The sequence below is a fragment of the Lonchura striata genome, chromosome Z, assembly GCF_046129695.1.
Source record: "Lonchura striata isolate bLonStr1 chromosome Z, bLonStr1.mat, whole genome shotgun sequence".
Lineage (NCBI taxonomy): Eukaryota > Metazoa > Chordata > Aves > Passeriformes > Estrildidae > Lonchura > Lonchura striata.
This window is the reverse complement of record NC_134642.1, coordinates 86,100,301-86,320,690: the sequence shown is the minus strand read 5'-3', so window position 1 is coordinate 86,320,690 and position 220,390 is coordinate 86,100,301. Positions and strand designations below refer to the sequence as shown.

Genomic DNA, 220,390 nt, shown 5'->3' with positions numbered 1-220,390 from the left:
CTGTGCCCAGGGACCCAAATCCCCCTCGTGCTGCGCCACCCCGGGCACCTTCCGCATGTCCCACCCACTGAGGGAGCTTGGCTTGCACCAGCAGGGAAAAGCACACACTTAATTAAATAAATTTCTTTTCATTTTCAAGGAGCTTTCTAAATTTATGCTAATAGCTGAGTGCTTCTGAGTCGTAGGCTGACAACACACCAGGTCGTATTTTGCATTAAAATACATGAATCCAAAATGAAAAGATTGGCAGATTTGGCATCCAGCAATGCAATGGGGAAATGCCCACCCAGGCACCTCTATTGCATCTAGAGCAGGTCAGAGTGTGGGCCTGGCTCTCACACAGCACATGGCCACATGGAAAAGGTCCCTTTTAATGCTTAAAAGAAAAGCAGTTTAATCATTGTGAGGAACTATACCTTCAGGGTATCATTTCAAAAATACAGGCAGAGATTAGCAGGGATTTGTGAGATTGTGTTTATTCCCAATTTAAGTGCTTTCCATAAATTAATTATAAAAGCAAGCCCAAACCAGTCAGAAGTACACTGGGAAATTCTCAGAGTGCTCGTCATTTTCATGCACTAATATTCATGCCATCTGCCTGCCTTTTTCCTGCAGTTTGTCTGAACACTCAGTGGTTATCCCGTCCTGCTTTCCTTGGCCGTGCCCTGTCCCCCTCCCTGCTGCCCCAAGTGCTGCCCCAAGTATCTCCCTGAGAGCCTTACAAGGAGGAAGTTGGGTTTGGCAAGTGGAAAGTTGTCACCCTGCAGGCACAGGCTGTGGGTTCATTCCCATTTACAGGATTCATTCCCATTTACAGGATTCACCAGAGCTCCTGGACAAGCTGTCACCCCACAGGCTGCATGGGGCACTAAGGTTGATATGGCCACTGTGAATTCACTCCAGGCAGAGCTTTGACCTTCTTTTAAAGGCCTCTTTTAAGAGAGAATTAAAATATCTCTCCTAGAACAGCCCCATTTCAGTTGCTCCCAGGTACAAAATCCCAGCTATGCCTTAAGGAGGATTAAAGAAACCAATGTGATTGAATCCCCAGTGGGAACAGTGGTTCTTCCTGTCTACAGGAAACCTCTGAAAATGCTTTAAATAAACATTGTAGAGCAGGCTGACAGCCCAAGAGCCTCCTGGGCCAGAGTGTGGGGGGATTTCACCTGGCTGACGTGATCCTGAGCACTGCAGGGACACGGGGTCCAGCAGGGACACGGCACAGTGGGGATGGGGGCTCAGCAAGAGGAGAGGGGCACAGGGATGTGGGCACAGCGAGGGGCAGCAGAACACAGGGATGTGGCACAGCGAGGGGAGAGGGGCACAGGGGCACAGGGATGTGGCACAGCAAGGCCAGCAGGAAGCCCCAGCTGGGACAGGGTGGGGAGAGGAGGCTCCTGGGCTCTGGGGCCCGGCTGCTCTGCGTCCCGCTGCCCAGTTTGCGATGGGTGCTGGGACCGGTGGGGTGGCAGCACCGCCCCCGCCCTGCCGGGGCAGTCCCTGTGGCACGCAGTGGGACCGGGGGCTCTGCCAGCCTCCTGGCACGGAGGGGAAGCCTGCCAGGGAGCGGGGCCGAGCCGGGACAGCTGAGGGTGAGGCACGGCCAGGGCTGGAGGGGAGGCCACGCTGGGATGCGCTGGGCGCTGCCCGTCTGGCTGGGCTCGGAGCAGCCCCGCAGCTGCTGCTTTGTCAGGAGCAAAGGGCAGGGGCACGCTGCCCTGCCCGGCTGCGCTCCTGCCGCCTCTCGCCAGGAGCCCGGCTGCAGCAGGGACACACTCCTGCATTGGGGTGCGAGGGTGCTGCAGGAGCAGCGGCACACCCAGCCCCGCCCCGGGGTGGGCACGGCTGGAGGCTGGTGGGGGACACCCACCCTGCCGGGGTGACGGCACACGGAGCCTCGGCACGGCCCGGGCGGGGTGCTGCTGCGGCCAGCAGCGCACGGGACACGGGGACACACAGCGACCTGGGGACACGGGGACACGGGGACACACAGGGACACACGGGGACACGGGGACACGGGGACACACAGCGACCTGGGGACACGGGGACATGGGGACACACAGGGACACACGGGGACACGGGGACACGGGGACACACAGGGACATGGGGACACGGGGATACAGGGACACACAGGGACACACGGGGACACGGGGACACACAGGGACATGGGGACACAGGGATACAGGGACACACAGGGACACACAGGGACACACGGGGACACGGGGACACGGGGACACACAGGGACATGGGGACACGGGGACATGGGGACACACAGGGACACACGGGGACACGGGGACACGGGGACACACAGGGACATGGGGACACGGGGACACGGGGACACACAGGGACATGGGGACACGGGGACATGGGGACACACAGGGACACACGGGGACACGGGGACACGGAGCCACGGCACGGCCCGGGCGGGATGCTGCTGCGGCCAGCAGCACACGGGACACGGAGACACACAGCGACCTGGGGACACGGGGACACGGGGACACACAGGGACACACGGGGACACGGGGACACGGGGACACACAGGGACATGGGGACACGGGGACACGGGGACACACAGGGACACACGGGGACACGGGGACACGGGGACACACAGGGACATGGGGACACAGGGATACAGGGACACACAGGGACACACAGGGACACACGGGGACACGGGGACACATGGGGACATGGGGACATAAAGGGACACGGGCACACGGAGCCACGGCACGGCCCGGGCGGGATGATCCTGCTGCCAGCAGCACACGGGAACACGGGTAACAAAGGGACACCCATAGACACACGGGACACGGGGACACAAAGGGACACACGGGGACAAGGGGACACAAAGGGACACAGGGACACGAGGACACACAGGGACACACGGGGACAGACAGGGACACGGGGACACACGGGCACATGGGGACAGACGGGGACACACGGGGACACACAGGGACACCTGTCCTCGCACACCCCATGGCAGGACAGGCTCCCCGTTGTGAAAAATGCGCATTTTATGATTGGCTTTTTGCAAGTGTTACAATGAATATTACATGTGTGATGTTAGAAAGTTATGCTGTATTAATTCTCTTAAGTAGTGTGTTAAATACAGATTTAGGTTATAACACAATGTTAAAATAGAAACTCTACAATGTAATATATTTTTTACTAGCTCAAGCAAGAGATGAGATAATCAAGAAACTCTTCACGCAGAGGTGTCAGTGACTTGGGGCCCATGAAGAGTTACAGCCTCCTTATGAGGAAAAACAAATATTCTTCCACCTTTTTTCCATCTTTGTGGAACCATCAAGATTAAGGGGAAGTTGACAAAAACCAGAAAAGTTCTTAATTTGCAAGGAATTTATGCATCATGTATGAGATATATGAATATGCAACAGGCTGCTGTTTTTAAGACTATTCCTTTGTTCACAAGGCATGCTTTTCATGACTCAGTGTCTGAGAGCATCGACGTCCATAATTCTTTGCTTTTTATTGTCTTCCAATTGTCCTAACTCTAAATTTTATTACTCTAATTGTATTACTAATTTTATAACCATTTTATTATTATTAAACTTTTAAAATTTTAAAAACCAAGTGATTGGTGTTTTTCACACCCCTTAATCAGGTGGGTCCTGGCAAACGGGCTCTGGACAACAAACTGGGCACCCAACCTCTGTCACTGCCCTCCCGAGAGCCACAGCTCCTCCTCAGAGCCCAGAGAGGTGGGACGGGACGGGACGGGACGGGACGGGATGGGATGCAGATGGGGATGGGGATGGGGGTGGGGATGGGGGTGGGGATGGGTCTCTCTGGCAGAGACCCAGTCATTCTCTGGCTTTTTGCAAGGGCCTGCCACAGCTGCAGGCTCCTGTGGCCTCTGGAGAGCTGCCCTCTGTGCCTCGGGGGCCGGTGTTTCCCTGCAGAGAGGGAGGCTGGTGGTTTCTTCTGCCCCGCCCTGACACCAAACTGCAGCGGCACCAGAGGGTGGCATCCCCAGCTTTGCCGCTGTCCTTCCCACCAGGCAGCAGGAGGGGTGTACGGGTGCGTGGAGGTGTGGCAGCCCTCACCTGGGTGTCAGGGAGGTGTGGGAGTGTCGTGGGTGTCCCACCACCTGCCCCTCTGCCTCTCTTCCAGCCCTCTTGGAAAGGTTTTCAGTTTTCCACAGGTGGACAGTCAGGTCTGCCTGCAACAAACCACAGGGTGCAAACAGAATTGGGCATTTACCTTTGTGTGGGTTTTATCCAGAAACCCCAAAATGGGCAACAAGGGATGTTATCTAGAGCCAGGGTGACCCCTGAGAGATGCAGAGCAGGAGCACAGCACCACGGCCTCCCCTGCAAGGGCGCCCAGGGAGGGCTGGGGGCTCCACACCTGAAGACCATTTACAGGTGCTTTTAATGGGTAAAACCACGTTGTGGCCAGAAATGAGCACTTTGCTTTGTAAATAGACCCTCTCTGGGGGTCCCTGGGTCTCTGGTGCTGCTGGGAGCACTGGCCCAGAGCTTGGAGGTTGCTGAAGTGTCTGGGGGTGACTCCACCACATCCACCAGGACCAGGAATCGGGAGTGGAAAACGCCAGCAGGATGAGCCTGGAGGAGTCACACTGGAGAGCAGGTACTCCCGACACTAATCCACTGATCAGGGAGACAGACAAGGTGTCAGCTCGCATGATATCCAGCTCGGCAGCATAAAACAAACTTTCAAGCAATTATTTAAAAATAAAACCAATTCTGCTGGCATAATCTGACAGCATGCTGATGGTACATCATGAGAGAGGGAAATCCCACCTGGAGCAGCAGAACGAATTCCACATGGAGCAACATCCTGGTGTATGTACCTCAAACTCCATGTCCCTCTGCCCACACATGTGCTGTCTTTACGTGTCTGCCTCTGTGCTCATTCCAAGAGACAGCACAGCTCTGTTAGCTACCGAGATCACCGTTCCCTCGGGCTGCCCTGCCCTGTACCTGCAGCCTCCGAACATGCTTGAATCAGGCCTGCAGGCAATTTAAATCTGAGCTAATTGATGAGCAGTCTCACGGCAGAGTGAGAGGAGGCAGTTGCCCATCCGCAGTCTCAGGGATGCCCCAAAGCTGCCACCAGAGCAGTGGGGGGGAATTCACACCAGAGGAGCTCCCGACTTTGTATGTGTGAGAATGTCCACACCTGTACGTGCAGCTGGGTACTGGTGTGTGCACACAGAGTTGTCTGTGTGTGTGGCAGGCATGTGCACAGATGCATGCCAGTGGCTGTCACAGCACCAGCGGGTCCATCGGGCTGCACAAGACCTCCGACACCACGGACCCCGCCTTGTCCCCAGCCCAGAGCTCCGAGTGCACCTCCGGAATTGCTGGGACACCTGCAGGGATGGGCACTCCAACCCTCCCTGGGCACCTCCAGGCTGAGCTCCCTTTCCATGGGGAAATTCCTGCTGGTTCCACCCTGAGCTGCCCTGGGGCCGTTCCCTCTGCTCCTGTCCCTGTTCCTGGAGCAGAGCCCGACCCCCGGCTGTCCCCTCCTGTCAGGAGCTGTGCAGAGCTCCAGGTTGCCCTGGGCTCCTTTTCCAGGGCAGGGCTGTCCCCACGCCCGTGGATGGCCACACCGCCCGCCCAGCTGCGGGGGCCGAACGCAGGCGGGCCCGGGGCGGAGCGGCCCCGGCGCGGCGGGCGGGGGCTCCGGTGCGCCCGGACAGCTCGGGGCGGTCCCGGTGCGCCCGGAAGGTTCGGGGCGGTCCCGGTTGTTCGGGGCGGTCCCGGCTGTTCGGGGCGGTCCCGGTTGTTCGGGGCGGTCCCGGTGCGCCCGGACAGCTCGGGGCGGTCCCGGCTGTTCGGGGCGGTCCCGGCTGCTCTGCCCGCGCCGTTGCGGCCGCCCGGGGCTGTCCGGCCATGGCGGTGTTCGTGACGCGGCGGATCCCGGCCGAGGGGCTGCGGCTGCTGTCCCAGGCCAGCGGGTGAGCGGGGACAGCGCCGGTGGCGGTCGGTGACGGCGCCGCCGCGGGGCCCGGAGCCGCTCCCGGTGCGGGGCCCGGTGCTGGTATCACTGCCAGGCTCGGAGCCCGTGCAGGTGTCGGTCCCGGACGACGGCGGCCCCGGTGCGGGTGCCGGTCCCGGTCCCGGTGCCGGTCGGTGCGGGCGCCGGTCCCGGTCCCGGTGTCGGCCGGTGACAGTCGGCGCCGGCGCTGGTCCCGTTACCGGTTCTGGTCCCGGTCCCAGCGCCGTGACTGACGGAACCGGTGCCGGTCGGTGCCGGTCCCGGTCCCGTTGGTTACGGAGCCGGTCCCGGTCCCGGTGCCGTGGGTGACGGAGCCGGTCCCGGTGCCTGTGCCGGTCCCGGTCCCGGTGCCGTGCCGGTGGTGACGGAGCCGGTCCTGGTGCCGGTCCCGGTGCCTTGGGTGACGGAGCCGGTGCCGGTCCCGGTCCCAGTCCCGGTGCCTTGGGTGACGGTGCCGGTGCCGGTCCCGGTCCCAGTCCCGGTGCCTTGGGTGACGGAGCCGGTGCCTGTGCCGGTCCCGGTCCCAGTGCCGTGCCAGTGGTGACGGAGCCGGTGCCGGTCGGTGTCGGTCCCGGCGCCGGTGCCGTGGGTGACGGAGCCGGATCCGGTTCCTGTGCCGGTGCCTGTGCCGGTTCCGGTCCCAGTCCCGGTGCCTTGGGTGACGGAGCCGGTGCCGGTCCCGGTCCCAGTCCCGGTGCCTTGGGTGACGGTGCCGGTGCCGGTGCCGGTGCCTGTGCTGGTCCCGGTCCCAGTCCCGGTGCCTTGGGTGACGGAGCCGGTGCCTGTGCCGGTGCCGGTGCCGGTGCCGGTGCCGGTCCCGGTGCCGGGCCCGTGGTGACGGAGCCGGTGCCAGTCGGTGTCGGTCCCGGTGCCGGTCCCGGTCCCGGTCCCGGTCCCAGTCCCGGTGCCTTGGGTGACGGTGCCGGTGCCGGTGCCGGTCCCGGTGCCGGGCCCGTGGTGACGGAGCCGTGCCGCAGGTGCCGCGTGCAGCAGTGGGACTCGGACGAGCCGGTGCCGCGGGCCGAGCTGCTGGCCGGCGTGGCGGGGACGCGCGGGCTGCTCTGCCTGCTCTCGGACCGCATCGACCGCGAGGTGTTGGACGCGGCCGGTGCGTGCGGGGCCCCGCTCCCCCAGTGCTGCCCCGGGCCCGGGACAGCCACGGCAGCGCCCGGCGTGTCTTACAGGGCCCGGCCTGAAGGTCATCAGCACGCTGTCCGTGGGCTTTGACCACCTCGCGCTGGACGAGATCAAGAAGCGGTAGCGCTGCCCCGCTCCTGCCCTGCTCCGACACCTCCTGCCCCGACCCTCACCTGCTCCGACACCTCCTGCCCCCCTCCTGCCCTGCTCCGACACCTCCTGCCCAGCTCTGACACCTCTTGCCCCCTCCTGCCTTGCTCCAACACCTCCTGCCTCCTCCTGCCCTGCTCTGACCCCCGTGCTCCGTTCCCTCCCCCTGCTCTGACCCCCTGCACTGTGCCCCTGGTTCTGGATCCCTTCCCCTGCCCCACATCCCACTGGTCCTCCAGGTGGGCTTTCCCAGAGCCCGGGGCCGGTGGGGTCAGCTGCCCACACCCCTCCACTGCTGGATCGTGGCTGGGGTCACCCCAACCACACCAGGGCTGGAGGAGCCTGTGGCGCTGGGCAAAGTCTGCCCAGGGAAAGGGAGTGCCAGGAGGGCTGGGGGCTGCAGGATGACCCCGGAGTTCCAGGAGGGCTGGGGGCTGCAGGATGACCTGGCTGCCTGGGGACAGTGCTGGCAGCCAGCCCGGGCAGGGCAGCACCCAGAGCCCGCTGTGCTGCAGGGGGATCCGGGTGGGGTACACCCCTGACGTGCTGACCGACGCCACGGCCGAGCTGTCGGTGGCCCTGCTGCTGTCCGCCTGCCGCCGCCTGCCCGAGGCCGCCGAGCAGGTCAAGAGGTGAGTGCCCGCTCGGGGTCCTGCCAGGGTGACGAGGGGCCAGGCCAGCGTTCTGTGGGGCTCACACCGAGCACCTGGCGTGCGGCTGGGCTCTGAACGGCTTTCCATGACCCCATCCCTGTCCTGCTCTCTCTGCCAGTGGTGGCTGGACAACCTGGAAGCCCCTGTGGATGTGTGGGTATGGCCTGTCTGACAGCACCGTGGGCATCATCGGGCTGGGCAGGATCGGTGAGTGCAGCTCAGAGGCACTGCCTGCAGCAGTGCCAGGGTGAGCTCGGAGCCCCACCTTCAGCCTGGGCTGCTGGAGGGTGCCCCTGCTGGGGTGGGAGGGTTGGAGTAAGATGGCCTTTGCAGTCCTTCCCAGCCCAGACTGCTCTGGGACTCTGGCTCAGCCCGGGTGGTGGCCTGTGCTCACCGGGGGCACAGCAAGGGGAGCCTGCAGAGCCTCTCCCAGCAGCTGCAGTGGCTTGCCATCCTCAGCCTTAAAGCCTCGGGTGTTCATGTGCTTCCACCGACCCCCGTCAGGCCCTGCAGCAGTCTCTGTCTCCTCCCACTCCTTGGTTGCACAAATGGGTGCCAAAGTCCACGGATGCTCGGCACGGTCCAGCTGTGGACTTTGCCAGCAGGCAGCCGGTCCTGCCCTCGCTGCCAGGGCAGCCCCGGGGCAGTGTCCGCAGCAGAGCGGCTCCACCAGCCAGGCAGGGCTGCTCCCACTGCAGCAGCCCTTCAGCAGCTTCAGGCGCTGCTGCCCGCTCTGCCGTGCAGCCACAGCAGCGACACCCTCCTGGCTCTCTCCTAGGACAGGCAGTGGCCCGGCGCCTGAAGCCCTTTGGGGTCAGCAAGTTCCTCTACACTGGCAACAGCCCCAAGCCAGAGAGCGCGGCCGAGTTCGGGGCTGAGTTTGGTAAGGACGGCCCCAGGGCAGTGGTGTCTCATCAGCCAGGAGCACCGCTGGGAGAGCTCCAGGGGCTGTCTGTCACCTGTGGGGCAGGAGTGGAGGAGGGCAGGAGTGGGGGTCTGGGGGGCTCCGGGCAGAGCCCGTGCGAGGGGCAGCAAGGAGGGACTGCCGTGTCCCAGACATGCCTACCGTGGGGGTTCTGGGGGGACCGTGCCTCCTCCGAGCCAGCTGAGGGCTGGGCACGCAGGGGTCTGTCAGAGCACTGTGAGAACTGTGAGACCTCCAGGCTGCAGCTCCTGCTGCTGTTCCCCTTCCCTGTGTCCCTGCGTTGGTGATCTTCTGTCAGCAGCAAACAGGAGCAAAATGTGACAGCTGCCCTGGGAGGAGGGAGGGTTCTGTGGGCTGTCCCCAGGGGCTGGGGACACCAGGGTGTCCTGCTGGGGGACAGCAGGGGCTGCAGCCGGCCTGGAGCCCTGGTGAGGGCGGCTGGCTGCAGTGCCGTGTCTCCCTGTCCTCCCTCAGTCCCGCTCACCAGGCTGGCTGAGGAGTCGGACTTCGTGGTGGTCACCTGTGCCCTGACGCCAGCTACCCAGGGCCTGTGCAACAAGGACTTCTTCGGCAGGATGAAGAAAACCTCTGTGTTCGTCAACACGAGCAGGTAGTGGCAGGACAGAGCTGTGCCTGGAGAGGGGCTGTGGCCCTTCCACAGCTGTGGGGGGATCTGCTGGGCTGAGAGTCCAGGCAGCACAGGCAGCCTTCAAGGCTGCAGCCACTGGAGCGTTTGGCAAGGCCCCTGGGAGGGAGCCAAAGGTGAGATAAATCACTTGGGAGCACTCAGCTGCTCCCCTGTTCGGGGCAGCTGGAGCAGGGCAGCTCAGTGCTGGGGGGGTCAGGCGGCTGCAGAGGCTCTGCCCTGTGCTGGCAGTCCTGGGGATGTCACGCTGGCGTTGGCAGGGGGGCCGTGGTGAACCAGGAGGACCTGTACGAGGCGCTGGCCCAGGGGCGGATCGCCGCCGCCGGCCTGGACGTCACCACGCCGGAGCCGCTGCCCACGGACCACCCGCTGCTGTCCCTCAGGAACTGCGGTGAGTGCCGGGCCGGCACCCCTCCTGCCTGCCGCCCGGGGACACGGGGACACGGGGACACGGGTGACACGGACCCACTGCTCCGCCGTGGCAGCACCGGCAGGCAGGACAGCAGGCAGCTGTATTTAGCTGAGCTACTGCACAGTGCAGGGCGCCGCTGTGGGGTAAAAACTCGTCACTGTGATGCCAAACAGGTGTGGGAGCTGTTTGAATTTTCCAGAAAGCCACTGAGATAATCTTTGTGATGGCTCCTCACTCAATGTGTGAAATTCGTGGATGATCTGGTATCAGCAGGTGCACGAAAGAGAAGCCCTTTCACAGCTCAGGCCCTGTCCAGCTCGGGTGTTTGAGGGCTCCTGGGCACGTACTGGGATGGAAAAGCTCCCCAGGGACTGAAGTGGGCTGCTGAGCTGGCCTGGAGGAGTCCTGGTCCTGTGGGCGTGGGCAGCCTGTTAGCTGGGCAGTGCCAGGCTCTGGGCAGGTGGGAACGGGGCAGGCACAGGCCCAGCACTGAGACCTCTCTTCTCTGGAGGAGGATGATGCAGGTGAAGAAGGATGGCTAGGAAGGAGCTTGCTTGGCCCTCACAGGATGTCCTCCCTCCATGGGGAGAGGGTTTCTGGGGTAGGAAACATTCCAAAAAGAAACCATAGGGACCTCCATGAAAATTTGGAACTGCCCATGACTGGCTCTGAGACACAAACCTGTAGCTGCTGTTCTGTTTTGCTAAAACTCTTTTTTTGTTTGTTTGCATTGTTTCTCACAGTAGACAGTGTAAGGAGTAGCTAGAGCAGAGACTTCCTAGAAATATTTGTAGGACTTGGAGATTTAAGAGCTCTGAAACAAGACCAGGCAGGACATAATTCCTACAGGTGTATTCTTTGAACACATATATATTTATATATATATATAAATATATATATATATATATAAATAAATATATATATATATATAAATATATATATATATATATATATATATAAATAAATATATATATATATATATAAATATATATATATATATATATTTATATATATATATATTTTTATATATATATATATATATTTATAACAGCAATATGAGATACTCATTAGTACACAAATAACACCTACCTGGATGCCATGCCCCCGACAGCCCCAGCAGGGCTGCTGGGCAGGGTGAGGCTGAGCAGTGTCCCTCCTGTCCCTGCAGTGATCCTGCCACACATCGGGAGCGCCACGTACGCCACGAGGAGCACCATGGCCGTGCTGGCAGCCAAGAACCTGCTGGCCGGGCTGCGAGGGGAGCCCATGCCCCACGAGCTGCAGCTCTGAGGGCCAGGCTGGGACGGCCAGGCCCTGCTCCAGGATGTCCTGCTCCAGGATGTCCTGCTCCAGGATGTTCTACTCATCGATGCCCTGCTCCAGCAGCGCCGTGGGACGCCAGCCTGTATCCCCTGCCCTGGGGTGGCCTGGAGCACCACAGGGTGCCATTAAAGAGTAGCAGCAAGGTGTGGTGCTGATGTTATTTGAGACCAGGGCATGTGGTGGGGCTCGCTGCAGGTGCCAGCAGGCCCTGGGGAGGGGCTGCCCCGGGCTGGAGAATGCTTGCCATGCTGGAAGTGCCGTAAGGGAGCTGCTGCAGCAGCATCTGGCCTCCACACCTGGCTGCTGGTCACCGTGAGAGGCCAGGAGTGCCTTCCCTGGGCTTGTAGCCAGGAAGGGAGGAGAGGTAATGGCTTTGTCCATGCAGGCTGCTGCTGCCACAGGAGCTGCTGCCAGCCCACACATCGAGTGGTCCCATGGAATCAGTGGCACTGCGTAATCCTCTGCTTGAGGGGTCTAAAGAAAAGCACAAAACAGGCTTGTGCAGCTCCCCAGGAACCTCCAGCTCTGCCTTTGTATCCCTGACCAATCCCAGGCACGGCTCCAGAGTGGATGGCAAATTGGGAGGATGGCAAAATCCACTGGGATGAACAGAGTGGATGGCAGAATTCAGTGGGAGGATGTGGATGGCAAAATCCACTGGGAGGTTCTGCTACCCCTTTGTAGGCTCTGGCTGCAGCTGCGCTCATGTTTCTCAGATGTGCAGTGACATTTGTTGGTGCAGAGGAGAGCCTGAGCAGGGCCTGAGCCTCCAGCTGCCAGGAGAGCCTGAGGCGCACATCTCGAGGGCTTTGGGGATTCATGTGCCCTGCAGCCACTGTCTCACTTCCAAAAATGGGGGCTGGAACCTGAGCCCACCTCTCCGTGCCACTGATCAGTCATGGAATGGCTTGGGTTGGAAGGGACCTTATGGATCATCTCATTCCACCCCACCTGCCACGGGCAGGGACACCTTCCACTATCCCAGACTGGTGCAGCCCTGTCCAGCCTGGCCTTGGACGCTTCTGGGGTGTGGCTGGCCGCAGCTCCAACGAGCCTGGGGTCCAGCTGGCCCGTCCTGCAGGACGGGGGTGGGTCTGCCCTGGGGCAGGCACTGGCCCCTTGGCCACTTGCCATGGCCCCTTCCATCACGGATGACTGTGTGGCAGACAGGACAGCCCTGTTCCAGCCAGCCACAGCCGTGGGCTGCCCACCCAGCCACCCCACAGGTGTCCCCAGGGTGTGACCTGGAGGTCCCTCACCCATCTCAAACCAGCTCCGAGCACTCCCAGTCCTCATGCCAGGGAACACGCTGCAGAGCACACCTGGACTCGGGCTCCTATTGAGCTGTGGCTCTCCCTCAGACATCCCCCTCCTCCTTCTCCTCCTCTTTCTCCCAGTCCTACCACAGCACTCTGTGCTGTCCAGGCCCACAGAGGACAGAGCAGCTCCTGAGCCATGTCCAGGTTGGACAGTGGTGCCACTGGATGGGTTTGTAGAGGTTTTCCCCCCAGGACAAGCTCCACTGCCCCGCAGCCACCGTGCCCTGCCCCTGGCAGGGGACAGCCAGGAGCACACAGTGGGCAGAGGGAATTGTCCTGGGCTGAGCATCTGGCAGCACCAAAACCCTGGCGTGGGGAGGGAGGCAGAGCCCAGCACACAGCTGTAACACAGCTGGAGCTCACCCAGCACACTCCTGTCCCCTGCTGTCCCTTGTGCCAGATTCTGCTGGGGTCTCCTGGCTGCTCAAAAGCACTCTCTGGTAGCAGCAACAGCTGTGGAAGCTGCCCTGCATCACAGGAGGAACTCTGACACATTTGTCAATAGCTTTTGATTCACAGGCATGGTTGGTTGCCTTGTGCTGGCCTGTCAGACACAGTTCTGGAGGTTTGTAATCTGAACTGAGAAGGGAAGACTTGGTGCTGGGGAGAAGGGAGTGTGCTCTGGGCAGCCCAGCTGGCTGGGGAGTTTCCAAACAAGCCAGTGGAAATGAGGATTGCCTTGGCCGTGAAACCAGGACGAGTCCAGCGGGGGAGCTCACTGCTCTCCAAGATTCCTCAGTGCTGACACTGACGATGGTGGTGCTGCTGGAGCTCTGTGACACTGGAGGATGGTGACCAAGTGTCCGAGAGGTTCCTGGTGATGTCAGGGACTGCCCTGGTGCCTGAGCAGGTGTGTCAGAGTCCCAGCTGCATTAGGAAATGGACACCAGCTGGTGAATCAGCTGCCAAAAGGACTGGAGCACTGGGCTCCACTGTCCACCCCAGAAATCCTTCGAGGCAAGCACCTCCTGCACCTGTGGCATTTTCCCATGAGGAATTCAGAGAGCAGCAGTGACCACGGATCATGACTTTCACAGGTGCTGTGTAAATATTATTTCATTAACAAAAGCAATACAAAGAACTCTACCAGGGACAAAATTATTTTTGACAAAGGTCAGGTTTTTACGACCCCTCGTGCAGTCATGATTTCTCCTGTACAGGCTGGTGTGCAGAGCAGTGAAGCAGTGAAGCCAGGCAGACACAGGACACAGAAACGCAGGGTTTATTTGCAGGTGTTTAGGAACAGACCCCGAGAGCCCCGAGCGAGATCCCCGTGCGAGGTTTGCCTCTGGGCGCGGCGCAGGGCGCCAGCTCTGCAGAGCTCTGCAGGCTGCAGGGCGGCCGCGGCAGCTCAGGCCCCGGGTGCTCACTCCTGCTGTTCCCAGAATTTATTGCTTCGTTCAGGAAGACTCAGAAAGCTGCGAGGCAGCTGCGGGCCCCAGGCCTCACATAACCGACAATGGAATTTAGAGCTGCCGCTTCCAAGAACGCTCCCAGCTTTTTCACAAAGAAAGAACACAGGAGTCCTCCTGCACTGATACTCCACAATCAAATTTTTATAAAACACTGCAAAAGTTCAGTTCAGTGTTTATCTGCTCGTAATTGTTCCTAGTTAGTCTCATTGCGCAGAGATGCTTTATTCCAAAACATTGTAACAATTCAAAAATGTGGATGTGCTACAGGAAACACAAAATGAAAAAAACCAAGCCTTGTTGTTAAAAAGCAAAACACCAGAAATGCGATGAAGATGAAGCAGTGTTACTTAACAAAGCAACAAAAGAAAATATTAAAGTATAAAATACTGCATTTTATTGATGTTTGGGAGACTGTTTATGCAGCTCAATGCTGTTAGTCCCCAATACTGAAATTATTTATAACAAAACACAGCATATCCCACTGCTTTAAAAAAAGTGTTATTTTAATGCTTTAAAAAAAAATCAAGAGCCAGAAATATGACCATTAAGTAAATCCTATAACCAAATATTAATATTTTAAAGTAATTAATCCAACCATCTCCTGTGTTTCTGCATTCCTCAGATGGTCAAGGTGCAAACAACACACTGATAGGGCAGGTGCAGGGAATCCTGTCTCACCTGAGCAGAAGGACACACTGCAGCCTGGACCCAGCCCCTGCTCGGCTGAGCAGCATTTACCATCAGCAGAAATGCCCTGAAAGTTTATTTTAAAACTTCAGAATGCTGAGCACGGTTCGTGTGCACCTTTGGCAAGGAAGAAAGGAGACTGCAGGCAGTGTTAAGTGATGATGGCACCAAAGAAGGGGAAATTAAAAAGAGATTTACATGATTCACATGGAAAACAACAAATTTCTGCTGCGTGCGTATGATGCTTTTTTTTTAAATTAAATTTACACTAGCTTTTTTAAATGTAAGGAGAAAAGTACTTCAGTGGATTTGACAAGGACATTTTACAGAATGTGAGCCAGCTGTGCCCTGGCACACCCTGGGGGTGTCAGCAGCCGGGTGAGGGAGGGATTGTCCTGCTCAGCTCTGCTCTGCTCTGCTCTGGGGCAGCCTCAGACATTAGGCTGTTACTGTCCAAAGGAGGCCATGGGGCTGCTGAGGGTCTGGAGAGGAAACTTTTCAAGGAGCAGCTGAGGGCACTTGGTTTGTTCAGCCTGGAGGAGAGACACCGAGGTCAGACCTCGCCAGGGTCTCCAGCATCCTCCTGAGAGGCAGCAGAAGAGCAGGAACAGATCTCCCCACTCTTGTGAGCAGTGACAGGATGTGAGAAAACAGCTGCAGCTGAATCAGGGGAGGTTTAGGTTGGCTACCAGGAGAGGGTTTCCACACAGAGGATGGTCTGGCACTGAAGAAGCTCCCCGGGGACAGGGTCACAGGCCCAAGGCTGCCTGAGGTGAAGAAGTGTCAGGCACAAGATGGGATTGTTGGGATATCCCCTGCAAGGCCAGGAGCTGGACACAGTGATCCTGAGGGGTCCCTGCCAAGTGAGCATACTCTGTGATTCTGTGCAACACGGCAAAGGGGGATTGCTCCTGACCCAAGGACAGATCCACAGCTGCAGAGGGAAGTCCCTCGGTGCGCAGGGCAGGAGATTGCAGCCTGGAGATAAGAGAAGAGACAACGTGCTCACACCGTAATGGGGAGCAGATGGACTCTGGGCATCTGGGAACAGCGAGAGGCTGCCTTCCGTGGCAAAAAAAGCCATCAAAAAGTCCCTCTCCTTCAAAACAACAGACAAAGACAAGCTCTGTTCAAACTTCTGCGTATATAGAATTGTGACATAGGAGATACAAACTGGTTAAAATACTGCTAGGAATAGCACAAACAAGAGACAGTACTTCACTTACCACTCAATACTCATTTCTACGGAAAAAAAAAAAAACAGCCAAATATCCAGATCTTGCTGTATTAAAGTTATATGTACACCTGGCAGTCCGAAAGTTATTTGTGTGGGATTTAATTTAAGCACCTTGATTACACAGTGTCCTTTACTACAAAACAGCCAAACATACATTCATAATCCTAGAACTATCGTCGTAAGTAGCGTATTTTAAAGCATTATGTCAGACAGGTGCAGCCTAAGCTGTTTTCCTCTTTGAAAGGTAAGGGGTCTGCAGCTCCATCCTCAGGTAATGCAGCAACTCATGTTACAGTAATCATTTAAATGCTTCCACTGTTACAAAACGCTTTAGAGAGAAGACAAAAAGAAAGGAAAGCGCACGTCAGTTTCTTGTTCTCAAACCGTGCTATTTCAGGAGACCCCCGTGCTGTCGCCCCTCTGCCCTGCAAAGGGGCTCTTGGCCGTGGGGGTCGCATCCCCATCCCGCCGCGCGGCTCCCGGCGGCGACACCCGCGAGGTAGGTACCGGATATCCCCAATGGCAGAGCCAAGACTATGTTTGGCACCGTGGCACGCCGGTGTGCGCCCGCCCGCCTGCCTGCCGGGCTCACAGCAAACTGCTGGGCAGGTTGCTGCTCTGCCACCTAAGGCAGGTGGTCTTGGAGTGTTTGTAGAGGTGGCTGGACTGGCTGAAGCGCTTGCCGCACTTGAGGCAGGCGTAGGGCTTCTCCCCCGTGTGCACGCGGATGTGCTTCTTGCAGTCCGTCAGCGTCAGGAAGGTCTTGCAGCAGATCTTGCAGGCGTACTTGCGCGCACCCTCCACCACCAGCACGTTGTGCTCCGACAGGGCCTTCTTGCACTTGGACAGCACGTCAGCGGAGGCGCGCGTCAGCTGCGGCGGGCCTGGCTGCGACAGGTGCCCGCCCTCGAAGGAACTGCCGCCGTTCATCATCAGCTGCGACCCCGAGGAGCTCTCCTGCAGCTGCGAGCTCCGCACCGAGGTCACCACGGGCATCTTGGGGGCGATGCGGCGGTAGCCGGGGAAGCCACCGGCTCCGCCTCTCACAGAACCCATCATGGCCCGAGACAGCGAGTGCAGGCCCAGGCCGGAGCGTGGGAAATCCATGCCGAACTGCTCCGCCGCTCGGTAGCCGGAGCTCTGCACGCATGGCAGACCCATCACATCCTGCATGGGCCGCACGAAGTGGGAGTCTGTGGGCTCACTGAACGGGTTCTCCACGTGCGACACGGCGGCGGACGAGTGGCTGCCGGCGGGCCCCGACTCCGGGCTCATCAGGTAAGGGGCGTCACTGTCCATCCTGCAGTCGCTGGTGGTGTTGGGAATGTTGTCGTCGTTGCTTTGGCTGGCGCCAAAGCCACTTCCCCTGCTTTTATTCAGAAAGTTGGAAATGCTGAAAGAAGACTTGTGTTCCAGGTTGTTGGACACCTCCATGATGTGGATGTCCCCCACCCTGTCGGTGCTGGACTGCGGGTCCGAGAAGCTGCGGTCGCTGCTCTCGGGACTCAGCTCGATCTTCTCTGCGCTCACCACTCCTCCTTCCACCTCCACCGACTCGCTGCCCTCCGCCTGCGAGGTGACATCGCTCACCTCGTCCTGGGGCTCCGGGGAGCTCAGGGGCTCAGACTTCACCACCACCCTCATGTGCTCCTTCTCGTTCAGACTGACCTCGGGGTTTTCGCACGGGAAGTTGCTCTTCTCAGCAGCAGCCTCCTGGTCGTAGCTGGTCTCCACCTGCGTGGCCTGGGACGCCATAGACATCTGGGAGATGTTCCCCTCACCATTGTCCGACTGGCTGGGCACCTGGGCGTCCTCCTGAGCGCCGAAGGACTGGTCGAACATGATCGTGTTGTCCTCCTGGTTATCGGCAACCGCGTCGGCCTTGGAGTTGTCCACGATCTTGAGCGAGTCCGGAGAGAAGAAATCCTCCCGGGAGTGCACGCTGGGCTGCCCGCTCTCAGCGGCCACGTCGGCCACGGGCTCGTCCATGGCGGGGCGGACGCGCTGGCGGGCGCGCTCCTCGGAGGACTGCTTGCGCTTGTGCAGGCGGCGCATGGGGAAGGCGGCGCGCTGCTCCAGCCCGCCGCGCAGCGCCGCGCCCAGCGCGCCGGGCGGCTCCTCGGCGCCCTGCGAGGAGCCCAGCGCCGAGCTGACGATGCTGAGCCCCAGCTGCTGCAGCATGAAGGAGCGCTGCAGCCGCGCGCTCTGCTCCTGCGCGGGCTCGCTGGGCGGCGACAGCGGCAGCGTCCGCGTCGTCAGGTAGTGCTTGCAGGCCTTGACCACCGAGTTGAGGTGCAGGTGCGAGGCGGCCAGCAGCACGTCCATCACGTTGCTCTCGCCCAGCATCAGCGTGGACGTGTACATCATGTCGATGAGCGCGGCGAAGGCCTCGGCCGTCACCACCTCGCTGTCCAGCTGGATCATGTTCATGCTCTGGTCGCCCTCGGCCACGGTGAAGAGCGCGCGGAAGTGCGTGCTGCAGGCGGCCAGCACCGAGCGGTGCGCCTTGAAGTGCCGGTTGCCCACCACGATCACGCAGTCGCACAGCTGCCCGTGCAGCCGCTGGTAGTTCAGCTGCTGGAAGACCTGCTCAAAGTGCCCAGGGAAATCCATGGTCCTGCAAAAACACAAGAGAACCGCTGTGTGGGCCGCCGGGCTGGCCGGGGGAGCAGCTCTGCTGCAAGCAGAGCATGGCTGAACTGGGATTGTGCAGCCTGCAGGGCGGCCTCACCACGGCCTTCCAGGCCTGAAGGGGCTACAAGACTATTCATGGGAGTCTGCAGTGAAGGAGAACAGGGACTGGGTTCAAACTGAAAAACAGCAGCACAAGATGGAACTGTTCCCTGGCAGGGTGGGCAGGCCCTGGCACAGTTGTGGCTGCCCCTGGATCCCTGGCAGTGCCCAGGCCAGGCTGGACACTGGGACTGGAGCAGCTGGGACAGTGGGAGGTGTCCCTGCCCTGGCTGGGGTGGAAGAAGACAAGGTGCCCTCCCAAGCCAAGCTGCTGTGTGATCCTACGGCTGAACTCCTGGCCGGGCTGCAGCCAACCTGGCAGCTAGGACAAGAGCTGACAGCTGACAGACAGACAGACAAACAGCCCTGAGTGTCCCACCAGCACATGGGCACAGCACCAAAGGCAGGTCGGGAGGACAAGAAGGAGCAGTGACAACACCACGAGCCTGAGCTCAGCACCAGCCACACACAGGCAGCTGTGCTGGAGCCCAGACTGCGTGGGTCTCCTCACACCCACACCTACTGTGAAACAGTCGCTTCTGGTTGGTGAAACTGATCGAAACGACCTGCTGTCCCTCTGACACACTGCTAGCACACCTGGGCAACCTTCCCCAGAAAAACACGGCACTGCCCAGCCAGCCAAGCAGCCAGCAGCCGGGGCTGGCTTCTCCCCAGTCCTCACCACCTAACATCAGACCTGTCCTGCAGATCAACCTCAGGACCACGGAGGTGACCCTCAGAGTATCTCCATTTCTCCCCGTGCCGTGTAAGGCTCGGTGAGCACTCCCCAGGCACACACACAGCAGTTCCTGAGCTCACATTATTCTGCAGCAGCACTGACGGGCACGGGACCCCAGCACAGCCAGAAGGAAAGGGCACAATGCAGCCAGAGCCCAGCACAGCCAGAAGGGCCCAACACAGCCAGACCCCAGAGCAGCCTGAAGGAAAGAGCACAACACAGCCAGACCCCAGTGCAGCCTGAAAGAAAGGGCACACGGCCGGGATCACACTTTGAGGAGGGTGCACAGCAAGGTCCGTCCTCAAACACGGAGCTGTTTGCTGCTCTCTGCTCCCTGCCACCGCTGCCGGTGCTGGCCGGGGGCTCTCCCCGGAATCCCAGCGTGTCCTCGGAGGGAGTCACAACGGCAGATCGTTCACCTGGCATCACCTGCACTGTTCAGCACGGGAAAATGAAGTGATTTAGAGCCTCTGAGAGTCCGGAACGTCACCCGACCTGCGATGACTGGGTTCTCCTGCCGGGAGCTGCTCTTCCCGAGACACTGCCCCATTCCCCCGTTTTCTCCCCGTTATTTCCCCGTTTTTCCCTTACGCACCACCGGGACCAGCCAGCATGCGTGCCCCTCCCAGAGGAGCACCTGCCCCGCCGCGCTGCACCAGCAGCGGGGACCGCGCAGCGGGCACTGCGCTCCGTGCCGCGCACGGCCGCACCGGGGACACCGGAGAGCCACGGTGTCGCCCGGCGCTGGGCTCCGCGGTGTCCGCCCCCCGCCGCCGCGCTCACCTGCGGTGTCCGTGCGGGAAGGGCGGTGCGGGACGGGCGGTGCGAGGCTCGGGATCGGGACCGGGATCGGGATCGGGCCTGGGCTCGGCCCCGGCCCCGCTCCCGCCCCGCCGCGCCGACACCCTACGTCACTTCCGGCCGCGGGCGGCGCGCGCCGCGCCGGCAGCCAACCGGCGGCCCCGTTACTTCCAGGCGGCGGTGGAGCCTCACCTCACCCAATGGGGACTGGGCTTATTGCCGCGACCGGAAGCACCAGCGGAAGAGGCGGAGGAGCGGCATCGGCACCGGCACCGAGCGGCGTCCCCGGCCCAGCCCGGCCCAGCCAGGCCCAGCCCTCACCATGGCCACCGCCACCGCCATCTGGCGCTACCGCGGGGACCCCGAGCCGGAGCTGCCGGCGGCGCTCGGTGAGCGGCCCCGCGAGTAGCGGCGGGTCCCGGGAGTGGCAGCGGCCCCGGGGGTGGCGGCGGCCCCACGCCTCACGGGCTTTCCTCTCCCTTAGTGCGGTTCGCCAACGGCCGGCTGGAGCGGCCCGACTCGCTGCGCTTCGCCGCGTACCGGCACCGGGAGGCGACGCACCCGCGGAAGAAGCACCACAGGATCCTGGTAAGCGCCCGGCACCCGCGGTACCGGAGTACCGGGGTGCGGGATGGAGCGGGAGTGGCACACGGCGGGGCAGGGGCGGATAACGGGCTCAGAGCGGGGGGTGTGAACCATCCTGGTGTCTCTGGGTTCCCCAGGAGCTCTCCTGGTGTCCCTCAGCCCTCTCCAGGGGTCTCTCCCACTTTCCCAGGTCTCGGAGACGGAGCGGCTCTGCTACGTGGGGCACAACTTCGGCACCGACGGGACGAAGTGCAGCTCCCTGTGCAGGTGAGGAGCACGGGGCTAGCAGAGCACTGCTGGGGGCTAGCAGAGCACCGCTGGGGGCTAGCAGAGCAGCACATGGTGCTAGCAGAGCACCGCTGGGGGCTAGCAGAGCACTGGGTGGGGCTAGCAGAGCACTGCTCGGGGATAGCAGAGCACTGGGGGGGGGCTAGCAGAGCACTGGGTGGGGCTAGCAGAGCAGTGCTCGGGGATAGCAGAGCACTGGGGGGGGGCTAGCAGAGCACTGGGTGGGGCTAGCAGAGCACTGCTCAGGGATAGCAGAGCACTGGGTGGGGCTAGCAGAGCAGTGCTCGGGGATAGCAGAGCACTGGGTGGGGCTAGCAGAGCACTGGGGGGGGATAGCAGAGCACTGCTCAGGGATAGCAGAGCACTGCTCGGGGTTAGCAGAGCACTGCTCGGGGATAGCAGAGCACTGGGGGGGGCTAGCAGAGCACTGCTCAGGGATAGCAGAGCACTGCTCGGGGATAGCAGAGCACTGCTCAGGGATAGCAGAGCACTGCTCGGGGATAGCAGAGCACTGCTCAGGGATAGCAGAGCACTGCTCGGGGCTAGCAGAGCACTGCTAGCACTGCTCGGGGCTAGCAGAGCACTGCTCGGGGCTAGCAGAGCACTGCTGGGGCTAGCAAAGCAGCACACGGGCCTCACACTGGTGAGCCAGTGGTCTGGGGGCTGCTGGGCTGCTTGCCTGCAGCTCTGAGGATCATGAGCTCTGGGAGGAAATTTGGAAATTCAGCTGTTGTTCAAGCTATGGCCATCGAGTCCTGCCTAGCAAAAAGAAAGGGAAAAGGAAACAGCAGAATGTTGGCACCTACACTTTAAGAGAAAAAAGCAGAATTCTGGCACCTACACTGTACCGAATTCAGTTGTTTTTAGGACTTCTGCACTTACTTAGAGTATCAGTTCTTCTGTTGTTGTGTGCACACATGCCATGGAGGAGCCTTGGCTTATTGTAGTGCTGTGTGTGCAAGGCAGGAGAGCTGCTGGGCTGTGAGACAACCATGACATTGAAATGATTTCTGCTCTCTGCCTCTCGCTGATCAGTGCCCTGTTCTCCCCAGGTACTTTGTTGGCGTGCTGGACAGGAGCTCTGGGCAGATGGAGGTCTACAATGCTGAAATATTCAACATGCAGCCCCTGCTCTCAGGTGGGAGGTGCTGGCAGCCCGGGGCTGTGTCCTGGTGCCCATGGCAGGGACAGGGACAGCTCCTGCACAGCCTGGGAGGGGGAGCACGGCTGGGGGCTCAGCAGGGACTCTACAGGCGGGGAGGCACTCACAGAGCCTCACTGCTCAGGTGCTGCCTTCTCTGGGAGCCTTCTGCTGAGGGAGCCTGACCCTCAGCAGGAATTGCACCCCTGAATAACAAAATAAAACCAAAAACCCACAGGTTTTATCCAGCAGGGCTGCTTTTTGTCATTGCCCAAAGGGTCACATCTATTGTGGCTGATTTTTACCCTGAGCAGCAGGACGTGGGCTGGGCCATAGTCCATATATTGCATGTAAGGCTTTGAAGAAGAAGCCTTTTTTCCTAGGTTCTCATATTTGTCATGTCCTTTACTGAGCCAGGGGACATGGAGCAGGTCCTGTGCCCAGTCTGTCGGTCACAGAGCCAAAGGAATTCCTGTCCTGCTTCTTCTGTGCAAGCAAACTGACTCTTGCTGTTTTGTAGATAACATGATACCTGACGACACAAAGGAGTATCAGAAGAAATCCTACAGGGAGAAGGTAAGGTTGGAGCTGTGTCCTGCTCTGCTGTGACTGTCCAGCTGTGAGGGGCTTGTCTGCAGCCTGGGAGGTTTGCTGTCCTGTAGGGTGAACCTGTGCAGGGCCAGCATTTTCCCAGTGTCCAGGAGGCAGCATGAGCATTGCCTGGCTCAGGAGCATTTTCCTCATTTTCTTGGTTTACCTGGTTATTGCAGGCTGGTCACCAGCCCAGTGACCTCCTGCCCCTCGCAGAGCAGCGCACCCTGCACCTGCGGGTCCTGCCACAGGAGGAGTTTAAAGTGTGGGAGGAGCAGCAGGGTTTGTGTTCAGTGTGTGTTCCTGCCTTGTGCAGGTGGGTTTGGGGTTTGTGTTCCCTGGGTGCATAGGTTTCAGTGTGTGTTTCTGTTTGTGCAGATGGATTTGGGGTTTGGGGTTTGTGTTCCCTGGGTGCACAGGGAGTTTCAGTTTGTGTTTCTGCCTTGTGCAGGTGGGTTTGGGGTTTGTGTTCCCTGGTGCACAGGGTGTTGGATTTGGGGTTTGTGTTCCCTGGGTGCACAGGGTGTTGGATTTCCCTGGGTGCACAGGGTGTTGGATTTGGGGTTTGTGTTCCCTGGTGCTCAGGGTGTTGGATTTGGGGTCTGTGTTCCCTGGGTGCACAGGGTGTTTCACTGTGTGTTTCTGCCTTGTGCAGGTGGATTTTGGGTTTTGGGTTTGTGTTCCCTGGTGCACAGGGTGTTGGATTTCCCGGGGTGCACAGGGTGTTGGATTTGGGGTTTGTGTTCCCTGGGTGCACAGGGTGTTGGATTTGGGGTTTGTGTTCCCTGGTGCTCAGGGTGTTGGATTTGGGGTTTGTGTTCCCTGGGTGCACAGGTGTTGGATTTGGGGTTTGTGTTCCCTGGTGCACAGGGTGTTGGGTGTTGGGTTTGTGTTCCCTGGGTGCACAGGGAGTTTCAGTTTGTGTTTCTGCCTTGTGCAGGTGGGTTTGGGGTTTGTGTTCCCTGGGTGCACAGGGCATTTCAGTGTGTGTTTCTGTTTGTGCAAATGGATTTGGGCTCGTATTCCCTGGGTGCACAGGGTGTTTCACTGTGTGTTTCTGCCTTGTGCAGGTGGATTTTGGGTTTGGGGTTTGTGTTCCCTGGGTGCACAGGGTTTTGGATTTGGGGTTTGTGTTCCGTGGGTGCACAGGACGTTTCAGTCTGTGTTCCTGCCTTATGCAGGTGAATTTGGGGTTTTGGGTTTGTGTTCCCTGGGTGCGTGGGGAATTTCAGTGTGTGTTTCTGCCTTGTGCAGATGGGTTTGGGGTTTGTGTTCCCTGGGTGCACAGGGTGTTGGATTTGGGTTTGTGTTCCCTGGGTGCACAGGGTGTTGGATTTCCCTGGGTGCACAGGGTGTTGGATTTGGGGTTTGTGTTCCCTGGTGCTCAGGGTGTTGGATTTGGGGTTTGTGTTCTCTGGGTGCACAGGGTGTTGGATTTCCCTGGGTGCACAGGGTGTTGGATTTGGGGTTTGTGTTCCCTGGGTGCACAGGGTGTTGGATTTGGGTTTGTGTTCCCTGGGTGCACAGGGTGTTTCAGTGTGTGTTTCTGCCTTGTGCAGGTGGGTTTCCCTGGGTGCACAGAGTGTTTCAGCATGTGTTTTACCTTGTGCAGATGGATTTGTGCATCGAGGCCTTTGGGACCAGCAAGCAGAAGCGAGCTCTGAGCTCCCGCCGCATGAACGCTGTGGGCAGTGACATCGTGAGCACAGCTGTGACAAAAGCAGCTGCAAATGTGATAGATGCCAAGGGAGTGACAGGTGAGGGGGTTCTGTCTCAGGGGTAATCAGGACAGCCTGAAATGCCTTTTTCTGTCTGGAAAAGTGCCTTTTCCATGCCAAGTGTGGTGCAAGTAAGAGGGGTTTTCTTTAAGTAGTTGCTTCAACAGCTGAGATGGGTACATAGAGGAACTGCTTCCTTCTGCTTGTGCTGGACTTGGTGTTGGAGTTACCTGATGAGGGAAGGTCCCTGTGACCTCAGTGTCCATCCTGCCTGCTTTGGGAGCTCCTGTGGGATGTGGGTTCACTGGCAAACAGGCAGTGCCTTTATCTGGTCTGAACTCTGTGGCATGGCTGTTGAAAATCTTCTTACCTCAGAGAGTGGTGCAGCCTTGGGACACATCACAGCACAGTGTGGTGGCACCATCCCTGGGGCTTCCAAGCTGTGGCAGGAGAGAGCTGGGGCTGCCCTGGCTGTGGACATTGGGCAGGGGCGCAGACAAGACCCCTCCAGAGCACTTCTGGGATCCTGAGTGTCACTGCCATGAACAGAAGAGATGTCTGCTGACCCACCACCTTTCACCTCTTTCGTTCCAGGGTGGATGTTGACTGTGCTCTCACAGCTGCTTTGGGTGTCCACCAGAACACAGGTGCCAAAACTGTGCTCTGCCCACATCTTGGTGCCCTTCTTTCCTAGATGTTTCTCTAGTCTGGACTGGCATTTCTAGATTTTTATGACCATAAGGTTCTTGATAGAAATGTCTAAAACTCCAGTTGTGACTAAAACAATGTTAACCCATTTGAGTGAACTTGCTTCTGAAGGAAGGATTTGGGTTGTGTTGCTGTTCTCTGCATTTTGGCTGTCATGGTCCAAATGCTTCCGTCCCTCCCAAGCTCTGATGCAGGACGTGGCCCAGGACGACGTGCAGAGCATCTCTGCCTTCCTGCCGCCGTGCCACGAGGACGCCGACAGGCCGGAGCACGTGTACAGGTTTGAGGACAGTATCCTTCTGTGCCACTGCCGTGTGACTCCCCACGGAGCCATCTGCTGTGCTGGGTGAGCTGGGCCTCTACCCCTCACAGCCCACGAGCTGGCAGCAGGGTGATGCTGCCGTGGGGTTGGGGGCTGCAGTGCCGTGTCCTGCCTCCCTCCCGTAGGCAGCATCCCACAGGAATGCCGCTGAGCCGTGCGTGTGCCACGCTCTGTTGGAGGCTCAGTTCCTGGACACGCTCCATCCCTTGTCCAGTGAGTGTGGGCAGAGCTGCCCTTCCCAGGGCACAGGAGGGAAGAGGAAAGGAGAGGCCAGGCTTGTTCTTTTCCTTAACATCCTGCTAGTCCTGTCTCCTGCCGAGTACGAGGCGTTGCGGGTGCCAGCAGCCACCCTGGCCAGCATCAGCGAGGAGGAGATGGACAAGAGGGCAGAAGAGAGAAGGTGAGGCCACTGCCAGTGGCCACATGCTGGCTGAGGGGCACTGGGGCAGCCCCTGCCTCGGGGAGCGTGGGGGACACTGGGTGCTCAGCAGCGAGGGGCCCTCTGGGCAGTGAACTCCCCCTCTTTCCTGCAGCCTCTGCTCCTTTGTCCTGGAGGAGCTGAAGTTCCTGCCCACTGATGAGAAGAGCAGGGACCACAAAGCCCGATGCCTCTGGTTCCTGGACACCCTCATCAAGTTCAGCCAGCAGAAAGTGATCAAGAAGAAGAGTAAGAGAGTTTTCAGCTCATAAACGAATACTTTTGGGAATGTCTTCATCCCTTTGCTTGTCAGCTGTGTGGATTATACCTCTGCCACACTCATGGTCCTGCTTTTGAAACAGCCGCACACAAAACATTTTGGTTGAGATTTTCCAGACTTGCCATCTTCCTTAGAACTTGTGTGTCTTTGTCAGTCCTTGGCAGGGCTGAGGGAGGAGGAAGTGGCAAGCCTGGCTCTAAATGTCTTCCTGCATTGCTGGAGACACAGTAGTCACCCATAGGACTTGTCTAAGGAGAATGAGGGGACGACTAGACTTGCTGATAGTAGGGACTTGTTAGTGTGGTCTCAGCTTCAACAGTATTTTGTGGCAAAATAAACACATGCATAGGAGTGTGTGCATTTTAGATGGTACAATATGGAACTGGGAGACTGCTCTTACTAAGAAATTAAAAGCTGCTGGGATTCTCTCAGGCCTGAGAAGTTAATAAGAGACCTAGAAATCAAGCACCAAGGTTAGTTTTCGGTTTGTTGTGTTCCTGGGAAGAGGAATAAATGGTGAGACTCCCAGGGCTGGACTCGGTGATCCTGGTGGGTCCCTTTCCCTGTGGGTGTTCTGATATTCCCTGCTAAGTGTCAGGATGATACTTGTGCTGCTGTGATGGGTGGGCAGGGCAAGGTAGGGTGTGTGTTCCTCATTCCTCTGCAAAGCCCCTTTCTGCCCTAGATCCAATGGGTCCTGAATGCCCACACATCATCAGCAAGAAGCTCATGAAGAATTTCACCTCACTGACCTACAACAATGGCAGGTAAGGGATGGTGTCCGATGCTCTCGCGTGCAGATGCACAGGCGTGGCAGAGCTCAGCCTGAGGGGCCACAGACACCACCAGAAAGCCCCTTTCACTCACGAGTTCTCCCTCTTGCCACACAGCATCCAGAATTTCATCTCCGCGTCCATGAAGGCTAAAATCACCGCCTATGTCATTGCCTTGGCTTTGCACATTAACAACTTCCAGACTGATCTCACCATCCTGCAGAACGACATGAAGCTCTCAGAGAGCAGGTGAGTCATCCTCTTCCTTCACCCCTGCCAGGATCCTCCTGCAGGAGGACCCTGGCAGAGCTCTGGAGTGTCTCTGGACCTAGGGAGGCTTTCACTGTCCAGGGAGGGATGGGCACTTGTCTGTGGGTGCAGGACCTGCATTTTCAGGAATCACCTGGCAGCTGCAGCTCTGCTCCAGCTGTGCTCCTGTCCTTGGCCCTGCAGAGTTCATGGGATCATTTGGCTTTCTGCCAAACTTCAGCTCTTACTGGGTCTTACCAAAGCCCTTGCTCACTGCTTGGTTTTCAAGCTTGCTCATTGGTTTTGATGCCACCACTTATTTTCCCCACCATTACCCTCTGTTCTTTGATGAGAAGTGGTGAGTTTAGTGGGTTTAAGAGCACTCTGCTGTTGGTTTCCGTCCATTTTCCTTTTCCTTTCTGGGAGTAAGCTTTTCCAGGAGTCCTTGTTGGCTTTGGCAGTTGTTGCCCAGGTTTGGGTTGTGCTGCCCTGCAGCTGGAACACGGGGCCTCAGGTGCTGTGGGGAGATGTCACCCTGATTTTTTAACATTTTCTAAAGCCTTCTGAGTTTACATTCTTGTAGCAAACTTTCTCACCCACTTTCTGTAAATAACTTAAACTGTTTTTGCATTCCTTCATAGAGGCAGAGAAATTTAAGAGACTAGTATTTTGTCCAGTATTGTTGGAGAGGCAGCACTTTCACCCTCCAATCCACTGTCACCTTTGGAAAACTATAAATGCTGGAGTCAGAAAATAAACTTTCTCTTTTTTACCTTTGCTATAGCAGCAGCTCACATCGTGCTTTCCCATGTCCTGTAGTGACAGGGAAGAGCATGGAGGAGGCTGGGACCTGCTGGAAGAGCCAGCAGCACCCTGTCTCTGCCTTGCAGCCCTGGTGCCTCCATGGCACCCCTGTGCCCTGAGACACCTCGGGCCCCTCCCGAGGGCTGTGGGCCCTGCAGGGTCGTGCATGGGGGGCTGAGCCCCCCTGATGGCATTTCTCCTGTTTTCCAGAATCCTGGACATCGCCAAGGCCCTGCGGCTCAAGGTGTCCAAGGTCAAGGGGCTGGTGGGGCTGGAGAAGGACCAGCACCACAAGCTGGGCACTCTGTCCCTGCCCTTGCCCACGCAGAAGGCTCCAGAGGGACAGCGGAAGCGCAAGAAAATGAGATGAGAAGCCCAGGGGGTCTGGGGGAGACACAGCCCAGCTCAGAATGTCATGGGGATGCCTTCATCTGCTGGGTGTGGGTCCAGCATCAGCCCTCACCCAGCTGGAGCCCTGGCTGAGGGTGTCACCTCTTTAAAATGCTAGTTTTTTTCTATTTATATAGAAAAAGCTATAATAAAACCTTTTTTTTTCTAGATTGTCTGGGTGGGTGTGAAGTTGAGGTTGAGCACAAGGGAACAGTTTGAGGTGGCAGGTTCTGGTTCATGGCCCCTCCTGGGTTCAAGGTCAGAAGCAGGGAGACAAAGAGTGTGACTTTCATACACCTCTCCGTTTCTCTGGAGTGTCAGTGTAATCCTGTGTTCAACAACTGAAAAAATGTTCACAGTTTTTATCACTTGTCCTATCCAGGCTGTTTTCCTGGGGGAGGGAGAGTTCTGTGATTTGGAGCTGGTATCACCTTCATGGAGAGCAGTGAGTATGGGCCAACAGCTGTGGCTTCCCAGCCCTTTGGAGAGACTTTAGTCTGGTTCCTCTGAATTGTCACTCCTGGGTGATCAGCCTCATGGGGGCTGTTTATTTAGTAGGGCTGTGGGAGTCAGGACCATCAAATGTGTGTGAAACAGGAGCATGGAATGTCAGAGGACATCATCTCTCTGGGATGTTACTGCTTCAGACAGTGATTTGGGTTTGGTGCGTCCTCCTGGGTTTATGTGTCTCCTGACACACCTCAAAGAACCACTTCTCACAGCTGTCATTAGCAGTGGCACGATCATCCTGTGTGCTGGGGATCATTGCTGCTGTGGGAATTGCAGGCTTCAAGTAACCAGCGGGGCTGGTTGAGGTTGGAAGGGACTTGAGAGGTCTTTCTGTCCAGTCCCTCCCCCTGCTCCAGGCAGGGCCACCAGAGCAGGTGCCCAGCTCTGTGTGCAGGTGACCTTGGAGTGTCTGGTTGCAGGAACTCCACAAATCCACAGTGAAACAGTGTTCCCTGATGTTTCCTCTGGTCTGTGAGCTCGTGGCCTCGGGCCTGTCCCTGGGCATTCCCTGCAGGTCTTTACAGCCATGGACGAGGTGTCCCTGAGCCTTCCCTGCTCCAGGCTGAGCTGCCCTGTTCCCTCTGCTGTTCCTCGCAGCAGTGAGGCCCCAGCGCCTTGAGCACCTTCCCGGGCTCCCAGCGTGTCTGGAATGAGGAGCCCAGAGCAGGACTCTGAGAGGATGAGCTCAGTTCTGACTGCCGGGGCGCTGCTGCCCGCTGCCATGGGGGTTTCTGCTGGACAGACACGCACACCCTGTCCGTCCCTGGCCCTCCCAACAGGGACAGCCACTGACACAGCAGCTCCAAAGTGAGCAATTCCCAGGTGCACGGTGCTGCCGTGGCTTGTCCAGGCTGGGGCAGGCCGGCGTGCTGGATCCTGCCAGGAGCACAATCCCTGCACTGCTTTTCCCTATGTTTTTTCCTGTACTGCTTTTCCCTTTTTCCCTGTACTTTTCCCTAACCTGAAAGTGAAACTGGAGACAATTTTAGTAAAGAGGTACTATAAAAGGGGATCTTTATTTGGAGGCTTCCAGGGGCAGTTATGGAAAGATGTCCACAAAAGCCCATCCACATAGGATGAATACAGTTTGTCTAAGTTTAGCAAATCAGCATAATTGACAAAAAAACACCAATTAAGAAGACAAGTGGTGATGGATTTCCCCCCCAGTCAAGCCCCTTCTCTGGAGCCCTCCCTTGGCACTGGATGCACTTTGTCCATAAAATTCATCTCCAGGAGTTGCTGCTCTCACCCTTGGTAGCCAGGAAGAACCAAGACAGCACAGGGGCTTTGTACTTCTGGGGCTTGGAGCTCTGGAATTTGTTTTGTCTTTCTGCCTAGGGAAAGGGCATGCAAAATTACTGGGAAAGCCAGTCACTAATACAATGGGCAACACAGCTACAAATGTGTGTGTGAAGAATACAGAGAACACCAAAAAGAAAAAAAACCACAAAATCCAAAATAGCACCACTATGGACCTGCTTGCTTGTACATTACCCCAGCAGCTGCCTCAGTGGGAAAGAGCAACTGTTTCCCAGCAATTTTATGCCAGTGAAGTGCTGCTGAAGTTGGCCTCGCTCACATGGGCTCTCAGTGTGAGCGGGGCCGTGCTGGGGCTGCTCAGAACCCACGGTGGGCAGGAGGGGAAGGGGGGATGCCCCACATCGGGCTGGGGCCAGAGCAGCCACAGGAAGGCTGCTCACCCTCCAGGGGAAACGGGGCAGAGCAGGGCAGGCACATAACACCATGCCAGGGTGTTCCAAAACCCAGGTGCAGCAGAAACGATTGGGAAATTGAGACTGAATGTCCTCTTTGAAAACGGGCATTTCTGCTTTCTCTGATTTCACAGCACCAGCTCTAAAGGACTGCAAGTTCTGGGCAGCAGAGCACGAGTGTGCAAAAGGAGAGTCAATAGTGGGACTGCCCAAAAGCTGCTCGAAGGTGTGGGAACCCCGGGCTTGGTCTAGGGTCCCATATGGTGGTGAAATTTCTCCTCCAACCCGTGCTTCCAAAGAAAAACTGCGCAGGCTCTTGCTGTTCGGTCTCAAGGCAGTTTATCGTTAGTTATCTAAAAGATTTTCTTCTCAGGCTGTGGCTGCTTGGTCAGCAGTCCGGGCAGAGGCACACACACACCCTGACATCCTCTCTGTCTGCTGTCTTCTCTCCCCCTGCCCAGGGCTGCCTGCTATCTTTTATATGATATATTACGTATAACATGTTTATAGTTTTTACCCAATACCTACTACCTATATTACAAAGTGCTTTTTTACTCTAAACCAATCTGTGAGTGCCAACATCACCAAGAACATGGAGGCAAGGAAGAAGGAGGAAGAACAGGATCAGCCCACTTTCCTCCATCTTAGAACTTCTGACCCCCATGTACAAAGTAAAAACCCCCCTGTACAATACTAAAAAAATTTCCCCTCTGTTTTGTAACTACTTTTACTATGCTATCTAAACTTTTGTGACTGCTTGTTCCACCTCCAAAGTTGGTAACTCATTCCATGGCTCAAACTCAAAATCAAAGCTGTTTCCAGCTGCCTGTCAGGGTCTAAAATGCTTCTGACCAAGGCCTGGAACCTCTAAAAATGTCTGAGAGACATTCTGAGTTCCAACAGAAGGGAGCCAGGTCTGGAGTCCTGATTGAGCAGCTGTGGGACTGAGGTGCTCAGAGTGCTCTCTGCTTCACCCACCTGACTTTCCTGCTCTGGGCGTCTGCAAGACCAGAGCATCATTACTAATCTGGGGGCCCTCATGTCCTGACCTCCTTTTGCTCTCTGAATCTCACTGTGTCCTCCCTCACACCCTGCACCAAGGCTTTCTGCATCACTCCACTCTCGGGAGAGAAGAGTCGAGGTCAAGTTTCTAACCAAAAGAAAAATCCACTGAACACCCAGCCCCTGCTCCAGAGTACGGCCCTGGAGGAGGACCCTGGTGTGTCGGAGCCCAGCACATCCCTCTGGCTGCCCTGCTGGCTGCAGACCCTGGCAGGGGCTCAGAGACCCTGGCATGAAATAAAAAACACCTGTGCCTTTGATTTTAGCCCGTGGAGAAAACTGCCAACTCTGTATGAGGAATTACAAGCCACAAGGGTTTGAGTAGTGTGATATTTGAATTAACACAGGGTGGAAAAGTAGAATTTTGGGATTTTTAGAATGGGGTTCAAGGGGGTACAAGATGGAGGAATTTGGGCATGCCCTGGCCTTCTTCTTCTTTGTCTTCTCCTCCATGTCTTGGTGTGATGGTGGCACTTTTCTATTGGTTCAAGGCAGAGATTCACAGTCTAACATGGGTAATGGGAATTGGTAATAAATTGTAAACTTACACACATAGTTTCGAGTATATAAGGTGGGAGCTGCCCAGGGCTCAGGGCAGACTGCCATGGCCTCCTTGCTAGCCAGAGCTGGGCAGGTCAGAGAAAGAATGTTTAGATAAGGAGAAATAAACAACCTTGAAAGCACAGTCAGAAGCATTCCAGGCTCCTTCATTTGTCTGTGTTCGGATTAGGGAAGCAAAGACTCTTTGTGATCTCTTGGGATCACCCTGACCTAGGAGCCCTGACAGAGAAATCGACATGAGGTGAGGCTGCCCGAGGACAGGCACAAGAACTGGAGGATGTCCTTGCCCAGCACGAGGGCCTGGGGCTGCAGGCTGTGACCAAATGGAACAGCTCTCCCTTCTGCAGCCCTGTGCACCTGCAGCCTCTGGGCTGCCCAGCTGGACTCACCAGCACTGCTCAGCTTCCTCAAAGACAGCAGTTAAATATTTACACAGCAGAGGTGTTCAATATTTTCCAGACAAACAAAATCACGTCTTAAATCCACATCTTAAAGTGTTAGGAAATAATTACAAATTGCCTTTGCCTAGCCCACTCTGACAAATAGCAGAGATCAGAAGGTAATTAAATTACACCTCTTTTTATTTGCCCATTCCCCATGTGTGCTTCATTTGGCTCGGCCCTGCTCCCACTCAGGCTGCAGTGAGCCCACCACTCACCACCACTGATTGCTGCTGATGTGCACTCCTACCTCCTACTCAGCTGGCAATTCCAGCCCAGTGAGCTCCCACTGACAGCTGGGCAGGGAACGCTGCCTCCCTCCCCAGCTCCAGAAATTCTGTCTGCAGTCTTTGGGTCATGGAACGGAAAAGGAGTCCAAAGCCTGGGCTCCCCAGCCCTGGGACAGTCCTGCTCTGGGCAGGTCTGTCTGGCAACGGCAGATTTGAGAGCTTGGGCAGCTGCAGGCTGAGCTGATGCTGAGGGAAAGCCTCAGGGCAGTGTCCAGGCGTTCCCCAGCCAGACCTCTGCTCTCTGAGCCCTGACTGAACAGGCACCAGCCAGGTGAGGGGCATGGCCAGGGTGGACAGTGCAGCCCAGCCTCTGCAGCTGGGCTTTCAGAGGCTCCAGTGGACCCAGCTGAGTGGCTCCAGGTCCACCAGAGACTGGGCAGCCACCAGCTGCTGCCATCCGGGGGACTGTACAAACCACAAACTGCACGGGACTGCTGAGGAACGCGTCCCCAGCTGTTCATTTTCCAGCATCACTCTCATTCCAAGGTTATGACAATGGGAAGGTGCCAGCAGCTCACATCCCAGCAGCAGAACAAGAACTTAATGTTACAGCTTACTTTAAAAGCTTTATGACCAGTCACACAAAGCAAAAGCACACTGGCACTAGTTCTATCCAACCTGTATAAGCACACATACCTTTGGTTAAAGCAATGCTCGCTTATTTCCAATACAATACCTGCTTGTAAGCCTTAAGATACAATGCACAGAGCTCCATTATTAAGCTTAGACCTTCCTAATATCTCACCAGAGATACTTTTCTGCACCTTAGGGAGTTATTCTACCCCAGTGTTAACACACAGACCATTGCTCTATTTGTCCTTTCTTTCTACTTCTTGTATATTTTTATGCTGACAAATCTTATGGCTACTGCTGAGCTCTCATCACCATCCTGCTGTCTTGGAGGCCTTTTGCAGCGTGCCCAAACCCCTCTGATTTTAAGGAATCCCACAGCCAGCAACCTGCCCTTCATCTGGGCTGCTCAGCCACGGGAGAGGGGCTGGGGAGCAGCGGGCAGGGGCTGGAGGGCTCACAGCCCTTTGTGCTCCGTGTCTGCGCTGCCGGCGGTGCCCAGCGTGGGTCAGCCCCTGCAGGCGCTGCCTCCCAGCCCCACGGCCCTCGGGAGGAAGGGAAGGGATGCACTGCCAGGGGATGCAGCGCTGGGGCAGCTGCCCAAAGCCTGGCCGCCTGTCCTGCTGCAGCTCTGGCCCCAGGTGCGTGCCGGGGCGTGCAGCTGGCTGCTCTGTCACCCGCTGTCCCCGTGGGCTTCCCCGGGGCACAGGGCAGCAGTGGGGCGGCAGGGCCACCTCTGGGGCAGTGCTGGTCGCTGCTGGCCAGCGCTGGCCCCAGCCTGCCCTGCCCCACCAGCAGCAGCTCACCATGCCCCCTGCGCCCCAGGCAGCCGCTCCAGCTCAGGCTGCCACGCTCAGCAGCACCAGCCCCTGCAGCCCCAAGCAGGGACGGGCACTGTCCTGCAGGGCTCCAGGTCCGGCGTGCTGCTGGTTTGGGAGGCCAGGCAGGGCTGCCAGGACCCTCTGTCCAGTCTCTCCAGCCCCATTGCCCCGTGCCAGGCTGGCTGTGCTCCCGGCAGCCCTGCACGGCAGCAGCCCAGGCTGGCTGGGAGCCGCCGCAGCTGCAGCAGCAATGCAGCGACCTCCTGGAGCACCTCTGCAGGTGAGGACAAGGTCACACAGTCACAGAGCCACTGACAGGGTAAAAGAGCCCTGAGGTCACGGAGCCCAGGCTTTGAGCAGTGGTCACCAGCCAGCCAGAACAGAGCACAGCGTGCCACCGTGGGAACCCCGGGCAGGGGAATATCTCCTGTCTGCCCTGGCTGCTCTGACTCCCAGGGCAGCTCTGACTCTGACCCTCATTCATGGAGAAGGCCTCCTAAGCCTCAAAGTCAACTAGAAACCACAAAAGTGTGAAATAGACTGTAGAGAGTAGTGGAGTATGTCACATGGGTGAGAAATTTAGGTTTTAGGATTTTTAGCATACTGTTGATAGATACAAGATGGAGGATATATGCTGTTGTCTCAAATTTCTTCTCTCTTCCTCTTCCTCTTTCTTCTTGGGTTTGGGTGGTATCTTGTAATTGGGTAGAAAAATCTGCATTGTGGGTCTTTAGGGGTCAGTTATTGGGTTAGAAAGGAAAATAAAAATCCGCATTGTGGGTTTTTAGGGGTCCGTTATTGGGTTAGAAAGGGAAATAATCTAGGTGTCACTTGTTAACTGGGTAGTTTAGTTTTTGATTAGACTTAAAAAACCTTGCAGCCGTTGGCCATTTTTGTGCTGTTTTCACGCATGCAAGGTCTGGGCACAGACTGTGCTGAAGTTGTGATAAGATAACAATAAAACAAGAACCTGAAGACAGTAAAAGTCCTGTGCATCTGCTTTTCCTGACACAGACCTGCTCCAGGAGGGTTTCCCCTGCCAGGGCAGCCCCCAGGGAGCTGCCCAGCTCGGGGTCTGCAAGCTCACATGCCACGTTCCGCTGTCCCCAGACAGCTCCGGGACAGTAACTGCAGCACCCCTCTGGCAGCGCATTCCCAAGCCTGATCCCTGGAGACAAAACTGATTCCCTCCCCAGCACGGCCTGAGGCTGTGTCCCCTCCTCGGAGCCTGCCCGGCCGGCAGCACGGGCGAAGGGGTCACAGGACGTGAGAGCCCACCTGGATTCGCGCCTGCCCACGCACAGCTGAGCCACCGCCACTGTGCCCACGCAGAGCTGAGCACTGTGTCCACTCTGCCCACGCAGAGCTCAGCTCTCTGCCCACGCAGAGCTCAGCACCGTGCCCACTGTGCCCACGCACAGCTGAGCACCGTGCCCACTCTGCCCACGCACAGCTGAGCTCTGTGCCCACGCACAGCTGAGCACCGCCCATGCAAAGCTGAGCTCTCTGCCCACTGTGCCCACGCACAGCTCAGCTCTCTGCCCACGCAGACCCCGGCCCGTTGCCCCACTGCCGCGGGCGGCAGGGCCGCCGGAGCCGTTCTGGCGCTGCTGTCCCACCGGAGCTGCGGGGCCGTGCCGGGCAGACCGCCGCGCTCCCACGGGCTCAGGGCTCCGGGGCCGGCCGAGACCCGCTCCGGCCCGCCGGGACCCCCGGCACGGGCACGGCCGGGCGGAACGCGCCCAGGGCTGGCCCGGCGCCCGCCGCTGCCCCGGCTGGGACGGGGCTCCGTGGTGCGGACCACGCTCCGCACCGCCGCAAGCCCGGCACGGCACGGCTCGGCACGGCAGGGCAGGGCACCGGAGGGAGAACCGGCGGGACACAGAGCCCCGGGCCATGCGGTGCCGGGCTGACTGCGCAGCCCTGGGCACGGTGAGCACGGAACAAACGCGGCCGTGAGCAGTACCCGGTGCCAGCACCGCACCGGCCCCGCACCGGCACGGACCCCGCCGGCGCCTCCCGGCTGCGGGAGCGGGGACCGGCACGGCACGACTCGGGCGGAGCCCAGCTGGCCCGGCCCGGAGCTGTCCCGTGTCTGTCCCGGCTCTGTCCCGGGTCTCTCCCGGCTCTGTCCCGGGTCCCTCCTGGCTCTGTCCCGGGTCCCTCCTGGCTCTGTCCCGGGTCTCTCCCTGGTCTCTCCCGGCTCTCTCCCGGGTTTCTCCCGGGTCCCTCCCGGCTCTGTCCCGGGTCCCTCCCGGCTCTGTCCCGGTTCTGTCCCGGGTTTCTCCCTGGTCTCTCCCGGGTCCGCCCCGCTCCCTCCCGCGCTCCCGCCGTCACTCACTCGCCTCCGCCCCGCCCCGGAGGCGTGGCCTGACCAACCTCGCCGTCTGATTGGCGGGCGTGAGCGGGGGCGTGGCCCGCGCCGCGCGGACGGCTAACGCCGCCGGGTCTCCCGCCCCGCGCGGCGCGCGGTGACGTCACACGTCGGCGCGGTGACGTCAGAGCGCGGCGCGGGGCCGCGCCGGGCCGGGCGCTCGTGGGGCGGCGGTCCCGCGGCCGGAGCGGTCCCGGTGAGCTCCCGGTACATCCCGGTACCATCCCGGTACCATCCCGGTACGCTCCTGTGCGACCCCGGTCCCATCCCGGTGAGCTCCTGTGCGACCCCGGTACCATCCCGGTGCGCTCCCGGTGCTATCCCGCTACCATCCCGGTACCGGTGCGCTCCCGGTGCCCTCCCTGTGCGCTCCGCTCCGGTGCCGCCCCGCAGCGCCCCCGCCGCGGGCTCCGCGCACGCGCCGGGCAGCGGCAGCCGCGGCTCCCGGGCCCGGTGCGCCGCCGCCGCCGCCGGGCTGACCTTGGGCCCGCGGCGGAGCCGGGACCCGCCGGGCCGCGCCGGGGCGGCGCTGCGGGGCCGGTGCAGGGCTCCGGTGCCGCGGCCCCGAGCGGGCAGGCCCCAAAGCCGGGAGCATCTCGGGCCCCGGCTGCGGCCCCCGGGGCACGGAGACACCGCTCAGAGGCCGCGGGACCCCGAGAGCCAACGGGAGAGCAAACGGCTCTGTCCCTTCCCTGCCTTTCTCCCCCCAGCCCTTTCCTCCCCTCCCTTTTCTCCTCCGTTTCTCCCTGCTCCTTTCTCTCTCGCCCATCCTCCCCCTTTCCTTCCCCCTTTCTCGCTGCCCTCCTCGTCCAGGCAGGGCTGTTGTCCCAGACACCGCTGCAGGTGCCGGGCGGGATCCGAGGCTCAGGAGCTCCCACAGTCTCGCCCACACACTGGTCAGCTGTCACCAACCTTCCTCCGGCTGGGTGGGGATCGAGGGTGGGATTTGGGCACCTGCAGGAGCATCTTCTCATGGGATTACAGAAATCATCCCATTTTTCTGTCCAACAGGGTTTGCCAGGTAACAATCCCTGCAGTCCTGCTCACACCAGCTGGTCAAGCTGCCTCAGTTCCACATCCTTCAGGACGCTGGGCCTGGCTGAATTCGCCTTGTGAAGCTTCTCAGCAGGAGTGGACGCCGGGCGTGGGGGCTGCTGCAGAGGAGGCTGCGTGGCAGTGAGCTGGGACTTGTGCAGGGTTCCTGCACCGTGTCACTGAAGCCACCCCAGTGTGCCATCTGTGCATCCCTTGTGGCTGCAGGTGCTCAGCTGCGGGCCGAGTGCAGCCGCACAAAGTGTGGTTTGTGCCGCAGGGAGAGGCAGAGTGCAAGGATCAGGCTTTGTGATGCTGCTGCACGCGTTTGATTCAGCTTTGGCTTTTTACAGGTTTTGTGGCAGCCTCTCTTTAGTTTGCTCACACAGCGTTTTATCAGCGTGAGGGCCCGCCTCTGGCTGTTGGAACCTGTGATTTATTTCCATTTCAATCCCAGCAGAGCGGGAGGGAGGGCGTGCTGAGTGTTGGGGCGGCCTGGCGTGAGCAGGGATGGCAGGGGCGCCGCGGGGCCCGGCGGGCGCTGCCGCCGCCCCTGCGCCGGCGGGGTGACGCGGTAGGGCCGAGCTGCAGCGGCTCCACCATGGCCCCGGCCGCCCCCGAGGAGGCGGCGGGCTCCTCGGGCAAGCACTACGTGTGCGGGCTGTGCGCCGCCTTCACCAACATCGCGGTGACCTTCCCCATCCAGAAGGTGCTGTTCCGGCAGCAGCTGCACGGGCTGCGCGCGCGCGATGCCGTGCGCCAGCTGCGCCGCGACGGGCTGCGCACGCTCTACCGCGGCATCCTGCCCCCGCTGCTGCAGAAGACCACCACTCTGGCCCTCATGTTCGGCCTCTACGAGGATTTCTCGGCGCTGCTGCTCAGCGAGGCCCGCGGCCCCGAGCTGCTGACGCGCAGCGTGGCGGCCGCGCTGGCCGGCACCACCGAGGCCATGCTCACGCCCTTCGAGCGCGTGCAGACGCTGCTGCAGGACCACAGGCACCACGACAAGTTCACAAATACCTACCAGGCGTTCAAGGTGCTGAAGGCCTACGGGGTGCGGGAGTATTACCGGGGACTGGTGCCCATTCTGCTCCGCAACGGGCCCAGCAACGTGCTCTTCTTCGGCCTGCGGGGGCCCATCAAGCAGTGCCTGCCCGAGGCCACCTCGCACAGCTCGCACCTGGTCAACGACTTCATCTGTGGCGGGCTGCTGGGCGCCGTGCTGGGCTTCTTATTCTTCCCTATCAACGTCGTAAAGACTCGCATGCAGGCGCAGATCGGCGGCGAGTTTCAGTCCTTCCCCAAAGTGCTGGCGAAGATCTGGCTGGAACGCGACAGGAAGGTGATCCACCTGTTCCGAGGAGCCCACCTCAACTACCACCGCTCGGTGCTGTCCTGGGGGATCATCAACGCCACCTATGAGTTCCTGCTGAAGCTGCTGTGACCCCGTCCTGCTCGTGGGCTGCCAGCACTCTCAGTGTCCCGGGGAGCAGTGCCTGTGCCTGTGGCAGGTAACTCTTCCCAGCCTTCCGTATTTATGGGGTGAATGGTGATACATTTAAACCTTGGTGCAATTATGATGAACTTCTTAGAGTATTCCTTTGCTGGCAGGTGAGTTTACCCATAACAGAGCTACCAGGCAAGTACAAGGTGTAAAAGAGGAAAGGAAAGTAGGCTGTATCACTCCCAAAATTGCATTGTGCTCTGTGATGGGGCACTCCGCTGCCCATGTTTTGAACATGAGAATCAAGGAGGAGCTGAAGAAAAACAATTCCATTGCCTGATCATCTTCCCAGCCTCGATTATGGAACTGCATTTTCAGGTGTTGTGGGGTTCTCATCGTGCAAAGTTCAAAGGACAGGTACAGAAGGGGATGATGAGGTGCAGAGCTCCTGGCTGCGCCTCAGCCTGCTGCAGCCGCCGCTGTGCGGCTGCGGTGACCGTGTCCTCCAGCCGCGGCACCCACCTCGGCCCAGGCTGGATCTCGTGTGTGTACGTGTGCGTGTTTGTACGTGTGCCTTCCTGGGAAAAGGGAAACGGGGAAGGAATGGGACAGCAAACTCACTGAAGCTTTAAAGTGTCCTTCCTCGTTAAAAAACATGGAGTTTGTTCTGCTTTTTCTGAGGACTTTTTATTTTTTAATTGCTGCTTTTTCTGTTGCCTCCAGCTACAGGATCAGGGAGGTTGTCCCTGTCTTTAAGGCTCACGGGACACTCCAGCTCCTGCAGCTGCTCAAGCACTTCACACACGGCTTTTTGCACTGCCACGTCTTCTCTTTTCTCTGCTCCCTCTGTGGAATTATCAATCACGAGACATTTGTACCCAAAACTCGGGGTTCTGCCTGCTTGGTGTGTTTGTTCATGGTTCTGCAACACGGAGTGGCACGGGCAAGGTGAGAGTCCTGGGTTACCTGCTCCAGTGGAGGTCTGTAGGTACAGTGGAGATGAAAAGCCAAAGATGACCTCGGAGGCAGGGAGGCAGGAAAGGTGGGGTGCTTGGAGATGTGTTTCAGGACTTGTGTGGGCAGGCATTGGAAAGGACTGAGGGAAACCTGTGTCTCACAGAGAGCAGAGAGAGAGACTCGAGGCTTTAGCTGCAGGGGCAGAAGAGCGAGCACAACCCTGAGCTGGATGAGGGTCCCGACAAAAAGTGTTTGATTCTCCCTGAGGGCTTCCTCTTTAATTAAACTATACATTCACATATAAACCAAAACTCTTCGGATGATGGGGAGCAGAAAAGCTTTCAGAAACTGCTTTGAATTTAGTCTTAAGTTTTGGAGGGGCTATTGCTTTTCTGAATTTGGGTTTTCCATTTGCTAAAACTGTCTTCCGAAATTGATCCTAATCAGTGTGTTGTAATCATACAGTCCTGAGCTTCACAGACAGCAGTGGGTGGGCACAAGCACGAGTTCCTGTATCCCAGTGGTGATTATCTCCATCTAAATAAAATGTTTACTGGATGTTTGTTACTGGCAGAATCTGATTTTTACTGGTGTACCTTTTTTTTTTTGTAATCTCTCCTTGATGGAATAAAAAAAAATCTGCATCGTGTTTCTCTGTGGAAGATGTTATGTGCTCCTGTAACATCAGGGAAACCAAAGTGTCAAGGGTTTGGCACAAGCTCAGAGCTGGTCAGTGCCCAGCAAAAATGAAATAGTGGAGCCCTGGGTGTGAAGTTCAGAGTCAATTTTGACTCTTCATATGTCACTTTCAGAAAAACTTAACGTAAAAGCACTGCTGTGACACACACACTTGCGAATGCCAGCATCTAAACACTTGGAAGTGTTTTTCCTCTTAATTTTTGGGGGCAGGCAAGAGCCAGCATGGCTCATTTTAACATAAATAAAGTACACTTCAATTCAGTGAATTATTAAATGTTTATTATGCAAGCAAGAGAAACTGTCCACAAATAGTAAGTTACTGTACGGCTGTAAGTACAATACTTTCAAAGCAGTTCCGATACTTCATATACGGTATTAAAAGGCTACAGTTTTTACTATGAAATCTCAGGTATTTCAAAATACTCTACATGCACAATTTGTTTCTGTATTAAAAACCTTATACTTAACTGAGGATATTTAGTGCTTTAGAAAATGCACCTTTAACTATGATCAGCCAATGAGAAGTTTCTGTTTCCTGCAGGCTAAAAACATGATGGGTCGTTGAGTTCTTCCTTTCTCTCCAAATTCTTACAATCTTGTAAACTGCATTTTTCGAAAGCTTTCATTTGGCAAGTGTATTTATTTTTTTTCTAGGAGTTTATATGTCCTAGAGCAACAGACCCATGTATTACGATGTCAGAACCTTCTCCACATCAGTGCTACCCAAATAAAAATCACAACACAAACAGAAACAAACCCCACTAACTTAACCAAGACCCGTTCCCCCCTCCCCGCAAAAACTGATGTTTACATTCTAATTCTGGTAGTAGGCATCGAGCTGTCCTTACCCCAAGACTCCACGAGTGCAAACAATCCTGTGTGTGTGTGGGCACCGCTGTGCTTTTCCTCTATCCCCATGGTGCAACAGTGCCGGCCCTGTGTGACCTGGGAGCAGCAGCCCCGCATGGTGCCAGCCCGGGCACGGCACAGCACAGCCGGGCTGGGACAGGAGAACCAGCCCTGATACTGCCCTGGGACCCGGGGACAGAGCAGAACCAGCCCCGACACTGCCCTGGGACCCAGGGACAGAGCAGAACCAGCCCTGACACTGCCCTGGGACAGCAGAACCAGCCCCGACACTGCCCTGGGACCCGGGGACAGAGCAGAACCAGCCCCAACACTGCCCTGGGACCCGGGGACAGAGCAGAACCAGCCCCGACACTGCCCTGGGACCCGGGGACAGAGCAGAACCAGCCCCGACACTGCCCTGGGACCCAGGGACAGAACAGAACCAGCCCTGACACCGCCCTGGGACAGCAGAACCAGCCTCGACACCGCCCCGGCTCCCGCAGCCGCCGCCACGTCCCCACGGGGCTCCGTGGTTGTGCCACAAGCGAGAAATGCTGTGGAATTTATCCAGTGCTGCCACACCAGGTCAGACACCCCTGGTGTGAGCCACCCCTCTGTCAGCGCAATCCATCTCCCTTGGAAATGTTCCCTTACAGTTGTTTCACAGTTTTATACACTTCTCGAGGTCGAGCATTCAACTTTTGAAACACAACTAGAAGATAAACTTTTTTTTTGTTTGACTACCTAGAAATAACCTGAAGCTCACCAACACATAAATTCATTGTTTCAGTAATGCTACTGAGAACTGAAAACACTTGCACCACCACATGACCGTGAGGCATGTCAGCTGTAAGCCACTGAGAAGTGAACTTCACAGGTAAAATACCGTAAAGCCTTCATGGAAAACTTCCAAGTTTGTTGAAAAGGAGTAATCAGTCGAATGACCAAAATCTAAGACTACCTACTTACTCTAACTCAAACTTATTACAAATGTCATCAGAAAAACTAAGTAATGTTTCTACAGCATACAGGTACTGATTCTGTCATTTTATGCATCTGCTGGACACACTACAAAAGCATCAAGGTGACCAAACCCCTCCACCAGGTGAGCTGCCAGGGAGCCAGGCAGGGCCTGCCAGCCAGCCACAGGTGCTATGGAGGAGCGGTGACACACCTGTCACACACCTCTCACTTTGGGGTAATGGTCCTCTACACAAAGTGAGTGTCCAAAGCTCAGCACAATACTGGTGTAAAACACAGCGTATCATGAGGTAGAATTAAAAAGGTAACACTCAGTGCATATTCACAGGCATAGCGTTACAGTCACTAGGGATCCACCAGTCTGAGGAGGTTCTGACAGCAAAAACAAGAACAGCCTTGGAAACAGACAGATCCACCCAAGAACCACCTCGGTCCTGTGGGTGCTCCTTCACCTCCAAAACAAACACTGTGCAAGCCCGTGAGAACGCCAAGGTTCTCTCAAGTGTCCCTGCAGTCCCTTCCATGATGTGTAATAAAACATTAAATAAGGTGAGAAAACAGCAGCCTGGCAGTGGGACAGCAAATGCTTGGGGGAAAGCTGCTGTAGTCCTGGGCAGGACCTGGGCTTTTTTTCCCCAAACAGCCTGGCCCACACAAACTCCTGGTAGCTCTTCCTTTGCATAAAAATCCTGTATCCCATTCTTGTCCCCAAGTTTCCTGCACGCTTCACTCCCAGGGCGTTGAGCCACAGCCAAGGGAAGCACTGAGTGCTTTCACAGCCCGGCAGACCCACCTGCCCAATGTGCAGGCTCAGGCCAGCAGAAGGGGTGTTAGTCCCCACAGTACCTAACACACGAAATTGAAGGCTTCATTTAACAAAGAAATTCTCCAAAAGAGGAAACTTGGGATTTTCTTCTCTCATAATGCAGAGGAGGTTTAAGTTTCAATGACATCTGCACCCACACCAGGGTATACTACCCACATAAACACAAAGCTACAGGAGGGTCCTCAGGCTTACCTTTCCAGCTCTCTCAGGTCCATAAATGTTGTCTTTATCCCCAAACACATTTTGCAAAAGGCTTTGTAAGAGTCAGCTTTGAACAAGTGTGCTCCGCTGAGCCAGAGAGAGTGTACCTGAACATCAGCAGGTGACAGTCCTTTCAGGTAAAGTTCCCTGCTGAACTGAGAGTGTGACTAGTCTGCAAAACTGCAGTGAAATATTAAAAAACCCTCATCTTGGAACATGTAAGTGATGAGAACATTATCAACTGATATGGATGCACAATACCTGTGCATTTACAAGGTTAGCTCTATTAACTCTAGGGCTGAAGTCTGGCATTCATACTCTGGGTGTGACCACACAATCACAGAATCCCCTGAGCTGGAGGGACCCACAGGATCAGCCAGTCCCACCCCTGGCCTGCACAGACCCCCAGATCCCCCCGGGCATCCCTGGAGCTCTCCTGCAGCTCTGGCAGCCTCGGGGCCGTGCCCATGCCCTGGGGAGCCTGGGCAGTGCCAGCACCTCTGGGAAGAGCCTTTCCTGCCCTCCAGCCTGAGCTGCCCTGGCCCAGCCCAGCCCTGCCCTGGCTGCAGTCACGGCAGTGAAGAGACCAGAGTTGCCCCTCCACTGCCCCACAGGAGGATGTTCAAGAGCACCATGAGATCTCATCTCAGACTCCTCCCAGCTCCAAAGATCTCTGCTGCTCCTCACACAGCTTCCCCTCCAGCCCCTCTCAGAGTGAGCACTACAGTGTTCCACACCTGATGATAAGCCTGGTTAGAGCCAGGTAGATCCCACTGTTGACAGGTTTGCTTTTAATGTCCTCCCAAGCTGACAGCACATGTGAAGAAAGGCTCACCTGGCAATACTAGGGACACATCCAAATTAATTTCTCCACAGCCAGAGTGCAGGCCAAGTGTGTGTGGAAAAACAGGCAGGTGGGAAATACCCAAACATCAGCGAAAAGCCAGCATGATTCAGATGTGGGATGATGTGACCAGCCCCCTGCAACAGACGCCTGGCAGAGGAGGGGACAGAGCTGTCCTGCTGCACGAACCCAGAGATGCCCTGGGCCAGGGTCCTCCCTAGTGCTGAGGGGTGGGCTCGAGGGGAGCCTGCCCGTGCAGGGGTGGCCTGGGGGCCTCCAGTGGCCCCTGCCAGCCTAAGCCACACCAGGACTTATTCTTCTAGCCAATGACAACCACATTAACATAGAAATGAAAGCAAAATTCCTTTTTCTTTTCTTTTTTTTTTGGTTAGAGTAACTAACCGTGTTGCTTATGTAGACAAGCAGGCCGTTATCTACTGATCACCACAGAGTTGCTTCAGTGACAGAAGAGGAAGCAGAGGTGAGGCAGTCCAGCTCCTCTGGGACAGGAGGTCCCTGGGCACCCTGCCCCTCCGTGCTGCTCCGAGCAGCCCATGGGAGCCGCGCTGAAGGAAACAATCAAGTATCAGGGTACAAACACAGCAGGACAGCAGCCCGATGGCACAGGATCAGCAGGAGCAGCAGCGGTCTGCTGGCGGGCTGGGCCACGGGCTCACGGAGGCAGGACCAAGATCCGTATGCTGCTGGCCTAATAAATCCTTGCACGGCACGTCCCGGGACCGCGGCAGCCGCCACCTCCTCGGACTGGAGGTTTGGAGAGAGCACACTTCCACGGGGCTCACGTGAAACCCAGCAACGTCCATCCGCAGGGGCCGCTGCCGTGCCTAGAACTTTGGCTGGTAGAGGGAGACGCGTCCGCTAAGGCACCCCGAGGCGATCTGACAGTGCGTGGGGGAGAACTTGGTGGTGAGCACCACGTCGTTGTGGGAGTAGAGCGAGCGGATCTCGCGCAGCGGGCTGGCCTCCCGCGGCAGGCAGTCCACCAGCTCGCTGCACTGCGCGTCGAAGCCCAGCAGGCGGATGCCGAAGCCGTGCGGGGACGAGATCATGCGGCCGTCGGGGCTGAAGCACAGCTCCTTGATGTAGCCCCGGCCCACGTTGGCCTCCTCGATGCAGTGCGTCAGGCGCAGGGAGCAGCGCGGGGACACGGGGCGCACCGGGGCTCCTTCCTGGAATTCATAGACACAAGTCCACTAAAGGGAGAGGCAGAGAAAGGGACACTGAAAGAGAAGTAAAGCACTGCGAACACACATTCCCTCCCGCTGCAGCTCCGCAGGTGACAGCAGCTCCTGTGAGCAGGTGCAGCACAGGAGGGCGATGCTGCTGCTGACTGCTCCCCAAGGAGCACACGGAGCACCTGCCCCAGCACCTCCCTCCCTGTGAGCCACCCGAGCAAAGCGCCTGCCCAGCCTTACAGCCACTCCTTAAATGTGCTAGACATAATCCTCCCAATCTAGGTTTCATCCGCAGAGAGCAAAGCCTAATCCTCTGGTCAGGCACCAGCTCTAATTTAGTAAATACTGAAATTAAATCTATAAACTCAGATTCAGCTGACTGTAACTCACTGGCATTTTATGCCTTTGACTTCAAAAGGAATGGAATCTTGAAGCAAGCAGGTAACACATTTTTGAAGGAAGGTTATGAACACCTCTACAGCCAGTTTGTTATTTCTGACACACATTAAGGATCCCTGTCATTTCATTATTTAATATCAGAACAAATGTAAAAGAAAAAAAAAAACAATGACAAAGTTTAAAGCTTGTTGATTCTACTTCAGCTCCAAGACAAGTATTCCTAGCTCTGTTTTATGCATGCTTCTGAAATAACCACAAAAAAAAAAGTACCACTGAATATTAATAAAACAGAGTAAAGCAGACTCTAGGACTAAGAGAAATTATAACTGAGTCAATCATCAGTACCAACTGACCCAATGTAACATTTTGCATGTCACAAAAATTCTGTGCTGTACAGCAGTTTGACTGTTGCAGAACCAGCATTAAAATTTATGACCAGTCTGCTATACTTCCACTCAGTCCTCTACACGTGTGTAAAGGGTTACCATTACAAAGGTTGCTTTCTTCAACAACAACAAAAAAAATCCCAAATAAATTACACAGAGACAAAAAAATAAATCCCACCAAAACCAAATGAACCTCAATTTACATCAGCAATCAAAGTAACTAAAACTTTATTATTGGTGCAGTACTATTCTATACTGTTGGTGAGGTTAGAGGAGCAGAATCTGCAGCTTGCAGCTGAACTGTCTTAGCTGGTCTTACAACTTCCTGCATCAAGGAAAAGGCTTGAAGCAGGTTCTACCAGGAAGATTATTAAAAAAAGAAAAAAAACCAACCCAAAAGCACGTATTTCAAAGAAGAAGAGAAGGTAATGTGTTACCTCCTGGTCATCTGTGTTGCTGGAGCACCGCAGCAGCGTGGCCCAGCCCTTGGGGTGCAGCTGCAGCGACGTGATGCAGTTTCCACGGTCTCTTTCTCCAGGAACCTCTGGTGTTAACACCTCAAGGCTATTTCTAGGTGATCCCCCTGCAAGGGAATTGACTGTGAGTCTGTGAACTGCACGCAATGACTTCACCCCTCTCACCAGCCCTGCTGCTGAAATGGGGCCACGCCTGTGGCAGCTGCACAGGACAGAGCTCACCATCAGGACAGGGAAACTCAAGAGGGTCACAGGAACCCTGAGCCAACACCCACGGGCTCAGCTCCCTTTTATGAAATCTGCGTGCCAAGACCTGCACTCAACCCACCACACTGACAACTACATCAACCTTCCACGCTTATGCTCTTCCTTAGTATTACAGCAAAATCTAAAGGCTGAGGTTTTTGTAAGAATTTATGATTCCCAAGCTTGTATGATGTGCTGTCCAAATTCCTCCCAACACTTTCCCTCACTCCCAGGTCAATCACTCCCTGGCACCCAGGTAAGCCTCCTCTCAGCAGTGTGCTTCAGCATCTCATAACCATGAGTAGCTAAAAATTAAAACTATAGTTCTTTGAAATTGCAAGGGATGCACAAAGTGTTCACCCATTTGCCAAATTCACGCCCATTCTCTGGATTTTTCCCTAAAAGATCATTCACACAAACTATGTTCATAGGAAAACACAAGGAAAAGGGAGCACCTCCATGCAACAGCAATGCATTGACATAAAATACAGATATTTAAATTTACTAGATTTCTGAGACACAAAAGCTGATTAGATCCCCAGGCTCTGGTGTGCAATGAGATTTTAATGGTTTAACAGAAGTCTCAGCAACACCATTCTTTAAAAACCACAGGACAAAAAATGAGTTCTTCACTCTTGTACCCTGGTCTCTTTTGGGTTCAGTAAATCAAAGTCCAGGATTTATTTTCATTTATCTTTTTGTTTAGTGATCTTTTCCTACCTTCTCGCTGGGAGGGCCGTGACAAGGTTTTCTCCGAGGGCGGCCCTGAGTTGTTCTGGTGACAGGGTGAGCCCACGGCTCGAGGGCCAGAGGAGCCTGAAGACGTGATGTCTGCAAACACAGCAGGCAGGTGAGCCCACAGGCAGCCCAGCACACGTGGCTGCAGGCCAGGAGTGCCCCAAGGGACGCCCACAGCACAGGACCTGCCACGCCTCACCAGCATTCACCTGAGCTCGACGTGGTCCTCCTGGCTCGCAAGATCGGGTAGCTGCCAACCTCTAAGGACTTGTTCAGGTCAAGGTCGTGCAAAATCAGAAGGTAACCAGAGGAGGTGGAGATCAGCATTTTGGAACAGTCTGGTGTCAGCCTCATTCGCATCAGAAAACGGGTGTGAAAGAACTTCTTGTGGGGACAGCCATCCTCTGTGCACCTGGACAGCAAGACAAGCACAGGAGGGGCAGCGGTCAGCTCCACCTCCAGCTGTGATTGTGTCCACAGGGGTTCAGCACCGTTCATTGCGTTCACCCCAAAACATTCTTTTCAAGTGCTTTTTAATGGAATGGGTGAAGTCACATCTTGGCACAACTACAGCAGGGAGGACAGAACTTTTTTGGAAGGGAGAGCTGTGTTCTGGCACAGCAGGAAGAGAAGCTCCCTCCCAGCCATCTCTGCTGCCAGAGAGGCAATGCAAGCCCTTGGCAAGGGCTACAAACTGGTCCCAGTGCCAGAACACACGGCAGCCCCACTCTGGGAGGCAGGCTCTGCCTCCTGCACAGAACACCTGGTGTGCCTGTCCTGGTGTAGCTGTGCCAGTGTGCCTGTCCCAGTGTGCCTGTCCCAGTCTGCCTGTCCTGGTGCGCCTGTCTGCCTGTCCTGGTGTGCCTGTCCTGGTGTGCCTGTCCCAGTGTGCCTGTGCCAGTGTGCCTGTCCTGCCGTGCCTATCCCGGTTTCCCTGTCCTGGTGTGCCTGTCCCGGTGTGCCTGTCCTGGTGTACATATCCTGTTGTACTTGTCCCACCATGCCTGTCCCAGTGTGCCTGTCCCAGTCTGCCTGTGCTGGTATGCCTGTCTGCCTGTCCTGGTGTGCCTGTCCTAGTGTAGCTGCGCCAGTGTACCTGTGCTGGTGTACATGTGCTGGTGTGCCTGTCCTGGTGTAGCTGTCCCGGTGTGCCTGTCCTGGTGTAGCTGTGCCAGTGTAGCTGTCCTGGTGTGCCTGTCCTGGTGTAGCTGTGTCAGTATGCCTGTGCCAGTGTGCCTGTCCTGGTGTGCCTGTCCCAGTGTGCCTGTGCCAGTGTACTTGTCCCACTGTACCTGTCCCGGTGTAGCTGTCCTGGTGTGCCTGTCCTGGTGTAGCTGTGTCAGTATGCCTGTCCTGGTGTGCCTGTCCTGGTGTGCCTGTTCCAGTGTGCCTGTCCTGCCGTGCCTATCCCGGTTTCCCTGTCCAGGTGTGCCTGTCCCGCCGTGCCGCAGCAGGGCCACGGGGCAGTGCAGTACCTGTTGGTGTCCCAGATGATGACGTTGCCGTCAAAGCCCGAGGTGACCAGCAGCCTGGTGTTGGTGTCATACTCGATGTTCTTAACCCAGCTGGTGTGGCCGTGCAGCGTGCACACTTTGGTGTTGAGCTTCCTCAGGTCCCAGAGTGCGATGGTGGTGTCGTCGGAGCACGTGGCGAACAGCCGGTTATCCAGGAACCTGTGGGGTTGGAACGTACTCAGGGCGCCCTGCACGGGCTGGGCAGGACAGCCAGGCACCATGGAGCCGAGGGAGCAGCCACAGACAGCCACGCACGAGCGCTGAGCTCACGCGGAGCCCGCGCCGCCACAGCTCAGCTGCAAGCAGACCTGCGGGGCTACGAACCAGCAGCAGCACACCAGCAAGCTCACAGGCACAGCACCAGTTCGGCTCGGTCTGGGGCTTTCTGGGGGTTTGTGTGCTGAGGAATTGCGTGCCAGCCACACGAGAGCCAAACCACCAGAGGAGCACATGCTCAGAAGGACCCCCGCGGTAACTCGGTCTGCTCCCCCTCTGCACAGCACTCGCTGGGGCTGGAGCAGCACAGCTAGGAAATTAACTGAACAAACAGAGTCTGGAGCTTACTGAAGCAAATGTCAGCCTTTCCAAAAACACCGAGTGAGGATGGGGCCCTGTTTGAGCACACACCAACACACGTTACTTGGTTCAGTGAGAAAATGAATGGGTGAAATCACAGGGTTTGCAGTGTGCAGATCAAAGGGGAGCATCACTGGAATTCAGGCAAGCCTTCTGTTTCACAAGGACAGGGCACACTGGCTCATGTTTGGAATTCATTCCATGGGGGCACTCAATTAAGAAAAGCCCCACCTGAGGTAAAAGGAACAAGACTCCCATCCAAAAAACACACAGTAAAAATCCTGCAGGCCCAGAGCCACACCACACAAAACAGGCAACAACAACCAGCTACCAAACTCCCAAACTCTGGTAAGCAGTAAGCACTTTTGGTGCTGAGCACAAGGAACGTCCGCAGTGCTGCAGTGACTGCAATCCTGCTCATTAACCTGAACAAGGCTCCAGGCAATGCTGCATACACTGTGTGCAGAACAGAGTTGTGTCAGACAGACACACATTTTAATACAGCTTTAATGACAAATATCCAGCTGATGTGAAACATCACTCTTTGTTAAAAGAACAACCCGTTTGTGAAAAACATCAGCTTATCTGATGGACACGGCACCCCACATTATATTTGGCTCTTCTGAGTGAAAACACTTGGAATTTTCTACAGTTTTCCTGGGGTTTTTTGTTTGGGTTTAGCTCTTGTTTGAAGTTTTTTGTTGCTTTGTAGTTGGTTGTTGTTTTGGGGTTTTGGAGCGGGCTTTTATTGCTTTGAGAATCTGAGTGAAGAGCAGCTGCAATATAGCTAGAAGACAGGTTAAATTCACACCTCAGAATCTATTCCCATAACCAGAAGAACTTAAAACCTCTGAATTTAAAAGGAAGACTACTACATGATAAGAACAGTGATGGATTTAGAGTCATGCTCTTGCTATTTCCAGCTCTATCCCAAGAAAGTGGCAGAGTAAGATTTAAGCTACAATGCCTAGGTATAGAGTGAGTTGTGTCAGAATGTCCCTCTTGACCCACCTGATGTTATTTACACAGTCTTCGTGAGCTTCAGAGAGAGTCTTGATGTGCTTTGAAGATATTGGGTCAAAGAGCAGGACCTCAGTCTGTTCACAGGCCATGGTCAGCACGGAGCTGCAGGGAGCAGAATAGAAAACTCCGCTTTGGTGTGGGGTTTTGCCCTCCAGCACAGACTCTCTGTGCCACCCGGGCCCTCTGCCCACACCCTCCAGGGCTTCTGAGACAGGAAAGGTAACACTGAGTCAAAGGTCTGAAACATAAACTTTAGGAACATAAGACAATTGTGGGCCTCCTCTGTTCTGAAACCAATTGAAGACAAGGAATGGGAGTTCTACCAAGAGTTCATTTGTCATATTGGCACTGAAAAGGTAGAACGAGGAAGACTTCATTGACTTCCTCATTTTGGGACCCCTCCCCATGGAAGGGACACCGACCCATTTCAAGGGACAAACCATGCATGCTGAATGGCTTTTGGAATTATTAGCACAGCAGGGAATGGGATGTACCAAAATGATGAATATGTGTTTGCATTTTGGGTGTTCAGTACTTGTATGGATAACAGGGCTCTGTAATCACCTGGAAGGCGTAGTGTGGATTTGGGAACAATCCCACACACAGTAAACACACACTTTCTAACTTTAAACTGTTAGAGAGTTTCTGTCCATCACAGCTGAATATTGGTATTAAATCAATATCCACATTTCTGTAATAATTCACAGCAGCTTTGCAAACACACACTTTCGATCTTTAAACTATTACGAGAGATTTTGTCCGTCACGGCTGGCTATTGGTATTAAATCAATATCCATATTTCTGTAATAATTCAGAGCAGGAGCTTTGTAAATACACACTTTCTAACTTTAAACTGTTACGAGAGTTTCTGTCCGTCACGGCTGGCTATTGGTATTAAATCAATATCCATATTTCTGTAGTAATTCAGAGCAGGAGCTTTGTAAACAGACACTTCCTAACTTTAAACTGTTAGAGTTTTTCTCCGCCACAGCTGGATATCGGTACTAGACCAATACCCACATTTTTTAAAATCAATCAGGTTTATCTGCAGTGTCTATTCTGCAACCCAGCGGGTTTCCCCGAAGCCTTGCAGAGCACGGGTTTCCAGGCGCGGCAGCAGCCGGGCCGGACCGCGGTGCCGGGCTGCGGGCAGGGCGGAGGGCGGAGGGCGGAGCCGGCCGCGCACCTGGCGGCAGGTGAGGGCAGAGCCCCCGCGCACCTACCCGTCGGGCGAGTACTCGAGGTTGAAGACGGCGCCGTGCGTGCGGGTGCTGAGGCACACGGAGTCGGCGGGCTGGATGGCGCCGTACAGCCCGGTCATGGCGCCGAACGCCTCCCGCGCCGGGTCCACGGCGGCGCCGCGGCCCAGGCAGCGCCCGCGCAGCCAGGCGAACAGCCCGCCGGGCGCGCCGGGCCCCGCGGCCGCGGGGTCGCCGTGGCGGAGCGGCAGCGGCGGCGGGCCGGGCTCCGGGCCCGGCCCCGGCCCCGGCCCCGGCTCCGGCCCCGGGCCCTTGCTCATGGCGGCGGCGGCGCCGGCCCGCGTCCGCCCCCTGCCGGCCGCGCGGGGCACTGCGCCTGCGCGGCCCCGCCCCTGCCCGCCCCCTGCAGCCCCCCAAGGCACTGCGCCTGCGCGGCACCGCCCCTGCCCGCCCCCTGCCGCCCGCCCCGAGTCACTGCGCCTGCGCGGCCCCGCCTCTGTCCACCCCCTGCCTGCCGCGCGGGACACTGTGCCTGCGCGGCACCGCCCCTGCCCACCCCGAGGCACTGCGCCTGCGCGGCACCGCCCCTGCCCGCCCCCTGCCAGCCGCCCCGAGGCACTGCGCCTGCGCGGTACCGCCTCTGTCCGCCCCTGACGGCCGCGCCGGGCACTGCGCCTGCGCGGCCCCGCCTCTGTCCACCCCTGCCGGCCGCGCGGGACACTGCGCCTGCGCGGCACCTCCTCTGTCCGCCCCCTGCAGCCCGCCCCGAGGCACTGCGCCTGCGCGGCCCCGCCTAATCCCCGCCCACACGGTGACGTGTTCGCCGCCCCGAGTGACCGCGGTGCCTCAGTGGCCAGCCCCGGGCGGAACGAAACGGCACCGGTACCGGCATGGGCATTGATACCGGCACCGGCATCAGAACCGGCACCAGTACCGGCGTCAGCATCGGCATCGGCATTGACAGTGGAACCGGCATCGGCGTCGGAACCGGCCCTGCCGCCGTGCGCTGGTCCGGACCAGAACCGGTACCGCTATTGGCATTGATACTGCCATCGGTACTGGTACCGCTATTGGCACTGGCACTGGTACCGGCATTAGCATTGGAACCGGCACCGCTATCAGCACCGGTACCAGTACCAGAATTGGCATCAGAATCGGCACCGGCATCAGAACCGGCACTGGTACTGGTACTAGCATCGGATTCAAAACTATTACCGACACTGGTATCAAAACCAGTACCGGCATCAGAATTGGTATTGCCATTGATACAGGCATCGGTAGCACTATTGGCACCGGCACTGGCATCGGAACCAGCACTGCTATTGGCATTGGCATAGGCATTTGCATCGGCATTGGCATTGTAACCAGCATCGGCATCAGCACTGGTATTGCCATTTACACAGGCCTGGTATCAGCACCGGTATTGCCATTTACACCGGCACCGGTATTGCCATTGGTATTGACACTGGAACCAGCACCGGCATTGGCATTGACACTGACACCGGAACCGGCACCAGCATCGGTATTGACAATGGCACCAGGATTGGCATTGACACTGAGACCGGAACCGGTGCCAGCAGCGGCACTGACAATGGCACCAGAACCGGCACCAGCATCAGCACTGACAACGGCACCGGCATTGGCGCCGGCATTGACACCAGCACTGGCATGGACACCGCCGGCCGGCTCGGCCTGGCTGTCCCCGGCTGTCTCCGCGGCTGCCCGGCACAGCCGCTGCTGTTTGCAGGAGGAGGGAGCACCATTTGTGGTTTGTGCCAAGCCGTGGTGCTGAGCCAGGCCAGGCTGGGCCCTGAGAAGCCGGACAGAGCAGCTGTGCCTGGGCTGCTCGGCCGAGATACAGCTGCTGACAGGGCTTCAGCAGCAGCTGGCAGAAAGTGGTGTGAAATACAGCCGGCCAGTGCCGCTGTTCCGTGATGTACAGCCAGTGCCGGTGTTCTGTGCCGTACAGCCAGTGCCAGTGTTCTGTGAGATACAGCCAGTGCCGGTGTTGTGTGACGTACAGCCAAGTGCCAGTGTTCTGTGATGTACAGCCAGTCAGTGCCGCTGTTCTGTGCCGTACAGCCGGTGCCAGTGTTCTGTACAGGTGCGATGGTTCGGCAAGCACTCAGACAAAAGGCCAGGCTAAGCCCTAAATGCCCTGCCGGGTGTGGGGTGTGTAGTGTGAAAGCCCATGATGGGGACAGCCCCTCCAGCCCCACGCCTGACAGAATCTATGATACTGAAATGATCCCGAGATTGTAGAAAGTCTCTCTCTTTCTGCCCCACTGCCAAAGCAGAAGCCAGAATTGGTCTGTGCTGGTTCCAAGGTTGTTTATTCTGTTTATCTCTCACATGTTCTGCTGCCCTGCCCAGCTCTGTCCTGCAGGGCAGCGTGTGGGGCTCTGCCCTCAGTGGGATGTGACAAACATTAAATACCAGAAACTCCCTGGGCTGCATTTACAAGAACGTGCCAATATCTGTCACCTACGTTGGACAGTGTGTCCCCAGCTTGAACCAACAGAAAAATGCCAACACCACAGTGAGACATGGAGGGCATGAAGAAGGAGAAAAAGGACAAGACACACCCAATTTCCTCCATCTTGCCCCCTTTGAACCCCTAATCTAGAATCCTAAAATTTTACTTTTGCACCCATGCCACACTTAATTATTACTTATATCAGACACTCAGAGCTGGTAATTCATCCTGTAAGATTGAAAACTCTTTTCCATGGGCAGAGATCACAGACAGTGTCTCTGGGGGCTCTGTCCAGGGGGTTCCTGACCCCTGCCAGGGTCCCAGACCTGCCAGGGCAGCCAGAGGGAAGCTCTGGATTCCCACACAGGCCCAGCACCCTTTGCTCTCCTAAAGACAGCAGCAGGGTTTTTCCAAAACTACCCAGGGAAGGTCAGGGCCCCTCCTCCCCCATAAAAGCCGCCGCTTTAGTGGACTGTGACTATTTCTCCTTAAGTTTTTAGAAACGTGCTGACATTATATTTTTATTAACGTCAATATGTTTTTTTAAGCAGTGTGTCCTGAGAGTGTGGAAGCTGCTACTACAACCTGATGGGCAAAGAGGAGTCTGGGGAGGCCTCCTGGTCTGCTGCCCTGCTGGAACAGGTGCCAGTGAGGATGGGGTCTGCGACAGTCCCAGACTTCGAGCACTGTGGCAGGACCAGCCCCTCCTCTGCTGTTGGACAATACCTTTTTCTGACCCAGGGATAGGGCAGCTGAGAGGTGTTTTAAAACCTTTCATTCCATTTTCAGTCTCATGAGAAGGGTGAGACAATACAGATGTTTTAATTCATGCCACCACAATCAGAAATTACCATTTCCTAATTACAAACACTATAAGTGTTCTTGGCCCATCAGCTTTTTGCACACCATGCTGTAGATGCCTTAAAGCCAATCATCTAAAACTACCCCTCATGGGTCCCACTGCAGTGCATCTTTCATGGCTCTGTTTCTCCAAAGTACCCAGTGTTATTTGTAAGTCCACCTTCTGAAAGTTGTTTCTAGCTCCATTTCTCTCTCAGCAGTACCTGTCCTACTCCATGGCATTTCTAAGTCAGCATTTCTGGTCTCAAGGTTTGCATAGGGATGTGAGCCTTCTGTCAGGCTTTGAGAATTTTCTACAAATCCATTTCCCACACTCTGGGGTCTGCTTCCTGCTGCGAGTGCCACTGTACCCTCTGTCTTATCCCCAAAACGTTCCTTCTGTCCCCTACAGATGAACTGAGATTCCTGATTCCTCCAAAATAATCTTTGTCCCAAAGAGTATTTTTCAAAGAAGAGTACTCATATTTTGAAATTGCCCAAAATTTTGTCTACTGACCACTTTTGCCTCAGAGTTGCCAGCTCTATCTTGTATCTGCCGCATTGCCAGGGACCTGCTGAGACATCTGGGGTCCTCACAGAGACCCTGCTCACCACAGAGACCTGTCCCAGAGCAGGGAGTGGAGAGATGGCCAGAGGGGCCGCGGCAGGATGTGGGACCCACTCGGGGTGGTGGGACACGCTTGGAGCCCCGGGTTGTTCGTGACAAACACGTCCAGCGCTGCAGCAGCACCGAGCACAGACGGTGGCACTGATGCTCTGGGCTTGGAGCGTCTCAGCAGAGCAGGTCTGGGCAGTGTGAAATGTTCTCCTGAGGGCAAATACAGGTGCTCTCCTCACAGGCAAAAGATGAGCTGGTCTTACAGCTAACCCCATGGGTGAGACACAGCCCCAGGCCTCATGGAGCCCCCGTCCTGCAGGCCCACCACAGGATTGGTGTGACTTCCTATCCTGGTGTTATAAATTAAAATTTGTCCAGCCAAATTAAAATGAAAAGTAAAATATTTATTTTGCAATCAAATTCTATCTAGCCAGCCACAAGGAAAGAACAGTGCCGAGCCCGGGTTCAGCACTGGATGTGCAAAAGGGAAGTCAGCCTCAGTAGAGGTTCCCTCTATGCCCACACACCGTCCTCCTGGTATGAGCAGTTTTTATAGGGAAAATTCTGCCTGAGGCCATGATTTTGGCAATCAGTCCTTTCTTTCCATTCAGAGGCGCACATATTGATGAGATTTCTTTTCTTGGCATTGAGGTAGAACAATTCAGTGTCTGGTGTTGATGAATTCTATGGTGAAGTTACCCATCTCCGGACAAGCCACATACATTTGCTTGCAGATGAGGTTTCAACATAAACTGAGTTTTACTTATGTGGGGGCAGCTTCTAATATAGACATGTGTTTTCCAAAAAATACTAAATATTACATATACCATATTATAATTGGCATGAATTACATTCCCTATGCATAATGCTGGGAAGGGGTTTCCAGCAGGTGCTGCCTGCCTCAGAGCCAGCCAGGTGTGTCTGCACCTGCCTGGATGCCCCAGTTTGCGCCGGCGCTGGCTCACTCCTCCTGACGGGCGCAGGGCGAGCGTGATGCTGCTCAGAGGTGGAGGATGAAGCTGCTGCCGGCCACTGCCAACCCTGCCAAGAGCGTTCATCTCCTGCCCTGACAGCTGTGGGATTCCTTAAAATCAGAGGGGTTTGGGCACACTGCAAAAGGCCTCCGAGACAGCAGGATGGTGATGAGAGCTCAGCAGTAGCTATGAGATTTGTCAGCAGAAAAATTATACAAGAAGTAGAAAGAAAGGACAAATAGAGCAATGGTCTGTGTGTTAACACTGGGGTAGAATAACTCCCTAAGGTGCAGAAAAGTATCTCTGGTGAGATATTAGGAAGGTCTAAGCTTAATAATGGAGCTCTGTGCATTGTATCTTAAGGCTTACAAGCAGGTATTGTATTGGAAATAAGCGAGCATTGCTTTAACCAAAGGTATGTGTGCTTATAGAGGTTGGATAGAACTAGTGCCAGTGTGCTTTTGCTTTGTGTGACTGGTCATAAAGCTTTTAAAGTAAGCTGTAACATTAAGTTCTTGTTCTTCTGCTGGGATGTGAGCTGCTGGCACCTTCCCATTGTCATAACCATGGAATGAGAGTGATGCTGGAAAATGAACAGCTGGGGACACGTTCCTCAGCAGTCCCGTGCAGTTTGTGGTTTGTACAGTCCCCCGCCGGCGACAACAGCAAGCAGGCCGGGGGCTGCAGCCAGGACAGCTGTCCCCGTTGGGTCAGCTTTGATTTAAATCCCCTCCCTTTAGGTTCCCCTGTTTCACACACTGAGCATGGCGCCACTGAGGAATGCAGATTTCCAGATTTCCATCAGAGCTGCTGCTCATCACCTGGCCAGGCAGCAGTCAGCTGGCGTCCTGCAATTCCAGTCAGAACGTTGTGCTGTTCGTGCAATTCTTCCAATTTTTCCAAATCAGAAGTAGTTTTTTGGGGTTCATTTGCTATCCAAATTCCAATGGTTATCCAAATTCCATCTGCTTATGCCTGTATGCATAGACACAGTATAACGGGACAGAAAAGGAAGAATAAGAATAAAATAATTAGAATATGCGAAACAAGCGGTGCACGATGGAGGAGCATCCCAGGGAATTTGTCCCTAGGCTGTGGCATCTGCTGTGAGAACTCCGCAGGCGACAAGCGGGGAACCGGAGAGAGGCACCGGAGAGCGTGCTCGGCGGGAGAGCGGCTCCGGGGCGGCGGCTGGGAGGGAGAGCGGCTCCGGGGGCGGCGGCTCGGCGGGAGAGCGGCACGGGGGCGGCGGCTCGGCGGGAGAGCGGCTCCGGGGCGGCGGCTGGGAGGGAGAGCGGCTCCGGGGCGGCGGCTCGGAGGGAGAGCGGCTCCGGGGCGGCGGCTGGGAGGGAGAGCGGCTCCGGGGGCGGCGGCTCGGCGGGAGAGCGGCACGGGGGCGGCGGCTCGGCGGGAGAGCGGCTCCGGGGCGGCGGCTGGGAGGGAGAGCGGCTCCGGGGCGATGGCTGGGAGGGAGAGCGGCTCCGGGGGCGGCGGCTCGGAGGCAGAGCGGCTCCGGGGCGGCGGCTCGGAGGGAGAGCGGCTCCGGGGCGGCGGCTGGGAGGGAGAGCGGCTCCGGGGGCGGCGGCTCGGCGGGAGAGCGGCACGGGGGCGGCGGCTCGGCGGGAGAGCGGCTCCGGGGCGGCGGCTGGGAGGGAGAGCGGCTCCGGGGCGATGGCTGGGAGGGAGAGCGGCTCCGGGGCGGCGGCTCGGAGGCAGAGCGGCTCCGGGGCGGCGGCTCGGAGGGAGAGCGGCTCCGGGGCGGCGGCTGGGAGGGAGAGCGGCTCCGGGGCGATGGCTGGGAGGGAGAGCGGCTCCGGGGCGGCGGCTGGGAGGGAGAGCGGCTCCGGGGCGGCGGCTGGGAGGGAGAGCGGCTCCGGGGCGGAGCCGCAGCGCGGGGACGGGCGGAGCTGCCCGCGGCCGCCCCTTCCGCGCCGCGGGCGCGATGGAGGCCGGGGCGGCGGCGGGGCCGGAGCCGGCGGGCGAGGCGGAGGCGGCCGTGGCGGCCGAGGCGCTGCGGCTGCTGCGGATCGAGCCCTCGGCCGCGGGCGATGCCGGCGCGGGGCGGGCGGGCGGCGAGCCGGCACCGGGCTCGGTACGGGCGGCGGGGCCGGGGCGGCGGGGACGGGCTCGGTCTCGGGGCGCGCGGCGGGGCCGGGGCCGTGCTCGGGCTCGGTGCGCCCGGCAGCCCCCCGCCCCGCTGAGCCCGTGCCCGGTCCCCCCGCAGAGGAACGCGCTGCGGAAGCGGCGGCGCTGGCTGCGCGTTCTCGCCGCCCGGCGCGGGAAGCGGCCGCAGGAGCGGCAGCGCCGCCGGGCACGGCGGGCAGCGGCGGCCGCCGGGGCCGGCCCGGCAGCGGCGCTCCGCCGCGGGAGGGTCCCGGCCGCGCTGGCCACGGAGCGGCTGCTGCAGGCGCGGGCGGCGGGGCCGCGGCTCTGCGTGGACCTCGGCGTGGGCGGCAGCATGACCGAGAAGGTGCGGGGGTCCCGGGGCTGCTCGGGGGTCCCGGGGCTGCTCGGGGGTCCCGGGGCTGCTCGGAGGGTCCTGGGGTCTGCTTGGGGGTCCTGGGAGCTGTTCAGGGGTCCTGGGGACTGCTCGGGGGTCCTGGACAGGCTGCGCTTCGCGTGTGCCCGTCCCTACTCCGTGTGTGCCCGTCCCCGCTGTACCTGTGCCCGTCCCTGTTCTACCTGTGCCCATCCCTGCTGTACCTGTGCCCGTCCCTGCTGTACCTGTGCCCGTCCCTGTTCTACCTGTGCCCATCCCTGCTGTACCTGTGCCCGTCCCTGCTGTACCCATGCCCATCCCCGCTGTACCTGTGTCCGTCCCTGTTCTACCTGTGCCCATCTCTGTTCTACCTGTGCCCGTCCCTGCTGTACCTGTGCCCATCCCCGCTGTACCTGTGCCCATCCCTGTTCTACCTGTGCCCATCTCTGTTCTACCTGTGCCCATCCCCGCTGTACCTGTGCCCATCTCTGTTCTACCTGTGCCCATCCCCGCTGTACCTGTGCCCGTCCCTGTTCTACCTATGCCCATCCCTGCTGTACCTGTGCCCGTCCCCGCTGCGGGCAGGCAGTGGGAGCTCGGCAGGAGCCGCCCTGAGCCTCCAGCTGGCCGTGCCCCAGCCCGGCGGGGCCGGCAGCCGCAGGCTGGCTCACCGTGGTGCTCTGTCCCAAGGAGAGTGGCCGCCTGGCCTCCCAGATCCGCCGGCTGTACGGGGCGAACCGCCGCGCTGCCCGGCCCTTCTGGCTGTGCCTGACGGAGTTTGCGGCCGGGACACCGATCTACGAGCAGTGCTTCCGCATGAACGATGGCTTCGCTGCCTACCTGGTGAGGGGCTGGCCGCGGGGATCCCAGCCCTGTGCTCTGCGGCCTGCCCAGAACCTGTCAGCCATCGCTGCTCTCCCTCTCGCAGAGCCCCCGAGAGCTTGTGGTGAGGGGAGAGTTTAGTGGAGTTTTTAGGTGTGTTATCAGTGCCGAGAACAGAAACATTGCCCAAGTGAAAAGAAAAGCCCCAGGTCACTGGAGATCTGCAGGGTCTACAAGGCCTTGAGCAGTCTGTGTGCCCGAAGCAGCAGTGTCAGTCCCGGGATTTCTCTGTGTCTGGGAGGGGGCTTTGCTCTGGCAGATGTACCTAAGGCTAACAGGCTGCTTCACTCTGCCTTGTGTTTTTGAGATGGATACAACTCCAGAGAGTTACCTGGACCTGTTTCCTTTGGAGGCCATTGTTTATCTCACTCCTGACTCTGAGAACGGTAAGTGTTTCACGTGCTTCAGGAAAGGGAGAGCCAGGGCAAAGGGCTGACTTTCAGAAACATCTCTCTGAGGACATTCCATGCTTCATGCAAGTTGTTCCTCACATGGGCTGTCTCACACTGCGTGAGACAGGCTGTGTGCTCAGAGCTGGTGCTAAATCTGTGCTGCTGGGACCTGTGTGTCCCAGGCTGCAGCCCCAGGGGTGAGGAGGCTTGGCCCAGTGCTGTCCTTGGGAGGGGGAGCGGGTCAGCTGGTGAGACCCCAGCAGTGTGAAAGTCCTTGTTCCCCTAGCCCGACAGCTGAAGGAGAGGTCTGAATGCATGAAGTCGAGTTTTCAAGGTTGTTTCTTCTTATCTAAACATTCTTTCTCTGACCTGCCGAGCTTTGCCTAGCAAGAAGGCCATGGCAGTCTGCCCTGAGCCCTGGGCGGCTGTCACCTTAACTACGTGTCTATGTTTACAATTTCTTCACCAATTCCCATCATCTGTGTTAGACTGTGAATATCTACCTTAAACCAATAGAAAAGTGCACCATCACACCAAGACATGGAGGAGAAGAAGGCCAGGGCATGCCCAAATTCCTCCATCTTGTACCCCCTTAAACCCCATTCTAAAAATCCCAAAATTCCACTTTGCCACCCCGTGCTAGTTCAAATATCACACTGCTCAAACCCTTGTGGCTTGTAATTCCTCATACAGAGTTGGCAGTTTTCTCCACGGGCTAAAATCAAAGCCCCAGGTGTTTTTGATTTCATGCCAGGGTCTCTGAGCCCCTGCCAAGGTCTGGAGCCAGCCAGGGCAGCCAGAGGGGTGTGCTGGGCTCCAGGAGAGCGCTGTCCTGCGGGGTTGGCTGCTGCGTGGTGTGACCCAGTGCATGTCCTCTTTCTAGTCCTGGAAGATATCGATCCGAGCAAGGTGTACGTGCTGGGAGGGCTGGTGGATGAGAGCATTCACAAGGTGCGTGGTGCTGCCCCGCAAGCAGACAGTCCCACTGCTGAGGCTGCCTCTGCCATCCCTTTCTCCTCGAACTCTGCCTGGGCCCCGTGGTGAGCCGGAGGGGCTGCACTGTGTGGGTGCCAGGAGCCCCGGGGCAGGTTTTGTCTCCTGTCCCTGCAGCAGCTGACCCTGCGGAGGGCACGGGAGCAGGGCCTCCAGACAGCCCGGCTCCCCATCCGTGAGTTCATGGTGAGAGCCCCCAACTGCAGGAACTACCACTCCGAGACGCTGGCCATCAACCAGGGTGAGGTCCCGTGGGGCTCTGGTGTGGTCCAAGGCCAGCTGGGGTCCCCTGCTCCCCGGGGAGCTGTGCACGAGGCAGGGGACATGGCTGGAGGAGTGCTGGGGGCTGCTGTGGGGACAGCCCACAGCGGGGTGGGACTCCATCTCATCCAAGATGACAATGGCATCTTGGCCATCAATGGCCACCCCAGCCAGGTCTGAGAATGGCAGCGAGGGTGTTGGTGTCCCGTACCCCACGGGCTGGCACTCCTGGTCACAGCAGAGGAGGTGCTGGTGCCCCTTCACCTGCCAGGTGAACGCCTTTGTTTGTGACTGCAGAGGGGCTTATAACCAGGCCAGCTCCTCCAAGTTTTAACCCGTGGCGTTAGGATTGTGTTGCCCCTCCATGGGCACAAGGCAGAGGGAGTGGCTGGGGACTCTGTGTGCCCGGGGGCTGGGGTCTGCCTGCCTGGGAGTGACAGTGGGGCCACAGCAGGTGTGGCTTACTACAGGGGGGACACTGGTGGGTGGCACACGTCAGCCAATGCAGTGACGGGGGCACCTCGCTTTAGTTGACAACCACTGCTTTGCCCAGGGCTCCCTAAAGGCCTCCAAAATACCTGTCTGCCCCAGGTGAGCTGCCTCAAGCAGCAGCTCACCAGGTGTTAGGTGGGGACGTTCTCTGGGTCAGGTGTCACCACCTCCCTCGTGTTTGTGGGCATGGGCAGCTGCTGGCAGCGTTGTCACGACACGTGTGTGACTCCATACCCCTGTGCTCTGACAGTCTTTGATGTCCTGGTCACCTACTATGAGACGCGGAGCTGGCCAGCAGCGCTGAGGGCTGGAGTTTCTTCTGGAAAAGGCTACGTGCTCCCGGACCCAGCGGAACAGGCAGAGACAGCCCAGCGCACCACTGCTGCCCAAGGAAATGCTTTATTGTGTGCTGAGGAGCTGCAGGAAGCACCAGCGTGACTGTGCATGGGAGACAGCCGTTCCCAGCAGCGCGAGGAGCTCGTTGGAGCAACGCCTTCTACCTCAGGAATGCGGTGCTGGACATTGCTGTGCCCCTGAGCGGGACAGAAAAGCCTGGTGGAGCCTGGGATCCAGTGAAAACTGACAGGAATTCAGTTTTGCCTCTGCAGCTGTTTGTTTGTGACTCCAACTACACTTGTTCTGAGGTGGGGAGGAAAGCTTTAAGGTGTTTTCTTCGTTTTATGGAAACAGAGAGTAGGGTGAAGTTGGGATTGCAAAGCTTATGGGCAAGGGAAACACCCTGCCACGGGCCAGGACAGTGCTGCTCCTGCAAGAGAGCACGGGACGGGAGCAGCTCCCCAGGGCATGTCCCAGCAGCACAAACCCACTGAATACTGGGTGAGTTGCCGAAGCCTTTGGCTAGTTGTATGCATCTAATATAAAATAAAAGGTTTAGATCCCCATTGTGTCCCTGCAGTTACTGAGGAGAGGTACCTGGTCACACCTGACACGCACAGGTGCCTGACCCCCACGTCCCTGCTGGGAGGTACCTGGGCTGGGCTGTGCCCGCACAGAGCGGTGCCACAGCCACAGCAGGACGGGTGTTGGGTGCAGCTGAGCCCATCCCTTACCTCAGCCACTGCTGCCAAAAGAGCCCTGAAACCTCATAGCCAGTGGCAGCAGGACCTGAAGGTCATCTGAGGTAAGTCTGGTTATGTGTTTTCATTCCTCTCTCACAGAACCCTTTCACAGCCCTGGGGCTGTCCGGGTGGTGTGACAGGGGTGTGCAGGAGCAGGTGGGGGTTTAACCCAGCTGTTCTGGTTTAACCCAAACCAGGGGTTAACCTGAGGTTAAGCCACGACAGGAGTTGGCCAGTGCCTGCTACTGTGCCCCGGGGCTCTTGGCAAGCTGGATGCACAGATTATCCCCTTCAGTGAGTGTCCCAGAGCCAGGGCACAGCCCTGTCCCCACGGTGCCTGGGGAGAGGTGCTGCCATCACTGGAGCCCACCCATGCCCTGGAGCCCACCCATGCTCTGGCTGTCCCAGCAGACCCCCACAGCTCCCCAAGTCCCCGGGCTGGAGCTCAGCAGCACAGGACGGGCTCTGCCCTCGCTGCACAGGTGCTGCACTGCTGCCCCGTGGGGAGGCACGGCCAGACTGCTGCAGATCACACCTGGCCAAGGTGAGCAGCACCTGCCGGGAGGGGCACGGGGCTGCTCTGGCCGGGGAGCCCCTGCACAGCTCTGGCCGCAGCGTCACGGTGTCGGCTCGCCCTTCCTCAGCAGGCACGGCCAGGTGGGCAGGAGCTGGCAGGTGCCTCGCAGGAGGTGGCAGGTATGTCTCGCTCTCACCCGGGGCAGCAGCAGCAGTGCATACCAGCACGGCTGGCACGACCTGCTCCGGCTAAGGAAAACCAGCTGAATGTGGAATCACTGTGTTCCCTCGGCCAGAGGGTGGAGAAAGCCACCTGGGGTCCTTCACATTCTGCCAGGGGGGGTTGAATGCCTTTAGTCCAGAGCCTGCCTGGAGAGCAGGGCGGGTGACAGGCAGGCTGAAGGCTCACGCTCTTCCCCGTGGATGGCAAAGGCAGCCGAGGGAACACCGTGGGACTGTCACCTGCACGGCCCGTGGGAGGCAGGGCACGAGCCCTGAAGGACACACACCAGGGTGCTGCAGCAGCACCTGGGGCATGGCTGCCAGCACTGCACGTCCTGCCTGGCCATCCTGGCTAAACATGCCCGGGGAGAGCCTGAGGGGACAGAGGGCACACATCTGTGTCCCCTCAGTGCCCTGGCGTGCCCCCACGCCGCCCGTCACAGCCACGGGGACGCCCTGAGCGCTGCAGCAGACAGGATGGCAGCTGCCAGGGCTGCAGCTGGCGGGCCAGGAGCTCGGTGCCCAGCTCAGGGCAGAGCTGCCCGTGGAGCTGCTGGCGCAGAGCCTGCACCAGCTGCTGGCAGGTGCCCACCACGTCCCCCAGCGCAGCCCCCGGCTCCTGCTGCCGCTGCCCGCAGCGCCGGCAGTGTGTCAGCTGGAAGCAGCTCACCGCCAGCTGCACCGGGCGGTCGAACGCGGCTCTCAGAGCTCCCTGCAGCTCGGCCAGAGGCTGCTCCGCGCTCAGGAGTGCCTGGCAGCTGGACAGCAGGTCCTGGGAAGCCCAGCCCGGGGCACCCTCGCTCTGCACACCCTGCTCTGCGCGCTGAGGAGCACAGAGCTTCCCCACAACCGCCTGGAGCTCCACGGTGCGGGCCAGGAAGCGGGAGGAGCCGGCAGGGCTCAGCCAGGCCCGGCGCGGCAGCTGCCCGAGCGCCCGGAGCGGAGCGTCCTGCGGGGCCCCGGGGCGGGCCGGGGCGGCCGGCCGGAGGGGCCGTGAGCGGCCCCGGGAGCCCGGGCGGGCTGGCCTCGCGCTCCCCGGGGCTGCGGGGCCGCGGGAAGCAGCTGATGTAGGGCAGGCGGCAGCCGCAGCTCCGCAGCCCCGCTGGGGCTGGCGAGGCCCCGGCGGGGACGGGGGGCGCAGGGCTCGGCTCGCCCTCCCCGGGCTGGGAGCAGAGCAGCGAGTGCCCCGCAGCCCCGCGGCCCCCGGCTCCTTCCCGCAGCCCCGCAGCCCCGCGGCCCCCGGCTCCTTCCCGCAGCCCCGCAGCCCCGCAGCCTCCCGCTCCTTCCCGCAGGGGCACAGGCACCGCGGGGATGGAGAGCCCGGCAGACGGGGCCGGGCAGCGCTCCTTCCCCCGCCCTGCCGCCTGCTCTCCGGGAAGAGAAGCCAGGGCAGGCTGCAGCTGCTGCTCAGCCGCGTTCCCTGCGCCTCCCGGCTGCCCCGCGCCCTGCCCTGAGCTGCCCGCCAGCTCCTTGCCAGAGCCCGCTCCAGCAGGGCAGGTTGGCATCGTCCTGCCGCCAGCACCAGCCCCCCTGCACCCGCTGGCCATCAGACAGGCCAAGGGCTCCGGTGGGACATCCACCCTGTCCTGCAGGCAGTGTGACACTGGGCTGGGTGACACACAGCTGGGTGACACTGGGCTGGGTGAAACAGGGCTGGGTGACACAGGGCTGGGTGACACACAGCTGGGTGACACTGGGCCAGGTGACACAGGGCTGGGTGACACAGGGCTGGGTGACACAGGGCTGGGTGACACAGGTCTGGGTGACACAGGGCTGGGTGACACTGGGCCAGGTGACACTGGGCCGGGTGACACAGGGCTGGGTGACACTGGGCTGTGTGACACTGGGCTGGGTGAAACAGGGCTGGGTGACACTGGGCGGGGTGACACTGGGCCAGGTGACACTGGGCCGGGTGACACTGGACTGCGTGACACAGAGCTGGGTGACACACAGCTGTGTGACACAGGGCTGGGTGACACAGGGCCATGTGACTCTGGGCCGTGTGACACTGGGCTGGGTGAAACAGGGCTGGGTGACACAGGGCTGGGTGACACAGGGGCTGCCCTCACCCCTAATGAGAGCCAGGAGAGGCGGGTGAGGACCCCCGAGGCACTGCTGCAGTCTGCCAGGAGCTGGGCTGTGTCTGGGAACCCCGCGTGCCCTTGGTGCACCTTCCGCAGGGCCTCCCCACTCACCCCCTGTCGGCTCCTGGCCCGGGACACGGCTCCCTTGCAGCTGCTGCTGGCACGGCACTGACCATTGGGAGGGCACTGACCATCGGGAGGGCACTGACCATCAGCAGGGCACTGACCAACAGCAGGGCACTGACCATCAGCAGGGCACTGACCATTGGGAGGGCACTGACCATCGGGAGGGCACTGACCAACAGCAGGGCACTGACCAACAGCAGGGCACTGACCATTGGGAGGGCACTGACCATTGGGAGGGCACTGACCATCAGCACAGCCCTGACCATCAGCATGGCACTGACCATTGGGAGGGCACTGACCATCGGGAGGGCACTGACCATCAGGAGGGCACTGACCATCGGGAGGGCACTGACCATCGGCAGGGCACTGACCATCGGCAGGGCACTGAACAACAGCAGGGCACTGACCATCAGCAGGGGACTGACCAGGGGCACAGCCCTGACCATCAGCAGGGCACTGACCAACAGCAGGGCACTGACCACTGGGAGGGCACTGACCATCGGGAGGGCACTGACCATCAGCAGGGCACTGACCATTGGGAGGGCACTGACAATCGGGAGGGCACTGACCATCAGGAGGGCACTGACCATTGGGAGGGCACTGACCATCGGGAGGGAACTGACCATCGGGAGGGCACTGACCATCGGGAGGGCACTGACCAACAGCAGGGCACTGACCATCAGCAGGGTACTGACCAGGGGCACAGCCCTGACCATCAGCAGGGCACTGACCAACAGCAGGGCACTGACCACTGGGAGGGCACTGACCATCGGGAGGGCACTGACCAACAGCAGGGCACTGACCATCAGCAGGGCACTGACCATCGGCAGTGTACTGACCATCAGCAGGGCACTGACCAGGGGCACAGCCCTGACCATTGGGAGGGCACTGACCATCAGCGTGCCCCTGAGCATCAGCTTTGCTGTCCTGACAGGGAGCCAGGGAAGGCTCCACGTTGTCACGGAGCAGCCCCCGGTCCTGGGCCAGCTCCCGGGGAGGGGCTGTGCTGGGGCCAGGGGCCGGTGGCAGCAGAAGGAGCTCCTCAGAGGGGCAGGCAACAGCAGAGGACACAACACCGGCCACCACCTCAGCCCCGTCCTCCTGTGGCCCCTGGGTGTGCCAGCCTGCAGCGGGCACTCGGCTCTCCTCGCTCAGACACCCCGGAACTGTGTGCCCTGGGGAGCCTTCCTGGGCAGCTCTGCTCGGAGCTCGGGGAAGGGGCTCTAGGGACAGCAAAGGGGGCTGCTGCGGCTGGGGGCTGCTGTCCTCCTCCCCACACTGCTCAGCAGGATGGTGAAGGTTCCAAACGGAGGAAGCCAGCCATTCCATCACCGACTTTGCCTCCGTGGTGTCAGGCTGCGTGTCCAGCAGGTCAGGGCTGAGCTCCGTGCCTGCAGGAATCCCCATCTCCGTGTCCTTCCCTGTGTCCTCTGTCGAGGGCTGAGTGGGCGGCCAGGAGCAGCAGCGCTGTGTGGAGCCTGGGAGAGCTGCAGGGAAACTGACCTGTGAGGTGTAAACAGTTTTCAGGAAAGACCTTCTCTTCCTCAGGCTCCTGGTGTAGGTCAGCTCCTTCTCCTGCCCCTGCCTCTCCCTCGTCGGTGGCTTCTCCCCCAGGCTGTAGCACCTCAGCCTCTTTGGGATGCAGGAGTTCTCTGTGCCCTCCCAGCATGCTGTATCATAGCCTGATGGCAAGAAAACATGGAAATCAGGAAGTAATCCTGGGCAGCAGAATACCCTCATGCCTACACAGTGGGCCAAAAAGCTCCTGGCACAGGACTTGGAATCACAGGCATGAAAGTGCAGCAGCAATGCCTCATTCTCAGGGCAAGAGGAAATGGTCTCTCATGATCAAGAATCTATGTGGAGCTGGATGTGAAGAGAAAGGCAGAGCCTGGCTACAGGGACTGAAGGCCAGGGCTGGTGATGAGCAGGCAGCGTCACCTGAAGGCAGGTGTGGCTGTAATTCCCCAGTTAAATCTGGGGACAGCAGCAGCACTACAAGAGCACTGCCCACAGCTGTAGGCATATCACCACACAGAAACGGCCAGAGGTTCCCAGCTGGAAATTTAGATGGTAACAATTTCCACAGTAACAGTTTTTTGCCTGAACACAGTACAGTGACTGCGCATTACTATGGAAGCCAAAAGTTTTCTAGTGGCATGAATTAAATTCTTAGGAGGCCCTGTTAATACTGAAGGAGCTGATTACTCCAGGAACAAGAATACTCCAATTTCCGAGAAAATACAATAGTCAGGGAGCTGCCCAGCCCTGGGAATCCTTGATGCAGCTCTGAAACCAGCCTCTGACCTGAGCATGACCTTTGTCCTTGGGGGCTCATGTAACAGTGTTTTACAGGTTTGGGCTCTCTTTCCTTAGCTGAGAGCATGAGAGCAGAGATCCCAGAATGCCACCCCGCTGAAAACTGAGTTTTCTCAGCACTTGCACGTGGTAACAAATCCGTGCACTGTCACTGCTAGGGTGCTGAGGAGCGGCCTGCGGCGAACGGCGAGTCAAAGGTCCTCAAAAGCCCTGGGGAAGCTCCTAAGCGCTGTGCGGGGAGCGCGCAGGAGCCCCGGCGGCAGCAGCGCAGCACCCCAGCCCGGCACCCGCGGCTGTACCTGCCAGCGCCTCCGGAGGGCTGAGCCGGTCCGCGGCATCGTAGAACTCCTCCTCGGAGCTGGAGTCGCCGAAGCCCGGCGGCGGCCGCAGGACGAGCTCGCTGTCCCCGGAGCCGCGGCCCGCGGGCGACGAGCCGTGGCTCGGGCTGGGGCAGCCCGGCTCGGGGAGCCCCGCGGGGCCGGCCCCGTTGGAGCCGCTCCCGGCGGGGCCGCACCCGTCGGGGCCGCTCCCGTCGGAGCCGCTCCCGTCGGAGCCGCTCCCGGCGGGGCCGCTCCCGTCGGAGCCGCTCCCGTCGGAGCCGCTCCCGTCGGGGCCGCTCGTCCCCGGCACGGCCGCGCGGGGCTGGAGCCGCTCCGGCCCTTCCAGCCGCGCTCCCTCCAGCGCAGCCACCGAGTCGCTGGAGCCGCTGCTCTGGAAGCCGCGGCTGCCGCTGGTGGCCGAGTCGGACGCCTCGGACGCGCTGTCGGTGGCGGGGTCGCCGCCGCCAGCCCGCGGCTCGCCCGGCCCCGCCGCGCCGCCGCTCGCCGCGGGGCTCCCCGAGCCGGAGTCCGGGCCCCAGGAGTCCTCGGAGTCGCTGCAGGCTCGGGATTCGTACCCTGCGTTGGAACGAAGCTGTCAGCCCGTGCTGCGGGTGGCGCGGGGCTCAGCCCGACCCTGCCCCGCTGGCCCCGGGGCTCAGCCCTCGCCAGCCCGCAGCCAGCACGGGAAGGGGCAGATGGAGCCGCAGCAGCACCCGGAGCTGCCGGGCAGCTGCCAGCTGGCCCCGAGCCTCGGCCCCACAGGCCCGCAGAAGCCACAGAATCGTGCCGCCACGAGTGTTTGTTGGAAAAACCCTCAAAGACCAAGTCCAGCCTTAACAAGACGCAGCTGCCGCCACACAGCCCTGGGCTGCTGCTCCCCTGAGCTGGGTCATCCACCCACTTCCTTCCCATCCTCTGTCAAAAAAGGCTGTTTTTTAAACCTTCTTCAGCTGAGACACGGTGCAGTTGCTGGTTTTTCTCTCCCCAGGTAAATATGGAGGCGTTTGCGTCCACAAAGAGTCTGTAGTAGCCAGCAATGAGGCAGACGAGGTCCTTTGCACTGTTTGACTCCAGCAGCAGAGTAAGCACCTATTTTTTTTTGGTTTGTTTTATTTTTCAGAGGTGTGGGGGAGAAAAGAGTAAAAAAGATTAGAATAAACAAATCTTGTTTGTACTGTAGTCAGCAGGAACAGGCTGCATGAGGACAGGCACCCCTTCTCTCTCATACTTCCCTCAGTCTGATTTGCAGGAGGCACAAAGAAGAGTAATTTCTTTTTCTCACCCCTTGTGCCTTTGTTGCATCTCACTGATAGAGGAAGAATCCCTTTTCCCCAGCAGGAAGAATCACTTCTCTCTAGCAATTTGTTTGCTCCTTCCCATGAGCTTTCCCTCCCGTCTGTTCTAAGCCTTCTACCCTGGTGACACCGCCAGCCTCTGAGAAGAGCTGACGGTGCAGGTGACTGCCCTGTCCCACACAGGTGCTCACCTTCAGGTCCTGCAGGTAGATCTTGACTGTGCTCACTCGCTCGGACTCCTCGCTGAGCTCCACCCTGCTGATGCTGGGGAACTCGGCCAGGCTGGTGACGATGTTCAGCTTGCTGTTGATGATCTGGCTGACGCCGTGCCTGGCGCCCACCAGCAGCGCCACGTACGACTCCCTGTCCTGCAGCTGTAGGGGCACAGGCTGAACCTCTGATGCAGCCTGGGCAGGGCCCCTCGGCCCCCCGAGCTCCTGGGGCACCCCAGCACTGCCTCTCCTGCTGCTGGGCTGCCACAGCAGCCCGCTCCCTGCTCTCTCCCCCCACACAGGGACCAGCAGCCTCCCACGGGCCCGGGTGGCCCCAGGGATGCTGCAGCACCTGGCAGACCCAGGGGTGTGGCTGGCAGCAGGTGGTCACTGTCAGCAGTGTCACCTGGCAGCCCAGGCTGTCCCCACATGGACCCAGTGGGACCTGCTGCAGGGTAGGAACTTCACAGAGATGTTTCTGGGCTTGGAAAATACATCAGCGCTTTTTGTTAGGGTGAGACACTTAAGGAAAAGTGAATGAACGGACATATAATCTGGCAGATATTGTTCAATTGGTATGTAGGTGTAAACTTCAGCATTACTGTGACCATGGGTGAGGTCTTGCTCTGGTACAGGCCCAGCAGCATTGCTGTGCTCCCTGTGGGACACAGCTCAGCACAGACCCAGCTGGGGACAGGCAGAAAAATCACCAACCCAAGAAACCTCTTGTAAAAAGGGCGGAGGTCTTTTCTACAGTGAGGTTTAAGGGTTTCCAGTATCTTTTTCAAGAGTTTGAAGCCTGCCCAGATTTCTCAAGTGCTTTATACCACACAAATGATAGGCAGGGTTTATCTGAAAAGCAAGAGCCCAGCTAGAAAACACACATATAGCTGTTCTGTGGGCTGGTCTGTGCTGTGGAGATTTCAGTGGAATTATGCTGGGTTTCTCCAGCACAGCCCCTTACCAACATCTACCAGGACATCCCAGGACAGGGAGAAGCAGTGTGGCCAACAGGAGTGTGTGCCCAAAGCCATTCCATAACAAACAGCTCATACCATCATGGTGGCATTGAAGATCTTCCCACTGTACATCTTCAGCTCCCCCAGGATCTGCAGGTAGCTCAGGCGCACCTGGACTGCTGTGAGCGCGTGCTTCGTTGGCGAGAGAGGAAACACGGTTTGGAAAAGGGCTGCAGGCAGCTGCAGCACGGAGACAGCCTGTGCTGCAGGGCTGCAGCGTGGCCAGCACATCCAGCTCAGCGTGGCCAGGCAGCCCAAGTGGCCCTGGGCCAGCCACGGCCGCTGAGCGTGCAGCATTGGCAGCAGCATGCAGGAGATGAGGGAGCGTGGGCACAGCGTGGGCAGAGAGAGCCCCAGGGACACGCAGGGACAAGGACACCCTGACTGGGGCTACCTTCTGCCGAGGGTCCAGCAGCACCTGGTTCCGCTTCAGGTGGTAGCTGATGGCTTTCTTGATGTCCTTCCCTCTCATGTTCCGAAGCAAGGTGGGCGAGATGAAGTTTTCGATTCCCCAGTCCCTCCTGGCAGAGAGAGGGAAGGGAGCACAGGGGGCCCCAGCCCTGCTGACCCCAGCAGCGCAGCATAGGCAGGGCAGAGGAGGGCAGAGCCCTGCAGGGCTGTGACCCACCCATGGCCTCACTGGCTCAAACCCACTGCTACCTGCACCTGCCACCGGGTCGGGAGCGGGGCTGGGCAGTGTGCACTTTGGTGCAGAATGGCCATTTTCACGTGGCTTCACAGGAGGGAATTCACAGCCTTCATCAGCAGGACAGTCCCCAGCTCCCCTCACCATCCACAGGATGGAGATCCTGTCCTTGCATGCACCTTGCTTTGGTGACAACATTATGACACTTCAGCATGATCAGTTTCCTGGACTCAAAGCGTGGGCCAGGTGTGCTGCTGGAGGGCTTACTCAGCCCAAGCATTACACACCTGTGAGGTAAGAGCACTGCAGCTGCCTCACCCTCACTCCCTGCACACAGCTGGGCACATCTGGCTGCACAGGAGGCAGTCAGTGCCCGGTAATTAACCTGGTCACCACCCCAGTGCCTGGTAATTAACCACGAGCTCATCACCACTGCCTAGAGCAGGGGCTTCTCTGGGCAGGTGCAGTCCCAGAGCAGCAGCGTGCAGCAGGGCACACCTGCTCCTCCTGAAAGCATTTTCTGGTCATTTCCCCACAGATCCCGGTACTTCACAGGATCTACCACTGCCCAAAGCAGGTATTCTGGCATGTCTCTGGTGGGTGCAGAGTTGATGATTACACCCTCTCTCCAACCAACCAACACTGCCGGGAGCAGCTTGGGTAAGCACCACTGTGTGGAAAGAGCTGCAGTTTCACATCCCTGGCTCTGTGAGAGATCCTCCTGTGCCTCGGGACACAGCCAGGAGCTCACTCTGTGTCTCAGGCAGGTCAGTGGGCTGAGCACAGGGCAGCCCACGAGGCCACCCTGCCCTAAAGGAGCAGCAAGCCGAGGGGCTGCAGTCCCCTCTGACCTCCTGTGCAGGGCACACACGGGGCAGGCAGCGAGCTGATGCCTCTTTTGGGGCTCTCCTGCTTTCCACAGTGGAGCACAGAAATCTGTGCCTTACTCGATGTATTTCAGGGACACCTTCTGCGGCTGGGCACATGCGTAGATCCTCTCCTGGATGTGCAGGGCAGCCAGGCGTAACGCCACGCTGCACTTCATCTCCACAGCAAACCTTTCCTGGAGCACGTCGCTGCAGCTCTGGGGCAAACACAGCACAGTTAGGCCAGCAGGAGCACAGCACAGAACTGCCAACACGACACCACGCAGCCAGTTAGGGATATCAGCAGCCAAGCATAGGAGTTGATGTAAGAATTTAAGGCAAATCAAATGAAAATGCCCTGAGTTTAAGTGCTCTGCATTTCCACACAGCTGAGCCAGTCTGAGGCACGCTCTGGTTTAAAGCAAAAATGAGAATGGGGTGAGAAGGGACTCCCAAGGAATGCCCCAGTGTCACCTGCAGGTACAGATATTCAAAGGCCACTGGGTCCTCCTGCAGGAGGTCCAGGGGGTCCCTGGGGACAAAGCAGACTCTGAAGAGGCAGCGGTAGTCATGAGAGTCTCTCTTCTGGACCACCTGCAACAGAGAGAGGGCATCACACCACAAGCCCTCCCTCCAGGAGTGCGTGCTGAGCCTTTGCTCTGCAAACCACAGGAATTGTTTACTGCCCCTGGCACGGGGATGGTGCAGATTGACCTCAACAAACACAAGGATTCTTTGCCAGTGCTTGCAATTTTATCTCTGAGTCTTCATCTGCTTTTTTCTTCTCCCTGCAGTAGCCCAGAAGCCCTTTGATAGCAACACTTTATGTAGATACCCACTGATCCCAAACACTTGCAGTGTGACCAGGGCAGAGGTCTGGGCTGTGTGATAACAGCAGGGGAAGGGGCAGGCTGCTCTGCTTTGGAGTGCAGTCACAAGACACAGCAGCCCTAAACAGACCCCCGAATCATCACTGTAATGTCAATACAATGTCAAGACTGAGTTATCCATCAGCATATTTTATTCTGGGCAAATCCTGCCCAGCGGAAATCCTCTGACCCACGTGCTCAGTGCTGTGACAGCTCCAGCACTGAGGGACTTGAAGTGATGATCCTTGTGTGTGCCCTCCCATTTGGGGTATTCTGTGACTCCGTGGACCCCTCTGCAGTGGGCTGCCAGCCAACAAACCCACCAGCACAGAGCTCCTGCCGACAGACCTGCCTGGCTGCAGGGGCAGCAGGATCCCACGGCTGGCCTGGTGCACCGGGACACAAGGCACTGACTCAGAATTCAGCCCAAGCAGCCCCTGCCCTTGGGGCATTCACCCTGAGTGCTCTGGCTGAGGGTGGCACAGACGATGTCACCCATTGCACACTGGCCCACGGGTACCGCTGTGTGTGGGACTCGGGATGCTCCCAAAGTGCCCTTCCCCAGGGAAGGGGGGTGTGAAGTGGATGGCACCACTGGGGCCGAGCCCAGCTCAGCCCTGTGCTGAGCCCTGCAGCTCTGGGCTCCCCTGCCCTCCCTGGCCTCTCTCCTGGGCCGTGGGGCTCTGCTCACCTGCGCAATCAGCTCCTCCTCGTGCAGCAGGTGGACCTTGGCCAGGTTGTACTGCTCCTCCAGCACCAGCGCGAAGTGGGCGATGCTGCGGATGGACAGCTTCTCCTGCAGCGTCAGCACGATGTCCTGGCAGGGCACAGGGGTCACACAGAGCTCAGCTGTGACACCAGCACTGCTGCAGGGGTGGCACCGCACGGCCCCAGCCTGCAGAACTGCAGGGGCACGGACAGACAGAGCAGAACGACCCCAGCAGGAGGAGGACAAGGTGGGTGAGCTGAAAACCCCAAGGTGTCACAGGTATCAAAGCCATCTCCTGGAGCTGCCTCACACTCAGAGTTGTACAGTTTTCAGCTGGGAGGCGCTGAGCACTTTCTGTCACCCCCGACCCAAGTGTTTGTTCTGTTTGTTATTCCAGCTCTCTAGAACTCTACAACATTTTGGATCCCTGGAAGTGTCCGAGGCCAGGCTGGACAGGACTTGAAGCAAGTGAGAGGTTGGAGGTTGGAACTGGATGGTCTCTAAGGTCCTTTCCAACCCAAATCAGTCTGTGAGTCTATGATTTGTGGAAAACCTAAAAAGAACTTGTCAAGAACACTTCTCTCCAATAAACAAGAATTTGAGACCATAATTGTAAAAATCTTACATCTGACTGAAATTGGTGTTTCACTTTGTAATAGAGAATTCTGTCAATATTCTAACTGTCATTGAAGTAAAAAGGTTTACTTTTGGCAAAAAGTAAATATCACTTCAGGCTTGGCTGAGCACAAATTGAAACAGAAGCCCTTGGGCTCACTCAAGCCTTTTGAGGCAAGCATAAATGTTTGACTCACCTCAGTTTTAAGCCAGGATGTCTCAAGACACAGAGGAATTTCTGAAAACACCTAACTTGGGAAGCATTTTACTCATTTAGATGTTTCTGGAGGGCAATTGTGAGGGCTGCTCTCAGAAACTGGGAAAAGTTGTTCCCTTTCAGAGCTGAGCAAATCAAACAAAAGACAAAGAGCTAATCCATCCTTTAGAAATTAAACCCTTGGGGACAGACATTCAAATATCTCTTTACAAGTCTCCTTTCCTTTCCACCTCCTTGCTTTCTTTTACTATTTTATTTTTCTAGATTCTGCAAGTCAAAAGACTTGCAGACACTTACTTGCCTGAGAGACCACAATGGTTTTGTGAAGCTTGAATGAGCTAGACAGAGTCCTCCTTTTTTGAGGGAAGTTTTCACTGCATGATAAATTCAGTCTCTTTGTGTTTCCCTTTAATATTCTTTCAGCCTGGTAGCCCCAGAATGTCTGTCCATTGTGAATTTCTCCCACAGCACCTGCACCGCTGCAGGACACCAGCTGTCCTTAAAGTGATTTGTGACCTCCAGCCACTGGCCATGGCCAAATCTTAGCGTCCAACATAAACACTGAGCAGCTACAGCGATCAGGCCAGACAAACTGGAGGTGTGTAAGGCCGTGTGCAAGCACAGCAGGCATGGGGAGGGCTGATCCATGGCTCTGCAGAGCAGCACCGTGTTTTCAGGGGGGTCTGAGGGAGGATCACCCTTTGTTCAGGAGGATCATTCCCTCGTGTGCTGCCCTTTCACCCGAGGGGTGGAATCAGTGCTCATGTCTCCAGAGGGGAACACCCTTACCCCTGCAGAAATGAGGCTGGAGCTCAGAAATCCCAGCAGAGCCAGCAGAGCTGGTCAGTGCAGCCAGGGGGCTGCAAGGGCCCTGCCTGCCCCTTTGCTGATGGTTGGGCTGGGGTGGTGGGAACAGCCTGCCCAGCTTCCTTACCTTCACGGTGGTGCTCCTCTCAAACCTGAAAGCTTTGGTCTGTCCGTTCTCCAGGTACACCTTGAGGACATTGGGCATGAACAGGAGGGAGCTCCCCTGCAGAACAGAAGCAGCAGCTGGACCCTGGGGCACCCAGCCTGCGGGCACCAGCTGCTCTGCCTGGCACTGCACGGCCTGGCATCCCAGAAAATCCTCCTCTCCACCTCAGCAACCCTCTTCCACGGCAGCAAGGTTTACTCCTGATTGTGCTTCTGGCACAGAGCAGCACAAGGAGAGCACAACAAGTGCCTTACCGTAACACTCGGGGCAGTGCAGCAGCTGCAGCCTGGCAGCCCCCAGCACAGCAGCATCTGGAAGCTTTGAAAGCAGAAATCATCCTCCCTGCTCATCCCCAACACCCAGCAGTGCCTCCAGAAAAGGCCCTTCCCTCACTGAGCAGCACGCATCCCCACGCTGACACCAGCCCCCTGGTGCTGCCAGTGCCACAGAGCCTGGCAAACACACCCTGCTGCTTCCTGAGAGCCTTGCCCTTGGATCTGCAACCCTGGCACCTCCCAGGCAGGAGGAGATGCCACCACGGTGTCCTGAGATAGGTCCCAAACTCGTGGCACAAGACAGGGACACCCTCAGCGAGAACATCTCTGTTGGGGGTTTGCAGAAGTGTCTGGGCACTTGGCCTCTGCCCTCCTGGGCAGCCTGAGCCCCTTTCAGCCCTCCTCCTCACCCCTCCAGAGGGAATGCCTGCACCTTCCTTCCCAGTTTCACCATCACTCCCCCGGTTGCTCAGGGCTAGGCAGGGTCACTCTGCACTTTCAAGCTCCTCTCAGCATGTCCTTGTCATATTCTTGGACCAGCACGCTGCTCCCACCACTGAAAGGGTTCATCCACTTGTCAAGAGAGTCCCAGGGCTAAGAATGGGGTTTCTGAGATGGTCTCTCCTGTGCTTCATTCACTGTGCCTCACATTACAAACCTCACAGCCCTCTAGACAGAGCCCACACCCCCTGGAAGTGCTGCCAGAGCAAACACAAACCACCTCTGACTCCTGCCTTGCTCCTCTCAGACCCGTTCCTGGGGCTCAAGCTGCTGCAGCCGCCACTGAGGAAAACAAGGGAACGCTGCTGCTCTTTTTCCTAGCCCAACTTTGGGGCTCTTTAACTAACCAAACACATCACGCCTCTGGTGAGACGAGTCTCCACCAGCTCCAGGACAGTGACGCCGTTTCCATCTCCCCTCAGTGACCTTGTGGGGAAGGCCTGCGCAGCCAGCACACAGCGGGATTTAACACCTGCACAGATTATCACCACTCTCCGGGTCAGACCCAGTCACCAGGGCGGAGCAGGGACTCCTCTCCTGCCGTGAAACCTGTCAGAAGCTGCCACGAGCTAACGCTGGAAGCTTCAGCAGCCGCTTTCAGACTAAACCTCCCCGAACGAGCCTTCCTCCATATCTCAACGCCTTCTTCAAAGCAATACTATTCCTCTGTTCTGGCTCCATCATCCACAGCCTCAACAGCGAACAAGACATCCGAAAAATAGGATTACAAAAAATACTACCAAAACCACCTCCTGCCTCACTATTGGAAACCTCGCCCTAATAGGAACTCCTTTCCTAGCAGGATTATATTCAAAAGACCAAATCACTGAAAGCTTAAACACATCCTACCTAAACACCTGAGCGCTCGTCCTAACCCTGCTAGCCACATCCTCACCCTTCCCGTGCTGCCGGGGCAGGGCTAAAAACACTGCCCGCGTCCCCGGGGGCCTGTCCCCGGCGGATCGCTCAGGATGTAGGAATACATCATCGCTCTGCAGCAAGCGGAGGCAGGACAGCAGCGGGGCTCATTAACAATTCATGCTCGCAGCCGGCAGGGTCGGGTTTCACTGCAGAACGCAGCGCTGGGATCCTTCCCGTCGCCACAAGGATCACTTAGCCGTGCTCCATTAGGATGACAAGAGCAGTATATTTACTGAAACTGGAGGCTCTACAGTTTTCAGGGCCATAATACCCATTTTGGCTGCCTTCGTGCGTCAGCCGACGGAAAGGAGAGCAGCCCTAAAGCACTCAGGGCTGCCGTGCTGCATAGTGCTTTTCCAGAAAGAAATCATAAACATGCAACACATTTATTTACTCTTCCTTTGTGCTAATTCTTCACTGTTCAAAACAGGTTGCATATCCAGGTGGCGAAAAGGGAATCTAGCACCAGTGGGACCCCAGCACCCGAATTAATTTCTCCTGCCTTCGTGCCGTCATTTAATGAATGGCAATCTAAACACCGTGTCCCTGCTCTGCGCTTGCAGAGGTTTGATCAGCTCAGCACAGCGCTGGCAGAGGCTTGGGGAGGCTCAGGGTGCTGCATTCCCTGCGCAGCTGCCTCCTTAGATTCACACCAGGTCCCTTCCAGAGTCCCTGGGACCCACCCCGGGTCCGGGGCTGGCCCGGGGCCGGGGGCTCCGGGCTGGGCGGCGTGCCCGGCCTCCAGCTCCCGGGACCTGCGGCAGACACGGCCCCGCTGGAGGAAAAGCAGGCTCTGCGGGTGATTTCGGGTCTGCCTGTCCCGCGGCCAGCCCTGCCCGAAGCTCTGCCTGGGCCGCCGCCCGTCCGGCAGCCCCTGCCCGGCCAGCGGGGCGTTTGTCACATCTACTGGAGCAGGAGCGCCCTGCTGTCCCCCGACAGCCGAGCACACCTGCCCCAGCACACCTGGCAAAGGCGAGGCAGGAAGGGAAGGATCCCAGGCTCCGTCTGGAGGCACAGCCGACCCTGCCCTGCCCTGCAGGGAGGAGGAGGAGCAGGGTCCCCACGCGCAATCACACGGGCAGGTGACACCCACGGCACCTCCGGCTGCACCTCTGCCCGTGTGCAGGGGAAAGGGAGCAAACCCTGCCCCGGGAGGGCTCTGAGCAGCACCAGGGAGTCCCACCAGCGACAGGGAGCAGCAGACAGACAGAAAGGGAAAAGGAAAAGGGCCCAGGGGGTGATTTGTCATTGCTACAGAGCAGAAAGGCTCGGTCAGACCCGGATAACGAGCAGCACTAATGAGCAGGGAGGCAGAAAGGGGCACTTTGACCACAGGGGTTTTTCATTCTGAAAGACACAAGGAAAGGTCGACAGAGCAAATGACTCCCAGCTGACCCCAGTGGGCTTAGAAAGTTACACAGGAGCAGGAGATGCTCAGGAGCTGTTCACGCTCCGGGGAGGACACACGTGTTCCCAGCTGTGCCACAGGGAGCCCAGCACGGGCAGACCCGTGGGCTCCCAGCTCAGCTGGCAGAAGCTGCAGAGCCCCGTGCTGGGTTTGCAGCAGCCTCCAGCGAGCCGTGAGCCAGCGCACCGCAGAGCCAGGCACAGCTGTGCAGGGACGGGAGAGCAGCTGGAGAGCAGCCGCAGCTAAGAGCAAAGCAGCGTGCCCAGTGACAGCCCTGAGCAGAGACCGTGCCCAGGAGGGACAGCAGCTCCTCCCGCAGCGCCTTAACCTGGCGCACACATCAGCGCTCTCCTCTCCTCTCCTCTCCGGGGCAGGATTTGTCCGCCCGCACCTCAGCACGGGTGGATTCGCACCTCGGAGAGGACAGCCGCCTCCCGCATGCCAGGGAATGGTTTCAGGTCTGACGGGAGCGGAGCAGGAGCGGTGCGGGCGGTGTTTTCCATCAGTCCGAGTAAACTCATCAAAGGCAAACCCCTGCAGGTGCCAGCGCTCCGTCCCTGCCCCTAGCAGCTCCGGCAGCAGCCGGGAGCGGCTGCCGGGCCGCGGCCAGGGCAGACGGGCACGGCGAGCCCCGGTCCCACACCGCCCGCGGGAGAGCCTCGCGTCCCCGTCCCTGCCGGCCGCCGCCCTGACCTGCGAGTGCCCGTTCAGCAGCACCTCCTCCGCAAAACGCACTTTGACGGGGTTGGTCTTCAGCCTCGCCCTCTTCTCCTCGGTCAGGAACGACGACTTGGGGCCACCCTGCAAGGACAGCGGAGCTCGGTCGGGGCAGCGCCCCGGGGCGGGCGGGGGTGCGGCTCACCGCCGCGCCGGGGCCGCTCCTCCTGGCTGCTCGCACCCTCGAGGAGCGGAGCTCTGCGGAGCCCCTCCGTTCCCAGCCCTGCACGGCCCCAGGACTGCCCGGGCAGCGGCTGAAGCCGGCCCTGGCCGCCCGGCGAGCGGACACGCGTGTGCCGTGTGCCACGCCGCCAGTGTCACCGCACGGGAGCCAGCTGCTGTGCCCGGCTGTGTCCCCGCACCCGGGGCTGCCCTGGGGCTGCCCCTCACCGGGGCAGGCAGAGAGCCTGGCCAGAGAGCCCTGGACACAGCCCTGCCCGCGGGCAGCATCCCGCCCTGCTGGGCTGCCCAGAGCTGCCCCGGTCACCAGGGCGCTGCTGCCACCCGGCCTTGCTGCCACCCAGCACGCCATCAGGGCACCGCCTGCGTGCACAGCTCCGCACAAGCACTCTGTAAAGCGCGGTGGTCCCCGAGAGCAGCAGCAGAACCCCTCAGTGCTCTCCCAGAAGCTTCCAGGCAGAGCCAGGCCTTCGCTGCCACAAGTGCCGTGCCCCCACCCTGCCATGGGGACACAGACTGGGATCTGGGAGGACCCCCGGGCACCTCTGGACTTCCCGAGCCCTCCAGGGTGCACGGAGCAGAGTCTGTCCCCGCAGCCCATCCCACCGCCCCGGCCCCGCACCCGGGGCTGCGAGGAGCCGCTGCCCACCCAAGGGTGCGGGTGACAGCAGAGGATGCTCAGGGCACCCCGGCGCTCGGACCAGCCCCTCAGAGCCTCCAGCCAGCCCAGCCACCCCTGCCCCGTGCCCGCGGTGCCGAGGAAGGGCCACTTACTGCCGTGCAGCGCAGGACGGTCAGGAGCAGCTCGTCACCGGCGTCCCTGCGAAGGGACACGCGGTCAGCCCGGCTGCCACCCGCAGCCCTGCGCCCGGGACACGCGTGGGGACGCACCTGATGAGGCTGGCTGCCCGCTCCACCGACAGCCCGTCCACCGCGCTGGAGTTGATCATGAGCAGCTGGTCACCCGGCTGCAGCTTGCCGTCCGCCGTGCTGCCTGCGGAGCGGCGCGGCGTGAGCGCCCGGCCGCTCTCGGCGCGGGGCACGGCGCCGCCCGCGCCGGGAAAACCGGCCGGGAGAGCCCGCCGACACCGGGAGGGCCGCCCGGGAACCCGGCACTGCCGGGCCCGCGCTGGCCGGTGTCCCCAGGTGCCACACCTGCACCAGGCACGTCCAGAGACACTCGGCTGAGCTGCCCTTCCCCTGCAACCGCACCCGGCCGGCAAAACAAAAGGGGTGGAAGGACACTGGGTGCTGACACCATGGTGCTCCCTGCCTGTGTCCTTGCCCCCCACCCCAGACTCCCTCTGCCCCATGGAAAGCCCTCCAGGGTCTGCCTGTGCCCTTGTCACAGCCCACCACAATGGGAACCAGCATGGGCCATGTAGCCTGGGCTCCCACCAGCAAAGGACAGGTTTTTTGTGCCTCAGCTTCAGTAAGATGTTGATTCTTTCTGATCAGGAGAAGGGAGAAGCACAGCAGAAAGAATCCCACTTCTTACTCCCCACGGCTCTCAGGTAATTTCACCGTGTTTCACATGGGAAGGGGCATAAAGAGGAGTGGGGCTGACAGAGGGAACCTGCCCTGGCCAGAGCCCCAGCCAGCCCCCAGACACAGGGCTGTCCACTCACACCAACAGCTGAAAGCCACGCAGTTTTGTGCACCCATCAAAAGCTTAAAATATGAATAAGAAACAGAATCACCGTTTTTGAGTTACACCCATCCCTTCCATAGCTAGAGGAGCTGATCCGCTGGACCTCAGCACTGCCTGCACCCAGCTCCTGTGTCGCCGGGCTGAAAGCCCAGGCTCTGTTCAGATCACCGTGACCACAGCAGAATAAGATTAAATTCTTCCTCTGTGTTTCAGATTAAACAGCAGGAAGAGCTTTGCCTTGAGCTGCTCTCTGCATCATGAGGGTGAGCAGTGAGTGAGCCCAGGTGGAGGGCCCGTGGGGATCTGACGCTGGTCCCGCTGGGCTGTGGGAGCTGGGGCTGTCCTGCACAGGCACCCAGGCTGTGCTCGGGGCTCAGGCACCCCAAAACCCCTGGTGAAGGCAGACAGCCCCTCCAGCAGCCCGTGCCCAGCCGCACCTCGGAGCCCGGGAGCCGCACACACCTGCGGTGACCGAGGCGATGGTCAGCGGGAGGCCCGGGCAGATCTCGAAGCCGTAGTGCTGCAGCACGAGGTCCTTGTACACCGTGAGGGTCACCCTGGCGCGGCTGGGGGGCTGCGCCGCACCCTCGCCGGCGCTGTCCATCGCTGCCATGCCGCCCCTGCGGACAGAGCGGCCGTCGGACAGGGCACAGCCATGCACAGCGTGCCCAGAGGACCCACACCGTTCCCTGCTCCCAGAGGACCCACACCGTTCCCTGCTCCCAGAGGACCCACACCGTTCCCTGCTCCCAGAGGACCCACACCGTTCCCTGCTCCCAGGGCTCCCCAAGGCCAGCACCGCCCCAGCTCTGCAGCCGCAGCGATGCCCTGGGCTCTGCAGGGAGCTGCGGACATCAGGCTGGCGTGGCCACAGCTCCCCAGTCAGCCCAGCCCGCTGGCCACACACAAGGAGAGGCCCAGGGTGCCCCGGCGCCAGCCAGGACCTCCACCCAAGGGAGCAGCAGCCCCTTCACCCAGTGAGGCTCTCAGCTCCTGCTGGGATCCGCACCAGCCCTTGAATGTCCACCCTGTGTCCACTCTACGTCCACTCTCAGACCTCAGGGAAGGAAAGCAGCCACAGGATCCCTGGTAACTCAACCTAGCCTTGCCCAAAAATGTGGGCCCACAAAGAGGAGCCTGGTCCCACCTTCAGGAAGAGCAAGTGTCACATGGAGCAGTCCTGCATTTCTTCTTCACAAAAGAAATGTGCTTCCCCACAGCACAGCAAGGCAGGAGCATCTGTGCCTGGGAGCCAAGGGGGTGCTTACAAACGCTGCTGCTGTTCTTTTTCTGTGTGGTATTTCCCAAGAAGGGCAGGAGCACCGGGCAGGCGCTGCAGGCTGCCAGCCCCACTCTCTGGGGACAGCCCGCCGCTGTCTCTGACCAGAGTGATCTAGGTGTTCCCTCCACAGAAACCCCACTCACCTGGCCGCGCTGTCCCGAGAGCGATGAAGCCATTTTGCTACCATTTGCTCTATTCTACATGTTTTTCGTGTATGGATTAAGCTAGTCTCCAAATCTCCCATTTACCTGGAAGCGACAGAAATCACAGGAAAACAGAATGACGGTGCCTGAGGAATTCTTCTGGACAGCTCTGGGAGTTACCAGCACTAACTCACAACCCATTAGTAACACGAAGAGATCAGCTGGCACCTGGTGAAGGGCAGAGCTGTGACAGAGGGTGACACCAGCTGTGACACTCACAGAACCCCCCTGCCCACCCAGCCTCCCCTGCTTGGTGATTTTGGTCAACCATGTCTCGGTGACGCTGCGTTACCCTTCCGTGGCAGACAGTGAGGGCTGCACTCCTTTTCCATGGGTTTCATGGCTCCATGGGCTTCTCTCGGAGGTGCAGAGGCTGGCTGAGCTTCCCACCCCCAAACTGAGCCTCACAGAGCACGGTCCTCAGTCAAACAGGGAATTGGTTTGACCCTGCAGCTGCAGACACCAGTGGCAGCTGCACACCCCAGCAGGTGCCTTGCAGGGCACCACTGCAGCCATGCACCACTGCAGCCATGCACCACTGCCAACCCTCTGAGCTCTAACCCTGGGAAGGACTGTGGGAGACAGAACCTGACACAAAACTAAACAAGTTATGCCTGTATCTGCCAGAAGTCACGAAGAGCGTCAGGTCTTTGTGTTTCAGACCCAAAACTGTTGTATCCACCTTTCACTGGGTGCCTTCTGACCAGCCCAGGAGTCCCGCGCGTCCTGACCTCCTCCCTCGTGTCTTCTGCTGGGCCTGGGGGTTCTGTGCCTCAGGGACACGCTCTGTCATGCTGGGGCAGCAGGCTGCTGGTCCGTGGCAGAAGTGGCTGCAGCAGAAACAGCAGCAGGTCAGCCTGTGAGCAGCAGAGGTGGCTGGAAACTCAGATGAGCCACGAAACGTTTTGTCTCAGCAAAAATCAGCCCTGTTCCACTCAGCTCCTTCCCAGGCCTCGGTACTCCCCCAGCTCACACTTGCCAACCAAGAAGGGAGGGCAGGACCCACTTTGCTGGTGAGCTCCTCACAGGGAGCCGCTCCAGCCTGATGTGCTGCCTGCCTGCTCAGCCGTGGGCAGGAAATGGAGGAAATTCAGCCCTTCGGCAGTTCTGGGCCCTCTCTGGGTGCTTTCCTCCTGATTCAACACCATTCAGCCTGCTCCTGCAGCCACACAGCTCCCACATCGCTCCTGAGAGGCACCTCTGAACCACAAATTCCAGGAGTCAGAGCTGAGGAACAGGAAATCTGACCCCTTCTAGAGAAATGGGCACCTTGTGACCCAGCTGTGCCTCCAGAAGCCACAGGTGAGGGTGGCAAGTCTGACCCCAGCCCAGAGGACGAGCAGGAGGTGGCCACGGGAGGAGCAGAGCACACACAGGATCCCTCAGAGCAGCCTGAGCTGGTGCAGCTCCTGCTGGCCCCTCTCAGCCCCGTGTGCCACTGCCTGTGGCACTCGTGTGGCAGCGGCCACAGCCGTGCTCTGCCTTTGGCTTCACCTCTCTGCTCAGCAGCACAACACTGTCCCTCCCTGTCCCCACGAGCGCCCAGGGCTCCCTCTGAGCACGGGGAACGTGCTGCCCACGCGGGCTCCTGCCCCAGGCTCCGTGCTGGGGTGCCTGGAGCTGCTGCTGCGCCGTGACCCTCCCCAGGTGCTTCCCCACCACCTCCCTCTGCAGCTCCAGCCCTCAGCCCTTCCCCTCCACCCTGCAGAACGGACAGGCTTTATATCTGGCCTTCCAAGAGGGAATGCCCAGAGAAAGCCTCTACAGGACAAGCAGAAAAAGTCTGAAGAACGAACACAAACAGTTAAAACCCCCAGGTGGAATATGGGGATGGAATACAGAAAATAAGGAAAGAGAAGATGTTGTCCTTTCAGGAAACCTGAGCATTTGGGACAAACAGCAGGTGTCCTGGAGGAGGCAGCTTGGCAGGTACTTCCCTAAAAAGTGCACAGCAGCAGGAGCAGCCTCTGTCCCCACGGCATCCTCAGGGCACATGCTGAGAGGGGCAGGGTCACCCCAGGGCCACCCAGGGTCACCCAACTGGTCACCCAGGGTCACCCCGGGCCACCCAGAGCCACCCAGGGCCACCCAGGATCACCCAGGGCCACCCAAGATCACCCAGGGCCACCCAGCTGGCCACCCAAGGTCACCCCGGGTCACCCAGCTGGTCACCCAGGGTCACCCAGGGTTACCCGGCTGGTCACCCAGAGCCACCCCAGGCCACCCAGGGTCACCCAGGGTCACTCAGGATCACCCTGGGCCACCCAGCTGGCCACCCATGGCCACCCATCTGGCAGCTCTCCCCAGCCTGGGCTGTCCAGGGCTCCCCCTGCCCCTGTGCAGCTGTTTCTGAGCACAGCACCAAGCAGCTTGAGCTGGGATCCGCACACACAGAGCTCCTTCAGCTGGGTCACAGGGAGCTCTGACCCCACAGGGATTTCCGTGGCCACCCGACCCTTGTGGAGAGCCACGGCTCAGTGCCTGGAAGGAGCCCGGGTGGGTGGCTCTGGGTGCCCAGGAGCAGAGCAGAGCTGAAGGGTCCACGCCAGAGCCAGCTGTGTCAGGACACGCACAGCACAGATCTGAGCAGCAAGCGAAAAACCAAACCCGCTTCCAAGGAGAGTACTCCAGCATTTCATGGAAAGTAGGAATTCATTGAACTGAAATCTGCTGATGGGCAAAAGGCTTTGTGGTCTTTTTGACAGGACACATTTTTTTAAGGTATTGTCCCCCAGCAGACGTGGCAGCAGGAGCAGCATGCAGAGAAAAGCCTGATCAGACATTGCCACAAGCTGCTGTAAAACTCTGGATGCTGTGCACCTGTAGCCTCACCCACAGGAGCTCTGGGAAGCATTCCTGGTAATGGATGGCACCAGCAGGGAGCTCTGGCTGAGGAGGAGCAGCTCCAGAGCAGCCCTGGGAGAAGCTGGGCTGTGGGAACCAGGGCAGGGGAATATCTCCTGTCTGCCCTGGCTGCTCTGACTCCCAGGGGAGCTCTGACTCTGACCCTCATTCATGGAGAAAACCTCCTAAGCCTCAAGGTAAACTACAGATCATAAAAGTGTGAAACAGATTGTAGAGAGCAGTGTAGTATGTCACATGGGTGAGAAATTTAGATTTCAGGATTTTTAGTATGTTATAGATGGGTTCAAGATAGAAGATATAACGTGTTGCCTCAAATTCCTTTATTTTCTCTTCTTCTTCCTCTTTCTTCTTAATAATATCTTGTAAGGAAGGAAAAAAAATCTGCATTGCAGGTCTTTAGAAGTCAGTTGTTAGGTTAAAAAAGAAAATAATCTAGGTGTCACCTCCTAAATAAGTAGTTTACTTTTGATTAGACTTAAAAAGACCTTGCAGCGTGAGGTTCTTGGCCATTTTTGTCCATTTTTCCTTCACACAGAGTCTGGTGCAACCAGTGCGCTGAAGTTTTCATAAGAATAAACAGAAGCTGAAGAGCGAAAAAGTCCAATGTGTGTCTGCTTTTCCTGACTCAGAACTGCTCCAGGAGGGTCTCCCCTGCCAGAGGAGCCCCAGGGCGCTGTCCAGCTCGGGCCTCACAAGCTCACAGTGCCCGGGCCATGTGTGCTGGCACCCAGAAAACCCCCTGTGCTGGCCTGACCCCAGCTGGGCAGCAGGGGAGGGCGATTCTACTCCTTTGTCCTGCTCCTGTGAGAGCCCACCTGCAGAGCTGCCCCAGCCCTGACCAGCACAGCAAGGATGAGGAGCTGCTGGAGCCAGGCCAGAGGAGGCATCCTAGTTGATCAGAAGGCTAGAACGCCTCTCCCATGAGGAAAGGCTGAGAGAGTTGGAATTTTTCAGGCTGGAAAAAAGAAGGCTTTGGGGAGACCTCAGAGCCCCTTCCAGCGCCCAAAGGGAGCTTACAAGAAAGATGGGGTGTGGCAAGCACATTTCTCTCCCTCTCAGGGTTTTTCATAGAGGTGCACAGAGAGAAATGAAAGAGAAAACAATTTCTATTTCTGCTCCTTGTTTTCCCATGTGGAATGTGTGTGGAGAATTGTTTACCTGGGGTGATGCTTGGTTGGATTCTGGTGAGGATTGTTTGAGCCTGGTGGCCAATCCAACCCACCTGGGGCTGGACTCTCAGAGAGGGTCAGGAGTTGTGTTAGAGTCAGAGAAAGTAGTATGTAGTTTTAGTATCTTCCTTTTTATATGGTATATTACTGTATTTTAGCATAGTTATAATAGAGAAATCATTCAGCCTTCTGAATTGAGTCAGACATTGTCATTTCTTCCCACTGGGTTCGCCTGCAGTTACAACAATGGGGACAGACTTTTATGCAATAACAGGACAAGGGATGGTGGGTTTAAAGCCAAAGAGGCAGATTGGGACTATATAAGCAAAAGAACAATGCACAGTGGGGTGGGCAGCCCTGGCACAGGTGCCCAGAGCAGCTGTGGCTGCCCCAGCCCTGGCAGTGCCCAAGGCCAGGCTGGATGGGTTTGGAGCAGCTGGGACAGTGGAAGGTGTCCTTCCATGGCAGGGGCTGGTTAGATGGCCTTTAAAGGTCCCTGCCACCCCAGGGACCACTGTGCTCCCGTGGTGTCCCCTGCTGTGCTCTGGTGACACATCTCACACTGTGCAGCTCCAAGGTGGGCCACCCCAGCGCACCAGGCAGGCTCTGCTCCTGCTCCCTGTCCTGCCAGGCAGGGGAAGAAAACCGAGCTCCTTCTTGACAGAGGTGGCTCTGAGCTGCACCAGAGACTCTTCTGGCACGGCCGAGCGTCTCTGCAGCAGAGCTTTTGAAGGTCAGCCAGTTCTGGTGAGACACGAGGACAGAGCAGCAACTCACCTACTTCCCACAGAGCTCCTAAAGATGTTCTTGGAGATACAGCCAGGGAAACAGCCGAGCCAGAGGACCTGGCTGGAGCTCCCGTGGCACTCTGCGCTCCCACCACACCACCTGTGCATGCGCAACATGCGAAAAGAAGATTTAAAGAAGAAAACAGAATAAAACCCCAAGAGTACGGCCATCCTGTCTGACAAGCCTGTGATATCTGCCTGTTTTTGGGGACATGAGCTGCACTCATGGGGGGCTTGCCCTCTGATCACTGCCAGGGCTACAGGCAGAGCTACTCCTGCAGCACAGGCTGGCCAAGCTGCCCTCCAGCCTCCCTGGCTCACAAAGAGAACTGTGCTGTGCCAGAAACCTCTGATGTTCAGCACTTCTATGTAATAGCAGGCAAAAAAAGAAAAAAAAAAAATATAGAAACAGCACTGTTGCTTTTTAATACTACCTGAGACCCAGATTTTTGCCTATAAACTGATGCTACTGGGAAAAAAAAACAAACAAAAAAGCCCAAAACAAGCAAACAAAACCTACAATCAAAACAAACAAACAAAAACACCACCCCCACAAAAAAACCTCTACAACCAGCCCTATGCTCCATCCAGCTGCTGTAAATCAAGAACAGCCAGCAAGAGAATTTGGCCCTTGTCAGTCCAGGGAAGGCAGGAGAGATTCTGCTTCCCCCCACTCTCTCAGCTGACAGTGGTGAGGTTTCACATTGACACATTCTGGCTCCCAAGGAGCAGAATTAGTTTTAAAATATGAATTTCTGGGCATGAAGAGACTTCAGGCACAAAAAAAGAAGTGGTTTGAGCAAAGGCCGCACATCCTGGACTGGTTGGGGCACGAGGGGAGAAGCAGGAATAGCTTTGTGCATGGTGCACACAAACTGAAGGAAACCATAAACAGAATGTTCAAGGTGGAAAGGAGGAAAATCAATACTTCCCTCTTGAATAGCTTTCACTCCTAAAAATAGACTGTGGGGGAAGTGTGTGAAGACTTTCCTCCCTCTGGACAAGGGGAGGGAGCGCTCTGCCAGCACAGAGGGGATGTCTCCCTCTGTTCCCCAGGTCCCAGCTCCTCCTCAGGGCGAGGAGCAGAGCTGCTCCCCAGCAGGTGGATGGATCTTCCTCCTCAGCCCTGCACTCACAACGCCAGAGCCAAGCAGCTCAGCCTCGGAGAAGCCCTGTCACACCACTGCCACCTTGCACAGCAGGGAGAAATACCAACAAAAGAGCCACACCATCCCCCCAAAAAAGGTTCTGAACTCCAGCTACTGTCACTGATCTGTGTGTCCTGCTGCAGGTCTGCACCCAGCCAGAGTGCCTGCGGAGTTCAGCACCCTGGAGTATTCCCATGGCCTTCCTGGGGCTCTCCAGAGAGGAAAGAACTCGAGTTCAGAGCGTTCCTCCACATCTGTCAGCTGAGGTGACCTCAACATTGTGCTGGGAAGCAGCTCTGGCATGGCTTTTTGGCAAATGTCAAGAAAGGAAGAACAGGACAAGAGGGAAAATGCCTGCATTCAAGAAATATTGATTCAGGAATGTTGTGTCACATGCAGAGGCTTATCAGAGGGGCCCAGAGCTGCTCCCCAGCTTTCCACAGACTTTCCACAAAGAGAGAGAGCCCAGAGCACTGTGCAGCATTAAGCACCTGTTCGACGGCAGATTGCTCAGCAAGAATTTAGCGGGTAATTTACTAAATCTTATGGGAGCAAAACCCAGGATAAATTACCCAGCAGCACGCATGGAAGCCTGTGCCATCCTCCTGCTCCTGGTGCTGAACCGGGCAGGCAGGGCAGGGCAGGGCAGGGCAGGGGGTTTGCCATGGCCCTGCTATCACTCCCTCCTTGCCTTGACCTTCCCACCCAGTCTGGCCCCAGGGGTTCCTCGCTGGCCTGGCCAGGTCAATTCACAGATGGAGGAACTGAGGCAAGTGCCTCTCTAGCTAGTGTCAGCTGGAATCAAAGCAGGGAGAATTACACGCTGCCTGCAGACGTTCAGAATTAGTGTCTTTTCCAGCTTGGATTTTTCTCAGGTTGTACAAGAGCTCTCCCAACATCTGTCTCTCTGCCTTGCTGCAGAGAGCCCCACATGGGAGCCAGGACAGAATCACAGAAAGAGATAAAGTGAAGGAAATGGTTCACTGAGGGCTTTCTACCCTCCATGATTGTCATTTCCATCTCTAAATCTGCTGAATCTCCTGGGCCAGCAAGTCTGCTCCTCTGGAACGAGAGCTCCATGCCTAAGGGAGAGCTAATGTTTCCCATTTTACAGCCCCTTCAGAGCACTCAGACTGATCTCACACATCCCACTAGCACCTTAAGCCTCACCCAGACCTGCCTGGAAGCAGGAACTTCAGGAAGCTGCCCGGGACTGGAGCAAACACACCTGCAACAAGGAGCCACGAGGAGCTGTGAGCCCGTCGGTAAGACACGCGATGCCTGGAAGATGCAGAGCACCAGACGCACCCAGGGCAGGTGGGGCAGAGCCGGCAGGGGAGCCATGTGCGCGCACACAAACGGAGCGAGCCGGAACGCCTCGGGCAGCGTACGAACCCCAGCAGAGAGCGGCACAGCCTGTCTGCTCTGCCCCGGAGCTCCGAGCGGCCCGCGGGCTCCGCGCTCCGCCGCTGACATCCACGCGGAGAGCTCGCTCTGCCGCCTGCGCCCCCGGCTCGGGCCAAACTTCTCACGCAGTATTTCCCCCAATCTGCTTAAGAAGCCAAAGTCACCGGCTGTGAATTCAGCAGCTGAGGACTGCGGGGAGGATTTTTTGTTCGCGTATTTTGTTGTTAGGGAGAGCGGGGCGCACGTGTGTGGTTTCCTCGCACCTACAAGCAAACTTGCCTTTGGGGCAAGATCGGACAGAAACCGCTAAATCATCGCCCCAACGTGCGGAGAAAGAGCCCGCGGCGCCGAACGGGAGACCCCGGTGGGAGCGGGACAGCGGCAGCACCAGCAGCTCCCGCAGCCGGGACCGACGGCGCGGACCGGACCGGACCCGCCCCTCGCCCATCCCGAGCGGTCCCCGTTACCTGCGGCCGGGAGCGCAGCGCTGCCGCGGCGGCGGGGCACGGGCGGCATCTCAATGACAGCGGCCGGGCCCGCCCCCGGGAGCCGCCCCGGGGCCGCCCCGGAGCCGCCCCCGGGGCTCGGTCCCGGAGCCGCCCCCGGGGCTCGGTCCCGGAGCCGCCCCCGGGGCTCGGTCCCGGAGCCGCCCCCGGGGCTCGGTCCCGGAGCCGCCCCCGGGGCCGCCCCCGGGGCTCGGTCCCGGGGCTCGGTCCCGCATCCCGCCCCCGGGGCTCGGTCCCGGGGCTCGGTCCCGCATCCCGCCCCCGGGGCTCGGTCCCGGGGCTCGGTCCCGCATCCCGCCCCCGGGGCTCGGTCCCGGGGCTCGGTCCCGCAGCCGCCCCCGGGGCTCGGTCCCGCATCCCGCCCCCGGGGCTCGGTCCCGCATCCCGCCCCCGGGGCTCGGTCCCGCATCCCGCCCCCGGGGCTCGGTCCCGGGGCTCGGTCCCGCATCCCGCCCCCGGGGCTCGGTCCCGTAGCCGCCCCCGGGGCTCGGTCCCGGGGCTCGGTCCCGCAGCCGCCCCCGGGGCTCGGTCCCGCCCGGCTGGGCCGCCCGGGAGGGCTGACGGCGCTCAGGCAGCGCTGACCCCGCGGGGCACGGCCGCTGAGCTGCCCTGTGCCCACCGCCCTGCCACTGCCCGGCCCCCAGCCTCCCCTCCTGCTCCCCACAAACCCATCCATGCCCCAGTTCTGCATTCCGTTCCTCCCTGGGCTCCCTGTGCAGCCCTGGGCGTTCCTCCCCGTGTCCCATGGCTTGTCCTGTGCCCGTGCTGACTGTCCAGGCGTGTGCAGGACTCGGTGGAGTCAATGTCTACTGACAGATGTCACCCTGGAATGGGGGCTGAGCCCCTCCGGGACAGCAGTGGACGGTCCGTCCCTTGCTCCGAGTCCCTGATTTGTGCTCCCCGAGCCCCTGGGCTCCCCGGGCAGGGCTGTGGGAGAGGGCAAGCCGGGGTTATTTGGGTTCCCCACCCTGCTCCCGGCCGCGCAGAGCCGCGCTCTGCCCCGGCTGCCGCTGCCGGGCACGGCGGTCCCAGGGCACGGACAGCGGACCGCGCCCGGCCCCGCCGCGCTCGGGAGCCGCGTCCCGGCCCTTCCTTCCTGCCCCGGCAGCTGCCCGGCCCCGAGGTGCCCGCCGGGGGAGCCGGCCCGCCGCAGCCAGCGCAGCGCCCGGCTCCGCTTGTGCCTCCGGCTGCGCCGCAGCGTTTCTGCACCGAGCCCTCCGCCGCCCGGCCTGCCCTCTCTGCCCCTGTGCCAGCAGCTGTTCCGCTCCCAGAACAGCTCACCCGCAGAAATTAGGGCTATTTTTCTCTTCTGCTGACGCGAGAACTAAGTTTGGCACCTTTCACAAACAGTACCTACCCTGTGGTCGCTGAAATTGACAAAATGAGGTTGAGGCCCGACATCTGAAATTAATGTAACAGTAAACAGTGCTGAGAAAAAGGCTTTGCATCAGTTGCTGATTCATGCAGCTTCCCTGGGAAACGTGCATCACATCTCCTGTCCCACGTGGCTCCGGGTGAAGTTTTCAAAGCAATCCACACAGGAAGCAGATGATTCATTTAAAAAGAAATAAAGCCCTGGTTGTTTGTCCAGGGGGTGAACACTGGTACCCACTAGCAGGGCACATCTGAAGTCTGTGCTGACCTACGAAACATGAAATTTGGGCCTGTGGGGTGGAGCTGAGCTGAGTTACAGTTCCAGGAGCGTGGGGAACAATAACTGAAAAAGCTACGGAACACTTTGTCTCCAAGCAGCATTCATCACCACGCACAGTCTGGACCCTGTCACAGCTGACCTGTGAAAGCCTTCGGCCCTGGGAAACATTTCAGGGCTACTTGAAAAGGTACAGCCTGTGGCTGCTGGCATGCCAAGCTCTGTGCACAAAGGATGAAACGCTGGGAGCTCTCCCATTCATGAGCTGAGCCTGTGGATCCACTCAGATCCACGTCCTGCAATCCAGATTATGCCTCTGGAATGACTGGGATTAAGGACCTGGAAAACATTAAGGACCTGGAAAACTCTGCAGAAGTACAGCTAAGCTGTTGTGAAGGAGGAAATCCCTTCACATTTCACATTTCACAGGATCAGGCAGGCCCTCTGCAGCTCCTCATGCCTCGTGCCAGGGTTCCCTGGCCGTGTTTGGGTGCCTCTGTGCTCAGGGTTTGGGGCAGGGGCCCTTCAGGACCAGCTCCAGCCCCAGGCACTGCCTGCAGTTCCATGGCGTGAGGCTGCAGACAGAGAACGCCTCCACCCTCCTCTGCTCTGCTACATGATTCTGGCTCTCCTCATCATCCAGGTCAGCACATGGAACTGCTGGGGACACCAGAAGTCAGGTTCAACCTCTGTGCTGGTGCAGAAGCTGCTGTGGTTATAGGTTGCAGTTCCTGTGGGCTCACATTTCCTCTTGTCTCTGTCCCTCTCTGGATCACAGGAAAATGGGTGAAAAGCCTGAAACATTTCCCTCGAGGCTTTGACATTGCTTTACAGCATCCACTTTGACTTCCTGCTGAAGCTCTGGGCTGGTTTCACCACCTGAGGGGTCAGAGCAGGGCAGGGGCCCGCAGCACCGGGGGCAGCTCTGCAGGGCCACGTTCACCTCTCTTCACCTTTGGGTGCCAGTTAAGAAGGAGTTGAGTTAAGAAGGAAGAGCTAAGGACTCCAGGTGCTGGGGCTGAGATCTGCAGCAGCCTTGCAGCTCCTCGGGAGGACACAGACCCTCCTGCCTTTGCCCAGGGGAGGCTGTGACAGGGAAGATCTGTTTTGCCCACGGCAGTATTTGCTGAGCAACCCCTGCCTGACCTTATCGCAGCCCACAGCCTGGTGTTGTATCTCCTCTCTCCTGCCCACCTGAGGAGGGGAGAGACAGAGAGGCTTTGGGGACTGACTCTGTTGAGGCAGGACTGTACAAAAGAACTCCAGTTCAGAAGGCAAGAAAGTAAAACTCTGATTTATTTCAAATACATCGCTCTTCTAGAGAGCATCATCCAGACAATTCCCTTGATCCTGAAGCAAAAACATCTGACACCATTGGTGTGCAGTGAATGATACACAATGGCAGAACTTATCTATGAATGATGTGAACAACAAGAGAGATAAAGAATTATTTACATTCATCCTCAACAGTTTCCGAGGCTTCTGCCTGGTTAGAAACCTTCATTTTCTCTCTGACTGAGTTGAGAATATCCACAGGACACATACGGGGTGCCCAGCCAGTGTCACAGCGGCTGGGACAGGCAGCAGGGGATGCCCGCTGGGACCCTGAGCTCTGAGGGTGCAGAGCCCCCTCCCCGTGACCAGCCCGTGCTCTCCCGGGTCACACACGGCTGGTGCCGAGCCCCCGTGGCTGGGCAGGTGGGCACAGCCCTGTCCTGCTGCTCCTTCTCCTCCGCCAGCACCAGGGACCGAGCTGTGCTGTCCTGGGGTGACGTTATGGTGCTTGTGTCCCAAGTCGTGTGTTCTGTTTATGTCTGGTATTCTGTTCTGTGCTTTCAGAACTGACTTTGAAAGTGAAGGTTTGTTTTGTCTTGTTATCAGCCGGCTCACCTCCCCCATGGTCTGTTGTCTAGAAGAGGCTGGTGCTGGCTTGGCTTGGCTTGGCTTTGCTTGCTTGCTTCTGCTTTTGCCTTTGCTTTTGCTCGATAGTTAGTTTAGCTGAACAGTCCAATTTTTTACCTTTCCCTTTCCTGAATATCACTCCAACCTGCTCTGGACTGGACCTGGGAACCCCGAGGAGCACCGGGAGCCTGCGCTCTGTGATCTGCAGCAGCCATCCCCAGTGCCCAGAGCAATCCCCAGCGCCCAGACCCGGCCGACCACCCCCAGGAGAGACTTTCTGGATTTGTCATCTCTTCAGAGTGGTGAAAGAGTTTTGTTGTCATCTGGTGTTGTTACTTTCTTTGGAGCTGGGGAGGGTTTTGTTTGTTAAACAAACAGGTTATTTTCTGCTTCTTTCAGAGAAAATTCTCCCCAAATAGGGTGGGGGGGAAAGGGCCAAGGGGGTTTGTTTTCTGGGGGCTCCTTCCAGAGGTTTTTCTCCCAGATTTGCCCTAAACAGGACATGTGCCCAGCAGAGACTGTCCTGTGCCCGACACTGTCCCAGGAGGTGCCTCTGGGCTGGCAGGAGCCCCTGTGCCCCGGTGAGACGGGTCTGGAGCTCAGCCCTGGGGCCGTGGGGCCCCCGGAGCTGCCGGGGACGAGCGGAGCCCCGGCAGGCACACAGAGCCAGCTCTGGGTGGGCACAGAGCCGTGCTGCTGTCAGGCTCGGCCAGGATGGAGTCCTCGGGAGCTCCAGCATCACCTGCCTCGCCTCCCCGTGCTCCGCTGCCAGGCTGCCCAGGCCCTCTGCAAAGCCTCTGCTCTGCATCCCTGACACACCTCGGGTCCAGTCTGGTGAGTGCAGGTCCCTGGTGCTCCTCTGTTTTATCTATTCCAGCCTGGCCCTATAGTCTGTCATAGACAAACACCCTACCCTTGACAGCTCAGCCACCTCAGGTGGCTCCTATGACAATGCTGGAAACCGAAAGTTTTAATAAAAGGCAAAATAAAAAAGCTCTTTACAGAGAACAACCAAGCCAGGGCAAGAGGTTCTTGCTCCTGCTAAAACACTGCACAAAAGCAATTAACTTATTTTGTTCTCTTCTTTCCTAGGGAATTGCTTAGGCAGGACTTTTTGTGTCCTGTCCAATTGGCTATCCTTAAGTTTGAGGTGAAGTCCCCAAGGTCCTTTGAGGTGTCTTTTAACCACATTGAGGAGAGAAACTTCTGGGCTTTTGTCCTTTTTAAGGGGACAAAGGGTAACTTGTTTAGGCCTCAACAGGGGCACAGTCCCTCCACATCTGGCCAGTGGATGCAGTTAACAGTGCCAGGGCCAGGCTAACAGTGCCTGTTCCAGGAGCAGGGCAGGCTGTCCTTCCACATGAGCCATCCTGAGCCATCCCCACTGTGCAGGAGAGGAGAAACACCACCAGACAGTGCCTGACGGCCACTCCACAGGAGGTTTTTATCCATCAGGCCACCATGGGGAGCTCCTTGCTCCTAGAAACCCGACTGAGGTCTCAAAAGGAATTATCAGGGCAGTTTTAATTTCTGTGGGCTGTTTCTCTCCAGCCCTCTGCACCAGCAGCGTGTTACCATAGCTCCAGAACGTCATGGGAGCAATGGGGAGAGAAGCCTGAATTTCAGCTGAGTGTCTGGGCTTGGCCAGTGTGAAAAATGCCAATCACTTGGTTTATAAAATTTTAAAAGTTTAATAATAATAAAATGCTTATAAAAATAGTAATACAATTGCATGAATAAAATTTAGAGTTAGGACAATCACAAGACAATAAAAAGCAAAGAATTATGGACATCTGGATGCTCTTGGACACTAAGTTATGATAAGTATACTTTGTGAACAAAGGAATAACTTTAAAACCAAAAGCCTGTTGCATATTCATATATTCTTCATGGTTGTGTATATATTTTATTTAAAACAAGAACTCTGTCTGTTGTATGTTAACTATTTCTTTTATTCCCCATGGCATCAGTGAGTCTGAGAAAGGCCTGAGGAAATTAGCTTCTTCCTTTCACATAGCAGAGTTTCTATTTTAACATTGTGCTGGAACCTGAAACTGTATTTAACACTCTACTTAAGAGAATTAATACAGCATAACTTTCTAACATTACACACATAATACTCATTGTAACATTTGCGAAAAGCCAGTCATAAAACATGCATTTTTCTCAGCCAGCTTCCCAGGCAGCTCTGCCCAGCCATGCCCTCTCTTCTGCATCCCACCCAGCATCAGCCCGGCCACTGCACCTGCAGCCTGCATCCCTGGGCTCGTGGGGCTGGTTTCCACCCAGATCCCACAGATTTCCAGGAAGATTACCCACAGCAATGGTGTGAGAAATGCATATTTTATGATTGGCTTTTCACAAATATTAAATGGAATATTATATGTATTGTGTTATATTGATTTGAAGTGCTGTATTAACATTTTAATAGTATGGTAAATGTAGTTTTGTAGTTAAAATAGAAACTATGTATGTGGGGTTTTTTTTAAACAAATGAGATACTCACTTTGAGATAACAGTCACAGAACCCCTAAATCTTCCAGAGAAGAGAAATTGATGGTTTTCTTATCAGAAGAAGCTCATTTCTCCAGACCTTGCTCAGACTCGAAGACACCATGGGGATTGAAAGAGTTGGCATACTCCAGAGAGAGTGTCTTGTTTTAAATAGAATCTATGCATAATGTCATATATATACCATAAAGTATGTATGAATATGCAACAGTGTATGGTTTTTAAGGGTGATTCCTTTGTTCACAAAACATGCTTGTCGGGGCTTACGTGCCCGAGAGCATGCGGACATCTGTAATTCTTTGTTCTTTATTGTCTAGTAATTGTCCTCGGGGTCTTGCCAACTGACCCCAACACCTGAGGGGTGAGCAGATCCCACGGGACGCCGGGCTCTGAGGTGCTGAATCTCCTTTCCTGAGCCCGGAGAGCCCGAAGCTCCCAGGGCAGGGGGTCTGGAGGAGCTGACACCCTCTGCCCGCGGTGCAGAACCGGCCGTGCCCGTGGAGGGCTCGCGACATGCGGCGGACTGGGCTGAGGCTGTCCCTGTCCCTGTCCCTGTCCCTGTCCCTGTCCCTGTCCCTGTCCCTGTCCCCTGTCCCTGGCCCTGGCCCTGGCCCTGGCCCTGTCCCTGGCCCTGGCCCTGGCCCTGGCCCTGGCCCTGTCCCCTGGCCCCGGCCCTGGCCCTGTCCCTTCTCCCTGTCCCTGTTTCTTATCGCCGGCGGGGGACTGTACAAACCAGGAACGGACGGGACTGCTGAGGAACGTGTCCCCAGCTGTTCATTTTCCAGCATCACTCTCATTCCATGGTTATGACAATGGGAAGGTGCCAGCAGCTCACATCCCAGCAGCAGAACAAGAACTTAATGTTACATCTTACTTTAAAAGCTTTTTGACCAGTCACACAAAGCAAAAGCACACTGGCACTAGTTCTATCCAAGCTCTTATAAGCACACATACCTTTGGTTAAAGCAATGCTCGCTTATTTCCAATACAATACCTGCTTGTAAGCCTTAAGATACAATGCACAGAGCTCCATTATTAAGCTTAGACCTTCCTAATATCTCACCAGAGATACTTTTCTGCACCTTAGGGAGTTATTCTACCCCAGTGTTAACACACAGACCATTGCTCTATTTGTCCTTTCTACTTCTTGTATAATTTTTCTGCTGACAAATCTCATGGCTACTGCTGAGCTCTCATCACCATCCTGCTGTCTCGGAGGCCTTTTGCAGCGTGCCCAAACCCCTCTGATTGTAAGGAATCTTTCTCTGTTCGCTCTCCCTGTGCCGCTCCGTGTCCCTGTGGCTGTCCCTGCCTGTGCTCGTTCTCTCTGTTCCGTGTCGCTGTCCCTCTCTCCGCCCTGTCCCGTGTCGCTCTCCCGTCACGCCCGCTCGGAAGTGACGCCGTCTCGCTCCCGCCTCCGCTCCGGTGCTGCCGCCGCGCGTGGCCGCAGCGGCGCCGGGGCCGGGTCGGGGTCGGGCCGCGTTCCGCGTTCCGCGCTCCGCGCTCCGGGCTCCGGGCTCCGCACTCCGCGTTCCGCGCTCCGCGTTCCGCGCTCCGCGTTCCGGGCTCCGGGCTCCGCGTTCCGCGCTCCGCGTTCCGCGCTCCGCGTTCCGCGCTCCGCGTTCCGGGCTCCGGGCTCCGCGTTCCGCGCTCCGCGTTCCGCGTTCCGCGCTCCGGGCTCCGCGCTCCGGGCTCCGCGCTCCGGGCTCCGCGCTCCGCGTTCCCAGCTCCGCGTTCCCAGCTCCGCGTTCCGCGTTCCGGGCTCCGCGTTCCCAGCTCCGGGCTCCGCGCTCCGCGCTCCGCGCTCCGCTCCAGGATGTTCCGCATCGAGGGGCTGGGGCCCAAGATGGACCCGGAGGAGCTCCGCCGCAAGATGCGCCGCGACGTGCTCGCCTCCGTGCGCAACTTCCTCATCTACGTGGCCCTGCTGCGGATCAGTGAGTGACCCGGCTCCCGGGCCGTGCCGGGCCCGGTACGGGGATGTCCCGGCCCCGGGGATGTCCCGGCCCCGCCGTGCCCCGGCCCCGGGGATGTCCCGGTCCCGCCGTGCCCCGGTCCCGGGGATGTCCCGGCCCCGCCGTGCCCCGGCCCCGGGGATGCCCCGGCCCCGGGGATGTCCCGGCCCCGGGGATGCCCCGGCCCCGCCGTGCCCCGGCCCCGCCGTGCCCCGGCCCCGGGGATGTCCCGGTCCCGCCGTGCCCCGGTCCCGCCGTGCCCCGGCCCCGGGGATGTCCCGGCCCCGGGGATGTCCCGGCCCCGGGGATGCCCCGGCCCCGGGGATGTCCCGGCCCCGCCGTGCCCCGGCCCCGGGGATGTCCCGGCCCCGGGGATGTCCCGGCCCCGCCGTGCCCCGGCCCCGGGGATGTCCCGGCCCCGCCGTGCCCCGGCCCCGGGGATGTCCCGGCCCCGGGGATGTCCCGGCCCCGGGGATGTCCCGGCCCCGCCGTGCCCCGGCCCCGGGGATGCCCCGGCCCCGCCGTGCCCCGGCCCCGGGGATGTCCCGGCCCCGCCGTGCCCCGGTCCCGCCGTGCCCCGGCGCCGTGCCGGTCCGGGGCGCTGCCCAACCCGCAGCAGTCCGGCCGCGGCCCGGGCTCGACTCCGCGCTGTTTCCTCCCGCAGCTCCCTTCATCCTGAAGAAGCTGGACAGTATATGACCCCTCGGGCCCGGCGGGATGAGTGGCAGCTGCTGTCCCGCGGGGCTGGCCGCCCGGCACGGCTCGGCACGGCTCGGCACGGCCCCCGCGGCCGTGGGGCAGAGCATTCCGTGCTGCGTGAGCAGAGCCCCCGTCCATCCCGCACACGCTGCGGCTCGCCGGCCCGCCCGCGTGCGCCGGTCTGCCCTTCATCCAGCTCACCTGCAGCGTGAAATAAGCGGGAAATAAATGGAAATATAACAACGGAAATAAACGGGAGAGCAGCTGTGCCTGCTCGCTGTTTATTTGTGACAGTCATGGGTGGGATGGGGCTGGCTGGGATTGCTCCCTGGCTGCTGCTGTGGCTCTCCGAGCCTCCTGGAGGGGCGGCAGGCAGGTGGGATGTGCAGACACGCGGTGGGCACGGCTGGGAGGGCAGGAGCCAGGGCAGGGCAGGGCAGGGCGCTGCCCCCAGCCGGCTGTGCCAGCTCTGCTGGCCCGGGACCCGCCAGGACCTCTCCTTGGCTCCCGGGATGGGGGCTCATCCCCCGGGCAGGGGTCCTGGAAGTGCAGCTCAGGTTTGGGAACTGGGTGTTTTGTTGGGAGCAGAGCCACATCCCTTGGAGACTCCCTGCCTGCGGCCTCGGGTGCCTGCTGCATCCAGGGAAATCACCCATCTGCATTCCCCTGGGAAATGAAATCCAGGGCGTTCCTGAGCTCAGGTGACGTGGTGGCTGCAGGGAGGAAGAGGCTTTTCCCCTCCTGTCTCAGAAGGCATTTTCCTTCTGCCCTGGCCCAGGGGTGTCCCCGCCAGGTCCTGTGCTGGGGACAGTCCCGACAGCAGGGCCAGGGCTCAGGCTCTGGGTGTGGTGGACGTGGTGTGTTACACGCTGACGTGGGGGAAGGATGTAAAACAGCACACAGCTGGCCCCGGGCCCAGCACAAGCCCAGACCCCTGTGAGATCCACATGGGATCCCCAGGCACTCGTGCCCCTCAGAGCAGCTGTTTCTGTGGCGTTCCCAAAATGATCCAACCATCCCACTTCTGTGCACACCTGCCAGCGGGGAAGCTCTGTGATTGTCCAGCACTAGCCAGGCAACTCTCTTCCCACTCTCACCCACATCTGTGTCTCCTTGCCTCACAGGCCCCTGGTTCTGCTAACGGGGTCCCTTCCCAGGCCGGCTGTCGTTCCCAGGGATGCCGCACCCGCCGTGACTGCCCTGCTGGGGTGAGCAGAGCTGTCTGAGCTCCAGCGGGAGCAGCGTGGCCTTGCCAAAACCTCAGGGACGGGGCAGAGACAGAGGAAAGAGACCCTCCAACTGGCATTGGTGTGCAGCAGCCCCTGGAGACACGGCTGGAAGGACAGGGAACACTGCCAGCAGAGCTCAGAGCAGCGGCTCCTGGACAGAATTCCAGGTGGCCGGGGGGCTCAGGGCCCCTGGGCTGCCCCAGGCACGGGGCAGTGGCTGTGCCCTGTGCTGGCACTGCTGAGCCTCCATCTCCAGGGCTGTGCCCAGCTCCAACCCCTCAGCTCAGGCAGGGCCTGAGGGGCTGAAACGTGGCCAGGAAAAGGAGCTGGGAAGGGAATGGAGCCCAGGAGGGGATGAGGGGGTTCGGAAGGGGCTGGAGCCCCAGTAGGGGAAGGGAGCTGGGAAGGGAATGGAGCCCAGGAGGGGATGAGGGAGCTGGGAAGGGAATGGAGCCCAGGAGGGGATGAGGGAGCGGGGAAGGGAATGGAGCCCAGGAGGGGATGAGGGGGTTCGGAAGGGGCTGGAGCCCCAGTAGGGGAACGGAGCTGGGAAGGGAATGGAGCCCAGGAGGGGATGAGGGAGCGGGGAAGGGAGTGGAGCCCAGGAGGGGATGAGGGAGCTGGGAAGGGAATGGAGCCCAGGAGGGGATGAGGGAGCAGGGAAGGGGCTGGAGCCCCAGTAGGGGAACGGAGCTAGGAAGGGAATGGAGCTCAGGAGGGGCTGAGGGAGCTGGGAAGGGGCTCAGCCTGGAAAAAAGGAGGCTCAGGAGGACCCTGTGGCTCTGCACAGCTCCTGACAATGCTGCCTGATGAAGAATTGATTGCACCTGGTCTGTTAATACAGTGATCATTTAGCAGAATCGTTAGGCTATGGAAGTGCACATCCAAAAGTACAATAAACATTAACCAAGAAGGGAAAAAGAAAGTACACTGTCACCCTGATTCTTAAGACTTCTTAAAGCCTTCTGAGTTTATATTCCTTTGGAGAACTTTCTCACACAATTTCTGTAAACAACGTATTGTTTACATTCTTTTATGGGGGTGGAAAACACTTGATGTACTAGTGATTTGTCCAATGTCTTTGGAGAGGTGAACCGTTCACTCTCCAATCCAATGTCACCCTTGGGAAGGTATAAAAGACAAAGTCAGATAATAAACGTCCCTTTTTTACCTTGCAAGCAGCAGGTGGTCCGCGTGGTGCTTTCACGTGTCCCACAGCGACAGTACACTGCACCCACTCCCAGCCCCACAAATGAGCGAGCCAGGCCAGCTGTGCCAGCCCTTCTCCTCAGGTCGCCCTGTGGTCACACACAGCTGTGGGGTCCCCGGCACTCAGGGACCCCCAGACACCCCGGGACATGGGGATGTGTGTGCTGGGGAGGGAACGCATGTCAGTGACTGCAGGGAAGGGGTCACTGTGTGTGTGTGTGTGTGTGTGTGTGTGTGTGTGTGTGTGCTGGGACAAGGTTATCACCACACGTGTGTGTGTGTGCTGGGACAAGGTTATCACCACACGTGTGCTCCAGAAGAAGCTGTCAGGGATGTGTTCACCGTGTGTTTGTGTGCTCTGGAGAAGCTGTGAGGCCACACGTGAGCACAGCTGGGAACAGGAGCCCTTCCTATGCTCAGGATTTCAAAGCCCACAGCCCCTCGTGTCCAGCTGAATGAGGAGTGGCTGCTGCTCCTCGGGCTCTGCTCCAGGAACAGGGACAGGAGCAGAGGGAACGGCTCCAGGGCAGCTCAGGGTGGAACCAGCAGGAATTTCCCCATGGAAAGGGAGCTCAGCCTGGAGGTGCCCAGGGAAGGTTGGAGTGCCCATCCCTGGAGGTGTCCCAGCAATTCCGGAGGTGCACTCGGAGCTCTGGGCTGGGGACAAGGCGGGGAGCAGGCACAGGCTGGGCTGGACGGGCTGGGAGGGGTTTTCCAGCCTGGATCCATCTGTGGGATGTGTGGCCATCGGGAGATGCTGTGCCTGGGGTCACTGTGCCCGGTGACACCCCGGGACACGCCACAGCCCAGCCAGCTGAGGCACAGGTGACATCCTCATGTCCCCACTGACTCCACAGAAGGAGGCCCTGCCCCATCCCTGCCCCCAGTGCATCTGTGGTGCCACTGGGAACACTGGGCTGGTCTGGAAAGGCACTAGGAGCTGGTGGGATATACTGGGATCGGGCTCTGGGCCATGATAACATCATCCTGGAGTCCTGGATCACACTCAAAGTCCTGCAGAGGGCACAAGGCTATACTGGGAAGCCCTGGTCCATACTGGAAAGGAGAGGTTTGGCTCTACTGGGAGCAACAGTGGGAGAAATTACTGCAAAAGTGGAAAAAAAAAGTATGAAAGAACAAGGGAAAAGGACAAAAAAGGGGCACAAATGGGCAAGAAGAGGTGAGAAAAACAGTCAAAATTGGGAAATTACCAAAGTAAAATGGTGAAATGCTGCAAAAACCAGCAGGGTAGGCACGCCGAGCACCATCCCAGTGTAGGCCCACTGCTCCCAGTACAACACTGGCCTGCACCACAGGTCTGCTGGCACAGTCCCAGTATGTGCCCAGTGCTCCCAACATACCACCAGCACTCCCAGTACAATGCTAGCGAGCCACAGCTCTTCAGGCAGGATCCCAGTATGGCCCAGTGCTCCCAGTACAACACCAGCATCATCTACAGTCAAATCAAGATCCTGATATGATCCCCAGTGTTCCCAGTACAAAGCCAGTGCTTCCAGTATGGAGCCAGCCTCAGGCTGCAACTCTCCTCATGCCGGCCAGAAGTGAATTCCCAGTGTTCCCAGTATGGGTCCTGTGGCTCTGAGAGTAGCTCCAGTGCAGACCCCAGCACAGGCCCCAAAGCTCCCAGTGCTCCCAGTGCAGGTCCCGAGGTTGCCAGGGCACTCCCAGCACTCCCAGTACAGATTTCAGTGTGCTCCCAGTGCTCCCAGTCCAGCCCAATAAACATCTTTTAGCTCAGCCCAACCCAGTGCTGCCAGTCCCCAAACCCTCAGAATTCCCCCCAGAAACGGTGTCACCATCCTGCCATGGCCTTTATTGGTGTGGGGCGCAGGGGGTCACAAGATCAGGCCCCCCCCAGTGAACTCCATGCGCTGCCAAGAGAGGGGAGAGAGGAAGGGGTGAGTGGGGGTCCTGGGTATCTAACCCACAACCCCTGACCCTGCCGGGTGACCCCTGACTCTGTGGGGTGACCCCAGGACCCCTGACCCTGCAGGGTGACCCCAGGACCCCTGACCCTGCAGGGTGACCCCAGGCAATGCAGGGTGACTGCATGACCCCTGACCCTGCTGGGTGACCCCTGATCCTGCAGGGTGACCCCAGGACCCCCAACTTTGCTGGGTGACCCCAGGCAATGCAGGGTGACCCCATGACCCCTGACCCTGCCAGGTGACCCCTGACCCTGCAGGGTGACCCCAGCACCCCAGGCTCACCTGCGGGGGGGTGACGAAGGCCAGCCAGTCGGAGGGGCGGGTGGGCAGCAGCCCCATGGCCTGGCACTTGTAGAGGGCTAGTGCCAGCCCCAGCCCATTGCCCACCAGGAACACGAGGCCCTGCAGGGCCCGCCGGCTGGAGCTCTCCAGGGCCTTCAGAGCTGGGGGGTACAGAGGCCACCGGGTGCCTGTCAGTGACCCCCAGGCCACCGAGCTGCCACAGGGGTCACAGCAGTGGGCAGCACCATGGGGGGACTGCTGGGCAGGGCGAGGGCTGTGGAGGTGACTGTGGGACACATCTGGCCATCCATGGGGCTAGGGACACCCAGGGGCTGTGAGACACCCAGGGGGTTGTGGGGACACCCAGGGAATTGCAGGAAACCCCAGAGGATGTGGGGACACCCAGGGGCTGTGTGACATCCAGGGGGCTGTGGGACACCCAGGGGCTGTGGGACACCCAGGAGAGTGTGGGGACACCCAGGGGGCTGTGGGGACACCCAGGAGAGTGTGGGGACACCCAGAGAATTGCAGGAAACCCAAGAGGATGTGGGGACACCCAGGGGGCTGTGGGGACACCCAGGGGGCTGTGGGGCTGTCCCCACACGGGGCTGCACTCACTGGCAGACAGGGACATGAGGGCCTGCAGCGGGCGCCAGCCCATCATGCAGACCATCATGGCTGGGAAGATGGAGATGGTGTTGCCGGCCATGTACATGATGAACAGGTTCATGGGGATCTGCTTCAGCGGCGCCAGAGCCACGTCCCAGCAGCGCTGCAACGACAGGGACACGGCGGGCGTGGGGACCCAGGGGGGCACGGGGACCCAGGTGGGGCATGGGACCTGGCATTTGGGGGACCACTGGACAAGCATGGGGATCCAGGGCAGGTATAGGGACTCAGCATTTGGGGATCCTGGGGTGGGCATGGGAACTCAGCATTTGGGGGTCCCGGGGTGAGTATGGGGACCCGACATTCAGGGGTCCCAGGGCAGGTATGGGAACCCGGCAGTGGAGGGATCCCAAGGTGGGTATGTGGACCCGGCACTGGGGGTCCCAGGGCAGGGACCACCCGTCACGCGTGCCCGGGGCTGGGGGGACCCGCAGGGCCGGGGCAGGGCAGGGACGCGGGGCAGCAGCACCCCCACGGGGAGCGGGGGTATGGGGACCCAGGGGTGGCCTGAGGCAGGGACCGGCGGCTGTGCGGGCGCGGAGCTGGGACAGGGAGCACACGGGGACCGGGATCTGCGGGGACCGGGATCTGCGGGGAGCCGGGCCAGCGCTGCCCCGGGCCAGCGAGCCCCGCGGTGAGCACGGCCCGCTCCCGCACGCGGCCCGGGCCGTGCGGGCACCCGGCGCACCCGGAGCCGCTGCCCCGCACCTTCTCCATGAGGATCTTGTCGCTCTCGTGCACGCCGCCCTCCCCCAGCTGCCGCTCCGCGAACCCGAGCGGGCCGCGGCCCTCGGCGGCTCCGCGGGGCCTGCGGACAGCGGGGCGGCTCAGCGGGGCGCTCGGTGTCCCGGCCCTCACCGAGCCCCCCCGAGCCCCCCCGAGCCCTCACCGAGCCCCCGGAGCCGCCCCCAGATCCAGCGACCACTTGAAGCGCCGGCCCCGCAGCGCCGCCGCCGCCGCCGCCATGTCCGCGCCGCGTCACGTGGGGCGGGCACGTGGGGCGGGCACGTGACGGGACCGCCCCTCACGGACACCCGGGGGACCCACGGGGACCCTCAGGGACCCACGGACACCCACACAGGGACCCAAAGGGGCACACACGGGGACCCACTGCCCCCTACTATTGCCCCCCTATCCCTACATCCCCCACCGATCCTCCTCTTTGACTCCACATCTTCTCCCAATTCAGCCCCCGCAGCCGCCACGCTGGGTGTACCAGCACAGGTGTGACACTCCCACGGGTGCCATGCTGGGTGTGCCAGCACAGGTGTGACCACAGGTGTGACACTCCCACGGGTGCCATGCTGGGTGTGCCAGCACAGGTGTGACCACAGGTGTGACACTCCCATGGGTGCCATGCTGGGTGTGCCAGCACAGGTGTGACCACAGGTGTGACACTCCCACAGCCGCCATGCTGGGTGTACCAGCACAGGTGTGACACTCCCATGGGTGCCATGCTGGGTGTGCCAGCACAGGTGTGACCACAGGTGTGACACTCCCACAGCCGCCATGCTGGGTGTACCAGCACAGGTGTGACACTCCCACAGCCGCCATGCTGGGTGTGCCAGCACAGGTGTGACACTCCCACAGCCGCCATGCTGGGTGTACCAGCACAGGTGTGACACTCCCATGGTTGCCATGCTGGGTGTGCCAGCACAGGTGTGACACTCCCACGGGTGCCATGCTGGGTGTGCCAGCACAGGTGTGACCACAGGTGTGACACTCCCATGGGTGCCATGCTGGGTGTGCCAGCACAGGTGTGACCACAGGTGTGACACTCCCACGGGTGCCATGCTGGGTGTACCAGCACAGGTGTGACACTCCCACGGGTGCCATGCTGGGTGTGCCAGCACAGGTGTGACCACAGGTGTGACACTCCCACAGCCGCCATGCTGGGTGTGCCAGCACTGGTGTGACACTCCCACAGCCATGTTGGGTTTGCCAGCACAGGTGTGACACTCCCACAGCCATGCTGGGTGTGCCAGCACAGGTGTGGCACTCCCATGGTTGCCATGCTGGGTGTGCCAGCACAGGTGTGACACTCCCACAGCCATGCTGGGTGTGCCAGCACAGGTGTGACACTCCCATGGTTGCCATGCTGGGTGTGCCAGCACAGGTGTGACACTCCCACAGCCGCCATGCTGGGTGTGCCAGCACAGGTGTGACCACAGGTGTGACACTCCCACAGCCGCCATGCTGGGTGTGCCAGCACAGGTGTGACACTCCCACGGGTGCCATGCTGGGTGTGCCAGCACAGGTGTGACACTCCCACAGCCGCCATGCTGGGTGTGCCAGCACAGGTGTGACACTCCTACGGGTGCCATGCTGGGTGTGCCAGCACAGGTGTGACCACAGGTGTGACACTCCCACAGCCGCCATGCTGGGTGTGCCAGCACAGGTGTGACCACAGGTGTGACACTCCCATGGGTGCCATGCTGGGTGTGCCAGCACAGGTGTGACACTCCCACAGCCGCCATGCTGGGTGTGCCAGCACAGGTGTGACACTCCTACGGGTGCCATGCTGGGTGTGCCAGCACAGGTGTGCCACTCCCATGGGTGCCATGCTGGGTGTGCCAGCACAGGTGTGACACTCCCATGGGTGCCATGCTGGGTGTGCCAGCACAGGTGTGACACTCCCACAGCCATGTTGGGTGTGCCAGCACAGGTGTGACACTCCCACAGCCGCCATGCTGGGTGTGCCAGCACAGGTGTGCCACTCCCATGGGTGCCATGCTGGGTGTGCCAGCACAGGTGTGACACTCCCACGGGTGCCATGCTGGGTGTGCCAGCACTGGTGTGACACTCCCACAGCCATGTTGGGTTTGCCAGCACAGGTGTGACACTCCCACAGCCATGCTGGGTGTGCCAGCACAGGTGTGGCACTCCCATGGTTGCCATGCTGGGTGTGCCAGCACAGGTGTGACACTCCCACAGCCATGCTGGGTGTGCCAGCACAGGTGTGACACTCCCATGGTTGCCATGCTGGGTGTGCCAGCACAGGTGTGACACTCCCACAGCCGCCATGCTGGGTGTGCCAGCACAGGTGTGACCACAGGTGTGACACTCCCACAGCCGCCATGCTGGGTGTGCCAGCACAGGTGTGACACTCCCACGGGTGCCATGCTGGGTGTGCCAGCACAGGTGTGACACTCCCACAGCCGCCATGCTGGGTGTGCCAGCACAGGTGTGACACTCCCACAGCCGCCATGCTGGGTGTGCCAGCACTGGTGTGACACTCCCACAGCCATGTTGGGTTTGCCAGCACAGGTGTGACACTCCCACAGCCATGCTGGGTGTGCCAGCACAGGTGTGACACTCCCATGGTTGCCATGCTGGGTGTGCCAGCACAGGTGTGACACTCCCACAGCCGCCATGCTGGGTGTGCCAGCACAGGTGTGACCACAGGTGTGACACTCCCACAGCCGCCATGCTGGGTGTGCCAGCACAGGTGTGACACTCCCACGGGTGCCATGCTGGGTGTGCCAGCACAGGTGTGACACTCCCACAGCCGCCATGCTGGGTGTGCCAGCACAGGTGTGACACTCCTACGGGTGCCATGCTGGGTGTGCCAGCACAGGTGTGACCACAGGTGTGACACTCCCACAGCCGCCATGCTGGGTGTGCCAGCACAGGTGTGACCACAGGTGTGACACTCCCATGGGTGCCATGCTGGGTGTGCCAGCACAGGTGTGACACTCCCACAGCCGCCATGCTGGGTGTGCCAGCACAGGTGTGACACTCCTACGGGTGCCATGCTGGGCGTGCCAGCACAGGTGTGCCACTCCCATGGGTGCCATGCTGGGTGTGCCAGCACAGGTGTGACACTCCCATGGGTGCCATGCTGGGTGTGCCAGCACAGGTGTGACACTCCCACAGCCATGTTGGGTGTGCCAGCACAGGTGTGACACTCCCACAGCCGCCATGCTGGGTGTGCCAGCACAGGTGTGCCACTCCCATGGGTGCCATGCTGGGTGTGCCAGCACAGGTGTGACACTCCCACGGGTGCCATGCTGGGTGTGCCAGCACAGGTGTGACACTCCCACAGCCGCCATGCTGGGTGTGCCAGCACAGGTGTGACCACAGGTGTGACACTCCCACAGCCATGCTGTGTGTCCCGCCAGGCCTGTGCTGACGCCGTGTCCGTGTGTCCCCACCCTGGGGTCTCAGGATCCCCCAGGTGCTGGGACACGTATCCCCAGCCCGGTCCCCGTGCGTGCCGCTCTCAGGAGACGCTGTGGGCACAGACGGACTCAGGAGGCAGAGCGGAGGGAGAACAGTCCTTTACTGAGGGCCGGGGGCCCAGGCCAGTCCAGCTGCCCGCGGGCCGTCCCTGGCTCAGGACTTGGAGTAGCGGCGGCGCACAGAGTCGCGGTAGAACTGGAAGATGGTGTCGGCGGCGCGCTGGGCCACGGCCAGGCACTGCTGCATCTGCAGGGGCGAAGGGCCGGGAGTGAGGGGCCCCCTGTGAGGGATCCTGCACCCCAAAACCCGCGCGGGGAGTCCCTCACCTCCTGCACGGAGCAGCTGCCCTTGGTGGTGACCATCAGCACCTTCCTGTCGGTGCTGGCGATGGCGAAGGTGAGGATGGCGCGTGCCTCCTGCGGGGACAGGGGTCAGCGGGGCTGGGTGGGCACCCTGGAGCAGGGCTCCCCCCGGGCTCACCTGCTCCTGCCGGGCTGTGGGGTCCAGCAGGATGGCGCCGTCGGGCTGCAGAGCGCAGGTGACGCCGCAGAAGAGAGCAGAGAGGGGCAGGCCCGCATCCAGCAGCGCCATGCAGGCGGCATTCAGGCAGCAGGAGAGCAGCTGTGCGTGTCAAGGAGCCACAGCACCAAGAGCCCCGCTCCCCCGGCCCCCCGGCGCCTCCCACACAGCAAAGGATACCGAGCCGGCGTCGCTGAGCACCTGCAGCACCAGGGAGATGGCGGTGCGCGGGTGCAGCACGCCCAGCACCACGGCCTCGCACGTCTGCTGCAGCAGCTGCTCCCGGCTGCGCTCCAGCACACCTGCGCCGAGGGCAGAGGGTGTCAGCTCAGCCACAGCCCCTGCCCCGGGAGCCTCAGAAAGAAAACCCAGGCCCAGAGCCCAGCGGGCTGGTGGGTGCCCGGGGAGTGCAGAGCCCTGCACGGGGAGCTCCTGCAGGACACGGCAGGGCTGCAGGGACGAGCCTGGGGAAGGAGGAACTCCTGCGGACGGTGCTGGCCGTGCTGAGCGGGCTCCGGCCGTGTGAAAAATGCACCTTTTATGATTGGTTTTACAAACGTTACAGTGGATATTGTATGTGTCATGGTAGAAAGTTATGCTGTATTAATGCTCTTAGGTACTGTGTTAAATATAGTTTCAGGTTCCAGCATAGTATTAAAATAGAAACTGCTAGGTAAAGGGGTTTTTTAACTGTTTGCTTATCAAAAGAAGCTAATTTCTTCAGGTCTTGCTCAGACTGGAAGATGCCATGGGGATTAAAGGAAACAGCTGACATACAACAGAAAGAGTTCTTGTTTTAAATAGAATGTATGCATAACCAAGAAGGATATATGAATATGCAACAGGCTGTTGTTTTTAAGGTTACTCCTTTGTCCACAAAGTATACTTTTCATAACTTAGTGTCCGAGAGCATCCAGACATCCGTAATTCTTTGCTTTTTATTGTCTTCCAATTGTCCTAACTCTGAATTTTATTACTGTAATTGTATTACTATTTTTATAACCATTTTATTATTATTAAACTTTTAAAATTTTTAAAAACCGAGTGATTGGTGTTTTTCAGAGCGGGAACAGGGCTGGCAGTGGGGTCAGGCCCAGAGGCAGAGCAGAGCCAGAGCCAGCGCGGCACTAATTAGTGACAGCAGCCGGGACTCGTCACCCAGCAGCAGGGAGAGCATTAATTAACCACACAGCTGGGGAGCAAACGAGCAGCAGTGCCTTTGCTTGCTAAAATGTGGCAATAACACAGGGGTTTGTGGATTTGCCACCCAGCAAAACTGATTTACAGTGCTGTAAATAAACCCAACACGGCGACTCTGGGGGAAGAGCCTGCTCCGGGGCAGGCGGGAGGCAGTCCCACCTGGCAGCCCCACCTTGGGGCGCAGCAGCACGTCCAGCGCCGCCCGGTCTGGCAGCTCCTTGCTGATCTTGGCCTCCGCGGGGCCGTACAGCCCGGCCAGCACCGAGGTGTCCCCTGGGCACACAGGGCAGCGCGCTCGGTGAGGACGGGAGGGCACCGGGAAGGGCAGGAGGGGAGCCGGCCAGGGGAGAAGGGGAGCCCTGCGACCACAGCACCACAGAGCCTGCGGGAAGGGCTGGGGAGGAGCGAGGAGTCCCGGGAAGCTGAGCCGGGAATGACTAGGAAGGAGAGACTCGGGGGGAAGGCTGGGAAAATGAACCACAGGAACGAACGAAGGGCAGAGCCGGCGAGTGAGCCCCGCAGAGTCTGCAGGATGGGAGGGGATGGATGGATGGGGATGGGGATGGGAATGGGGTGGGGATGGGATGGATGGGGTGGGATGGGGATGGGATGGGGATGGGATGGGGTGGGATGGGAATGGGATGGGGTGGGATGGGAATGGGATGGGAATGGGGCTGGGGTCATCAGGATGGTGTGGGATGGGATTGATTGGGATGGGATGGGAATGGGATGGGATGGGATGGGATGGGATGGGATGGGATGGGATGGGATGGGATGGGATGGGATGGGATGGGATGGGATGGGATGGGATGGGATGGGATGGGATGGGGTGGGGTGGGGATGGGATGGGATGGGATGGGATGGGATGGGATGGGATGGGATGGGATGGGATGGGATGGGATGGGATGGGATGGGATGGGATGGGGTGGGGTGGGGTGGGGTGGGATGGGGTGTGGATGGGATGGGGTAGGGATGGGATGGGGTGGGGATGGGATGGGGTGGGATGGGATGGGGTGGGGATGGGATGGGGTGGGATGGGGTGGGATGGGGTGGGATGGGATGGGAATGGGGCTGGGATGAGCGGGATGGGATGGGATGGCATGGGATGGGATTGCGGCTGGGGTCAGCAGGATGGCGTGGGATGGGATTGATGGGGTGGGATGGGGGTGGGATGGGGATGGGATGGGAATGGGATGGGAATGGGATGGGATGGGATGGGATGGGATGGGATGGGATGGGATGGGATGGGATGGGATGGGATGGGATGGGATGGGATGGGATGGGGATGGGATGGGATGGGGGTGGGATGGATGGGACGGGACGGGCAGCCCCGGGCAGCGCAGCCCCACAGACCCTGCAGGAAGGCGGCCGAGCCGTCGGGCCGCGAGAGCAGCCCCAGCTCGCAGGAGAAGCGCCGCAGCCGGCACGGCCCGTCCACCGCCTCCGCCTCCACCACCTCCGCCGCCATCGCCGCCGGATCCCCGCTCCGCCGCCGCTTCCGCTTCCGGGCCAAGCGGCGGCCAATCACAGACGGGCGTCGCGACATCCAATGAGCGCTGGGCATCGCGATAGCCAATGAGCGCCGGGCAGCGCGATAGCCAATGAGCGCCGGGCAGCGCGATAGCCAATCAGCGCCAGGCGTTGGGGCAGATGGGACAGGGGGACTCTATCATGCATCGCGTATGAGATAGATGAATATGCAACAGACTGTTGTTTTTAAGGTTATTCCTTTGTTCACAAGGGATGCTTTTCATGACTGAGTGTCTGAGAGCATCCAGACGTCCGTAATTCTTTGCGTTTTATTGTCTTGCAATTTCCCTAACTCTGAATTGTATTACTCTAATTGCATTACTATTTTTATTATTATTAAACGTTTAAAACTTTTAAAAACCAAGTAATTGGCGTTTTTCACAACGACACCAGGGGAAGAAGGAAAGTCCTGCCTCTTGTGTTTAACTGCTGTGTCCGTGCTGCTGTCAGCACCCGCATCCCTGTCCGTGTCTGGTCCCTGCCCCTGGCCGGGGTCCCCGGGGAGGGGCACCCCGAGCCCAGCCCGGCCACAGCCCCACATGGACACAGGCTGGGTGGCTGCAGCGGGAGCCATGGGGCTCCCCAGAGGAACCCACAGCAGCTTCAGCCCTCTGATCGCACCCAGGAAGCTCCTAAATCACAGCATGAGCCAGGCTGGAAAAGACCTCTGAGATCATCAAGTCCCAGCTATGCCCTGACACCGCCTCATCACACCCAGGCTTTTATTAAACTCCTGAAGGGACGGTAACTCCACACCTCCCTGGGCAGCCCATCCCAGTGCCCAGCCCCTCTTTCAGTGGAGAATTTTTTCCTGATGTCCAACCTGACCTTCCCCTGCATGCTGCAGCTCACAGCTCCAGCTGAGCGCTGAATTCTGTTGCTACTCTGATTTTTAAAAGTGTTAACTTTTCTTTTACAGTTCTTTTGAAAGTTTCCAGATGTTGTTATTGGACACAAAAGGTGTACACAGAAGTTTGGTGAGTTCAAGAGAGAAAAACAGACAGTTTTATTTCTGACCTTGCAATGTAACATAAATAATGTAATTCCAAAAGTGACAGTGGATTGGAGGATGAAACTGCCACCTCTCCAACCACACTGGTCAAACCAACAGTCCATCAATTCTCTCCTCCCACAAAGAAGAATGCAAAGCAATCGTTATTTACATGAACATGTGTGAAAAAACTCCAACAGAAATATGTAAACATTATCAGAAGGCTAAAGAAGTTTTATGAAAACTTTAAAAACTTTCAAAAGAACTATAAAAAACTTAACACTTTTAAAAAATCAAAACAACATTCTGCCCTAACAAGGAAAAGGCCAGCACAGCAGCTGCAGGTACCTGGTGCTACTGTAAAGAAAGCTGAAAAAATACAATAAAAGAGGGTGGGGGTGTGCTTCAAGATAAAAATCAGTATTTTAGTCCTGGTTGTTACTTGTGCTGGAGGCACTCCAGGAACAGCCCATCCTAACCCTGATGAGGAAAAAAAGGGTTACTGGTCATGAACAGACAAAGACAGTCTGATTTGCTGTAATGAGTATAGCTGTAACAGAATTTTAGACTTAGGAGTGAAATTTCTCCCTTCAAAATTAAGCAGTAGCTGCAGATGAAAAGACAACACTTGTCCCTTGAGAGAGGATGGGTACAGACTCTTTAATTGCATTAATCCAAGGTGAGGGCAGATAAACACGTGTTTTCTCTCACCAAACTGGCTGTAAGCAATACAGAAATGCCAACGAGCATCACACAAAGCTGTTTTTCCTCTCTGCTGGTATCACTAACCACAGCACCCGATCATGTGTCAGTTGCCAAACACAGGATCATTGTTTCCCCCAGCACAACTGCAAGTCAAGGAGAAAAACTGCACATTTATCTTCCTACAAAGTACAACTTCTGCTTAATTGCTGTTTTTTCCTCCTCTAAAAGTTATGAAAATTTTTTTCCAAGAGGAATACAAAATAATCCATGGTACAACATTTGTTCCCCTTACAAAGACACAAAGATCTTATTTATGTCTTCTGTAAGACAGAGTACAAAACAGTATGAATACAGTAGAGGTTTTCTTTACATCACCAGTACGGTGACGTTTCAGGTATAAATTTCAGCCTCTTCTTTCCAGAAGGGCATTTTTTTGGAAATGTGAATTTGAACGAACCCTCCAAATGCTGGCAGCTCACGGAATGTGTACTCGGGAAACGCGCTGCACAATCGCAACGTATATTAAAACGCGTAAAAACACAGATAATTTCAGAGCGACACCGCTGACCGTCCCTAGCGTCCTTCAGACGGATTTCAGCCTCTATTTCTCTCGCTGCCGCGGCTCGGGAGAGGCGGGAAGGCGGAGCGGGGCTGGCGCTGTGGGGCGCGGGGCTCTCGGTGCCCGGCTGCAGAGCTCCCCGGGCACAGGGCTCGCTCAGTCGCTGTCGTACTCCTCGATCCGCAATTCCTCCTCCTCCAGGAGCGCCTGCGCCGCCACGGGCTGCGGCTGGCTGCCGGGCAGGTCGCTCCCGCTGGACTGGCTGCAGGGGAGCCCCTCGGGGTCGGCGTGGAGCTCGGGCAGCCCGGGGTCGCGGTCGTCCAGAGCCTCCAGCTGCAGCCTGCAGGCAGCAGGGCGGCACGCTGAGCACGGCACAGCCTCCCGGAGCACTGCAGGAACACACCCGGTGCCCCAGCAGCACCCCCGGGCAGCAAACACCCACATTTCTCTGCACTACGGTGTCGTTATGGGATATGTGAAAGTATGGTGCGAGCTACTTGCTATTTGCAAGGTAAAGAAGAAGGTGTATTTTTTTGACTTTAACTTTTATATTGTTCTAAAGGTGACAGTGGGTTGGAGAGTGAATAGGCTACTTCTTTAAAGACATTGGACAAACTACTAGTATATTAACTTCTTCCACCACCACGAAGAAATGCAAAACGATATATTGTTTATAGAAAATATGTGGAAAAGTTTTCTAACAGAATGTAAACTCAGAAGGCTTTAGAAAATCTTAAAAATCAGGGTGACACTACGGTTCCTGCACACTGAACAGATGGAGAACGATGGCAGTGCTTTCAGCAGCATCAGACACTGTGACACCCAGCCAACTTATTGATGCAGATACAAAATGTGACTAACCACAGGTATGCTGCAGGGAAACTTAAAAGGCACAAGGAAGTTATGATTAATGTGAGGAATTTCACACCTTGTGGCACAGACCAGGGGGATTACAAAGAAATGCACCCCTTAGGGACACTTGTCTATCTCCCTAACAACCAAAATGGCTTTTAATACAACAGCTGGGAAACAGGGTGGTTCTTGGAAATACACCTTGGAAATTCACAAAGTCAGCAGCAACACCAGGGCCAAGTAGGAGGTGCTCTGCCAGATGCCTCAGTAAACTATGCCCTAGCTAGGAGATGACAATTTGTCTCACTGCAGCTGTGAACTTGATTCTTTGCTAGAAACACAGCAATTAAAACACTTTAAATTCCAGAGGATCACAGCCCTAGCAGTGTAACTGGGGCTCTGCTGGGGTCAGCGAAGTCTCTGACCCAGAGGGCTCCAAGGAGCCACAGCAGAGCTGCTCGTGCCAGGTCACCCTGAGGCTGCACACGCAGCCCGTGAGGAGCCACTGCAGCCCACAGGGAAACACCTGGGTTTTCAGCAGTCAGCAGCTCTAGCCTGATGAGAAACGGTGCATTCTGCACAAGGTTTACTCTGAGTAGCCTTACGGGCAAAACTTCCACAAGATTACACCAGTGCAGCTAAGTCCAGATTAAACAGACCTTTAAAAATACCTTGTCTTTGTTACATCACAGACTCATGCCATCACAGGGTTCTCCCCCTTCACAGATGACACAGTCTCACTTTTTAACTACAGGCAGAAGTTCAACTTACCTCCCAAAATGTCTTTTCAGTGGCAGCCTCCCCACGTCTTGGATAAAAGCAATCTGAGCTGAGAACAAAGAGCCACCAGTATCGTATTAGGTAGATCATAATGAACAGACAGCTGAACTAGAAAATAAACAATACTAGAAAATAAACAATTACCTTAGCTGAGTATTCCTGTAAATATTTGAAATGTTTTAGATACCAAAACACCGTGTGTGTAACTTTTCCCCCCAAACTGTTAGTTTACCACAACATATTTACAGATGGTCTACACACAAAATTCCAAATCCCTGACGTTCATCCCCTGTGTATTTATCATGTGGAACTGTTACCCCACGACCTACAAAATTCACTCATCCTGATGTCAAGGCCTTAGTTAAGACATGATGCTTTTTATTAGAAACAATTAACAACAGCACAAGTGACCCAGCTCTCTAAGTACTAATTTTTGCACTATGTACCATGCAAAGTAAATTTTTCTGCAAGAACTGAGATAATCCATTTGCTAATGGATTGTCTCAGATTTAACTTTTTTTTTAATGCACTGCAAACTGGAATTTTTCTTCTTTTATCTGTGAAAGACTTTTTGAGTTGTTGTAAGGGTGTTGCTCTTACTGGAAAGGTGTAGGATCATAATTACAGGAAAATGGACATGCATGAAATGAACCAGCCTAACCTTTGTGGATAAAAAAGCTGACGTTGCAAGAAGAAAGAAGAGGCAGAAAAGTTACTGACAGACATAGGGGTGTCACCCCAAGTAAAATGACACTGACAGCTTCTACCACTTAGATTAAGAAAAGATGTGTGCTTGCCTCGTGGACAAAGCAGAGCTACCAATCAAACCATGCATGACTGTGTAGACCAGGAGAAGAAGTAAATATAAACTATGTTTACAGGCACAATGAGCAGGTTTTGCTTGATTCCCATTGAATCGTGCAGAGTTCTTTGTCTTCTCTCCTCAGAAAGGCCTCAGTAAGCAATGGAGATCTAGTCAATATTGGCTACTAGGTGCACAAAGCTCTTCTCATCAAATCCTCCAGCAAATATAATAAAAGCTCTAAGTCCAGAGAGCACCTCATTCACTACAGTTTGACCAGCCTACCAGGGCAGCTTTAATTTTGGCTGTGGTACTGGAAGCATCTTTGGGCATCACCCACATAACATTTGCCAGGAGAATGTTTTATGCTGAGGCAAAAGCATAAACATTTATGGCCTTTTGGCTTATTAAATTTGTCAGTGTGTTTCAACTGCAAGAAGAGTCCAAGATGAAGAGTTACCCTGACCCATCTTACCTTGGTTTCTCATTGGGTTTGCTAGCATAGCAAGGTAAGGCAGCAGCTCTGTCTGAAGGCACTCAGGTGGTAAACAGAAGCTTGAAAACAGAGATTTTGCAGCAATGCAATTTTCCTGATACTGTAACAGTTTGGGGGGAGAAATACAAGTGAAAAACCTGGTAAAACATTAAGAATGTAGATGTTCTGTACCATGTTCTGTACCATAACCACAACCACAGACTTTCCTCCTACTTGCTACTGAAAAATGAGGCCAGATTAAGAGAATGTAAGCAGCTAACATGCCAAACTTAAAAATGGTAGAATCCCTCATCTTTGCCTTTTACTGGACATTAAAATTAAAAAAAAAAAAAAAAAATTCATTTTTTACAGAATTCCCAGCCCACCCAGGCCAATGCTTCTTGCCAACTTGTTAGTTCAAATGTAAAAATTGCCCAGACCTGCAGTGTCACCTGAACAAGCTATTTCTAATAAACACATAAACCATAACAGCAGACATTTCTTACACTTATACAACAGTGCTTCAATGTGCTTCAGGTGGCACAAAACCAGACTGAGTTCTAGAAATATTAACAGTACTTCAACTCCAGTTGTCTCCCTGTTAATTTAGGATTCAGGCTCTCCCGGGACACAAGCATCAGACTTTGTCAGTGGCCTCCAATTTATTTTCACATTAAAGGAATGATGCAAACTGCTCTTTTAGCAAGTGCTTTATAGAACCAGACTATCTCAAAATAGGGTCTTTGACAAGTTTAGCATTGCTATCAAATTTGAGCTATGCTACTCAATAGGGGAAAAGGAATATACTACCTGAGGGGAAAAGGAATTAAGAAAAAGCAAAGACAAGGACTTACCTTTTTATTGATCAAAAACCACTGGGGTTTGTGTAAGGGTCGGAAGCCCATGCCCCCCTGCTGGTGGGCAAAGGCTCTGGAGGTGTTGGAGTGGATGACCCCTCGGGTAGCCACGGAGGCACCGTAGCTCTCCATCACCAGCCGTGCCTGAGAGAGAAACGGGGCCCTGGGTGAGCTCCAGGCAGCTCACCTGCACTGAAACACACACAGTGACTGCACTGCCACAGCATGCACAGCATTTTAAATGCACAACTCATGTTCAGAGCAGCTAAGCAAAAGAAACAGCTTGACTCCTTCTTAGTACAAACATATTCTACTCAAAAATACTTGGTATTCTACAAAAACTACAACCCATTGTAACAAAATGCTGACAGAAGCTGGGCAAAACAATGGCTCTGCATCTCTTCTACAGCTGATGTACTTCAGCACTCATTTACAATTCAAATCCCTCACACTCTAAGACTGTAGCAAACTTTAAAAAACAGTGAAAAGTTGAGAAGCTCAATGTAAAAGTACTTAAAGACAAGGGTGTGCCTATAAAAAGATGACACTTACGCTCCAGTTACTACAAAGGACGTCAGCAGTGCTCAAATATTCACTGGCTCTCACTACATCATCTATATCAGAAAAAAAGTCCACATAGTTCTGGTGAAGGTACAGATTAAACATGCTTCCAGACATATGTGATTTCTCCACGATTTCCTGTTAGGAAGAAGCAAATTAGGACTTTACAGGTGGATAAGGAAAGGATCCTTGTAAAAACAGCTGTGACACACCCAGGTCAGGGAGCTGATACACGAGGCCTGTGCAGCAATGCCTAAGCACACGAGCTGGTTTGCCCCAGAGGAGCGATTCCCTAGCTCAGACTGAAGGCACACCAGCTGAGACAGGAGCAAACCCAGGTGCTGGAGGATTTGCACCAACCCCTTGGGGCCCAGCTGCAGGAGTACCTCAGGCTGAATGAGCAACGTGTCCCGGTGGTGTCTGGACAGGTGAGCAGGCAGCTGAGGACACTCTGCTTCTGACACTGCTTCTCCTGGAAAGGATTGCACAACTTCAGCCTTTATGTTCTACTGTCAGCTCCACCAGCAGCTAAATGATAGCATTTTCCATTCCCAGAGAGCTCTGGGACAGGCACAGGCACTTAATTATTATAGTCAATATAACACAGTCACCAACACACAATTAATTACATTAAGCTTCATATAACAAATCTAATAAAATAACTGCTCTATTCCCTCACCTCACCACTTCTCCTCAGCTGGTTTTGGAGCCAGTATTGGGAATTACTACCAAAATGTGCACAGCCAGTGGCCTGAGGGACCCTGATTTTATGCTGTTGTTACTGACCAAACAGCCCAGACAGAGCCCATCCAAAGCCTTACTTTAGCAACTCCACTAGTAGCAGCTAACATGATTTCCCCACTGATAAGTCAAAGTTTTCTTACTTTTGCAATAAATAATCTTCCCCAGAGCATGGAAAAGAAAAATGGATGCATCCTTGCCACCAATAGCTTGCATCTCCTGGTCTTCTGAAGTATCACATTTACTTTTCTTTCTTACTTTGGATACTCCTGCTTCCTCACATTTTATTGTGGAGCACTTCTTCTTCTTCTTTGACCAAAATTCTTTCTCCAATGAGCAGCCTATTAATAAAATAAAAAACAAAATCAAGACAGAGTACATGATTCTGCAGAAGTTTTCTATAATGCTATTGCTGATGTTCTGTGTAATAAAGGGAACAGAACAGGCTATATAAATGGAAGCACTATGAGAAAACTCATTTATTAGGAACACAGCCCAGTCAGCTAAATTAGCATAATTCATTACCTTAATTCCACTTCTGTCCCTTTAGCCACAGCTCAGGTACCAAGCACTTTTTAAACAATAAACAGCTGTCTTTGACAAGTAAACAGGATGTAACTGAAATATAATTTGCATATATTTGTACTTGTGCTTTAAAAATGTGAAATTCCAAACATGGTCAAGTGGGGAATGTATCAGAACTAGAAGGGATAAGCCTGAATGTTTTTTTCAATTTTGTCTTCTACTGGCATTATCTGTACAATAACCTCCCTGAAATACAAAGTGGCAAAGATAACCTTTGATTTAGGTGATTTTACCAACTGCCTACTGTCTTACACAAAGTTTGAGCTTCATGAAATAAAACAGTTATTCTACTCTAAGTTAATAAACTTGAAAAATTTCACCCACAATTTCATTTTGTGACATTTGAATGTTCATTACTGAGCTAAGACAAATTATCCTTTAGGTATTTATTTTTCTTTTCTCCCACAGTTACCATGGATCCATTTTACCCATTCATAGTGTTACAAAATGAATGTATCAATGGTGCTTACATAGACAGACACATGAAGAAACACCCCTTACATAATTTTAAAAGTTGCTGGGTGCTCAGGAGACCAGCAAGGAGATGGGGTATCTCCCAGACTTGCACAGCATCCCTGGCTGCCAGTCACTCACCTCACTGAAATACCTGCACAACTACACATGTTCTGCTCAAACACCTCTCAGTGTCAGGGAAAATGTGAGAGGAGAATGCTCAGTGTGTTGTGACTCCAGCAGTCCCACACCAAAGCTCTGAAGCCATACGCCTTTCTTTTCTCCCCAGCTCTAACTATCATGGCTTTACATTTCCATGGTAACTTATTAAAAATTACACAAACTGGTTATGTTAACATTGTTTAGATTTTCTGGAGGATGTGTCCAGCAGTGAGATACTGCATGCTTTTCTCAGATAACATCAATCTAATAATATTCACTCATACTAATGAGTGCAATCCTCTGTTTTTTCCGATTCACACAGAACAATCCAAGCCTGGTACACCTGAAGACATCAGCAAAATAATTGACCTGCAACATCTGCAAGTTAAATTTAGAAACTTTACTCTCTGCCTTGTGTAACACAACTAATTTCAATATACCCAGCTAATTTCAATATACCCTAAAACTCAAAGTAAACACCCCTCTTAAAAAATGGGCTGTAAACTACCTTTAATCTTGTATTCCATGAGCACATTTGCTATTTGCAAAGCAAATGGGAGAAGAAGAATGTGTGATAGAAGCAATACCATTACTAACTCTACCACATACAGCAGAAGACAGTTGCTGAGTCTGTTTCCTTAGGCCCAAGTTTAATGTAAGTAATGCCAGCATTTCACAGTCCTGACAATGAACAACACATGCCAGAGGACTGCTTTGAAAAATGCAACTCACATATACTGGATCCTTAACAACTGCTGACTTGTCAAATGCTCATAAAATAAGTTTGGGAAATGCAAAAACCAAGCAATGAAAGTATCCCTTTCAAGCTAAGGCTGCATCATAGAAACTCTGAACAGCAAACACAAATAGCAAAGGTACCAGGAAGAAAAGAGGGTATTTTGTCAAAATACATCAGCACATGCACATGTGTCATGGTTTAAGCCCAGCATGCAAGGGGTGAGCCCCACTCACGCCCCCACACACCCTGTGTTTGTTCCTGCTCCACAGAAGCGTGTCCAGAACATTTTGCAACTCACCCACCTGTGCTGCAGCTGTGAACAGAACATGTTTTCAGCAGAAATGGTCAAAATATCACTTCACCTAACAAAACTGCAATTTGTACCTTTCGTAGAGGAAAACTGAAGGCTGTTTATTGCACTTCTTATGTCACCTGAACAACCTCTGCAAAGCAACTCCAGAGAAGTTCTATCAGGGGCGTAATTCTCTCTGTTCTACAAGGAAAAACAGCAATAGAACAAACAGGAAAAACAGCAATATTCAAAGCAATAGAAGAACAGGAAAAAGAGGTGAGAGCCCACCTCTGACACACACCATGAACAAACACATGAGCATCCACCATGCGCTCAAACCACAGAATACTATGAACTTTAAAAATTTAACTTTTTCAGGTACACTGTCACAAGTTATGTAACAATATTAAAGAGAAAAATGCACATAACTCTTTGCAAGGTGTCACTCCATATGATATTGCTTGTAATCAAAACAGTTCAGGAGCAATACAAGATTCAGGTTCATGACCTCTTCTGGCCTTGCTGGATACATGAAAGATTACATCTCTTCCTATTATTTGTTTCACTTATATATTTACGGTAATAAGTGGAGTAATTTTCAGAAGCAACATTGTAGACTTGGACCACAGATCAAGAGAAACTAATTCTTAAAAAGAAGGTATCTGTCTAGCTTATTCCTTGCTTTCTGTTGCCCTGGGGAAAACACTTTTTCCTTTGAGGAGGTGTGGGGCTCTGCTATCAAAGATCAAATACAGTAATAAAATCAAAATATTTTTATATAGTTCTAGCCTTGCACAGAAGTTATGAGCTTTGACAACTTACCATACTGGCTTCTGCTGCAGCTATTCGAGTAAGAACTTTCATCATATTGGTCGGTGCAACAGGCTTGAAACTGTTGAAGTCCATTAAAAAAAAAAAATCATTAGTTTCTAACCTCTCAGTTATTTGAACCATGTTTTATTGAGGTAGAACATCTCACCTAATATTGAATATACACAACTCCTCTACAATTTCAGCGGGGAACAGTGACCTCTGGTTGCTGTCTCCACTGAAGTTATCTGAGATTATAAAGACCAGGGGGCACCTACTCCTACGAACAAAACTCCTGCAGAGCAGAACAACAAAACGTGATGAATATCAAACTCCAGCTTGGTAAGCCGCCAAAGCTCATAATTAACAATTTATTTGCCACTGACCTGAGGATTTCATGTAGGCTGCCAGGATCCCGGTAGAACTGGTTGGGAATGTCCTGTCCAAAACAAAGAGCTGCTGTCACGACACTCAGATGTAAACACTCTCCTCCACAGACTGACTGTCATGGCACACTGCACTGCCACGAATTTTTAACTGCTGGCTTGCTTGCTGCCAGCTACACTTGAACACAGCAGACCCTGGACAGAGGAGCAGCAGGGGGACACAAACCCAGAGAGCACAGTGTGTCTCATTAAGGGAAAGGATCATCTACAAATAAATGTTTTCTCGCTGTCTCAGTTTCCTAAGACACAGCCTTGGGTGATCACACTGCCTGTGAACAAGAGTCTCACCCGGAGCACAAACACTCCAGGAAGCAGCTCCCTTGGGGAAAGGGCAGGACACCCATTTGGGGTGTCACAGGACCTGCACAGGAAGGTGACTTTATTTTAAAGATAAGTCTCATGAGAATCTGCTTCCTAAATTCCATGGCACATCACATTTCCCTGCCAGAAATTCTGTATGTTTTGGTCTTGAAAGTTTACAGATAACCTCACTACCAATTTCTAGAATTTATCTTGGGGAAAAGAACTGCAAAGTTCAGAAAGAAATTGCTATTGAAACACACTTCTACACAAGTACAAATACAGCCTTGTCCTGTACCTGCTCACAAACTCTCAGTCCACACCCATGCCCTAAACAACACCACCTGTGTAAAACCAGGGAGAAAGTGCTAAATTTCAACTGCTCCTGCTTGTGTTCATTCTCATGTGTCCCCTATGCTTTCGTGCATCATTGAATAACAGGAATAGTGGTGTGTTTTCCACTCTTCTTGTTTATACACACATGTATTTCTGGAGATTAAATCATCCAGAAATGTGGGAATGACTTCTCAATATTGACCTGCTTTTTGATACTCTGTTATGTATTTCTGTGCCCAAACCAGCCTCCTATTTCTGCCTGACTACTTGCTTCTGTGGCAAAACTAACTACAGGTAGGACATGGCTCTAGACTGCTGCAGAGACACAAAAACTAATGAAGATCTCATCTGCCAATCTCATCATGCCAATATTGCAACAAAAGGTACTGTTTGAAAGACAACATTTCACAAGTTTTCACTTACTTCAATAAGAATAAGCTTTTTATCATTTTCTGAGGACTCCCCAAGCATCTGAAGTTTGTTATACTTATTTGCTCTTAATAGAAAATCTTGAAAGAGAGCTGCTTGGGCCTGACTCGGAAACGTATGAGAATTTGAGTCTGAAAAAGAAAACTAATTAAAAATATGTATTCTATATTATACCAAGCAAAATATAAGTACCCACATGAACTAATACCCACCCGTGCTATTTTCTGACAGCAGCACTGAACAAGCCCTTTGGCAAACGTGACAAACACAGGAGAATTTTTAAAGGGGTGTAATTCAACTGAGGACCCAGACAAAGACACTGACCTGTTTTCATTTATTTGGTTCAAATTATATCCAGGCTATTACAGAGCTCTCTGTACTGATTTGAATTGTCAGTTATTTTTGACTAAACACTGTAAAAAAACCTAAATCCCTTTCCAGATAAAAGCAACAGAAGGATCCTTGCTAAACACTAAGGAATAGACTTACATGAATGTGGATCTGATTTCACAAGTGACAGAAATGAAGCAAAAGTACAAGATAGAAAACCCACAAAAGCAACTGGAAGGGGAAAGAAAGAGATAAAAAGAAAAATCCCCAGCACACTTACCATGGCCAAACATGCTTTTCAAGTCTTCCTTTGTGAAGTCTAAAGAGAGTGGATTGGTCCATTCTTGCACCTGAAGGCCAAGATCTCTGGCCAGAATTTGGAGAGTTGCAGTTTTTCCACAGCCAGGAGGGCCAGTCAGCAGCAAGATAGGGCCACCCTGACACAAAGAAACAAAACATAACCACAGCTGTGATAAATAAAGACTGACAGCTGGCTAAGGATGGATACTGGCTGAACTTTTCCTGCAGTTTCTCTGGCAATGATGCTCTCTCCCAGTGAAACCCCAGTCACACATTTTGTGCTGTTAATTCACCTGCTGAGTACTCGGACAGAGAGAACAGGCCAGGACTCTGAAAGCCTTACTCTGCTCCTAATGCCTCTGGTAAGTAAAGTCACTGCCATGACTTTACTTAGCCACTGCCATGTCACTGCCAACACAACAGATACCCACCTGAAGAACCAGCTCTGGAAAACACCAGGCAGGGCTGGCAATTTGTGTTTAAGAATGCCTCTTATCAACACTGAGATTAAAAACATCCTCACCATCCTTACACCAGCCCAGTGGAACTGGAAAGTTGTCACAACACTTAAAAATTAACCTGGCAGAGGTAAAATGCAGCTTTAGGCACTTACTGAAGAGGTGTGATTTACGACTGGATGCCAGAAAACAGTTATTTCTGAGCAAAACCAGAATTCACCTCTTAGCAGCATAAGCCCAAAATAAATGTACAAGCTCTAACCTGCTCTTAGAGTATCTTCTACAATGCACAAGACACACAGTCACTATCTCCCTCAGCTGAGGCTTCTCTCTGAACTTGAAATTCCATGCAGCTCGTTTGTACGGTTTAATGCCTCCAGCTACAGACTTTAGCAAGTTTACCTGCTTTGGCTGCCTCTGAAATATGTGTGTTTTTAACCAGGTTTCAACTTCCTCAATCTTCTTCTTTTGCACAGCAAGGTCATTCTGAAACAGGGTTAAAATACATGGAAGTTACATATTAAACTCTTGGTTTCCAATGATGAACTTAAAGAGCACAATAAGTGCTGGATAAAAGATCACCAGACATGTTGGTGTGAGTTGCAGTTATGTGTGTGCTCTGCAGAAGCAATGCCACAGTTAAGGATGATCATCTCATCCCGTTTCCTCAATCAATCAGTTTTCCATTCTTTGCAGTCAGGAAATAATGAGCTATTTATTATTCTTCAAGTGGATATGCTACAATATTTTCTGTGTCAGGGTACTTCATGGCTGTTGCTGGAGCCAGTCCTTTTTGCTTTTTTTACTCTATTGTAACTTCTGCAAATCCCGCATGTCTGGGTTTCCCCAGTGCCTGGAATATCAGATCTGTGTGGAATTCAGTGAGAGGTGTCAGAGTTTCAAGAGGAGTGCTGTTTAATAAGCAGAGCCCTGTGCTTCATGAGAGGCTGTGCACAGACGCACACACGACCCGCGACGCCAGCAGCTCTCACACCTGCGTTTCAGGTCGGTGTCTCTCCACCCACGGCAGCTCCTCCCGGGCCCGGCTCCGGCCGGGCGTGGCTCTTTTCCTGGGAGCAGCTGCGGCTCTGCTCTTCTCTGCCACGGGGCTCGGGGCTCTCTGCTTCTGCCCCCGGCTCCTGCCAGAGCCGCCTCTCAGCGGCCTCACGGCGCAGGGGCCGAGGCCGGCGGTCCCGAAGAAGTCATCGAACGGCCGTGCCAGCCACTCCGCCACCTGTAGAGACAGAGCTGTGGGCAGGAGTGCAGCGCCTGCTTCCCGCAGCTGGGCACACCATCCCTGGGAACGGGACACGCTCGTCAGGTGCACGCTGCCCTGGGACCCCTGGCAGCGCCCGGGGCCGGGCTGGACGCTGGGCTGGACACCGGGACAGTGGGACGGGTCCCTGCCGTGGCAGGGGGGCACTGGGTGGGATTTGTCCTTCCAACTGAACTGCTCTGGGGCTCTGTGATGGAAAAAACACAACTGAACTGCTCTGGGGCTCTGTGATGGAAAAAACACAACTGAACTGCTCTGGGGCTCTGTGATGGAAAAAACACAACTGAACTGCTCTGGGGCTCTGTGATGGAAAAACTACAATTGCTCTAGAGTTTTGTGATGGAAAAACTACAACTGCTCTGGGGTTCTGTGATGGAAAAAACACAACTGAACTGCTCTGGGGCTCTGTGATGGAAGAACTACAATTGCTCTGGAGTTTTGTGATGGAAAAACTACAACTGCTCTGGGGTTCTGTGATGGAAAACTACAACTGAACTGTTCTGGGGTTCTGTGATGGAAAACTACACCTGAACTGCTCTGGGGCTCTTCTGGGGTTCTGTGATGGAAAAACCACAACTGCTCTGGGGTTCTGTGATGGGAAATCCACAACTGCTCTGGGGTTCTGTAATAGGAAAACTACAACTGCTCTGGGGTTCTGTATCACCTCCAGGAGTATTCTCCAGCAAAAGGGCAAATCAGAACAGGTTGAGAACTCCACAAACGCATATCCAACCCAAAGAATTAAAAAATTATGAAATAGCAGCTTACTCAGACCACTGTTATATGATGGTAATGTTCACACTGTCTCTGTGTAGTCTTCAGTGTGTGGCACTTTTCCCCCATTTTTAAAAACTATTTACAATGTGGCCATTTGTGCATAAATGACAAATAGGAATGTTTGGCAGAGGAAGTTCCTGAGGCAGCGCAGTAAAATCGGGCAGTGTGCTGCTCTGGGCAGCTCAGGCTGAAGCAGAGCCTGTGCCAGGACAAGGAGCAGTGCTGGCAGCACTGGATTTGGGTCTGCACTGGAGGAATAAATTCATTATTTATATTTACGCCCTGGGCCCGGGCAGCAGACTCAGCCCCAGGACCACCACAGGGGCAGCCCCTCGGTATGGTAGCCCCACGCTACCAGTGACACAAGTGACACACAGACACGGCAGCCTAAAAGGGCTGTGAAACCCTAAACCAGCACAGTGCTGGCACACAGGGCACCGAGAGCTGCCTGCAGCAGGAGGCTCTGCCTGCAGTGGGCCCAAACCGCTCCAGCAAGCCTCTGGCTGCCAAGCCCCAGTGGGAAATTAAAGGGTGGGGGGCATGCTGCTTTTGGGGTGAATAATGCTGAAACCAGCCTGACTCCTCCATCCCAAAGTTCAACAGCCTCAGAGGGAGCTGAAGCTGTGGCAGAGCTGGAAGATCCCCAGAGAAAGGAACAAGGGACACCTCTGAGAGCTTCTGCAGAGCTGCTGAGCTGGCCCAGCCTGGGCACATCTGACCGACAGGGCAGCACTTCAGATGAGAACAAGCCCATCCCAGATTTCAGCATCCCAAACTTTAAAACCCGACACTTTAACAGCTCCTGACATTCCCTTCTGGGTGTGTGGGGACTCCTCCTGCAGGGGGATGATGATCTCAAGGTCAGAGCTCCAGGCTGAGCACTGACATCAGCCTCTGCCCTGTTCCGCCACACAACCACCCCTCAACTCTAAGAGTCACACAACCATTATGGATGGAAAACAACTCAACTGCCACTGTTGTACAGTTTTCTCACAGGGAATTCATGGTTTAGTCTAAAGAATTCTCAGTTTTTATCCTTCCAGACACTTGTTTCAGTTCTGTTGCCTCCGGGGTGTGTTACAAATCCTCACAACCCAGCTACTCCCCAGCCAGGTACAGCAAAGTTCATGTTCATTTACAACACAGGAATTATGAATATCATTTACTACTCCCTGCCTCCCTCCAGCAGTCAGTTGTCCTTCATCCACTGCTCAATCCATTGCATAATCTGATCCAAATTTCTCTCCAGGTCCTCTGGAGTGTTGCTGGTGTACAATTTCCTTTTTGTACGACAGCACAGCTTCCTCACACTGAGTCTGAGGAAGAAGCCCAGCCTTTCCTTCACCTTCCCACTGCACAAAAAAGCACGTTCACATCTCAGCTGCAGCTCACTCCAGCAGTGGCTGGAGTGCCTGGGATAATTCTGGCTCAGACCTCTCTATCTCATCATCACCAAATATCTGTCTGGCTGCCCCAGTGCTGCAGGACGATATTGCCCTGATTTTTAAAGGTGTTTAGTTTTCTTTTATAGGTGTTTTGAAAGTTTTAAAGTTTAAAGCTTTTTTTAAAGTTTTTTTTCTAAACTTTTAAAAAAAGTTTTCTAAAGTCATGGAACATCTTTAGCCTTCTGATAATGTTTACATGTTTGAGAGTCAGAGTTCCCACAGAATTTCGTGTATAAATAGAATAGTTTACATATTTCTCTGTGGGTGGAGAGGAATGACTGATTGATCTTTGGACCAGTGTGGTTGGAGTGGTGGAACTCCATCCTCCAATCCACGGTCACCTCTGGAATTGTATAAACACCAGATGTTTAGAAAAGAGTTTCTGTGAGCTCATTTGGTGCCCGACAGCAGCAGCGCGAGGCCGTGTGAGGCTCAGCGGATCTGTGCACCGTCCCGTCCCCTGACCAGCCCCGGGCAGGGACCGCTGCCAGCCGCACCAGAGCCCTCTCGGCGGGGCGGGCAGAGCCGGGGCTTTGCGGGAGGTTTTGGGAGAGGTTTTGGGGGTCTCTCCTGAGCCCCTCGGCCAAGCCTGGCGCTGGCTCGGTGCCCACGGCGGAGCAGCGGCCCCGGCACCGTCACCGCCCGGTTTCACCCCCGAGAACGGGCGCGTCCGTGCCGCACGCAGCCACACCGAACGAACCTCCCTGCCAGCGAAAACCGGGGCCAGCACGGAGCTCCGCGGGAGAGCCCCGTGCCCGCACCCACCTCCGCCGGCCGTCCCGGGCCGCTCCCGGACATCCTCGGCCGGGGCAGCGCTCCGTCCCGGCGCTCCCGGTGCTCCGCTGCCGGTGGCTCCTGGCGGCTCCCGGAGCTCCCGGTGGCTCCTGGTGGTTCCCGGCGCTCACGGTGCTCACGGTGCTCCGCTGCCGGTAGCTCCTGGTGGCTCCCCTCCCGGAGCTCCCGGTGCTCCCGGCGCTCCCGGTGCTTCGCTCCCGGTGGGCCGCGGTTCCCACACACGCCCGGGGTCCTGGCGCTCGGCCGGCGCGTAGCGGTGACGTCATCGGCGCGTAGCGGTGACGCCATCGGCGCGCGCGGCGGCGGCGCAGGCCCCGCGTGTCTCCGGGGCGACGGACGGCGGCCATGCGGCGGCCCAACGTGCTCATCACCGGTGAGCGCCGGGACAGCGGGCCCGGCCCGGCCCGGCCCGGCCCGGGGGGATTCGGGGTCTGGGACCCGGCCCCATCGTGGCCAGGGGAGCTGTGGGGTGCAGGCCTGGGGACCCGGCCCGGGGGGATTCGGGGTCCCAGCCCGGGGGGGTTTGTGGCGCGGGGGTCCCAGCCTGGGGGGATTTGGCGTCGCGGCCCGGCCCCATCGCGGCCCGGGGAGCTGTGGGGCGCAGTCTTGGGCTCACTGGGGGCTGGGGTCCCAGCCTGGGATGCCGGCCCGGGGTGATTCCGGGTGCGGGTCCTGGCCCGGGGGGATCTGGGGTCCCGTCCCGGCCCCACCGCAGCCCGCAGTGGTTAAGCCGTGGGACAGCAGGCTGGCCGGGGTGTGGGGTCGCAGCCCGGGGCGGTTCTGCCGCTCCTTCGTGAGAACGCGCGGCTGCTCCGTTTCAGCTGGGCGTTTGGAGTGGGTGGGATGTTCCTGGGACCCCTCACGGTGTGAGTGCCGTTCTGCACGCTGCTGAGTTCTCTGCCTGTTCTCTGCCTCACTGCCCTCGACTGCTTCTCCTCGCCCTGCAGCTTTCCCCTTTTCATCCCATGACCTGTCCGAAGTGGGCTGTCAGAGGGCTCCAGCTCACCCTGGGCTGTTGGAGGGGACCCGCAGGCTCTCCCCTTAGCCCTGGCTGTGGGTTTGCTCCCCAGGCACGCCGGGAGTCGGGAAAACCACGCTGGGAAAGGAGCTGGCCTCCAGAGCTGGGCTGAGCTACGTCAACGTGGGGGACCTGGCCAAGGAAGGTGCAGTGTCACAGCAGCCACGGGGACGCGGCTCTGCGGGGCTGCCTGGGGCACTGGGAGCCTCTGCACGCCTCTCGGGACAGCTGGGCTCTGGGGAAGGCTCTGGGGGGCTCAGAGCTCTGCCAGGGCCTGGGGGGCTCCAGGAGAGCGGCAGAGGGACTGGGGACTGGGATGGAGGGACAGGACGCAGGGAATGGCTCCCAGTGCCCCAGGGCAGGGCTGGGTGGGATACTGGGAATGGGGAATTCCTGGCTGGGCTGGAATTGCCAGAGCAGCTGGGCTGCCATGGATCCCTGGCAGTGCCCAAGGCCAGGCTGGACACTGAGCTGGAACACTGGGACAGTGGGAGGGGTCCCTGCCATGGCAGGGGTGGGCTCTGAGGTCCCTTCCAGCCCAAACACACCTGTGGTTCTGTGAATTAAATTAATTCACTTCTGCAGGCATGTCTGCAGCAGCACTCGTGGTGCTAGGTAATAAATAACAAATTCACCCTCATGTGGCTTTGTGAACAAAGTGTTCCCTGCCCCGAGACTGGCCTTTTGCCTGCAATCTGCTGAGACAAAACCAGCAATGTGAATTAATCCTGGTAGCCAACAAACGCTGGGAATTCCCTGTGCTGCAGGAGAGCTCTACGAGGGCTTTGACGAGGAGTACAACTGCCCCATCCTGGATGAGGACAGGGTAAGTGCACCCCGGGGCCCCACTCTGCTGGGGCTGTGAGCTGCACCAGCCCCGCTGTGTCTGAGCAGTGCAGGTGAGTCCCTGTGTGTCTGTGCCGTGCAGGTGAGTCCCCTGTGTGTTTGAGCAGTGCAGGTGAGCCCCTGTGTGTTTGAGCAGTGCAGGTGAGCCCCTGTGTGTCTGTGCAGTGCAGGTGAGCCCCTGTGTGTGTGAGCAGTGCAGGTGAGCCCCTGTGTGTGTGAGCAGTGCAGGTGAGCCCCCTGTGTGTCTGTGCAGTGCAGGTGAGCCCCCTGTGTGTCTGTGCAGTGCAGGTGAGCCCCCCGTGTGTTTGTGCAGTGCAGGTGAGCCCCTGTGTGTCTGAGCAGTGCAGGTGAGCCCCTGTGTGTCTGTGCAGTGCAGGTGAGCCCCATGTGTGTCTGTGCAGTGCAGGTGAGTCCCCATGTGTCTGTGCAGTGCAGGTGAGTCCCCCGTGTGTGTGTGCAGTGCAGGTGAGCCCCCTGTGTGTCTGAGCAGCCCCAGGTGAGTGCCCGTGTGTCTGAGCAGTGCAGGTGAGCCCCTGTGGGTCTGAGCAGTGCAGGTGAGTCCCTGTGTGTCTGAGCAGCCCCAGGTGAGCCCCCTGTGTGTCTGAGCAGCCCCAGGTGAGTCCCTCTATGTGTCTGAGCAGTGCAGGTGAGCCCCTGTGGGTCTGAGCAGTGCAGGTGAGTCCCCATGTGTCTGTGCAGTGCAGGTGAGTCCCCCGTGTGTGTGTGCAGTGCAGGTGAGCCCCCTGTGTGTCTGAGCAGCCCCAGGTGAGCCCCTGTGGGTCTGAGCAGCCCCAGGTGAGTCCCCTGTGTGTCTGAGCAGCCCCAGGTGAGTCCCCTGTGTGTCTGAGCAGCCCCAGGTGAGTCCCCTGTGTGTCTGAGCAGCCCCAGGTGAGCCCCTGTGGGTCTGAGCAGCCCCAGGTGAGCCCCTGTGGGTCTGAGCAGCCCCAGGTGAGCCCCTGTGGGTCTCTCTGGCAGGTGGTGGATGAGCTGGAGGCCCGGATGAGCGAGGGAGGGGTGATTGTGGATTACCACGGCTGTGACTTCTTCCCCGAGCGCTGGTTCCACATCGTGTTCGTGCTGCGCACAGACAACTCCTGTCTGTACCAGCGGCTGGAGAGCAGGTGTGCCCTGGGAATTCCCCCAAAATCTCCTCCTGAGCCTCGCTCTGCACCTCACGCTGTCTCTCGTGCTCCTTCTCCAGGGGCTACACGGGCAAGAAGCTGCAGGACAACATTCAGTGCGAAATTTTTCAGACTCTGTATGAGGAAGCTGTGCTGTCGTACAAAAAGGAAATTGTACACCAGCTACCCAGCAACACCCCAGAGGACCTGGAGAGAAATTTGGATCAGATTATGCAATGGATTGAGCAGTGGATGAAGGACAACAACTGACTGCTGGTGAAACAGTAACTGCTGGATCTCTGCTTGGGAGGGAGGCAGGGAGTAGTAAATGATATTCATAATTCCTGTGTTGTAAATGAACATGAACTTTGCTGTACCTGGCTGGGAAGTAGAAGGAGTTTCAGAGTAGCCAGGTTATGAGGATTTGTAACACACCCCAGAGGCAACAGAACTGAAACAAGTGTCTGCAAGGATAAAAATGAGGCGGCTGTCCTGAGCAGCAGGAGCTGTGCTCCATAACTGAGAATTCTTTAGACCAAACCATGAATTCCCTGTGAGAAAACTGTAGAAAAAAAAACGTGGCAGTTGAGACACTTTTGATTTCCAGAGTCTGGAACAGTGTCCTGGAAAGGAGTTGGTTTGATGCTGAGCTGTGGGACTAAAACCTGCTGTGCTCCACAATGGCCTTGGGCACGTGAGGATAATGCAGAGTGAGAGGATTGGAACAGGGTGAGGTGGGTCCTTTGCTTTGGAGAGAAAAGAGGTGATGTGAGAGTTATTTTTAAGTGATTGCATGTAACTTTGGAGATTGCTTAATGTGTAAGGAAACACGGGCTGTGTGAGGACTGGTCTGGGGTGCTGAACAATAAAGTTTTTGCTTTTTTTCTGTGTTGCCCATCTGCTGTCCCCGTCACGGATGCACACATCAGAGCAGGATTACCCAGAATATGCACCCCTTGTGAGGACAGACCTGCAGGATCCGAGTGTGCTGCGGGTGGAGCAGGGATCTGTCGTGGCTGCTGCAAGAGCTGGGGCCCCAGGGGCAGGGCTGCACCAGGGAGAGGAAACTTTCCTCAAGAAATCCCCTGCAAGGAAAGCCTTGTGACGGCTTCTGTAGGAAGTGCTTGCTTATAAACCCTTCAGCTGCATGAGTTTGGGTAGCAAAACAACTTCTTTGCAAAATGCTGTCATGAGGAGTGTCGTTAGATATTTACAGCTTTATTTTTTATTCCAAATTTGCTATTGGGTTTTTTTTTTGGTGACACTTGCAGAGCGATGCTGTAACAGAAATGTGGTTGAAACATAAACTTTAAGGAATTTACAGATTTTAGAGGAGCTAAGATTTTAGTTAGAGATAAGCCTTACTAGAGTTAATTAAAATAAATGAGTAGACCTTGATGAAGTTAGGAGTTAACTAATAATTGATTGCTTGTCAGCACAATGTTAAGTTAGTTGGGTTGATAATGAAGAATACACAAACTGACAAACAGCTTTTAGGAACATAAGACAATTGTGGCCTCCTCTGTTCTGAAATCAACTGAAGACAAGGAATGGGAGTTTTACCAAGAGTTCATTTGTCATATTGGCACTGAAAAGGTAGAACAAGGAAGACTTCATTGACTTCCTCATTTTGGGACCCCTCCCCATGGAAGGGACACCGACCCATTTCAAGGGACAAACCATGCATGCTGAATGGCTTTTGGAATTATTAGCACAGCAGGGAATGGGATGTATCAAAATGATGAATATGTGTTTGCATTTTGGGTGTTCAGTACTTGTATGGATAACAGGGCTCTGTAATCACCTGGAAGGCGTAGTGTGGATTTGGGAACAATCCCACACACAGTAAACACACAGTTTCTGACTTTAAACTGTTAGAGAGTTTCTGTCCGTCACAGCTGAATATTGGTATTAAATCAATATCCATATTTCTGTAATAATTCATTATGACATAAACCAAAATGGTGAAAAATAACATGTTTCCTGGAAGAATTGGGCCCAGGCATTGTGGCAGCTGGGGCAGAGGTTGGCTGGGAGCTGACAGCAGGTGGGGGTGATGTGCAGGTGTCAGGACAGCCCCAGTGTGAAAAACACCAATCACTTGGTTTTTAAAGTTTTAAAAGTTCAGTAATAATAATAAAATGGTTATAAAAATAGTAATACGATTAGAGCAATAAAATTTACAGTTAGGACAACTACAAGACAATAAAAAGCAAGGAAATACGGATGTCCGGATGCTCTCAGACACCAAGTCACAAAAAGCATCTCTTGTGAACAAAGGAATAACCTTAAAAGTAACAGTCTGTTGCATATTCATATATGTCATACATGATGCATAAATTCCTTGCAAATTAAGAACTTTTCTGGTTTTTGTCAATTCTTTCCCCTTAATCTTGGTGGTTCCACAAAGACGGAGAGAAGGTGGAATAATGTTTTTTCTGATGAGGAGGCTGTAATTCTTCATGGGCCCCAAGTCACTGACACCTCTGCGTGATGATTATCTCATTTCTTGCTTGAGCTGTAAAATAATCCTACATTGCAGATAACATTATGTTGTAACCTGAAACTGTATTTAACACACTACTTAAGTAATACAGCATAACTTTCTAACGCCACGCATGTAATATTCATTGTAACATTTGCGAAAAGCCACTCATAAAACGTGCATTTTTCACACCCAGTCCGTGGGAACAGCGGAGGGACCACGCTGGGCGCCTCAGGCCGTGCTGGCTGGCGGGTGCGGCTGCGATGAGCGCCGGTAGCCGCAGGAATGAACACGCCCGTCCCTCCGAGCAGCCCGCGGGCGCTCCGGTGCCGCCCCGGGGCGGGACCGGCTCCGCCGCCGCGGGCGCGCAGGTGGGTCGGGGCGCGGGCGGGCGGGGTGTCCGCGCAGGTATCCCCCGCAGGTGTCCGCGCAGGTATCCCCCGGGGGTGTCCGCGCAGGTATCCCCCCGGGGGTGTGCCCTCGGGGGTGTCCCCTCGGGGGTGTCCCCTCGGGGGTGTCCCCGCAGGTGTCCCCGCAGGTATCCCCCGGGGGTGTCCCCGCAGGTGTCCCCGCAGGTGTCCCCCCGGGGGTGTCCCCGCAGGTATCCCTCGGGGTGTCCCCGCAGGTGTCCCCCTCGGGGTGTCCCCGCAGGTGTCCCCTCGGGGGTGTCCCCTCGGGGGTGTCCCCTCGGGGGTGTCCGCGCAGGTATCCCCCGAGGGTGTCCCCCCGGGGGTGTCCCCCCGGGGGTGTCCCCCCGGGGGTGTCCCCTCGGGGGTGTCCCCTCGGGGGTGTCCGCGCAGGTGTCCCCGCAGGTGTCCCTCGGGGTGTCCCCGCAGGTATCCCCCGAGGGTGTCCCCTCGGGGGTGTCCCCGCAGGTATCCCTCGGGGTGTCCCCCGGGGGTGTCCCCGCAGGTATCCCTCGGGGTGTCCCCTCGGGGGTGTCCGCGCAGGTATCCCCCGAGGGTGTCCCCCTCGGGGGTGTCCCCCTCGGGGGTGTCCCCGCAGGTGTCCCCGCAGGTGTCCCTCGGGGTGTCCCCGCAGGTGTCCCCCTCGGGGGTGTCCCCGCAGGTGTCCCCGCAGGTATCCCTCGGGGTGTCCCCTCGGGGGTGTCCCCTCGGGGGTGTCCCCTCGGGGGTGTCCCCGCAGGTATCCCTCGGGGTGTCCCCGCAGGTGTCCCCCTCGGGGGTGTCCCCGCAGGTGTCCCCGCAGGTATCCCTCGGGGTGTCCCCTCGGGGGTGTCCCCTCGGGGGTGTCCCCAGGCTGCTCCCCGGGCCGGGGTCCCCATTTCGGCCGCCCCGGCTGCCGCAGCCTCGCGTTTCCCGTTCGGGGCTCGTCCTGCTGCGCTGGACGCGGAGCTTTCCGTTCTTCCAGATAAAATCCTCCTGGCGGGAGGCGCTCTTCGCCGCCCTCGCTCAGGGAAAAAACCCCAAACCAACCGAAAACCCGGAAAAAACAAGAGGAGAAGATGGAGGAAGCAGAAGAGGATGACATGACGTGTGGGGACTTGGGAAACGGACTTGGGAGAAGACCGGGAGGCGTTTATGAAGGGGAAAACCTACAGAATTCCTATTCAGTTAGATCTAGGAAGGGATCTGGAAAGAGTTGCAGTTCTCCCTTGTCAGCAAAGGTAGCAGAAGAAAGCGATGCTGCAGCTCTTCCTGCTCCAAAACGAAACAGCTTTTACGATGGATCTCTCAAAAAACCTGCCTCTAGTTCCACACGGCAGAGTAGCTGTGGTAAGAGCAATTTGGAAGTTGATTATTCATCATACGAAAAGTTGTTGTTAGTGGAAGGGGGCCGCTCAGCTGCCACACAAGGTGTCATCCAGTTTAATTCAAACCGCTTGCCAAAATTCCCTGGAGGGCTGGGATGCTCCACCTTCCTCCCAGAGCGTGAGCATCAGAGTCGCTGCTCATTCTTCGTGTGAAATGTCCCGTTTTAAGGTGTTTCCTTCTGCATTTGAAAACGACGTTTCTCAGAGACCATCCTGTGGTGGGCGTACCTACATAGGTTCGGCTGTGTCTGAAATTGAGTGGCATTGCTTGGATTCCTGATTTAAGTCAGTTAAAATCTTCCTAAAGACAGTACCTAAAGCTAAATATTTGTAGCTAAATATTCAAAATCTTATTTGCTCTTTAGTTGAAATTAGTGAATTGGCTTACATTAGGGGTTAAGAAGTAAGTTTTACAACTTGCATTAGTATTAATCTAACTTTTTTTGTGAAGCCAATGCTGCTGTGAAAGTAATAAAATGTGGGCAGTGCTGTTCATTATGGTCCGGCTGCTTTCCTGTCATTTTTTAATATTTTGACTGAGGTATTTCTGTGTAACTTGGTTGTATTTCTCCTTTAAACAATTCCCTATTATCCTTTCCACAGTAAGCTATCTCTGTCTCCTGAAAATTGCCCCTACTTCTAAGTACCATCAGCTGTTGTTTTAAATGTGGATGTTGAAAAGTTGCAATCAGAAAATAATCTAAACAATTATTTTTTTTAAATCAAGATGGCAATTTTGTTTGCTCTATTTTAAATGAAGTTATAAAATGTTTGTCTTTATATCTCTTTACAATACTTATTTTCCTCCTATTTCACTTTTTTAACTATGAAGCAACGTGTTTTGAGCTTGTATTGATGTATTTCTTAAATATGTTTATTAGCTCCACAAGAAAAAAAGCCCACAACACAAAGATGAAAATTCACCTTTGGATGTTAACTCTTTTCAGGGTAAAAGCCTCACTTTTTTTCTTCCATTAAATGTTACAGTGTCTCATCATTTAATATCCTCCATTGATCCTACAGAATCTAATACTGAAGTGTCAAATGAAGAACTAAGGCATCAACTCCGGGAAGCTCTGGAGGTTGGTAACAGTGCCCAGAACTGCTCTCCAAATGTGCATTTCCCTTCCATGTAGCACGAGGATCTTGGCATGCTGAGAGACTTGGGTGCATCGGGGTTCTTGGAAAAACATAAATTAAATGTTACGTCAGGAAATCTGGGGGGTTTGTCTGTTTGTGGGGTTTTTTGAGGGGGCAGAGAAAATATTTTTAAAGATGCAGAGATTACTGAAGATTGTTGTACTTTTATAACAGATTTTTATTAGGCTTTGGGGCTTGAAAGTCTGTAGTGTAAACAATCTTTGGATTTTTAGTCTGCGTGTTTGTTGAAAGGTAGCTATCAGTACATTTTGATTTTAGTGTGGTTAAATGTGTTGAGGTGTTGGCATCACAGCCAGCAGATTCAGCTGTAAAAATACATCTTCCATCTGCACTGTGTTCTTTAACCTCAGGTGAGCCCATGAAAAGACATCATGCAGGTAAAAGAGAGGTTTGTTTTTTGAGGAGCGGAAGTTTACACTGGTTTTACAGCCGAGTCTTACCAGGATCACCTTGGCTTTTATTCAGTGTACCCACTTTGTTTTACTTCAGGAACTTGAAAATTTGAAAGTTGAGCTCGAAGCGTCTCGAAGACAGCTTGAAGGAAAAGATGAAGCCCTGAGGATCCTGCAGAGCATGGTAGGAGCTGTTCAGAAATCTCTTGGTGGGAACAAGGAAAGCGAAGGAAATCTTCTGCGACTCCTCGTCAAAACCTCAGCAACCTTAAGGCCTTCCCAGGGCTGCAGTTTAAATAATTGAGTCTGCAGGTGTTACAGACTCACCCCTACCATTTACTGGAACTAGTGTGTTATTTAAGGAGACTTTAGTGTCATAGCAATTCTTATAATTTTATCTTTGACAATCCTTGAGGATTTATCTACTAAAGATAAAATCACGTTTTTTTCCCAGTCCCTTATATTGAAGATTTAGGCAGTGCTTGGAATCCTGCTGCAAAGCATGAGTATTTGAAGTTCAGTGCTCCATCTGCTGCCCTAGAGGACAGTGTGCCTTAAATGTCAGGTTGTTCTTTTGTTCACCATTTGTAGTGTTTTTATTCGCATCCATAACAAATTCTGCTGAAATCAGTTCCTGGAACTTAGCCTACTCACATAACCCATTTCTAGTTGTGTGGTTTCAACCATCACCTTTTTGTAGTGAGTTAGGCCTGGATCAGAGCTCAGGTGAGTTGTAACCCTGTTTTTTGAGGCGTGATTTCCTGCACGAGCCCTGAAGAAGACACGATCTCGAGGTGAATGATGCTGCAGAGATTCTGGCTTGAAACCCAAAAAGTTTGTTGTGCAAGTTAGACTCGATATCAGAACCCTCTGGGGCTCACGAGGAGGCTGCTGGAGTTTGCAGCTCTGCATTCTGCTGTTTGACTAGGAATGTGAAACTGAAAATTAACTCAATTTAACCACAGCATTTGACAGCGTGGCGTTTTGGGTTTTGTTGTTTGTTAATTTTGCAGGCAGTGTTTGATAAAGCCACGAGCCATACAAAAGCAATGCTTCAGAAAACTGAGGAAGAAAAGAGGACTCTGGAGAAGGTAAGCGTGGGTGTTTCCTTCACCCACAGAGAGAAGCCCATGGCTGTTAAAAAGGGGTTATCAGACTGCTTATTTAAATCAGTGCATTAATTCCAGGGGGTTTGTGAAAGGAATTCCTGTTCCTTTTTGGTAGAAAGGGAAACACTAATTTATCTCTTCTGGTCTCTTTTTGTGTGATAGCAGAGGAGGAGCCAGAGCCCATCCTGCACTTTGAGCTGTTTGTGGGTTCAGTTGCTCCTCAGGGATTCACTGAGGCTCCCCGAGGACTCTGAGTGCCCAGTTTTAGTAGGGGGAGGAGGAAGGCGTTGAGCTCCCTTGTTAAACTGGGTTTTTTGCTTTGTTGCTCCTACTGCTGTTCTGTTCCGTGCTGGGAGTGGGACAGGGAGCTGGGACAGCGTGGGTTTGTCTTTGCTGGGGCCTCTGGAAGCTGCAGGCTCTGAAAAGAGATTGCAGTCCTGCAGTCCTGCAGTCCACGGGCCAGAGGTGCAGAGACTTTGGTGTCTGGCACCACATCTGTCATGAGCAGTGTCACAGATTGTCCCTGGCCACGGAGATCTCTGCCAAGCCCAGCACCCCTGGCACCCTTCTGAGGGGAGCCCTGTAAGGAGCTACTGCGAGTTTGTTTTGTTTCCACAGGAAATAAATATTTTGCAGTGGGAAATTGAATTTGATCAGGACAGGTTGAAAAACATAGAAGACACCTGGACAGAAAAATATGACAGGTATTTGGCTTACACTGTGTTTTTTGTTTGATTTTTTTAAATTTCACTGAGTGCTCTGTGTCATTTGTTCTGTTCCAAACTTGCTTCCTCACGTTCTTTGGGGGTTTTGTATTTTCCCAATTCCCTTCTAAATTCTGGGAGATTGTGATTTTTCACACTAATCACATTTGTATTTTTCAATTAAAACTTCTAGTATATTGTCCCAATATCTTTTTTTTTTTCCTTTTTTTAGGTGTCTGTAGGCTGGCTTTGCTAGGCTCAGTTTTTTTTAATCATATGATGTTAGCCGGCTGGGGACTGATTATCCTTATTTACCTCAACCATAGATGAGGGAGAGAAAATAATGGTATAGGCATGCGTGTGAAAGTATGATTTCCTGGTTAATAATTTATTTATTGTCTGGCGCTGTCGGTCTGGGCATGAGCTCAGGTAAAGCCAGTGCTTCAGAGAAAGGCTGATCAAGAGGTTCTTTGTTAAATAGGAGTCACTCTGAGGGGACAGCAGGTGTGGCTGGGCAAGAAGAATGTGCCAGAGGCACTAAACTGATGATACATAACACACCTTGAGAAATGGGATCAGCAGATTCTCTCATTTAGTAGAAATTGTATCTCTGGAGTCTACCCATCAGAGCTGTTATTGTCATTATTTGTTATTATCATTGCTGTTGTTTTACAATTCAGAATATGCTTTTATTTAAATACGTTTCAGCTTCAAATCAAACAAGCCAGAAGTTTACAAACTATTCCACAGACACATTTGTCAAGGGGTGCCTCTTGAAAGGCTCTCTGGCTTTCCTGGCTGAGTAGGTTTTTTCCAAGAGAAATAATTCAGACTAGGCTGCATTTACTGACAGCTGAGAAGATGCACCAAATAAATTGTATTGCTTTGACATTTAGGACGTCAGATTGCCACTGTTCTGTTCGAGAGGGAAATACTTCAAGGAAAAATGCATTATCAGTGTGTATTGTGTGCTCTCACGTTGCAACACCTGAAGGCACAGCTGTTCCTGAAAACAGGATTCAGACTACAGGAAGTTTACAGACCAGAGCTGTCACTCCTCTAATATCACTTTTGTTCCTTCAAGGAAATAGGAAATTTCTAGCAATTGTTTCAGAGGTTCATAATTAAAAATTTCTTTGCAGTTCTAATGGAAATGTGGCACTTAAACTCATCTCTTGTTAAAGCTATGGGCACTGCCTACTTATATGTGAAGATTTGTTTTTTTTAAAATTTACATCTAGTACTCAGCTCCTTTCACTTTTGATTTTTTTCTAATTCCATCTCTCAAGTAATCCTAATTTTAATTTGCAGAAATATTAGATACCATGTTTTAACAGGTTACTTTTTAAAATTACTGAGTGCTCACTTAAAAAGGTTTTTAAAATATATAGTAAAGCCATTTTCTGACTTCTACAGGATATACTGTGAAAATGCAGCTCTTAAGGAAGCATTGAAACTGAGGACAGAAGAAGTTAAAACACTTAAAGCTGAAAATGCAAGTAAGCTGGTGACAGCTATTCCTCTGAATACACTGTTTTTCAGGAATAAATCAGGTTTTAGCTGTGATGGAAGATTCCTGTGAGGATCAGTGTCTTGTTCACATATCTTAGTGGATATGCACCAGCCTGGAAATTAAACTGGAAAGCAGCCAGGGCAGCCACTGGATCAGAGGACTCAAGTCCCTTTACTTATTTTTGCCTTCCAAAAAGCTGTAAAATAGCTGACTGGAATCATGGCTTGCCCAATGTTGTGCTGCTCCAAATGAGAGGCTGCCTGACTTTTAAGTGTAGGAAGAGAGGAGCTCCAAGTCCTGAGGCAGAGCAATACAGGAAATGTTCTAAGTGGGCCATTACTTCTGGGAGAACACAGGAGAAACAACTCGGGTATGAGTTTCTACTTCTACTCTCTCATCTTGTTCCCAAACTGATGCTTGAACTGCTTCATTTGAGTGCAGCTGAACTCAGAAATTAAGAAATCAGAACAGGAGGTATTTGTAATCTCTTTCTTTGTTTTATTTTGTAGTCCTGAACCAGCAGTGCTTGGAATTACTTGCAATGCTAGATGTGAAACAACAGAAAGTTTTCCAGGAGAACATGTTGTTGGACAAAAGTGACCTCACTGATTTTACAGGTCTTGAAGTGAGTATTGCCTGTGTGCTTTTCCAAATGGCTGCTTCAGAGATATGTTTGTGTACAAAGTACACCGAGAAAATTCATTGCTCATTACATATCCCTTTATCTGAATCAATTTTTAGCTCATTAGCACATGCCTTTGCCTGCCTGTTAATCAGTTTTCTTCTTCCTGGTCCACCTTGTAAAGAAAGATCAGGCAGAAGAAGGGATCAGGCTATTTTTCACAAGCTGTGATGCTTATTTTTATTCCCCCTAGCACTTAAAGCCTCTTGCTCCTGTTTTGGTGAGCCCAGCAGTATCCCAGTGAGGGCTGCAGGGTGTGGCACACCCCGTTTTCAGGGTTTTGCCTGAAAACGCAGTTCTCCTTTGGACTCAGAAGCCTCCACCCCCCACAGCTGCTCCTGGTTCCAGGGGGGTTTTTTACTGGCACCTCTGCGAGCAGATCCTGGCTGTGAAAAACACCAATCGCTTGTTTTTTAAAATCTTAGGAGTTTATTAGTCATAAAATAGTTATTAAGAATAAAATGAGAGTAATAAAAATTTGGACAATAAAGATTAGGACATTAGGAGACAATAAAAAGCAAAGAATATGGACATCCGGATGTTTTTTGGCACTGAGCTGCCAAAACCAGGCCTTGTGAGCAAAGGAATAACCGTAAAAGCAACAGCCTGTTGACTCATACATGATCCATAAAATCCTTGCAAATTAAGAACTTTTCTGGTTTTTTTCAACTCCTTCCCCTTAATCCTGGTGGTTCCACAATAACAGAGAGAAGGTGGAAGGATGTTTGTCTTTTCTGATAAGGAGGCTGTAACTCTTCAGGTTTTGTGTTGCTGTTATCTCTTTGTGAAGAGTTTCTTGATTATCTTATCCCTTTTCTTGAGCTACTAAAAAATATCTTATATCACAGAGTTCCTGTTTTAACATTATTTTATAACCTCAAACTATCTTTAACACACTACTTAAAAATGATTAATACAGTATTACAAAATATAGTATTAACATTTGCGAAGAGCCTATCATAAAATATGCATTTTTCACCCTGGCCTCTGGTTTGCTTTGGGTTTTCAGCTGGCAGTGCTCGGAGCCTGCACCTGCAGCCCTGCTGAGGGGCAGCCCTGTCCCTGTGCCAAGGTGGCAGCTCTCACTCGGAAGCAACTCCTTCATCTCAAGCAGCAGGTGACAAGGCTGGCAGGGTGGGGACAAGGAGGGGGTGCTCCTGCACCAGTCCAAACCAAGCCCAAAACACCCAGGCACTGCTCTCACAAACTCTCACAACCACAGTGGATCTCAGAAATACTGTGAAGTTTGTGATGCTTGTAATGCCATCATTTTTGCTGGTAGAAAAAAAAAAGTGATTATATCTACTCAGCTTTACTAGTTAAAAAAAAGAAAATTGCATTCTTTTCCCTTCTCCCCGTATTTTTTATATGAAAAAAGAGAACATGCCCTAAGGGTGTGTCCCCCATGAATGTGCACACTGTGCACGTGGACTGGCACTGAACCTTCCCTTCCTTCCTGGCAGTGCCTTCCACCCCTCCCTCGTTGGCATCAGCACCCACAGCCCGCTCACTCAGCTAGGGCAGCAGGCTGATCTTGCTAGAAATACCTATTTATCTCTCACTTAAATCAGTGACGTGAATTCCAGGCTCCTATTTTTTTTCTATTAAGTGAAATTGTGCAGATTTAGGATTTCTCTTCTAATCTGTATTTGACTCTGCAAATGTGGTAGCCATCCTTGTGGTCCTGCTGCAGAACTTCCAGCTGACCAGCCGGTTTTGAAAATAGGTGCTGGCCTGTCCCTTATGATCCCTGATATGGATTGCAATCTCTTGCTCCTTTTTCTCCAGGCCTGGCTGGAGGAGACATTATTTTTCTCCTTGAGCTCTTGTACATATGCAAAGATAAATAAACTCAGAGATTATTGTGTAGGTGGCTGGGGGTGTGAACATGTGCAGACAATGAAGAGCAAGGACTTCAATACACATTTCAAAATGCATTTCTTTACATGCCAGGAAAACCCTTTGGTTCCTGCTGCTTCCTTGATTATATTTACTTGCAAGCTGTCTGCGTCTTAATATTCCTTTCAAATCTGTTTTGCTTCCAAAGCAGCTAACGCGCTTTAAATTTCCCCTGACTGAACCCCAGGTGGAGGATGTGAAGAAGAGCAGGGAAGAGGCATATCTGGTGGCGGACGCCTTCCGGACGGCGTTTGAGCAGCAGCTGGGGCAGAGGCAGGAGCAGGCCCTGCGGCTGGCAGAGGCGCTCGGCGTGAAGAAGGGAACCAGATCTGGCAGCTGGCGGCGGCAGGGCGCTGGTAGCTGGGCAGTGCCTGGGGCTGGCTGGTCTGGACACGTGCTGGGGGCTCAGCTGCTGCCCGGGCTGGTTTAAGGGCTGCCAGCAACTGCTCTGTCTTTTGGGTTTTGTTTTTTGTCAAATTAGTTCTGCAGAAGAGGTGGGGAAGGCGAAGAAATGCAAAAAAAATTTATAGCTTGAGGTTTTTTTAGCTCCAAGTGGGGCTTGAGCAGCCTGGTCTGGTGGAAGGTATGGAGCAAGATGAGCTTCAAGGTCTCTTCCAAGCCAGGCCACTCCATAATTCACTGGAGTACTAAACAGTTGTGGTTTTTTTTTTCTTAAACCCCTTTATCTTTTTATTATGCATGTGTATTGATATTTCTGTTTATTAGTGTTCTTACACTAATGCAGAGTTACAAAGCCCTGTGTAAAAAGAGGAAGATTTCCAATCTGTAAAGTAGGAGTAATTCTAACAATCTTCTATTATTAAAAAAAAAAATAGAGGGATAATGAGAGGTATTTGAGTGCTTACATCATGGTCAGAACCACTGCAGGCTTTAGGAATGGCACAATATATTTGTTTTGACCATTGGCAGGAGCTTAGAAGTGTGATATGTGTCTCCCAAATTCCTGGGGCACTCCTGGGGTGTAGCTCTACAACAGCACAACCTTGAGTGTCTGTTTCCCCTGTACTGGCCCCATTGCTTTCAGGCTCCATTACCTGGCACATCTGTTCCGTAATTTTAATGTATTTTACCATTCCTGGAAATCTTACAGACTTCTATGTGGCCAGTGTCAGAGAATCTTTGGGGTTTTTTTTCAGCTACTTAGTGTTTAAAAACAAATTAATTTTACCATTCCTGGAAATCTTACACACTTGTAGGTTGCCAGTGTCAGAGAATCTTTGGGTTTTTAAGGCTACTTAGTGTTTAAAAACAACCTGCTGTGAATTTTACCATTCCTGGAAATCTTACACACTTGTAGGTTGCCAGTGTCAGAGAATCTTTGGGTTTTTAAGGCTACTTAGTGTTTAAAAACGAACTACCGTGAATGATTGTTTACCTAGAGCGTGAAAAGTGTGTTTTTCACGGAGCAAATTCTCAATTTGCCCCCGTGCGAGGTCTGCGCAGCGGGAGCAGGGAGACGTGCCGAGCTGCGTCTGGTGTTGCCCTTTTCTCTGTGACTGCTCAGCTCCAGTTGAGCAGTGCTGCTCTATCCTGAAGCGGTTTCCCCTCCCGGAGCAGCTGTGCTGACGCGGTTGTGTTTTCCGCAGAGGGCGGCGAGCCCAGCCTGGGCCGGCGGCTGTCCGGCCTGCTGCGGTCAGCCGGGGACGGCAGGAGGGTGCGGGAGCTGGACGACGCCCAGGAGCTGCTGCGGGTGCTGATAGACCTGGTCAGTGCACGGCTCTCCCTGCGGCGCGGCGCGGCCGCGGCGCGCTGGCGCTGAGCGCTCTGCTCTCCGCTGGCAGGTGAACGACAAGGAGGAGGCCCTGGCGCACCAGCGCAAGGTCAGCTACATGCTGGCGCGGGCGGCGGAGCCCGGCCAGGCCGGGCCAGGCTGGCGTTGGCTCGCGACCCCCAGCCCTGCCCGCCCGGCTCGGGCGGGAGCGGCCGCGGGGCCGCCGAGGCCACGGTCCTGGCCCTCTGCGCTCCGCTGAGGAACGGCGCCACGGCCACGTGGAAAAGAATGTTCTGGAAATACCAGGAGTGGCCATGGGGCCGCCGAGGCCACGGTCCTGGCCCTCCGCGCTCAGCTGAGGAACGGCGCCACGGCCACGTGGAAAAGAATGTTCTGGAAACGCCCTCTGCGCTCGGCTGAGGGACGGCACCATGGCCACGTGGAAAAGAATGTTCTGGAAACACCAGGAGTGGCCATGGGGCCGCCGAGGCCACGGTCCTGGCCCTCTGCGCTCGGCTGAGGGACGGCGCCACGGCCATGGGGAAAAGAACGTTCTGGAAACGCCCTCCACGCTCGGCTGAGGGACGGCGCCATGGCCATGTGGAACAGAACGTTCTGGAAACACCGGGAGTGGCTGTGGGGCCGCCGAGGCCATGGTCCCGGCTCTCCGCACTCGGCTGAGGGACGGCACCACGGCCATGTGGAAAAGAACGTTCTGGAAATACCGGGAGCAGCCGCGGGACTGCCGAGGCCATGGTCCTGGCTCTCGGCTGAGGGACGGTGCCACGGCCATGTGGAAAAGAACGTTCTGGAAACACCGGGAGCGGCCGCAGGGCCGCCGAGGCCATGGTCCTGGCTCTCGGCTGAGGGACGGTGCCACGGCCATGTGGAAAAGAACGTTCTGGAAACACCAGGAGTGGCTGCGAGGCCACCGAGGCCATGGTCCTGGCTCTCGGCTGAGGGACGGTGCCACGGCCATGTGGAAAAGAATGTTCTGGAAACACCGGGAGCTGTGTGTGCTGTGGTGGTGTCACTGCGGGGATGATGGCGCAGCGTGGGCACAGGGGCGGGAGTGGCTGTTTCAGCGGCACCACTGGGAGCATGTGTGGGCTGCGCTGGCAGTCCCTGAGGGAGTGGCGGTGACGTCACTGCATGGGGTGACATCACTGCAATGGTATGATGTCACTGCAGGGGTCTGATGTCACTGCAGGGGCGTGATGTCACCAGAACAAGGACAGACAGGTCTGCACAGGCAGGGCTGGTGCCAGTGACGTCTTGCTGTGGAGGGTGTGATGTCACCGGAATGAGCAGGGCCTGGGTGGGGCTGGTGGCACTGCAGTGACATCACTGTGGAGGGTGTGACATCACTGTTGGGGGTGTGACATCACTGTGGGGAGTGTGATATCACTGTGGGTGTGTGACATCTCTGTAGGGGGTGTGACATCACTGTGGGGGTGTGACATCACTGTAGGGGATGTGACATCACTGTGGAGGGTGTGACATCACTGTGGGGAGTGTGACATCACTGTGGGGGTGTGACATCACTGTTGGGGGTGTGACATCACTGTGGAGGGTGTGACATCACTGTGGGGGTGTGACATCACTGTGGAGGGTGTGACATCACTGTGGGGAGTGTGACATCACTGTGGGGGTGTGACATCACTGTAGGGGATGTGACATCACTGTGGAGGGTGTGACATCACTGTGGGGGTGTGACATCTCTGTAGGCGATGTGACATCACTGTGGAGGGTGTGACATCACTGTGGGTGTGTGACATCTCTGTAGGCGATGTGACATCACTGTGGAGGGTGTGACATCACTGTGGGGAGTGTGATGTCACCAGAACAGGCAGGGAGCAGGGCCTGGGTGGGGCTGATGGCGCTTCAGTGATGTCACTGTGGAGGGTGTGACGTCACGGTAGGAGTTGTGACGTCACTGGAACGGGCAGGGAGCAGGGCTGATGGCGCGGCAGTGACGTCACCGCGGCGCGGAGGGTCTGACGCCACGAGACCCAGGCGGGAGCGGCGCCCCCTGGCGGGGGTTACGGGACAAGGTGGGGGGCGTGACCTACACGAGAGGCCCCGCCCCTTTCCCCCAGGCCCCGCCCCGGTGGGGGTCAGGCCAGTCGGCGATCCGCCCTCATGCACTGTCAATCACGGACGCGACCACGCCCATGTAGCAATACCACGCCCCCTCACGCTGTCCGTCTGGCGTTTGGCCCCGCCCCTTCCTTGGGGCCGTGGCGGGGCGCGCAGGCGCGGGCGGGGCCGCGCAGGCGCGGGGTGGGGCGGGCGCGGCCGCGCAGGCGCGTTGCGCGCAGACGAGGGCCGAGGCCGCCGCCCGGAGCCGCCGGCGGGGCCGGGACTGGGAGCGGGACTGGGAGCGGGGCGGGCCCTGAGGGGATTCGGCCCCGAGACGGCCCCGAGCCCGCCGGGTGAGGTCGGGGCGACGCGGCTGTGCGAGTCTGACCTCTGCCTGAGGGCACCTGGGTGGGTGGTTCGCCCCCGGAGGTTTCTGCGTGTTGGTGGTGGTGTTGCTTGCTGCGGTTCCGCTTGTTTCTATATACGGCGTATCGAGCATGGGATATGTACAGAGAGCGCTGTGTGGGGTATGTGGAGAGTGTATGTGGTGTATAAAGTAAAGTAGACGAGGTTATTTGGCAGGTTGTGCAGAATACATATATGGCACATAGAGCGGACAGTGGTGCACCGCACACTTAGAGAGTGTAAAGCACTTTGAGTCTGTGTTTAAATCCGAGCAGAACCGGTCACTGGCAGCCTGTGGGCAGTGCGGCAGAGGGTCCAGCCGGCCGCCAGCGCCGGTGCTGCCGGTGCCGGGTGGCGAGAGGCGAAGCCGGGCTGGTGAATAACGCAGACCGCGGGGAATGGGGTGCGGAGCGAGCAGCGCTCCCCTGCCTGCCGCGGTCCCTTCTGCAGAGCTTTCTGTGCCCGCATGACAGCCCCTGCCTGCTGCGAGTCAGGGCCGCTCTGCCTCCCAGTGCCGCCTCCAGGCTGGCTCACAGCAGGAGAAAGAGAACAATCTGCTGGAGGGGCCCAGGGAGGCACAGGGAGGATTCGGGCTCTGCAGCATCTCTGTGCCGGGCTCGGCCCGGGCGGGCTGGAGCAGGGAGCCGAGGGGGGATCCCGTCCGTCCGTCCCACCCCTCCCAGGCTCCCTGGGACAGTGCCAGGGAGGGCTGCGGGGTCCCTGTGTGGGACATCCCAGCCCAGCTGGACACGTCCCCGAGCCCCTGCCCAGGGGAGCAGCTCCAGAGGAGCCTTCCAGCGCTGCAGTAATTGAGGCAGTCCGCGATTCTCTGGGTGCTGTGAGCAGTGCTGCTCCCAGCTCAGAGGAGCAGGGTGGATGAATGAACAGAAATCCTCAGAAGCTGAAGGCGATGTGGGATGGAGCTGTGCGGGTGTAATGTCATCACGCTGCTGGTGGAGTTCTGCCCTTCTGAAGAGTCCATGTTTCACTCACAGAATAGCATTCCTCAGACAAGACAGCTTGTTGTGCTCTATCCTGTAAGCTTGTCCTTATATATCTGAAAACTTCAACAGCTTTTGGTTCACCCCATGGTTCAGCTCCTAAACCTGCTGTGGCAGCAGCCACCTCAGCTTTTGGTTTACACAGTAAGTTGTTCTGCTCAGCAAGAATCATTCTTGTTTTTATTTAAATTTTTCACACACTGTTTGTGCAGTTGTGCTGAACTTCATCAGGTTGATTGCTGATGGGCTCTGTGGTCAGCTGTTCCCTAAAACTTTTTGTCATTAGGGCTTCAGGCCTGTGTGTGGGTTCATGGGTGTTAGGGAGGGGGCTGAGAAGGAAAAAGCTGGTAATGAATTCCTTCAGTACCCTTGATGCTTTTTCCTTGGTCTTAGAATTGTTAGACATGGGTAAGGGATAAAAAGGTTTTTATTTTGGTATTTAATTAGGATTTTTATGGTGTAACAATTTGTCACATTGGGCTGTACCAAAATGCAAACTGTAAAATTTGCATGTACCAAAATGCATACATATGGTAGATGGTGTATACAGTTTTATAGGTTTTGTAAACTAGTATATTTAACAAAGACATTTCAATGAGAGGTTTAAATAAATAGTGTGATTATTTTAATGTATTTTTTCTTAGATGGGCGTAACAAGTGTTTTGGAGGGGTTTCTCAAGATAATGTTAGGTTTTCTGGCTTCTGACTGTGAGGCTTTTAGAAGTTTGGTCTTTTGGCTTAATAGAATACCAGGATTATGTTAAGGTATTAGGCTTAAGGAATTACAGTTATATTAAGGATACTGAGACCTCATAAAAGGTATATAAAAAGAAAAGACAAAAATCATCATGGCAACACCCATGTGCAACACCAGTGAGGGAGAGGGGGCACACAGCAGTCCATGAGTGTTTCACTGTGAGCTTGGTGCTTAGTGCCCATGTTTATATTGGAGATTTTGTTCTGCCTGCGGTGGTTGCTGGGGTGGTAAGGTGGAAAATGCCATTTCCATGCTTCCACAGTCCTTAGCTCAGCTTTCTGCTCAGGCTAAGCATAATAATTAAACACTGTGGTGGAGCTGGACATAGCCAGCGAGCCAAGGGACTGCAGCTGTGGTAGTCAGAACTGAGGTGGTGGCCATCCTGTGGTCACCTCTCTGGAGGGGAGACCCCTGTGCCCCTGCTTGTGTGTTCCTTTGCCTCTAAAGCCCAGCTTGGGCTCTTCTGGTATGTTTTGTGTAGAAGCAGGCCTGGCCTCTGCAATGGGGATTAGCTGCAGCAAACTGTGGGTGTGGTGGTGCCCATATGTGTGAACACTAGAGAGTGGTTTTCAGGTGTTCTCAGACATCAAAAGGTAGCTTGTCTTCAGACCTGCAATGGGTTGGTTGGTAATAATTAACCTATCCATTCTGTTTTGCAAGTTACCACCACTGAGAGCTGTGAAGTGCCTCCTTTTACAGAGTGTATCTGGGAAAAAGCCCTGCAATCCATCCTGTAAGTTGGCCACCCCCAGCAGCCTCGTGTTATCTCCTCCTTGAACTAAGAGTGTGCAGAGAAATCCCCAGTGCATGTTGGTTTTGGACTCTAGAATGTGTGTGCCTGTTCGGTTAGAAGGGATAAGTGATTTATGAAGGATTTTAAGGAAGTGTTGAGGTCTGTGACACATTTTTGAGCACCCTGTCACGCTTGCAGTCATCGAGATCTCAGGATTTGCATTCCACAGTTAATAGTTAACAGTTTTAATGAGGTGGAACTATTGCCTCTGTCTCTTAGGTCTGTGTGGTGCTGTGCTGGGAGTGTGTCAGACCATTTGTTGGAGATCTAAGATGAGCCTGTTTCGAGGTTTATCTGGAGAAGTGACATGTCCAGTGTGCACTTTTTTGTAGTACCTTTTGTGCTTAGATGATTATTTTCCCATTTTGAAGCAGACTGCTATTTTACCTTCAAGTCTCCTCCTACGTAAATATTTAATCTATCTTTATCTGAAAGCATATGGTCTTTAATAAACAGTGATTTAAATATAATTTTAAAGTTTTTTTGAACTATGAAATGGAGTGGTGAGAGCCTAAAATTTTATGTCTCCTTGCACTATTAGGGACTTATTGCCTCAGATAAAGTTATAAGCATATGTTTATTTTTAAAGAATACTAATCTGTGAGCCAGTTTAGAGTGTGTCTAGTGACTGTATTCAGAGCTCTAAAAGACAAATTCAGAAAACACAACTGTGCCTGGCTAAAAAACGTATACAGAGGTGGTGCTCCTGGTTTCTGATAGTTAGAATGCAGTGTAATTCTTCCGTTACAAGTATAAGCCTTAAAGGAATATGCTCAGAGCAAATGCATTTCGCTAAAGCACATGGTTCCTCCAGACCCTCCACTCAGGGAAGCAAGCAGCCATTTAATAAAAATGTGTCACCAGAGCTTTTTCATAGCTTCTAATCCAATAATGTAAACACTGCGACAGGCTGCAGGCAAATCCAGGCAGCAGAAAATAAAACTTGTTCCTCTTGCTGAAAGAGGATTTGAAACATGAGAAACTAGAAGGCTTTTACAATTTTTTGGTGATGCAGACACCAAAGTTGGGACAGGGGGGTACTGCTGCTCTGCCCTGTTTTGGGGGTTTTGATTTTGTTGTGGGTTTCAGATTTTTTTGCTTGTAGGTCTATTGTAGAAAGATGAAAAACCTATGAAAAGTTTGAGGAGAGTAATGAAATTAAGAAAAATACACATGCTAGTTTTTCAACGTTAGGTTAGTACTTTACGAAATCAAATAACCATTTTATTTAAAAAATAGATTTAACTAAACAAAGCAACATTGCTGGGTTGGTAGACTGAGGTATGATAGTTTGTTGAGCTCTCTGTAGAAGTGAGCTGATCTGTATTAAATAGATGTAAATATTGGCATATGGTTTTAGTTCTACAGTTCTTTTCATTGAGTTCTTCCTTTTTCTGGAGAGTTTAGTGGGCCAATGCTGTACAGCATCAATGCACCCTTCTAATTAGCATTATAAGCTAAAAATAGTGTTGTTGTCTAATAATGCCCTTATGCTTAAATGAGAAGTTGTTGTGTGACTCAAGTGTGCAACACTGTGAATATTCTCTAGGCCTTTTTAAGTAAAAGACAAAGGTAGATGAAATAATTACTGGCCTCCCGTCTGTATTTTTTTCAAATGGGGAAGGTTTTTGCTTTTTATAAGGTTCTGTTGTTTTTGATATCTGGTGAGGTTGTATAATAAATACCTACAGAGGACACAAACCAGCATTACGCATCCTCCGATGCCCGGTTTTCCTGTAACCCTTCAATATTTCTGGTTTATGTGGTCTATCTGACTATTGACTGCCCACAGATACGTGCTTGAGAGACGGGATCTGTACTTTGATGTCTCTCGGTGAATCACAGAGGCTGTTAATTGTGTATGGCTCTTAATTGCAATAAGTTCCAGTTGATGTTGCTGCGTCCCCCTTGCCGGGAGGTCGTGATTGTCGCAGGAAGGAGCTGTGCTGGGTTGGGGAGGAGAAGGGGCTCCGAGTCTGTGCTGGCTGCTCCTGGAGCCCTCTGGACAGCAGTCAGACATTGTACTAGAGAGCAGCCAAGACCTTGGCCGTCACTGACTGATGGCCACGGATACCCAGACAGTGATATATTCAGGTTGTTAATTTTTGGCTTACATCTGGGCACAAAGCACTGCGTTACTGAGATTTGTTTTGCCTTTCTTACGCTTCTGCAAGCCTCTATTTGAACTGCACATTGCCTTGAAGCGATTTGTTCCATGCATATTAATGAGGTAAATAATTGCAACACGTGTAGTGAGCAGTTACATATTGACAGAGGTTAAAGATCCTGATCTGAACTATTCAGGGAGGGGAGACCTTAGGGCTTGGGGGAAGCAAGGCATGGAATCTAGGTGTGCAGCTGCAGGGTGGCATGAGTGGTGTGAGAGGATTTAAGTGTTTGTTTGGGCTCTAAGCTTTTAGAAGAATGACTGGACATTACTAAGTGGTCAGAGCACCAGTTGCGTTGGGGCAGGCTGTGAGGTCAGCCTGTGCAGAGGCTGAATGTGCTGATAAAAGCTGAAGCAAAACTGGACAGCTCTACACATGTGTGGCTACAGACATTAGACTAAATGGATCTCAGTCCCTTCAGTTTGCTCAAAGGAACTGTAAATATTGATTTTTGATAGGTAGTTCCACTGTGCGGGTGTTCAGTCATTGAAGAAAATGTGCAGTTGGAAAGCAATTCTGAGTGACCAAAAAGGCATAACATTGAGTGGCTGGAAAGGTTCATTAAACAAACAAAGCAGGGTGCTTTGCAGTGGGGAATGTGATTGATAAATAAATAGCTTTCTGATGAGCTGGTAAGTCTATAATAAGAGTTTCATGTTTTGGAGTCTCAGAAATACAGTTGTTTGTATGTTTTGAGTAGAACAGAAATTATGAGCTGAAATACGGTGTTAGATTTTTAATTTTTATTGTTACTATTTACACAGTTCCATTGTGTTGAAAGGCAGTTATGGCCTATTTTGCTTTTTGCCTGTCAACTGTGTGGCATAAAATGTTTATGTGGTCAGACTAGGAGATCTTAACATTCCTTCTGGTTTTAAACTTGCTAAAATTGTAATGCCATAATAGATGCTTTCAGATGACTCTTTTTTTTTTTTTATAACTAGCCTCAGTTCTGGGATTTGAAATGAATTTGGGCATATATTGTTCATAGTTCTGAGCACATTGAGCATAGCCAGAAAACTTAGAGGCTGCAGCCCTGTTTGTGCTTAGGGTTTGTTTACGTGGAGAGAGAACAAAGTATTAATAAAAATAAAAAACCACCTCATATGAGGTGCTGTCTAATACAAACACTTGGGCTTTGTAAACAAAAAATGCTTTGAATTAAACACTGTGTTTTTCTCTGTAGGTTTAAGAAGACTAAAGCTTCACTAGAACGGTGACTAGAATGGACAGTTACTTTAAAGCTGCAATCTGTGACTTGGACAAACTACTTGATGAATTTGAGCAGAATACAGGTTGGTTTCTGCACTGCCTTTTTAGTGGAAGTACATGGTCAAATGACTGTTACCATGGAGTTTGAAAGTAGCATCTGCTAAGTAAAAGCTTGTATTGATGAATAGATGGGGTTGGGAGGGAGTACACCGTGGAAAGAAAGGAGTCTTATAAACTTTGCTTTTGATCTCTTCTTGCTTAAAATAGATGAATGTGAGTGCTTCAGAACACCTCAGAATCCATATGACTCAAAGTTCTCTTCAGTCCTGGATTGCTTGGATGCACACCCCACAGCAGAGCTGCCAGAGGATCCTGCTGGATGTCCTGCCCCGGAGGAGAGCTCTCTCTGTGCCCCTGCAGGCACAAGTGACGTGCTCAGCTTCTCACCACCCAAAGAGAGGGGTGTTGCTGGGCCTGACCTCTTGTCCACTGTGGACAAAAGTAGTGCCCTAAATGAAATTCAGGCCTTGAGCCTGGGAAGGCGTAGCGTGCCTGTGTGTGATCTTGTCAGTGACACAGCGAATTTAATCCCCTCAGTGGCTGCTCCAGAAGGGGCCCAGGAGCTGCGGCCGGATGAGTTCCAGTGCAGCCAGGGGCCCGCTGGCTGTGGCGTGTCTTGTGTCCCCATTCCTGCTTGTGTGACTTCACCTGGCTGCAGCAGGGCTGCCAGCACACAGCAGAGTGATGGGCACTCAGCGTTACAAGATTCAGGGCATCTTACAGCAGAACAAATTAATAATTTTGCTTTAAAACCAGAGAGTTATGCTGCAGGAGCAGTCCTGGGTCTGTGTGATGATCAACACAGGACAGAGCCTGTAAAGTGCAATGAAGTATTCAACCACCCTGGACAAACTGCTGCTCTGGATACTGAATGTGTCACTGTAACATCACAGAGTTTGAATGCACACAGTCCCAAAGACGAGGAAGCCTGTGAAAAACTGCCATTGGAACCGCAAGACGACAGTGCACGCTCTGCAGCAAGCAAAGAGGCGTATGGAGGAAATGCCATAGGAAAGGTAGACCCAAAGGATGGCAGCAATGCTGATTCCATGCTTTCAGATCTGCCAAAGATCCTTCCATTACACAACAGCAGTGCAGCAGTACCTAGAAGCTGTGTCTTAGCAGGCTCCTCGTGTCAAATAGGAGCTGAAGCAGAATTGGAAAAGAAAAGCACAGAAGAGAATATAGATAGTGAAGAACGTAATAGCAGTGAGATACTAAGCAGTGTTTCCAGTTCGTGTGTGTCAGCCGAGGATGTCCAGACGTCTCTGTCTTGTCTTTCCCTTCCTGTGTCCATGTGTGGTTCACTAGTTGTAACAGAAGAAAAGGTTAATCCTCTACCTCAAAATGCAGTGGCGGAGGTTATTAGTGATACTGTAGCTGTCCATGCTGGAGAGTCTAAAACTCATCCCCCTGGCAGGGAATCCACTGAAAATAGTAGCTGGCATGAGCAAGAAGATGTAGCTGAAATCAGTGAAAGTATTGCAGAAGAGAGTAGGGATGGAGAGAAGTGCAATACTGAGAATGTAGTTGATGATAGTGAATCTCAGCAAATCAAAGCTTTTGCTTCTGCTTTTCTAGACTTTGGAGCTGAGCCATATGGTTCTGGTGTAGACACTTTTTATGATGAGAGTATGAGCTCTGTTATGGCTGACTTTAGTGCTGAGGAGAATGTTATTAAAAGTGATATTCTAATAAGCGACGCTGAGCTTGATGATTTCTTGTATGGTCAAAGTCTGCAGCCCAGTGTGTTGAAGTCTTCAGACAATGATGGTAACTTGGTGGAAGCTGATGCAGATGGAGGGAGTTTAACAGATCTGAACAACCTGGATTTCACAGAGGTCAATGAAGAACTCATGCAAACAAAACTGGAGGAGCTAACGAGCAGTAATAGTAACCTTGAAGTATCTATTCCTGACAATGAAGTGGAAGCTGCAGCAGAGGTCAGCACATCTCAAAGTCAAGGCATGACTGAGAGTGGCAGTGGAGCTCTGGCTTCTGATGTTTGTATTAAAGGTGCAAGACCAAAGCAGCTGCGTGACCTTTCCCAAGGAGCTGCTGGTCAGAAACAACTGTGTAGAACAAATATACTTGAAAGAGAAAACCAGGAATGCAGCTCTGTTCACCCAGAAGCTGCCTCCTCTGACACCAGTGTAAGTGTTGGTAGTACTGACCCTGGGGAATGCAGCTCTGAAGCTGGAGGAAATCAAACATCTGAAAGCAGTGAGCCATGTAAAGCACCTGCAGCTCTGCCCTGGAAACAGCCCCTGTGGGTCCCAGACTCGGAGGCACCCAACTGCATGAACTGCCAGGCCAAGTTCACCTTCACGAAGAGACGACACCACTGCCGAGCCTGTGGGAAGGTGAGTTCCTGGCAGGGGTCTGTGCTGTGACAGGAAACAGGCATTCTGATTTGGCATAACCAGGACAGAGAGGGGAAAGAATGCTGACAGCGGTTTTCTAGGCTCAAAGTACTTCATTTAACAAAGACTGGGTTTTGTTTTCCCTCTGTAGGAACCTAAAGACTATTGGAGAAGACTGATGTTAATTAAGAAACATACGGCCTTTTTTGTGAAAATTGTTATTTAAGAGAAGTACAAAGTATGTTCTTATCTGCCATTACTGGCTAGGTTGATGTGTTTTGCATAGAGTAGGGGAGATGAGATGATGTACAAATTCATCATAATCATATTGAATCAGCCCCTTATTTATGTTCTAAAACACTGAGGTGGTGAGGATGAGAATCCAGTGGTTTTACTAGTCATTATAACTGAAGGGCACTGTCCATGAACTGGAGGGGATTGTGTTCTTTCAGGAGCTGTAGCAGCACTACCAGTGCAAAAGGATTTATTATCTATTTATGATCTAAATCTGTCTTCTGGTGTGTTTAGATGTAGCATTTACTAAGGAACTCATCTCAGGGGAAAAGTGTGTGACTCACCAACAAAGTGAGTAATTTGCAGAACTTTTTTTCAGCCTGAGGTCCTCTACAGAGAGTAAGTGATGCCAAAGCTGATATTCATTCAGTTCAGAATTCCCTTGTGATCAGCTGTGGCTTGTACTAGTGTATAAATTAAAGTGCTAGCAGTACTAGTGACCTCACTGTTCCGTGTTGCTCTGTAAGCTCCAAGGATGAGGAGATAGACCAAAGTCCAGTGTGAGTACTAAATTTTTGCATCCCCAGCGTTAAGCACCACCTGGAAAGGCACGGTAGTTTTTTTTCCAACCTCTTTTCTAGCACTGTGTATTCAAAGCATGATGCTCATTTACTCACCTGCAGCCAGTGTGAACTAAAATGTAGGTGTGAATTGAGGTGTCCAGCACACTCCTTGTGCTGACCTGGCAGCCATTGAACTTACTGCCAGGATATCCTGGTGAGATTTTGTGGTGGTTTAAAGCACATTCCTTCAGATGGATTCTGTTTTAGTCATAAGACTGATGCCATGAGGTTCCTGTTCTACATGTGCTGTGAAGTTCTCACACCTTGTCTAGAGGTGGGGATGGGAGACCCTTCACTGCACGGTGCTGTTGACAGCTGTGAGTGTGTCAGCTGAGGGGCTCGTGGCAGAACAGCAGTGTAATTAGGGAGCAGTGTAATTAGGAGCATTAGCATTAGCACTCTTTATTAGGAGAGTGAATGAAGGCAGCATGGGCAGTCTAAACCGTACACATATTGCAGTGCTGTGCAATTACAGCTTTTCTGAACGTGCAGCTTAACTTTCTGCCTTGTAAAACTTTGTCTTTTTAATAGCAACTTTTTTGTCTTAAAAAATCCAAAATCAGACATTCCTTGTGTAGCTGTTGTTTGTTGGGTTTTCAGCCATACGGGAAATAAGGGAAAACCTTTTGGAATTCACAGTTGTCCTCTGTGGACTGTTCTAGAAAACAATTGTATGGATTCCCATACCTCTTTTTCATCAATGAAAATGGCAACACTTGTGTACCTTGGCATCTGTGCCGGAGGGAAATGTGAAGTTAGTGGTCCCCATTTTCTCTCCCCTCTGCAGCCCTCACAAGGCCAAACAGCTTTGCAGGTCTCCAGGTGTTTGTCTCTTGCTGTGGTACCCTTCTTTTTCCTAGTTCAACCAAGACCCACTTATTTGCTCAACAGTGCTACTCACCTCCCTTCTCCTGTCCCTTAGTTTGCCTTCACCTTTTAGGTGCATGAGGGTTGATCCTCCTGCAGTGCCCTGCAGGTCCCAGTGTCACCAAGGGTATGAGGAGAATTCTCCTTGCTGGGGATTGTGCTGCTTGGCGTTTGAAGCCCTGAAGTGGATTATGACTGATTAGCAATTAATCCTCATCAATTACATTCTTAACATAGTACTGAGCATGCGCATTTCCTGTTGAGGAAGATTACCTGCAGCACTAATGCAGAAGCAGCTGGCATAGTTTCTTTTTTTAGCTCATAGTACACTGATCAATCGCTGCTTTTGAAGGGATTTTTCCTGCTTAGAGTTCATTGTAATAACTTTCTTTTTTCCTATGCCGCTCCTGTTTGGGGTTTCCCTACCCCCTTCCCCCCCCACTGCCTTGATCCACTTTATTTTTCTCAGCTGGGATCAATTAGGAGTAGAGAAGACCTTTAGGGGTTTCAGAAGACCTTTTGTAAAGGCTCCAGAGAATGCATATAGCTAAAAATGGTGTGACTCGTTAAAAACTAGGAGATCATCCTTGAAAGAACATAAGGGGAAAGTGACAAAAGCTCCAGATATTTATGGCAACTCTTGCAAAACAGCAGCTATTCTAAAGACATAATTATTTGAATGGGATTTTGTAGATGTTGTCCGGGCTAATGAGACACACTGTCCTCCCTGTTTCTGCTTAAAAATAGGCAGGCTATCTTCTATTCCCTGTTGGAATAGAAGAGCATATTCTGTTCTTCCAGAGTGGCGTTCTTTGCAAATGCTTGTGTGAAGGGAGCTTGTCCCATGCAGGCAGCACTGCTTGTTCTTGCTGAGGGAGCAGGAGAGCCACTCGGCTGCCCCAGCAGCCTGCAGCAGGGAGCTCTGGGCTGTGCCAGGCTGGAGAGGCAGCCTCGAGTGCTGGCAGGCTGCTGGCAGCTTCCTGAGGGCCCTGCCGAGCACACAGTGCTCAGAGATGGTCCTGAAGCACCACAGCAAGTCCCCGTGCTGCACCTCAGTCCTGGGCCCTGGCACTGTGGGTTGTACAAAATACCTACAGCAGGATTTGGGGGAGCTGGTGAAAGAATTTGGAATGGCTGGTGCAACCTGAAATTCTTCTCATCATTCCAGAGAAGAATTTTATTATAATTTCAGTTGGGTCCTCCATGTTGCTGCTTTCTGCTGGGTGTGTATCATGGGTTTTGTTTTTGTTGTTCTTTTTTTTTTTCTTTCTGGGATTCATTTCTTTGTCAGGGATTACAATACAGGCTTGAATTCAAGGCTGCAGATGGTTTAGAATGAAGCAAATGTAATTTTCCTATTTGCTGTCCAATACATCTGTAATAGTTTATGCAATCCTTTTCTGATTCAGGTTTTTTGTGGTAGCTGTTGCAAACGAAAATGCAAACTGCAATACATGGAGAAGGAAGCAAGAGTCTGCACTGGCTGTTATGATGATATTAATAAAGGTAAATTAATAAAGAAGTTTTTCTGAGTAATTGCAGTAATCATTGAACTATCTCATTAACCTTTTTTCTCTTTTTGGGGAGCTTGATTGCTTTAATTCGTATAGGTTTTCTTATTTCTGAGATGGAGAATAAAGAGTATAATTACTCCTTAGTTAGATTCCAGTTCTTACTTTGAACTTTGTGTCTCGAGTTGGTTGCTTTTTTATAAAAAAAAAAAAGTAGTATTTAACTTGATAGGACTAAATAGAAACTTATAGAAGAATACAATTTGAATCACCTGTGACAGGAATCTAGCAGAAATTATCTTCCCTCCAGATAGCCCTGTGCGTGTTTAAAGGCCACATCCCTTGTGGCCTTTAAACAGGCCACAAAGCCTTGTTCTCACGTGTTTGCCCGCTTTATGTTGCTTCCTGTCCTGGTGTTTTTACAAGTCACTTACTAGGGCTGCAGTAAGTGACTCATCAGGTAACCTTTTCTTAACTGGAAGCTAACCATGGATGCTTTTGAAAACACCAGGAGAAATGGCTGAGGTCCTCTTGATGAGTATGTAAATAACAAGTTGGAAACATGTCAGATTTTTAATAGGCACCTGAGTGGAGTTCAGCCTGACAGATGTGACACCCCCCAAGGGCTGGGGGTCACACTGCTGTGGTCCCAGGAGGACAAGGGGAGGTCTCTGTATCCCATTAGAAATGAGGTAATTAGGCAGGTAGAAAATAAGTCTAAATTTTCTTCCATGCAAGAGTTTTATTTTTCATAGCTAGATCACAGACTGTGCATTGCCTCTGCCAAAAAACCCTTACCCACCCACAGTACTGCTCTGCAAATTAATCAATTGTGCGATCTTAAAAACTAACCACATTATTTTAGCACAGGCATTTGAAAGGATGATGAGTCCAACTGGTCCTGTCCCCAATTCCAGTGTCTCCTCTGAGCATTCTTCCACTGTTCCACCTGTAGAGGAGGCCCAGTTACTCGGGGGTGCCAGCTCTCCTTCACCATCTGCACTGCTGCCTATCTCAGCACTTAAACAACCTGGCCCTGAAGGTACAGATCCTCAATATAACATACATTTAACACTTTGAGAGTGTCTTTGGAAAGAGCTGCTTATCACGTCTGGATTATAGTTGATATTTTTTGTGTGAAACGGAAACACTCTGAATGGAAGCACTTTCACTTCCCCGTTTTGGTGCCAGGCCCCAGCGGGTCCTAAGTCTCCCATTTATGAAAAGTGGTTGTTACTTTTGTCATTGCCCTCTCTATTTACATTGTAAATCTTTTTGTGTAACTGTTCATTCTGTAATTTTTACATCTCTTGGGAGGTCTTTAGCTTGTGTTGGAATGCCAGTCTAAGAGTGAAAACAAAAAGTAGTTGTTCAGGGATAAGTTATCAGGGAGGAGCAAAGCTTCATTCTCTTTGTAAATTCAAATGATTAGTGGCTAACTAATGTCTTTGTTCCACTTTTATTAAACATCCGACCTTCTTCAAAGCAAACACATTGTTAAAGAAAATGATAAATCAGCTTTTTGTAGAGTGTATTCCATCTTTTAGTTGTGATAGGCATTTCATTATGTCACTACAGAGAGATGTTTGAGAAAGTAATATGAATTGATAGATTTAACTGTAGCAGGGCAGCTTCCTGTGCAAGTGAGAGGTTATGTTGCCTGATTGGAGACTGGCTGATGTCAAGCTGTGCTTGGTTCCAGTGAGCAGGCATTCTGTGTACATGTGGTGGGGAGAAGGGTTTCATTTCTGTGCCTCTCAGCTGTGGGAGCAGCGTGATAACAGAATTGTTGTTCTCTCCTGTGCAGGGCTGTGCCCCCGAGAGCAGAAGAGGGTTTGGTTTGCAGATGGTATTCTGCCGAACGGAGAAGTGGCAGACACAGCCAAGCTGTCCTCAGGAGCAAAGAGGTCACAGGACTCCAGCCCAGAGAATGCAGACCTGCCCGAGATGCCCACGGTAGCAGCTGGGATGGTTCAGCTGTGTGGATTACCTGCTGGGAGACCTTGGCTTGCCATGGATGGGGCCCTTACACACCATGGCTTCTGAGTCACAGCCTTTGGAATGCGAGATAACGTTTTTGGCTGCGGTTGTGAAGTCCTTGGACTGAAAAACTTTGTAGTAATTTTCAATTTGAGTAAGACCAAGCAAAGTTTTCAAAGGAAAACCGTGTTTGGTTTGAGGTGTCTGTGAACTTCAAAACTGGTGTGGTTGAAAATTTGCCAAAGCAGTTTTTTAGTGCACAGTATTTGATGCACCACTTTTGTGAAGGTGACCTCAGCCACAGTTCTTAAGCCTGTCATTAGCAGCATGCTTAAAGTACAAGTTTGTGGTTGTTTTTGTTTCCAGTGACCTGCTATAGTCTCCCTGATGGATTAGACTAACAAGTTGCTTAGTGCCCTGCAATACCCCATTATAGGGTGCAGCAAAATCTGTGTATTGCTTTTAGTGTGAACTAATACTGAACTGAGAGGGGGGATTGGTTTTCTAATCATGAGTCACATGCACACTGGTGAGTGAACTGCACTTTAAAAGAACAGTCCAAAGAAGAGGTGTAAGTTTGCTGTGGAAAAACTTAGCAAATTCCTCAGGTGAAGCCTTTTTAAGATAAAGCATAGCACTGATGCACTGTCTAAAGTAATAACTTAAATTTCATGATTCTCACAGCACTCAAGAGTTTTTAGAATCTGTTGTTAAAGCTAAAAAACCAGACCATTATTATTTGTATATAGAGGACCTGAACACTTAACAGGTGTATAGCATTTAATTCAGCTTTTACTCATGGAGAACTGTAGTAATAAAGAAGAGTTAGAGTAAACAAAAGATATAGCCTGCCTCTCACTTTGGGGAAAGAGTAGGATATTTGCACTTGCAGAAGATGAGCAATGTCTAAAACTAAAAGCAGCATGGACAAAGTGAGTGAAGACAATTAGTTGATAGTTCTCCTGTGCAGCCTCAGAAGTTCAGACAAAACCAGCACAGTGTAGCTCCAAAGCAAAGGCAACACAAAATCCTGGAATGCTGCCACAGGCTGTGTGAAGGGCAGAAATGCCAAGTGGTATGGAACACCCACCGGCAGATTCAGGGAAAGAATCTATTATTAGCCAATTTAGCCTTGGTTTTGTCTGTGTTTTTGTGGAGTCTTCCCTTTGGAGTTGGTGGGTTTTTTAAAATTTTGTGGCAGAATATTTGTTAAATGGAGGATTGCTGGAAGCTGATGGGACATCAGGAGAACTGCCACAGGGCAAGCATAAAGTTGCCAGGTTTTTTCTTCTTGTATAGACAAAGTCTTCCCTCTGGATATAGGATGCAAGGCTAAAGAATGATAATGTGCATCTGTTTTTGTTGGAGGGTGTTGCAGCTGGAATTGCAAGACACAGCTGGAGAGGTCTTGGGGGATTGGTTTTTTTAATTTCATTTTTTATGGCAGCTGACATTCCAGCGTGCCTGTGTTCATGGCTTGTCATACCTGTCTTGCTGGGGGAGCAGTGTGGGTTGGACTCCAAACTAGAAATTAATCAGACTGAGCTATTAGCAGCTATTCAGCTATTAGTAGAATAGTAGAAATATTGTAGAAATATCTTTTTAGTACAAAACTGCTAATCCAGTTTGTGTTACCAAACAAATATATTAACTATGCATCTTCACCCTCTAACTCCTAAACAAAAAAGAGAAAAGGATCCAGGAGAGATTTGATGGCTTTCTTCTTATTTAGGAGGAAATGTATTCTCAACTTTTGTGATAGATTTCTTTCTCTTTTTGCTTCTAGAATACTAATAATGAAAGTTTAGCTTGCTATGAGGCAGTGTGATTTTCTTTTTTGTTATTTCTTCTTCACAGGCTGCAAACCCAGAGGAAGATGATGTGGTAACTGACATAAATGAAAAACTGATGGAAGAAATAGATACGATGACAAGAATGGAGGAATTACATGCTTCTGTTCCATCAGATGGTGCACAGCAGGCTGCTCCAGCCCAGAGTGAAGCAGCACCCCGTTACGGATCTGCCAGTCTGGGAGCTGGAGAGCATTCCCCTGCAGCAGCAGAGAGCAGCCCCAGCTCAGTGGGGCAGAGCACACAGGCTGTGCCTGTCTCTGCTTCAAGTTACAGAGCACTGTGTGGGGTAGAAAACTGGGTGCGACGAGAGATCAGCCTTCTTCCTGATGGTGATCAGCTGCCACCACTTCTGCTTGCACTGGGTGAAAATGGGAAAGGTAAAATCTGCTAACATCTTGAGAAAATCGTTAATATTTGCTCATAGAATCCTAGACTTTTTTGGGTTGGAAGGGACATTAAAGCTCATCCAGTGCCACCCCCTGCCATGGGTAGGGACACCTTCCACTGTTCCAGATTTGTAAATACAGACTCATCTGTAAATACAGACTCAAAAAATTGTACTTTAATCTAATTCTCATATAATTTCTGTGTTGCATACTGGATTGTTGGGTAATCACCGTGCACTTGTCACAAGATCAGCATGTTATGAGAAGAATGTGTCACCACTTAAGTGCATGATGGTGCGGCTGTGCTCGTCAGAGGTACCTGACAGAGTCGGGGGATGGATGAAAAATCAGCACACGTTCAGTCAGGGATTTCCAGAGCAAGGGTAGCCCTGGTTTGCATCTTTCTCAGAAGCTGCTGCTTCAGTTCTCTATGTTCCTTGAATCCTAGGCTAAGCTGTTCCCTGGTAGATCTGGAGGTATTCAAACCTTGGGAATAACCACCAGGACAGGAGGATGGAATGACTGTGTCATACAGTGAACTGATTCTTGGTTTGGGTCACTGGCTGGTATTTTGAACTAAATCATGTGTCAATTTATGTAGATCTTCTGGTGGAGGAGCATCCATTTCACCAAAAGGTCACCTTGCTGCTTGAGGAAGGAGGTTCTAATCCATTGACTTTTATTCTAAATGCAAACTTGCTTGTCAATGTGAAGCTAATAACATGTAAGTACTGCACATTTTCTTTTCCGTTGAATCAAGCCTTTTTTTTTTTTTTTCCTGTCTGTAAAACAGCATTACTGTGGTATCTTATCTTTTTAAAGATTCCTCAGAAAAGTGCTGGTGGTTCTCAACAAATGGACTGCATGGTTTGGGTCAGGCAGAAATTGTCATTCTGTTGCAGCGTTTGCCAGATGAAGATGTTTTCCCTAGTGAAATATTCAAATTATTTCTTGACATCTATAAAGGTGCAATGAAAGGTGTGTCATTTTAATGTCTAACTTCTTCTTGTGTAGAATATTCTTGCTGATCTTTAAAACCTAAAGTTGATAGGTAATTTTTCCTGAATTATTTTGTAATGATTCTGTTGAAAGAGCTTGAAGTGTTAGACTAGAGTTCTAAATAACAGAAACAAATGAATTTATGTTTGTTTCATTTACTTCTGTAAACATCCTGATTGCAGGTTTTTTTGTTGTTTAGTCATATTGTGGTGGAGATTCTGGGTATGAGCCCTGAGTCTATGGTTTTGGACACCTGGCACTTCATTTGTAGGAGTACAGTGCTCATAAATGTAAATATTTTAGGTCTGTTGATCAGAACTCACAATTGATGTGTTTAGGACTTTAGGCACTTGTTTGGGGTTATTCTGTGCACAGGCTTCAGGAGGATGTGAGGGGAGTGGTGGGCTGGCAGGTCTGTCAGAGCTCGCTGCTCAGAGCAGTTCTCTTGGCACGGAAGCGTGAGTGACCCCGATCTGTAAACACTCTCCATTCCTCTTTCTACAGGAAGGTTCATAAAAAATATGGAAAACATTACTTTTACAGAAAACTTTCTCAGCAACAAAGATCATGGAGGATTCCTGTTTGTTTCACCAACTTTTCAGAAACTTGATGATCAGATTCTACCAGATAACCCTTTTCTTTTTGGCATTCTTATCCATAAGCTGGAAATACCCTGGGCAAAGGTGTTTCCAATCCGTTTGATGTTGAGACTGGGAGCAGAATATGGGGGTAAGTTTTAACAGTGTCAGGATACGTGTAAAGTTCCCTTTGGAAAATACAAGTAGTTTTTAGACAAGCAAGCTATTTTAAAATAATCTTTGCAGTATTTTATATTACACTTGTATAAGCCAAGCATGCAGAGCCACCTGGGAATGTTCATTGTCCTGCTAGACTTCTTTGATTTTTTTTACTCTTAGCAGATGAGAAAGCTAAGAAACCAACACTGACAGAAAAATATAAAGATTTTTTTTTGGTTGTAGGAGAAAGGTTTGAAGGGATGCTCACAATCCCAGTTTAAAACTCTGATAAAGTGCTTATTACAATTAAATTATTTGGGTTAAGTGTATTGACAAAATATTACTGCTTCATAAACTGAATAAAGGTATTGATTACCTATAAGGATAACTTACTAATATATTGGAAACATCTAGGCATGTAAAAAGGCTGTAGCTCACCATTGTAGAAGCTGCAAATCCATAAATGTGAGAAATAGAATTTTAAGGGATTCTCAAAACCTGCCTGAATGCTCACACAGCCTTGTACATCTGTATGCAAGCTCTGAGGTAAGGTGTGCTGGCTAAGGAAGGCCATGGAATAGAGATGACATTGCTGAGAGAGAGATTGAACTAGAAATGGGTTTCACACTACTATGGCCTTGCAAAAAGTCCAGATATTTTTGAGAATTAGAACTGTGAAAGATGCATTTTAGCAGGTCCGGGTGGGGTGAAATAATAGATGGTTTGTGTTAGAGGTACTAGCAGCATTGTGTGGCTACAGCTAATAGGCTGAAAAACATTTATAAGGTATTGTAACCAGAAATTAGTTGGTTTCTGACAGAATGGTGTTGAGTTTTACATCTCTTCTGTCTCACCCTTTAATGAGACTAATATGGGATAAAATATTTTAAAACACTGCTCAATTTCTGTAGAGCTGGGAATTGTCCAACACATAAATGTGTACCTGTCACCTCTTCGTGGGTTTCTGGAGCCCACAGTGAACCTCTACCAGCCAGATCCTGTCTTTGTGGTGACAAGACTGGCAGCTGCTTTGTTGTTGTTCTTTCTCTTACCTAGCCATTTGTTGTGTTTGGTTTCTTTAACCGGTTTTGTCAGATATAGCCATGGAGGGGGAGAACCACACAGTGGCTGAGAATTAGAGGGGGGCTCTGCTTCCTTTGGCTGGTCAGATACTGAGATTTAGAGACAGTTTATAGCTGAAAAGAGCTATAGAACTACTGGAATAGCAAATTGTAGAGTTAGGTGAATATGGTAGGTAATATATGATAGGTAAGGTAGGATATGGTATGATAGGTAAACATGACCTTTTTCTTCCTAGCCTATCCAACTCCTGTGGTCAGTGTCAGGCACCGGAAGCCACTTTTCGGAGACATTGGACACACAATTATGAATCTACTTGTTGTGAGTAAATGCTTTATTACCTTCCCTTCCTGTTGTAATCCAAATTACCTCCAGACAAAATGAAAATATCCTCCAAACAAGTGCTGAATCTTAAAAGCGGAGCTAATATTTTTGTTCTTCATACTTGACTTAAAGCTAGTGAGAGAGTTAGAAAAGCTGTTTGTTTCACCTTGTACTGTTATGCATTAGTTCTTGTAGTGAGAAAAGGCTTTTAATGAGTGAGAGAAATTTTGGCATTTGCATTGATGCTGGTAGTTGTTATTGTTCAGGTGCACTTCTCTCTTCCTAGCATCATTGTGGTGTGGGGATTCTGGTCTTAAATCTGACAATTTTAAATGTGAACATTTGACAGGCAGATGCTGTGGACTAACTGCAGTACTAGTTGCTTTGTCAGACAAACTTAACCTTGCCACAGTTATTCGGCTTGACTGTCTGTTGTGAAGGACTTTTTGGTAAAATCATAAGTCTGGAATTTGTGCCATTTCCTGTGGAAGCTTCCCCTCTGTTATGCAAATAATTGGATTTTAGATTGCAGGAAGCCTGTGTTTTTGACCAGTAACCTTCCTCTTCTGATACTTACATAGCACTTGGAGCACTTTCCATCCTAGCGTTCAGGGCAGGGCCATGGGAAGCAGAACAGGTCTCATTTGGGCAGTCACTACTCCTCTCCTGGCTCTGGAGACCATCGTAGCTGAGACGAAACTGCAGTGTTTGCTCCCTTTTTGCTAGCACAGGTGTGCAGCTGACTGCGTGAGGAACCAGCTGGAGGAGCAGCACGTTTGCTCCTGCTGTAGGAGCTCCCCGTGTAATCCAGGAGCCAGCTGCCAGCCTCGCTGGTGCTGTGCCAGCGCCGGGTGCAGCTGTCCCCCTGGCTTTGGGCAGCCTTCCTGCTGTGCTGCTGCTGGCTGGGGTTTCTGTGGGGCTCCTGTTAGGTGGGTCAGAGTTTCTGGGGCTCCCCTTCCTGGCTGTGTCAGGATGTGTGCTCCTTGCAGGAGTTTCAGTCACTGCATGGCTGCAGAAGTTCTCTTGGCACCCATGGTGCAAATGCTCGGTTAGAGATCATGCAGAGCCTGTCCCTGCACAAGTGCCTGAGGCAGAGGGCACCTGTGATGTACATCCTTGTTCTGGATGCCAGTCCATGGAAACCTTGGTGCATTGAGATGTTTTGTAAATACCCTTCTTGCTGCAGCTGTTTGCACTGATTACCTGGCTCAGCTGGTGAAAAGAGCCTCTTTATACTTTTTTTCCCAGCTGAAGTAGTAAAAGCAAATGAACCATTTCATACCTAATGTTCTGAAATAAAAAGAATTTTGCTGAAGTGGGTGAGGTGATGGGAGACTACTTCTGTCACAGAAAGAGATAAGTAATGCTGCACTGTTCAATCTGTAAACCAACAAGTTAGAGCTGTAGGGGACAGGCTTTGAGCCCGCAAACAAACTCATCTGGATGGTGGTTTCCATGCTTCACTTTTCTATCAGATAGGGAGAGTGTTGAAGCTTTTCTCTCCCTAAATCACTGGGATTCTAATGTGAATGAAGTAGCCATGGAGTAAATAACCCATTGGTTAATAGCGGTAATTTGTCAGTGCTCTGAATTTGTTAATATATTCACTGAGATGCCTGCCACATACACCTGGTGGGCAAAAAGGGATCCCCAAGTCTTCAGCCACTCTTAATACTACTGTTTTTTAGAAGTCCTACAGATGTATTTAGAGTACCTTCATCTAGGTGATGAAGGTAAGGCAAAGGTAAGGAAACAATACCTAATAGTCTGCTAACATAAATACCTTGTCTGTTGTAGGACCTTAGAAATTACAAGTATACTTTGCATACCATAGACAACCTGTTTGTTCATGTGGAAATGGGTAGAAGCTGTATTAAAATACCTCTGAGGAAGTATAATGAGGTGAGTACATCTTAGCTTTCTAACCCAAGCTGCTTTAGTCTTCCATTTTTTGTATAACACCAGTCACACCTCTACCATCAGCTCTTTGAAAAAGCCCTCTCTTACCTTTATTCTGACCTAAATGTGTAATGGGAAGGGCTTGCAATTACCTGAGCACACACTTCCTTCTGTGAAATGCTGGGAGGTGGATGATGAGCAGCTGAGATTTAGAACAGCTGTTAAGCACTGAAAAATCTGCAGTTTCTTCAAAATCTTTCAGCATGTGTTTTCAAACATTCCCTCTTACAGATCTCCTGATTATGATGTTTTGCTTAGTAATTAAAAAAATAAAAAACCCAAACAAACAACAACCAAAAACCCCCTCTTGGTGAGATTTGCCAGTGTAATGACAAAACTTTGTGTTGACAGGTGATGAGGGTGCTGGATTCCTCTAACGAACATGTAATTAGCATTGGAGCCAGTTTCAATACCGAGGCAGACTCTCACTTGGTGTGTGTGCAGAACAAGCAGGGCCACTATCACACACAGGCCATCAGTGCCACGGGACAGCCTAGGGAAGGTAAGAGGTCTGGGGGAGAAAAATCACATTTCTAGAGCAGAAATGGAAGTTCCGTGTTAGGCTGCACAGAAAATGCATCTCTGGTGTTACATTAAATTGTGTTTTAAGAGGAGTTCAAGTTCAGTCAGTTGTGACTGACTCGAGTGACACAAAGTGGTGCTCACTTCCTTCCTGTGTTTTCTAGTTACAGGTGCAAGTTTTGTGGTGTTTAATGGAGCCTTAAAAACATCCTTAGGACTTTTAGCTAAATCCAGTATAGTTGAAGGTAAGAATTTTGTTCTGTTCTCCCCTTAAGAGACTTAAAAAGGAAAAAAAAATCTGCAATCTTGTGCAAGGTCTTTATGCCTCAGTAGGCTAAACATTTCTTTTCAGTTTTTAAATTTTGTGAGGAACCTGTTGCAAAGAAACGCTGCATAAAAATACATTGTAGTTCACCTACTTGTTCTAAAACGTTCAGATTTAAACAGATTTAATCAGTGCATGTGATTTTATGGAATTATTTTCATTGCCATATTGCCGAAATACACATATTGGCACATATATGCAAAAAAAATTCAAAAATTAATTTAAAAATTACATTTTAGTTAGAATTCTATTGACAAAATAGGTTTTCTTCCACTTTCATCTAACATTTAGAGGTGTAGGTGGGGCATGGAGTACTTTTGTGCATTTATTAATTAGCTGTAGGAGATGGTTGGTCTCTGTAGAACTTAAGCCAAGATTCTGTAAGAAGCTGTGCTGCTTTTCCTTTGGATAATGTGGAATTTTAACTCATTTTCTTCTAGATGGGCTAATGGTACAAATAACACAAGAAACAATGGAAAGCCTACGTCAGGCATTAAGAGACAAGAAGGACTTCAAAATAACCTGTGGAAAAGTGGATGCAGGGGACATGAAAGAATATGTAGATATTTGCTGGGTAGAAAATGAAGAGAAAACAAACAAAGGGTAAATGTACTACCAAAGCTAGACATTTGAGAGAATTCTTGCTCCCAATGTTCAAATATCTCCCTTTAGTTTCTTGAAATTAATCTAAAGTGTGCTTGTGACAGAAAGTGTTTGAAACCAAAGATGGTTTATAGTGTCTTAAACCTGCAAGATTAGGTTTCTATTAATGGTGTTAGTTCCCTGTTTAGGATATTTCCTTTTTATTATCTGTATTTTCATAGTGCAAGTCCTGTCTTGTATTTTGTTGTAAAGGTGTTTAAATAGCCTTAAAGAATGGGTAAATATTATTTCATAGAAGCTACTGTATCTAAACTGTGTTATTTAAATTACTAATCACAATATTGTTTTCCATAGAATTTTAAGCCCAGTTGATGGAGAATCAATGGAAGGAACTCGGAGTGAAAAACCACCACAATACAGAGGCTTCAAAAGAGAAGGAAAAGTTATGAAGTGCACTGAAGTTAGTGAATTACATGGTTCTTGAGCCTTTTTTGTTACTTTTTGAATATTTAAGTGGTAAAGTGAAGGTACTAATTGATACTATTAAAATGAGCTGATTCTTTGTGTAGCCATCCTGCCAGACAGAATGTTCTCTGCAGCTGCTTGGTGAGTTTACACACTTGTCCTTTTTCTGTTGGCAGTGGCAGCTCTGTAAATGCCTAATGCAGGCATTCCCATGGCTCCTGAAGTATTTTGATTGTGTGGACGAAATGCTCGGGTGCTTTGCTCACAGACAAGCAGCAAAGCTTGCCCTGTTTGGTGTTAGTGATCCTAAGCTCCTCTTCTTCCTAACCTGGGGATGTACCAGGCTGCTGACTGCCCTTCCATTTCTCTGATCTCAGGTTTACTATTTTGCAAAGGATCATGAACTCTCCAGTGCTGTTCCCCACGAGTTTGCAAAAGAGATTGCCATTGCCTGCAGCACTGCTCTTTGGCCTCACCTGAAAACCTTGAAAAATAACGGGATGAATAAGATAGGACTCAGAGTTTCCATTGACTCAGACATGGTAAGCTTTCCACTTTTATTGCACACACTCCATTTCCACCGAAGTATCTTCCCATGTAAATACCTTGGATCTTTCCATGAATGTTTAGTTTTGCCCTACCCAAGATCCAGACTGAGGATGACATTTGGGGAAGAAGCTGTCTTAGTAATTTCTTTCTCACTTCATGGTAGCTGAAATACTCTTTTACTGTGTTACAGCATGTTTTGCACAGTCTTGGTAATACAAGAAGTGTTAATTAATATCAGTCTGTTTCCCTCCTAGGTTGAATACTTAGCAGGATCTGGAGGACACCTTCTCCCACAGAGCTACCTGAACGACTTGGACAGTGCTCTGATTCCTGTGATTCACAGTGGAATGTCAGACCCTACAGCTCTGCCACTGAAAATGGAATTAGTATTTTTCATTATAGAGCACCTGTCCGGATGAGGCCAATTACATGCACGTACTGATTTGCTAGATCTGAACACCAAAGTTGTAATGCTACAAACACTAAAAATGTTAAAGTTTCTAAACCTTTTATGTTTTAATAGCTTTTCAAACTGTTTTTTTAAGGCCCCTCAGATCCTCCCTGCGTGCTCTACCACAGAAGAGTTAGTCTGTCATGAAGTTCGTTGACACTGAATGCAGGTGCAGAAGAGTGCAGGCTTTGTTACTCACACAGCTGCAGCGCTTGTGGTGTGGCGTGGCTCCGAGTCACAGGATCTCACCTCTTACCCCCACACCAGTGTGAGCTGGGGTTCGGTGTGATCCCTGCGTGTGCTGAACGCGGGGCAGGGCTGGCCCAACCCGTGTCCTTTCCACGGGGGCTCAGACCCAGCCCTGCTGCAGCTGCCTGGAGCCCGTGGGCAGCTCTGGCAGCGCTGTGGCTGTGTGGATGCACACCTCACTGAGGTCCTTACCTGGGGATGTGATGCTGGTGCTTCAGGAACATATGCTCTCAATATTTTGTAGAGTAACTGTTTTCTTTCTTGTATTTATAAGGATTTATCTAACTTAAATGGATGCTATTTTTATAAGAAGTGCTTTTTTCTTTACTCTGTGTTCAGAATTCCATACACAATTTGACCTTTCAAGGATTAGGAAAAAACAGATTACCCTTGATGTAATCTACATGTAGCAATAAGTCAGACATGAATTCTGCAGTATTTTTTCTGCTCCTGTCTACTGCTTTTGCCACATTTTAGTAGCCACCTTTGCTTTCAGGGAGAACAGATGTATTAAGTCTGAATTTTCACACACAGGTTGATTCTAGTGGAAGGCATCCCTGCCCGTGGCAGGTGGGGTTGGCACTCTTAAAGGTCCCTTCCAACCCAAACCGTTTTTAGTGTACCTGAGGTTCTTGCATAGGATGTATTTTTTATACTGGGTCATTTAGATCTATTTATGTATTTGTGATGCATGTGATTTGTACTAAGGTTCATCAAACTGCGGTTGGGATTTGGTAGCGGCCACACAACTACTTGTCAAGAACAGAACCAAAACTAAATATATACAAGATCTATATTGTTTTCAGTAAAAATGCTGGTACAATTTTATATTGAGAGTATTAAAACTTGGATGCCTTCTTGATGCTAATAGGGGATATTTTATGTTTTTGTATCAAAAACAATTTGTAATTTAACCTGATCTGCTCTGGTGTTACGTGTGCTTTAACACTCCAGTCCTAGAAGGGTTCAGGCATTGAGATCTTACGCTGGATGGAGCTGAGCTGCATGTCAGCTTCTGTGCTGACTTCTGAGAAGCTGCTGTTGGGGAGAAGGGCTGAACGCACGCACAGTACAAACAAAATGTGTCCTTGTTGAAAATAAGCTGCACCCAGGCACTTGAGGGAGCCCCAGCAAGAGGCTGAAGAGTGTTTTTGGTCTGTGACAGGGCCAGGGCACCTGAAGGAGCAGCTGCCTCTTGGCACTTAACCTCTACTAACTCCTTTTCAGTAATGATCAATAAAGTTAACTACAGCACTTGCAACCTTCATTTGGAATGGGTGTGTTCTGTCTGTGCAGCTGTCTGGGACGCCCGATGTTGCCCCAAAAACGGGACTCATTGCTCAGTGTGCCACCAGCCACCAGAGACACCCTGGAGAGAGACACGGGGTGCCCCATCAGTGCTGGGCAGGCCTCCTGCCCTCTCCCTGCCATAACTTACACTCCTTGCAGACAGAGCTGGCGCTGCCTGTGCCCGCAGCGACTCGGCTGGCACACGGGCTGGGCAGCCCCAGCCAGGCTCTGCAGCTGCTCAGGGACTGGGGCTGTGCCGGGCTCTGTCCCAGCTGCAGGGCTGAGCCCGGTGCTGCCGTGGGCTGGGGTCAGCTGTGCGGGCCCTGCAAGGCGGGGATGGATGGACGCCAACGTCCTCATTTCACACAGAATAAGTTGGGAAATCCCTCCCAGCCCGTGGAGCCCCAGCTGTGCCCCATCCCCACCGTGTCCCCGGCCCAGAGAACATCCAGGAATTGCTGGGACACCTCCAGGGACGGGCACTCCAACCCTCCCTGGGCACTTCCAAGGCCTGAGCTCCCTTTCCATGGGGAAATCCTGCTGGTTCCACCCCGAGCTGCCCTGGCCCAGCCGGGGCTGTGTCCTGTCCTGTCCCGTGTCTGCCTCCCGTGCCGCAGCGTCCGGAGCTCGGGCTGCGCTGCCCGCGGGCTGCAGCCGCCGCCTGGCTTCAGAGGGGCAGGGACAGAGAGAGAGAGACAGAGTGAGACAGCGACAGAGAGACAGGGACAGGCAGGGACAGAGAGACAGAGTGAGACAGAGTGAGACAGAGACAGAGACAGAGAGACAGGGACAGGCAGGGACAGAGAGAGACAGAGAGACAGGCAGGGACAGTGAGACAGGCAGGGACAGAGACGAGAACAGAGAGACAGGAACAGACAGTGGCAGCGACACGGGCAGGACACGGCAGCCATCCCGCGGGAGGCTCTGGCACAGCCGGAACGCGATCGGGTCACCGCGCCCGGCCCGGGGGCAGCCGGCGGCACCGCCCGGCGGGCGGGCCCGGCCGGGCCGGCCATGGCGAGCGGGGCGAGGGGTGAGCGCGGGGCCGGGCCGGGGCTGTCGGAGCTGGGCCGGGCTGGGCTGGGCCGGGCTGAGCAAGGCCGGGGCTGTCGGAGCTGGGCCGGGCTGGGCTGGGCCGGGCTGAGCAAGGCCGGGGCTGTCGGAGCTGGGCAGGGCTCGGCTGGGCCGGGCCGGGCTGAACTGGGCTGGGCCGGGCCGGGCCGGGCCGGGCCGGGCCGGGGCTGTCGGAGCTGGGCCGGGCAGGGCCGGGCCGGGCCGGGCTGGGCCGGGCCGGGGCTGTCGGAGCTGGGCAGGGCTGGGCTGGGCCGGGCCGGGCCGGGCCGCGCTGAGCGGTCCCCGCCGTGTCCCCCGTGTCCCCGCAGGCCCGTGGAGCGAGTGGCCCGTGGATCACTTCCTGCGCGCCGGGCGCATCGCGGCCCGGGACGGCGCCGCCGTGCGCTGGTTCCACGCCGCCAACAGCCGCGCCCGGGCGGCGCGGGCCGCGCGAAGTGAGTGCGCCGCGGCCCTCCTCCTCCGCCTCCTCTTCCTCTCTTACCCCTCTTCCTCCTCTTCCTCTTCCCCCTCTTCCTCTCCCCCTTCCTCTTCCCCCTCCTCCTCCTCCTCCGCCTCCTCTTCCTCTCTTCCCCCTCTTCCCCCTCTTCCTCTCCCCCTCCTCCTCCTCCTCTTCCTCTCTCCCTCCTCCTCCTCTTCCTCTTCCCCCTCTTCCTCTCCCCCTTCCTCTTCCCCCTCCTCCTCCTCCTCCTCCTCCTCTTCCTCTTCCCCCTCTTCCCCCTCTTCCTCTCCCCCTTCCTCTTCCCCCTCCTCCTCCTCCTCCGCCTCCTCTTCCTCTTCCCCCTCTTCCTCTTCCCCCTCCTCCTCCTCTTCCTCTCCCCCTTCCTCTTCCCCCTCCTCCTCCTCCTCCTCCGCCTCCTCTTCTTCTCTCCCTCCTCCTCCTCCTCCTCTTCCTCCTCTTCCTCTTCCTCCTCCTCCTCTTCCTCTTCCCCCTCCTCCTCCTCTTCCTCTCCCCCTTCCTCTTCCCCCTCCTCCTCCTCCTCTTCCTCTCCCCCTTCCTCTTCCCCCTCCTCCTCCTCCTCTTCCTCTCCCCATCCTCCCCGCGCTGTTAAGTCCCTCCAGGGATGGGCACTCCAACCTTCCCTGGGCACCTCCAGGCTGAGCTCCCTTTCCATGGGGAAATTCCTGCTGGTTCCACCCTGAGCTGCCCTGGGGCCGTTCCCTCTGCTCCTGTCCGTGGGATAACATCCCAAATCCCCTCTTGAGTCCTCTCCTGTCAGGGGGCTGTGCAGAGCCAGAGGGGCCCTGGTGCGCCAGCCTGGGTGGCAGTGAATTGTATGTAAATTTATGTGAGTATCTGACAAACACATATTTGTGTAAATGTGTATATGATATCCTATAGCCTGAATACCATCACTAGCTGTTTTCTTCGTGCTTCAGTGCTCACTGTGTGTATTGGGCTCTCTGCAAAGCTGGCAGCGCTGCCCAGGTTCATTACATAAAGCTGTTTTCAAGAGCCTGAGCACTCCTGAGACCCCTCTTTGCCTGCCGTGTGTGTGAGCTAACACTTTCCTTGTCGGTTTTGGCAATGAGTCAAGGGGAATGCTCAGTCTGCCAGTATTAAATCTGCCAGTATTAAGTCCTCTCTCAGGAACTCTATTTTCAGAGGAAAAGACCTGAAATTTAACAACAGTGGATTTGCATGTTGGATGTACATTTTTCCAGTCCTGTGAACCAACCCACATGGTTGCTTGGCCAAAAGCACCCTCAAACACCAATTTTCACTTGGCTGTAGTCTTGCAAAGAGTTTAGTGATGAACCCCCTCAGAACGGCATCTTTGGGGGGTTCAGTCACGGGCAGCAGTTCCCGCTGGAGCAGGGGTGCAGGGCTGGTGTAGATGTCACCCTGAAAGCTGAGTTAATGTCCCAATCCCCAGGCGATGTGCACATGGTGGAGGTGGATGTTGTCCTGCGGGGAGGGGACGGGGACCCGGTCCTGGCTCACCCCCCGGACACCGACAGCGACATCACCCTGCAGGAGTGGCTGGCGCTGATGGCCAGCACCAACAAAGGCATCAAGCTGGACTTTAAGAGGTATCTCAACAAAAAAAATGGCTGTGTTGTTTGCATTCTTACCTGTTACAGTTCTGCAGGTGGTTGCCAACCAAATTCCTGCTTGTTGTGCAGTTTAGCATGGTGCACTCAGAGGCATAGTCCATGTGGAAACATAGCCCATAATTCTCAAAGCATGGCAAGAACAAAACCTTTAAAAGTGTTTTGAGCTACAGCTAATGATTTTTTTTACTCAGGTGCTGTGAGCAGAACCTTCCCATTGGGAAGTTAAAATGTTGGTGCCTTTCTGGAGGGCTCCTTTGTCTGGCCTTACTAACTAAACGTTCATTCACAGTTTGAGCCGTTAGCTGTTTCATTTCTCAAATGGCAAACACACCTGAAAACCCCATGAGATTTCCTTGAAAGAGTTTGCAATGAGCGGTGATTTCCAGACTTGCCCCCTTCAGCTCCTGACTCTTGCTTAGTCTGAATTTCAGTGTGCTCAGTCTGTTTTGGCAGCAAATTACAAAGAGTTTAATCAGTGCTTAAGTACTGTATAGAAATGCAAAACTCCCCCACGAGATAGTTGTAAAATGTGATTTATGCCTGTGGTTCTGTGTTACACAGTCACGGTTTTCATGTGGAAGTCCATGAAAGTAAAAAATAGGGCACGCTAAATCCTTTTGTTGCCACAAGATCTTGTGAGTGTCCCTCTGGGCAGAGAAGGGAAGAAAGACCAGTAGGCACTTGTTTGGGCTTATTTCTTGTGAGTTGTTATGAAGTTTTTCCTCCATTATAATTATTGTTTAAATTAATTTTAAACTACCTACCTTTCTTTTTTCCCACATGGAGTTTACAGCCAAGTGGAGTGATTCAAGAAAGCTTTTAAGACTACATGGCATTATGAAATTATTTTTATATAAAAAAATTTAAAAGTACATCACGCAGTGCGGATAGAGTCAAATAAGTGATAACAGATTTTGATGTTCCTTTGTGTAATATTTAACTGGATGCCATTGCTGAAGTTCTGGAGCTACTTCAATGGTGCTTTAAAAATGTACTTTTTATAGTTTTTATATCTCTGCTCTATCAGCCTGATTGACCAAATAATTACATTTCCTGCTGGCTTTGGCTACTGAAATGAATATATTCTGCAAAAGGTCTTCAGTGTCCCGCTTCAGAAATGCCAAAGTCATTTCACATTAAGTCAGCAGTAAGTCTGAATTTTCTAAATGCTGTGCAGCAAAACCAGTGCTCTCTGGGGTTCGTGTTTTTTTTTTTTTGGAGTTGTATTTTTTTTCGTTGTTGTCTTGCTTTGGTTTTTTCATCTCTTTTTCTGTTTTTTCCCCTGTTGCCACTTGGCTTTGTGCTTTTTTCTCACTGCATTAGCTTTACTTTGCAGTACAAGGGGGAGCATTCCTCTGGCCCTGACAGTCCCTTGCATATGTGAGGATATAAAGTGTTCTGGCCCCAGACCATGTCAGAAACACTGCAGCCCACACCTTAACACCAACCACCACTGGCTTTTCTCCTAGAGAGCTTGAGCTCATCTCCAGTGAGTGAATTCCTGCCTCTGTGCAGCCTTCCCAACAGCACAAAAGACAAAAAGCACAAAGTGGCTTTACAGAGGAAACAAGCAGCACAGGGGACTAATTGTTGGTTTAGAACTAACCTAATTCCAATACTCTGACCATATTGGTTTAAATTCCTTGATGTTACATACTGCATTCATTAATGTGCTGTGGCAGAAAGAGGATTTTCTTGGTGTTCATTTCTTTTCCCCACTGTTTCCCATCTCCTTTCCTTCCACAGTGCTTCAAAGGTTTTGGTAGGCTGGAGGTAGAAAAAAAGCTAGTTGTGCTTTTTCTTTTGGCTGGACAGGACAGTAGGAATATGTGACCAAAGGTTTTGTTAAATGCTCACAGGCTATCTGCACTGGTTCCTCAAGTGATGCCAGCTCATATTTAACAATTTAATAATTAGCTGTCAGATGATCATTGGACAGGCAGGCTTCTGTGTGCTGCCACACTTAGGAACTGTGGGACAAACCACAACCAGGCATTAAATGTCCAAGTGGGTGCCTTTTCTCTCTTTTGGTTGCCTTATATTGGTCTGAGTTGGGCTTTTTATTCTCCTAGTATGGGTGCATCACCTTGCTTGTATCTGAAGGCAGCTTTGAGTCTGGGTCTGACATAGTGAGGAAATCTTTGCCACTTGGAGCGTGGCTAAAGTGGGGAGGGATGGTTTCACTTTGGGCTGAGCTCAGAGCACTTGTGGCTTTCAGCTCTGATGAAACACAGTGTTAGAGACTGCAGTGCTTCCTGTGCTAGGGCCCCGCTCAGGCCTGAGGTGTGGCAAGGTCGGGGTCGTGGGTCTGGGGGTGTTACTCCTGCAGGGGCGGGCAGGGATGGCAGCGGGCACCGGGTGTGCCCTGCCCCGCACGGGGGCTGCGGTGACACCGCGGTGACACTGCAGTGACACTGGGGTGACACGGCGGTGACACTGCAGCGATATTGTGGTGATATTGTGGTGACACTGCGGTGACACAGCAGTGACATTGCGGTGACACTGTGATGACACTCAGGGTGACACTGCAGTGACACTGTGGTTACACTCAGGGTGACACTGTGGTGACACTGTGGTGACACTCAGGGTGACACTGCAGTGACACTGTGGTTACACTCAGGGTGACACTGTGGTGACACTGTGGTGACACTCAGGGTGACACTGAGGTGACACTGCAGTGACACTGTGGTGACACTGTAGTGACACCGCGGTTACACTCAGGGTGACACCGTGGTGACACTGAGGTGACCCTGTGGTGACAGGGTGACACAGGATGACATCGTGGTGACACTGCAGTGACATTGTGGTGACAGACAGTGACACCACGGTGACACTCAGGGTGAAACCGTGGTGACACTGCAGTGACACTGCAGTGACATTGTGGTGACAGACAGTGACACTGCGGTGACACTCAGGGTGAAACTGTGGTGACATTCAGGTGACACTGCAGTGACACTCAGGGTGACACTGAGGTGACACCGCAGTGACACTGTGGTGACACTGTGGTGACACTCAGGGTGACACTGAGGTGACACTGCGGTGACACTGTGATGACACTGTGGTGACAGTGTGGTGATACTCAGGGTGACACTGAGGTGACACTGCAGTGACACTGTGGTGACACTGTGCTGACACCGCGGTTACACTCAGGGTGACACTGTGGTGACACTGCGGTGACACTCAGGGTGACACTGAGGTGACACTGCGGTGACACTGCGGTGACAGGGTGACACAGGATGACACTGTGGTGACACTGCAGTGACACTGCAGTGACATTGTGGTGACAGACAGTGACACCACGGTGACACTCAGGGTGAAACCGTGGTGACACTGCAGTGACACTGCAGTGACATTGTGGTGACAGACAGTGACACTGTGCTGACACCGTGGTTACACTCAGGGTGACACTGTGGTGACACTGTGGTGACACTCAGGGTGACACTGAGGTGACACTGCGGTGACACTGTGATGACACTCAGGGTGACAGTGTGGTGACACTCAGGGTGACACTGAGGTGACACTGTGGTGACACTCAGGGTGACACTGCAGTGACACTTAGGGTGACACTGCGGTGACATTGCGGTGACACTGTGGTGACACTGTGGTGACACTGTGGTTACACTCAGGGTGACACTGAGGTGACACTGCGGTGACACTGCGGTGACAGGGTGACACAGGATGACACCGTGGTGACACTGCAGTGACACTGCAGTGACATTGTGGTGACAGACAGTGACACCGCGGTGACACTCAGGGTGAAACCGTGGTGACACTGCAGTGACACTGCAGTGACATTGTGGTGACACTGCAGTGACACCGCAGTGAAGGTGTGGTGACACTCAGGGTGACACTGCGGTGATGCTATGGTGACAGACGCTGCGGTGACACCGCGGTGACACTCAGGGTGACACCGCGGTGACACCGCGCTGACACTTTGGTGCCGTGCCCGCCTGACCCTGCCACGTGTCCGGCACAGCCTGGCCGCCGTGGGACCGTCCCTGGAGCTGCTGGGGCAGGTGGGGCAGCGCCTGGCCCGGCCCGTGTGGCTGAACGGGGACGTCGTGCCGGGGCCCCGCGGGGACCGCGCGCCGCTGGACGCCCGCGCCTTCCTGCGCGCCACCACCGCCTGCTGCCCCGATGCCACCCTGTCCCTGGGCTGGAGCACGGGCTGCCACCGCCGCCCAGGTAAGGGCAGTGTGTCCAGAGAACCCCAGCCCTGCCTGGGGACCGCGGGGTGGGACCCCGTCCTGGGCTGGCTGCTGGACACAGCCCCGTGCAGCACGCAGCCCAGCGCTGCAGCGGCACCACAGCGGGTGAAAATCCAGGTTTTGTTCCTAAAATGAGCTGGTTTGTGCCTCTGCTCCTTCTCACCTGCTGAGCGCTGCTGATCTAAAGAGCACAAACTCCCTAGCCTCTGTGTCGGGGAGGGCTGTCCCTGAGTCCTGGGAGCATCCATTTGGTGGTCGGAACCCTGGCACGTGTCCTGAGGAAAAACAGAGCTGCTGAAAACTGAAACATTATCTCTGATTTTTCTGATCACCGAAATCAAATTGTGCGTCAGCCTTACCCCCAACATTTCGTTTCTCCTGGATACTTGAATTTTTGCAGTAAACTTTCCAATTTTCATTATTATGGGATCTTTTTCACAGGCTTCCTCTTGCAATATCATTATGAGAAACAGAGTCCCCTCCAGTATTGTCTGAGGCTGCCATGGCAGGATTATACACCATGGCTACTTACTCATTAACAACATTTAGTATTTCATTATATGACATATTGCAGTCTTATTAAAGTGTTCAGTTCTTTCTCCCAAGTATTTTCAGTGCAGGAAAAAAATGCTGGAAATGCATTAGAAATACTGGGCAACCTGTGAAAATAAATTTGATTTTATCTCCATTCTAAATTTCAGTTTATGGGAATACTAAGTGAGGTTCTACTATAAAATTTTAGAAAACCAGCTCATTTGAGTGATTTCACCTGGAAGCTGCTGCTTGCCCCAAAAGACTTTTTTTAATATTTAGTATGTTTTTATTCTTTTTAGTCACTACATCCTGTTGAGTAATTGAGGGAAAAGTTCTTAACTGTTGTTACACGATTTTCATAACAGATAAATACAATTTGAAATACCTCCAGTACTTATAAAAACCCCAGCAAAAGCACTTTTGGTATTTTAGATTGCTTGATTGTAGCATTTTTAGGCACAGAATGTCTGTGTGTGTTTGATTTGTGTATAGCTTCATTCCTACCGGATTTATTTATTTTCTGTCCTAACTTTTTATTAATGTTTTTATTTTTAAACGGTCCCTGACAATGTTAAATTAGGCCATATAGAAGTCAGTTACAGCAGAATATTTTAGAGAAAGGGCAAAGATAAATTAAAAATGCCACGATTTGTAGGAGTATGTCAAGTAAACGTGTATGTTCAGTGTGAGAAATAGAGGTTTTTGTAGAAGGTTCATTTTCCACATTGATATTGCATTTCTTGCATTTTTCCAATGAGATATTTGTTGCTAAGAGCCACACAGCAGTTTCAAGGTGAAATTCTGAGGTTTTCAGGAACTCTGGATGTGCAGGATTGGTGTCTCCAAAGAGACCCAGTGCCCTGTGTGACCCCATTGCTGTGTGACCTGTCTGTGCCCTGTGTCCCCATTGCTGTGTGAGCTGTCAGTGCCCTGTGTGTCCCCATTGCTGTGAGCTGTCAGTGCCCTGTGTGTCCCCATTCCTGTGTGAGCTGTCAGTGCCCTGTGTGTCCCCATTGCTCTGAGCTGTCAGTGCCCTGTGTGTCCCCAGGACTGTGTGAGCTGTCAGTGCCCAGTGTGTCCCCATTGCTGTGAGCTGTCAGTGCCCTGTGTGTCCCCATTGCTGTGTGAGCTGTCAGTGCTCTGTGTGTCCCCACTGCTGTGAGCTGTCAGTGCCCTGTGTGTCCCCACTGCTCTGAGCTGTCAGTGCCCTGTGTGTCCCCACTGCTCTGAGCTGTCAGTGCCCTGTGTGTCCCCATTGCTCTGAGCTGTCAGTGCCCTGTGTGTCCCCATTGCTGTGAGCTGTCAGTGCCCTGTGTGTCCCCATTGCTGTGTGAGCTGTCAGTGCCCTGTGTGTCCCCATTGCTGTGTGAGCTGTCAGTGCCCTGTGTGTCCCCAGGCTGTGTGAGCTGTCAGTGCCCAGTGTGTCCCCATTGCTCTGAGCTGTCAGTGCCCTGTGTGTCCCATTGCTGTGAGCTGTCAGTGCCCTGTGTGTCCCCATTCCTGTGTGAGCTGTCAGTGCCCTGTGTGTCCCCATTCCTGTCTGAGCTGTCAGTGCCCTGTGTGTCCCCAGGCTGTCTGAGCTGTCAGTGCCCTGTGTGTCCCCATTGCTGTGAGCTGTCAGTGCCCTGTGTGTCCCATTGCTGTGAGCTGTCAGTGCCCTGTGTGTCCCCATTGCTGTGAGCTGTCAGTGCCCTGTGTGTCCCCATTGCTGTGAGCTGTCAGTGCCCTGTGTGTCCCCATTGCTGTGAGCTGTCAGTGCCCTGTGTGCCCATTGCTGTGTGAGCTGTCAGTGCCCTGTGTGTCCCCATTGCTCTGAGCTGTCAGTGCCCTGTGTGTCCCCATTGCTGTGTGAGCTGTCAGTGCCCTGTGTGTCCCCATTGCTGTGAGCTGTCAGTGCCCTGTGTGTCCCCATTGCTGTGTGAGCTGTCAGTGCCCTGTGTGTCCCCATTGCTCTGAGCTGTCAGTGCCCTGTGTGTCCCCATTGCTGTGAGCTGTCAGTGCCCTGTGTGTCCCCATTGCTGTGTGAGCTGTCAGTGCCCTGTGTGTCCCAGGGCTGTGTGAGCTGTCAGTGCCCTGGGTGTCCCCAGGGCTGTGTGAGCTGTCAGTGCCCTGGGTGTCCCCAGGGCTGTGTGAGCTGTCAGTGCCCTGTGTGTCCCCATTGCTGTCTGAGCTGTCAGTGCCCTGTGTGTCCCCATTGCGGTCTGAGCTGTCAGTGCCCTGTGTGTCCCCATTGCTGTGAGCTGTCAGTGCCCTGTGTGTCCCCAGGCTGTCTGAGCTGTCAGTGCCCTGTGTGTCCCCATTGCTCTGAGCTGTCAGTGCCCTGTGTGTCCCCAGGCTGTGTGAGCTGTCAGTGCCCTGTGTGTCCCCATTGCTGTGAGCTGTCAGTGCCCTGTGTGTCCCCATTGCTGTGAGCTGTCAGTGCCCTGTGTGTCCCCAGGACTGTGTGAGCTGTCAGTGCCCTGTGTGTCCCCAGGCTGTCTGAGCTGTCAGTGCCCTGTGTGTCCCCATTGCTGTGTGAGCTGTCAGTGCCCTGTGTGTCCCATTGCGCTGAGCTGTCAGTGCCCTGTGTGTCCCCATTGCTCTGAGCTGTCAGTGCCCTGTGTGTCCCCATTGCTCTGAGCTCTCAGTGCCCTGTGTGTCCCCATTGCTGTGAGCTGTCAGTGCCCTGTGTGTCCCCATTGCTCTGAGCTGTCAGTGCCCTGTGTGTCCCCATTCCTGTGTGAGCTGTCAGTGCCCTGTGTGTCCCCATTGCTGTGAGCTGTCATTGCCCTGTGTGTCCCCATTGCTGTGAGCTCTCAGTGCCCTGTGTCCCCATTGCTCTGAGCTGTCAGTGCCCTGTGTGTCCCCATTGCTGTGTGAGCTGTCAGTGCCCTGTGTGTCCCCATTGCTGTCTGAGCTGTCAGTGCCCTGTGTGTCCCCAGGCTGTGTGAGCTGTCAGTGCCCTGTGTGTCCCCATTGCTGTGTGAGCTGTCAGTGCCCTGTGTGTCCCCAGGCTGTCTGAGCTGTCAGTGCCCTGTGTGTCCCCATTGCTGTGAGCTGTCAGTGCCCTGTGTGTCCCCATTGCTGTGTGAGCTGTCAGTGCCCTGTGTGTCCCCATTGCTGTGAGCTGTCAGTGCCCTGTGTGTCCCCATTGCTGTGTGAGCTGTCAGTGCCCTGTGTGTCCCCAGGCTGTCTGAGCTGTCAGTGCCCTGTGTGTCCCCATTGCTGTGTGAGCTGTCAGTGCCCTGTGTGTCCCCATTGCTGTGAGCTGTCAGTGCCCTGTGTGTCCCCAGGCTGTGTGAGCTGTCAGTGCCCTGTGTGTCCCCATTGCTGTGAGCTGTCAGTGCCCTGTGTGTCCCCAGGCTGTGTGAGCTGTCAGTGCCCTGTGTGTCCCCATTGCTGTGAGCTGTCAGTGCCCTGTGTGTCCCCAGGCTGTGAGCTGTCAGTGCCCTGTGTGTCCCCATTGCTGTGTGAGCTGTCAGTGCCCTGTGTGTCCCCAGGCTGTGTGAGCTGTCAGTGCCCTGTGTGTCCCATTGCTCTGAGCTGTCAGTGCCCTGTGTGTCCCCATTGCTGTGTGAGCTGTCAGTGCCCTGTGTGTCCCAGGGCTGTCTGAGCTGTCAGTGCCCTGTGTGTCCCCATTGCTGTGTGAGCTGTCAGTGCCCTGTGTGTCCCCAGGCTGTGTGAGCTGTCAGTGCCCTGTGTGTCCCCATTGCTCTGAGCTGTCAGTGCCCTGTGTGTCCCCATTGCTGTGTGAGCTGTCAGTGCCCTGTGTGTCCCAGGGCTGTCTGAGCTGTCAGTGCCCTGTGTGTCCCCATTGCTGTGTGAGCTGTCAGTGCCCTGTGTGTCCCCAGGCTGTGTGAGCTGTCAGTGCCCTGTGTGTCCCCATTGCTGTGAGCTGTCAGTGCCCTGTGTGTCCCCAGGCTGTCTGAGCTGTCAGTGCCCTGTGTGTCCCCATTGCTGTGAGCTGTCAGTGCCCTGTGTGTCCCCACTGCTCTGAGCTGTCAGTGCCCTGTGTGTCCCCATTGCTGTGAGCTGTCAGTGCCCTGTGTGTCCCAGGACTGTGTGAGCTGTCAGTGCCCTGTGTGTCCCCAGGCTGTCTGAGCTGTCAGTGCCCTGTGTGTCCCCATTGCTGTGTGAGCTGTCAGTGCCCTGTGTGTCCCCATTGCTGTGAGCTGTCAGTGCCCTGTGTGTCCCCATTGCTGTGTGAGCTGTCAGTGCCCTGTGTGTCCCAGGGCTGTCTGAGCTGTCAGTGCCCTGTGTGTCCCCATTGCTGTGTGAGCTGTCAGTGCCCAGTGTGTCCCCATTGCTGTGAGCTCTCAGTGCCCTGTGTGTCCCCATGGCTCTGAGCTGTCAGTGCCCTGTGTGTCCCCGGGCTGTGTGAGCTGTCAGTGCCCTGTGTGTCCCCATTGCTCTGAGCTGTCAGTGCCCTGTGTGTCCCATTGCTCTGAGCTGTCAGTGCCCTGTGTGTCCCCATTGCTGTGAGCTGTCAGTGCCCTGTGTGTCCCCAGGACTGTGTGAGCTGTCAGTGCCCTGTGTGTCCCCATTGCTGTGTGAGCTGTCAGTGCCCTGTGTGTCCCATTGCTGTGTGAGCTGTCAGTGCCCTGTGTGTCCCATTGCTGTGTGAGCTGTCAGTGCCCTGTGTGTCCCCATTGCTGTGAGCTGTCAGTGCCCTGTGTGTCCCCATTGCTGTGTGAGCTGTCAGTGCCCTGTGTGTCCCCATTGCTGTGAGCTGTCAGTGCCCTGTGTGTCCCCATTGCTGTGTGAGCTGTCAGTGCCCTGTGTGTCCCCATTGCTGTCTGAGCTGTCAGTGCCCTGTGTGTCCCCATTGCTGTGTGAGCTGTCAGTGCCCTGTGTGTCCCCATTGCTGTGAGCTGTCAGTGCCCTGTGTGTCCCCAGGCTGTGAGCTGTCAGTGCCCTGTGTGTCCCAGGGCTGTGTGAGCTGTCAGTGCCCTGGGTGTCCCCAGGGCTGTGTGAGCTGTCAGTGCCCTGTGTGTCCCCATTGCTGTCTGAGCTGTCAGTGCCCTGTGTGTCCCCATTGCTGTCTGAGCTGTCAGTGCCCTGTGTGTCCCATTGCGGTGTGAGCTGTCAGTGCCCTGTGTGTCCCCATTGCTGTGTGAGCTGTCAGTGCCCTGTGTGTCCCCATTGCTGTGTGAGCTGTCAGTGCCCTGTGTGTCCCCATTGCTGTGTGAGCTGTCAGTGCCCTGTGTGTCCCCATTGCTGTGAGCTGTCAGTGCCCTGTGTGTCCCCATTGCTGTGTGAGCTGTCAGTGCCCTGTGTGTCCCCAGGCTGTGTGAGCTGTCAGTGCCCTGTGTGTCCCCATTGCTGTGTGAGCTGTCAGTGCCCTGTGTGTCCCCATTGCTGTGAGCTGTCAGTGCCCTGTGTGTCCCCAGGCTGTGTGAGCTGTCAGTGCCCTGTGTGTCCCCATTGCTGTGAGCTGTCAGTGCCCTGTGTGTCCCCAGGCTGTGTGAGCTGTCAGTGCCCTGTGTGTCCCCATTGCTGTGAGCTGTCAGTGCCCTGTGTGTCCCCAGGCTGTGAGCTGTCAGTGCCCTGTGTGTCCCCATTGCTGTGTGAGCTGTCAGTGCCCTGTGTGTCCCCAGGCTGTGTGAGCTGTCAGTGCCCTGTGTGTCCCATTGCTCTGAGCTGTCAGTGCCCTGTGTGTCCCCATTGCTGTGTGAGCTGTCAGTGCCCTGTGTGTCCCAGGGCTGTCTGAGCTGTCAGTGCCCTGTGTGTCCCCATTGCTGTGTGAGCTGTCAGTGCCCTGTGTGTCCCCAGGCTGTGTGAGCTGTCAGTGCCCTGTGTGTCCCCATTGCTCTGAGCTGTCAGTGCCCTGTGTGTCCCCATTGCTGTGTGAGCTGTCAGTGCCCTGTGTGTCCCAGGGCTGTCTGAGCTGTCAGTGCCCTGTGTGTCCCCATTGCTGTGAGCTGTCAGTGCCCTGTGTGTCCCCACTGCTCTGAGCTGTCAGTGCCCTGTGTGTCCCCATTGCTGTGAGCTGTCAGTGCCCTGTGTCCCAGGACTGTGTGAGCTGTCAGTGCCCTGTGTGTCCCCAGGCTGTGTGAGCTGTCAGTGCCCTGTGTGTCCCCATTGCTGTGTGAGCTGTCAGTGCCCTGTGTGTCCCCATTGCTGTGAGCTGTCAGTGCCCAGTGTGTCCCCATTGCTGTGAGCTCTCAGTGCCCTGTGTGTCCCCATGGCTCTGAGCTGTCAGTGCCCTGTGTGTCCCCGGGCTGTGTGAGCTGTCAGTGCCCTGTGTGTCCCCATTGCTCTGAGCTGTCAGTGCCCTGTGTGTCCCATTGCTCTGAGCTGTCAGTGCCCTGTGTGTCCCCATTGCTGTGAGCTGTCAGTGCCCTGTGTGTCCCCAGGACTGTGTGAGCTGTCAGTGCCCTGTGTGTCCCCATTGCTGTGTGAGCTGTCAGTGCCCTGTGTGTCCCATTGCTGTGTGAGCTGTCAGTGCCCTGTGTGTCCCATTGCTGTGTGAGCTGTCAGTGCCCTGTGTGTCCCCATTGCTGTGAGCTGTCAGTGCCCTGTGTGTCCCCATTGCTGTGTGAGCTGTCAGTGCCCTGTGTGTCCCCATTGCTGTGAGCTGTCAGTGCCCTGTGTGTCCCCATTGCTGTGTGAGCTGTCAGTGCCCTGTGTGTCCCCATTGCTGTCTGAGCTGTCAGTGCCCTGTGTGTCCCCATTGCTGTCTGAGCTGTCAGTGCCCTGTGTGTCCCCATTGCTGTGTGAGCTGTCAGTGCCCTGTGTGTCCCCATTGCTGTCTGAGCTGTCAGTGCCCTGTGTGTCCCCATTGCTGTGAGCTGTCAGTGCCCTGTGTGTCCCAGGGCTGTGTGAGCTGTCAGTGCCCTGGGTGTCCCCAGGGCTGTGTGAGCTGTCAGTGCCCTGTGTGTCCCCATTGCTGTCTGAGCTGTCAGTGCCCTGTGTGTCCCCATTGCTGTGAGCTGTCAGTGCCCTGTGTGTCCCCATTGCTGTGAGCTGTCATTGCCCTGTGTGTCCCCAGGGCTGTGTGAGCTGTCAGTGCCCTGTGTGTCCCCATTGCTGTGAGCTGTCAGTGCCCTGTGTGTCCCCATTGCTGTGAGCTGTCATTGCCCTGTGTGTCCCCAGGGCTGTGTGAGCTGTCAGTGCCCTGTGTGTCCCCATTGCTCTGAGCTGTCAGTGCCCTGTGTGTCCCCATTCCTGTGTGAGCTGTCAGTGCCCTGTGTGTCCCCAGGCTGTGTGAGCTGTCAGTGCCCTGTGTGTCCCCATTGCTCTGAGCTCTCAGTGCCCTGTGTGTCCCCATTGCTGTGAGCTGTCAGTGCCCTGTGTGTCCCCATTCCTGTGTGAGCTGTCAGTGCCCTGTGTGTCCCCATTGCTGTGAGCTGTCATTGCCCTGTGTGTCCCCATTGCTGTGAGCTCTCAGTGCCCTGTGTCCCCATTGCTCTGAGCTGTCAGTGCCCTGTGTGTCCCCATTGCTGTGTGAGCTGTCAGTGCCCTGTGTGTCCCCATTGCTGTCTGAGCTGTCAGTGCCCTGTGTGTCCCCATTGCTGTGAGCTGTCATTGCCCTGTGTGTCCCCATTGCTGTGAGCTGTCAGTGCCCTGTGTGTCCCCATTGCTGTGTGAGCTGTCAGTGCCCTGTGTGTCCCCATTGCTGTGAGCTGTCAGTGCCCTGTGTGTCCCCATTGCTCTGAGCTGTCAGTGCCCTGTGTGTCCCCATTCCTGTGTGAGCTGTCAGTGCCCTGTGTGTCCCCAGGCTGTCTGAGCTGTCAGTGCCCTGTGTGTCCCCATTGCTGTGTGAGCTGTCAGTGCCCTGTGTGTCCCCATTGCTGTGTGAGCTGTCAGTGCCCTGTGTGTCCCCAGGCTGTGTGAGCTGTCAGTGCCCTGTGTGTCCCCATTGCTGTGTGAGCTGTCAGTGCCCTGTGTGTCCCCATTGCTGTGTGAGCTGTCAGTGCCCTGTGTGTCCCCAGGCTGTGTGAGCTGTCAGTGCCCAGTGTGTCCCCATTGCTCTGAGCTGTCAGTGCCCTGTGTGTCCCCATTGCTCTGAGCTGTCAGTGCCCTGTGTGTCCCCATTGCTGTGAGCTGTCAGTGCCCTGTGTGTCCCCATTGCTGTGTGAGCTGTCAGTGCCCTGTGTGTCCCCATTCCTGTGTGAGCTGTCAGTGCCCTGTGTGTCCCCATTGCTGTGAGCTGTCAGTGCCCTGTGTGTCCCATTGCTGTGAGCTGTCAGTGCCCTGTGTGTCCCCATTGCTGTGAGCTGTCAGTGCCCTGTGTGCCCATTGCTGTGAGCTGTCAGTGCCCTGTGTGTCCCCAGGCTGTCTGAGCTGTCAGTGCCCTGTGTGTCCCCATTGCTGTGAGCTGTCAGTGCCCTGTGTGTCCCCATTGCTGTGTGAGCTGTCAGTGCCCTGTGTGTCCCCATTGCTGTGTGAGCTGTCAGTGCCCTGTGTGTCCCCATTGCTGTGAGCTGTCAGTGCCCTGTGTGTCCCCATTGCTGTGTGAGCTGTCAGTGCCCTGTGTGTCCCCATTGCTCTGAGCTGTCAGTGCCCTGTGTGTCCCCATTGCTGTGAGCTGTCAGTGCCCTGTGTGTCCCCATTGCTGTGTGAGCTGTCAGTGCCCTGTGTGTCCCCAGGCTGTGTGAGCTGTCAGTGCCCTGTGTGTCCCCATTGCTGTGTGAGCTGTCAGTGCCCTGTGTGTCCCCGGGCTGTGTGAGCTGTCAGTGCCCTGTGTGTCCCCATTGCTGTGTGAGCTGTCAGTGCCCTGTGTGTCCCCAGGCTGTGTGAGCTGTCAGTGCCCTGTGTGTCCCCATTGCTGTGAGCTGTCAGTGCCCTGTGTGTCCCCATTGCTGTGTGAGCTGTCAGTGCCCTGTGTGTCCCAGGGCTGTGTGAGCTGTCAGTGCCCTGGGTGTCCCCATTGCTGTGAGCTGTCAGTGCCCTGTGTGTCCCCATTGCTGTGTGAGCTGTCAGTGCCCTGTGTGTCCCCAGGCTGTGTGAGCTGTCAGTACCCTGTGTGTCCCCATTGCTGTGAGCTGTCAGTGCCCTGTGTGTCCCCATTGCTGTGTGAGCTGTCAGTGCCCTGTGTGTCCCAGGGCTGTGTGAGCTGTCAGTGCCCTGGGTGTCCCCATTGCTGTGAGCTGTCAGTGCCCTGTGTGTCCCCATTGCTGTGAGCTGTCATTGCCCTGTGTGTCCCCAGGGCTGTGTGAGCTGTCAGTGCCCTGTGTGTCCCCAGGCTGTGTGAGCTGTCAGTACCCTGTGTGTCCCCATTGCTGTGAGCTGTCAGTGCCCTGTGTGTCCCCATTGCTCTGAGCTGTCAGTGCCCTGTGTGTCCCCATTGCGGTGTGAGCTGTCAGTGCCCTGTGTGTCCCCATTGCTGTGAGCTGTCAGTGCCCTGTGTGTCCCCAGGCTGTGTGAGCTGTCAGTGCCCTGTGTGTCCCCAGGCTGTGTGAGCTGTCAGTGCCCTGTGTGTCCCCATTGCTGTGTGAGCTGTCAGTGCCCTGTGTGTCCCATTGCTCTGAGCTGTCAGTGCCCTGTGTGTCCCCATTGCTGTGAGCTGTCAGTGCCCTGTGTGTCCCCATTGCTGTGTGAGCTGTCAGTGCCCTGTGTGTCCCCATTCCTGTGTGAGCTGTCAGTGCCCTGTGTGTCCCCATTGCTGTGTGAGCTGTCAGTGCCCTGTGTGTCCCCAGGCTGTGTGAGCTGTCAGTGCCCTGTGTGTCCCCATTGCTCTGAGCTGTCAGTGCCCTGTGTGTCCCCAGGCTGTGTGAGCTGTCAGTGCCCTGTGTGTCCCCATTGCTGTGAGCTGTCAGTGCCCTGTGTGTCCCCATTGCTCTGAGCTGTCAGTGCCCTGTGTGTCCCCATTGCTGTGTGAGCTGTCAGTGCCCTGTGTGTCCCCATTGCTGTGAGCTGTCAGTGCCCTGTGTGTCCCCATTGCTGTGTGAGCTGTCAGTGCCCTGTGTGTCCCCATTGCTGTGAGCTGTCAGTGCCCTGTGTGTCCCCAGGCTGTGTGAGCTGTCAGTGCCCTGTGTGTCCCCATTGCTGTGAGCTGTCAGTGCCCTGTGTGTCCCCATTGCTCTGAGCTGTCAGTGCCCTGTGTGTCCCCATTGCTGTGAGCTGTCAGTGCCCTGTGTGTCCCCATTCCTGTGTGAGCTGTCAGTGCCCTGTGTGTCCCCAGGACTGTGTGAGCTGTCAGTACCCTGTGTGTCCCCATTGCTCTGAGCTGTCAGTGCCCTGTGTGTCCCCATTGCTGTGTGAGCTGTCAGTGCCCTGTGTGTCCCCAGGCTGTGTGAGCTGTCAGTGCCCTGTGTGTCCCCATTCCTGTGTGAGCTGTCAGTACCCTGTGTGTCCCCATTGCTCTGAGCTGTCAGTGCCCTGTGTGTCCCCATTGCTGTGTGAGCTGTCAGTGCCCTGTGTGTCCCCATTGCTGTGAGCTGTCATTGCCCTGTGTGTCCCCAGGGCTGTGTGAGCTGTCAGTGCCCTGTGTGTCCCCAGGCTGTGTGAGCTGTCAGTGCCCTGTGTGTCCCCATTGCGGTGTGAGCTGTCAGTGCCCTGTGTGTCCCCATTGCTGTGAGCTGTCAGTGCCCTGTGTGTCCCCAGGCTGTGTGAGCTGTCAGTGCCCTGTGTGTCCCCATTGCTGTGTGAGCTGTCAGTGCCCTGTGTGTCCCCATTGCTGTGAGCTGTCAGTGCCCTGTGTGTCCCCATTGCTGTCTGAGCTGTCAGTGCCCTGTGTGTCCCCATTGCTCTGAGCTGTCAGTGCCCTGTGTGTCCCCATTGCTGTCTGAGCTGTCAGTGCCCTGTGTGTCCCCATTGCTGTGAGCTGTCAGTGCCCTGTGTGTCCCCAGGCTGTGTGAGCTGTCAGTGCCCTGTGTGTCCCCAGGCTGTGTGAGCTGTCAGTGCCCTGTGTGTCCCCATTGCTGTCTGAGCTGTCAGTGCCCTGTGTGTCCCCGGGCTGTGTGAGCTGTCAGTGCCCTGTGTGTCCCCATTGCTGTGAGCTGTCAGTGCCCTGTGTGTCCCCATTGCTGTGAGCTGTCAGTGCCCTGTGTGTCCCCATTGCTCTGAGCTGTCAGTGCCCTGTGTGTCCCCATTGCTGTGAGCTGTCATTGCCCTGTGTGTCCCCAGGGCTGTGTGAGCTGTCAGTGCCCTGTGTGTCCCCAGGCTGTGTGAGCTGTCAGTGCCCTGTGTGTCCCCATTGCTGTGTGAGCTGTCTGTGCCCTGTGTGTCCCCATTGCTGTGTGAGCTGTCAGTGCCCTGTGTGTCCCCATTGCTGTGTGAGCTGTCAGTGCCCTGTGTGTCCCCATTGCTGTGAGCTGTCAGTGCCCTGTGTGTCCCCATTGCTGTGAGCTGTCAGTGCCCTGTGTGTCCCCATTGCTGTGTGAGCTGTCAGTGCCCTGTGTGTCCCCATTCCTGTGTGAGCTGTCAGTGCCCTGTGTGTCCCCATTGCTCTGAGCTGTCATTGCCCTGTGTGTCCCCATTGCTGTGAGCTCTCAGTGCCCTGTGTGTCCCCAGGCTGTGTGAGCTGTCAGTGCCCTGTGTGTCCCCACTGCTCTGAGCTGTCAGTGCCCTGTGTGTCCCCAGGCTGTGAGCTGTCAGTGCCCTGTGTGTCCCCATTGCTGTGTGAGCTGTCAGTGCCCTGTGTGTCCCATTGCTGTGTGAGCTGTCAGTGCCCTGTGTGTCCCCAGGCTGTGTGAGCTGTCAGTGCCCTGTGTGTCCCCATTGCTCTGAGCTGTCAGTGCCCTGTGTGTCCCCATTGCTCTGAGCTGTCAGTGCCCTGTGTGTCCCCATTGCTGTGAGCTGTCAGTGCCCTGTGTGTCCCCATTCCTGTGTGAGCTGTCAGTGCCCTGTGTGTCCCCATTGCTGTGTGAGCTGTCAGTGCCCTGTGTGTCCCCATTGCTCTGAGCTGTCAGTGCCCTGTGTGTCCCCATTCCTGTGTGAGCTGTCAGTGCCCTGTGTGTCCCCATTGCTGTGTGAGCTGTCAGTGCCCTGTGTGTCCCCATTGCTCTGAGCTGTCAGTGCCCTGTGTGTCCCCACTGCTCTGAGCTGTCAGTGCCCTGTGTGTCCCCATTCCTGTGTGAGCTGTCAGTGCCCTGTGTGTCCCCACTGCTCTGAGCTGTCAGTGCCCTGTGTGTCCCCATTCCTGTGTGAGCTGTCAGTGCCCTGTGTGTCCCCATTGCTGTGTGAGCTGTCAGTGCCCTGTGTGTCCCCATTGCTCTGAGCTGTCAGTGCCCTGTGTGTCCCCATTGCTGTGAGCTGTCGGTGCCCTGTGTGTCCCCATTGCTGTGAGCTGTCAGTGCCCTGTGTGTCCCCATTGCTGTGAGCTGTCAGTGCCCTGTGTGTCCCCATTCCTGTGTGAGCTGTCAGTGCCCTGTGTGTCCCCAGGACTGTGTGAGCTGTCAGTGCCCTGTGTGTCCCCATTGCTCTGAGCTGTCAGTGCCCTGTGTGTCCCCATTGCTCTGAGCTGTCAGTGCCCTGTGTGTCCCCATTCCTGTGTGAGCTGTCAGTGCCCTGTGTGTCCCCATTGCTCTGAGCTGTCAGTGCCCTGTGTCCAGAGTCTCTCTGACCTCTCTGCGCTCTCTGTCCCCAGGGTACGGGTGGCCCATGGTGCAGGAGATGTGGCAGCTGTGCCAGCCGCTGTCCCAGCCGGTGACGTTCGCGGTCAGGGCTGCGCTGGTGCCCGACTCCCTCCCGCAGCTGCAGTGGCTGCTGCAGCAGTGCCCCAGGTCAGTGCTGCTCCCACCGCGTCCTGCAGCTGCAGCAGAGCCCGGGCAGTGCCAGCCCCTCTGCCCTGCGTGTCCTGACCAGCGCTGGTGTCACACTCGGCTCGGGGTGTGCCAGCTCCCCGGTGGCACTGCAATTCGGAAATTCTTCTCTCAGTGCCTCGCTTCCCGCAGGCCTCAGAGCATTTCAGTCCTCAGGCAGAAGTGGCCACTATTAATTTCTGAAAGTAGTTAAATTCCAGAAACTTCTTTTTCATTACCCACTGTGAGGACTTTTAAGTGGTGCGTAGGTGTCACCCTGATTCTTAAGATTTTCTAAAGCCTTCTGAGTTTACATTCTTTTGGAGAACTTTCCCACACAATTTCTATAAACAACATATTGTTTTGCATTCTTTTATGGGGGTGGAGAAACTTGATGTACTAGTGGTTTGTCCAATGTCTTTGGAGAGGTGGCCCATTCACTCTCCAATCCATTGTCACCTTTGGGAAAGTATAAAAGTTGGAGTTGGAGAATAAACTTTCTTCTTTACCTTGGAAATAGCAGGGGGCTCGCGTCGTGCTTTCACGTGTCCTATAGCGACACGTAGGTGTGTAACCCAGTTCTGCTGCTAACAGTTCCTGAGATGAATGTACTTAAATAGACCAAATAGTTTGATGTTGCAATTGGGTATCCATCCAATCCAGAGATTTCACACTGGATTCATTATTTGTAATTTTCGTTTCAATGTCTCCTGAAAAATTTTAAAGATGATTTTTAGATTGGAAGTCAGGTGTTTCCCTCCTAAGTAATTAATTTTGCTGAGATATTTGAAATGTATTCAGTGGTTTTCATACAGCATCTTACATTTTCTTTTAGAAATTATTCTTACCAACCCCTAACCATTTCATTATAAAAATTCTTCACATGTAATAGAATGAGAATAAAACCAGCTTACCACATGTTGCCATTTACTTATCTTTTTCAACTGCTCTGCCTTCCCAGAGTTTAATAAAACTCTTCCAATCAAGGTCAAAGCCCAAGACAAAAAAGAGAGTCCGTGAAAAATATCTAATTATTCAGAAACAATAGGGTGGACAAATAAAGTGCTGATATTCTTTTTTTTAAGGTGAAGACTCAAGACAGGAATTAGAATTAAGCTGTTAAAACTGGGAAATTGATTTTCAAATATTATTGCACTAAGAATGTATCTTATGAATTGTGCCAGTGTCAGATATCATTGGATACAAACATTATTCCCACTGAAATACTAGGATTTTCTCTTTTACCTCCTCATGAAACTCAGGGATGTGCTTCAGTGGCATGATTAGAAGATAAAAATTCCTGAGCCAGTTTTGCTGACATACAATTGAATTCTCGTTTATCCATTTCTAAAATAAATACAGCTTTATTAATCAAGGGGAAAAACTAAGTATATGTCATTTGGAGGATGTGAAAATAATGCTTTAACTGAATTTAGAGGAATTTCAATATTTTTTCAGAATTTCTGTGCAATTAATGAGAATTGGGTTAGGTGGCATCTCTACACATCACTGAGGCAAAGCACAGAGCACAACAATCTCCTGCATCTGGGATTGCATCATTTTTCCTCTTTTGAGGCTCAGTTTGTGACAATTAATATATCAAACCTTAAATACTCAGTCTGGTAAATTTCTTTGCTGGATATTTTGAGGTTTTTATTTAACTCTCTCTATGAGGTTTGGCAGAACAGTCACAGATAAATTGGTCTGGGGGTGCAGCTGTTTGTATTTAATTAGATTTCTAAAGGTAAGATGTTATAATCCAGAGTATTTTTAGGAGTCTGTTAGTGCAATAGCTTTACATGCTTCATCTTAACATACTCTTTTTGTTTTGTTTGTTTTCTCCCTTTTTCTGGACATAGATACAGCCTCACTGTTTGGACAGGAAAGGAAGATGTGTATTCTGTAGAAGACTTGCTTCTCATCCGAGAAAATTTTGATAAAAGTAGGGTTTATTATGACATCTTTGAGCCACAAAATTCTGAATTCAAAAAAGCCATTGGAATAGAATAGTGCATGCAAAGCAGGCAATGCCTGACTTCACAGTGCTTTATGTTGCAAACCCCTTTAAATGTGATGATTTTTTCATTCAAAGAAATGCACTTTCCCTGCCAGAAGCACGGTGTTGAGTACGGCTGTGGTTATTGCAGGAGTTGTTGTTTGGCACTGTGTAGGGAGGCCTCCCAAACAGAAATGTGGTGTCTTCCTCATTGTCCCCTGCTCGTGGCGTGGGACCCGTGGTGCCACACTCCAGGAGGGGACAGGGGCTGCTTGGACTGCTTGGACAGCTGCTCTGCCCGTGGTCACTGTACCCGTGGTCACCCTGCCTATGGTCATTGTGTCCGTGGTCATTGTGTCTGTGGTCACTGTGTCCATGGTCACCCTACCCGTGGTCACCCTGCCCGTGGTCTTCATGCCTGTGGTCACCCTGCCCGTGGTCACCCTGCCCGTGGTCACCCTGTCCATGGTCACCCTGCCCGTGGTCACCGTACCCGTGGTCACTGTGCCCGTGGTCACTGTGCCCGTGGTCACTCTGTCCGTGGTCACTCTGTCCGTGGTCCCCCTACCCGTGGTCACCGTACCCGTGGTCACTGTGCCCGTGGTCACTCTGTCCATGGTCACTCTGTCCGTGGTCCCCCTACCCGTGGTCACCATGCCCGTGGTCACCGTGCCCGTGGTCACCCTGCCCGTGGTCACCCTGCCCGTGGTCACCCTGTCCATGGTCACCCTGCCCGTGGTCACTGTGCCCGTGGTCACTCTGTCCGTGGTCACTCTGTCCGTGGTCCCCCTACCCATGGTCACCGTGCCCGTGGTCACCACGTCCGGGCAGTGCTGGAGCCGTGCCGTGGCTGGTGAGCAGCCCTGGCTGGTGCTGCCAGCTGGGCTCAGTGTGGCCACAGTGACAGAACTGTCCCCAGCAGGGCTGTCCCCATCCCTGAACTGTCCCCACACCTGGCTGTCCCTGTGCTGTCCCTGGGCTGAGCTGTCCCTGTGCTGTCCCTGTCCTGTCCCAGGGCTGTCCCAGGGCTGTCCCTGTGCTGTCCCTGGGCTGTCCCTGTGCTGTCCCTGTGCTGTCCCTGGGCTGTCCCTGTGCTGTCCCTGGGCTGTCCCTGGGCTGTCCCTGTGCTGTCCCTGTCCTGTCCCTGTGCTGTCCCTGGGCTGTCCCAGGGCTGTCCCTGTGCTGTCCCAGGGCTGTCCCTGTGCTGTCCCTGGGCTGTCCCAGGGCTGTCCCTGGGCTGTCCCCACACCTGGCTGTTCCCACACCTAGCTGTCCCTGTGCTGTCCCTGTGCTGTCCCTGGGCTGTCCCAGGGCTGTCCCTGTGCTGTCCCTGTGCTGTCCCTGGGCTGTCCCTGTGCTGTCCCTGGGCTGTCCCAGGGCTGTCCCTGTGCTGTCCCTGTGCTGTCCCCACACCTAGCTGTCCCTGTGCTGTCCCTGGGCTGTCCCTGGGCTGTCCCAGGGCTGTCCCTGGGCTGTCCCTGGGCTGTCCTTGGGCTGTCCCTGGGCTGTCCCTGGGCTGTCCCTGTGCTGTCCCTGGGCTGTCCCTGGGCTGTCCCTGGGCTGTCCCCGGACTGTCCCCACACCTAGCTGTCCCTGTGCTGTCCCTGGGCTGTCCCTGGGCTGTCCCTGTGCTGTCCCTGGGCTGTCCCTGTGCTGTCCCCACACCTGGCTGTCCCTGTGCTGTCCCTGGGCTGTCCCTGGGCTATCCCTGGGCTGTCCCTGTGCTGTCCCTGGGCTGTCCCCACACCTAGCTGTCCCTGTGCTGTCCCTGGGCTGTCCCTGTGCTGTCCCTGGGCTGTCCCCACACCTGGCTGTCCCAGGGCTGTCCCTGGGCTGTCCCTGGGCTGTCCCTGTGCTGTCCCAGGGCTGTCCCAGGGCTGTCCCTGGTCTGTCCCTGGGCTGTCCCTGTGCTGTCCCTGGGCTGTCCCCACACCTGGCTGTCCCAGGGCTGTCCCTGTGCTGTCCCTGGGCTGTCCCAGGGCTGTCCCTGTGCTGTCCCTGTGCTGTCCCTGGGCTGTCCCTGTCCTGTCCCTGTGCTGTCCCTGGGCTGTCCCTGAGCTGTCCCTGGGCTGTCCTTGGGCTGTCCTTGGGCTGTCCCTGGGCTGTCCCTGGGCTGTCCCTGTGCTGTCCCTGGGCTGTCCCTGGGCTGTCCCTGGGCTGTCCCTGTGCTGTCCCCACACCTGGCTGTCCCTGTGCTGTCCCTGGGCTGTCCCAGGGCTGTCCCTGGGCTGTCCCTGGGCTGTCCCAGGGCTGTCCCTGGGCTGTCCCTAGGCTGTCCCAGGGCTGTCCCAGGGCTGTCCCTGTGCTGTCCCTGTGCTGTCCCTGGGCTGTCCCAGGGCTGTCCCCTGGGCTGAGCTGTCCCTGGGCTGTCCCCACACCTGGCTGTCCCTGTGCTGTCCCTGTGCTGTCCCAGGGCTATCCCTGTGCTGTCCCTGTGCTGTCCCTGGGCTGTCCCTGGGCTGTCCCTGGGCTGTCCCTGTGCTGTCCCTGGGCTGTCCCAGGGCTGTCCCTGGGCTGTCCCTGTGCTGTCCCTGGGCTGTCCCTGGGCTGTCCCCAGGGCTGCAGGGACGTTCCCCGTGGCTCTCTCAGCCCGGTGGGCGATGGCCCTGCAGCTCTCAGAGTTCTCCACAGTGGGAATTTCCTGAGATAAAAGCTAAGGCCCTGCTAGCCACCTGCAGGAAGAGCCTGCCCTGGTTCCTTTAAGCCATTTATTGCCCCTCTGGCTGCTGCAGTTCCCCAGGACTCACACAGAGACACCGGCCCTGCAGGACTGGCTTCTGCTAAACACCACAGAGGACACCAGAAAATAAAGGTTTCTTCCACAGTCACAGAGGACAATTTAGCTTCTGAATAAAAGCTAATGCCCTGAGAAGTGTTACTCTGTCAACTTCTTGTCCTCCTTTTCCCATTCCTCTCACAGGGTCCCTGTGGGAACTTCGTTAACCCTTCTGTTAACCTAACAGATGCTGTACACAACATTTTACAGGCTGTTAGTACTAAAGTAAACTACAGCAATTTTTGATTCTTACATGGCATTGGTACAGCTGTGTCAGAACACTTAGTTGCATTTCTTAATCCTAAATCTTGAATTATCATGATTTCACATTAAAATTCAAGACTGCATTTTGTTACCTACAACTCCTTTGAGAGATTTATGTAATAGTTGTTTATTGTTATTGAAGGGTAGAGCTTTCTTTGTTTTGGTCACCTGCTGAGGTGTCCTTGGCTAAAATTAGGAACAAATTTTTCCACATAAGGTAGAAAACTGCCTGATTATACTTGGGATAGCTAAACAGAGTACTTGATTTAATTTAATCACTGATAAAGTGAGTGGCAGTAACCTGCAAAGGGTCAGGCTTGGCTGTGTAATTTCTACAGTGAGTTTGGAGAAACGATGCATTTTTCAGTTGTGGTTTGTTGCTGGCAGTTGCATTCTTTTATTTGTAGGATTTCTTCTCTCAGTGGGACCACACACTCTTTGGGACCACAGAGACACACTTCTGGTGTTTAGAAACCTTCCCACTGACCAGTTCCCACCTGAAGTACTGGGATTTGTTAAAACTCATTAAACTATTAAGTGAAAAACATCAGCAATTGCCAGAAGTATTTTTAAGGAAGAATTACATCTGAGCAATATCTGTGGATGTCAGTAAACAGAATAATCACATAAAATTAAAGAAGACATCACCAGGAAATGACTATGTGGTGACTTTGATTACTCTGTATGGATTATTCTATATCTATGAATTTCTGTAAGTAATTTTACCTATGTATCTTTGCTAGTCCCCTGTGAAGTTGTTTATGTCAGTCTAGTCTGACTTGCACATAAATAAATTAATTTGATTTTGTTTCTCTATGTTTTTATTCAAATGCTCTCCTAAAATAAAACGTGTTGCTGTGGAGCTGGCAGTGAGACATTAATGTGGTTTTAAAATATATGTACAGATCAGGTTTATATTTTAAAATCAACATGTTTTTGAGAGAAGGCAGGCTGTAACTCACTCTCTCTGTAAAACTCACATGGAAGTGCTGAAAATTGCTGATGCTTTTGGGGAAAAATACAGGAATTTACTGCAGTTCCTCAGCATGCCTCTGTGTCTGGGTTTTGGGAGCTTGGGAATAAATAGCCGTTGTTTGCATTGCTAGAAAATATCTCTGGTGTTCAGCATAAGATGCCAGCATCATTTTTAAATAGCTGGACATAATTTTTGGGACAAAACCCCTGGATTAACATGAGTTTTGCAGCTACCTGCGTCATGAGTCCAGGAAATGCCTGGCTCAGGTAACAGGTGCTGCTGAGAAACAGGAATTTTGCATATTTATACATATGCATATATGTGTGTGTGCGTACATATATGTTTATGTATGTTGTGGGGCTTTTTTATAAAAAAGGTCAGCTTGTGTACAGGAGTAAAAGACCCATTGCCTTTCTAAGAGGATTGTCAGCTGGGTCTTTTATGGGAGTATTTAGTGATGACAATTGCAATTTTATCTCTTTGACTCTGAAAATCCCCCCTGAGCTTTGAGCTTTCTGAAGGTGTTTTGTTATGAAACCTGATTTCCTTGAATTTAGTGCAGTGCAGTGCCAGTAGTACCTTACAGTGAAACCATAAGAATCTTCATTTATAAATCCCTTGCTTTAGTTGGGAAAGTGATTAGTTCTGCTGTAGATGGCATGCAGAGAGATAAAGGTCTTACATGGCATTGATGAGGAGAAAAAAGGAAATTTAGTGCATACTTAGTTTACTGTTTTTCTTGTAGACCTACATCAAATTATGGCAATATTCTTTTGGAAGTGCTGTGTAATTGTAAAAGACAACGATCAAAACAAAGCAATTACTCCTTACAAGCAAAACCAAATTAAACGTGCAGGGAAAGATATTTTGAAGCCTATATTTTGAACATTGCACCTCAAACACGACCTTGAAAACTGCCAGTTTATGGCATTTTTGTGTAGTGACGTGCTGTCCTTAAATCTCTTAAACCAAAATAATGGGAGTTCTTACATAATCACTGTCTTTTGTGGTGCTGTCACTGCTTGTTTTGAAGTCACTTTCATTGTGTGGTTTCACAGCATTCTGCAGAGACAATGAAGACGAGAAGGGGAACATTTTTTTTGGATTTTCGAGTTGTTTCCCACGTTTGCCAGGTGGGTTTGCAATCCCTGCTGCCCTGGGCTGTGTGGCTGTGGCTCAGCCGGTGTCACCGCAGCCCTGCTCAGCCCCTGGAGCCACCAAGGACACCAAAAAGGCTCGTTTTCAACCCAGGATTTAACGTCAGGCTCTGGGGTCGGGCTGACCGTGCTCTGCCAAAGAGAACATCGGGGTGGCTGGGAAATGCCACCACTGAGGCTCCAAAGACAACACGAGAGCATCTCTGCTGCACAAGTGGGGCTGCAGGAAGCTCCCGGCAGGTGGGAAGAGCCTCTCGCACCGGGCTCTGCACAAATTTAGCTCTACTGGATTAAATCGAAGGAACTCTTCCCATTTTCTTGTACAGAGGCAGCCTGAGAAACACTTCTGGGTGAGTACCTTCTGCAATGACTCATCATTTCCTGAGTAGTGAATAAAAGCATGTGCTTATTTCCATCTTCCCTCTGAGGGGGAAAAAATAACTTTTATTTATTCAGCGTAACAACAGCGCAAGAACAAAGCTTTTTTTGTTTTTCCTTTGAAGGTTACTTGTAACAGTAACACAAACAATAATATTAACATTTCACACTACTTTGCATCACAATCACAAAATACTGGTAACACTACCAAAAACTTTCCTTTCAAGACACTTGCCACTTCCCTCCATTGTCTGAGCATTTGTAGAAAAATTATGGTTTCATTTAAGGGAGCCATAGTCCCATATACATAATTAATTTTAAAATCAAAACAGCATAAATTGGGCTTTATACCCTCAGCAAAGATACCAGTTAGAACACCTGATCAATTTCTTCTAAGAAAGAGCTTTTATTTTTTAAAGATCTATTTTCCCCTTCAAATATTTAACTTCACTATGAGATGAACAGATGAGAACTGCCATTTCCTTTTATATTATAGTAACAACATTTGGAAAGTATTCTGAGTGTATTCTGTGTAGGGACTAATTTGTACTCAGTTAATACTGACATATGTTGTTCCACAAATTTTCTGTATCATAAAAATGTGTCCACATAATCCTTTTTCTGTACCTGGTGTACACAGGGCCTGATCCAGGAAAATCTCCTGAAGGAAAAAGCAGAACTTGAATGGAAACAAATACTCCCAAAATGTTATTTACAGAGCATATATGTTTATAATCCCCTTTAAATGGTTTAATGTTTAGAATCCCCATTAAATTGTTTTATGGTGATGATCCCCATTAAATATTTTTATGTTTGTGATCCCCTTCAAATTGTTTTATGCCTCCAATGCTCTTTAAATTGGTTTAAGATCCCCTTAGCACTGTTTTATGCTTAAGATCCCCGTTAAATTGTCTCCTACTAAGTGCAAAGCTAAATAACATTACAGGCCTTTTTTAGGCATTGTCAGATTTGGTGAACTTTGAAGCTGCAACATACCCACTGAGTATTTTCAGGGAAAAAATACCTATTTTCAGTATACTGAAATTCACATTACACACAGACAGGTTCAATACAACTAATTTCTGTAAATTACAACAGAACACGTCCACTTTTTCTTAAAATTTAGAAGATGAGATCTAAATGCCAAATGCAATACCAGAAATCCAGCATCTATGGGATGCACACAAAGGCAAGGGGGATACTTGGAATCACAAGACACTGAAGGAAAGAAAGATTTTTAGACAGAGATAGTTTAAAATACGCAGTAGCTCGGAGGCTGCAGAGGACTGCCTTCCACTTGTGGGGAATTCAGCGCTCTGTTTCAAATTAGACAAAATGTGGGTTTCCATCTCCCAGGTGAGCTTCATAATGAGACTCACTGGGTCACAGAGTGGTTTGGTTGGAAACCACCTGAAATAAAAGCCTGTCTCACTGCGAGGTCCTGCCGTGGCAGAGACCCCTTCCACTAGAGCAGGCTTCTCCCAGCCCCGTCCAGCCTGGCCTGGAGCACTCCCAGGGGTGGGACAGCCACAGCTTCTCCAGGAGCTGCTGGGTTGTCTCTTTTGGGTCTGTCTGAGCGGGAGGACAGCTCTTCCCACTCCTGAACGTGCGTGCCGTGCCCTGCTGGTGCAGACACTCTGGGTGTGCCCCGGTGCCCACTGAGGAGGGCTGAGACCCTGCAGGTCTCTTTTTGGGGGCTCCAGGACTGCGGGAGGCTGCAGAGCCCGTCTGTGGTGCGGGCTCTGCCTCCCTCACCCTCGCTTTTCCCCGGGGAGCGGGTTCCAGAGGCCACAGTGCCCGGGCACAGCTGGGGCTGGCCAGTGCCACAGCCCGGCTGGCCACTCGCCTGGCTGGCCCCGGCAGCGCTGCCCTGGCCCCAGCACAGCCCGGGAGCAGCCAGGCGAGCGGCCAGCTGCCAGCCCACAGCTGGGGTTGGTGGGCAGCACCGCCCTGCGACGCCCGTGCCACCAGCTCTGACACCCGTGCCACCAGCTCTGACACCCGTGCCACCAGCTGTGTGCCTGTGCCACCAGCTGTGCACCCGTGCCACCAGCTGTGCACCCGTGCCACCAGCTCTGACACCCATGCCACCAGCTGTGTGTGCCTGTGCCACCAGCTCTGACACCCATGTCACCAGCTCTGACACCCGTGCCACCAGCTGCAACACCCGTGTCACCAGCTGTGCGCCTGTGTCACCCACCCCTGCACGCTGACGTCTCTGAGGTTTCTGTGTCTGTACAGCTGGACACGTGCACGCTCTGGTGTCCAGCATCGCAGCCAAACGCCTCAGGGTCCCAAATTCCATGGGCACCACCTCTCCAGGTGCTGGAAGGTGTGTGTTTGGGGGAAGCTGGGAGGGGTGGTATTTACAACCTACAATGAGAAGTGCTATGCTTGAGGACTGTTGTGGGTTGTCTGCCACAGGCCAAGTTGAAAGCTTTACAAAACCAGCAAAATAAACACAGTTCGCAGAAGATAGCTGCATTAGATGTCTTTTCATTTAGTTTCTGAGCTATCCCACTCATCCTGAGGCAGACATTACATCTCAGACCTGCTCTATTTTGTGATACATACCATTACAGTCAAGGACTGCAGTGAATATTTACATATTGTAAAGATCCCCTTTGCTCTCCTGTTTAAGATTCAGTAGCTGCTGAATCTGCTCAGACTGTGATCTGCTCGTACGGCCTCCTCCGCAGCAGATTTGTCTCTTTGGTCCCCTTAGGGAAGGCAGATCCCGGTGGTACTAAGTGAGTTTGTCCATAAGAAATCATTCCAGAAACTGTGTTTATGACAGTGAGCTCTGGAACTGGGGGACGGGGGCTCACATTCAGCGGAGGCAGGAAGCCTGGCCTCGTCTGATCCAACACTAGGGCTCCTGAGCCCTCTTCCTCTAGAGGAGCCTGATTTCTGCCTCTTGGAGAAACAGGAGACATCTCCAGAACTCTTCTTGGACTTGGTAACAAAGTCTGGTATGTGGGAAGAATCTCTTTATTTCCTTTTGGTGACTTACTACCTTTGGTATCAGCAGCAGGAACTAGAGTGTTAGTTAACTGAGAACTGGAGATGTTGTAATTTGGTTCTCCACTTCCTTTCTTGATAATACTACCAAGGTTTGAAAGTAAGCTGATTTGTCCCAAACTGGCATCCATGCCCATGGGAATCTCACTGGGGTTATGTTTCTCTTCAGCAAGAGGAGTCTGATAGTTTACTGCATCGCGCAATTCTTTCCTTGACATGGTTTGATCAGGGGTTTTCAGCACCTGAGCAGCGTCCTTCCTGTCTCTGCTTTTGTGACCGGTGACACTCTTGCACAAGTCGAGGCCAGTGACTTTACAGGAGAGCTCTTCCATGGGACTGATGCACTGAAATTCTTGTGGAGAAGCAATTTTCCTCTGCTGAAACACTGCTGGACAGCACTTCAGCCACGGGTCGCACTGCAGCACCTGCGTCAGCTTGAACCGTGCTGGTGTGGAGCTGGATTTGGTCATTAGAGGCACTCGTTCAGACGAGTTGTCCCCCTGTTGCCCACCATACAGCTCTTTAAAGCTGAAGGGGTCTTCTGGCCCCTCGTTTGGCTCTATTTCTGACGGTGAGGCGCAATCAGCCGGCGAGGTGCATTCCTCCAGGTCTGGAGGAGGCACGTTCAGGTACTGCTTGGTTTTCTGCCTGCCTGAGGCGGACCTGTCGGTGGTGATGATGATGACTTCTTTGCCCCGCGCCTTGCAGGCCTCGAGCAGCAGCTCCAGGGTGTCTCTGTCGGCAGCGTTGATGGCGTACACCAGCGCGGAGCGGTTGGAGTGGTCGGCCAGGCTGGGGTCGGCGCCGCTGGTCAGCAGCAGGGACACGACCTCGGCGCCGGCCTTCTCCAGGCAGGCGTGCATCAGCGCCGTCTTCCCCGACGTGTCCTGGATGTTGGGGTCGGCCTTGTTGTCCAGCAGGTACTTGACCATCCTGGCCTTGCTGGCGCTCTGCAGGTCGGCGTGCTGGGTCATGCAGGCCACCATCAGCGGGGTCTGGCCGCGGCTGTTGCTCTCGTTGACGTAGGCCCCGCCGTCGAGCAGCAGCCGCGTCAGGCGCAGCCGCCGCTGGTACACGGCCTTGAGCAGCGAGTATCCCTCGGGCGGCACGTCCACGGCCTCCATCGCCCTGCTCTGCCCTGCTCTGCCCAGCCCGGCTGCCCGGGCAGCCGCGCCGAGGGAGGGGGAAACGGGAAAGAACAATGAAACGGGGCTGGATCTGCCAACAGCTCCTGCGAACTTTGCTGAAAAAAATACAAAGGAAGAAAAGAAGGAAGGTTTTCCCGCCCTTTAGACTTACAACAAATATGTTAAAAACTTTAAAAAAACCCTTCCATATAATTATATAAGATTATGTAATTATATAAGATTAAAGCGTGATTGTCACCTTCTTACTTTTTGACTGTCCTTCACACAGCCCTCTGCCTGAGCAGACAGTATCAGCTCTACAACAAAAGAAACATTTGACAGCATCAAAGAGAATCAGGAGGTTTCACACAAAAAATTAAGAGCTTAATGTGGCACAAATAACAATATTCATTCATATAGGAATGTATACCTGCAGACGTGCAACTAAAACTTCTGTGTCTTGTATGGCTTGCCTACCTGTGTGTAAGGAAAACCTTTAGAGGAAAAAAAAATCAGTCTTTAATATTGCTCTCTGCAGAGCCATACAAGATTAAATATGCATTAAATTATTACATGCATGTATTTACAATGCATTTCTAGAGAAATAAAAATGTTTACATGGTTTACCTGTAAAGGCAATTAAGTAATAATTTCTATGCATCACTGAAAACACTAGTAATGTTCTGGTGATTACCTGAAAAGCAGTAATTTCATTCTGTTTTACAGTGAATACCAAAATCGAAGGACGATCTCAATATACTTTGTTCCAAAAGTCCAACAAGCAAAAAAAAAAAAAAAAAGAGACTCAGATTTACTCCCTGTAAATCTGGTGAGGAAATCTCACTTTGACTGGTGGCTTGTTTTTTTCACTCTTCTATCTTGATAAAACATTTTTAAAAGGTATTTGCATTGAAATATTGAAATTAATTTAGGGATTCACTCCATTATACTAAAAGTACAGGACTCAGTACTGTCTATCTCAGCTTTCATGGAAGTGCAAATCATTATCATGATTTTTATGTGTACTTTTGACAAGTAATGTATTTAGGATTATTGTAAAGTCTTTTATAAATGTATCCAATAAATTTGTGCATTTAGATTTCCAGAAGGAAACTGCAGAGAAAGACCTGGTAGAAAACACACATGCTGGAATTCTGATTGTATTCTTCCCTGGTTTTGATCTACCTGGAAGTTTTTGGTGATTTTACATTTCTTTTGTATGTATCTAAAGCTATTCTGATGCTTAACTGCTCACTTTACATAAGTGATGGCATATAGCTTTTATTACATAAGCCATTTCATCTGTAGAAATGCCTTTTATGGCCAAAAGAACATTAAATATAAATCAGGCGTGGAAAGAGAATAATGCTACCTGAAGTGGAGCAGCAGGTCAGGGCTGAAGGTGAGGCTGCTTTTGTGACATCTCATCTAACCCCTTCTGTTGCTGAAATTCACTGTTTCCACCGACTTCAGCAGGACTGCTGCTCTGAGGGGGTGGGAGGCTGACCTAAGACAATAGTTGAAGTCAGAAAGTTAGGAGTGCATGGAGCTGACAGCTATGAACTTGCCTGGAGAAAGCCTGAGACGTTTCTGTGCAGAGAAAAGTGAAGAGAAGATCGTGAAATGCAGAAGAGAAGCACAGAAATACTTCAGAATCAGATGCTGTACAATCAAAAGACAGCGTTACAGGTTCACAGCCGGAACAACATAATGCAGAACACACTCCCGAATGCTGGATGAGAGCCACAGCTTCATCTGTTAATCATGTCACACCTGGTCTGGCTACAACCTGCTCCAAAAACCCCACACCTGGCTTTTCTGAAGTGAAAGATCACCGGCCAAGCAGATTCCCTAAAAGAGTGATTTATTGGATAGTTGATTGCAGATCGGTGCAGAACAGATTGAGACTCTACAACATTCCTAAATGAAATTACCTGCTAAATGAAATTAAGTGTCAGAAGCACTTCACGAGTTCCCAGGCTACCCGGACTGACACAGGTGCCTCTCACCTGTGAAGATAAACTTTGAAAGCAGCTTCAAGCTTTAAAGCATTCTGAGGAACGAGGAACTTACGTAACTCAGTGTGTGACACTGAATCATGGGCTGGTCTGTCAAATCACCCACAAATTCATCTTATGCTTGTGTAAATAATATTCCTGCACTGTGCTGTTTAGAAAGTGTTTAGCTTTGTTTCCAAACAGTAATATTGTCCTGGAAAGTACTCAGAGAGAAAATAGCACCAGGCAGCTCATAGTATGAAAATCTGGTTCTGAATCTAATAGTCTAATCACATCACTGCGAGGGAAAGAGCTCATCGACGTTATAACAAATAAATACAGGCAACAGTGTCATGAATGCGTGATAGGAATGAAGGAGTTCTTGCAAAGTATTCCTCACCTGTTTAATATGAGAGACAGATCTGCCCTCCGAGCCTCAGCACCCTCACAGTTAAACAAGCTCTCACAGTTGTGTTTAGAGAGTCTAGAATCATTCCAGTGAAATTGTCATTGATTCTCATCTCGGAAAAAAGACGTGCTTTCACACTGGAAGAGCGTGAGCACTTTGGTATTTGTACGATTGTTCATATACACGTTAAACCTGGCAAATTCAGTCAGGGTAGTAAAAGCTTGTTTTGCTAGTATCAATTTACCACGTACAAGCTACTTCTGATTTACAACAATCACCTTTCCAACGCTGCCAGAGCCGCTCCACCACCACCACCCGCCCAAAGTTTCCTCCAGAACTCGCAGCCTGCCGGCTCCGAGCGCTCCCTGAAGCGGAGCCGGTAGAAAGCGAGGACCGCAAACTTCCCGGCGGACAGAGAGCGGCGCGGACAGCAGCACGCAGGCACACGGGCGCTGGATAAAGGCTGCGAGAGCGAGTTCAAATACTTTACCGCGCTGTCAGCGGCGAGGCGGCGGCGCCGCTCCCTGCGCTGCGGGCGGGACGAGCCCGGCGGCACCGGGACACCGAGCGCGGGCGGACGGACGGACGGACGGGACCAGCCGCCGCTCCAGCGGCACCGGGACGGGACCAGCCTCCGGTCCAGCGGCACCGGGACACCGAGTGCGGACGGACGGACGGACGGGACGAGCCGCCGCTCCAGCGGCACCGGGACACCGAGCGCGGACGGACGGACGGACGGACGGGACGAGCCGCCGTTCCAGCGGCACCGGGACACCGAGCGCGGACGGACGGACGGACGGACGGGACCAGCCGCCGCTCCAGCGGCACCGGGACACCGAGCGCGGACGGACGGACGGGACGAGCCGCCGTTCCAGCGGCACAGGGACACCGAGTGCGGACGGACGGACGGGACGAGCCGGCGGCACCGGGACGCTCGGCAGCGCCGGGACACCGAGCGCCGCCCCCGGCACCGCCCCCGGCTTCGGCGGGGCTGCGCTGCCCCTCGCAGCCCCCACCCCCGAGCCCACCCCCGCACCGCGGTCCCGCCCGGTGCCCGCCGGCACAGACCCACGGCATCGGGACCCACGGCATCGGGACCCACGGCGTCCGGACCCACGGCATCGGGACCCACGGCATCGGGACCCACGGCATCGGGACCCACGGCATCGGGACCCACGGCATCCGGACCCACGGCATCGGGACCCACGGCATCGGGACCCCACGGCATCCGGACCCACGGCATCGGGACCCCACGGCAGCGGGACCCACGGCATCCGGACCCACGGCATCGGGACCCACGGCATCCGGACCCACGGCTGCACACGCCTGCTGCCCCCCGGCCCCCTCCGCAGCCGCACCCCAGCACCCCGAACACCTCTCACACTCCAAATACCCTTCACACCCACAACCTTCACCCTCCTCGTACCCCACACAGCCCACACACCCCTCAGACCCCTCATCCCTCAAAACCTCTCCCACCCCAAATATCCTTCACACTCCCACAGCCCTGAGACTTTACAAACCCCACACCACCCTGCTCTTGCCCACCCCTCACCCCTGCTGTCACCCCGCGCACCCTCACACTGTCCCAAGCTCAGAGCCCCCCACACCTCCGGACCCCCGGCCCGCAGCACCTCCGGGGATTGCCCTGGCGCGGGGCGGCTGCTCCGGGCGCAGGCAGCACCCAGGGGTCCCTGGCTGTGCTCTGTGACCTCCTGCCAGCGGGGGAACAGCCCGCAGAACACCCTCCTCACCACCACGCTGCTTCCAGACACCCAGGGCAGGATTTAACGGGGCTGAGACGCAGCTGAGCCCAAGGAGAGGCTTCCCTCAGGTGTGACCAAGTTCAACTTCGCAGTCATTCCTGGTTAGTTTCACAGGCTAGAATCCTGTGAAATTTCAAGGCACAGTCAAAGACACTTGGTTTCCATGCAAGCTTAGGACACCTTCACAACAACACAGCCTGGTGGAGCCTGGAGGGGATCTCTGGAGCTCATCCAGCCCAAGCCTCCTGATCACCCAGGAACACCCTGCCACCATTTGTTTAATGCCTCCAAGGACAGACCCGCACCTTTCTGGGCAGCTTGTGCCGGAGCTCGGTCTCCCTCACAGTGACAAAGGGTTTCCTGGGGCTCAGAGGCAGAGCCTTGGCTGGTTCGTGCCGTCGGCTCTTCCCCTGCCAGGCAGCGCTGCTGGAAGGATGCTGCTCTGCCTGTGTGCATTCTCCTCTGCTGCACAGCAGTGAGACCCTTTCTGGGCACTGTCTCTTCCAGGCTACCCAGGAGCAGCAGCCTGAGCCTCCTCGCTTCTGACTGAGGTCCTGTGGGGATCGCCGGGGACACTGCCAAAGGCCCTGTGGAAATGCGGGTGGGCCCTGCCCACGGCCTTCCTTGGGTCATGGCAGGAGATCTGCGGCTCACGGAGCAGGGCTGCCCTGGAGCAGCCAGCCCTTCCCTTCCCTTCCCTTCCCTTCCCTTCCCTTCCCTTCCCTTCCCTTCCCTTCCCTTCCCTTCCCTTCCCTTCCCTTCCCTTCCCTTCCCTTCCCTTCCCTTCCCTTCCCTTCCCTTCCCTTCCCTTCCCTTCCCTTCCCTTCATCACCACGCTGCGCTCTCCTGCAGCCGCCTGTGCTGGTGCTCGTGGGGTGTTCGCACACGCGTCTGTGACCCACAGCACCTCCTGATGCTCCCCAGAGGCTCCAAGGGGGTTTTTGGAGTGCACCTGGCGGGGCGACGTCGCAGATGAGGGGTGTGAGAGACCCTGCAGAGCCCTGGCGAGGCACGGCCACCTCACCGACGCTGTGCGAGCACACAGCCCAGGTGGGAGCTGCCAGGTGAGAGCTGCGCACCGGCAGGGCAGGTGAGGGTGAGCTGGCAGCCAAACGAGCCACCACAGCTGGAAGAGGAGCAGCAAGCCAGAGCACAGCATCCAGCTGCACAGCACTGAGCTCGGCATCACAGAGAGAGAACGTTCCAGGAGCAGTGTGAAGGGCATTTGTGCCTTGCTATTTTTCAAAAGTGCACGTCAGGATCAATGAGAAGCTGTCATGACTAAGAGCTGGATAAATAGTATGAATAAGCCACTAAGACAAACAACATTCCAAGTTCAGTTACTCTTGAACCTTCTCTTTCAAAAACTAAGTTGGGAGAATGTCCACAGATGTTCTGGAGCTTTGTTTGCCCGTGGCAAGATTCTAATTATTGTTGCTTTCTTTTCTCCCCTACCTCATCCACATTCTTAATACTCAGTCTTTGCCATGCAGCCTCAGAAAATCTTGTGTACTGAGCACCCACTCTTGAGGAGTTTACTGCTCTTCACAGTCCTGTTGTTGGGTTAATTCTGTGAGATGGAGAGGCAGTGTACACTCGTGTCTATACCAGCACTCCTGCTGCTGAAACAGTACCACTTCTGTAGTTCTTGCAGCTCTATATGTCCCCTTTCTTATTCCTCCTTCCATCCTTGCCTGCATTGTGCTGTTGAGCTGGATAGACAACATGAATCACTGACCAAAAAAAAAAAACCCCAAAAACCCCCTGCGTATCAAACCAGCTCTTGGAAGAACACTTTTATGAAGATAATTAGATTTTTTTCTTATAAACATCACCATGGATACTCTTGGTTGGATAGAAAAACAACTACTGGCATCAAGAAGTTTCTGCTGAAAGTGAAGGAGAGTGGAAAGCCAGAGCAGGCTACACATCCATGAAGCACAAATTTTATTATAAAACACAGAAGATGTTTGCATATGCACATGGCATATTTGTTTATCACACTTCTTGATAACCCTCTCCTGTATTTCACTAACAGCTAGGCTACCTGGATATGTACCAGAAAGTTTCATGGTAGAAGAATTCTAATAGAAGAATTTTAATTAACTAAAAATGTTTGTCACAAACGGGTTTTAGATTGCTCAAAGAATCACTGGAAAAGGTATTACCAAATCAGATTTAATAAAAAAGTGAAAGTGCAACAAAGTTCATTGGCATGCTTCACTCTACTACTCACAGTCCAAGCACAGAGATCAAAATCTAGATCAATCAATCTAAAATTAAAATCAAATGGACGTAATATATGTGGAGGCTGAAGACAGGAGAAAGAGGAAGAATGGGAAAGGATGAGGATGCAAAGTGATAAGGGAGACCCTGTCACTGAGTTAGAGGGTTCAGACTGGACATGCCTGCAAAACATAGCTTCAGACTTGACCAAAGCTTTAGCCTGAAGATTTTAACAGCACTTAAACATATTGGCACTGAATTAATAGCCTAATTTAAAGAATTTAACAAAGGACTGTAGAATTTACTACAAGCATGACAGTTACTCACAGGCCTGAGTTACGAATCTAGTGCATTTAAGGAATCAGACAGCAACACCCTACTCCATTTTCTGTAGCACACTCACAGTCACACACTCAGAGCCAGAGCCTGCTCGGGTGTGCACAATCCCTGTGCATTTCCCCTGTGGGAAATGGCCCCCCGCTCAGGGAAGGACTCACTTAGGACCTACAAGGCTTGTAGGGGCCAATGTTTGTAGGTCACAGTGCTAGTCACAGTAATGCTCCATCCGGATTACAATTCTGCTTGACAGCTTTCTCTGAGTGTTCAACAAGGAGAATGTTTTTCTACTTGGACTTGCTCACTAGCCAGCACCAGATCCTGGGAGCAGACAGTGTCTCTGGTAGCTCAGGAGGAGCTCAGCCCAGGTGCTGCTCATCAAGGCCACAACCTGATGAGCATTTCTGAGATCACAGCATGGCCCCAGGTGGGTGATTCTTGATAAACTGTGCCCAGATATGGGCAGACAGGCAGGAAAATGACATATTTAGTTTTCTGGACACCAGCTGCCAGCAAGCTGGAGGAAGCCCAGCACTGGGCTGCAGGCCTGGAGCCCAGAAGCCCTGTTTTGGGAAGGTGGTCTCAGAGCTGAAAGCCCTGGCTTGGCACCTGGCAGCCTGGGCACTCCTGTGGGGCCCTAGTGTCATCAACCACAGTTGGGCCTTTGTTCATAGGAAAATAAAAGAAAGGAAATGAATGGAAATAGTTGAAATCGATCTGACATCCTCACCCCCTGCCCTAGTTTTGGATTTTGCTTCCCATGAGAAATTGTACACACTCTGTGGTGTCTGTTTGGTCCTGGCCAGCCTCAGCCTACACCAGCAAGAACTCATTCAAGGGAAGGAGCCATGATGCTTACATATGCAATTACTTATATATTAATACATTGCCATGTGAGTATTTGAACATGATACAACGTAACCTGAGTCATTCTAGTAACTCAGTTACTTTATTATGTATTAGTGTATAGAATTATTTTCAAAATGGTGAATGAATGGAAAATACAGAAGCCTAACTAACTTGGTTTAGTTGACTGGAAAAAAACCCAAACCCTGAAACCATTTTTCTGATATACTAATTTGGAACCTTAAATACATTCTAAACCATTAGGTACAGAGGCAGATGTTATCTGTAGTAGAACTGTTTGCTGACAAGAACACGTTCATCTTGTAAACAACAGTGTTCTTAAAAATGTGTCTCTTAAATGTAACAGGCACAGCTGCTTGCTTGTTCAAAGTCTTGAAAGGGGATTATGGTACTGATGCAGAGACATCAGTTGAGAGGTCTAAGAGACAAGTGGAGTGCTATGATTTGTGCTTCAAAAATAATGACCAAAACCAAACAGAAGGAATTAGGAGTCTATGAAGTGTCTCACAAAAAGCCCATGCGTGCAGTGTAAAGTCTAGAGAAGTGCCTTGTTCTGTTACTGGTTTGTTTCCCAGCAATCTGGAGGCACACAGGCTGGTGGCACTGCACTGTCCCTGCCAACAGGCTCCGTGGGCCCGCCAGGCTCTGGTGTGACCCTCTGCCTCCAGGCAGTGCCCAGGTATCTCCTGGCTTCCATCACGCTTGCTTTGATTAGCTATTTAGGACGTGGAGCCTTCTGCCTGGATAAATAATCTCTCTGAAGTGTTTGGTGGTTTATCGCCGAGTACTTCGATTAAAAAACTGAGTGTGTGTGGGAACTGCACTTGTGACACTTGCAGGAATAATTGTGGCTGGTGATGGAAGCAGGGCTCCCTCTAACAGCTTTAGAGAAAATATTGCAATAAATGTCGTGTTCCATGGGCACAAGCCTTTGCAATGCTGCTCAATTCAAGTGCTGCCTTCACAGCTGCTATAAATCAGCAGGCTCAGGAGATAACTATCTTTTGCCAGCTCCCACAGTCTGTGAACATCCTTAGAGCAGAATCTTTCTCATAGATATGTTTATAAATTGCTGTTTAGATTGCAGCAGAACCTTGTCTGTACTTTTATGTCTGAAGCAGTTTCTAAAATATCTGAATTACATACTATGAAAAAATACAGTGAATTGTGCAGAAAAAATGTGAAATTGGTCTGCAACAAAAGGAACAGAATTTACATGATTCCATTGGAAAGATAACCATAATTTCATGAGAGCCACTGAGAGTCAACACTAAAGAAATAAATTTTGACTGGCTGAAATAGCAAATGCACAAAAATACTCAGTGAGTAAAGGACTCCAGTCAAACTGGTTGCCTTCTATGAGATAAACAACTGAACAATCATAAAAAAAAAGATTTAAAATTAATCAGGAAAAAAGAAATATTTCTGAACTTAGATGTGTTACATTAATGAGGTTTTCCACCTAGAACTGCTAATGGGACCAGATCTAAATTTTAATCTTTTTGAGCAAAACCTAACAAGAGGAGGTATAGTGATTAAAAGTTCCTTCTTGCTCTCGTGAAAATTAAGCTCTTTTTCCAGCTGTTTTCACAAGAAATAATTTCCAGGAGCTTTTTTGGACATGTTTGATGAGCTACTGATACAGAGCTACAAAGACTAAATGCTTCTAAAGTGCTCCTTAGTACAACTGAACAAGCTTTAGTGCAATTCAGTGGCCCATCCATTTTAAATTACTGAGGTGAAGCAGGGATCGCCAGTGAAGGGCTGGTAATCCATCCACTGGGACAGCTGTCCAAAACCAATGTGAGTGTTCCCAGCAGGGTTTTGTGTGGAAGACTGCATTTGGAGGAAGCATGAACATCAAAATGTTCTGTTTAATGCAAGTGTCCATCTCAATTACATAAATTACATAATTTATAAAATATTTTATGGCTTTGAATAATGGCTTGCTTACTGAAGAAGACTCTTCTTGGTGTTAGGAACTTGTTAAATTGAACTGCTCAATGAAGGAAAAGACATTGATTTAGGGCTCCATAGGTAATGGTGTATCATTAATTTCTTGCCCTCTCAGGTTCTGTTTATTCTCAGTTTGTATTTACTTTTCAATTTTTTTTTCCACAGCAGACATCACTTAAAAATAATATTTCTTTTCATACCTACAGCTTTGTTTACTTAGGCAAAAATATGGCCCAATTTCAAGAAAAACACTTCACCATCACTTACTCAGAAATAAACACATACTTAAGAGACATCTATTTGAAATACCTGCTTCTCTTGATCAGCCCAGTTCTCTGACTTTCTGTAAATTTTCAATCCAATGGGACAACTGAAGAGATAAGGAACAGAGTGACAAGGACCACAGCTCAAGGACTGAAGATCACATAAAAATGCTGTAGCTAAACCATCAAATGATAAAAAGAGCAAAACAAGATGTATGAGAAGAGATATTCTACTTCAACCCATGCAATTTAATTGGAGATGAACAGGCAACTTTTGCAATGTAAGTTCTTGTCCAAGTCACTTGGAAAGAAGTCCTGAAAATGTAATCAGAATAGACCTCTGCTTAAGAGCTCATCTATTCTTTCTCCAACCACGTTGATTAATCTAACACAAGGCTTCTTGTATGAATTTTGCTTTGATGTTAGAGGAGACAGAATGATCTGCATCCAGAGAACAGAGGGTAAAATAACCCAGGATCACCCCAGAGCTGGCTGAAAACAAGTGAAGGTAGGGGAAAAGAGCAGGTTTCCCAGAACCGAGGGAAGAAGAAGAGCACTGGGCCGGGCACAGCGACAGCCCCTGGATACGGAGACTCTGGGATGGGACTCTCGCTCCGGGTGAGGAGCAGGCACCTCCGGACAGCAACCCCAGCTGAGGATTTCTGTGGAGCCGACAAAGGCAGTCACACAAACGCCCAAATCCTGAGAATCCCTCTCTAATGACATTCTTTGTCACAGCATCTTCAAGGCGCTAAACCCAGAAGCGCTCTTAAAGTGTTTCCCAAGTGATTATAGCTACAGGGCAAACTAACACGATAAACCACGTATCCTTCTAAGAAACATCAATTTCCTCTTCTCAGCTCTCTTTCTCCTCTTCCACTCATCCGTTTCAGGGCCTGGCTCTTCAGATTTTTCAGCCAGCCTTACCCTAACTTGGTTGGCTTTATTCCTACAGCCCTCCAGGGCAAGCAGACAGCTTGAATAACAAGGGAGGCATCTCCCAGCTTTCTACTTCACCAGACTGTGTCGCCTCATCTGTCACCTCTGCTCACCTAATTTTCTATCCTGATTAAGGAACAATCCTTCCCTCCAAGTCAGCTGCTGTCTCTGCCTGCTCCCACCTTCTTCTGTTAGCATAACTTTTTAACTACTCAGGCTAAGTTTGGGTTTAGGTTTAAGTCCTCAGCAAATTAGCTGCTGACTGATAAAGTCAACACAACTGTCCGTTCCCCATTAAGATGTCATGTCAAGTGCTACCAGTGCTCTCCTCAGATAACCTGAATAAGATAATCATTGCCATTCTCCCCTTCCTGTTTTTCCCCTGCTCTTCTGTGTAAATACTAATAGTATTTTATTTGGTAAATTAGCTAACTTATTTTTCAGAGTGTACCTTTCTCTTCCATGGATTGCTGTCCACGATAGAGATTTGTTGTTGGAATGTTCCCAGCTCTGACCTTGAATACACTGTGGCTCTCACTACTGAAAACATCAGCTTTCTACCTCCAAATGGAAATCGCTGTCCACTGTCAGATAGGAGATAATGAGTAATAGACTAGCAATAAAAACATTTATGTTTGTTTTTAAATTTTTATGCAAACCCTCTGGTTTTAGCTATCTTGTTAAATCTAGTATTATCTTTGAAAATTAAAATTTTAATATGTTTGGAACATTTTGTTCCCGGGAAAGCATGAATGAGGGGGATTAAATTATACCTGTATAGACTTTTCTTGGTGATTGGTAATTACACTGTCACTCACAATGCTATTCATTGCACTTAGCTGCATGGACTGGGTAAAAACATGACATTTTCCCCTGTACTGGACATAATGAGAATCTATGGCTTTTCAAGGAATCATTCATCAATGAGGTACAGGAGTAAACAAAACAAAGACGCATTTGGAACACAGGTTTTTTTCTCTTCAAGCCACAGTACGAAACACTTATTTTTACCCTGGGCAAGTAACAGGGGTCAGGTAACCACCCTCACAACACACCCGACAGCAAACAGTCTGCATGTGCTTGCTGAGCACACAGGCTCACACCCTTCTGCCCACCTGTCCCGAGACAGCAAACCTTTAACCTTGGTGTGGTTAAAGAGTGGTGCCTGGGCTGTCTGTCCTTGGTGTGAACACGATTTTGGGCTCAGCTTCACTGCAGTCAAATGCATTCCCTTAGTTCTTCACAGGGCTTGGTATATTGAAAAGCTGTGGTGCAAAAGGTGTTGTCCAAATGCAGCGCTTCTACTGAAAACCAAACCAAACAAAAATGCATCTTTGTGGCAGAGAGCCACACTGAAGGCACAGCATTATGTTCTGAAAAGTTTCAAGTAGGAGACAGAAGTTTGCATTTCCACGAAACGTCAATTAACTTAATTTGTTGTATCTGACAAAGGACATAGTTAAATCTGGAGAGGACGGAGTGAGTCCACAAAGAATCAAGAATAACCACTTATGTTCTCAGCAGCCTTGTTTTTGCACCCAAGTTAAAAGTTCTTTGAAACTGAAATGATGCTACAAAACATCCTGGCCTCAGTGAACCCTATCTCTGCACTTAGGCACAAAGTTTCTTCTAATGTATGCTGGCCTCAGCCAACATTGCATGAAGTCTTTTAATAAATGTCAGTTGTCCTAAACACAGTACTTTGCAAACTGACAGAGCTTTCAACACTGACCTATAACAGGTATGTTTTAAACATTTTTGGGAGGTTATTCTCTTGCCAGGGTCACTGTGACTTGTACTTAAAAAAAAAACAAGTGACATCTCCCTGGTAGCACTCTCTTTCCTCCGCTTAACAATGTGCTGTCAGTTTAAAACTCTGGAGACTTCTTGCAGCAATATGTAAGCATAAACTTGTTTTTATCAGTCAATGTAATATCAGCACACATGGAACAAGAAGATCAATACAGGGAAGTGCTCACAGTTTCAAAGGAAACAGAGACAACTCAGAGAGGTGCTGCAACAAATATGCTTTTTGTCAGCTAGATGTTGTAGTAAAGTGCCATGGAAAATTCAAGGGGTGCTCATAGCTGATATTCTAAGGGAACATCAGTGTAAATTATTCCAGCTTATTTAATATTTTTAGTATTCTTTTGTATTTAACTATATCTAATAAAGATGAAACAGAACCACTCTACTATTGCTTATAATTTGTCACATAGAGCATTCAAAATTACACTGATAAACAAACTGCATCTTTACTGATAATGCTTGGCAGGAACATAGCAACACAGACTTTTAAGAAATCAATGTATATTTTCTTCCACTTTGAAGTGGCTGCAGTCAAACTGACACAGTGACTTTTTATGAGAGCAGCAAAGCTTTCACACAGCTGTAAACCTAGGGAAAAACTAAAGCTTCTTTACCAGATTTTTCTGGGTTTGTGTGGCCAGATGTGGGGAGCAGGGGTCTGCAGGGGTGGGTGCTGTGAGAAGCTGCTGG

General features: G+C 53.8%; 16 protein-coding genes and 1 long non-coding RNA gene across 22 annotated transcripts; 9 read left to right on the top strand and 8 right to left on the bottom strand.

Annotated features, from left to right (window-relative positions):
• Positions 1 to 5,809: 5,809 nt before the first annotated feature.
• GRHPR (glyoxylate and hydroxypyruvate reductase) lies at positions 5,810 to 11,376 on the top strand. The gene is made up of 9 exons (XM_021551848.3): positions 5,810 to 5,947; positions 6,966 to 7,096; positions 7,173 to 7,245; positions 7,791 to 7,907; positions 8,047 to 8,135; positions 8,707 to 8,811; positions 9,328 to 9,463; positions 9,760 to 9,890; positions 11,080 to 11,376. The coding sequence occupies exons 1-9, from the start codon at positions 5,883 to 5,885 to the stop codon at positions 11,199 to 11,201; spliced, it is 969 nt and encodes a 322-aa protein (XP_021407523.1). The 5' UTR covers positions 5,810 to 5,882; the 3' UTR covers positions 11,202 to 11,376.
• Positions 11,377 to 13,759: 2,383 nt separating this feature from the next.
• ZBTB5 (zinc finger and BTB domain containing 5) lies at positions 13,760 to 20,242 on the bottom strand. The gene is made up of 2 exons (XM_021551802.2): positions 20,148 to 20,242; positions 13,760 to 18,509 (listed from the first exon to the last, which is right to left on the bottom strand). Exon 2 carries the CDS (start codon positions 18,503 to 18,505, stop codon positions 16,481 to 16,483), a length of 2,025 nt encoding a protein of 674 aa, XP_021407477.1. The 5' UTR covers positions 18,506 to 18,509; positions 20,148 to 20,242; the 3' UTR covers positions 13,760 to 16,480.
• Positions 20,243 to 20,395: 153 nt separating this feature from the next.
• POLR1E (RNA polymerase I subunit E) lies at positions 20,396 to 28,602 on the top strand. Its single transcript, XM_021551847.3, has 12 exons — positions 20,396 to 20,554; positions 20,650 to 20,753; positions 20,941 to 21,017; positions 22,091 to 22,176; positions 22,700 to 22,755; positions 24,383 to 24,527; positions 25,380 to 25,487; positions 25,822 to 25,918; positions 26,052 to 26,185; positions 26,902 to 26,983; positions 27,107 to 27,238; positions 28,253 to 28,602. Exons 1-12 carry the CDS (start codon positions 20,488 to 20,490, stop codon positions 28,410 to 28,412), a joined length of 1,248 nt encoding a protein of 415 aa, XP_021407522.1. The 5' UTR covers positions 20,396 to 20,487; the 3' UTR covers positions 28,413 to 28,602.
• An 8,305-nt stretch (positions 28,603 to 36,907) lies between these two features.
• On the top strand, positions 36,908 to 40,781 carry SLC25A51 (solute carrier family 25 member 51). The gene is made up of 2 exons (XM_021551855.3): positions 36,908 to 37,043; positions 37,784 to 40,781. Exon 2 carries the CDS (start codon positions 38,406 to 38,408, stop codon positions 39,246 to 39,248), a length of 843 nt encoding a protein of 280 aa, XP_021407530.1. The 5' UTR covers positions 36,908 to 37,043; positions 37,784 to 38,405; the 3' UTR covers positions 39,249 to 40,781.
• A 380-nt stretch (positions 40,782 to 41,161) lies between these two features.
• DCAF10 (DDB1 and CUL4 associated factor 10) lies at positions 41,162 to 52,678 on the bottom strand. Of its 2 annotated transcripts, none has more exons than XM_021551867.2 (7): positions 52,383 to 52,678; positions 51,148 to 51,261; positions 49,522 to 49,719; positions 48,256 to 48,458; positions 48,029 to 48,139; positions 47,024 to 47,169; positions 41,162 to 45,819 (listed from the first exon to the last, which is right to left on the bottom strand). In XM_021551867.2, exons 1-7 carry the CDS (start codon positions 52,676 to 52,678, stop codon positions 45,451 to 45,453), a joined length of 1,437 nt encoding a protein of 478 aa, XP_021407542.1. In that variant the 3' UTR covers positions 41,162 to 45,450. The 2 variants fall into 2 exon arrangements, with proteins under 2 accessions (XP_021407542.1, XP_021407543.1); XM_021551868.2 differs by having other exon boundaries at positions 41,162 to 45,795.
• A 6,531-nt stretch (positions 52,679 to 59,209) lies between these two features.
• TRMT10B (tRNA methyltransferase 10B) lies at positions 59,210 to 63,668 on the top strand. The gene is made up of 7 exons (XM_077790455.1): positions 59,210 to 59,359; positions 59,492 to 59,737; positions 60,437 to 60,589; positions 60,936 to 61,014; positions 61,904 to 61,971; positions 62,131 to 62,254; positions 63,017 to 63,668. Exons 1-7 carry the CDS (start codon positions 59,210 to 59,212, stop codon positions 63,202 to 63,204), a joined length of 1,008 nt encoding a protein of 335 aa, XP_077646581.1. The 3' UTR covers positions 63,205 to 63,668.
• Positions 63,669 to 65,020: 1,352 nt separating this feature from the next.
• Positions 65,021 to 84,032, bottom strand: FRMPD1 (FERM and PDZ domain containing 1). Its single transcript, XM_077790453.1, is given in 22 exon segments — positions 65,021 to 65,082; positions 65,085 to 65,563; positions 65,565 to 65,790; positions 65,857 to 66,191; positions 66,621 to 66,824; positions 67,035 to 67,177; positions 67,583 to 68,475; positions 69,412 to 70,008; positions 70,374 to 70,521; positions 70,919 to 71,101; positions 71,995 to 72,090; positions 72,353 to 72,479; positions 73,552 to 73,688; positions 73,945 to 74,064; positions 75,031 to 75,156; positions 76,815 to 76,910; positions 77,108 to 77,139; positions 80,576 to 80,759; positions 81,630 to 81,675; positions 81,747 to 81,849; positions 82,969 to 83,126; positions 83,932 to 84,032. Coding segments are annotated over 22 exon segments (4,596 nt in total).
• A 45-nt stretch (positions 84,033 to 84,077) lies between these two features.
• On the bottom strand, positions 84,078 to 93,471 carry LOC110482541 (uncharacterized). The gene is made up of 3 exons (XR_002467426.2): positions 93,232 to 93,471; positions 84,674 to 84,821; positions 84,078 to 84,159 (listed from the first exon to the last, which is right to left on the bottom strand). It is a non-coding gene; the product is annotated as an uncharacterized LOC110482541 (long non-coding RNA).
• Positions 93,472 to 99,700: 6,229 nt separating this feature from the next.
• Positions 99,701 to 100,861, top strand: TOMM5 (translocase of outer mitochondrial membrane 5). Its single transcript, XM_021551849.3, has 2 exons — positions 99,701 to 99,875; positions 100,558 to 100,861. The coding sequence occupies exons 1-2, from the start codon at positions 99,755 to 99,757 to the stop codon at positions 100,590 to 100,592; spliced, it is 156 nt and encodes a 51-aa protein (XP_021407524.1). The 5' UTR covers positions 99,701 to 99,754; the 3' UTR covers positions 100,593 to 100,861.
• A 3,982-nt stretch (positions 100,862 to 104,843) lies between these two features.
• Positions 104,844 to 106,928, bottom strand: EMC4 (ER membrane protein complex subunit 4). 2 transcript variants are annotated; one of them, XM_021551829.2, is made up of 5 exons: positions 106,820 to 106,928; positions 106,639 to 106,738; positions 105,880 to 106,033; positions 105,262 to 105,422; positions 104,844 to 104,922 (listed from the first exon to the last, which is right to left on the bottom strand). In XM_021551829.2, the coding sequence occupies exons 1-5, from the start codon at positions 106,894 to 106,896 to the stop codon at positions 104,887 to 104,889; spliced, it is 528 nt and encodes a 175-aa protein (XP_021407504.1). In that variant the 5' UTR covers positions 106,897 to 106,928; the 3' UTR covers positions 104,844 to 104,886. The 2 variants fall into 2 exon arrangements, with proteins under 2 accessions (XP_021407504.1, XP_021407505.1); XM_021551830.3 differs by lacking the exon at positions 106,639 to 106,738 and having other exon boundaries at positions 106,820 to 106,906.
• A 3,266-nt stretch (positions 106,929 to 110,194) lies between these two features.
• EXOSC5 (exosome component 5) lies at positions 110,195 to 113,341 on the bottom strand. The gene is made up of 6 exons (XM_021551842.3): positions 113,185 to 113,341; positions 111,991 to 112,104; positions 110,812 to 110,933; positions 110,593 to 110,733; positions 110,439 to 110,528; positions 110,195 to 110,358 (listed from the first exon to the last, which is right to left on the bottom strand). Exons 1-6 carry the CDS (start codon positions 113,297 to 113,299, stop codon positions 110,266 to 110,268), a joined length of 675 nt encoding a protein of 224 aa, XP_021407517.2. The 5' UTR covers positions 113,300 to 113,341; the 3' UTR covers positions 110,195 to 110,265.
• Positions 113,342 to 114,998: 1,657 nt separating this feature from the next.
• On the bottom strand, positions 114,999 to 130,859 carry RAD17 (RAD17 checkpoint clamp loader component). Its single transcript, XM_021551861.3, has 16 exons — positions 130,588 to 130,859; positions 127,319 to 127,558; positions 126,727 to 126,810; positions 125,847 to 126,003; positions 125,231 to 125,367; positions 124,112 to 124,164; positions 123,895 to 124,020; positions 123,738 to 123,807; positions 123,008 to 123,116; positions 120,828 to 121,025; positions 120,330 to 120,415; positions 119,935 to 120,081; positions 119,380 to 119,526; positions 118,526 to 118,646; positions 117,240 to 117,297; positions 114,999 to 115,956 (listed from the first exon to the last, which is right to left on the bottom strand). The coding sequence occupies exons 1-16, from the start codon at positions 130,618 to 130,620 to the stop codon at positions 115,773 to 115,775; spliced, it is 1,950 nt and encodes a 649-aa protein (XP_021407536.2). The 5' UTR covers positions 130,621 to 130,859; the 3' UTR covers positions 114,999 to 115,772.
• Positions 130,860 to 130,960: 101 nt separating this feature from the next.
• On the top strand, positions 130,961 to 136,217 carry AK6 (adenylate kinase 6). The gene is made up of 5 exons (XM_021551828.3): positions 130,961 to 130,990; positions 131,688 to 131,780; positions 132,403 to 132,461; positions 133,457 to 133,602; positions 133,683 to 136,217. Exons 1-5 carry the CDS (start codon positions 130,963 to 130,965, stop codon positions 133,870 to 133,872), a joined length of 516 nt encoding a protein of 171 aa, XP_021407503.1. The 5' UTR covers positions 130,961 to 130,962; the 3' UTR covers positions 133,873 to 136,217.
• Positions 136,218 to 136,408: 191 nt separating this feature from the next.
• On the top strand, positions 136,409 to 147,573 carry CCDC125 (coiled-coil domain containing 125). Its single transcript, XM_077790452.1, has 13 exons — positions 136,409 to 136,458; positions 137,459 to 137,823; positions 138,885 to 138,943; positions 139,512 to 139,598; positions 140,428 to 140,505; positions 141,142 to 141,227; positions 142,644 to 142,726; positions 143,250 to 143,365; positions 144,432 to 144,539; positions 145,509 to 145,677; positions 146,929 to 147,047; positions 147,124 to 147,217; positions 147,314 to 147,573. Exons 2-13 carry the CDS (start codon positions 137,553 to 137,555, stop codon positions 147,571 to 147,573), a joined length of 1,530 nt encoding a protein of 509 aa, XP_077646578.1. The 5' UTR covers positions 136,409 to 136,458; positions 137,459 to 137,552.
• A 1,802-nt stretch (positions 147,574 to 149,375) lies between these two features.
• On the top strand, positions 149,376 to 173,494 carry ZFYVE16 (zinc finger FYVE-type containing 16). 4 transcript variants are annotated; one of them, XM_077790102.1, is made up of 18 exons: positions 149,376 to 149,488; positions 155,446 to 155,554; positions 155,739 to 157,894; positions 161,028 to 161,124; positions 161,995 to 162,171; positions 162,937 to 163,085; positions 164,967 to 165,339; positions 165,950 to 166,072; positions 166,171 to 166,326; positions 166,852 to 167,076; positions 168,403 to 168,485; positions 170,286 to 170,390; positions 170,799 to 170,949; positions 171,134 to 171,214; positions 171,735 to 171,897; positions 172,252 to 172,357; positions 172,740 to 172,904; positions 173,166 to 173,494. In XM_077790102.1, the coding sequence occupies exons 2-18, from the start codon at positions 155,485 to 155,487 to the stop codon at positions 173,328 to 173,330; spliced, it is 4,545 nt and encodes a 1,514-aa protein (XP_077646228.1). In that variant the 5' UTR covers positions 149,376 to 149,488; positions 155,446 to 155,484; the 3' UTR covers positions 173,331 to 173,494. The 4 variants fall into 4 exon arrangements, with proteins under 4 accessions (XP_077646228.1, XP_077646227.1, XP_077646230.1 ...); XM_077790101.1 differs by having other exon boundaries at positions 149,376 to 149,543; XM_077790104.1 differs by lacking the exon at positions 149,376 to 149,488 and adding an exon at positions 150,610 to 152,031.
• A 2,421-nt stretch (positions 173,495 to 175,915) lies between these two features.
• FAM151B (family with sequence similarity 151 member B) lies at positions 175,916 to 197,554 on the top strand. The gene is made up of 6 exons (XM_031507382.2): positions 175,916 to 175,934; positions 176,284 to 176,409; positions 177,850 to 178,006; positions 182,007 to 182,215; positions 195,284 to 195,419; positions 197,297 to 197,554. Exons 1-6 carry the CDS (start codon positions 175,916 to 175,918, stop codon positions 197,445 to 197,447), a joined length of 798 nt encoding a protein of 265 aa, XP_031363242.2. The 3' UTR covers positions 197,448 to 197,554.
• An 8,083-nt stretch (positions 197,555 to 205,637) lies between these two features.
• On the bottom strand, positions 205,638 to 207,129 carry ANKRD34B (ankyrin repeat domain 34B). Its single transcript, XM_031507306.2, has one exon. It carries the CDS (start codon positions 207,127 to 207,129, stop codon positions 205,648 to 205,650), a length of 1,482 nt encoding a protein of 493 aa, XP_031363166.2. The 3' UTR covers positions 205,638 to 205,647.
• Positions 207,130 to 220,390: the final 13,261 nt, after the last annotated feature.

What these genes read in the sequence shown, in the direction of transcription:
- ZBTB5 (XM_021551802.2), bottom strand. Translation starts at nt 18,505, where the DNA reads ATGGATTTCCCTGGGCACTTTGAGCAGGTCTTCCAGCAGCTGAACTAC.
- AK6 (XM_021551828.3), top strand. Translation starts at nt 130,963, where the DNA reads ATGCGGCGGCCCAACGTGCTCATCACCG. An exon ending in GCCCAACGTGCTCATCACCG is followed by an intron (nt 130,991 to 131,687) that starts GTGAGCGCCGGG and finishes TTTGCTCCCCAG; the next exon opens with GCACGCCGGGAGTCGGGAAA. An exon ending in GGGGGACCTGGCCAAGGAAG is followed by an intron (nt 131,781 to 132,402) that starts GTGCAGTGTCAC and finishes CCTGTGCTGCAG; the next exon opens with GAGAGCTCTACGAGGGCTTT.
- RAD17 (XM_021551861.3), bottom strand. Translation starts at nt 130,620, where the DNA reads ATGTCCGGGAGCGGCCCGGGACGGCCGGCGGAG. An exon ending in GACACCGACCTGAAACGCAG is followed by an intron (nt 126,811 to 127,318) that starts GTGTGAGAGCTG and finishes ACCCTGTTTCAG; the next exon opens with AATGACCTTGCTGTGCAAAA. An exon ending in GAAGATTATTTATTGCAAAA is followed by an intron (nt 120,416 to 120,827) that starts GTAAGAAAACTT and finishes AATCCTTTCCAG; the next exon opens with GAGAAGCAGTGTCAGAAGCA.
- CCDC125 (XM_077790452.1), top strand. Translation starts at nt 137,553, where the DNA reads ATGGAGGAAGCAGAAGAGGATGACATGACGTGTGGGGACTTGGGAAAC. An exon ending in ACTTAAAGCTGAAAATGCAA is followed by an intron (nt 142,727 to 143,249) that starts GTAAGCTGGTGA and finishes TTTATTTTGTAG; the next exon opens with TCCTGAACCAGCAGTGCTTG. An exon ending in CTGGCGGCGGCAGGGCGCTG is followed by an intron (nt 145,678 to 146,928) that starts GTAGCTGGGCAG and finishes TGTTTTCCGCAG; the next exon opens with AGGGCGGCGAGCCCAGCCTG.
- SLC25A51 (XM_021551855.3), top strand. Translation starts at nt 38,406, where the DNA reads ATGGCCCCGGCCGCCCCCGAGGAGGCGGCGGGCTCCTCGGGCAAGCAC.
- TRMT10B (XM_077790455.1), top strand. Translation starts at nt 59,210, where the DNA reads ATGGAGGCCGGGGCGGCGGCGGGGCCGGAGCCGGCGGGCGAGGCGGAG. An exon ending in GCGAGCCGGCACCGGGCTCG is followed by an intron (nt 59,360 to 59,491) that starts GTACGGGCGGCG and finishes GTCCCCCCGCAG; the next exon opens with AGGAACGCGCTGCGGAAGCG. An exon ending in CACTCCTGACTCTGAGAACG is followed by an intron (nt 61,015 to 61,903) that starts GTAAGTGTTTCA and finishes TCCTCTTTCTAG; the next exon opens with TCCTGGAAGATATCGATCCG.
- EMC4 (XM_021551829.2), bottom strand. Translation starts at nt 106,896, where the DNA reads ATGGCGGCGGCGGCGGCGGCGCTGCGGGGCCGGCGCTTCAAGTGGTCG. An exon ending in ACAAGATCCTCATGGAGAAG is followed by an intron (nt 106,034 to 106,638) that starts GTGCGGGGCAGC and finishes CTGTCGTTGCAG; the next exon opens with CGCTGCTGGGACGTGGCTCT. An exon ending in CCTCATGTCCCTGTCTGCCA is followed by an intron (nt 105,423 to 105,879) that starts GTGAGTGCAGCC and finishes TGTACCCCCCAG; the next exon opens with CTCTGAAGGCCCTGGAGAGC.
- GRHPR (XM_021551848.3), top strand. Translation starts at nt 5,883, where the DNA reads ATGGCGGTGTTCGTGACGCGGCGGATCCCGGCCGAGGGGCTGCGGCTG. An exon ending in CTGGACGAGATCAAGAAGCG is followed by an intron (nt 7,246 to 7,790) that starts GTAGCGCTGCCC and finishes GCTGTGCTGCAG; the next exon opens with GGGGATCCGGGTGGGGTACA. An exon ending in CGAGTTCGGGGCTGAGTTTG is followed by an intron (nt 8,812 to 9,327) that starts GTAAGGACGGCC and finishes GTCCTCCCTCAG; the next exon opens with TCCCGCTCACCAGGCTGGCT.
- ANKRD34B (XM_031507306.2), bottom strand. Translation starts at nt 207,129, where the DNA reads ATGGAGGCCGTGGACGTGCCGCCCGAGGGATACTCGCTGCTCAAGGCC.
- FAM151B (XM_031507382.2), top strand. An exon ending in ATCAAGCTGGACTTTAAGAG is followed by an intron (nt 178,007 to 182,006) that starts GTATCTCAACAA and finishes TGTCCGGCACAG; the next exon opens with CCTGGCCGCCGTGGGACCGT. An exon ending in CTGCTGCAGCAGTGCCCCAG is followed by an intron (nt 195,420 to 197,296) that starts GTCAGTGCTGCT and finishes TTCTGGACATAG; the next exon opens with ATACAGCCTCACTGTTTGGA.
- ZFYVE16 (XM_077790102.1), top strand. Translation starts at nt 155,485, where the DNA reads ATGGACAGTTACTTTAAAGCTGCAATCTGTGACTTGGACAAACTACTT. An exon ending in CTATAAAGGTGCAATGAAAG is followed by an intron (nt 166,327 to 166,851) that starts GTGTGTCATTTT and finishes CTCTTTCTACAG; the next exon opens with GAAGGTTCATAAAAAATATG. An exon ending in CTCTGAGGAAGTATAATGAG is followed by an intron (nt 170,391 to 170,798) that starts GTGAGTACATCT and finishes TTGTGTTGACAG; the next exon opens with GTGATGAGGGTGCTGGATTC.
- DCAF10 (XM_021551867.2), bottom strand. Translation starts at nt 52,678, where the DNA reads ATGAGCAAGGGCCCGGGGCCGGAGCCGGGGCCGGGGCCGGGGCCGGGC. An exon ending in GAGGACCACGTCGAGCTCAG is followed by an intron (nt 48,140 to 48,255) that starts GTGAATGCTGGT and finishes CTGTGTTTGCAG; the next exon opens with ACATCACGTCTTCAGGCTCC. An exon ending in GCAACACAGATGACCAGGAG is followed by an intron (nt 45,820 to 47,023) that starts GTAACACATTAC and finishes CTCTCCCTTTAG; the next exon opens with TGGACTTGTGTCTATGAATT.
- TOMM5 (XM_021551849.3), top strand. Translation starts at nt 99,755, where the DNA reads ATGTTCCGCATCGAGGGGCTGGGGCCCAAGATGGACCCGGAGGAGCTC. An exon ending in CGTGGCCCTGCTGCGGATCA is followed by an intron (nt 99,876 to 100,557) that starts GTGAGTGACCCG and finishes TTCCTCCCGCAG; the next exon opens with CTCCCTTCATCCTGAAGAAG.
- POLR1E (XM_021551847.3), top strand. Translation starts at nt 20,488, where the DNA reads ATGGCCACCGCCACCGCCATCTGGCGCTACCGCGGGGACCCCGAGCCG. An exon ending in AAGTGCAGCTCCCTGTGCAG is followed by an intron (nt 21,018 to 22,090) that starts GTGAGGAGCACG and finishes TGTTCTCCCCAG; the next exon opens with GTACTTTGTTGGCGTGCTGG. An exon ending in CTGACCTACAACAATGGCAG is followed by an intron (nt 26,984 to 27,106) that starts GTAAGGGATGGT and finishes CTTGCCACACAG; the next exon opens with CATCCAGAATTTCATCTCCG.
- EXOSC5 (XM_021551842.3), bottom strand. Translation starts at nt 113,299, where the DNA reads ATGGCGGCGGAGGTGGTGGAGGCGGAGGCGGTGGACGGGCCGTGCCGG. An exon ending in CTCGGCCGCCTTCCTGCAGG is followed by an intron (nt 112,105 to 113,184) that starts GTCTGTGGGGCT and finishes CTGTGTGCCCAG; the next exon opens with GGGACACCTCGGTGCTGGCC. An exon ending in TGCTCAGCGACGCCGGCTCG is followed by an intron (nt 110,734 to 110,811) that starts GTATCCTTTGCT and finishes TGACACGCACAG; the next exon opens with CTGCTCTCCTGCTGCCTGAA.